Source organism: Acanthochromis polyacanthus, chromosome 15 (assembly GCF_021347895.1).
Source record: "Acanthochromis polyacanthus isolate Apoly-LR-REF ecotype Palm Island chromosome 15, KAUST_Apoly_ChrSc, whole genome shotgun sequence".
NCBI classification, from domain to species: Eukaryota; Metazoa; Chordata; class Actinopteri; family Pomacentridae; genus Acanthochromis; species Acanthochromis polyacanthus.
The window spans coordinates 22,576,656-22,824,308 of NC_067127.1; the positions used below are offsets into that span (position 1 = coordinate 22,576,656).

At 40.2% G+C, this 247,653-nt stretch overlaps 4 protein-coding genes across 6 annotated transcripts; 2 read left to right on the top strand and 2 right to left on the bottom strand.

Moving 5' to 3' along the window:
• Positions 1-11,850: 11,850 nt before the first annotated feature.
• On the bottom strand, positions 11,851-19,011 carry ccnj (cyclin J). The gene is made up of 6 exons (XM_022217224.2): positions 18,893-19,011; positions 18,575-18,666; positions 17,019-17,229; positions 16,376-16,675; positions 14,973-15,132; positions 11,851-14,685 (listed from the first exon to the last, which is right to left on the bottom strand). The coding sequence occupies exons 2-6, from the start codon at positions 18,641-18,643 to the stop codon at positions 14,316-14,318; spliced, it is 1,110 nt and encodes a 369-aa protein (XP_022072916.2). The 5' UTR covers positions 18,644-18,666; positions 18,893-19,011; the 3' UTR covers positions 11,851-14,315.
• A 5,390-nt stretch (positions 19,012-24,401) lies between these two features.
• Positions 24,402-29,728, top strand: LOC110967779 (uncharacterized). The gene is made up of 3 exons (XM_022217488.2): positions 24,402-24,537; positions 25,366-27,585; positions 27,723-29,728. The coding sequence occupies exons 2-3, from the start codon at positions 25,380-25,382 to the stop codon at positions 28,424-28,426; spliced, it is 2,910 nt and encodes a 969-aa protein (XP_022073180.2). The 5' UTR covers positions 24,402-24,537; positions 25,366-25,379; the 3' UTR covers positions 28,427-29,728.
• A 44-nt stretch (positions 29,729-29,772) lies between these two features.
• Positions 29,773-58,984, bottom strand: blnk (B cell linker). Of its 3 annotated transcripts, XM_022217500.2 has the most exons (24): positions 58,718-58,984; positions 58,362-58,424; positions 47,431-47,477; positions 40,138-40,203; positions 38,657-38,703; positions 37,175-37,218; positions 36,981-37,092; positions 36,274-36,377; positions 36,103-36,175; positions 35,935-35,997; positions 35,503-35,528; positions 35,385-35,413; positions 35,212-35,268; positions 35,065-35,092; positions 34,919-34,970; positions 33,217-33,277; positions 33,081-33,108; positions 32,872-32,902; positions 32,409-32,484; positions 32,229-32,257; positions 32,069-32,124; positions 31,894-31,977; positions 31,653-31,808; positions 29,773-30,584 (listed from the first exon to the last, which is right to left on the bottom strand). In XM_022217500.2, the coding sequence occupies exons 1-24, from the start codon at positions 58,784-58,786 to the stop codon at positions 30,468-30,470; spliced, it is 1,518 nt and encodes a 505-aa protein (XP_022073192.2). In that variant the 5' UTR covers positions 58,787-58,984; the 3' UTR covers positions 29,773-30,467. The 3 variants fall into 3 exon arrangements, with proteins under 3 accessions (XP_022073192.2, XP_051816136.1, XP_022073199.2); XM_051960176.1 differs by lacking the exons at positions 47,431-47,477; positions 58,362-58,424; positions 58,718-58,984 and adding exons at positions 40,351-40,412; positions 40,547-40,670; XM_022217507.2 differs by lacking the exons at positions 47,431-47,477; positions 58,362-58,424; positions 58,718-58,984 and adding an exon at positions 40,547-40,709.
• Positions 58,985-61,223: 2,239 nt separating this feature from the next.
• On the top strand, positions 61,224-185,002 carry dntt (deoxynucleotidyltransferase, terminal). The gene is made up of 11 exons (XM_022217234.2): positions 61,224-61,937; positions 69,576-69,750; positions 72,314-72,424; positions 100,313-100,483; positions 107,186-107,257; positions 107,460-107,583; positions 111,100-111,232; positions 122,708-122,810; positions 137,183-137,431; positions 137,851-137,934; positions 183,505-185,002. Exons 1-11 carry the CDS (start codon positions 61,744-61,746, stop codon positions 183,589-183,591), a joined length of 1,503 nt encoding a protein of 500 aa, XP_022072926.2. The 5' UTR covers positions 61,224-61,743; the 3' UTR covers positions 183,592-185,002.
• The last annotated feature ends 62,651 nt before the right edge of the window (positions 185,003-247,653 follow it).

Genomic DNA, 247,653 nt, shown 5'->3' on the forward strand with positions numbered 1-247,653 from the left:
CTGTTAGGCAGAGTGCTAACCACAAAGCCACTGTGCAGCCCCAAATATGCAAGCGATTTGGGGGTATTATTGGCTTTGAACAGTTTTAAGCATTCGCAGATTAGATATATATTTTATTGCACACACAATGGCAATAAAATGTACATCTCATTTGAAACATAAGTGGTGTTTGAAACTATTAAAAAAACAGAAGTAAACTTAAACACATCCAGAAAAACAACACTTGTGAGGCATATGAATATTCACGTTTTACTGATTACTGCCATGCTAGTTTTTATTGGACAGAATCTGGGCTAATGATTTCAGAACAGAATCCGCAGAATTGAGTAAACCCCAATATTATTGAATGATCACAGCAACACTGTTTTTCACACATTATAGAAGCAAAGACTTTGAAACCCATGAAAATGGAAACACCAAGGTGGTCTGGGTCACAAAAACTTTCTTTCCAGAGTAGCTGTGTATGCAAGTGATCTTTGTCATCATTGAAGACAGACGAGAAAAGCAAGGCGTGGCTTTATGGGTGACCTTTCTCAGGGTGTCCTCATAATATTTCACAGTCTTTTAAATTGGGTGACTTTCACATCATAGCCTTTATTTCTTTTTCAGAAGTTTAAGTATTGAAGGAGGAGTCCTATTATTGTGCCATAAATGTGATGATTGAATACCACAAGTATCGTGTGACCTCTATTATCTGAAGGTTTATTCTTTGTATTCCTGCAATGTGACAGAGAGAATGAATTTAAAACTGCAAGTGCCCTCCCATTTGCCAGTGTATTGTCGAAGCACTGTCATATAAACCAGGCTTTTGTTTTCGACATTTGAAATAAAGAATTTTCTTTATAGTGAGAAGAAACAGCTGCAGTTGGCATATGTAGCACTAAGTGGTGCATTCATGTACATTACATGGTTTTTTTAGAATGGTATAGATGAAGGCAGGTTTTGCCACGGCAGAGTTGCATGTAATCTAATACATAAAGGTATCATGGACAGTATCACTGCATAGAGGAATCTGAAATGATTTTATCACATAATGAACATCCTGCCTGTTTTCAGAATCTTTGGTTATGAAACATTGTTATGCAATGTCTAAAATAAGCTCAGGGCAGTGCAGTTTGGAGTACTATGTGAGCTCACATTTAGATTACTGTAAATCCTGTTTTAGCTCTTTAGATAAGACTTAATGAGCTACAACAAATTATGTGTCTTTACAGTAATATTAAGAAATGATCAATGTGCTTTTCTAAACATGAAAAGAATGCAATTCACTATTCACTTAGTTTTATATTTTTGGTTATATTTGAAAGCATTTAATGCACAACCTTAACTTGACTTTTGCAGAATGTACAATTTCCTGCATTGGCAGTAAAAACTAGAACTAATAAGGCTGCCACATTGAGATGCAGCATGGTCACACGTACATTCACTGTCACCCGTCGTCATCCTCTCAGCACCTTCCTTTGCTGAGATCTGGAAAAGGTGAGCAAAGCTGCCAGATATTATATGAAACTGACAGCCTGCAGAACAAGCAACAACACATTTTTGCTGAGCACAATTTATTTTGGAACTGGCAGTAAAACACATTGTGTTTAAAACATGAATCGTGCTTCACTTTCTAATCAGTAAATAAGGCCTTGGAATCCAGGAACTGCCACAATAAATAAATAAAAATGTTTCAAAAAAAGGTTTAAAAATAGACTTAAATAATGCTGCATGAGGGCTTCTTATGCCTTTGACAGATTTTCCACACGAATACCTGTCGTGATGTGTGAAAACAGACAGTCTTAAAACACACAGATGACACCTCTCAATTATTGCAGCAAAATATTCTAACACTGTAGTCACAAACAGCATGTTGCGTTGTGTTGTGTGACATACCAGGTGGCTACATCTCCTCTCAATAACCTGCTGAGATATCAGTGACGTGCGGTTTTCATACTGACTTACATTTGCTCCATCTGTCTACAGAACACAATGATAGCAAATCAATCATCTAAACTGAATAAAACACAGAGCGGTGCGTACCTAATGCAATGATAGGACATATATTTCCAGAATGTTTAATGCAATGTATCATGTGCATGTATGTAATGAGGTTATTCATCCTCCTTCCAAAGGTGGACAATGTGATTTTCATGAGGCCCTTTGTGTGTTATGAGCTCATGAATCTGGAGGAGGAGGATGCATCAGTCCCTGCGGAAAATAAAAGCGTGACTGACATTTCTTTCTTTCTTTTTTTCCCTCCTTGAGCAGTGTTCTGATGTGGTCCTTGTTTACTCTGTGAGTGGGGTTGCTGCTCCCAGACTAAACAATGCCATGTGACACAATACATCAAAATTACAAAGACAGTGACATAACTTACTTATCAAATTACTTAAAAAGAACAAGTGGGCCAGCATTGTGAAGTAAAGAAAAAAACAACCACAATGAAATCAATTAAACCAAGGCCTTATGAAAAATGAAAGTTCTCAGTACTGTTGTTAAGAAAACATCAACAGTCTGAGATCTTCTGGGAAGGAAATCTACAGTTCAGAGGCACAAACAGCAAAAGTCTGATCACTTCTGGAGACAATCCGAGAACCAGGAATAGTCAGAAGGTTCACTGCAAGAAGATCTCAAACAGTGATCAGGTTCATGAGGAGTTAAAGGTCATTTGGCAGTGTTAGGCTTCAAAAGACAAGTAATATTAAAAGTATTTAATATTTTAAGTAATTAAAAACTAGCTGCTGTCCAATGAAGGCCAGAAATAATTGGAGTAATGTGATGATTTCTACTGGAAAGAGTTAAAAGCTGAGCAGCAGCAGGAGCATGTTAGACTCATCAAAGCCCATGATGGTCCATTACAGTAATGGAGTGTGAAGGTGATGAATGACCTTTTCTTAGTCTGAAAAAGATAGAAAGGATGTGAGCTCATTTATCAGCCTAAGCTGAATGAAACAGAATGGAATGAACTTGTGTCACCTGAGCATTGCAAAGACATGAATCAATGACTATTGCAAGATTTTGAGCTTCTTTTTTTTAACAATATAAAATGATAAGAATTGTTTCTTGAACTAGAAGAACTAAATATGATTTCTGTTTCAGAATCACTGAGACTGAGGACATTTTTGGATACCCAGTAATGTCAGTCAAGCAAGGCAATAAGAAGGACAAATCATTGCAACTGGGCTCAAGTGGTACATATAGTTGTACTCCATCAGCGCAGCAGTGGTAATGGATGTTGCGTTCACTGACATTTTGTGCTAATATAAGCAAATAAATGGAGAACAATAAAGGACCCAGAATGGACCCCTGTGGAACTTCTCAGGTGAGTGGGACACTTAAGATTTCCCACCAATTTCTACGGTGGGATCCATTTCACAAGCAAGAAACAGACCAATACAGAACCACATCACTGACACTGATGCAGGATTTCAGAAGTCTGAGTGTTATGAAGAGTGCAAAAACCGAAATGGAAAGACCTGATTTTTATGCATTTTATATGTGATGATTTTACAAAGTAAAAATATATTCAACATCGTAATCAAAAAGTGTTATTCTTCAGTATTAATCTACAATGTAGAAAATAATGCCAATGGAAATAAAGCACTGAATAAGATGTGTCCAAACTTTTGACTGGTAGTGTACTTGCTGTATACAATATCAGTCATGGCTACTTTGTGGGATGAATTTTAAACTTCCAACCTTGATCTGCAGCTCATCTGCAAAGTATAATGCATTCACTACCACTGTCAACTTCATGGTTATGTATTAAACCACCTTATGTAAATAAATAGATCAAGTTTGTGTGTTTGAATTTGTCTGCAGAAACAAGTTCGGCCCTTTTGACTTTAGGATCATTCCTCTAAAATAGAGGATTTTTCATCTGAACCAGACTGGACATGTCTGGTTCAGTCAAATGTACTCTTTTCATAAGACATCTCAGCAGTTACCTGAGGTCACACAGCCTTTAGACTACGTATTTCACTAAAACATCTCTGTTGAACTAAAACTGCGACATATAAATCCAATCGAAGAATTAATCATTATGAAATTGGAAAATTCACCTTACCATAGCTCAGATATTCAGTTTACCAGACAGACAGAAATCCAGTCTTGTTTGATGGTCTAAAACATGACAAATCTTCAGTTTAGATGCTGAGGATAAATGCCTTGTTTCAGTTGCTAAAATTATTAATGCCTCCCACACACAGACTAGAATTAGCCGCCAGAAATATTCCATTGCGACACAAAATACCAAGACACAGCAAATCCTTTTCATTTGGAACATTCTGACTGTGGCAAGCGTGAGATTGCAGGAATCCAGAGGTGAGGTGGGTTAATAGATAGAGCTTGGTGAAGGACGGAGAAAAAAATTTCAGATAGAGAATTCATCTAATAAATATAAGGGAAAAAACGTAACAACAGCAGAAGGAGGAGAGAATAAAACTTGAAAACTTGAAGTGTGCTTAAAATGTGCTCAGTGCAGAGGGTGCTTAGATCATGAGCAGTGCAGGAATAGCCCCTGATGAAGAACAATGCTGCAGATCTGAATGTATGTGATGTTGAGGAGGAGCTCAGTGGAACGATCCCTTGACGGTGATTCAGGTGAGGAGCAGTGAGTTAGTTTCGCTCACAGGCAACCAAAGCCCTGCAGAATGTGGTTCCTTCTGGCCTTGTCTTTGATCTATGACATCATACATGTGTCTTCTGTAATGTTGTCTCACAGTTTAGGCTCCACCCACAGGGAGCCAAAGACTCCCCGGGGACCCAGAAAGATTCCAAAATGACCTCTGCTCCCTTCACACAATGCTAAACTCGACACTGCACTTCCCCGGGTCACCAGCAGTTCACATACCATCCATTGTCTATACACCTCTTTATCCTCACTAGGGTCGTGGGGGGTGCTGGAGCCTATCTCAGCTGACTCGGGCGAAGGCAGGGGACACCCTGGACAGGTCGCCAGTCTGTCGCAGGGCTACATATACAGACAAACAATCACTCTCACACTGACATCTACGGGCAATTTAGAGTAATCAATTAACCTCAGCATATTTTTGGACTATGGGAGGAAGCCGGCGTGCCCGGAGAAAACCCATGCATGCACAGGGAGAATGTGCAAACTTCATCCAGAAAGATCCTGGGCTCTGGCTGGGACTCGAACCAGGGATCTTCTTGCTGCAAGGCGAAAGTGCTCACCACTACTGATACAGATTCAGAGAATAGTGAGATACATTCTAATTGTATATAACCAGCATCAATATATGAAAATAAAACATAAGAACATATTTCCTTAGAACAACTGCACCAAAATAGACTTGGTCTGGGTTAGAGGGAGGAGGGAAGGAGTTCAGCGTGGAAGATGTTGGGGGTAGGGAGTTTGGTGAGACTGTTTTGTTTTTATACCTCCTTCATCTGTGGTTCTAAACCCACCAGTATGTCTATGTGTGTTTTTTCCCTCTCCACACCTTCACCTCGAGGGCCTCCCTCAGTGTGCTCATCGATTTTAGCCGGCAAGACTTTTCATGATGCCACTCGTATCTTTTATCTCCAGGTTCTCCTGCACCAGAATTACTGCTGTCTCCATGCAGGATTGGTTATTGTTTGTCCAGGAGACAGGACCTGCCCCTCTTGTAGCTGTTGTTACACTTGGGCCAGAGCAACCTTAACTTTGGAGGTTCTCTCCACCTTTTATGCTTAGCAGGACTTGGTCTCCTTCTTTGGGTCCTTTGTAATGCCTAAAGTTGTCTGATATTGTTTCATTTGAAAAAACATGTCTTTGCATCTCTGTGTAAAAGACAGCTATCCCTGGTTTTGTTTTAAGCTGTTTTTCAGCTGGCCTATCTCTATTAACAAGGCAGCTTTTCTTGCTTTCCTGCCTGATCATATAAAATATCATAAAAGTCTGCCGCTGAGATTGGAAGTATTATAGGCTCTACAGCGGCCTCCATTTTTTTGTCATCTGGCTCGGCAGTTTGACAAACGGATGTTCAGCTGCTGCAGGCTGCGATTTGGATGTTGTGGCAGGAAATTTAGGCGGTGTGGCAATCTGCACTTTAGATACCACTGTAGGCAGTTCGGGCATTACGGTCAGCTGCATTCTGGGCAGCAAAGCGTGGAGTTTGAGCGCTGCTGGAGGTTGCAGTTTGGACACCATAGCAGATAGTTTGGGCACCATGACAGGCAGTCTAGACACTGTGGCAGGCTGTGCAATTGCCGAAAATGTATGGTATGTGAAGAACACACACATACTATCATTCACATACTCCTTGGATAATAGTTATACACTGCCCGTCAAAAGTTTTGGAAAACCCCAGTTTTTAAATTTTTTTTAGGGGAAATTATGCATGTTAATGTCTCATTGTACTCTGAAATCAACTCAGAGAACAAATAAATAAATTCTACAAAAAAATTAAAAAGCAATTTAAAAACCAAAATGTATTCTAAACTTTTGACTCTGCCTTTTGATGGTGAAGAGAACTGTACTCACTGACACCTTGATTTTCATTGCAATTTCTCTGTAGGAAAGCCCTACATTTATAAGTATTATGATGGTCTGTCTTTCTTCTATTGTTAGTTGCCTTTTCCTTCACCATTTTTATAGCAACACATTACTTTCTGCAGTACAATACTGTTCAAATAATGCTCTGGAGGGTATGGTGCCACGGTGTGTTCCAACATTACTTTCATGCAGACTTAGCACCAACTTTCAAGGCTTGATCAACCTTAACTGCTGCAGAACAGCTTTAAGTTGTTAACCCATTTCTTGTTCCCTGAAAAAGGTCTGTTTGTATCATTCTGAAATGTACATTATCTTTCAGCTTTGGGCAACCTTATGTTGTTTTGTCTTGTTTTTTTTTACCTCTGGCAGTTTACCACTTACCTTTGTACCATTTCAAGCTATTCATTGGACTTGAGCCACTTGAATTTCAGTGAAAAAAAATGGAAAAATTTTGGGTGTTCTAAAACTTCTGACTTGTAGTGTATATCAAATAAAGCAATTATTAATCTTCTTAACCTAATTTTACGTCTTTTTTTTAACATTACCTATGATAAAAAAAACAATCAAACTATTGAGAAGTTTAATAGACAGATAAATAAATTTACATATTAAACACCCGACTAAAGTTAGACAAGACATACATTTCTGGTTGGAAAATTTTATATAATTTGTGTAATTTTAAATATATGTCATTTTCTGTAGCATGTTGTTTTGTGTGGTTAACAAAAGTAATTGTATTTAACATATTTATTGTAAAGTACAATACTTGTGTGCTTTTGCCATGCCAACATGAAACATATAATACAATACAATAATTTTTACTTATCTCTGAAGGGAAATTCAATATGGCAGTGCACAACATGTGCCAGGGAGTGAAAAGTCCTCTCAACAATCCACCCTTGCTGCTGTCTTCAGAACAGAGACACAGAAACACAAGCTTTCGTCCACGTGCCCTGAAGGATAACGTCTGGCATCACAGTTGAGGAACAGCTTGATAAGTCAGACTGCTTCCAGTGGTAGAAGTTCAGGAACGCACACTCTGTCAAAACAGCCTATTCCTGTCCGTAAGAAAGAAACAGAACTTCTGAACTGAACTTCTACATTTCTCTGACTTCATCTCCTTTGCTCACTAAATTTGAACTATTCACTAGATTAAGTCAAAACTAGTCAGATTTTTCTCACACCTGCCTCCTGAAAAAGTTATGTGTTGTGTTTTGTTATGTCTGAAATGATGGGGGAAAAAAAGGTTTCACACAAAATGAGCAACCACTTAACTCCACATCTGTGTAATTCAGGCCAGGATTTGTCTACTGACCTTGTATCTGATGCTACTCTGGTGAATTATCGTGTTCTAAAGAATAGGTTCTGATTTTTAACACGCTACTCAGTGCTAAAAGGCACATTGTAAGAAACATAAGGCATAATTATTGCTCCTTTAAATTTACCCCACCCTGGACATGGTTCAAGAACGGATAACTGACTTGTCCATCTCTTCAATTTGAGCTACACTCTTATTATTCCATCTGAACAGACGAAGGTAACATTTCTAGCTCAAGTTCAGGAGCAGGACCACACCTCAAACACTCCCGTTCCTGTTATATGTCCTTAAAAGCCAACCTGCCCTGCACACCTGTTGGTTGTTTTTTTGTTTTTTTTTGCTGTGTCCCACCCTCAAACACACCCTCCTGCTGGGGCTGCAGCTTATTCTCAACAAAGCCTTCAACACATCACAGACACTAACCTTACCCCTCATTCACATCACATTTATATACACTCAACTGTAAACAATTACGTACATTTAATTGATGGTGTGATCCATGCTTGTGCATTAAATTTAAAATATCCACTCCCCTTTTAACCCTCAGAGACCCACAGCTGCAAAATTGCAACATTTACACTCAACAAAAATATAAACGCAACACTTTTGTTTTTGCTTCCATTTTTTATGAGATAAACTCAAAGAGCTAAAACTTTTTCCACATACACAATATCACCATTTCTCTCAAGTATTGTTCACAAATCTGTCTAAATCTGTGATAGTGAGCACTTCTCCTTTGCTTTTTTTTAAAATTCACATTTAATAACATGTAAGCATACAAAACATTGTGCAATGAACAAACAAAAAAAAAACAGACAACAAGGGTACAAAATTGAAACATACAATAAGTTGTGAGTATTGTGTGTGTGCGGGAGTGTAGGGGTGAGCGTGTACATGTGCTAGTTTGTGGTACTTTCTTGGTGGTTGTTTAGCTGGTTATAACAATAAAAGTAACATCAGAGATAATGAGGAGGGCTTAAGCAGAGGCAGTGTTTTAAACAGTAATGTCATAATAATAAATCACTAAAAAAAAAAGTAGATAAAAGAATAGGAAAAAGATGACAAAAAGACAACAAAAGGAAGTAGACACACATTATAGTATGATAATGCTAAATTGAGGGGGAGATGAGGGAGCAAAAGAATGGAGAAGAAAAGAAAAAAAGAAGAAAAAAAAGGGATCAAGGAGATGTAACAAAATATATTTGAAGGGGAAATTAATGAAATTTAGTCGGAGTAGCAGTAATGGCAATAATAGTTGAAAAGAACAGTAGGAAGGAGCTGTCCAAAGAAAATTAAACTTCAAGCAACACATTGATTCCTCGTTAATGATTGTTTTGTATGTCTATTTAGGTGTGATGCATTAAAAAAAAGTGAAGCTTACTGCCAGCTCACTTGGTGGTAGTACGTATTTGTCGATTTTGTGATGCATTAAAAAAAAAACAACTGAGGGATAATGTGTCACAAGATTTCTCTCTTTTTTCCCCCTTTCCCTTCCCTCCCCTCTCCTTTTCTTCTTTCCTTTTTCTCTCCTTCCTTCATTCCCCTCTTTCTTTTTCTTCCCTTTTCACCTTCTTGTACTTTACTATCATTATTATAACCATTCATATTGCCATCACTGTATTTTATCATTTTTAATCTTCTTTTATATATACACACATACCTTTTTTCCCCCTTCTTTTCCTCTTCCCCTCTTCCTCCTCTCTCCTTCCTCTCCTTTGCTGAGATAATCCATCCCACCTCACAGGTGTGTCATATCAAGATGCTGATTAGACACCATGATTAGTGCACAGGTGTGCAATGTGCTTTGATTACTGCTTTACACACTCTTGGTATTCTCTCCATGAGCTTCATGGCTGATACTTGAAAATACACTGAGGCATAAAACTTCCCAGTTTGGACAAGCTACAAGCTCCTCTCAGTATGCCCAATTATATTATCAATGCTTAATTTTTTCTTTTCATCTCTGAGCGGATGGTCTATTAGTAATGGCACGCATACTGCTGTTTTTGCTTGAAAGTCCATGCTCAGTAAGCCTGCTGTGCTGTAGTCTGACAACCAGCACAGACACAAATCATACTAGTTTATCAAAGGATTTCATCGCACTTACAAAAATGCACGTTTTGAACATGGGAAATACAATTGCTAAACCTCCCTAGAGCTTAATTTAGTGTGCAACAGATGGATGAGTGGGCGTTTTTTTTTGTTTTTTTTTGACAGAAAACATTTCACCAACCCAAAAAAATAGTACCGGTACATGAAAGGGAGTTTGTTTCCTTCTTTTGCAGCCTTTCACTTGAAGCTGGCTTCAAAACATTAAAATGCTCATATGGTGATCACATTTTTGGTTTTCCGTCTCACTCAGAAAAGACTCAACTCATGCCGCCGTGGGCTGCCTCCCCCATCCTTGCTCATTGTGGTTTTCATTGTGCCTCCTTGATCATGAATGAAGTCCCTTTGTGATGTCAAAACACTGACGAAAGGTGCTTAAGTTAGTTGCGAGTCAATCTACTAACTGAACGCAGGAGGGAATATGCAAAAAACTAAAATAAAGCAGAGCAGGAAAACTTGCTGGATGGCATCTCAGTCCACCTACCACTTTGGCGAATGTATATACACAGACTGGGAGAGGAACAGCGAATCAGAAGCAGCCAGAAGACTCCTCATCACCAGGTTCACCGGTCGGCCTCCTCCTCCACAGGAAGGCCTCTGCAGCGTACTGCCTCATATCGGAAACGCTATTTTAGTAGTCCTGCCACATCAAGACTCAGCAGTGCATTAGAGGTTTACGTGGAAGTGTTGTTTCCTTCAGGCTGGACCACATTGTTTTATAACAGGAACTTACTATAATTTGGGCTTCTTTAGACCCCTAGAGGTTTACTTAAAGGAACTGCTGTGATTCCAGCCTCAAAGGTGAATAAAGACAATGATTTAGAGTTTACATCAAGGAGGAGGGAGTGGTTTTGTGTTCTCCGATCTAAAGATGTTGTATTCTTCTGATGCCAATAAGAAGGAAAGCATGTATACCACAGTTTCAACATACAAGAATAAATATTTTCCATCTCCCTCCCAAGTTTTATACACCAAATCTGTTTTATCTTGAAGAAAATGATTATTAAACCACAAAAAGACTCACAATAAATGCAAATGTTTTAAATCAGGGAGAAACATTAAAATACAAGAATGACTGCTATGTTTATGATATTACTTAATCCAGTGTCTGACATCGCAGGGATAATTTTACAGGACACATGCGGGAAAACGTAAGAGATGTGTAGCCAAGACGGTGAAAAGCCTGAACAGAAATGTGGCTCATACTGCCCTCTGCAGACTGTGGATTGTCTCATCACCTCCAACATGCTCTTGTGTACAGGACATGTATTGTAGAGTGTCAGTGAAAAACTGCTCACAGTTGTACTTCAGGATCCAATAACAGCTAACTGAGCTTGAGGATCATGAAGATGGAGTGTGACACATCTGAATTGGCAGCTCCTCATTCACTGCTAGACCCCACAAAACAGAGAGTGATCGCCAAATGTTGCTCACACTCAACAGAGAGTGAATGTTACTGTGACGAATTAAAAAAAAGGAATGGAACCGAGAAACAGAATGAATACAAATGCATTTTTTTATTGTACAGCTCCCTTTCAGCTGTCATCCAGGATGCACTGCCTTGACTGTTTTGGTGATTTTTATATCTTTGACAGCCAACAGTATAAAAATAGCAGGAGACTGCAGGAAGCAGACACGCACCATTTTCTACTTCACTGTTTTGATTTCTTCTGTTTTCTTCCACAATGCAGAAAATTGTTTTTTTTAAAAAAAACAAACAAACACCTTGAATGACAAGATGTGTAAGGTTTTGCCTACACAGTAGTTGGTTCCCCATCAACTACATCATGATGCTCTGATGACATACCCTAAATATGATGTAGTTCATTTTGCTATCAATACATAGGTATAGGTTTAGGGGGGAATGCAGGGGATGCATCGCAACAACACTTGGACCACATGTATTAGTCCCCCTCAATAAAAATCAGAAAAAAGCAATGGGTGTATATCTTTCTTTCAAGTTTATTTGAAAAAGGACAGCATGCAGTTACATTAAAAAGATGGCTGCACCAGATTTAGCATCATGCTAATTTCCATCTGTAGTCCTTTAAAACTCGAAAACACTCAGAGCACAGTAGTCCACTAAGGCTGTTCATTCCTCCATATAACATGTCACAAATGCAGCATTTTTTTGTAGAAATGCTGATTTATTTATTAGTTATTGATTATCAAAAATCACGGCAATCTAGAATGTGTCCATATAATATAGATGTACCCACAAACAAAATGATCTTGCCATGAGCACAGACGTGTGTTATGCACGTGTACGTTACGTACAGGTATTGAATCATGTGACCTAAATACGTAGTGCTTGATGGGACTTGATGGGACTTGGAAACACCCCCACAATTAAATCAGTTGTTCCCTGTATCATTTACGATGGATAAGTCCTGATAAGTCCACAGCAGTGGATTTGTAGTAGGATGGCAATCATATGAACATCAGCAGGCAGCTGATGTAGTGTTCACTTGTTGTCATAGTTACAGTGACGCCGTGCTGCTATCTTGCAAGGATGCAGAAATCTTTAACAAATCCATGGATCCAAACTATAATCCACATCGCTGCTAAAATCTAATCACTTGGTCCTTGTGTCATTTCTGACCTCTGAAATTTCATTTAAACAGCCAGACAAACCAATGCAGATCGTCACATAACTCCGCCGTGTTCCTTGGTGGAGTAATAATCAGTGTAACTTTACAGACACAATGCCTCACTTGTCATCACCGAGTCTTTAACTTCCAAAATATGAAGTATGAGCTCATAAAACCACTGACTCTCCTCCTGTGGCGCTGTGAGCCTGTACAGGCAGGGTGATAACGGAAGGTCAAAGCAGGTGGAGGTCTGGCATTGAGGATGTTTTTTCTCAAAAAGCCTCATAACTGGGTAAGCTGTGAGCCAACAGGTAAATGTTTTAAATATACTTTTAGAAGTTTTGTTTGTTTTCCAGTATTAAGGACAGGTTTAAGTGTCATTCTTTAAAAGATTTAATCAAAATTTGAATCAGTTAAAGCCAAAAATGTTGCATTCTGGTTTCAGCCACCTTCAGCTGAGATGTACAGGATTCATAAAAATCATCCCAATACATGTTTTATACATTTGAACATGAGCAGAAACGTTGCTGGAGGAGCTATTGTAGTCCAATAGTTTATAAATGTATTAAAAAGATATGAAAATGTGCTACATGCCCAAAAAAATTAAGACCCAAAAGAGGACAGAAGAGCCTGTCATCCTTGTATGTATGTTAACTCAGCAAGGAAAAATGACATAAAAAGGTCTACAGGAGAACAAAAAATACCTTAACTGCATTATATTCTATTTGAATTTTTTGATTACATTTTGAATTTGCACTGTTTTCCTTCCTCTTTGCAGTTCAAGCACAACAGCTCACATAGAAGACTATAAAAATACTGTCCACTACACAATGGCAAGTTGTAATATTTGAGTCACACATGTTTGAACTGAACAACAACTCTGAAGAGGAATAATGATGGAGAAAGCCCCACCCTGCAAACAAAGAGGATTGGTTATTCAGCTTTTGTTACCACTCTGAATGTCTGAATTTGTGCTTCTAGGTGGAAAAACTCAGCCATGTTGCCTGGAAATATTTAAAGGTAAAAAACAAAAAAAAACTTGATTTTCACCTGAAGGGGTCTTTAAAGGAGAACAAATTTTAAGATGATGTACTGCCTCAAACAAATGCACTGGACTAGAATGATAGTTTAACTAACACAGGTTTGAATTTTATTTAAAATGATCATCATAGAAGTGGACAGCACTGACTGAAATCCTGTGTACAGAACAGCAAAAGTTTTCTTGGGACATAGTGTCATCTACAGGAACAAATTCCTTCCCTTCTTTACAAATGACATTAGTTCAAAATTTAATAAAAGGAAAACAAAAATAGGAAAAAGAACATCTACACAAACTCTTGTTTCAATCACAAACTGACAAAATCCCTTCTTGTTACTGCCCTTTTAACTTAGCATACTAATAGTCACAATGGCTACAGGCACAAGGTATTTGTGCATTCGATACTTCTGATATACTTTGGCTTAAATAAATACAACAATTTTGGTCTGCAGCTAAATTACGCAGTAACATTAGTGGATACAGAGGTGCAAACTGTGCCTCAAGCACCTCACAACAACATTCATACCTGATATCTCAAACATCTTGGGGAAAAAAAAAATCCTCATGCAAGCTCTACACAGAAAACTACAGCAGAGTAGGCATATTGCACATTGCGTACACCTTATGGTTCAAAGTGCTCCACCAATCTCATCAAGACTCTTCAAATTAAAAACACGATTTTTTCCCTTCCTTCAGAGTATTCGCTTACATTCAGGAGAAACAGATCACCGTATCTTTTCTCATCCTGCCCAAAAATGACAAAATCTTGAAAAACCCTCATCTGTCAAAGCATGGAGCAGTGCAGGAGTAGTGCATGCTGACCTGGTAAGCCCTGTTGGGAATGTTAGACTTTGGATCCAGTGAGGCAGAGATGGTTTGGGTGCTGGCGAGCTGGGAGCCGTTGGGAGCTTGCAGGCTGGTGGTGGACTGGTTGAGGTAGGAGGCGGGCCTGTGGTTGGGTGCCAGAGCTGACTGTGGGGCTTGTTGGGGGTACTGCATGCTGGGCTGGTGCAGGTACTGAGCCACAGTGGCTGCCTGGCCTGAACTGTGGAACACTGTCTGGCCCTGCTGCTGCTGCTGCTGCTGCTGCTGGCTGGGCTGCTGGCACTTTTGCTTGTTGGCCTCTTTGACATCACTGTCATGTGCACTGAGGAATAAAATGAGACAAAGAGATGCACTGTTGATGAGTGAAAAGAGTCATTTCTGTAAGATGAGCACTGCATGTATAGTGTGAAATGTACAGGCTGCTGTCTGCCTGTATTGTCATTGTGGGCCTATTGTCCTTGTGTAGTGTGTCATTGTGAGCTGTCAGTATCTATCTTAATCACTGTCACCAAAATAAGCTCCTGTATTTCATTTTTTTCTCTTGTGACACAAGCCATTTTGATTAACTGTCATGTATGCAAGTCGGTGTCATCGGAGCTAGATACGCACACAAGTAGTTTTTCTGCACATGGGACTAGGTTCTCCCATGTGTAGCCGGTGAGGCACTGCAGTCGGGGTGGCCACGTAGGGGACAGGTGGAGGATGAGGCGTGAAGAAGCCACACATGCAGCTGCCACCAGTGATGGTGTGAAACACAAAAACACATGATCTGAGGGCAGAAGGAAAACAGTAGTTCCAGAAATTAACACAGCATATTGTAATAATTTCTTAAAAAGAAAACGGCATTTTTCAGTAACTATAAAGCAATGTAAGGTTCAGTTTCAACATTGCCAAATGTTAACCATCAAACCGCCAAGTGTCTGCCAGAATCCAGGCATGCTGCCAATTCTAACACTGAGATCAGGGTTGATCAATTTTTAACTGATTGGAATCTGCACAACCCTGATCCGTTGTTTACGTCTGCCATCACATAGGCGTCAGATTTGAAAATGATGAAATGATTCATTTACAACAACAACTTGGCAAACTGAGCATTATACCTGTGCAGACATTGCTAGTTTAAGCCACTGACAGATGTTAACAGCTGCACATAAGGTTTAATTCCACAGGTGTATAGGAGGCTATCTTCCTCAGTATAAGTGTGATTTAGTACTCCGCCAAGGAATGCGGTGGAGTTATGTGAAGATAAGCATTGAATTGCCTGTTTGTCTTTCTGTTCGCAACATTACTCAAAAATGGATTAAGGATAGATAGATTTTGGCAGTGATGTGGCTTATAATCTGGACTACTATTTTTTTTTTTCAAAATTTCTGTATCGTTCATAACAGCAAGGCGTCACTGTAACTATGACAACAAGTGAACACTGTGTCAGCTGCCTGCTGACGATCACATGATTGCGATCCTACTACAAATCAACCTCTGCGGACTACTCCGTCGGAAATGATACGAAGACTGAGCAGCTTTGGCGGAGTACTGCACTCTGAGTACTTTTCTCGTTACGTATGCACTGGCCGGATGTCATTAAGCCTTACAAAGACTTTGTCATTGTGTCAACTTCAACCTCTACAATGCTTTCTGCTTTCCATGGATGGAACTACCCATCTCTGGTCGCAGAGGCTTCATCTGGGGCCCAAGCAAGTACTACAGCTAATCTACAATTTGTATTATCTAGGAAAATGTTAACAGCAGATACTAAATAGGAAAAGACTCAGATCAGACTGGATAAGGGACAAATAAACCTTATTGGAATGTTGTTGCCAGAAACCTCCTTTTTTGTAATGGTGAACCATTATAAATTCTCAAATCAAGGACATTTCATCTAATTTCAACTTGGTGAAACTGAACTTTTCTCCCATTTTGGACTCTCAAGGTGAGAGTCTGAGTGACAGGTGTCACACTGAGTGACACCTGTCAGGGCAAGCAGTCCAGATACCTTATACAATGCAATGTACCTTGCAAGGAAACCTCCAGGAAGTAATCAGCATATTTGGCCATGTATAGTTTAGTCTTCTCTAGGCAGGTCATTGGCCAACCGTCATGCAGATCCCCCTCATGCACGGCAATAGACAGGTAGTATTCAATGAAATGAGCAGCTGTGGGGAGGTACAGGTTCCACTGGAAAGTCTCCAGCAGGAGCAGCTCCATGTGCAGCAAACCCTGCTTGGTCAGGACCAGGTTCATGGAGCTCATGCAGGCCAGGCTGTTCAAGGTTTCCAGCTTTGGCACCCGGTCTTCCCGTTCCTCAAATTTACCTATAGAGAAGAACATATAGGTAGAAGGATGCTGAGTTTCCCACTGCCAGGCAGGAGGCCTAGAGGAAGACCAAAGAGGAGCTTTATGGATGTGGTTAAAGAGGACATGAAGGTAGTTGGTGTGAGAGAAGAAGATGCAGAAGACAGGGTTAGATGGAGGAAATTGATTCGCTGTGGCGACCCCTGAAGGGAAAAGGGAAAGAAGAAGAAGAAGAAGAAGAAGAAGAAGAAGAAGAAGAAGAAGAAGAAGAAGAAGAAGAAGAAGAAGAAGAAGAACTGTGACAGTAGCATAGAGATGAAGCAGTCAGATGCTGGCATGCGAGTTCAGCTGCAGGACACTTACTGGCCAGAAGAAGACATGAGAGAGAAACCATGTGGAGCTGCTGCAGCGTGACGTCATAGCGGTCCATGAAGAGGTCCAGCAGGTAGACGGCCAGGTGTCTGGCTGCAGGACACAGTCTGAAGCGGTTGCTGATGATGGCTATGAGGTCTGCAAAATATCTTCTCAAGTTCAGCTGAGGGGACTGGCCTTTGTAGGACGGCAACGAGAGCTCCTGTTAAACAGCAGATTGTATTTGAGACATCAAGAACACATTGTTGATCATCATTACACGATTTCGTTTTAGCATTGACAAGATGATGTGTGCATGGACAATAGTTACTTTGCAGGAAATGCAATGTGAAGTAGGGCAAAATAACTCAAATATGACATGGAACAAGTTTTTTTCTGTTCAGTATATTAAAAAAAAGTCCTTGTGTCTATTTTCCGTGACTAAGTTTTAAGAAAAATTTGTCTTACAAAATAGCTAACTCTGATTTAAGGGTACTTCAGTACAATGGAATTTTTGAAAGGTAAAAATCCTTTTATTAGTTTTGTGTTTGTTATAAACTTGAAGGTATAAAATAACAGCTATTAATATATAAAGATATCTACTTCTGCTATTTGCCCAAGTACCCCCACAAGAAGTGAGCCTCCTAGCTTAAAAATAAGAATTTGAGAAGAAAGTTACACGTGAAAATGACATATTGGCATTTTCCCATGATTTGTGTGTACTTTTGAACTTGAAAACAATCAAATCAATGCTTTTTTAAAAAATCATTCTTTTGGGAAAACTGATGTTAATTCCAGTGCATCATGTGACTCAATGTTTTCTTCTTCTTCTGCCAGCAAAAAAGGTTATACTAACATTTTGTGGGACACACGCTAGATGCATAATAATTATTATTTAAAATATTATGTTCAATAAAAAAATCCCACAATTACAAGAGACATCACTGAAAAGTAATACCAAAAAAATTAGATTTAAATTTCATTTTAACTGTTTTATTTGAGATTCAATTTGATCATCAGAGGAGTGGGACAAGAGAAAAATGGCATTTTAGGAGGAACTCTAAACTTACTTGGTATTTTACAAAAATATTTTCAAACATTCTTTTCTCCTGTTTTTTTTTTTTTTTTTAAGATTTAGTCTCAAAACAAGTACATGTACACAAAAATGGCATGCTTTAGCATTTCGTACATGAATTATTTGAAATTTGAGGGGTGAGACGTAAAATGTCCTCCATTTCTGGAATGACCCTTACACACATTACCAAATCCTGGAAATAATTCAGAACCCAGTAAGAAAAGTCACAAGTTTGTTTTTTTTAACTGCAATTTTTTCCCCATTACATATTGTGAAAAGACAATAAAACTTTGATAATAATAACACATGGTTAAAGAAATTACGGATTGATGTAACATTTAACAGCGACTACTGACCTACATCAACATTTTTTGGTGTAATGTGTACGTGAAATAAGATGCTGAAACTTTATGACACTTCAAAGAAACTTTTTTCCCCCCATGGTTGCTCCTTCTGGTCTATTATAGCTCGGAATTTCTGGTGTCCCACTCACTTTGTATCGCAGCGCCTGGTATATATCTGCAGCAAGTTGTCCTTTCCACCATTGGTCCTCCAGCTCCATTTAACACAGTGCTTTGGAAACCTCTGAAAGGCAAAACACGGGAACACAATCAACCAGCTAATACTTGGTGCTGAAGATGCGCTGCACATGGGAGGGGGGGAGTTCATTCCTGACACACAATGACTCTCAGACTCGCAGCCATGGAGCTGGTCCCCGATCAGAAGTGGATACCGGGATGAACCCTGGTGGTTTTCTGAGGAGGGAACGTCAAATAAAGGTCGTGTCGGTGTGTTAAGAGAGGGCACTCACCCAATGAGCACATGCAGTGAATATTACGGGCAGCTTCACTGTAGTAAACTTCAACCCAAACTAGCCGGACACGCTTTGCTGCCACTCATTGTTGTAGTCAGTGAGGCTCCGCAGCACGAGCTCAGCAAACACTGCTGCTGCGTTCAAGGGCTGTCCGGAACTTCGACAGGATAACCAACTTAAATGAAGCTGAAAAACACGAAAAATGATGTTTAACGGCAGACAAGCACAAAAACTACACTAAACCAGATTTAATCGCCGCTTATTTAACACGTCTTGTCATTTAAAAAAACAACAACTTCATTTTACGTTCGGAAGTTATCAAACATGCCAAAGCGTATTTATTGAAAATGGACATGAATAATCAATCAATCAAACAAACAAACTTTATTTGTATCGCACTTGTGGCAAATTATGGGTGGAATATTGTAATATTATTTACACCCAGAAATTTTCACGTCAGGATATCATCTGTCTCCCAAAGGAAACTTTCAAAGTGAGCGAGAAGTTTTTGATCCACACTTGAAAGCATCACATTACGTCAACACGTCAGAACAGGTAGTGCGTAGACGCAGCCAATTACAAATAAGTATTACTGTCAACATCCAATCGTTGGATAGTCTACTACTTTCTTAATGAACCCATTCATGTCAAATATCTGTGCATAGACGTATTCCAAACACAGAGTTGCACATTTGCAGCTTACAAAAACAGAAAAGTTGTTATTTTTAGATTGCTAGGTAATCAATAAATGTTTCAAAAAATCGTATATACATTTGATTTGAAATAAGAACCTCTTTTACCACATCCATGGCACCACAAGAGAGAAATAAAAAACAAAAAACTAAGCACAGGCTTCACCACAATTGAGCAACAGAATAGAGCACAATAAAACGTAATTTGGCAGTAAATACCCATAAAAACCATTTTAAAAGAATGTTCTAAACAGTCTAATTATAATAAAACAAAGCAAAAATAAACCATTTTTTATTTGTTGGTAACTTTATTTGTATATAGTGTGTCATCAGGGTGCTGATTTATAGGCCACATGATGCTCATGGGAGTGTATCCATTTTGTTCCTCTCGCTCCTGAAAGTGAAAATTTTCAAGACAAAGTGACCACTGAAATGTACAGTTAGCCAATTTGTAAATGTTGCGCCCCAAATGAATGAAATATGATGCAAACTTGAGCAAATAAAATACATACTGACTAATCACATGCATACATACAGTCGTGCTCATAAATCTGCATACTCTGGCAAAATTTGTAAAATATTATCCTTTTTTGAAGATATGTTTGATTGTGGAAAAACCTTTCTTTCATTCAGGGCTGGTGGTCAGACAAAGTAATTTATCATCACACAATTGTATTTGCTCTGATCATTCATGTTTAATTAAAGAAAGGTGCATATTTCACAAATCCTGCCAGGGTGTGTAAACTTATGAGCACAACTGTATGTGTGTTGTACATAGCTGTGAGAACCACTCTGAGATGTCTTTTTTTTTTTTTTTTTTACACATTCAGTAAACTCACCTCTGCTGTCGTCCCAGGACAGTCTGAGTCCTCCACCTAAAAACTACATTCAATGAACAACATCAGTGCATTTTAGATTCGTTTTGGCACATGTATTTCTGTATGTGTTCTTGCCACAGAAGAAGCCATGCCTGTTTAATTTCAGGCTGACAAAATAATTCAATGAGTCACTTTTGTAAAGTAAATCCAAAATGGGTCAGCTTGCCCCAGCAGCGCAGCACCATTAAATGTGACCCAAATAGGTTAAAGCAACATCAGTGTTCCAGCGGTTTCCCTGTTTGTCAAGAGCTGGGGGACTTTCATGTAATGCAGTGTCCCAAGTTAACAGAAACAATCATTATAGTGACGATGCAGAAGATTTTCCCTGAAACATCATTTTCTATTTTGAGCAAAAAATGCCAAGAAAAAAAAATCAACTAAATCAGTGATTCTAAAATGTAAAACTAGAGTGAAAACTGACATAATAGCTTATTGAGCATGTAACTCAGAAACATCCATTTAAATGTAATTAACCTTGCATTGTTTTAATTCTCTTTACCGCCTTCAGTGCAAATTCAATATATGTGTGACTAAAAAGGCATCACAATGCTACCATGCTGTGCTTAAATAATAAAAAGAGCAGTGTGGAGAGTGTGGCTGCATGCAGGGGGTGAGTCTTAAGAGGATTGCTATTGCTTAGTGCTCAGTGGTAGTTGCTGTTGAGGTGGTGGGTAGTCTTCTTCTCAATGGACTGGAACTGTCTCCTAGAGGAAACAAATGATGCCCTGGGTGGAGGGAGCTGGTGGCCTTCCTTTCAGTGCTCCTCCTCCCCCTGGAGTCATGCAGTTCATGATTTTAGGGCAGTTGGCAGCCATTGACCTGCTAAGGAGTGTGTGCAACTCACTGCTGACTCTTTCTCAGAGGACATCGAGACACATACCGAAGTAGAGGCTGTAGATGATTTTAAGTTGAAGATGAAGATGATGGGTGCTACTGATACAAGACATCTACTAGTTTCTGAATCAGATTTCTTTGGTATACATGCGATGTTCCTTGGTAACAGAAAAGTTTAGATTTTTTTTTTTTTTTAGAATCTTATGTTAGTTTTGTTGGCAGCACAAAGGTCATTTTCCTCATCCCTATAATATTTAATGACAAACCAACTACTCGTACAGGAATGATTGTATATATAAATTGCGTATTTATGGCTATTTCTCACACAGTTCACAAATGAAAGAATGTTTTTTATTATTTGCAAATACAAGTCGAGAGTCTTATTAACAATCACTGAAAGGTCACCGGTGTGCAGGCTGTCGTCTAAACGCAATAAAGTGTGTTACATTTACCGAACTCAGACCCAGTGGGCTATTTTTATAGCTGTTATTGAACTATGAGGAGTAGCCCTTCACTCTGAGTTAGTATAATTTGTGAAGTGCCGGAACAACCCAGAGGTCGTCCAGCTTCGCTTTGGCACAGCAGAAGCAATCTAACATTTCACTTCTCCACTGTTTTGCAAGCTAATGGATCAGCCACAAGACACACCTGCTCACTCTTTTACATATGTTATATGCAGACAGGACCAACGGTGCAGGCTGTGTAAAGATGCTTCTGAGACCCTCCAAATGTGGGGAGAATGACAGAGCTGAGATCCTGCAGGACTTCAGGTTTCAGATGGACAAGCAGCTGCTGGCTAACAAACCCTGATACAGTGGTGGAGCAGAGGAGGGCAGTTGTGATACACGTGCCATCAGCTGACACAACATCAGGAAGAAGGATCATGAGAGGATTGAGAAGGTGCTGAAGGAACAACTGGAACAGATGTGGAAGTCCACAGCAGTCACAGTGACTGCTGGGAGGGTAGCTGTAGGAGACTCCAGGTGTGATGTCTAAGGCCTCTTTTCAGAAGCAAATTTGCTGCTTTTAGACACCGAGTTGACCATGTAGACCACCCAGTCTGCTGTGGTTCGGTCAGGCAGTTATGTAGTCTAAGCTAAAAGTTGATGTTGCACTATTTTTATCTGTGGATATGTATGTGCAGTTTGCTATGGTGTCAGGCACTGGCTACTCCACACAGCAATGAACAGCTAAAGCAGGTCAGTAGCGTGTGGTCGTCTGTCCGGTAGCTGGGAAATCTGTCTGGTGTTCGCATGCTGGGGCCCCATCTTTTGGTATGTTAAACCAACACACACACCCACACACACAAATATATATACACACGACTGTTCAAAGGTTTGGGGTCACCCAGACCATTTCATGTTTTCCATGAAAACTCATGTGCTAATATAATTGTACAAGGGTTTTCTAATCATCAATTAGCCTTTCAACACCATTAAATGGTAAATGGTTGTATTTATATAGCGCTTTACATGATGATATGTCACATTTACCCATTCACACACTGATGGTGGGAGCTGCCATGCTAACCACAACAACCCATCAGGAGCAATTAGGGGTTAGGTGTCTTGCTCAGGGACAACTCGACATGAGCTTGATGGGCCGAGGATCAAACCGGCAACCTTCCAGTTACAAGACGGCCACTCTACCCACTGAGCCATGCCACCCCCCATTAGCTAACACAATGTAGCATTAGAACACAGGCATGATGGTTGCTGGAAATGGGCCTCTTTACCCCTCCATGAAAAATCTGCCGTTTCCAGTGTATATATATATGAGTCATTCCAGAATTGGAGAACATTTGAGCTTCAAAAGTTTTGAAGAATAGACCTTCTCTTTTACAGTTTTCTGCTACATATCCGTCAATAGGTAATAAACTGTCAAAGGGTTGATTGGCTCAGCTTACACATCAATGGTGACATTTTTATTCCATGTTTTATTTGTCGTTTGCTAACCCTACTCTAATCATAGTACCAGGGTTGCTAATCCAAGCTAATGTTAACGTTTTCTCAGGAGAAGAAGCTAGATATTTATCTAGTTGTTACTGCTGACCAAGAGGAAAAACTTACTGATGAAAAATAGCAAAAAATAAAAAATAAAAAGAATTTGCCTTTTTCTGATAATACACATCATAGTGTGTGTGAGGTAGAGTGAGACATTCAATTAAGGCTGATATTGTTATGAAAATATGAAAAATAGAAAAGAGGAAGCTTTGCTCTACCCATTCTTTTGGAAAACTGTTTGATGATGTTAATTTCAGTGTATCATGTGATTCACTGTTTTCTTCTTCATCAACCAGCTAAAAAGGTTATGCTAACAGGGTTGTTGTGAGACACGTTCCATGCATAATAGTTGTTATTTAAAATATTATGTTGATTAACCCCCCCCCCCCCACCCACACACACACACACACACACACACACACACACACAATTACAATAGATATCCATGAAAAAAATGATACCAAAAAATCAGATTTAAATTTAATTTTAACAGTTTAATTTAAGATTCAATTTGGTCATGGGGGGTGTGATTTTTAGGGTGAACTCTAGACTTATTTGGTATTTTTAAAAATAGTTTCAAACATTCTTTTCTCCTGGTTTATTCAATTTGGTTTCAGGACAAGAAAATTTGCTCAACAACTGCATGTTTTAGTATGTTGTACATGGATTATTTGAAATGGGATGAGTGGGATGTAAAATGTCCTCCAGTTCTGAAATGACCCTTATACTGCCAAGGTTTACAGCATATTTTAAAAACCAAGTATCATCATCCAGACACTCCTCATTCCTGTTGGAAGTAAAATGCAGGAGAAGCTGCTTGTGTGTAAGCTTCTATTTACATGGACACATGCTGTGTAAGTCTGACAGCTGACATCAATATTTGGTAATATCAGTGCAGGTGTTTACTCTCCATAAGCGGGATTGAAGGTGCAGTTCTGGCATGAAGTCTATTCATGCTACTTTAGTGCAGACAGACTTAGTTTTGGAAGTCGTGTTTGCCTACAGTTTTATTTTACACTATGTTCAGGTTGTTCTTGTGTGTCCTGCCGTGTCTGAGGAGTCAACCTAACCGCTACATCACCGCTGTGAGCTCGGCGTGTGCAGAGCAGCAGGCCGGCAGGACAGAGCACCAGGCTAAAGGCTAAAGGCTAAAGCAGCTCACAGGCTGCAGTCCCCGGATGAAACCATCATGGCTGCCACTCGCTGAGCTGTCAAGCGCTCCACAAAAGAAAAAGGTAAAAACCGACACAACTACACCCACAACTCCAGCTTTATTTCTAATTTCCACCCCGTACGGGTGTATCTGCAGTATCAACTCGGTTCGGGGTTTAAAAGCGGTTTTGGTGTAACTTTGCAGCCACGCTTCGTATTCCTCAAGTTATTTCGTCTTTGTAAGCTCTTGTGCGTCACATTAATTCAAAACTCAGTTTGAACGGTTAGCTCCGGTGTTAAATTACTACGTGCGTTTTCAGGAGAAAGCTAAGGGGCTCTAAAGCTCCGTGGCTCGACTAGTTTCATCGTAACTTTATTCCCGAGGCGTCCGTCGCTCGTTACAAAGGCTGTCTTCTCACTTTGTTGTGGTCCAGTCAAACTGCACAATGGCCGCACGCTGCCCGATTAATCTGCTGCTCCAAAGTGCTAGCTTACTTTGAGTTTTCGTGCATTCGTTATTGTTTTTTGTTTAAAGTTTTTACATTCACCGACCACCGAGGGGCTTTTGTGTGTTTTATGAATGGTATGAAGTTGATGGATCTAGCAGGTGAGATTAAGTGCAGTTTTTTTTTTTTGCTCCTGGGAGATAAGAATTCGAAGACTCCTTAGTTTGTGCATGATCTGAGTGAGATGAATTCACATCCACGTTGAGACTTTTGAACCATGGCCAGCAACAGGTGGACCTGCAGTAATGGCATGCAGAGCAGGACACTGAATGCAGCTTCTTTACATGGACTCGCTGTTAAACACATGCAGAATTCTATGAAAACACAACCGATATCAATGTATTTGGAAGAAGCACTTTAGATTTGAGGCTGAATGTTTTATTTGTTTATGCCTTGTGTTTTCAGAAATCTGTAAAACCATGGATTCGGTGGATATTTGCGCAGCTACCTCCACAGGAGATAATAAACGACGCCCCAAAAAGAACAGATATTGGCGCAAACGGCTGCACCTCAGGAAGGCTGCCGCTCAGCCCCCAGCTATGCAACGCGCAGATAAGCGTGGACCAAAGAAGACACCAGCGGCGTGGAAGCAGAGCACAGCGTGGCCTTCATCACAGAAGCCCCCGCAGGAAGCACAGCAAAGTCACCGTAGGACAAATGACAGCAGAAATACACTCAGGTTCACATGCTCTCAATGCAAGGACAACTTGGAATATGTTCCCAAAGACTTAGTGAGACATTTTGAGGAAAAACACAGAGGGAACCCACCAGTGTTTTCCTGTCATATGTGTACTTTTAGTACACATGAGTTCTCCTACCTTCAGGTTCATCTGTTAAGCCACAAAGACACTTTTTCTAGTTGCTGCATTTGTAATGACAATGTTCAACGCACATGGGCAGAATTCAGTGCACACCTGACTCTGTGCCACTGTCCCAACGGCAAATATTCATGTGAAGTGTGCCAGAAATTCTCCACAGGTGACGCTACAGTATTTTTAGAACACGTGTATGCACATAATTTGGACCTGGAAGGAGCTGAGGATGTTGATCTATCGCTGCACACAAAGGACAAGAATCAGCTGTCGACCACTCAGATTTTTCGTTGTCAACACTGTAGCTATGAGGCATCTCATGAGTGGTTGATCACGAAGCACATTAAAGCTGTCCATACTTGCCAGAATAGTAACCTGAGACGGAAGAAGAAGGAGGTTCATTCCGTAGAAATGAAACCAAGTGATACTATCCCCAAAATGAAGCCCCGATTAACAAGAAGTGCAGTTAGGGAAATGTGCTGGCTGACACAGGACTGCCTTTCTCTGCCAGGGAGAGAATTCTTAGATAAATACTGCCATCTGTCAGATCCACAAACAACACTTGAGGAGACGCAGCAGTTTTTGATGAAATCTGTCACGGGGGAAACCGGTGACCAGAAATGGACCAAGGCTCTTAAAACTGTTTTGTCAAATGTCCCTCAAGACATGAATCTTCACCCAAAGGTGGAGAATGGCATTGTGTCAAACTCGTCAGATCTCACTGTCCTTACAGTAAAGAACAAGATAACCGTCGCTCAGAACGGTGCTGCTTATGCTAAAAGGTTGAAAATGATGTCGGATAAGGACGCCGTTTCTCCTGATAGTGCTGCTGATGATGCTCAGTGTGCAGTCGACCAAAATGGATGTCAGTCAAATTTGAACGATCATGCATCCTGTCCACAGGCTGAAAACAAACTACATAATGATGTTTCACTGTCGGTCCATAGTGAGCCGTGCACTCAAATGCAGGAAAACAGGGAGAATCAGGAACTGAAGACTCATCTGGAAATAGTGGAAAATGGTAAAAAACTGGAGGGGCCAATGCAGGGTGATGGGATTCTTACATCCAGTGATCTGAAGTTGACAAATGAAAGTGCAGAGCAGACATCCGTTCATAAAGCCCTACCAAAAGTCAAGAGACGAAAACGACGACGGAAAAGAAGGACAAGATTTAAAAAAGGGGATAAAAAATCTCCTGCCCTGCCCTTAAAGATTGTTTTGAAGAAGAACCCTGTGAAGGAGAAGCAGTGGGTGTCTCAAAGCTCTTTGTCTCCATCAGAAGGTGGTTCAGTGGATGGCCACTGTGGACTGTCAAATCCTCATACAGCAACGGAGGGTTTGGTACAGATTCTTCCAAACGAGCAGCCACCAGAAGTACATCAGAAAAAATGGACTAAAGGTTCCAAGTCTGATCTTCTTGACTCATCTGAAGCCGTTAATTCAATCCTCCAATTAAAGCCAGGAGAAGAACTCACCCCGAGTTGCGCTGCAGACCTTACAGGGTCTGAAAATATGACCACAAACAGGCCTGCAGTGCTTGAAGGCTTGCTGTCAACGTGTCAAACGCAAGAGGACAAAGAGAAATTACTGCAGCTGTTGCAGTCTGAAGTTGACAAGAGCACAAGCCAGGCAAATCTGAGGGCTGCATCAGTGACTGAAGAGGTGTACCCCAAGAAAGTGCAGCTCCAAACGTCACACAGTGGCACCGACTGCCATGTGTCAGACAAAAAGAATAGTTCACCTGCTCATGAAGTGACACCTCACAGCAGCAGCATGTCTTCCCCCTTTTCCCAACGTGTTATTGCACCACAGGGTAAGATGGCAAATTATAGTTCCTACATAGACACGCTGATTAAAGATTTAACAAGCATCCTGCCATATTTGAACTTTCAGTTTAAATGTTGAATTCAAAGCAAAGCATTTTGAAATTTGACTCCTTTTATCTTGCAGGTGAGGTAAACATGGAAGACTCCTGCCTTGCTCTCTCTGCAGAGCAGAGTAACCAGAGTGTTGAAGGGATGCCGGACAGAGAAGTGCCCCCGGACTCCTGCCCAGATCTCCTCAGCAGCATCAGTTTGCCCCCAGGTAAAGCCATCCAACAGGAGCCCTCGCCAGCCTCTGGGCTTCGGTGGCAGCCGGTCCCAAAAGACCTGGAGAGGACCCTGAAGTTAGTAGCCATAAATCCCTCTCAGCTGGTAAAACGTCCAGCGGGAGACCAGCCTGTTGTGGTGCTAAATCATCCAGATGCTGACATCCCCGAGGTGGCCAAGATCATGGAGGTCGTCAACAGGTACCGAGGAGAGGTGAGGAAAGTCGTACTGTCACGCAGAACTCTGAACGCTCTCTCAGCTTTGAACAGAGAGGCCTCTCGGACAAACGATCCCGAGGATGCCCAAGCTGAAATTTCGTGGCAGAGTAAAAGCTCTGTACAGGAGAGGTTCGCTTTAAAGTTCAAATTTCGTAGGCTGACGAGGAAAAAGTACGAAGTGGTTGGTGCTGTTTCTCCCAGCAGGGATGTCGAGTTGAAGTTGCGCTGCTGGTTTTGCGGCAGGGCCTTTACAAGCCAGCAAATGTGGATGGCCCATCGGCAGCGGCATCTGATGGAGTGGAAAAGGCCAAACTGTGAAAACTTAAATGTCGCACACACTGGATGAAAAATAGCCTGGAAAAAGGTGACTTTGCAATATAACAAAACAATAATGGAACCTTTTTTTTTTTTTTTGTTTAAAGTCTTAATTATGATTGGTTGTTTGTTTTGAGGAGAATCAAATCACGCTTCCTGGAGGGTTCACATTCTCAGGGTAATTTTCATTTTACCTATTGTCCTCCTCCCTGTCCGAGTAGCTTGACACAGACTCCTTGTAGATGAGTCATTATTTGTAAAGCCACACGGATGTGGTGCTGATAATTTAGTTCTTTGAATTGCTTGTATTTGTCTACGCAATAGCTTTATTTAAGGTGATTTAAGTACACTGTCATATGGATTTTTTTAAATAGAACACTGTAATATGTATATTTGCCATACCATCTGTTTTATGGATCAGTTTATGTACGGGTAGGCTATACAGTGTGGTAGCTGTCATATTTATGTTTTTGGAATGGGACACAGAGGCCCACAAGTTACTCAGATATACCAAAACTGTGTGTAAAGAAGGCAATAAGCTGTTTTATTCAACATTTATTTATGACTCTTATGTTTAGTCTTTATATGCTTTCTTTCTGCTATGCTATGTTTCTTTGGGCCATTAGAAGAATTAGTATATTTGTGAATTTTTTTTGTTTGTATAAACTCCAAATTATGTTGAAATGTAGTGAAGAAGTCTATTGTCATGCATGTATCCAGTGGATGCTGTTATCCCCGAAGACCCAACAAATTTAAAAAAGTAATCTTGCGTTTTGTGACGTCAATGACACGCCGACTAAATCATTTCGTACAAAATCTGGATTTTGAGAGATCAAGAGGCCTCGATGATTTGATCATGTTTTCTTTTCCTTTGGTGGGTTTCCTCTTTTGACTTGAAATGATGATAATCTTATCTTTTAATTGCACTATGAAAGGAGGATTTCTATGTCCTGTTACCTCACCTTATCAGGCCTAAGCCTACGACAATCTCAATCAGTGTCCTACTGTGGCTCAACATTTCCTTATGCAGCCGTGATCCCTCAGTATCCACACCATGGGAACTGTGGCTCCTGTGTGTATGCGTGTTTGTCAGTCAAGGACCATTGGACAGATGTACCTAAATTGTGCATGAATCCCTGTTTCTGGAGTGTCTGTAATACATTTTTTTCTGTTTAGCTAAAAGATTTATAATTGTACATACTCCCGCTAGAGGTACTGTAAAATATTACCTGAGAATTTTCACCAAGTGCCTAGAATTTATTGTTATGCAACAAATGTGCATGAGTATGAAAGCATTACTTGTTGAACAGAGAATAAATGAATCCGTTTGTCAGTTCCTGGTGGCATTTGTTGTGACTGAAGATGTGAGCTGAGCTGTACAAAACAGGAAAACAGTTTTATTAAAACAAAATATACAACCTTTTAGCTTTCACGCTCCAAAGTTACGCCGTCATAAACAACTTATTTGTCTACGTGCTTCCTTCTCTCATTCCTCACATATATTTTATTACACTGTTTACTGACTGAGCATTAAAAAAACATCTTAATAAAACAAGTTGAAAAGTCTTCTGCGTCGGTGCTATTTTAGCTCTGCATGGCCAGCAGGGCAGGAAAAGTCCAGCATGAAGGAGGCGAACAGCCTCAGACAGTGGGGCTGCTGCTGTCAGACTAACTGCAGTTTAAGGTTTAAAAGGGGTTTGGACCTGTGCTGTTTGGGTCACTGAAATGCCTTTGTCTTCTCTGTGATCTGATGATGACTATGCTAATTTCTCTGCCCCAGTGCATGCTGAGAAGACTTGACCTTCTCCACACTAATATTCTCTTACACACCTGAATGGGCAACTCCTAAAGTTGTTCTGACACAGCTATCAGTCTTAAATTACCATACAGTGTGTGTTTTAAACCTCTGCAACTTCACTCTTAATGTAACTCATTCGAAGCTGAGCCAGGGAGTTGGTACGTGACAGAGCAACAGCCCCAGTGACTTTTGTAAGAAGCAATCTGACAGTAAACCCAGCAGATTGGGATGTACAGCTCCAATCACTGGACTGTCTGCAATCAGTGAAGGTCATCTAGGGCTTGACGGGGAAGCACAGCTTGGTGGTGTCCTTGGAGTTGCTGTGACTGTCGATCAGCACCAGAGGAGTCCTCTGGTGGTTCTCAACGATGTGGGAGATGCTGCTGAAATACTGAAAAAAGGATGTGGATAAATTAAACGGATAAAGTCGACAGAATTACAAAAACAGGCTAACTTTTTACATAAATTTAACATACGCTACTTGAAATACATTTAAATGATCTTTGACATGAATTCCGGAAATGGTTAAGAGGTCACACTTGTAATTTAAAGTCATCCCTTTTTCTCATTCAGCTAAACCTGACTGACAAAACATTAACACTTTTTTGTATATTTAGTTCTGATTGACACTGAATTATTTTTCTTTTACCCCAAGTCCTGCAGTTTCACATGGAATGTCTCTATCTGAGGCTCCGTGCCAATGAGCAGGAATTAACTTGTCCTGATGGAGCTGTTCAAAACACCCTGACATCCATAATTTGATATCTAAATTACAATTAGAAAAAGTATTGGCTGTAGTATAGCACAGTACTCTAGTATAAGTAATGTAGGCAGTAGAGTGTTTTACACTGTATTTTCTGTACTCCAGTACATATCTAAGTGCCTTCAGAAACACCAAGTATTAGAAGTTTACAAACTTCTACTAATCCAGCAATGTTGTGCATCAGATCTTACAGGCATACAGCTGCCAGGGAAGATGCAAAGTGACTCATTTCCTTAGTGTCCAGCTGCAGCCATGCTGCCATGTCCTACTGGGACGCTGGAATCAAATGGAGTCACACTTAATGCTATTAATCCAACCTGTGCTTCGCTGATTGTAACGAGGTGGAAATATTTGGCCGGTGGCCGGAAGAAAAGGATTATATGTGATCACATTTGCAGTAAAAAAAACCCTCCCTCACACCACCTGAAGGAGTTGATAACATTCTACACTGTCCATGTACGGTATTACTTTAGGCGTCCTGTGGTCTTTCTGTTATTTCGCTGTGCAAATAATGAAATGTAAAATTAAGTCCTGTCTGCTGTTCAGGATTACCACACTCGTAATAAACAGATTCCTGGACAGACAAACATGACTTTTTCTGTGACTCATGCACTTTTGGCATATTGGACAAAATCTACAGAGCTCTATATGAGAAAATATATTCAATGAGGAATAAAAAGAAGTGTTTTGCTGCACCTCCTCTCCTTTCTTCTCGCTTCCCAGAGCGTACTGCTGAGTGCTGGGTATAAAGCGGATTGGGATGTTGTACACTCTGCCCTTATAAAACACCACTAATGTATAGGGCTGCTGGGCGTCCTGACCGGAGCTCTTCCTCACCATAAACGCTCCATCCTGAAACAGAAAACAGGCTGTAATCAGTCTACTGCTCAGCTTAAAAAGCAACAGTGCTCTCACTGCTCAATAATAAGATTCTCACTTTATTTGCGCAGAACAAGACGTCGTATGCAGTCTTTCGGTCACATGCAGCAGCATACCAGGGCTTCATATACACATCTGCATCCTAAACAAAACAATGGAAATATGTTTTAAACAATCACTCTTGATATAAAAGCATTTACTCATCTTTATGCTATGTTGCCATAGGAGCGCACCTTGGGCTGGTCTATTGACTCATTTTCAGCTGAAACACTTCCTCTCTCTCCTGGTTCTGAGACAACAAACAACAATTCATGTCACTTCATATTAGAATACCAAACTCCTGTGCAACTGGCTGTTAACCTGCTGTGAATCACGTGGAGGAGATATACTTACTTGGTAAGGTAAACTGTGGGAGAGGAATTCTACAAGAGAGCCACAAACAGAGCAGACACAGTAAATATACAGCACAAAGCTGTGATTAAAGGCAATTTTCCTCATTTGAGCAGCGCTAGACATACACATCTACAGTGTAAATATAATGTAGAGTTTTAGACTGTATGCTACATTTCTTACTGTGGTCGTTTCAAGTCCAGCGAAAAAGCCTTCAGAGGAGGTTTCTGCTCAGTACGCACCACTGGGAGAGATCTGCCTTTGAAAATACAGACATACTAAAATTACCTTGTTCAGTGTTTACCAAGAAGTAGAAAATTGAAGACAAATTCCACAAATTAAAACTCATCACTACTACTTCCTCTACTTCCTCTTTTCGATTGAATAAGTGTGGAAAAACCTGCATATCGTAATGACTTTGAAGTAAATGTAACTGATGTCTTCTATATATGCAGCATATGCATGAATGTATACAATTAAATCTTCCTGGGGCAGGAGAGGAATCCACAGAGTAAATGTAATGTGGGCTTTAATCAGGTTTCAGGAGAAAACTTCAGTGAAAGCAGCAGTGGCAGGTTTTCTAGTGTTTATTAGATGCTCACTCTGCATGGTGTAGCCAATAATGGGAGGTAATTGAAACACTTACTTTCAAATTCCCTTGGTTTTAAATCTGGCTTCTGTAACAAAAATATTCAGTTTTAATCATGTCAATTGATACAAAATCTGCGTAATATAGGAAGAAAGCACTTTATCATGGACCATACCACTACCATACAGTAAAGCAAAGATTATATCAAATATTGTTTGTATATTTCTTTTTTTATAAATATTTTATTTATTAAAAGAAATTCTTACTGGTCCTGGAGTTGGTTTCGGTGACCTCCTGAGATTAAAAAAAATGAAATAAACAGAAGCTCTGTTAATACTTTGATAAAGATTAAAGCTTTATCATGTGTAACTGGATGGTTCATTGTCAGGTGAAGGTGCTTACTCTCTGGGTAAAGGTTTGGGGAGACGTGGAGGAAGACCCCGTGCAAGGCTGTTACTGGAACCTAGAGGAGCAGCACAGTTCAGTTATACACACGACCAGTCAAAAGTTTGACTGGTCTCATTCGGTTGTTTTTCTATATTTTCATGACTATCTACCTTGTAGATTCTCAATGAAGGCATCGAAACTATGAATGAACACATATGGAATTATGTAGTGAACAAAAAAAAGTGTGAAATATGTCAAAACATGTTTAGTATTTTAGATTCTTCAAAATAGTCACTCTTTGCTTTGATTACTGCTTTACACACTCTTGGCATTCTCTCCATCAGCTCCATGAGGTAGTCACCTGAAATGGTTTCCAACAGTCTTGAAGGAGTTCCCAGAGATGCTGAGCACTTGTTGGCCATTTTGCCTTCACTCTGCAGTTTCATCTCATCCCAAACCATCTGGATTGGGTTTAGGTCAGGTGACTGTAGAGGTCAGGTCATCTGACGCAGCACTCCATCACTCTCCTTCTTGGTCAAACAGCCCTTACACAGCCTGCAGGTGTGTTTGGAGTCATTGTCCTGAAGAAGAGACCATCCATTCACTTTTTTCTGTTTCGCGCAAGTATAAACAAAGATCTCAGAGGTGACTCTTGGTCTTCCTTTCCTGGGGCGGTCCTCATGTGAGCTGGTTTCGTCATAGTGCTTGATGGTTTTTAACCACGCCCGACGGGTACGTCGGCGGGGTTATTGCATTCGGTGCGGTATCTGGCTGGGTAAGTATGTATGTATGTATGTATGTATGTATGTATGTATGTGGCTATGTCCGTTCCGATATCTCTGTAACCGCTGAAGTCATGATAATCAAACTTGGCACTGAAGATCAGTCTAAGGTCCCCTGCTCAGTTGTGGAGTTACAGGTCAGCAGATCAAGTAGGGAGGGAGATACGTACGATGATCAAAATTGATACATATTGCATCAGTTGTATAGGGAGGACAGGGTTTTCGCCAGCAGAGGGCGTGGTTCTGCCCTCTACTGAGCGCTCATCTAGTTACCGCTGCACTTGGGGATGCATTCAAAGTTTTTGCAATTTTCTGGACTGACTGACCTTCAGTTCTTAAATTAATGATGGACTGTCGTTTCTCTTTACTTAGGTGACTGGCTATTGGCATGATATGGATTCTAACAGTTGTCAAATAGGGCTGTCAGCTGTGAACCAACCTGACTTCTGCACAACACAACTGATGCTCCCAACCATCAGATGGACCCATTAAGAAGGCAAGAAATTCCACAAATTAACCTTGACAAGTCACACCTGTGAAGTGAAAACCATTTCAGGAGACTACCTCACGAAGCTCATTGAGAGAAGGCCGAAGGTTTGCAAAACAGTGATCAAAGCAAAGAGTGGCTATTTTGAGGAATCTAAAATATAAAACATATTTACTTCACAGTTGTTTGTTATATAATTCCATTTATCTTGCTTCATAGTTTTGATGTCTTCACTATATATCTACAACGGAGAAAGTAGTAAAAATAAAGAAAAGAACATTAAATGAGAAGGCGTGTCCAAACTTTTGACTGTAACTGTATATGTGTGTTAACTATGGCACTTTATACAGCAACGTGTTTCCTAAATTGCCTCTAGATGGTGCACTTTGTCTGAATGATTCATGCTAAAGGTCTGTTCCAGTCAGTTGCTCCATGGTTTAATACTCACTCTCCTCTGGATCGATAACTTCATATTCATCGGCATCTGTTGGCTCCTGAACCTGTGAGGTCACAAAATCAGTAAGTCGGTGTCTTAATGTGCACCGTATCAAATCTCTGCAAAGCATCCATTTTTGCAAATTAGTCGTCACTTACAGGTGGGGGAGATCTCCTCATGTTCCCCCTACAAAACCAACAAGTCATTATTGGTGTAGTAATAGCAAAGCAATACAATAACTATGAAAATAGTCGTACTGGGACTTTAATTCTGAGACCTTCTAAATTGAATGCTGTTAGTCCTACCTGGGGCTTGGTTTTGGTGGTAAAGAATGTGACTGTGGTCTTGGGATTGGACACAATCTGTAAAACAGACAGAAGGAAATGAAGGAGTAGTCTACAGTCTACATTTCACAGGTGATACAGTATCTCTTTCCAATTTCATAAATAAACCCGAGTCAAGAAAGTCTCAAACTCACCCTCTTGTTGAAGGAGTTGAAGAATTCTCCTGTAAAGATGCCATAAAATAAACCAATATTCATTTCCACAAGTAAATAATCCCGATGAAATACTTGTAACTGCCAATAAACAGCCTACCTCTTTGTCCGGGACTTCATAAAAATCTGAAAAAAAGCAAACACAATGATGAAATTACGCTTTAAGCAGATCCACACTTGTGACTGACAGGTTCTGACAAGGCCTCATGTTTTCCCAGTACATGTTTTCCCAGCGTGGCTCTAAGGATGGCAACGCTGGTCAGTCCTTCATTTTATTCCAGACTGAAAGATTGATTGTCAGTAAATTATGTACAGACATTAATGATCTTTTGAGGATAAACTCTTTTCTCCAGCACCACCTCAAGGTTGACATTTTTGCTTTTCAGTGCAATATTCAACACAAATATAAAAGGAGTGGGACCACCGCCACCTTTTTCTCTTGTGTTAAATTTCCAGATTATGCATTCAACGTGTGGTTAGATTGCATGATAGTAGCAGTGAGTAAGTACTTGTGAAGTTGTGCTGTACCTACCAGGACTGGGAGGACGCTCTAGATGGTCCCTTCCAGCTCTGTTGCCACCGTGCAACATTTTATCTGAGGAGAGGCATGGGCAGCATTTTTGATATTTTTTCATTATTTTATGCGTTTTCTCTACATAGTATTAAGTCTTCTTGCTCTATGTTCTGATGTGTATCTTACTGGCAGGCAGATTCTCTGCAGGTTCTACATAGTTGTCATCATCATTACTTGCATCTGGATTTATGTAGTCTTCCTACAAAACAACAGCATCCCCACAGTCATTGGAAAGTATTTACCAATACACAGTGTACAGAGAAATCTAACTAGGGTAAGGAGTCAAAGTTTCTTTACTTCATCACTCCCCTGCTGGGTGGGTTCAGGTGGCAGTTGTTTGGAGGCTTTGCCCGGGCGGAGGGGCTTCCTGGGGGACCTGCTGGGCTGGTTACGGCAGCTGTCTGGAAAAGGAGAAGCAGAAGCAGAAACAGGACATCAGAATTTGCATGACACAGTTATGAAGCCTTTGGCTCAACAGCCTGCACATGTTGGTTAATCTAAATGAACTTCTTACACTTTGGCAGGAAGCTAGTGATGGATGTGAAGAGGACTCCACATGTGTGAATTTTGAAAAGCATCATTAGATGGACAAAAAAAGATTAGACATGTGCTTTTAGGGGGCTGCACAGTGCCTCATTGGTTAGCACTGTCGCCTTGCAGCTAGCAGATCCCCAGTTCACGTCCCGGCCTGGACCTGGATCTTTCTTTGTGGAGTGTGCATGTTCTCCCTGTGTATTTGTAGGTTTTTTTTCCCCCCCAGATTTTCTGGCTTCCTCACAGAGTCCAAAAACATGCTGAGGTTAATTGATAATTCTAAACTGTCCGTAGGTGTGAATGTGAGAGTGATTGCGACCTGTCCAGGGTGCCTTCACCCAAAGTCATCTGGGAAAGACTCCAGTGACCCTAATGAGGATTAAGCAGTGTATAGATAAATGGATGGATGTACTTGAAGGGACAAAATGGCAAATGTCAGCAAAGCTAAAATGTCAAATGAGTGATCTGACCGAGATACTCCCCCCGTGGGAAGGAAGCAGAGGAAGCTGTGGCGAAGGCTCTGTGGCTGGGCGGGGGCTCGTAGCTGTCATCCTCACGTGGATCCTCGTACATGTCGTTATCCTGAGAACAACATGTTTCTAATGTTTCATTGCCACAAACCAAAGCATTTGTTTAATTACAAGTTACATTTAGTCCAACTTACATAGTCAGGGTCAGACAGTTCGTCATCATCTTCCCTGTTGTGATCTGTGAACACAGAGATTTCAAAACAAAAACTGAATAGTGAGCCTGGAATTGATTTCCGGTATGTAAAGGAAAATGCTTGAGTTGTATGTTTCATTAAAAACTGCTTCCTTAAAACAGTTTACAACAGAAATAAATTAGACTGAGCAGGTGTCAGAGCACATTTTCTGGTTTCAAAAGAAAGCTTCAACTTTAAGTGGGCTGCTCTGTTGTGGAACCACTAGAGCATGTTTCCTCACCTCTTGAACTATTGAGTAATCTCTCACCAAACCACTTTATCACTGTTTTCATGAGTAGTTTGTAGTTTAAGCAGAAGCTTCACATAATTAAGCACTCAAAACAACATCTGGGCATGGATGAAATGCTACTTGGAATGTTTTTATATTGCATATTTGTACAGCAACAGGCATGGCAGCTTTGATCATGGCCAAATGAAGCTGTATTGAAATAAAAGTCATTATATGTGCTATTTGTTTGTTAAAACTGTTTTAAACCTAAGCGACTGATGTGAGCCTTGCAAAACATTTCCTTTCCTGATGTGATTATCTTGAGTTTAATGGTCTATATAAGCATCATTATCATTATAATTAGTCAAATAAGCTTAAATTAAAGCAGTTTTTATACCAAAAAACATTAAAACATTGATGCTGAAGTTCATTTAATGTAGACACATATCCACAAACAAAATGACCTTGCACCGAGCACAGGCACATGCTTTGTATGTGTACGTTATGTATGGATGCCGAATCGCATGACCTAAATATGTAGCAGACAACTGGAATTGATAGGACTCGAAAACACCTCCACAATCTGATCAATTGTTCCTTGTGTCATTTCCGACATATAAATCCCAATATGTCTGCAACAGTCGATTTGTAATAGGATCATGTGATCATCAGCAGGCAGCTGATGTAGTGTTCACTTGTCATAGTTACAGTGATGCCGTGACGCTATCTCACAATGATACAGAAATCTTTAACAAGTGCATGGATCCAGACTATCACTGCCAAAATCTAATCACTTGGTCATTGTGTTATTTCTGACCTTCGCTGAAAATTTCATCCAAATTTGTTTTGGAGTAATGGTGCGAACAAACAAACAGACAGACAGACAGACAGACAGACAGACAGACAGACAGACAGACAAACAAACACCGATCGTCACATAACTCCGCCGAGGCTCTGCTTCTTTAGTGAAGTAATCATTTTTCATCAGTCTTAGCTAGACAAATAAGATGGACATCTTTAAAATGTTTGGCTTTGAACGATGTAAACTCAGACCCAGAAGACAGTCTTTCGCGATGCTTCAGGGGATGTCCTCACATCCAGTGTCTGTCAGAGATGGACATTTGAGCAAGACTTCTAGAGAAAGGCTCAAACTTTCCAGCTTCATTCAAACTGTTTTACTGTGAAAACACTGCTAATGATGATTCAGTTCTTACCTCTGTAGTCTCTCGCAGGCACATTTGGAACTGGTTTGCTTTTCAGTCTGTTGTACACAGAGAGACAGTGAGATCAGCACCAGATAATAAACTACCTGACAGTGACTATGAAGACATGAGCTGAGTTTTTAAGGTGACACACTACAGGTGAATCGGGGAAAAACTTGAACAAATAGCTATTACCATGATAACAAAAGGTTTTCGGAATTTTTATGCTTTATTATGCAAATAAGCTATTATTAGCCTAAAAGTGACCTAATTTACACTACTGTTCAAACATTTGGAGTCACGAAGGCAATTTAATGTTTTCCATGAAAACTCACACTTTTATTCATGTGCTAACATAATTGCACAAGGGTTTTCTAATCATCAGTTAGCCTTTCAACACCAAATGCAAATCATTAGCTAACACAATGTAGCATTAGAACACAGGAGTGATGGCTGCTGGAAATGTTCCTCTGTACCCCTATGGAGATATTCCATTAAAAATCAGCTGTTCCCAGCTAGAATAGTCATTTACCACATTAACAATGTCTAGATTGTATTTCCGATTCAATTAATGTTACCTTCAATGAAAAAAAAGTCTTTTCTTTCAAAAACAAGAACGTTTCCAAGTGACCCCAAACTTTTGAACGGCAGCGTATATTAATTTCCTGAACCTTAATAAGGTGAAGTTCAACATTCTTGTTTCTTTTTGTTGATACATTACAGTCAAAGGTCCTTAAGGAGGGGATTTTGGAGATCTCTTTGTATTACTTCATAAATCAAAAAAATTTTTGTGTTGTTTTTAGGAATACATGTTCTACAAATCAGGCTCTGCTGGGCTATTGTATACGAACAAGCTTTCGATGCATAGACAGAAATAAAATTGCATAGTTTGGTGTGTATAAGTACTACTGAAGAGGTGATTACTGTCTCACAGTCTGTGATGACGTGTAATTTAGAACTACAATGTGAGTGGAAACCACTATTTATAGGTTAAAAAAGAAAAAGAATTGAAAGATATCATCTGGCACCTTTTCAGAAATGTTATTTTTAAATATGCAAATGAAATATTAGCTCTTTAAATACAAATTAATTAGCATATACATGTATTACTACACCAAAAAGTGTAGGAGGATTACTTTCCTAAAGGCGTAGTGGAAAATAAATGGCTTCTGTAACACATTTGTCAGTATCTATCTTTATGTGTCTTAAGGGGACTCATTTCAGGAAAGGAAAGTGAGAGAAAAGCCATCTGTTTCGCTATTTTTACTTCGTTTCTTTCTCTCTTATTCCAACGGCTGTGAAAGAGGAATCGGCATTCTCTACTGATGCATGTATATATACCACATGGAGAATTTTTAGATCACCAGACTCTCAGGTTGCACGACTGCTACATTTCACATTGATATATTTCCGTTGTGTGTTTTTTTATCCATAATATTAGCATAATAAGAATACAAAAATGGGCAATAAAAAGCAGCATCTCAGAGACTGACCTTCTTAGTTTATTGAGGAAGCTGCCATCATTTTTCTTGATGTCTTGGACAATTTTCTGAAGCTGCCTGGATAACACAAAAAGACAAAAAAAAAGACAAATGTTGAGGAAGTAAGTTTTGCAAAATGACAAGCTAAGCAGAAGTCTTACACATGAACTTTACGCTAGTTTTCGGCTTTGAAAAGTGCTTTGAAAAGAAAACTGAAGTATTCACATCTGATGCTCCTCGTTTTCTCCTCAGTTTTGTGAAATATCACTTCACTACATTTTCTTTTGCTGTCAAAAATGAAAGAAACTGTGATTTAGTCTTTGGACCAAATATTCACTGTTTAATAGTTAAACCTAATGAGCTAAAAGTGACAATGCGTCAACATCTGCTTAGGTTCAAACGGTGAAATAAAACTTCTTACCGGATCTTTGCTGAGGCAGGAGATGCAAGTTTACCCAACGCATCCCCCAACGTATCCAAATTCATGTTAGCTTTTTAGACCTCGTTCGCCTCATGCATTACACCTGTGCTGCCACATTGTTCACAGAATTGTAAATGAACGCTGCGTTTAGAAAGCCACGTCTTTGTCATAGAGGGGAGGGAGTTTGTTGTAGATGCTTCTGTCAGAAAAAATCACTTCTCTTTTCCAGTCCCCTGGCACTCGCACAAAAACAGATTTCAGTGACCGCACTTTTAGCAAAGTTCTTGCATCACATCTCTCTTCAGCTTCAGTTCCACCCCTTCAGACACAGACCTGCAAACAGCTGCAGATAACTCTATAGAGGAGGCCTTCAAGTTAGTGTGGGCTGGTTTTCTAACTGTTTTCACTCATTTAACACACAAATGTCTCTTTAGTTTCTTAACTTTTCATTATCTTCAAAAGAAAATTGCATAGTCTACCTTATGAGGGATATTATTTTCATTGATTTTGTTGTTGCACATCTCTTCCATACACTACTAAGTTAAACTAAAGCATCTTTGTCTTTTCTTTTTTCATTCATTGACAAAAAAGCATAAACCCCCACTTCAATACAATACAAAAGCAAAAGCGTCCAAACTTCTGAATGAAAGGGGGCAGAAAGAAGAATAAACTTGAAATCTACCCCTTTGTATCAAACAATCAGTTTATAATGTGCATTAAAACCAAACAACAAACAACAAACGATATAATCTGACTGGCCTTCACAGCCACTCTCACTCATATCAGAGTTTTCTCTCATAACAAACATCATAAAACTCTTAATTCATTTCATTGTATTTTAATAACGTGAGTTTTAATCACATTTGTCTATCTTGCGTGTGATTTAAAGTCTTTAGATTGGTCCATAAATTAACTCCTTTTATGGAAATGCAACGTTCCATTAATTTGGTCCTAAATCTTGGTTTTATGAAGATTTCTGTTTACTTTAGATTCATTCTTACTTTGTCTTTTTTGCAAATCAGTTCTGGACATTAACTGGTAAAGTTCCTTTATGACTCTTTAAAATGGGTTGAAAAGTACAGTCCTGTCCGTTGTGTCACGGAAAGTACGGTGTCATAAGTGTTTTCTATATATAGGAAGATGAAAAAAAGAGTACAGTTTTCCCTGTTAGGAAGATGACTACACTACATTTTTCGAGTTTGTGTGGTCACCAGGGGGATTTTTTTTGTCTAATAAATGCCTCAGAACACAGTCAGCAGAAGAGGAGAAACCAGGAAGCTGTCTGTGGTGAGAAACATTGCTATTGTTCAAGAAGCAAAGAGACACAGCTGTGGATTTTTAAGGAAGCAGCTGCATGTGACACAATGAGAGAAGAAGCTTTATTCAGTCTGAAGCTGCTTCTTGTAAATGAATGTGAAACTGGGGGCACATGTATGTTCGCACAGTATGGAAAATCACACCACAGTGTTTTCAGTTCATTCTCTATATGGAAAGTCATGTCAGGGCACAGACTGGGTGAATGAGTTGCAAAGTTTCTTTTATTGCGGGCCATGTGAAACTGAAAAAAAAATGTGTTTTATCTGCTCTACTGTATATGATCTGTATCCTTGATATGTGAGGAGGTGACTGTTTGAAATTGAAAAGCTGATCACATCACTGTGCACAGGAGGATCTAATCATACATAATTTCCTGGTTCAACAATTGTATGAATAATCACATGAGAACAGGAAGTAAAAGAAGAATATATGGAAGTTCAGGACTGTCAATTTTAAATTTCATGTTTACACTGAAACAAAAACGCAATATGTGTCTTTTCTGCATTAGGAAAAAAAGTTAATCTATTGTTGGTTAGAAAACGGTTCAGGTCAGTCAGTTCACAAAATGTTTTTTGGTGACTAATTCTGTATCAGTGAGTTAATCTGCATCTTTTAAGGTGCAGCTATGATCAGATAGTGACCAGTATACTGATCAGTGACTATAAAAGGCCATTATAAAATGCAGCATTGTAGAAATGACGTAACGCCATGACAGGAGAAAGATGAAAACAAGCTGCTGGATGTTCGCTTGGACTGCAGTCACTCATTTGAATGTCACCATTTGATCTCTCCGAAATGGATTCAGACAGCTTTCGATGGACGTGTCCACTAGCATGATTCAGTTCCCCAAAATGTATGGACACTTTACTGAGTCCTTCAGGAAGAGCGAGACCACACCCCACAGGCAGTACCGACAACCTTATTAACTGTACGTCGATGTGTGGAACTACATAACGCAAATAGTGGACAAAAACACTTGTGCTTTCTGGTCTGTGACTCTACTCTCAATCTGCCTGTTATCATTTACTCTATATTGTGTAGCCGGTTGTTTCATGGTGTCCATTCTGTTGTTGACATGTCACGTGTTGGAACATAAATACTCATACATACACTACTGTTCAAAAGTTTGGGGTCACTTAGAAATGCCCTTATTTTTGAAAGAAAAGCAGTTTTCTTTCAATGAAGATAACATTAAATTAATCAGAAGTACAGTCTAGACCAGGGGTCTCAAACTACCGTAGTTTGAGACCCCCGTCTTAATATGAAAGATTGATGTTAGTGCGGCCTGCAAGTTTGATATGAATGACACTTTACACTGTTTATGTGACAAATTACTATTCTAGCTGGAAACAGCTGATTCTTAATGGAATATCTACATAGGGGTACAGAAGTCCATTTCCATCAACCATCACTTGTGAGGATCCTGCTCTAGCTCCTGCCCTTCTTCCCCCTTTTGTGTCTTCCTTTCTCCCTTGGTTCCTGATCTGTTTCTATTTTGATATCTTTTTGGCTTCCTCAGTCTGTCTTCTCCCCCTCATGTCTCTCTCTCTCCATGTCACTCGCCCTCCTGCTCTCCCTGCTTCACCTGCCTGCACTCTACCTGCTGATTACTGCAGGGAGTGTCATCTCCCGTAATCAGCTGAACTCAACTCACCTGCTCCCCACCTCACCTCCAGCTATTCAAGCTCTATGCATTTCATCAATTCACATCCCTTCAGTGACTGCTCACTTTTGGACTTTGTTTCCCCTGCCTTCTGGATTTCCCCTATTTGGACTCTGCTCCTCTCCACCTGGATTCCCTGAGTTTGCTTCCCTGTCTCTTCTGTCCAGTTTTCCCCTGGTTTGTGAGTACCTGTCCTTAGCTTAGTTCTGTTAATTCAGTTTAGTTTTGTGATCTTCCATTTTGAGTTCATAGTGTTTGTTAGTAGTTGCCTGGTTAAGTTTGATTTTCCCCCAGTTCAGTTCTCCCTTTATGTATTGTTTTAGTTTTCTGGTTAAATAGAATCCTTTCCTGATTTCACCAGTTTGCCAGTCTCTCTGTGCGCCTGGGTTCTCCAGCTCCCCATGTAACATCACTCCTGTGTTCTAATGGTATATTGTGCTAGCTAACCGTGTTGAAAGGCTAATTGGGTATTAGAAAGTCCTTGTACAATTATGTTATCACACGAATAAAAGTGTGAAATTTCATTGAAAATATGAAATGGCCTGGGTGACCTGAAGCTTTTGAATGGTAATTGAATTTTAAAAGAATGTATAGAATTCATTAAATGCTGCATTCACTGGCAATAGACTGGTGACTTGTCCAGGGTGTCCCCTGCCTTCACCTTAAGTCAGTTGTTATAGACTCCAGCCCCCCTGTGACCCTAATGAGGACTATACAGATAATGGATGGATGGATAGGAATCGTAGAAGTATGCAAAGCCGTGTACTCCCGAGCATCATCCTGTTATAACTATATCATGACACTGAATGTGAATTGAGCTTGAAACTGATTGTACATGGGCAGAAACTAGGCCACATAAACAGTAAAAAAAATGAATATGAAAATTGCTTTTCAAATAAAGTGTTTATTTTCTTTCAGATTTTAGCAATAATGCCTCACCTTCAGCAAGATATCTTTTATTTCACCAATCATTTATTTAATTTGTCATATATAACATTAAAAATGACACCAATGTGACAAAATGTCCCATATTTTGTGGCAATTTTCCAGACTAAATTTAATTTAACCCTGTAAAGCCGTTTGTATCATATAATGCATGAGTTTCTGAGGCCTCTATCTCATCAACAGGATAAGTAGTTCCCTACCTTTTGTATGTAACCTCATACATGTTTTCTGCCTACTTGTGAATTATCATTCTATTACTGACAGCTGAAGTCATTTTGTTTATGTGACGCATTCATGCATACTCAGGGGAGACATGGACAGAGACTACCTCACACAAACAAGAACAAACAGATGCAGACCAATGTGCAGCTGCAGTCAGGCAACCAGACAAACTTCTGCACACAAAAAGGACAAACCAGCTGTATGCACGCACACTGCAGCTGCATTTCTGCACCTTATTTTAATGTAAATATACAGATTTTGTTGTACAAAGTAGATTTGTAGAGCCACATGCATTGCAAGTTAATCCACATGCTTTAAACAGTGCAGGCTCAGAACAAAGGTTAGGTGCTGTATACGATCCAGATCTGGAGTGAAGTTGGGATTGCAAATGCTCACAGATTCTAAGAATCAGAACAGCTCCTTGGTAGGTTTTCTGTGATGCGGACGAGGAAGAATCTGGGTTGCTGATGAAATCGCAAAGTGAGGGATCTGTATCTGTGCAATACTTCTGTCACTGAAATAGGAAATGCTCTTTTAAGATGCATTTTTACATTGATTTTTTTTTTGCACAGAATTACTTTTGTAATGTTCAATACAATCTTTTATATATACACACGTGGACAAAATTGTTGGTACCCCTCAGTTAAAGAAGGAAAAACCCACAATTCTCACTGAAATCACTTGAAACTCACAAAAGTAACAATAAATAAAAATTTATTGAAAATTAAATAATCAAAAACAGCCATTACTTTTGAATTGTTGATTAACATAATTATTAAAAAAAAAAATAACTAATGAAACAGGCCTGGACAAAAATGATGGTACCTCTATAAAAGATTGAAAACTATTTGACCAGAGTGACATGATTAACTCAGGTGTGTCATTTAATTGACATCACAGGTGTTTCCAAACTCATAATCAGTCAGTCTGCCTATTTAAAGGGAGACAAGTAGTCACCCTGCTGTTTGGTGAAAAGGTGTGTACCACACTGAACATGGACAACAGAAAGCGAAGGAGAGAATTGTCCCAGGACATCCGAAAAAAAATTATAGACAAACATCTTAAAGGTAAAGGCTATAAGACCATCTCTAAACAGCTTGAAGTTCCTGTGACAACAGTGGCTCATATTATTCAGAAGTTCAAGACCCACGGGACAGTAGCCAACCTCCCTGGACGTGGCCGCAAGAGGAAAATTAATGACAAATTGAAGAGACGGATCGTTCGAATTGTAGCCAAAGAGCCCAGAGCAACCTCCAAAGAAATTAAAGGTGAACTCCAAGGCCAAGGTACATCAGTGTCAGATCGCACCATTCGTCGTTGTTTGAGCCAAAGTGGACTTCATGGGAGACGACCAAGGAGGACACCACTGCTGAAAAAAACTCATAAAAAAGCCAGACTGGAATTTGCAAAAATGCATGTTGACAAGCCACAAAGCTTCTGGGAGAATGTCCTTTGGACAGATGAGACCAAACTGGAGCTTTTTGGTAAGGCACATCAACTCTATGTTCATAGACTCAAAAACCAAGCGTACGAAGAAAAGAACACTGTCCCTACGGTGAAACATGGAGGAGGCTCAGTAATGTTTTGGGGCTGCTTTGCTGCATCTGGCACAGGGTGTCTTGAAAGTGTGCAAGGTACGATGAAATCTGAAGACTATCAAGGCATTCTGGAGAGAAATGTGCTGCCTAGTGTCAGAAAGCTTGGTCTCAGTCGCAGGTCATGGGTCTTCCAACAGGACAACGATCCAAAACACACAGCCAAAAACACCCAAGAATGGCTGAGAGAAAAGCGTTGGACTATTCTAAAGTGGCCTTCTATGAGCTGAAACATGCCATTTGGAGAAGACACCCATCAAACCTGAGACAACTGGAGCTGTTTGCTCATGAGGAGTGGGCCAAAATACCTGTTGACAGCTGCAGAACGCTCATTGACAAATACAGAAATCGTTTAATTGCAGTGATTGCCTCAAAAGGTTGTGCAACAAAATATTAAGTTATGGGTACCATCATTTTTGTCCAGCCCTATTTCATTAGTTTGTTTTTTTTAAATAATGTTAATCAACAATTCAAAAGTGATGGCTGATTTTGATTATTTAATTTTCAATAAATTTTTATTTATTGTTACTTTTGTGAGTTTCAAGTGATTTCAGTGAGAATTGTGGGTTTTTCCTTCTTTAACTGAGGGGTACCAACAATTTTGTCCACGTGTGTGTGTGTGTGTGTGTGTGTATATATATATATATATATATATATATATATATACATACAGTCATGGAACATTTTTTTTTAGGCCACCCTTGTTTTCTTCAATTGTTCATTTTCATGTTTGGTACCACTAAATGTATATTTTTTTGGACAAATGTAATAACAAAATAGCTCAAGAGTTTAAGAGCTGACATCTAGCCATATTTCCATGGTTGTTTTTTTTTTTTTAAAATAACATAATCACAAGTTCTTGCATCAAGAGCCTGCACTGCCAAAAACGGTGCTTTTAGGCATTCTGTTTTCTTTCCTGTTTAATACTTGATAGTATATTCTTCAGGGACCGTGCGATTGACATAGAAAGCATCTGATATATATAGAGTGTATAGCATTAAGCTAATTTTGAACTCCCGTTCCTGGTTGAGCTTTTTAATATGATGATAAAAAAATAATGGAAAGATGCATTTTGTCAATAATTGCCTGAAAGATTTACCTCAAAAGACAAGAAACACAAGAAGTAAGAAAGTGTTACTTACGGCCGGTGGATGAGGCTAAACTTGCTCATGTCACTGTGGGACAGGCTCTGCAAAAGCATCAGAAAAATGAATTGTTAAAAAAAAAAAAAGACAAGATGGTGTGAAAATGAGACGACAGAGTTCACAGGTATGATTCACGACATCTGATGTGATATTGAAATTAATTCCCCTTCAACAAACACGCTTTTGAGCAGAAGGGATAGAAATGCACTTCGCCTTAGCTACCAGAAGATGGCAGTGTCTCACTAAAGGCCATTTCGGAAGCAGTTTATTTTTTAATGTCACCCTCATTGTATTTCTAAACTGAGTCAAAGGACACTGTGGGTGCTGCAGTAACAGAGATTATTACAAACATTACATTCAGACCAATGAAAATAAATACTTGAGAATAGGAGCTTCAAATCATCTTTTTATTTATGGACGATTTAAGTCTGAAACCAATATCGCATATGACACAAAATGAAATTAAATAAAAGCAAGGTTGTCCTTCTTCTGAGTAAAAACTGCTGACCTTCCATCTATCCAAAAACACAACACCTTCATCATTATCTAATTTATCAAACCTTTCAAAAAAAAAGCTTATACGACTGCCGTGTAATTTTTTTTGTTGCATTTTAATGTCTGTGTTGCAGTAAGGCAATTGTGATTCGTAAATGAAAGGAAAATGATTACCATAAAATATGCAACAATTCTTGCTAAATTATGTATTCCCCTCTTCATTCATAATTCATTGCTCCAGGTCGTTACTTGCTCTGTCTCTCGTCTGTTTTAAATTTGCTGTAATGTGATGATGATCCATGACAACAAATGTTTGGGAAAGTTGGAAATTGTGTGTTTAAGTTTGTTAGATGTCAAATGAAGAAACAGAGAGGAGCTTGTCATAAGAGTGTGAGGCTTGCGTCTTACATAATTTAGACATGAATAATGTATGGATGGCTCTTTTTGTGCAGTCTCTTGTGAAACAGGTGTAATGATGTACTGTTAAGATGCTCCGAGTTGATTAAACGGTACTTTTTCAAGCTGTGTATGATTTATAAGAGAAATTCCACAGGGAAGGGGGGGTGTTAGCAAGGCAGCTTAGTGAGTGGATATGGGGACCTTGGTGCAAGAAAAGGATGCATTATCTCTAAGAATAAACTCATAGCATCGCATAACCCTCCAGGCAGAGCTTGTGATTTGTAAATCAGACTGAGATCACTTAATATGAAAGGCATTGCCTCCTTCAAAGAACTGAACCTTGCCCTCCCTGATACATGCTTGATCATCACACCAGCTTACAGGAGGGGGGAAAAAAAGCATCAGTATAAAATCAGACTTGGCCTTTTGACACCGAATAAAATATCAAATAGTCAGCCCCAGTGGATACTCAGGTACTGCTCCCACATTGAATTATTTATAGGGGTGTCTGTGCTTGTTCAAATGAGACACAACAGCTCTACAAGCTGCAGCCTCTCCTTTCTACTACAGACCCGGAGCCCTTACTTAGTGTAGAACCACACTCAGTGACATCTAAAAGCTTCACATGTTTTTCCAATCTACGTACAAGCCAGTTTGCATCTGTGAACAGGAAATATTGTCTCTTTGGTTCAGTCTTTTTGAGCTTCAATTCGTGCTGGAATTGATGTAATTTGCATCAAACGCATTACAACGACGTGAGTCAAATGCAGAAATATTTTATTGTTCCTAGATAGACTAGAAGTCATCCTGTGCGTGATTTTCACATTTGTATTTTAGAAGTTATTAAGTAGCATTAGCAAAAACAAAAGTACTCAGCCAAGGCTGGTCAGTTGTATCATTTCCGACAGATGAAATCTAATAAAAAATTACCTTGCACTGAGCACAGGTGTATGTTACGCATGTGTACGTTTTGTATGGATACCGAATCACGCCACCTAAATATGTAGCAGGCGGCAGGAATTGATGGGACTCAGAAACACCCCCACAATTTAATCAGTTGTTCCTTGTCTGATTTCCAAGGATAAGGCCCAGTTAGTCCACAGCAGTGGACTTATATTTAAGTGCAGTGCCACAATCTCGCAATGACATGGAAATCTTTACCAAATCTGTTGATCCAGACTATAAGTCGCATCACTGCCAAAATCGAATCACTTGGTCCTTGTGCCATTTCTGACCTTCTCTGAAAATATCGTCCATATCCGTTAGTCAATTTTTGATTAATGTTGCAAACAGACGGACAAAGGTACACCGATCGTCACAGAACTGTCGCGTTCCTTGGCAGAGTAATAAAGCTGTGTCCCAGATCACACACCTGTTCAGTCACTTCCGATTTTATAACCTATTCTTTTTTTTTTTTTTTTTTTTTTATTGCCTTGAGTCTATATCACAAGACTTGTGGGTTTCTTTTGTATTGCACATTAGTAGACTGTAGAGGGGACATCAAGGAAACATGAAACTTTTGCTCGGGAAACTCAAGTTTGACTCCCATGTGGCGTCATTCTTTTTTAGTTTCAGCAGGGACTTACTTTCCTTATCAGCTGCCGTGTTCAGTCGTTTTCAGACAGCCTTGCCTTTGATCTACGCTGTAAAACTGCTTGGTTAAGTTTAGATATCAGAATTACTAAGTTCTAGCTGCCTCCAAACCATCAGCGTCTCGCAATTTTATCACTTTTGTTTGTGAAAATTGCACTACGAACCAACATAGCTGTTGCATATTTAGATTCACATTTCACTAAAAACCAGAAATGTCAACCTCATACTGAAGCAACAGTAAAACTAAAGGGATCATGAAAATCAGTGAGATGAATCCTCTGGGAAATGCAAAAATGTATAAAAATTCAACCAGTAGCTTCTGAACTATTTCAGTCTGGACTAAAGTGGTGCTGTTAGAGAGACACTGGCATCATGAGAGCTCTGCTGGAGCCATATCTCCAAAAAATTCTGCTCCTCTACAACTTAACTGTGATCTCAGTTCTGTTTTGAAAGTCAAAAATGCACTCAACTATTCTAGCCCTAACCTTGCCATTTGCTCATTGCTTTCCAGTTGTTGCTCCTTTTCACTTCACCAATTGTATGTGGGTGTAAGTCTGTCTGAACATTGGGGGTCCTTTCGAATGTCAAACACTTGCCTGTGTTTTGGGGATTTTTAAAAAAAAAAAAATGCATCATAGAGTAGGCAAGATTTACTCTTCTGTCCTCTTTTGTGTCTTTTTTTTTTTTGAAGAGGTCACTGCCAACCTTTAGATGTTCATGCTTCACTTTCTCTAAAAAGTGAAAAATAAAATTTAGATTTAAATTCTGGGCTGCACAGTGGCTTGGTGGTTAGCACTTTTGGCTTGCAGCTAGAAGATCCCCGGTACGCGTCCCAGCCTTCCCAGGATCTTTCTGCATGGAGTTTGCATGTTTTCCCTGTGGATGCGTGGGTTTTCTCATGTACTCCAGCTTCCACCCACAGTCCAAAAACATGCTGAGGTTAACTGGTTGCTCTAAATTGCCCGTAGGTGTGAATGTGATTGTCTGTATATGTAGCCCTGCGACAGACTGGCGACCTGTCCAGGGTGTCCTCTGTCTTCACCCTAAGTCAGCTGGGATAGACTCCAGCCCCCTGCAATCCTAAAGAGAACTAGAAAAGCACTCAGAGTGCAGACCTCCACCAAGGATAGAGAGGAAAACAGAAAACCCATGCAGTAAAGGAGCATGAACTGGAATCAAACCTGTGTCTCTGACACAATTCTATTTACAAATCACCTTCTTAACCAGTTGAGCTATCTGGACCACCTTGCTCCAATTTGTTGGAAGACATACTAACCTATGATGTTTTTGTCCTATTTCGGACCACATTCTAAAACGTACTAAAAAATTCAGTGATCCAGGGTCCTTTCCGGGTTGCCACCAAAATTAAATCAGCTCTTCCTCTTACCATAGTCTACATCCCCTCAAAATTTCATCTGAATCTGCCTAGGCGTTTTTGAGTTATCTTGCTAACAGACAGACACACAAACACCAGGTGTCACATAACCTCCTTGGTGGAGGTAATTAAGCAGTGTATAGATAATGAATGGATGGATTTTAGTAGCTCCTAAGTGTTGCAGACAGATTTATATCTGTGTTTAAAGCTTTGTACACATTCAGGACATATCACACATATGTGTTTGGCATGCTGAAGAAAAATATCAATAAGTAAACTTCCTGCAATCCCCCTGAAAATCTAGGTCTTTGCGATCACATATGAAATGAGACTGGACTTGTCACCATGGTAACCGGGAAAATGGAGGGAAAGCTTTTAACATGGTGAAACGATTTATCTGAACCCAGACTTTGATATCTTCCTGAGCATTTTCTTTCATCTTAACCAAACAACTAGTGGAAATGAATGAAAACGGTGAGTGAAAACAAAACTTGTCTAAGAATAATGTTTCAAGCACGGTACACGAATGCTGGTATCTCGAACGACCTGACCTCCTAAAACAGATTTTTGAAAAGAGAACTACTTCCCAAATGCCGTTTCCTTCCTAAAAGAGAGAAAGAAAACATGTCTTTTAAAGCAGAACTGACAATGCAGTTTAGCTGTGTCAAAATGTGGATTTTTGGGGGACATGGGGATAAGGGACAACAATGATGATCCCATCTGAACAATTTAAAAGATGATCTGACCATGTGAAAATCTAAAAAGCTGCTTTGAATCACAGCATCTAAACATGTGCAGATTTTGGATAAGTTAACTTCAAACCCAAACACTCAAGAACTCTGTGTACAGCTGCCAAAGTTCAAAGCACAACACCGCCAGTGAGAAGTATGTGTTGCTTCAGTGTGAAATCTCACTTTCCCCCAGAAACAGGCACGTAGCCGACCTTCACTTTTGTTTCTGCTCATGTGTGGTTTGCTTCTGTAATGACCAACAACAAGCGGAGGCCTCGACACATATGCTGTTTTAGCAGTTGGATGGCTCAGAGATTAGCACCCCTGACTTTGGCACACTAGATTGGTGGTTCAAGTCACAGTTGTCCAGTAAGGACGCTTGGGCAAGTTCCTTAGTGCTGCCCTGCCTACCTATCTCGTGTTGTATATACGCGACTTTGGATAAAAACGTCTGCTAAATGACATTGTAAATTGTATAATGTGTCTTGCTGGAATGAGGACATGTTCCCAAATGTGCACTAAACGCTCAAATTACAGGCATGACAAGCTAATTCTGGTGTAAAGTGTTTTTTGCCTTTATGGCTGTTATACTTTGGCCTGTTTCCTCTTTTATCCTTTACAAGGCAACCGTGTCAGAATTCAAATTAGATTTAGCGAGGCTAAAGTTGGACTGTATTAACATTAATCTCTGTAGAGAAAATGAGCTTTTTTTTTTTTTGTTAAAATGTAGCCTATATATCATTTCTAAAACCTTCCTTGGAAATCCCACACTATTTGTAATTCAGCTGGTTGCTGTAATGTTTGATACCAACAATGGAGTCATGATATAATAAATATATTACCACAGATGTGTGCACAGGCTATGCTTTTTGACTGGCCTTTGTTTGTAATACTGATACGATAGAAGCTGAAAGTGACTTCTACACACAGCCGCCACACACAGGCAGCTTCACAGAGATGGAGGCCGACAGTTCTTTTGATCTGCTACATATCTCTTTTAACCTGTCTACCTGTGTGAGTGAACATGGCATCAGAAAGACAGAGATTACCTTTATCTGAGCCGTGCTGACTGTCATTGCTGTACCTACTGTAATTTACAGCCATGCACCGCTCACTCGGAATTAGATGGCCCTTTTTTCATGTCTCATTCTAGACCTTGTAGGTGCGGTGCGAAGGCGATGCATTAGAGGCAGAGCTTGATATTGTCTTATGAGCGGTGCAGATCTCTGCTGCTTCCTCACTTGCGTCTTTTGACTTGAAGATTTTATGACCTTTGCTCCATCTACTGTATGAACATCACATGAATATGCAAAGTCAGCCAAAGGCAACGCTCAGCAGCGGCACACTGGCTGGATGACATTAGATGAGTCCACAGTGCAGACCCTCGCTGCCCTTAGACACATGCTAAGCTGCTGATGAGTCAAACACAACTCATTATAAATGTCTCTTCTCTCTTTTCTGCTGCATTCTCAGCGCAGTGAGCATCAGCCAGGGCACACTGTTACATGGCTTTAAGAAAAACAAGACATCTGTGATAATGCATGGATAATAAATTCTCAAAAATGCATCCTAATGGTAGAGTCAGTGTAATTACATGTGCCAGATTTACTGTCTCTGTCACTCCCTTTGCCCTTTTTCCCTCAATCTTCCCTCATCCTTCTTCTCCCCTTGTGTCTATAAGCAAATGTGCACAGGACACATTAGAATGGCGCTGGGTGAGTCCGACTGAGGCGGACTTCGACACATATACAGGCAGGGACAGCTTGCAAATTGAGAGTATGGCAGGCATTTGTAATTTATGCATTGCAAATACCCCTAATTTAGTTTTTCCTGCTTCAAAAAGGAACTTTTCCCATATCCACAATGTCATTCTTTCTATCCACAATTGTCATTTCAGATATCCACATTGTCATTCTTCCTAGGGCAAATCATGTCACGCCTACCCTTCATGTGTATGGGATTTCTCATTACAGATATCTACAATTCAGCGGAAAATATCCACAGTGCGAATTGTGGACAGTTTATTCTGACAAGTCATAATTCTAGCTCAAGATATCTTTAATTCCCCTGAATTTACGACATCTACATTGCCCTTTCTAGATAATCTTAAATTGGGTTTGAGCTAGTCGAAATGATGCAGATATCTTCAGCTGGAATCCCACCAAGTCAAAATGTAATTAAAGATATTTTGAATTACAGTTTTGACTTGGTGAATTGGCATTGCAGATATCTGTATTATGTCAGAAGCTATTGCGAGTGGAAGGTAGATGTGGCTTACATTTCAAACATTCTATGACACTGCATATGACATGCTGTTTTGACAGAGCAACTCTATGCTAAATTTCAACCACAAGTCCAGTGGAAAAAAAAAGAAAGATAGTAGATGAAAATCACATTCTTCACATTTAATGATTTTAGTGCAGATACATATTGCAAATGTAAAGATTGTTTCCAGACGTGTTAAGATGCATAGAAATATTCTGCTTTGAAAAATCATTAATAAGTTCATTGAAAAGGCCAGTTTACGTGCAGTGAAGGTTTCTGTCTAAGTTGCACTCCGGACCACGATTAGCTTCCAAACTCACTGTGATACCATAAAATCCAGCTTTTGTCTTAAAATGTTAGACAGTAGAACAAAACAACCCCATGCAGATTGTTGGTGAATAAAGACACGCTTTGTCTCATTTTACTGTGTAAGACGGTGGTGATTCAACCGACACTCAGTCATCAAAGCAGTTGCCGTTATAAAATGAAGGAAGTGACTTTTCACTGCCAGAGGCAATTTCAGGTCGTTTGTCAAACACAGAAGAGGAACTGGATTGTGACAATGAGCAGCAACGCTCATGATAGAGGAAGCAAAGAGCACCACCTACTGAAACTCACTTCATCAGTAGATAAAGCCTTTCTCAGACTGACAAATGTCTTTACAGTGATTACTTTTTAGAGCTAAAGATGTCAAGACGTGAATCGATGAGGAAGTAGATTAAATATTAACAGCGTTCCGTCAAACACCCACGGTTAGAACAAGGTTACACACAAGGACAAAGGGATAAATCACTCTTTCTATACAGCATGCTCATCTTGTGTTTTGAGACATAGAATATGCTAAAATTAGCTTGCTAACATGCTCACAAAGACGGTACTAAGGTGCTGGTAATTAGCAGTAGCATCTTTTTTTTTGACCTTCTGTTAATTGGCTGTATGAGACGGGTTAGTAGGGAGGCAGACAGGAAAGTTGGGAGAAGAATGGGGGGGGAGACCTGCAGCAAAGGGCCGTGAGCTGGAATCAAACCCAGGCAGCTGCATCTGGGACTATAGCCTGTTTATGGGTCGCCTCAAGCAGTAGTATTTTTAACTATGTTCGCTATCTCGGTTTAGGTTCATTTGATTTTTTTTTTTTTAATTTTTTTATTTTTGGTAATTGGCACTCAATCAAAAATAGAAAGTACAGCTGAGGCTAATGGAACTGTAATTAGTTTTGTAGGCCTTTGGGTTATAGACCAAAGTATTGAGCAATCTGAAAATGAATTAGAATTTTGTGTTAAAGGAAACATAGTCATTAGCATGTATCATCTGTAAATCATAAATGCCTGCTCAAAATTTTGTTACCAATTTATTCTGCAATATTGAGACATGCCACTTAATAAAAAAGTGACACAAGGAAGTTAGATCACCAAAGTCCTCTGAGGACCTTAAAAATCAGAGGCGAAATGATGGTAATGTATCAATAGTTTTTGAGATTTTTCAGTTTGAAATACAAATTCGGGGTTTCATGTGGACCTTTGGCTTTGCTCAAACTACAGACAAGTCTGTTTGTGAAATCAGATCTTTAGGAAAGACTGTATGTTCGCACTGGTAGGGCCAATCCATGGTTTCCGCAACTGATTTTAAAAGTTGACAGCAAATATACACACAGGTTTATTCACACTACAGTGGAAATCCCTGAGTTATGCTGAGTACAGGGAGCCAAAATGACACAGGATTTCAGCAGAATTTAGTACTTCTTAGCGTGTTTGGGCACCATCAAATCATGTACAAATAAAAGCATCAATCAAAAAATGGAGAATCTACTTGTACAATCTTCTATTATAAAACGCATTTGTTTAAAGCACCAATAATTTTAGACTGTACAAGGACGTCGATGGATTGGTGATGCAAAACGTACTCTAAAAAAGTCAGTATCAAACCACATTCACATTTGGTTTAAATGCCTAAAATTTAACATGCCAAAAATGATTTGGGCTGTGTAGTGTGAACAAGACCTTGACAAATAGTGGATCACAAAAGTCAGAGTAATGTATCCTCTGAGGATACTGACACTTCTGCTGCCACCTTTCTCCCATCTCCCCTCACTTTCGTGTTCTACATGGCGTTCTATAGGTTGGTCCGAAACAGATTTTTTTTTTCACTGCACACACACACACACAGCAGATGGACTGTGAAGAGGAAACACTATATTTGTTCAATTTGACAACAATCTTTTGCTTCACAGTTGCATACTTGCAGATATTTTACCAGCCTTGTTTCCATCCACAGCAGAATTATGCAATAAATAAACTGGTAAATAGTGTGTGAAACATTCACAGCAACAAACTTAGACTTTTTTTTCAGGGGTTTCTGGACAGCAAAACAGAGCTAGAAGAAGACTACATTAAGTTGCATTGATGAATGACTGAGTGTCTTCTGGATGTTGCTTGTGTCTGATCCAGCTTGTTCAACTGTCAAGGGACACATCGTTTTAGTTATTTACCCATTCAGCTACCATGCCTATTTGGTGTTTTTTAATATGCTGGAAGAGTCACCAAATGCAAAATAAACTGTCCGCATTATGGTAAAACATTTAAACCCTGAAACTGCAGTGCACCAAAGAGCCTCAAAAACATATTTCCGTGGTTTCAAACGCTTCTTTAACAAATTTCATCCACAAGTTGTTCATAGGTTTTAGCCTGGGTCAAAATGCTTTGGCTTCCCGTGAGCCACATTGTTAGCATGGTTTGAAGTTTAATAGAGCAAACAAAAGCTTACACAGCTCAAAAATTTAAATGATAGCAGAAAACTGGGAATATTCGTCAGACTTTGCAGCTTTGAAGCTAGTTAAATTGAACGGCTGCGCAGCCACTCAATACAAGCGTGGATTTACTTGAGCTTAATAGAGCTTTGGTGTACTGTCTGGATCTGTAGCTGTAGGATCTATTAGTCAATACACATACTGAGTGTATATGTATTTTTCAGATAACTTGCACATCAAAGCCCCAGAAACATTAATCATTTTGACTGACAAAAATCCATGCTGAGCATCTTCTGTGGGAGATGAGCTGATGAGATATAAGGGAAGTATGAAGTAGTTAAATGACGCAATATACCACATAAAGTGGAATCAGCTTTGGGTCAGTGAGTAATGAATAGGAGAGCAGGCTGTTGCTCTCATTTATAGAATGACAAGAAGCACTTCTAAGTTGTCACTAGACTGATGCATAATGAATGGATGCTTCTACAGGCCTGCAAGTACAAAGGAGGTTTGACTAAAGTATTATTAGGATCCTCAAAACACTAAATAATAGGAAGCACACTTCAGTTATTCGCTGCATAAAATCCTCTTTAAACCACATTTCCCCTCATGACTGAAGCAGACTGAAAGATGCTTCCTGAAATAAGAGTGGATCACAGCTTTATTAGCCGTAAGACTCATTTCACAGATCTTACTCCCTCTCAAACAGACACACAGTTTTCAGCTTCTCAGAAACACCGGGAAGGCCCTGAGAGGCTGTGCACACAATGTGGATGATCTAGACAAAGCAGTGAACGTGATGTCAAAGCAGAAGTAGTGACAAATTTACCAACTCTCATATTTGGAGTTCCGCTGTTACACACTGAGCAAGTGTGGGAAGTTTGCAGCTGATGCAGTTTACGCTTCACATGTTTCATATCCTGTAAACTCTCCTGTTTTTTGACATAGGAAAAATGCATTCAGATTTATAGTAATGTATACTCCACAGTTTAGTTAAGAAATATCATTTGAAAGACTTGGGATTCAGATTTTTAAAAAAAACAGTAGCAAACATCTTATTTGTTACAAATGTTACAACGGTTTATTTCATTTTTTTCAAAACTGGCACAAACAGCTCCAGGGAATGTACTTATTCTGCTGTTTTCAGTACCATAATCACAATAATAATTGCTCAGAAGGATGTAATTACAACAACAAACTGAAAAAAGGCACAGCCATGATATGATCCTGAACAGATTAATGTATTCTGTGACTGCGAGAGGGGGAGAAAGACGAGTTTCTGGACAATTCAGGTACAAATGAGAAAGAAATTTGCAAAGAAACTCACCAAAAGTCTCTGTCCATTTATCTTCTGTTTGATAACAGTGGCAGCACATCCTTGCAAGTTGTTCTGAGGGCAGTAAACATATTGATTTAGCAGTCTATTTACATTTAAACACGGTGATTAAGTGAATTTAATTCCACATTATTTAATCTTCCAGTTATACAATGCCCTGATGTGATGTGAACACTTGCTCGAGCTGTAAATCTAGCATGTATATGAGAGAAATGAAAACGTAAGCTTACACATGACCCATGGAATGAACTACTGAACTTTTAAATGACACAGATCAGCGTGCCTCCTTACCATCCACTGGCTTTCTAATGGTACCTTATTTTATATGCCATTTTTCTTGAACTCACCTTGGACATAAAGAAGGCTACTTGAGCGTGGTCCCACCCCTCACACTCCTCTCTGGACGGCAGGTTCATTTTTGCCTCGACGGGGAACCTCTGAGCAGGAGTGTGCTTCTGGAAGTACAGTAATAGACTGACCTGTCACGCACCGCGGCTCCAGCACTGCTTCAGCAGGGAGAAGTACACACAGGGAGGCCACCTCATTAAAACCGACACACACTCGCCATCTCCCCAATCCATAAGTAAAGCAGCAATTCTTGGTATTTTTGAAAAAATCTAAAGTTGTATTGGACTATCCACAAAAGGGAAGCGGGGACTTCCTCAAAGTCATCTCTATAAAAGCCTTGAGAAACAAGTGTCATAATAGCGGGACTTGGTTTTCCCTTTTTAGCTCAGGCATGCCTCATTGACCGTCAGATGAAGTGTGTCATTTACTGCACATTTATTTTAGTATCCATCCTATTTCTGTTGACTGGATTCCAGTTTAAAGTTTTCAAAGATTACTCTAGCTGCACTCTTAAGTGAAAGGTCTTCATAGAGTATGCGTTCAGTCAACTTCTGGAAAGTTTCTGTTAGGAAATGGGGTGTTACGACTGCGATCAGTCATACAGAGAGCCAGTACAATAGTGAGATTTAAAAATGCAATGAAAGATTTAAAGACTGAACTGTCTAAGAAATATATACTAATCGTCTACAAAATTAAAACCACATGCCTTATATTGTGCAGGTCCAGCAAGTGAAACAATTCTGTGCCATTAGGGGGGGACTGTGGTGTCTGGCATTGAGCTGCAGATGCTTTGGCTTTTTCATGGACCGGGCAGCCTCCATGGATGCTTGACCAGACTGGGTTTAGGGAATTTGAGGCCAGATCAATGCCTCAGGCCTTTATTATGTCCTTTAAGCTGCTGTTCAAATCGGTCTGCCTGGTTGGGAACAATGCTTATTAGTTATTAAGAGTTTCCAGTACTTGCCAAGCTCCATTATAAAGTACATCCCGTTCTTAAAACCAGGACCATAATATATACAGACACACATAATGTGTCCTTTTTCAACTGTACAATGTTGTAGCAGAGTCGCAGGTGAGCTGATGTGCTGGAGTTGCACCAAGTGTGGAGGGATGGATAAAGAGAGAGGGGCTGGGACCTCATAGATATGTGCATTCTAGAAGAAGCTTGGCTTAGAGGTCTATCTATATAATTTCAGGGCAGAAAGGGATTATTTTCACTGAAGTACCAAATGACTCCTTTACACGTCCAACATTCAAAATACATAAGTGTTGTCGGCACAATGGACTTAAAGTATGAAGCAGAAATCTCCCTCTCATGCAGACTGACAGCTCTATTATAATGTTGAGTCTTGACAGCTGTTTTCTAGCATACTTTTCTTATGAGTATATTTCACCTGACCTAGACTATTGTAATATTTGTCCTGCTGCTATGACCCTTGACACTATAATGAGTTATAAAAAGAATGCTGAAACATTTTTATTCATTTTCAACACTAAAATTCAATGTGGGTGTGTTTGGATTCCCCATGTTTGCAGCCCAGGAGCCCAGGGAACAAAACGCCAACTAGATTTGGCCGTCACTCTGTCCTCTCCAAAATGAACTGAATATGTATGATAATTACAATTATCGGATAATTTTACCATGCACCCACGGAGCTACTGCAGAAACTTAGAAGAGAAATTGGATTCATTGCTCTTGCAGAGGTTGCTGCTGGCACTGTAAGAGCCATTTGTCTGAGAGGTGTTAGAATTTCATTGGGCTCAGCTTGGATGAGGGCCAGCACCCTCATATTACAGCTGAGTGATTGGAGGGGTAAACAGTCAAACAATTAGTCTGCTTTGCCCTGTGACACCTGTTAACCCTCAGAACTCTATGCTAATGAGAGCCGTGTAATAATTTCTGTCTTGCAGACAGAAGCAAGGTGTGCTTATTAAAGCGATGAAGTGAACAGAGGCTACGGTAATTAGAGGTAGAATCTAGGCCTGTAATGATTTTATCCCCTTTGCCTAAATCAACAAATCATTCCTGTTTGGTCTGCTGAAGCAGATGCACTATTGTAGATAGCGACGACAAAGACACTTAAACCTTTTCTTTTCACGTTGTTGACCGCTGTGAGACAGGAATCCAGACAACAGGAGGCAGTGGTTTATGTTGTAATTACCTCTTTGGGTATTAAAGGAAGAGATGAGCTCAGCAGATTGAATCTATTTTCAATTTGCGTACCTGACCGCTGCATATGCAATTATATTCCCCAGATAAACGCTCCTAATCACAAACGGCTTGCATATACAGTACCTGTACGTGTGCAAAGGCCGTGTATGAGCTTTTGGGCTCTCGGGGGAAATGCCCACAAAGGCTCTCATTTTAGGGAGTAAGCTAATTAAAGCGGTGGAGCAGATGGTGCAGACTTGGTCCGGACATAATGAGACGGTGAGTGGCGAGACGAACTGGACATGGCAGGACAGCTGTGTGGGGTTTGTGAGGTGACCAGAAATCAGGCCTCTCCCAGGAGTGAAAGAGTGAGGCTTTGCTCAAGAGAGTGGAACTACAACTCCATGAAAACTTTTAGGCAGGTTTTTAAGAAGCCGTTGGATCAGGCAGTGTTTACTTCACCCACTCACGTGTTTGCAGAACAATTTTTACTGGAACTGAACAATAGCATGCCAACAGGGTGTTTTTATCTTTTCCTTTTTTCTTGCATCCTCGATCACTCGATCTTGGCAGGTGGTTTTTGGTAAACACCAAATCCCCAGCACCTGTTGCCAGTCTTTTTTTTTTTCTTTTTTTTTCTGCCAATTATTACCAACTCTGCTCCAACCGACGCACAGACCCACCGTTGAGAAAACAGCAAAATATGACAGCCTCAAGTGTAAAATAAACAACTGCGGCATTACCAAAGTGGGTGTTCTTCCTGGATGGAAGTTAAGTTCCACATGACGACAACAACAACAACAACCAAAAAGCTCACAAAGACAGGAATTCCTAGAGGTGCAGAATTACTTCGGACAGCTCGTCTCAGGAGAGATGTTCCGCTCTCCTATTGCACCTCGTCTGAGGAAGAGGTCCAGGTCACCAGAAGCCAGTATTAGCAGGCATGAAGAGGTGAAGTTTGAGGATGTCAGACTGCACCTGTTGGAGAGGAAAATGGGCAGCAGCAGGAGACGCTTTCTGACCCAGCTGGCCAGGTCAAAGGGTTTTATCGTAGAAGACACTCTCAGGTTAGAAAAAAGCTTGCCATTTTGCTGTACACTGACTGAGTGGGGCTCTGTGCCTAAAAGCTTTTCTGAATGCAAGACTAAAAAAAAAAACCACGCTCACGTAGAACACCGAGGCATGCTGAGGTATTTTTGGGGGGGATTTGGAGTTGATGGTGCCAGGCAGGATTGTTGACTTTAAAGGCCTTTATTGTAATCCTGCTGGAGTGGAAGGTCATAATAGTAACTGAATGCCTGTTTCAGCGTGGTTCCACTGTCAAAAAGTCACGCTTATGAATGGTAAATGAAGACTCATTTTCATGCATAAATAAACGGTCATTTATAGTTGGCAGAAGCAGTTAAAATGTTATAAATTTTGAATTTAAATTGAACCTGCTCCCCGGATGTGCACAGAAAAGACTGATCAGGCTCGACAAAACTCACACCAAGACACTATTGAGACGACCAGTTCTCCAATTTTACTTTGTGGCATTTTCTCACAAAGTTCTAGGTTGTTTTTTTTTTTTTTTTTTAAGTTAGATTAAGGTCCAATTAGCTAATTAGAGAGCCAGTTTTGTCTCATGAATAGTTAATTAAGAAGGATTAGGGCATCCATCCTGCCTCTGCCTCACCTTAGTGAATTTTCCCCCTGAGCCATAACTCACAGCTCCTACACGAATACGTTTAAAGAAGGGGAAGAAATTGGCTCAACCAGCTACAGTGGGGAAAAGTGGCAGTGAGAAAACATTAGAAGAAAGGTAACAGAGCACACACCAACTTTTTTAATGAGTTTGGTGAAAGTTTTTCATTCACTTAATAGGAGATGTTTTGTGAGCTTGTGCCTCACAATGATGAATCCTCTATTGTGTGGTAATTATGGAGCAGTGTGTCTTTTTTCATTTTTTTTCTATCCCTAATTGAAAGTATCTGTTAAATCCCAAACTGTGAGCACAGCAGAAGCCCACTGCTTGACACCGGTGAGGGTTCAGAGTCGGCTTCCTTTGAGGCTACTGATACTGTGGGTGCAACCTTCTTTTTTGGAGAGCGTAGCTTTGTTTTAAAGCCTGGGCAGCCTCAGCTCAGAGTGTTTGGGTATTCTATTGTTTTACTTTCTTTCTTGATTTAATGAGGGTAGTTTTTACTTATTTTTTAAAATAACATTACTTTAAGGTTAAAAAATAGTTGAAGTTAAAGCATATGATTTAGGTGCTTTGTGTGGTGTGGAGTCCAAAAGCCCCCGCAAGTATAGTGCAACCAGTGTGTGTATGTGTTTAAATGTGTGTCTAAGTGTGCCTGCCAGCCGTGCGCCAGCTTGGCCATGGCAGCATTCCCAGAAACACAGCTTGAGCGCTCCTACGGTTACACTTGGCTTGATACAATTGTTTGAAACCAACGGCAGGAAGTAGAGCGTGCCTGCCTCAAACTGACATTAATTCTGCAAGCCGACAAAACTGATATCAGCTGCAGTTTGATAGCAACACCTCCTGTATCTGTCTAACGCAAGTTATAGGCAGGCTGCCTTGAGCATATGGTCAGACACGCTGTGTGCTTTCCTCTGCACATAAAGAAATGTGCTCTCTCTCTCTCTCTCTCTCACTCACTCACTCACTCACTCACTCACTCACTCTCTCACACACACACACACATGTCTCCCTTTGCCCGTGTTTCAAGCCTGGTGCACATGAACATGGATCCAAATATCGACGTGTATGTCCTAGTTGACTGATGAGCCGCTTTCAGTGCTGTTTCACAAATGGCAGACACACAAACGCTGACACACACTAAGGTTATGGGCCCATAAGTTTATGTTTTGACCACTAATCTTTCAATAATTTCAGCGTTGTTATGAAGAAACATTGTTTTGCCCATCAACTTGGCATGCCGAAGAAGTTTAAATACAACAATATGCGAGACTTGGGTGCCACTGCTGTGGAGAAGTCAGCCAGAGGCATGAATGGGAGTGGTAGGAAATTCAGAAGGCTTTATTGTTGCAACCAGTTATCAACAAGGCTGTTGAATTTTATCAAACCGAACTGAAATCAGCTGTTTGCAGCTCAAAAGTGAAAAGCACTCAGAGCTCAGTACTCCACCAAGGTTGTTTATTCTCCCATTTGGCATTTTTTGTGGGAATCCAGGATTTGTTCATTAGTTGTTGATGATCATAAATCACTGCAACATAGAATGTGGCTATTTATTATAGATGTACCTACAAACAAAATTACCTTGAGCACAGGCGTGTGTTATGAATGTGTATGTTATGTACGGATACTGAATCGTTCACCTAAATATGCAGCAGGTGGTGGGAGTTGATGGGACTCGGAAAGATCCTCACAATTTAATCAATTATTCCTTGTATGATTATGGATGACTAAGTCCTGATAAGTCCGCAGGGGTTGATTTGCAGTAGGATTGTAATTGTCAGCAGGCAGCTGATGTGGTGTTCACTTGTTGCCATAGTTACAGTGATGCTGTGCCGCTATCTCGCAATACAGAAGTCTTTAACAAATCTGTGGATCCAGACTATAAGCTGCATCACTGTCAAAATCTAATCACCTGGTCACTGTGTCATTACTGCCCTCCCCTGAAAATATCAACCAACTTCTTTTCTGTTTTTGAGTAATGTTGCAAACAGATGGACAGACAAGCCAAAGTCGATCGTTACTTACTCCTCTGTGTTCCTTGGTCGAGTAATTATTTGGTGTGACAACTGAAAATTTCATGACAAGTATTTCATGCAAATTCAATGGAATTTGAAATTCTATGGGGAAAAATGGACCAGGACTTACTTCCAGAAGAATTGGCACCTAGAATAAGTAACTTTATTTGGTTTGCATTATGAACTGTATAGAAAGAATAGCAAACCCTCGGTGACGTTACCCATTGGTTTTCTGATCTATCCACCTGTGAATCAAAGTGACCGTGGTCGTAATCGTGCATAACTTCAAGCCTTGATGCAAGTTAAACAGGTGAGTTATATACAAACTCAACCAATGTGCATGAACAAGAAAATTAGCTATAGATACCAAACGTTTTTTTTGTATCAGTTTGTAAGCACACTTATGTCTGCTGTTGGACATTTTAAGATTGGGCTCTGAGGGGATTGATTACCTTTTGGAGCAGCCTCACATGGCCTTTTGCGGAACTGAAGTTTTTGGCACTGGTACTGACTTTATCTTTTAGCCCTGGAGGTTTAGTAGTAGAGAAGAATAAAGCATGCAGATGTACTCTAAATTGTAAGTCATTTATAAAACAATGGGTTTTACATTTCAGAACAAAAGTATTCAAACTGTCACCAGCATGTCGTATCGTTAGCAGTTAGCGTGCTGATCATCCTTACATTGGTCTCACTAGTGGGTTGAAAACACAATAAAGCTGTCCCCTATTTACAAGCTTGTTAAAAAAGAATTCTTTTACAGGCATTTTAAACACATTCAATGTCCACATGCATATTGGAGTAAAAGCTAACTGGTTTGACCATGTCAGCATCCTATGAGTTCATGATCCTTGAAGAAAATCTAAAAATAAATCTGAATGTTGTACATATGATAAAGGAAGATTAGCATTAGATTAACTTGTTTACCTTTCAAAAATAACAAACTGCACACAGTCAATGTGGAGTTAAATTCTTAGATTTTTTTTGGTTGTTGTCAGGTTAAAAGCAAAAATAACATCCAAATTACTGCCATGCTCTGAGACAATTGCTGTTTGGAGGAGCAGTTAAACTAATCTCTGTGGATCAAAATGAGATATTTGTAAGATTTTTCCATGAAAATAATCCCTGACTGCCTTGAAATAGCTTTGATCCACACCATTGCTTCCTTTAGAATGTGCAAAGCTATCAAGTCCTTCCTTCTCTCTCACCAAACGTGGCAACTCGGGCACACCAGCTCACAAATGAATACACTGTCAGACTCTGCAAAGCCATTCTACACTGCACAAATTCAGCCATACATGTTTAAACTGGTGGGCTCCACAGTGGGGTAGTGGTTAGCACTTTCGCCTTGCAGCAAGAACATCCCCAGTTCAAATCCCGGGGTGGGCCTGGGATCTTTCTGCATGGAGTTTGCATGTTCTCCCTGAGCATGCGTGGGTTTTCTCCGGGCACTCCGGCTTCCTCCCACAGTCCAAAAACATGCTGAGGTTAACTGATTATTCTAAATTGCCCATAGGTGTGAAAGTGAGTGTGATTGTTTGTCTGTATATGTAGCCCTGCGACAGACTGGCAACCTGTTCAGAGTGTCCCCTGCCTTCGCCCGACGGGATAGGCTTCAGCACCCCCCGCGACCCTAATGAGGATAAAGCGGTGTATAGAGAATGGATGGATGTTTGAACTGGAATCTGAAGAGAAATAATGATCTTGAAAGTGCCAGCCGACAAGATTGGTTCTTTAGGTTTGTTACATACGGAACCCTAAAAGTTTGAAGCTCTGTTTTTGGAAACTACAGTTTCCAGGTGGAAATGCTCAGTCACAGCTTCTCACTTATGATACGTCTTCCAGCATATCGGAGACACTATGTGGACATCTATATTTACACTGGAAATAGTCCATTGGGCACTTCCTCTTATTGTTTACCTCTGATTGGACATCTTCGGCAGCAAAGCAACTCTTCCTGAATGAATAAAATAACCATTTCAGTCAGTAATTTCACATATGTATGTATTTATTATGCTGTCTTGAGAATTTAACTGCTTACAGCAATCACACCAATCTCTTTGCAGATGGAGCAGGTGTAGAAAGTAAATAGATGAAACCAAGCCGCAGTGAGAATATTTGTTCTGGACATACGAGACTGTTGGTTTTCACATTTGGAAGGAAGAGGAAGATAGCTGTTGACAGGAACAGGCCAGAGAGATGACGTCAGTGACTTCTCCATATTATAACCCATTGACTTTAGCCTGTCCTTGTGTCTGGTCTCAGAGTCCCACTTATTCTGGGAAGTGCAATCTGGTGCTGGACTTGTTTTGTTGCTCATTTACATGTCAATCTTTCACTTTATTTTCCGTATAGCCACACGTTAAGATGAGGATCCAAATTTTAGGAATACCATTTATCTAGGGAAACATGGCTTGAGGAGAGAGTGGTTTTTCATGATCTTCAATCTTGTTGCAACACGGCCATTCAGCCCCTTGTGATTTTAGAGGCAAGTCTCTATTACTGAGGTCAGACAGCTGTCCATGCCAAGTGAATTTAAGCTTTTGGAGATAATAGTTGTGTCCCTTCGGTACTTCAGATGTGTGTTTGAGAAGCTCTTTATCCACATCTTTGTGTTGAGGAGGATTTTTTTTAGTTCAACATGCAACATCGGTGGCCACACTGGTGTGTCGAACAGATAGAGGATTAGTTTCACCAGTGATTTGGCCAATTAGACCTCCGCCTGAGCTCTGCTGAGACCTCCCTACAGGGGTCTTTCCACCGATTTCCCCATACCAAGAGATGGAGAAGAGGAGCATGCTGAGGGTAATTATGCATGGCTGGATGCGCTGATTGGGTATGGTAGTAAGACGCCGCGGCTGGAAGCAGAGAGAAGGACGCCGTGATAAAAAGTCTGTGAAGAGCATCTCAGAGGAGATGAAGGAGGCACCGATTGAATGAGTTCAAATATCAAGCTGTGGAGGAAGGCACTGAAGGTCTGCAGTGATTGTTTACCCAGTGTTGATCCCCAAACACCCCAAGCAAGACTGTGATGCTGAGATCTGAGCTGCATTTCAAAAGCTTCACTTGCACCCGTGCACTTGCTGAAGGCTGCTGAGACTAAGCCAGCAAAGTTCTTTATTGTTAAATCGAGCAGTGAAGAAAAATCTTTCAATCATACTGGAGTGTGTCTGGTGAAGGGATCAAACTAGTCGTGATGCCCATTCACATGTTGATGATCTGACCCACGAGTACCGAGTGCGTACTTTGAATCAATACTTATAGACAGAGCAGAGGCACACTCTCAGGGGAGGCAAACCAGGGAAATGCTTGGGTTCCTCCCAAGAAAAGGGACTTGTGACGGCTGCTCATATTGGCACATTTTGTAATGATAACTCCTCACACCTCCCGTAAAGACACAGTACAAATAACTGCACTTCAGTAGCTAGAAGAAAACCCTTTCTATCTACTGAAGGCAACTGCAGCTTCAACCACAACATGCAACATAACTACATTCTGCCATTTCAATTCTTTGAGCATATAGGAAACAGAAAAATGCAAGTTTGCTATCGTAATCTGTGTGGCTAATTTTTAATTGAAGATAGTGACAGTAGGGAGGAGAGGACTGCTACTCAAAGAGAACTAATGGGCAGAAGAAGTGGTGCTTGCTCTCATCTTTCAGCTCAACCAATCAGTGTTTGTCTTCCCAGAATGCAACCGATTAGCGTTGAGACTCGCATAGCAGTGTTACAGAGCCAGTCACAAGTAGATACTTCTTACTCATCTGAAAACAACTCTGACAAAGGTTCTACAGGAGGGGATCTTGCGACAAAGATTTGGGGCACCTTGAAAAAGCCTGCAGGTTTCTACTGTGGAAAACCTATCAACCTATTGAAAGTCAGCTGAAACTTGGGAAGTGCTCAGAATGATGTAAAACACCTAAAAAGCACAAAACATATCTGTCAACATGCTTGGCTGGACACTCGTCTTCAAACGCTTAAACCCTAAAAGTGTTTTGGCTGCATCTTGTGTCCTTGTGAAGCTGTTGTGTGGACAGAATATGTTCATGGGCATATGAACACATGCCAAAGTAGTTGAAATATAATTTGTAGGGGTTCCTGCTAAAGTAGGTGTCTCCAGGAACGCACAATAACACACATATACACCCTTCAAAGTCAGATGGACAGACTCGCAAAGTTAAAACAGCCACATTGTTGTAGCTGGTAATTACTTGTAGAGCCCCCAAAAATATATATTTTCTAAATCAGGCTGATAGATTTGGTTGTTTCATGTGGGAGATTTCAGAATCAGTGGTCCTGTCTGTTTTGTCTCACTATTTTTCAAAAAGGTGATGTCATGCTTCAGATGTCGGCAAGGTTTAGCTCAGAATCAGTTGGCATGATTAGCTCAGGGGCTGTGTTGTCAAATATGAGGATGCCACACCCACACTGTCCTGATGGAGCAGATTAGTCGAGCTAATCGATGATACATTCAGTCATTTGGATCAAAATCTTTAAACTGATGCTTACTTGTGATGAATATTTGACATTAAAGAGGAGTAATTGAAGTTGGAAGTTATCAGGGGCTTTTAAGCTGCTGTAATCAATAATTTTGTATTTATTTTTAAATAGAATTGAATACCTGTGAAAGGGCTTGCTCATACTCTGCAATTATCCTCAACTCTATGGAGCTTTTGAATGTGTTTTAGTTCTCATTTTTGGTTTTATGGTGGTTTAATCTCACTGCTGCAGACAGCTGCTCTCAGACAAAGCTAGTGACTAGCTTTTGAACATTTAGTTGCATGTTTTATAATTTCAGTCCAAACCTTTGAACTCTTTAGGTTTTTGCTTTTTCATACAGAGTGACTTGATGCGCGAATTTCAATGTATAGACATCTGTGTTTACTCTACAGATAGTGATACCCTTGTACTTGAAAAATGGTGCACCAATATCTGTGGGTGTTGACCAAACGGAATAAAACCATGAACTGATCTCTGCTTTTCTCACAGCTCTCCTTCTCTCCCCCACAGTGATGCTGTCACTCATGTGGTGTCTGAGGAAAGCCAGGCTTCATTTCTTTGGACGTGGCTAAAGGGATGCGGCCTGAAAAATCTACCTGTGATGCACATATTGAACATCAACTGGTTCACTGACAGCATGAGAGAGGGAAGACCTGTTGCTGTGGAGACCAGACACCGCATCCAGGTTTGTGTGTTTCACAGAAATATCTTGACAGATAGAGGTAGGCACTAGATGGCACTAGGAACCAAACGGGAAATGATGACTCGAGGAAACACCATCATGTAATACTTTTTGAAAATTCAAAATATATGCAACGTGAAGGTGTGCCTTGTATATTTTGCATTTTGGTACACGTATGCCTCTTCCTTCCCCTTGTAAACGTATGTCAACCATTTGACCAGGCGCTCTTAACAAGAGAATACTTCTAGCGCTCTGTCTCTGCTCATATTTCCACACTTCACCTCGCTTATAGCAAGAGAAACATCATCCAGATTGTGTGGGAGTGTCAAATGAACCCATCAGCTGGATGTCAGGGCTCAGAGCAGCCCACTAACAGAGACACATACACATGCTCACAGATGCACACATATTTTCCCATGTGAATGGCACTATGAAGGCTTGGCAGCATATGGGTCCAAAATAAAGAAATATGCTTTCTCCTTTTTCTTCCACAGCGGAGAGGGGGAAAAAAACACTCAAGTTTTGCCAGCTTTCCAGGCTGCATCTACGTTTCCTCCAAATGGATTGTGACTGTTAACGGTCACAATAAGATTGCTTGTGCTTCCATGTGAAACACCCCCCAGAAATCCTTTTGTCCTGCTCTAGCATTGTCTTTGTGGGGCGACGTATGCGTAGCACATCAGTGGCGCACTTTTAGTTGGCTGCATCATTAAGAGACAAGGCTAATGATGCCGTGCTGACATTTATTGACCCATCTCCCCAGGTAACAACAAGCCCACTTCTCTGCTTGTTTTGTGATGCAGCTCCTCTCTGAAGCAAATGAGGTAACGCGCAGTGGCATTTATGTGCGCGCAGCTTCCAGTAGATTGTTTTTTATGAGTGATAAATCCATTTAAGGAGCTATCATGTAAAGATAAAATATTCCCCAAACAAGCCACTTCTTGGGCACATTTGCCTGCGGCTCTTCATGATAGTCTGGAGATGCAATGTGTTTTACTATCATAAATATTCTACAGCAAGTCAGGGAGGAATTTTAAGTATTAAACCCACTGAAATGTAATATTTTCCATTCCTTCCAAGTGTGTGGAGAGGCTGTTTAGCCTGTTTAAGTGGAGATGTGGTAGGATGTGAGAATACTTTGCTTGAGAGGACTGAAAATGGAAGCGAACCCCAAGGATTCAGAGTTTGCATCTGGTTGGTGAACATGTGTTTGCCCTCAGTCTTAGGAGACAGGTGGCCTCTGTGTGTTTGTGGGTTAGTGAGTAGGTGCAGGGGCAAGTAGTTTCCCTGAAGAGGTGGAACCTGGGTAACCTTGGTCCTGTTCTGTGGTTTGAGAGGATTTCATTAACCCATCCGAGTAGGCTCCTCCGCCCATGTGACCGGCATTAACGTGGGGGGAAGAACAGGCCTGGAGTGTCTCTGTGGTTTCGAGCACACAAGTGGGCGAGGTCCTGAAACACGTACTCCTACCTCTTCATCTCTGCAGATGGTATGTGGAGAAATGAAGCAGTGTGTAGACTGCGCACATTAGTTTAGTTACATCGAAGCCATACAGCAAAGGTGGAGAGGACACTGGAGAGAAGGCCAGGAGGGGATATGCTGCCTCTGAGATCTGAGAACTTCCACACAGTGATAGGCCTGTATATTAACCCAGCCCAGATGGGGAAAACCAGCCTCTGCATGCTGATGCACAGACATTTGTCTCCATGGACCCACAATCCCATACTGGATTAAACAAACTGCAGCTGAGGTGGAAAAGTGATGGAGAACCCCCTGTTGTATTTAGAGGGAACGCAGTTAGGGAGTTTTCTGAGGCAGTTTTACTTTTGATTGGCAGAAAAATTGTGCCGTGAAATATATTCAAAGTTATTCATTTTTTTTTTGAGAACAGCTAAGGCTACTGGCAGAGAATAAATGATGAACATTTTTTGAATCCCTTACTGATTGATTCAGCCCAGCAGTGTGAGAGGTAGTAGCTCTTTTCATTATCTTTCTCAGACACCCCTGTTCCTCCTGCAGCATCAGTCCCCGTCAACACTGTGTGGTGACAATCTCTAAATCTTCCTCTTCCTCCTCTTCCTCCCCTCCCTCTATTACTCCCCCCAATACATGCATAATTTTATGGACACAATGTTCCCTTTTGTAATGTCTAATTGTCTGCAAGAATATTAATATTACATTAGTAATCCTTTTGACACATATATTACAAATGGAGAACCATTTCTTCATAGAATGAAAGGCAATTTACAGGAGGCAAATTGGATGATGGCAAGCAGATTTGTAATGCCACGGGTTAGGTAGCATAATGGATTTGGATGCCACCAGACTGTGAGATGAGTGTCATTAGCCTGTTGCCCTGGAGACACACAGTCATAAAAATAACTTCTCCAAGGCAAATGGCTACATTTTTATGTAATTCAATTTGAACTCTTGGCTCTGTGCTCATCAGGAATAGCCCTACACACATTTACACATTTAGCCTGTCGACCGTTTGAGCTCAGAAATGAAGACGATAAATGAATGTGTATGCGTGTGTTCCTGAGTCTCTGGATATTTTTGTACACAGGATACCTTGCCCACAATGCCAGAGGCTGCTACACCTACCCCAGTGGCCACAGTTTCTCAATACGCCTGCCAGAGACAGACCACCACAAAGAACAACAACAAGGTTTTCACAGTAAGAAACTGCCTCTCTAACCTCACTTTGGGCACAAGTGCACTTTCACATGCTCAGACATGTGTTTGTCACGTTTACTTTGCAATGTAAAAAGCTCCCTAATCTGTTCTGCTCTAATTGGATGGCTGGCTCGCCTCACTCACCAGCTCTCTGACACAACTCTCCTCAAAATACATTAACCTGCAAATGAGTAGCATCTGCAGCTGTTGAAGACGCAACAGCTGACATGTCCACGATCCCTGGCACGGGGGCTGGCACAGACACGCCCCGAGGCGCCGCACGCTACGCCAGGATGGGCAATGGACGTGACATTATTCTGAAGCAATGATGGATCTGTCCCTCTGCCATCTGGTGGGCAGAGTGGGAGGGAGGGCTGGGTAAAGTGGGTGACTGAGGATTTGACGCTCAGGATCCTCCACAGAATGGCAAAGTGGTTAATTGGCTTAGGTGTTGATGAGCGTGAAAGAAAGGGGAAATGATGCTGCACCGATAGTGGCAATTTAGCTGCAGGTGCAGAGAGAAACCAGCCAGAGAGCAGGAACAAGCCGGCATCGACGTGCGAACAAATCGCAGTGCCTTCTGTTAAAAACAAGCATTTTAAAAGCCTTACCTCTGGGCTCTGGACATTTTTCAATATTTTCTGACATTTCATAGGCCGAAATTAATAATCCTAAAAATAATTCATAATGAAATAATTGGCAGGTTAATCTATGATGAAAACAGTAATTACACTAAGTTTAATAGCACTGCTGTGACCTAAAGGAAATTGAGACTATATGCAAATACACACCATCGTTCATTTCCATGTGGTGATATGTCAACACTATCTGGATGCTATATTTGGCCCTGAATATGAATTTGGAAGTCTGAGATGTGCAATACGACTGTGAAGTAACTGGCAAACCTGTGTGTGTGTTTGTGTGGGAGTGTGGAGACCCACTGATGAGCTTCAGTAAGACCTATTAAGCACAGCTTACTGAGGGCCTGTGAGGCATCTGCTGCATAATGACTCTTTACTTTCTGGTGACGTTAAATGTACATAATGGATGCACACATATGTACAGATATCCACCTATGGGTGCTTGCGTACACATCTTGAGACTCTCACAAGCAGACACGCGTGTTCGTCTCCATGGATGGGCAGGTACAGATGTGCACACCCACACATGTCTCACCTGGGGAGGGCTGCTGTTCAATTTCTTATCCCCCGTTTCTTTCCAGGGCATTAACTCCATAATTAGCAATCCCACTCAATTTCCCTATCCCCATGATTAACTCATTATCTCTGCATAAAGCCACATCAAAGGAGCTTTTCTGATTAGAGTGAAAGGTTGTTCTAGCTGTGGACCTGAGAGAGACTCAGATAAAACACTTCACTGAGCCACACAAAACGCAGTTACTTTAACTATCCGAGATAGTCAGAAATAAATAAGTGTCGCCTTGCCCTTTGACTGTAAACCAAGTCCCTGTTGAGAAATAAGAGCCAGCCAGCCAACGGACGTAGGATATGATACTATAGTGTGGCAGTACTAATGAGGGGCAAACTATTGATTAACAATGATAAAGCTGTCCTTGATCTGTCCTGCTGCATTCCTAGTGGAAAAGGACAGTAATGATGTAATCCCTGTGAATGCATATGTCTAAAGAAAAAGCTTTTGTGGGTATGAGAGACTCGAAACTGTGTATGCTCGTGAGTGCATATGTCTGTCTATATAATTCCTGTTCAGAAAAGGGTATGTGCACTTCATACATCTTTGTATTTATGTGCAGTATGTGCTTGTATTTTTTGTGATGCAGTGGCACATTCAAGAGGTTGTTTTCTCCTCAATTACGATGATTTTTGCAAGTCAAATCCTAACTGATGTGGCGAAAAGAAGTTCTTCTTTGCTCTTCAAATAAAAACTCCTTCATTGGCGTACATCTTCTGCTACTGAGAATGGAATGAATGACATTTAAAGATGTGAAGTGAATAACTCGGAAAATCTTGTTTCAGTGCCATGTTCTGCTGGGAAACCTTGTGTCCTGGCATTCATGTGGATGATACTTTGACACATACCACCTACCTAAATGTTGTTGCAAACCAAGCACAGCCTTCCGTGGAAATGACACTCCCTGAAGGCAGCAACCTCCCCCAGCAGTGTAATGTGGCATACAACACTGCAGAAACTCAAGAACAGGTCCAAGAATACAGCAGAGAACCCAAACGTCCAAACTCCCTGTATCCCAAAGCATTGGTGGGATGTGAAGTTTGATCTATAGACCCCACCCTGCAACCCACAGAATCCAAATTCCCAGTGCTAGGCTCTACAGAACATCCCCAGAAGTGCCGTGGTAATGTCCTGACAAGTCAGAGCTGTTTTGACTGCACAAGGTGGATCTACACGAGGTGGCTTTAATGCTGATCAATATACAGTGCATTTCCGACAGATAATTCTCGATAAGTCCGTAAGGATTTGTAGCATGATCGCAATCATGTAATCATCAGCAGACGACTAATGTAGTGTTCACTTGTAGTCATAGTTACAGTGACTCTGTGCTGCTATCTCCCAATGATACAGAAATCTTTAACAAATCCGTGAATCCAGAGAGTAAGCCAGATTACTGCCAAATTTTATCACGTGGTCCTTGTCATTTCTGACCTTCCCTGAAAATTTCATCCAAATCCTTTATTCTATTTTGAGTAATGTCGCGCTCAGAAAGACAGACGGACAAACGTATGCCGATCATCACAATAACTCCACCCTGTTCCTTGGCGGAGTAATAAAAAAGAGATACAATTACATGCATTGATCAAACATATCAACCCCCCCACCCGCCAAATTATTCCAATTGTTGGTTGGGATCAAGTTAGTGAGTTATAGTCTGTTTCAGTTCACTGTATCTGGAAAAAAAGGGGGGAACATTTCTACCCTATTGGATGCTGCAGAGGACCACTGTTTACATGTCCGTGGGTTCTTCCACCACACATGACAAATCCTTTCTTGTAACATAGTAAATGAACGGCTCCCATATCTGATGAAAACGTTGTTGTTGGTGTCTTATTGTATAATTTTCTTTAAGGGGAGGGTTGAAGAGAGCTGCTTACTCTTGGTTTCTGATGTTTTCCATGAGAGGGCTACTACTCTCTTTGCCATTAATATGCTTAAATCTACACATACCCTCCTTTCAATAACAAAAATCATATACAGCTGACTGTTAAACTGATATGTTGCGACATTATTCTCTGAGTCCCTACAGGCAGTCCATGCGGCTGCAACATGGAGTAGAAGTCCAGTATGTTTTTGGTACATGCACTGCTGTGTGTCATGGCTGGCCAGTACCACTGTCACCTAGCAACCACAACCACACAAGCTCCAAAAAAAGAAAAGAAAGAAAAAAGGCCTTCTCGTCCAATACTCGCACATGGCTCACAAATCTGTACTCCACTATTGCAGCTTGAATAAAAATAATCGTTAGCCATAAATAACCGGATTTAGTTCAAGGACCTTGTAGCTTTAAAGTGTCTGTAGCCATGATTTCTTGGTCTGTATCTTTTCCAGACTCTCTGGGTTGTGGATGACAAACAATGTATATGTTTAAATAATCTTCTTTAATCACCATCACAGCTGGGCAGTATACACTTTACCTTATTCTCTACAGCACAGGGGGGGTTGTAATAAGCTTGGTACATATGTTACATACATAAAATTTCATATGAATTTGTAAAGTGCTGGAATAAAGTATTAAATAAGAATGAAGGTAATAAATGTAACTGTGCAAACTCCTGCAATAATAATGCACTTTGTAAACAACATAGATTAATGTGGTGAAACTGCAAAAATTTCATCAACTCCAAAAATGTAGTGTGTGCAATAACCAGGATTGCACGTCTACCAGCAGAACTGGAAGCTGGAGGATCTTGATGACCCCCGAGCTCTCTAGAGGTAGCGTTTTATGTTTCTAACTGCACAGTGAATACAAATGAGGGAGCCTTAAACTTCGTATAAAAGTGGTGATCATTTTTCCCTTTCAGAGATGTATTCAGCAGGAGCACCAGCAGGTCAGTCAGTCAAACTGGAATCTCTCAGCTCAGTTAAATGAAGCTCTCTTGACTTGGGTATTACGAAAATTGCTAGAAAACATGGACCGAGGTCTCTTTAAAAACCATGAAAACTTTCTAAAAATCCAACGTAACATTTGACACAATGCAGCATAGACTTTCTCTGCTTTAGGTGTTTATTCACTCTGTCCACACAAGACGATTCACTTGTTAAAAACTGCAAAACTGCGCCATGTCCTTTAACTAATCATTCTACTTTCACATGCCTCTTTGGAAGCACCGTCTCTCATGAGGCGTGGGTGACTATAGGTTAAATCTTGCCGGCTTCACAAAAGGAAGTGAGACAGCCGGTGAATTGACTGCATGGATTTTGAGATATTGCGCCTCCTCTTGGCTCTGTTGCCAATTTGTCCCAGTGGTCACTCACAGTGTTACAATGGCAACATCTCCTGCAGCCAACACAGGAATCAGCAATGAGGGTGGCCACACAAAATCCCTCTTTTTGTTACTAAAGACCCATGCTCTGTGGGACCAGAAAAACTAGCAAAACTGAACAACAACTGGTGCAAAGTGCCTTTTCCCAATAGAGCACCATTACAAGCTGTTAATTAAGGCTTGAGATGTGCCACGTGCATATACATGAATATACACTACACACCTTCTCATTTAAAAGGATTTTCTTTATTTTATGACGATTTCCATTGTAGATTCTCACTGAAGGCCTCGATACCATGAATGAACACATATGGAATTATGTTGTGAACAATAAAGTGTGAAATAGGTCAAAACATGTTCTATATTTAAGATTCTTCAAAATAGCCACCCTTTGCTTTGATTACTGCTTTGCACACTCTTGGCATTCTCTCCATGAGCTCCATGAGGTAGAACCTGAAATGGTTTTCACTTCACACGTGTGCCTTGTCAAGGTTAATTTGTGGAATTTCTTGCCTTCTTCAGGGGGTTGGGACCATCATTTGTGTTGTGCAGAAGTCAGGTTGGTACACAGCTGACAGTCCTATTCGACAACTGAACCATGAATCAACCAGCTAAGTAAAGAAAAATGACAGTCCATCATTACTGTAAAAACTGAAGGTCAGTTAGTCCGGAAAATTGCAAAAACTTTACATCTATCCACAAGTGCTGTCGCAAAAACCATCAAGCTCTACGATGAAACTGGCTCACGAGGACCGCCCCAGGAAAGGAAACTAAGAGTTACCTCTACTGCTGAGGATAAATTTATCCAAGTCACCCGCTTCAGAAATGACAAGTTAACAGCACTTCAGATTAGAACCCAGATAAATACCGCACAGAGTTCTAGTAGCAGAGTCATCTCTTCATCTACTGTTGAGAGGAGACTGCATCAGTCAGGCCTTTATGGTCAAATAGCTGCTAAGAAACCACTACTAAGGAAAAGCAACAAGCAGAAGAGATTTATTTGGGCCAAGAAACACAAGGAATGGACATGAGACCAGTGGAAATCTGGGCTCTGGTCTGATGAGTCCAAATCTGAGATCTTTGGTTCCACCTGCCGTGTCTTTGTGCGACACAAAAAAGGTGAATGGATGGTCTCTACATTCATGATTCCCACCGTGAAACACGGAGAAGGAGGTGTAATGTGGTGGGGGTGCATTGCTGGTGACACTGTTGGGGATTTATTCAAAATTAAAGGCACACTGAACCAGCATGGCTAGCATCCTGCAGCAACATGCCATCTCATTTGGTCTGCGTTTAGTTGGACCATCATTTATTTTTCAACAGGACAATGACCCCAAACACACCTCCAGGCTGTGGAAAGGCTGTTTGACCAAGAAGGAGAGTGATGGAGTGCTGCATCAGATGACCTCACCTCCACAGTCACCTGACCTAAACCTAGTCATAAATGGTTTGGGATGAGTTGAACTGCACAGTGAAGGTAAAAGGGTCAACAAGTGTTTAGCATCTCTGGGAATTCTTTCAAGACTGTTGGAAAACCATTTCAGGTGACGACCTCATGGAGCTGATGTAGAGAATGCCAAGAGTGTGCAAAGCAGTAATCAAAGCAAAGGGTGTTTTTTTTTGTTTTTTTTTGTTTTTTTTTTGCAGAATCCAAAATATAAAACCTGTTTTGACTTATTTCACACTTTTTTGCTTACTCCATGATTCCATGTGTGTTCATTCATCATTTGATGCCTTCAGTGAGAATCTACAATGTAAATAGTCATGAAAATAAAGAAAAAACATTAAATGAGAAGGAGTGTCCAAATTTTGGGCTGTACTGTATATGTGCAGTGAGCTGCACAGTGCAGAAGCAAACCTAAAAGCTGCAAAACCTTTTGGCTTATGTGCTTGGTGAGCAAATGATGTTCAATAACCAATGTTACAATACAACTACTAACAGATCTGAGTGTCGCAAAAGCTTTCAGAAGTCACCGCACTATCAGAAATTTAACTAAGAATGAGAGATTTGAGAAAGTGCTTTTCATTTTTGCAGCTAGAGCCCTATTGGTATGGGACTAGTGTTACCTGAGGACCTCATGTGATTTACAAATTAATCTCTATATCGGTGTTTCAGGCAGCGCATTAACGTAGGATAAACAAAGTTTGTGTTGTACTTGAATTTACTGAAATTATCATTGGATATCATAATAACAGACTGCCACTTAATACCTGTTATGTCTGTTGGACCAAGTGTTCCTTATGTCATGCTGCCATGCATATCATCCATCTAAACATCCTTCAAGGTTTTGCTGTTCTGATAGATTTGAGCGGGATCTTTCTATGAATGGATCTCAATGCTGTGTGTTGACATGAGTCTCCTGAATTTGCTGTCTAAGGTTTCATTTGTAATTTCTATGACTGCCTCCATAATTCTTCAGGGGCAAAGAGGCAGAGGAAAGGTGCAATGAAAACAAAAAAGCTTGAAAAAATTATCCCAAATCACAGAGATGTTGATTCACAGAGGACTAATATTTTTAAGGGACCTCTATGTTAGGGGGAATATGGTAGGTTATGTTGTGGTGGAATTTTAACTTTACAAATTACAGACATGACAGATTTACACGTTATTAAAACACAGGTGATTCTTACAGTTGCCATGAATAACTAAAGGTTCATGGTTAATACTAGTCTTGTGTGAATAGAGCTTAATTTCTGCAAGAAAGCAAATATTTCCCAAACTCCCAGACTATTCCTTTAACTGCTGCTACAGAGGATGAGGCACACTGTGGACTCAGTGGAAGAGAATAGAACACTATTGATTGTATATAAAGGCAAATTAACCTTCTGTGACACCACCCATTGGTTTTCTGAACAGCACTGTTGACGACCAGCGCAGCGACTCACCAATCACAATCACCAAACATGAGAAAAGAGAGTGTACCTGTATGTCACCAAGCAGCCACGCTTTAACTTTAAGCCTTAACAAAATTTACATGAGTGACTTCTATCAAACGTCTGCTCCTGTACAGTTGCCATGAACGTAGAAATAAATCATAAAGATCAAAGCAGTTTTTTTTGTACCAGGCTGTAAACAGGTTTAGTTACACTGTAAAGTTGGATCTTTTAGCATGGGGTTCCATAGGGATTGACTCACTTTTTGAATCAGCCTCAGGTGGGCATTTGAGGAACTGCAGTTTTTGGCACTTCTGCTTTGACCTTATTTTTCAGCCTTGAGAATCAACGTTTGCATAATGCAATAATAAAATGAGGGCTGCATAGTAGTTAGCACTTTCGCAATGCAGCAAGAAGATCCCTGGTTCAAATCCCGGCCTGAGCCTGGGATGTTTCTGCATGGAGTTTGCATGTTCTCCCTGTGCATGCGTGGGTTTTCTCCGGGTACTCCGGTTTCCTCCCACAGTCCAAAAATATGCTGAGGTTAATTGGTTACTCTAAATTACCTGTAGGTGTGAATGTGTGTGTGATTGTTTGTCTGTATATGTAGCCCTGCAACAGACTGGCGATCTGTCCAGGGTGTCCCCTGCCTTCGCCCGAGTCAGCTGGGATAGGCTCCAGCACCCCCTGCGTCCCTAGTGAGGATAAAGCGGTGTATAGAGAATGAATGGATAGAATAATAAAATGAGAAAAGCACTCAGAGAGTGCAGTACTTCACCAAGGCTGTTCATTTCCCCATATAACATTGTCAGAAATGCAGCATTTTCTTTGATAAATTTAGCATTTGTTTATTAGTTATTGATGATCAGAAATCATGGCGACATAGCAACCCAGTCTCACATCAAATTGTGACATAGTCACGTTTGTCCACAATGCAAAACGTTACAATCTCACAATTTTGGCCTGAAAATTGTGAGATGCTCACGTTTTTTCCCGCAATTCTTTTCTATGGGTCTGACGAAGGGTCATGTGACTGCTTGCTGCAGGCTTCTCAAAATGAAAACATGGCGGCTATTCCTTTTATTTTCCGTGGAAAATGCATTATTTTAAGATAGTTCGGACAGAAAAACATTTTGATGACATTTTTAGCGAGAAATATATATAACACTTTCACATTATCCATTCAGTTATTGGAAATGATCTTTGGTTTGGTTTGTTTTTACGCTGAATTTCACTTCACGGCATTAAATTGTGACAGTGTCACATTTTGTGCGTTATGTTGGTTGATTAGGACGCTGCCAAAAATGAAAACAAGCGGTGTGTTTATTTTTGTATTGTTGCATTGTGTAATTTTTTGAGTTGTTAAATCATTTATGTAACGCTTGGTGATTACTGCTAGTTACTGAGATGTCTTCCCCGGCCTTTCATTAGTTGACGCGCTTCGCTCCCTTGTTAACAAGTTGCATTTCGATGATCCACAAGTCGCTCGTTGTCAATGCAAACAACCGTATTTATTTCCATGAACGTGCTTTTGTTCATTTGTTGAGCTCATCCATACACCAGTCAGCGCACAGCGATCTAAAAACTTTATTCCTGCCCACAACAAGATCCCCCTCTCTTTCTTTAGCCCGTGGAAGCGTCCATAGCAACCACCATAGCAACGGTGGGAAAGGTAACAATTCCACTCCGAGACGTGAAAGATTCATCGTAATAACAAACCAGAGATCATACACAAGAACTGAACGAATATTGTGAAATTAAAATGTATATTTTTTGTGTCGCTGTAATGCCTGAGGCTTTGCTGCTGTCCGCTTTCTGACCGTGGTCGGCAAAATACAGGGGAGAACGACGTGCAGAACCTGCTGCACCTTTCTTCTTCGGTGGTGTCTGTGTAAAACAATGTCCAACATGCAAACAGCACACCTAGCGCCATGAAGCACAAAATGCAGGTGTAAATCAATGACATCTTACAATTACAATGTCCTGTCTTTTAACTAATAAAGACACATATATAAAGAACTTTACATAAGTTTGTTTGTTTGTTTTATTAAGATCCCCTATCAGCTTTTGCAAAGCAGCAGCTATTCTTCCTGGGGTCTTCATAATTTCATTTGTGGCAACACCAAAAAGCAACATGTACACAAAATACATACAAATCAAATTACAAAATACATAAACAATACATACAAAAATGCACGTATACAATACAAATAACATACATATACAAAACCTGTACTAACCAAAAGCATACAACACATAATACTCCCACCTTGAATTATAAAAATAAACTTTTCTTCTTCAAAGATATCATGACCTAACAGTAATAATTAAAGAATAATCTACCTCAGAAACCAACCATAACATAAATCACATAAACAGTGACATTACAGTCACTACATTTAAGTTTAAGATTTAATTTAATGAATGATTGTATTTTACAAATTTCTATTCCCAAGCAACCCACTAAACTAATAACTAAAATTTTGTGCTACATAATGCTCTTTTAGTTTAATTTTAAAGTTTTCAATATTCCCCATTTTTGAGACAATCCGGATGTTATCACTCGCTCCCGAAAAAAGCATCATTTTTTAAAAAATATTTTGGATTTCGATTAATTAGACAATGAACAAATTGACGTAATTTCCTGGTGGGTGTGTTTATGCAGCCTATTAAACACTTTTTTCCCTTTGAAATAAAGTACAATCCATACATCATGGTCCGGTGTTCATTGTTTGTTTTGTTCACTGACATAGTGCAATAAAGTTTTGTTTTTTAAACCATCCAGTACCGTAATGAATATTGAATGAATATGGCATCTTGCTTACATCTCTAATTAAGGAGCAAGAAATTTACTGACGTTGATTTATGATTCAAGACAAGCAGAGGACACACTGTGTGCACCTTTAATGTCCAAAAGACCAATTAAGGTCAAAATCTCACAGATTCTTTGACCGATTTGGACCAACCTGCACATGTTTGATATTGGGTCCTAAAGCAATATGGTGTACGTTTTCAGACCACCAGGACCTACAACGGCAAAATAGGAGCAAAGAAGACACTGGAACAGGTGCCTTTGTTAAAATGAATGAGAAACAGTGTGAGAACATCAATCAAAGTGCACCAAAGTGCATAAAGTCATAGAACAGGGTGTGCTGAATGCTCTGGGAGCAAGTCTGCAGTGAAAACACCTTTGAAGGGGTCAAGGGTCACTAAATCTGAAGACTTCAAATGAAGGAGACATTTTGTGCAACATATCAAGTATCATAAAAGTCATTCCCAGTGGAATTCAAGTCTGATATTGTGTGGGACTATTCAGAGCAGTCACATGAAGCACCGTACCTGTTTTCAAGGGTCGAGCTCCATGGGAACCTGCTTTTTTCAGCAGTGAGGCCTGCTAGTAGTGATGAAGCCTGAGGCCTTCAAACATGTAAAAATCATTCCTGCTCGGTCATTTTTGGGTCTAGTGACACCAAATCGGACACGCTCCTACTAAACCACCTCCTGACCTTGCATATTTTTTTTCAGAGAGTTAGCTCAAAAGGGGCCCGACCACGGTCCTGTTTCTGACTCTACGGTTAACCCTTTCATGTCCAAATGCTTCAAAACGGGCTAAAAAGGTCAAAATCTCACACATTCCTTAACCAATTTGGACCAAACTGCACAGGTTCTAGATATAGAGGCTAATGTGAATGCTCATGCACGTTTCAGACCTCCAGGGGCCCTGAAGAAGGAAAGAGGGCCAAAAAAACACGTTTTTCAATAGTTGTCCCTCTTTTGCTCTCATTTCTCTTCTGTTACACTCAGAGAGCTGAAACCTGGGATCTGGTACCTCTGAAACATCTAAAATCTAAATCCACTGGAACTGTTTTGCTAGCCCCTCCCAAACCGGAAGTAGCTCCAGGAATGACCTAGAGATTTGTGCTTCAAATCAATTGTTCACCAAGGTCACCTGAATCACCCCTAAAAGTTTCAGCTCATTTGATGCAAAAATTACTAATTTATGGTGCTTCAATGTCCAAAAATGTGACATTTTGACCCTGCGCCAGGGGTCACAGGAAGGTCATAGAGACTTCAAACCACCACAGTTCAGCTCCAAATATAGCCTAGTATAACATAGTAAAAGATCAGCCCCAGGGTCCCACTAGAAAAATCTGACCAAGTGTTCATGTTGGAAAATCAGGTCTTGTTAGACTTATTGACCCTGAGAGCCTTCTGCCAGTGGAATTTGACCCTCACCCTCATTTTTTACCCGAACGGGACAAAATTTTAACCACAAGTACTAGGGCCCCCTGTGAGTCGGTATACACAATATCAGCCTCCTAGATCAACAGGGGGCCAGATGGTACCATGTTGAAGTTTGGAAGTGTGCCCCTTTAAAGTCCAAAAGGCCAATTAAGGTCAAAATCTCACAGATTCTTTTACCGATTTGGACCAGCCTGCACATGCTTGATATTGGGTCCTAAAGAAATACTGGTGTACGGTTTCAGACCATCAGGACCTACAACGGCAAAACAGGAGCAAAAAAGACTGCTGTAAACTTGGACATTTTAACGCAGGGATCCATAGAGATTAACTCGTTTTTGAAGCAGCTTCAAGCAGACGTTTGACAAACTGTAATTTTCTGCATTTCCATGTTGCCTTTATTGTTCATTCAAAGAGTTTGCTGTTTGGTTGCAGCACAATTTCCTTGCAGTCATTGTACAAGTGGAAAAGAATATTCCATCACTGAAAAATCTTTGTTTTATTCATCATAACATCTCAGCATTCAGTCATCATTTTATCATTAATTTTCTTTGGTGCACCTCACTGTGCTGCGCTGACTGACTCTGAAAAGAACACTTTGCCCACACACACAAAACTTATGTCTGTTTGTGTGAAACTTTATTCATTACCTTTTTTTGGCTACTTTATTGTGTCTTTAGCGTGTTTATGGTTCCTTATATATAAAGAGTCTGTATATTTCGTAATAATGAGGAGAGTAATAATTATATTTTTCTCTGTAGATGTTGTGTTATTTGTTGTTGCTGTAGTTGTGTTGCTATGCTGGTGTGTCATTAACTCCCTGAAGTAGTTTCTAGTTGCTCCAGTCGTATTTTAAATCCCCCTGGGCTCATTGTTTTTACTGCAATATAAAGTTGTGTGCCTCTATGAAAACAGCACAACCATGGATAGAAGTACAGAGAACTGAAAAAATGCACTTTGGTTTTTTTTGGCCCTCATTCCTTCTTCAGGGCCCCTGGAGGTCTGAAACGTGCATGAGCATTCACATTAGCCTCTATATCTAGAACCTGTGCAGTTTGGTCCAAATTGGTTAAGGATGTGCGAGATTTTGACCTTTTTAGCCCGTTTTGAAGCATTTGGACATGAAAGGGTTAACCGTAGAGTCAGAAACAGGACCGTGGTCGGGCCCCTTTTGAGCTAACTCTCTGAAAAAACATATGCAAGGTCAGGAGGTGGTTTAGTAGGAGCGTGTCCGATTTGGTGTCACTAGACCCAAAAATGACCGAGCAGGAATGATTTTTACATGTTTGAAGGCCTCAGGCTTCATCACTACTAGCAGGCCTCACTGCTGAAAAAAGCAGGTTCCCATGGAGCTCGACCCTTGAAAACAGGTACGGTGCTTCATGTGACTGCTCTGAATAGTCCCACACAATATCAGACTTGAATTCCACTGGGAATGACTTTTATGATACTTGATATGTTGCACAAAATGTCTCCTTCATTTGAAGTCTTCAGATTTAGTGACCCTTGACCCCTTCAAAGGTGTTTTCACTGCAGACTTGCTCCCAGAGCATTCAGCACACCCTGTTCTATGACTTTATGCACTTTGGTGCACTTTGATTGATGTTCTCACACTGTTTCTCATTCATTTTAACAAAGGCACCTGTTCCAGTGTCTTCTTTGCTCCTATTTTGCCGTTGTAGGTCCTAGTGGTCTGAAAACGTACACCATATTGCTTTAGGACCCAATATCAAACATGTGCAGGTTGGTCCAAATCGGTCAAAGAATCTGTGAGATTTTGACCTTAATTGGCCTTTTGGACATTAAAGGGGCACACAGTGTGTCCTCTGCTTGTCTTGAATCATAAATCAACGTCAGTAAATTTCTTGCTCCTTAATTAGAGATGTAAGCAAGATGCCATATTCATTCAATATTCATTACGGTACTGGATGGTTTAAAAAACAAAACTTTATTGCACTATGTCAGTGAACAAAACAAACAATGAACACTGGACCATGATGTATGGATTGTACTTTATTTCAAAGGGAAAAAAGTGTTTAATAGGCTGCATAAACACACCCACCAGGAAATTACGTCAATTTGTTCATTGTCTAATTAATCGAAATCCAAAATATTTTTTAAAAAATGATGCTTTTTTCGGGAGCGAGTGATAACATCTGGATTTTCTCAAAAATGGGGAATATTGAAAACTTTAAAATTAAACTAAAAGAGCATTGTGTAGCACAAAATTTTAGTTATTAGTTTAGTGGGTTGCTTGGGAATAGAAATTTGTAAAATACAATCATTCATTAAATTAAATCTTAAACTTAAATGTAGTGACTGTAATGTCACTGTTTATGTGATTTATGTTATGGTTGGTTTCTGAGGTAGATTATTCTTTAATTATTACTGTTAGGTCATGATATCTTTGAAGAAGAAAAGTTTATTTTTATAATTCAAGGTGGGAGTATTATGTGTTGTATGCTTTTGGTTAGTACAGGTTTTGTATATGTATGTTATTTGTATTGTATACGTGCATTTTTGTATGTATTGTTTATGTATTTTGTAATTTGATTTGTATGTATTTTGTGTACATGTTGCTTTTTGGTGTTGTCACAAATGAAATTATGAAGACCCCAGGAAGAATAGCTGCTTTGCAAAAGCTGATAGGGGATCTTAATAAAACAAACAAACAAACTTATGTAAAGTTCTTTATATATGTGTCTTTATTAGTTAAAAGACAGGACATTGTAATTGTAAGATGTCATTGATTTACACCTGCATTTTGTGCTTCATGGCGCTAGGTGTGCTGTTTGCATGTTGGACATTGTTTTACACAGACACCACCGAAGAAGAAAGGTGCAGCAGGTTCTGCACGTCGTTCTCCCCTGTATTTTGCCGACCACGGTCAGAAAGCGGACAGCAGCAAAGCCTCAGGCATTACAGCGACACAAAAAAATATACATTTTAATTTCACAATATTCGTTCAGTTCTTGTGTGTGCTCTTTGGTTTGTTATTACGATGAATCTTTCACGTCTCGGAGTGGAATTGTTACCTTTCCCACCGTTGCTATGGTGGTTGCTATGGACGCTTCCACGGGCTAAAGAAAGAGAGGGGGATCTTGTTGTGGGCAGGAATAAAGTTTTTAGATCGCTGTGCGCTGACTGGTGTATGGATGAGCTCAACAAATGATTGCGGTAAAAGCACATTCATGGAAATAAATACGGTTGTTTGCATTGACAACGAGCGACTTGTGGATCATTGAAATGCAACTTGTTAACAAGGGAGCGAAGCGCGTCAACTAATGAAAGGCCGGGGAAGACATCTCAGTAACTAGCAGTAATCACCAAGCGTTACATAAATGATTTAACAACTCAAAAAATTACACAATGCAACAATACAAAAATAAACACACCGCTTGTTTTCGTTTTTGGCAGCGTCCTAATCAACCAGCATAACGTACAAAATGTGACACTGTCACAATTTAATGCCGTGAAGTGAAATTCAGCGTAAAAACAAACCAAACCAAAGATCATTTCCAATAACTGAATGGATAATGTGAAAGTGTTATATATATTTCTCGCTAAAAATGTCATCAAAATGTTTTTTTCTGTCCAAACTATCTTAAAATAATGCATTTTCCACGGAAAATAAAAGGAATAGCCGCCATGTTTTCATTTTGAGAAGCCTGCAGCAAGCAGTCACATGACCCTTCGTCAGACCCATAGAAAAGAATTGCGGGAAAAAACGTGAGCATCTCACAATTTTCAGGCCAAAATTGTGAGATTGTAACGTTTTGCATTGTGGACAAACGTGACTATGTCACAATTTGATGTGAGACTGGGTTGGACATAGATGCATCCAAAAACAAAATACCTTTGTGCTGACCATAAGTGTGTCTTATGACTGAGTACATTATGTACAGATACTGAATTGCATCACCTAAATATGTAGCGGGCAGCAGGAATTGATGGGAGTCGCAAACACCCCCACAATTTAATCAACTATTCCTTGTATCATTTCTGACAGATAAGTCCTCATCAGCAGACGTAGTGTTCACAGTTACAGTGAGGCCATGCCGCTAACTCACAATGATACAGAAATCTTTAACAAATCAGTGGATCTAGACCATAAGCCTCATCACTGGCAAAATCTAAGCACTTGGTCTTTGTGTCTTTTCTGACTTTTCCTGAAAATTTCATCCAAATCCATTTGTGTATTTTTGAATAATGTAGCAGACAGACAAACAGACCGACAAATGTACACTGGTCATCGCATGACTCTGCTGTGCTCCTTGGCAGAATAAAGGCAAAATAGACAAATGCATAATATATATAAAATGTCACCAAAAGGCTTTTGCTTACATTTAATCTACCAAACCGAAGAAGATACAATGTAATTTAAAACAATTTTTCAACACAGAGGGCCTTAAACTAAGATGTGTGCTTACAACTGTTTATGTAGAGGGATCCATTAGACACACAAAGGAAGTGTAAGAGAAAACCTGCAGCGATTTCAAAAAGGAGAGGTGAGGAAGTAGGTGGTGCTGAGCAGTGTCAGGATCGGGAAGAGAGGATGAGCATCATCTCAGCAACAGCACCCCAGTGAGGTGTCAATCACACACTGGCAGCAAGCGGTCCTTCATTCCACAGCTATTGATTTATTCCTCCCTGCTCCCTCTTTATCCCTCACCATCTCTGCCTCGCACTCTTTCGCTCCCATATCGCTTCTACCCGCCCTTTTGTTAAGTCTAAAACTGCCTCAACCCCCCTCTATCCACTCCGACTGTGCTCTCACTCACTCTTGTTGTCTCTTGGTGAACCTGGGAAATCCACACCATATTACACCATGTCTCTGCTTAGCCTCAAGTCTTCTGCTGTCATAACTTCACCATACGGTTGACAAACGGCAAGAATCTACAGTCTGTGTCTCGGCTGACTGACGTGACACACCTTTCCTGCACATGCACACGCATATACAACAAATGTACAAACAGATACGCACAAGCAAACACACTGACAAGACTAATGACTGGAGGGGAAGAAAGAGTAAGTAGGAAAAAGTGATGCAGAGAGGAAGAGCTAAACATCCTGGATTTTGTTTCCTGCAGCCCCAAGACCTTCATTGATGACAGAAATGTCACGGATGAGGAGATGGGTGTATGGGATATGGAAGCACTGAACCTTAAATGCATCAAATTGATTCCCTCCATCACCAGTTTTAGCTCAGAATTTAAAGAGGCAACAAACAAAAGCTATAAGGATTAGAGAAGGATTGGTTTTTATTGGTTTGTTTGTTTGTTTGGTTCAGGTGTTTTGGTGAGATGTACAAAGGTATTAATATTTCATTTGAAAATGCCTTCAAGATCCCTTTGATGGTGTTCAGGAAAAACAACTTTTCTTCAATGCGAATAAAGCTCAAAGTTACACAAAGAGAAAAAGAGGCAGAATATTTCCACCACTTATTCATTAGGTATGAGACGGATAAAATCCATCTCCTCGATGTTAATCGTGTTAAAACTCTTCTCAGTGGGTTCTCTGACCTCCTTTCATGGTTTCTTTTTGTGCATGCAGTGAGGCGGGCTGCTGTGCGAACATGACTCGCAGGCATGTCCGTGATATTCGGTGGCGGGGGGTAAATCGGAGCGTTATATCAACGTCCCTGCACACCAAGTCCCCCTACCAGCCTTAACTCCTCATTAATTAGATGATCGCATATGCAGGGTGGATTTTCAGGCCCGCAGCGCTGACTCTACACAGCTGCTGCAACAACATGACAGTTGACAGACTCCCTTCCAGGTTGTGTGTGTGTGTGTGTCTGTGATGGCTTAAAGTCACGCTTTTTCATAGGTGAGATAATTAAATGTGATTATCAGATATGCCACTTGTATTCCTTCCTTCACTTATTACAAAAACTTTCTGGAGACACCAAAACTCAGTTAATATGCTGAAAAGTGTGAAGCTTCTTCAAATTTAAAGACAAGCACTACCACTTTGGTCTTTCTTTTGTTTGTTGCCAGGAGTTAAACCAGCAATAATTAATGTTTTATGGCCACCTAGAGGCAATGCAACAAGCTGCCTGTTTACATATGCAGACATAGAACAATAGCATCATTTCTGTTGGAGTTGTGCTGCTGGCCAGCTGACAAAGGTAAGCCCAATGTTCTCTCTCCTTTGCTCTGTTCTGGTCTGCACCAACTCCTTCAGGACATACACCGCCCATCCAAAAAAAATTGCACCGTCTAATATTTGGACCGCCTTTAGCTCTGAGAACGACACACATTTGCTGTGGCATCATTTCGATAAGCTTCTGCAAAGTCACAGCATTTATTTCTCACAGAGTTGCATTAATTTTCTATCAAAATCTTATATCGATGATGGGAGAGTCGGACCACTGCGCAAAGTCTTCTCCAGAACATCCCAAAGATTCTCAGTATTACTGAGGTCTGGACTCTGTGGAGGACAATCCATGTGTGAAAATGACATCCCATGCTCCCTGATCCACTCAATCACGATGTGAGCCCCATGAATCCTGCCATTGTCACCTTGGAACATGCCCATGCCATGAGGGAAGAAAAACTCCATTGATGGAAAGACCTGGTCATTCAGTATATTCAGGTAGTCAGCTGACCTCATTCTTTGGGAACATAATGTTGCTGAACTTGACCAACCCCAGATCATAACCCTCACCCCCACAGGCTGGTAGGTACTAGCCATGAGGAGTGCATTCGCCTCTCCTCTTACCCTGGTGCAACTTTTACTTTAGAACAGGGTAAATCTGGACTCATCAGACCTCATGACCTTCTTTCAGTGCTCCAGAGTCCAATCTTTATGCTACAAAGCGAACTGAAGCCATTTTTCTGATTAGCCTAGTTAATCAGTGGTTTTCTTAGAGCTACACAGCTGTTTAGTCCCAATCCTTTGACTCCCCTTTGCATTGTGCGAATGGAATTACTCTTACTTTCACAATTAAACATAGCCGTGAGTTCTACTGTTGATTTCCTACGATCATCTAAGAGTTTGTTCTGACCACATCTGTTCCTCAACCATGATGGTTCACCACTATCCTTAAGGTTTTAATAATGCATTGGATGGTTCTTAACCCGATTTTAGTAGTTTCAGCAATCTCCTTAGTTGTTTCTGGTGCTTGATGCAGACCAATAATTTGACCCTTCTGAAACAGATTAGCATCTTTTCCACAACCACAGGATATGTCTTCCAATGCGGTTGTTTAAGAAATGAGAAGCTCCTCACTGCATCAGCTAGGGTTAAATAAGTTGTTGCAGCTGAAACATGTTAATCACTGCAGTAATTATTCAATGGAAGGCTCTTATCTACTTGCTTAGTTAAATCCAAGTGGCATTTTTTTTTGGACAGGCAGTGTATAGGGCTAGGTGGTTGTGGAGTACAGCAGGTCTAATGGAGCTTTTTTTTGTTTTTCCCAAAACAATTGCCTGCTGTATGGCTGAAAGTAAATGGTTGATGAGAGCAGTGAGACAGAGCTTACACTAAGCAGCAAATATGTGAGCCATAAACCAAAGCAATCAGCAAAAACACTCTCGGAGTCAAGGGATAAACAGTCATGTGAAAAATTAAGCTCATACAGTGAAAACTGTTGGCTTTTTTTGACATGCTGCATTTGAACAAGCAAACATTTGATCCTCTTTGATTCAGTGCCTACAGATAAAAGTGGTACGCTTAAACAACACTACAAGGAAAATGATTTTTTGGATTATTTATTTAACCAAAACCAACAGATGTTATACTATTCAGTGGACAAATTAAGTACACCCCTGTCTTCAGAGGCGAACACAGCTCCCTTTAGTAGAAATAACTTTATTGACATGTTTTGTGTAATTGCCCACTAGACATTGTTGGTGGTAATTAAAGTGTAATTTCTGATCACTCTCACATTAAAAATTCCTTCAGTTGCAAGATGTTTAGAGTGAAATCCACCCCACAACATTTCAATTACAACTCAATCTTTGATTCATCTGTCCAAAGCACAATATTCCACAATATTTTCTTTGCCCGTATGTTCACTGGCAGACTATGCTGTTGCTTAAATGTTCTTTGTGGACTGCAAAGGCTTTTTCCTGACACCCTCCCATACAAGTCAATTTAGTGAAATCTGATTGTGGATGCACTATTTTGGCACCTACAATTACAAGAGTGATGTGATGATCCTGTGATGTAATTCTGAGTTTATTTTTGCATCAGACAGTCTGCTCTTGGCCTCAGTTAGACATGGTAGACTGTCCTGGACAAATTGGCAGTCTTTTGGAATCGACGCCAATTGTAGATGGCTTTTGTTGCAGTAAAATGTTTTATTTCAGACCATTTGGAGACTCATAGGCATACTTTTTTTTTTCTGAGGGTCTGAGATAGGTTTGTAGATCTTGGCCTGGTGACGGCACACATTTCGAGAGCAAAGAGAACAGCAGACCCTATATGTGAGAGGTTTAAGACGAATTCCACTGGTCACTGAAGAGCTAAAATCACTGACACCTGATCTGGAAGCCCTGATTCTAATTTGATCGATTTCTAAGTAACCCCAAACTTTTGAACGGTAGTGTAAATTGTCACATGATTGTACCTCAGTAGGTTTGTTACTCAAAGGCTGGTTTCTCTGTGAGTCCAAAAGAACTCCACCTCACACGTCTGGGTGTCGCCCGAGCTTTCTTTCTGTGTGTGACTGCAGTGCAAGAGCAATAGTGTGCATGTACAGAACATATATACCTGATCTACCGTGCATGTATGGGACATGTATGGACTGCTCTGAAAACATGAATGTTAGCTAGCTCCAAATGTAGGGCACAAGTAGTAAAAGTTTTTTGTTTTTTTAAGTCTGCTTTCTAGTCTCTTCACTTGATATAGTACATTGCCCCCAAGAATCTTGTACCAGGCTCACAGTACAGATATTCTTATGCTGTTTTATGTTAGTATCTTTTTACATTTTGGATAATCGAAAGTTTACCCTGTAGACATTCAAAAAGCCCTGAATCACTGGTCCAAACAGAAACTGCTTGAAACACATCGTGCTCACTAAACACTTGCACAACACAAGTGTGCCCTATCGGCGATCCGGTAACAAGCTGGCTTTTCCTATTTGTCACATGCTGAGAGGAGAGCCCAGCTGCGTGTGTGCAGTGTGTGTTAGTGCGATGTAAAGAGCCGTTTCCCTTACATGTGCTGCAGTAATCAGGTCATTGCATCTCCTGGGTGAGCTGGACTAAAGTCTGCAGCTCACTGACCTGAGGCTGCATGTCTGCACAGGGCTGCGGGGGGTGCAGTGACCTCAGATCGTGGCTTGGCTGGGAGAGAGGAAATGAAGGCATACATGTGGTGAAATCTATCCTGAGCTCTGGTAGCAGCTTTAAGTTCAGCTGCTGGGTTTAGCATTCTGCAGCTTTCCTTCATGCACTTTGCACTGGTCCATCAGCTGATATCAGTTTTTATCACTGTATTTCTGTTAGACAATACTAATTTGTGTACAAAGCAACACGCTAGAGTTGGAAAGACCGCTGACCCATATGCTAATGATTACAAACCGATGCTACACACTCAGTAGCTGGTTTTCTTATGGCTTAAAGCTTGTTGTTAATGCTCAAATTACTGAATTCGAGGTGAAAGGGTCGCTTGTAGCGGTGTATAACAACAACCGGACATCCGCAGCATCTGTGGTCTTTCATCAGCGTCTACACTACACAGTTCTTCAGAAGCCCTTCTGACAGTGCTTGAAGCCTGAAGCACCGGGAGATATTTACGACTGTGGATATGCCTAACAACTGAAAATAAAGTACAAACTGTTTTGTAGCCAGTGTAGGCAGCTGCATTGGTCTGTATTTGTTTCCTATGTAGCACATCATGAGGATGACTGAGAAATGTAGTAAACGGTAGAAAAAGCACAGGCGAACCAAATATATATTGACCCAATTGACCCCATGCAATATTTCTTGCATAACGCTTTTGAAAAGTTAAAAAAAAAGTAAAAGCAAAAAAAGCTAACGTTATGTTCACTATGATCATGCCTTTACAACATCCACAATTATTTATTATGGAAATAATCACTTATTAATAAAAAAAATGACTGGATATCACTAAAATGTCAACTAAACAGCTGTCTGAATTTAATAACAACCACCTTCTAATTAGCTAAACAATGACAAAATGAGTTAATGAAAGAAATGTTTTGATTGTGTTCTTTTTATTAAACTGAGACAATCATGACAGATATTTCTTTTTTGGCAATATATCAAATTTTATATGGAAAATAACAAATTGTATCTGTGTCCAAAAAAATCACTTTCAACTAAGTTACCCATTACAAAAGCACCTCTCAAGGAAGTGTGTTAATTCCAGATCACATGACCTGCTCCACATGATGTCATTTCCTCCTGAAGAAAAGACTGATAAGACTCCAGGGCTTTCTTAGTTTTTTTTAATATAAAGTAGTGTGTGAGTCAAGTGTGGATATATTGGATGTCAACGGGTTTTCTATTTTTATGAATTACTTTTAATTTCAATTTTAGCTAATTCTATAAAGTTTTAGAAGAATCTTTCTCTAAAAATGCAATGTGGTGTTTGGTTATAGGCCTGAAAAGAGCAAAAATGTCAACTATGTTACACACAGTTCCACAATTATATATTGACCCACTGTGCTGCTTCAGTTTCAGAATCCTGCTGTTGTTCAGGCCATCATACTTTCCTGAGACATTTGCGTCAAACAAAACAGCAATAGAGTAGAACAGAAATGTTTATATTATTAGCAACAGTTGTGCTTTTTCTAAATTGTCTACTGTGAGAAAAAGTGGTCATATTGCTAAAAATATCTACAAGCTGAGATGTTAGTAGGTTTGGTTTAGTCTCTTGTAGATTAGTAGCTCCTAGAACCTTGATTTACTGTTCAACTGTGACTAAATGACAAGGTATCACACATGCACCCTGGTTCTCTGTGTCACTATTGTGGGTGTGTCTGAATGAAACAAAGAGGAACACTGGCATAAAATACCCTCCAGTATGTCTGAATAACAGAATGCCATCATATCAACAGATTTTTGAAGAAGCGATGTTACCTACCTGTAGACAGCATGTTAAAGATGGACTGTAGTTACTGTGACATCACCGACTGGTTTGTTGACAAAAGTTTCGTTGTCTCCAATTTGAAATTTGGCAGGGGCCATCTTACTCCTCTGAAACCTGATCTGATGTTAATGTAATGACCAGTCAATCGCATGGGAACCCCAACCTAAAGAATACCCTGCTTTATTGTCTATTATACTCTAAATGGGACTGTACTTTACTAAATCAATAGCATGCTGTATTGAAAGTGGCTTACAACTAGCAATCAACACCACAGAATCAATTTAAAAAAGTACACTCAGGTAAAAAAAAAAACATCAAGTCATTTTCTTGTGGTCTTCTATCAGATTTCTTTTTGCAAACAGAGAAATCGCCCCCTGCTGGGCCCTGCTATGTCCCTTTTTTATACACAGTGTGTGCTTGTACAATACCCCACATCTGAAAAAGGCAAAAGTTTGCAGGATTACTCTTTATACAATTGTTTCTGCTACATTTTTGATAAAATAGTGCAACACTTTGGATGCCTGTCTGTTTAAAAGTGTACAGCATTATCCACATATAACTAGCCTTTTCAGGCACAACCCTAGCCTAGCCGCGCTAGACCCAGGTCTGAAGACACAAGGGTCTAGGAACTCTCGACAGGGAGGGAGGCGGGCTTAAAGGTTGTCTTTCAAATCACTCTGCAGCAATTGGGTAGGTATACAACCAATCAGTGCAACGGATAGGCTGACGTAGTTCCCAGAGCGCCGGAAATCACAGGTTCGGTGAAGCCTTATTTATACAGTCAATGGGTGAAGCTCAAGTATATTACAGACATGTTAACAGAAAGATTATTCAGAGTCGGTGCTAATGGAGCTCAACGACTGTTGTCGTTTTTGTTGTCGACCCTGGCAGAGAATTAAATTCGTTGTCTAGCGTGGCTAGGCTAGTTGTTTCCGGTTGTTTCTGTCAGAATCGTCGCGCCTCTGTCGTCACTTAGTTACGCCCGCCTTCTGACTCTACACTTCATGGTGATTTGTCGGCCAGTTTTAGGAGCATCCAGCCTCGAGGCTTACCGAGGGTAACTAGACCCACCCTGGCAGAGAATTAAATTCGTTGCCATGGGTTGTCTAGCGCGGCTAGGCTAGCACAACCCAGCCCTCAGGTTGAAGTAGAACCTAAATCATAAATCATGGGCCAGAGTCTAAGACTTGACGGTTTTCAAATGTTTAAAGATCTTCAGAAAATCACCAAGAGAAGTCAGCATTTGGAGGCAACAGGATTTATTGGCGACAAAAATCCAGGATTGGTTGTTAGCAGTGATTAACACCCCAAGAAAAACTAAAAATATTGAGCTGTGCATCGCCTTTCATGTTGTGACAGTTGGTCGTCTTTCCATGTTTACAGAGCGTATGACTGGAGTGACAATTTTAAACCACATACTTTTCTAAATCCACTGGTCAGATCTTGACATCAGGTGATCATATTTCACCATTAGGACATATTTTACAGCGAACATACCCAGACATGTTCAGGCTTATTATTTTAAGACCAATTTTATGCATATCATACCTTTATGTATTGCCATGTTTCTGATACACCTCTTTTAAAAGTTCTATTGCTTTATGTTTAGATTTTATATTTTGAGTACTCCACATATAATTTTCTACAAAGCATGTATCTTCTCACCAAAGTTACTGTTAGGATCTTGCCCTGGTCCCTGCCCTTCTCCCCCCTTTCTTCCTCTTTTTCCTCCTTTCTTGTTGCCTGATCTGTTTCGGTTTTGTCCTACCTTATTGGTTCCCTGTCTGTCACCTCTCCCTCATGTCTCTCTCTCTCTCCCTGCCACTCGCCCTCCTGCTCTACCTGCACTCTGCCTGCTGATTACCTCAATGACTGTCAGCTGCAGCAATCAGTAAACTCAGCTCACCTGTCCACAAGCTCTCCTCTCTATTTAAACCCGGCCCAGTCACTCAGTCTCTGTTGGATCATAGATGCTGTTTCCCAGCAAATCTGCGACCTCTGGACTTTTTTCCAGCTCATAGACTCTTGCTCTCCTCCCTCCTGGATTTGCCCCTTTTGGACTCTGTTGTGCTTCTGTCTACTCTTGGATTTTGCATGTTTTTCCCCCTTGGTTGTCAGTTTCCCGATAGTGTGAGTACCTCTCCTTAGCTCTGTTGTGTAAAAGCTGTTCTTGCGTTCCTAGCGTTAGCTCGTAGAGTTTAGTATAGTTTGGTTTTTTGTTCCCTCTCTCCAGTTCAGCTCTCCGTTTATGTATTAGGTTGGACTTTTGTTTAATAAAACCCTTTAAAATATTCACCAATCTGCCAGTCTCTCTCTGTCTGCGCCTGGGTTCTCAAGAGCCCCGTGTAACAGTTACAGGCTGTATTTTGTGGTCTTCCAGCTTTATGTATGTGTGTGTGTCCACCACAGACACACACCATGCCATCAAAACATCAGTCATTACTAGAATATTCATGTATTTTATACATTTGTTTTAACTCTGGCCTTCAGTCTAATAGCCTTTGCTAATTGTATCTTTCATTTTAGCACATTTTACAGAAAAAAAATTACACTACAAGGTCTAGATCCAGAGTGGAAACAGGGCATCAGAGGATGGATTAAAATAACTATTTCAATCTAACTTATTAGAATTGTCAATTTATTGAACTTAATTCTTTAAACCCCTTTCAGTGACAGCAGGTAGTTTGCTAGAGTTAGGGTAGTTGACACTCTGTGTCATATGCGTGTTGTTGCAGTTGAATCGTTATCGTTGATCCAAACAAATGGACTTACCAGACAGACCGTATGCCAATAAGCAGCAGTTTAACTGATTTTGCTGTACTGTAACAAGTTTTCCTGAAATGTTGCAAATAATAAGGGGACAAGTCCTCATTTGAAGCATAATAAAACTTAGAAATGCATTGTTGTTGGAGGCATACAGAGTAAAACTACACCAAATTAAAACGGCTTGGTCAGATAACGCATGCAATTATCACATCTCCATCATTTAGAAGCACGCAACAGAAAATGCTGTGAGGTTTTGGCAAGAATACTCTGGAGGCTCTGGGTTTTTTTTTTTTTTTTTTTTTTTTTTTTTTTGGTCCAGCAACACATTAGTATTATGTGCTTTTATAAATGAGTGAAATGTGATAATTGTCTCAAATTACTTTTCTGTGACATTTTTAATGTGCTTTGCTTTCTTTTTCAGTAGCTGCAGTTGATATTCTGCTCCTGTACTGTAGTTTTTCAAATAATTTATTGGTGATGTCTTTGATTGTTTTTAAGCTGATGGCTAAATAGAAAGAACTACTTGATGCCTTATTTCAGAATTCTACCCTCCTGTTTCAATGAGAGGGAACTTTTTTTTTTTTTTTTTCTTTTTTCAGAAGTCTGCTCCTTTTACAAATAGTACCTGCTGCTCTTTGAGTCTGTACCAACTGGCTCCATCTGAGACATTTAAAATGTTTGTCATAACCCACTTTAAAGTATTACTTTTCAAGCTATTGAATGATTATAGTGATGATGATCCAGTTCTACTAGTGTAACATTTTTTCCACCACTTAGTTCTGCAACAGTAGCTCAAACTGGATAACTGTGAAGCTTAGCAGGGTGCTAAATGTTTGATGTGCTGATGCATTCTGCTTACAGAAAGTGTGACTCTGAAGTTGTTCAATGATATTTTTTTCTCACTTAATCTTCTGTAAGTCCAAAAACAAACGGCTTGAATTTTGAATGCAGATAAAGTGGAATAATCAACAGTTAAAGAATTGCTTCGTGCATTTGTCCATTCTTTGCTGGGTTATACTTGAACAAAATCACAAATAGACAAATAACTATTTCTGAAATGGGAAGGGTCGTGTCGCCATGTCACCGCCTGTTAAGCACTATTAAGCAATGCTTGTTCGTTGTGGAATGTGCAGTCACAACGCGGCACCAATTAATGTAATCTACACACTAGTTTGAAATTTGTGTACAAATTTCAACATTAATAGAAATATTTAAAGCTGCAGTATGCAGATTTTTTGGAAAGATGTAAGAAGTCAGAATTTGTAGTCACTCTCCCTTCTCTAGTCTAAACCAACAACAGGCAAAGTAGTCAATCCAAAAGTCACAATGTTGCTTGACTTCTCATGGGATTCAAACCACATTCCTATGAGCAAAGTCCTTCTGCCACCACATCCTACTGTCTTAACTGATTTTGTTGCTCTTTACACTCTCTCACCTGATCTGGGTAGAAGTGACCAGCTTCATATCTTCATAGTTTTTATTTTACACTATAGTGTTCATAAAAGATGTATGCAAAAAAAAAAACAGTCTGCACAGTGGTTTGCACTGGCACCTTGGAGCTAGAAGATCCCTGCTTCACATCCTAGCCTTCCCAGGATTTTTCTGCATGGAGTTTGCATGTTCTCCCTGTACATGTGTGGTTTTTCTCCGGGTACTGTCTTCCTCCCACAGTCCAAAAACATGCTGAGGTTGATTGGTAATTCTAAATTGTCCATGAGTATGATTGTTTGTCTCTATATGTAGCGCTGTGATAGACTGGTGACCTGTCCAGAGTGTCCCCTGTCTTCACCTTAAGTCCGCTGGGATAGTCTCCAGACCCCCGCGTCCCTAATGAGGATTGAGTGGTGTATAAATAATGGACAGATCTATGACAAGGATTTTTATGCTATGGGATTCCTAAAATTTAAGAATCATGTGGATATCTCATCCTTACCTGCTCTAAATGTCGTAGAAAGTCTGTGCTTTCTTAGATTGTTTTACTCCTGACAGGTTCCTGGCTGTGTCTTGTTTGAGGAAATATGTTGTTTATAAAGGGGAAATCCATGACTGTCCCCTGAGGAACCTGTTGTGAACAAGTGGAAAATGACAGGTTCCTGTCTGGTTTTCACCAGCATCTAATGTCTGTCCGGTCACCCAGAAGAATGCAACATGCAGCAGCTCTCACTGCACAGGGACAGGAAAAGAGACAGGGAGAATGGGGGAAGGAAATGGAGGGAGCTCCTACTTCTGTCTGGTTTCCTTTATGGGTCAATGCTTCTCACATGTGAATGCACATCTGACACATTTTTACTTGGTCTTTTTTTCTCTTCATGGTTTTCTCTTACTTTCCATTGCTTAATACAGATTCCTGCAAAAAAAAAAAAAAAAAAAAACACATTTGAATGCTTATTTTACAACATGTATGTAGAAATGTGTTTTTCCATCACCCACACTATTCTTCTCCTGTCCTTGCCTACCTCCCTCTGCAGGATGCATTCGAAGTACTGGCAGAGAGCTGTGAATTCAACGAGATGGAGGGTCCATGCCTGGCCTTCAGGAGAGCTGCATCTGTCCTGAAGAGTCTGCCCTGGGCGGTGCAGTGTCTGAGGGCCACAGAGGACCTGCCCTGCCTGGGGGAACACTCCAAGGCTGTCATGGAGGTAAGGCCCAGATTCAGCATGCAGAGGGAGTTCACACAATCCAGAGTCCAGCTGTCAGCCAATCCATCTTTGTCATATGTGGAGTAGTGTTGTCAGGAAACGGCAGCATTTAATTTGGGCTGCTGTAATAAATGGAAAGAATGGAAAACGCTTTTAAGCAACAAAGGCCTAAATTACTTGTCATAATTTTCTGCCTATGATTGCTCATCTTTTGTCCTCCAGGTTTGATTTTCTGACAACTTGGCTTGTAAAATAAAATTAAAAATGAGCATTTTTAGAAGCTGACTCTCAAGCTTTCAAACTAGGAAAGCTTTCCAATTAATGATGCAATGTTTACTGTGATTAATTACCTCTCTCACCTTGCAACTATCAGGTTCCTCAGACTTCCTTTTTATACTGTTATGAAATAATTAGCAGCTACTTTGAAGGCAAGAAATGAATTTTAAGACTAGAAAGTACACACGTGGACAAAATTGTTGGTACCCCTCAGTTAAAGAAGGAAAAACCCACAATTCTCACTGAAATCACTTGAAACTCACAAAAGTAACAATAAATAAAAATTTATTGAAAATTAAATAATCAAAAACAGCCATTACTTTTGAATTGTTGATTAACATAATTATTTAAAAAAACAAACTAATGAAACAGGCCTGGACAAAAATGATAGTACCTCTATAAAAGATTGAAAACTATTTGACCAGAGTGACATGATTAACTCAGGTGTGTCATTTAATTGACATCACAGGTGTTTCCAAACTCATAATCAGTCAGTCTGCCTATTTAAAGGGAGACAAGTAGTCACCCTGCTGTTTGGTGAAAAGGTGTGTACCACACTGAACATGGACAACAGAAAGCGAAGGAGAGAATTGTCCCAGGACATCCGAAAAAAAAATTATAGACAAACATCTTAAAGGTAAAGGCTATAAGACCATCTCTAAACAGCTTGAAGTTCCTGTGACAACAGTGGCTCATATTATTCAGAAGTTCAAGACCCACGGGACAGTAGCCAACCTCCCTGGACGTGGCCGCAAGAGGAAAATTGATGACAAATTGAAGAGACGGATCGTTGGAATTGTATCCAAAGAGCCCAGAGCAACCTCCAAAGAAATTAAAGGTGAACTCCAAGGCCAAGGTACATCAGTGTCAGATCGCACCATTCGTCGTTGTTTGAGCCAAAGTGGACTTCATGGGAGACGACCAAGGAGGACACCACTGCTGAAAAAAACTCATAAAAAGCGAGAGTGGAATTTGCAAAAATGCATGTTGACAAGCCACAAAGCTTCTGGGAGAATGTCCTTTGGACAGATGAGACCAAACTGGAGCTTTTTGGTAAGGCACATCAACTCTATGTTCATAGACTCAAAAACCAAGCATACGAAGAAAAGAACACTGTCCCTACGGTGAAACATGGAGGAGGCTCAGTAATGTTTTGGGGCTGCTTTGCTGCATCTGGCACAGGGTGTCTTGAAAGTGTGCAAGGTACGATGAAATCTGAAGACTATCAAGGCATTCTGGAGAGAAATGTGCTGCCTCGTGTCAGAAAGCTTGGTCTCAGTCGCAGGTCATGGGTCTTCCAACAGGACAACGATCCAAAACACACAGCCAAAAACACCCAAGAATGGCTGAGAGAAAAGCGTTGGACTATTCTAAAGTGGCCTTCTATGAGCCCAGATCTGAATCCCATTGAACATATGTGGAAGGAGCTGAAACATGCCATTTGGAGAAGACACCCATCAAACCTGAGACAACTGGAGCTGTTTGCTCATGAGGAGTGAGCCAAAATACCTGTTGATAGCTGCAGAACGCTCATTGACAAATACAGAAATCGTTTAATTGCAGTGATTGCCTCAAAAGGTTGTGCAACAAAATATTAAGTTATGGGTACCATCATTTTTGTCCAGCCCTATTTCATTAGTTTGTTTTTTTAAATAATTATGTTAATCAACAATTCAAAAGTGATGGCTGATTTTGATTATTTAATTTTCAATAAATTTTTATTGTTACTTTTGTGAGTTTCAAGTGATTTCAGTGAGAATTGTGGGTTTTTCCTTCTTTAACTGAGGGGTACCAACAATTTTGTCCACGTGTGTAGCTTGTCGTATTGCTAAATATAGGTGATGGGATTATTAAGCTAAAATAGTCCAAATCAATGGGATGATTGTCTTATTATTGTACATCCTGATCTTTATTGACTTGTACTTAGTGATATGAAGTGAATGAAAGAATTCACTCACCCTTGACAGTAATCCTGTAGGCCCGGTGGTGGGTGTTGATGGTGGTTCGGTTTTAAATATTTAAATGGTATAACACATGCATGATTGCTAAGAAGTCATTGCTTGGTAAATTCTTTCAATAAAAATCAGGTGAATCAGGAGTTTTGAGGACAGAATTCTGTCAGAGGAAACATAGCAAAAAAGCAATTTATTAATGCCAGAGGGCTGACATTATGTCAGAAATAAAAACTCTTTAAAAGTTACACAGATTAAGGTACAAAAGTATAAGTCCTTGATAGGCACATGCAAGACAGACAACACAGCACATGAAGAATGTAAGGAAGGGAGACTTACTGAGATCAGGGCTTCTTAAATTCCAACTTTGGTCTAAATTTTGAGGCAAACAATAATTAAGTTTGTATCCAGCATATACCTTGTGTTATAAACGCAATGTGTTTCTTTGTTGAAATATATTTCCTATTGATCAAGAAATTGTTAGCAAAGCTACAGTGTAGCCACAGCAGTCCTGTCCCCAGATGAATGTGGTATACCAACCCGGTCTCACGAGGATTCGTGAAACTGTCACGTAAATTTTTGTTTTGGTTTCGTGCGCACCAACACGATTTCGTCATGTTTTTCGTGCCGCTCACAACGAAATGTTTTTCGTGTTGCTCACAACGAAACCCGCTGTGGTAATCACATCTGAAAGTGGTTTATACCGGCGGATTCATGACAATCTAAGCTGTCCATCGGCGTATACTGTTTGTGTAATCACGTTTGCAGCCGTCGGACATTCTTACAATCGCGTTTGCACCCTTTGGACATTCTTTAAATTCCTATACAAATTGGTAAGTGTACCACCGGGTTATGGTTAGGGATGATGTAATGCAAAATATAGCGTTGGATTCGCAACGGTTTCACATTAAAAATATAATATACCCATTCGTTTGAAATACGTTCTGAGTGGCACGAATAGTCCGCCGTTTAAAATACATTGGTGTGCATTTCGTTGAGAGCGGCACGAAAAACATGACGAAATCGTGTTGGTGCGCACGAAACCGAAACAAAAATTTACGTGACAGTTTCACGAATCCTCGTGAGATCGGGCTGGGTATACATGTGCCTTATGTCACTTGTATGTCCCCTGAGTATACCCTGGAATAGAACTACTGATCCAGCTTTCTGTTTCTAGGGTTAGGCTCTACCTGCCTAAGGAGTTTGACCCTATCAATGACATTGTTGTCATGGCAGTGCTAACAGTAGGAGAGTGTTGTTCTTGTTGTTTAGGATTGTACATTAAAGTAGCACCAGAGAATCAGCTCCTTGTTCACACAGAGAAACTTGCTCATTTTCTCCAGTAGACAGAATCTACAACTAGTGCAACTGAGAAAATATATCTGAAGTAGACTTAAATATGGACTAACCATCTGAACCATGTCTGATCTTATCATAAGAGATGTGATGTTTGTGGAGTAATCACCCATGAGAGTTCATGGGTCACACTGACTACAAGCAGACCATCTCCCATTAAGCTCCAATGTATTCTGACTATCTTTTGTCTATAACTAGAATGTCTGTTGGTTAAAAGTTCTAAGTGAGTTGATTAAATGTTATTTTGTCATCACCAGTCATGTTACCTTTGAGTCATATGTGTGGACCATGTACCAATAAAACTAATATACCTAATGACATTCAGCAATACATTAAGGTATACTTTAGTCCTGCATTATTTAAATAACTTATATTTAACGAAAATGTGTGCTGGTAAATTCAAGGTTATGACGTGTCCAAAAAAAAGCAAGCAATGTGTGTTATATTGTAAGCTTACAAAAAAGATGGAATCAACTGTTGTACTCAAATCGCATCAACGATGTCAAGAGAAAAGTCGAAAGGACAGAATCCTCATTTTTGAGAAGCGCATCACAACAGGAGGAATCTTTTTAGGGCCAATTTATGTTGGTCCAAATGTTTGTTAATCTGCTGCTGAAAACATTTCTGAACTGTATTCTATAACAACTAGAATGGTACCCAATTTCCTCTTGCTAAAACTATAGTTCACAGCAGGTTTAGGAAATCACTCAGCTTTTTATTTTTGAGGGCCATCTCTGGTCATTGATTAACTCTGACAGCTCATCTCACTGTATCTAAGTTAGATATTTAGAAGTTTTATGTGTGAAAATAATCCGTCCCTGCCTTAAAATGGCTCAGATGTGACTATGTATATGCATCTGTTTCCTCTAGTATGCGCAATGTCTCAATTGCGGACAGCTCCAGCACACCAGCTTACCTACATCTCTGCTCCAGCACTGTAAAACTACTCTACACCTCACAGTGACAAGTTGTAATAATGGAGCGATTCAGCCATTCGTGTTCCACCCCAAAACTAATCCTGAAAAAGAACAATGATACAGAAAGCCCCACCCTGCAAGCTGATGGGATTGCTAGATATGAATCCTTGGAAGTCAGAATCCATGGTTTTAAAACCATCTCAGCCACTGACTGGTCATCTTCAGAATGTGCCTTCCAGTATATAACCCCCCCCCCAACCATGTAGACACATTAGCAAGGTCAAAAATGTGTTTTTTACTGGAAGGGGACTTTAAATGATTTGAATATAAAGAATAGACAAACACATTGTTGGTGCTCTTCTGATACTTTTTACAAGAAAAGCACAGAATAGCACAAATAGTCTTGTAAATAAGGAATGTCTAGTAGAACCACAGGGATATAATGAGTCATCAATGTGATGAAGAAGCCGTCTGTTGCAAGAAACGGTCTTTATATGCTTGGAGCATGATAAACTCAAGTTGGATTTTCATTAAGATATAAAGACTAGTTGAAGTGTACAAAAGAGAGAGAAAAAAAATTATTTTTGCTGGAGTTTTCTTTTTTTCATATTGTTTTATTGTGCCATCAAGAAGACTGCAGCTGAATCTGTAGCCCAGCCACCTGCACAAATATGCTTTCTGGAGGAGATGCCAAAGTGGAATTTCATCTTGCAGAACACATTTGCTGTCAGGTACTGAAGGTTAAAAAAAAATTCGATGTTGACTCCAATCTTTCAAAAATATATAAAAAATTGTTTTCGAGTAGACAGACACGCTAACAGAACTTGCTAGGCTGCACACCTGCAGCACACACTGACAGACATCAGACACATTTATTTCATCTTTGAGTAAAAAAAAGTCTTATTGGGTCACTTCATCCTCTCACCTATAGTCGATCTCAGGGCAGAAATCATGGCAGGCTGTCAGGGAAAGTGTTGAGAAATGATGCTGAGAGAGAGTGCCGGGTCCCTGTAGGATAACAAGGTGAGCTCTGCAATCCAACTTTCTGACGTGTTAAACCCAACAAACACAGAGCAAGACTCCAAATCTGTCAAATCTGTCAGCGCCGAGGCCGATTCATTAAACAAAATAACATAAATGTCTCAAAGAAACCAAATTAGACCGCCTGCCAGTGACCTCTCCTTCTTGTTTCTACACGATTCAGACGTATGTTTTCCTCTCGCTAGGTTGTCTCTTTGAACAGATCGCCACTCAAACAAGAAAATAATGTGACATGAAAAACAAAGTGAAACCAAACAGAGGAAAAACAAAACGCTTGATGTGCCGGTGAACATCGGAGTGACACTCTGTCAGCAGCGACTGAACAGCTCACTGCTGACTGAACATCCAAAGTGGTGAAAAGATATAAACCAACTGACATGAAAGTCCGGGAGCACCGAGGCAGAGTTGGGGATGAATAGTCAGTGTGTTTTCTGTGTGCGTGTGTGTGAAAGAGAGGGAGGTGCTGTGCATGTGAGGGAGTGTGTCTTTCCCAGAGCAGCGAGTGTGTTGAAGCATTATCCTAGAGTTTGAGGTTGGCCTTAGCTGGAGGGCTGAAAAGCAGAGGTGGACGGGTGGATGCATCGTTGAGCAGTGAAGGCTGCTTCAAACTGCACTGTACTCACAGTCTGGATCTCAGGTTCACTGCTTCATTGATACTAGCTGTCATCCTTTATGCACAGGCTTAAAATGCACACGGGCACCTATTGTAAAGCAAAAATATACAGGCTCATTCCTTCCACAATTCCCCACGGAAACTGGCTGATATTAACTAGATGGCTGCTACCTGGTTTTTACGCCTTCTCGTAATGAAAACGGTTAAACTGTGACCAGCAAATTAGTAGTGCTCTGCTGAGAGCGCCACACAATTAAATGCAGGAGGAAGTTGTTCCAGAGCGAACAATAGAAGCTGGGAAAACATCATGGGCTTTTTATGAACGCCATAAAACCGGCATTAATTCCAGATTTCACAACAACAAAGTTGTTTTGTGAAAAGAAAAGGGAAATGAGGACACCTGATTTCCGTGGATGTGGCCTTCAAATGAGCAGCAAATTGGAGCCCCTCGTTAATGCCTGATGGAACAGAAACCAGTGGAAAACGTGTTGATATTGACACAGACAGCACTCTCCTTAATAATACCATCTACTTTTATGTTTTGCAGGAGATCCTTCAATATGGCCGCTCGTTTGAAGTCGAGAAAATACTCTCAGATGAAAGGTATCAAACACTGAAGGTCAGTGGGGGGGAAAAACAACCTGCTTGTTCTTCTGCTTTATCCACTGTGGAGTTGTGAAACCACTGTGAAAATGATTTGCATTTGCCATCTCTTGAAGACACACAGCTCTTCTCCACGTTGAATGCTAAGCCCTTCTGAGAAGAGCCTGTCATTTCAGAGCATGTCTTCTTGATTACGTCCTTGCCTCTTTTCCTGCCAGCTGTTCACAAGTGTGTTTGGGGTTGGACCCAAGACAGGAGAGAAGTGGTACCGCAGAGGGCTACGCTCATTCAGCGACATTCTGGCAGAACCCAGCATTCATCTCAACCGGATGCAACAAAGTGGTACATCAACATCTTACCATCTTCACTCTGCCACTTCACAAATTACAGAGTGAAAATTTCAACTCGAGTTTGTTTCCAAGAAAGGCTCAAAGACCTAATCGTTAAATTTCTCTAGCAGAGGCCCACATGCCATTCGGGACTTTTTTATACTTTCTGGTCTCAGAGGAGCCTCCTAATGTGAGGCTCGATGTTTAATGTGTTTTCTCTAAAGTGAGCAGAGAAGTGACCAGCAGGGATTTTACTGTTGAAAATCACAATGGAAAAGGCAGCAGGGGTATTTTTTTTTTATTCTTCTTTTTTAAAATTAGTGAATAAAGGCAGTGGAGGAGAGTCTCTGCTTCTGAATGCATACAAGCCCCATCAATCATCAGTGCAGAGCTGGGCATCAAAGCAAAGGCCACGAGAGGTTGCTAACTCACAGTGGGAGAGTTATAATTTGTTTGATACGTTAGATTTTGGTTCATATTTGTGTTGGGATTCATTCTTCATTGCTTTTGTAGTTCTGTTGTTTACTCTATTTGCAGAGTTTGGATAAAGATTTTGAGATTGTTGACAGAACAAGAGGGAAGCAATTTGGTGCTAAAAATCATTGAAGAACTAGGAGTCCTCAGCAGCTCTGTGAGGCTGTAATGCTCACTGTGAAGAAATAGTTAAACAGATAAAAGCAGAGCTTCTACATTCATTTTCTGCAGCAGTTTTCGATCTTTGCATTCATGTTAAAATAGCACAGCCTAAATTTTTAGCCATGCCAGAGACATACTTTTACTACTGTCAGTGTCTCTCGGACAGTCTACAAAATATCTCAACAACTACTGGATGGATTATCATGTTTCTTACTAACATTCATGGCCTCCAGAGGATTAATCTAGCTTTTTGCTCCTGCAATATTTGCTATCCAAATTCTTCACTTATCCTGTGAACTGTCGCAGTAAGTAGCTGCTAGTGAGGTACTAGATGGATTGATACCACCACAATGTTGACATTTGTTGGTAAGATGTCTCTACAATTACTTTATGGATTGCCATGAAATTTGATACATGCATACATTCTTTGTAGCAAGTACAGAGTTGGGCTTATAGCTGGGTCGCTCAGTAACTAGCACCCCTTAATTTGGTATGGGAGATTGATGGTTAAAATCATGGGCTGGTCAGGGCACAGTTGTTCAGTGAGGACGGTTGGGCAAGGTCCCTAGTGCTACCCCGCTTACCTACGCTACCCAAATACTTGCTAAATTATGGTGACCTTGGAAGCATACAGTGGACACACATGTTTCTATTCACACTATAGTAACATGAGTGCTATGCAGACAGTTGCATTGGGCTCCTGAGGATGTCTCTGAATAACCCACACACAGAGTTTCTAAAGAATCTAGAACTTGCGACTGTATTTCGGCACCCTCGATGGGAAGCATGTACAAATCTAAATCCCTCTAAAGTCCAACAGCGATTACTGTAATTAGAACTCTTTTAATCATGAATTATAAAGGTGTGGATGACAGAGAATACACTCGTACAAGCTCTCCTCAATACATGCATTTGTTTAAAGAACCATTTGTTTTCCTAGCACATACATTGTTGGCACACTTCCAATGTGGACACTCTGCAGCCACAAATTATGAGCCGCATACGGCCAAAATATTTAACTTACGTTGTGTACCTTTGTGGACATGCAAAAAGAAAAGGCATCAGTTGAGGTTAGAAGCAGAGTGGTCTAACCCACCAAAAATCCAAACTGAGTTCCATGGAATTTCTGTAACATTTTATGGTCTATATATTGGTGGCAAATTGGTCGAACCCACAACCCAAATATAGCATTACAGTGGCACTTCAAATGTTAGCTCATTCTTTGAACCCATTTTTCTCAGAAACTACAGAAAGTGAGTTTGACTACTCTGCTTCCAAACCCCTTCATATTGGCCTTGAGTTGTAAAAGCATCCAGCCCATAGCAGAGACTCCTGTAGACATTACCTCATAATGGTATTGCTTGTCATTTTTGCAGTTTAACCTTTAGTTTAAACTGAAAACAGTCTTTACCACTGTTAACACTTCAGTTTAGCATGCCATTATGCAGGCATTTGCTAATAAGCATGTACTTATTTCAGGATGTATTTCAGTCGGTCCAGAGTTTAAACTTTTGTGGTGTGCAGAGATCCAAATTTCCTATGATATGTGTTCATGTTCTGCCATAACTCACCTTCATAGCCTCTCTGTGATCACTTTAGATTTATTGTTTATTTAGTCTGAGGAGTTTATAAAATACAGATGTGATGGATGTCTCTGTCAGCAGACTGGGAGTTTAGGTCAGCCGAGGCTCATACGGGTATCATTCATTTTAAAGACATTTGTCCATAAACCAAAGTCCTGAGTGTAAAATCATGACCCGATGAAAAGTGAAGGCATCACCAGAGTTCATTGAACTATAAATAATACGCATTGAATTGCAGACACAAACTCAAACCACATATGTTAACCTGTTGGTGATGCTGAAAGAAAATCAGCAGGCTTTGAGAAGCCATGAGTGCACAAAGCAATAGGTGATGAGATGTTTCATTCTGGACCAACGTGGTGGACCTGCTATTACTCTGGCATCACCTTCCTATCCTTAACAACATAGAATTGTTATAGTTAAAAAAAATAAACTGGTTGAAAACAGAGGGACGAGCATTAGAAAAAGTTGTAGTTTAGAGTAAACGTTTGCAGTGATTATTGTTTAAGATGAGGCAAGATGATGATGTTTTAAATCTAAAACATTTGCCTGAGAGAACAGAAGTACAGCAAAACCGGCTTCTAGAGATTCCATGGAGTACGTGGAAGTTAAAAGAATCTTGATTTGTAACTTTTCATTTATGCGCATCATTTCTCTGTCTCATGATTGCTCAGGATATTTCTGGATGCACATACTGTAGCACTCCATGTCTCCACTCAAAACATTATATTCCACTGCTCACAATTTCCCATTCAGTGTGAGGCTCCATCCGATAATGTATTATGCTGACAGACATCTTCATCAAACTGGTCATAACCCACCATCCGGAACACTGCAGTCTCCACTCTGTGCGGAGAAATAATGCAAAGTTTTGACATGGAAAATGTGTTTGACCCCTGATCTCTCCACTTTATTCTGTAAATCTTAAAAGTGCAGCAGCATGAACTATCCCATTAATTTTACCACAGCCCAGACAAAATTATCATTAAGGGCTATGCAATTAATTGGTGCTATCACTCTGAATTTATGCTTTCTCTGTAGCACAAAGAGAGGAGGAAATTCAAAGTGAGTGTCAAGAAATCAAAAGATACACATCAATACATCAGTTATAATTTATCACTTTCTGCAGCGACTGTGATCCTCTGGTGTTTGCAGCAGACGTACACCATCAGTCGCCTTCTATCAGCCTGTAGAACATATCACATTTTTACCTTGCTTTTAATTCACCCTGACTCTCCACTTCCCCAGAGCAAATGCCTGTGATTGATGGCTGGTTCGAAGACTAATAACATGTGGTCTTTTCCCTGCAGGTTTCCTGCATTATGGAGACATCTCGAGGGCTGTCAGTAAGGCGGAGGCCCGAGCCCTGGGGAACATTATTGACGAAGCTGTCCATGTGATCACACCGGACGCCATACTAGCACTGACAGGTGGCTTTCGCAGGTACAAGGCTTGTCTCCTGAAATTGGTTATGCACAGGGAGATACAAAGACATTAGGAAAGTCTCAGGAGGTCTGCTTGTTTCCCATGTGGCTAATTCTTTTTAACTACTGTCAGACCACAGAGGTCACAGACTGAGCGTGTGGTGGAGGCATCAGAGCTGCTCTCGTGTGGTTTTTAAGAATTATTGGACAAAATGGATTAATTTGACATTTATCGCAGCAGATTACCGCTCACTCACTCCTTTGTTCTGCATTGTAAAAGGAAAAAAAACTTGATAGTCAATCATGTTTTGCACTTACATTAAGATGCTCAAATGCATTACGTTGTCGGTCTCAGACTGCATGGTGAGTGTTCTTGCAAAGCTACCTGCTGAGTGCAACTATTTGCTCACAGCCGGTGCCTCCCTTCGTTGCCACCTCTTTGTGCTGCTCTTTTTTATGTGCAGTGCTTTGTGCCTGAGTAAGCGTGGAGCACTCCGCTTGGTCGTGTTGTAAAAATCCAGCCATAACCAGTGGCATGTGAGGTAAATAATTCAAAAGCAGTCTAGCAGTAAGGACCGGCGCTTGCCTCTCAACAGGGGTGACAGAACTGCCACAGCTTAGCTGATGGTCTTTAGTAGTGTCTAGGCAGCAAACATTAAATGCTACCAGAGTTCTCCCTTTTCTTTAAAAACCCTCTGGAAGTTTTCTGTATATTTTAACATATTTGTGCTTGTGAAAGTTTAGTAGAAAATTACCATAGACTGACTTTAAAATGAGATCAAGTAACTTTTGCAAAACAACAACCACTGTGGCTACAAGAGACAATTATGAGATAAAACTAAACAACAATTTAGCAATTAAAGTACTCAAAAAAAATAGCACAAACAAAGAAGTTCACGAGCAACAATTCCACAGACTACAAACATTTTAATAGGAAAAGTACTGGTATAATTTATATACTGATATACACAGATTTTTTTACTTATTGTGTTGTTTTTGCTGCTAGTACATAAGAAATCAAGAGACTTGACTGTACTAAAAGCAAATATTTGCTGCACCAAATGCCAACTGCAAGTTTGGAATGACACCAATATCAAAACTTAACAGAGGCAGCTGTGTTTTTACAAAATCGTCCTTTCATTTGGATTTGTCCAGCAGTGTGCGTGTCCTTTAGATAGCTAAATTTTCTGTCCCAAACGGTGACAGAAATTCTCATTTGACAATACTCCGGCAATAAAAATACAACACATAAAAACACACTTAAAACACAAGCTCATAAAGTACAGACGTCTAAAAGTAATGTTGAAAAGAAATAGCAGCCGATAAAAAAAAAAAATATATATATATATATATATATATATATATATAGTGTTCAGTGTTGTATTTCATTTTGTTCAGGGTGGTTATTGCAGTGGGGAAAAAAGGATTTTTTTTTTTAATAGATATTGTTGCAGGCCAGTAGGACTTTGTAACGTCTGCCTGATGGGAGGAACTGGAAGGAGTGAAGTAGGGGGTGGAGAGGGGTCCTCTGTGATCAGGATGACTTTCTTGATCACCAGCGGTTATACAGTTCAGAGACACAAGTTTGTGGTGAACCAGTGATTCTGAGAATTATAATGGGGAACAATAGTGTCTATTAAAAGCACACAGAAAAATTTGTTTTAGTATCCACATTGACTAATATTAACCATGTGTAAATTTATGTGTATAGACTTTAGAGCAAGTTAGTATGAAAGAAGTCCAATCCTGGGTGTAATGGGTGTAGTTTCTAGGTCTGAATAGGGAAGTGACTTAAATCTGCATTATTTTTAACAGCCAGCAGGGGGCGATTCCTCTGGCTGCAAAAATAAGTCTGATTGGAAAGAGGTCTATAAGTCGGCGAGGCAAAAGACACCTACAAGAGGAAGGTAGAGGAGAGCTTGGCAAAAAACAATGTGCGGGAGGTATGCAGAGGTATTAACATCATGTCCGGTCACAAGCAGTCCACCAGCCGGGTGGTTGAGGGAAACCAGGACAGAGCCAATTAGTTCAAAATGTTTTTTAACATGTTCGACACCAATGTCTCCCAGGCTGACCCTCCCCATAGCCCTCCAGCTTATACCCCAGCACATCCTATACCGCCCCCCTGCCCCTCTGCCCAAGCAGCGTCCACCCCTTCTCCTCCTCCATCATCATCACCCCACAGTGAGGGGCTGATTGTGACCTCCAACCAGGTGAAGATGGAATTACGGAGGCTGAACCAGGGCAAGTCTGCTGGGCCGGATGGCATCAGCCCTAGGTTGCTGAAGATGTGTGCGGAACAGCTGGCAGATGTGCTCAAACATCTTTTCAATGCCTCACTGAGACTAAAGAGGGTGCCAGAGCGGTGGAAAACATCGTGTATCGTTCCGGTGCCCAAAGGAGCGCACCCCGCCTCGCTGAATGACTACAGACCAGTGGCATTAACCTCCCATGTCATGAAGACCCTAGAGAGGCTGATCCTTCAGCACCTGTGGCCCCTGGTGAGTGATTCCCTGGATCCCCTGCAGTTTGTGTACCGACCCAAAATTGGCGTGGAGGATGCCATCATCTACATGTTGGAGAGGGCCTACTCACACCTGGAGAAGAAGGGGAGTACGGTGAGAATCATGTTCTTTGACTTCTCCAGTGCGTTTAATACCATCCGCCCCTCCCGGCTTGCTGAGAAGCTCTCAGCAATGCATGTGGATCACAACACAGTTGACTGGATCACCAACTACCTCACCCTGAGGCCTCAGTACGTGCGGCTGCAGGGCTGTAAGTCTGATGTACTGTTGGGAAGTACTGGAGTACCCCAGGGAACCGTGCTGTCTCTGTTCCTATTCACTATCTACACCTCTGACTTTAGCCTCAGATCCGGATCTTGTCATCTCCAGAAGTTCTCGGATGACCCCTCCATTGTGGGGTGCATCACCGGGGACAGGGATGAGGAATACAGGGGTGCAGTGGAGAGATTCGTCGCCTGGGCTGAGCAGAACTATCTGCTCCTGAACCCAAAAAAGTCCAAAGAACTTGTGATTGATCCCAGGCGGGGCAGAAAGAGGACCCCAGTACCCATCGCCATCCGTGGGGAAGCAGTGGAGATAGTGGACAGCTACAAATTTCTAGGTGTCCACTTAAACAAGGACTTGGACTGGAGAGACAACACGGCGGCAGTCCATAAGCGGGCTCAAAGTAGACTGTACCTTCTGCGGAGACTCAGGTCATTTAATGTCTGCACTAGGCTGTTACAGATGTTTTATCAGTCTGTGGTAGCCAGCATCTTGTTTTATGCGGTGGTATGCTGGGGTGGAGGTATTAAAGCCAGGGAGCGCAGCAGGCTCAATAAGACCATCGATAAGGCCAGCTCGGTGGTGGGTTTAGAAATGGAAGACCTACAGTCGGTCATGAATAGGAGGATGAGGGTCAAGACTGACTCTATTTTGGCCAACCCCTCTCATCCACTCTATGATGACCTGCAGGATAGAGTGAGCATCTTTAGCCAGAGGCTCACTTCCGATCATTAAAACGGAGCGCTACAGACTTTCCTTTTTACCCACCGCCATAAAACTGTACAACTCGTAAGAACTGTCTCCCGGAATGCAATGTTGTCCTTGCTTTTTGGCCCTGGTCTTCTGTGTGATGCCCGCTGTGTTTCTTGTCTCCTTGCTGGTTTTAGCTCAGTTTCTATGTTTTTATTGCTGTTTATACTATTGCATTGTGCTGCTGGAACGTCTTAATTTCCCCTCCGGGATAATAAAGTTAATCTCATCTCATCTCCTCTCATCTCAAGTAAATTGCACTACTTCTCATTTGCTATCTCAGTAAACATTTTCTGAAGGAGTTTATAGTCTCAAGTTCTTGTTTCGCATCTCCTTCAGCACATCATAGTTTTCATTTAGTAAATTATGGTCCCATTCAGAAAAAAATAGATGATAAAATGGGATAAGTTCTAGACTGGGGTCGTCAAATAGGTCACTACTTTATCACAGTGTATAGCTCCTTTGAATGCTCAGTAAAATCTACCTGTCTTGTTCCAAAAGACAAAGTTGAGGATGACCAAATGCCAGATTCAGGTCTATGAAATGCTTGTCCACAAACCAACAGGTGATGTCATGGTTGCTACATCTACCTTTTATATACAGTACATGGCCTTACGGATAAAGCAGTAAAATCCCTGAGTTTATTGAATAGTCAGTTTTACTGCCTGAACTTCATCTGAGGGAAATTGTGTTATTTCTCCCCTCAGAAACTACACAGCCTCACTTTAAAGCCTGGACCATGGTGTAAATTTAATTTGTCTCCATGTTTATAGGTGTACAATGTTCCTACGTAAAGATGGTATCAAAGAAGAAAAAAAAAATCCAATATCTCTAATCTTCAAAAGGATAAATGGCAGCTGGAATGATATCTGATTATGTAAATAACTGCTCCTCAAGGGGAAAATGTGGTAAGAGAGATGAGGAAAGTGATTAGAGCATCATGGATAGTTAACATCAAGAATGAAGGGGAGGAACAGCTCCAGATTTATGGGCCAGGAGTCTGCTGCAAAGTGTAAAGGGGCCTGTGAGAGAGCTTTTATGGCTTCAAACTCTGGGAGATGAAGCACACATTTACTTCATCTCTTATTTGGTGCAGACTTGGGGAGTATTTTGTGAGTCCTAATTGGAATCACGCCGAGCTGTAATTGAAGAACGATGGCTTGTACATTATGAGTTAGTAAGTAATTTACCTTTATCTTGTTGAAAAACAGATTCTCCAGATATGATTTAAACATAGCAGGAGGCGATATAAGGCCTGATGCACCAAAATAGTTCAAATGCTTTTTAAGATGCTGGAAGCAGCACTAATAATCCACTCATTTTATTCAGTGTGACATATTTGAAAATGTTCCCTCCTAAAGTCCTGTCAAGGCTCGATTTACTTACCTATAATTTCCAGCATGATGTTGAGTCTCTCATTAGCTTTATCTTTCCAGCCGATAGCCGCTTGTCAAAAATGGAAATGCACATATACGATATCACTCCTTAAATAGATATACTCGACTGTGGCAAAGCTTTCATCTCAGGATAAGATACACAAAGCGATAACTCCCAAAAGTTTCAAAAAATAAGCAGCATGCTCCAGTAAACTCAAGCTGTCAACCACTTCAGAGTGAAACCGCGTGGTGAGGATATGTTGATCCCACTGACATTAGCCTTATTGAAAGGACAGCTGTGGGGGGCGGGTGACAAGTCTTAAAGCGGTTTTGTTGTGGGGAGGATTAAAAATAGATTAACTTGAAAATATTACTTCTACCACCATCGTGTGTGGCAGAGAACTGTATGTATTTTGGTGTGAAGCCGGCAAGTCCCTGCTGTAGATCTTATTTAACATCAGACTGACTGGAAAGTGACTCAAAGTGACACTGATGAGGAGGAGGCCGGTGGAGTCTGCCTGAACCGCAGCTGAGCTCCCCTGTATGGTTTGCCTTGAACAACAGCTGAGATAAGTATTCCTTATCAGCTTGGTTCAGGGTGTCATGATTCTTAAAACCAACTCTATTATCAGCTCACAGATGGAAACAGCAAAACAAACCGTCTGATCATGACGCATAGTCTGCGCACACATACTGCTTTTTCTTCTTTTCATGTAATATCTTCCTGATCATCGCCTTGCTTTTCTGTGGTTGGCATGAAAATTCAGATAGGAAGGATGATACAAGGTGGAATGATACATTGCTACAAATGAAGCTGTTTCATTTCCAAGACCAGGTACTTTAAAGTGCAGCTGAACTACCTCCTCCTTGCAGATGACCGCATTCTGCAACATTTTCAGCAGCAGCAGCAACACTTCCCACATTTTTATTATTCATATATGTCGCCTTGTCCTCCCCACAAATTTGTAAATAACCATGTATATTTTAAAGGCTTTGTGCGGTAACACTTAATAATTTAATATTTTCCCTCACGCAATAAAAGAGTAGACTGGCTAAATTTACACAACGTGTTTATAGATCGACAGCTCGGCTCTTTGTCGCACTTAATTTAAAGAAACATGGGGCTTGTGGTGTTGCACAGCATGTTAACGACCCATCAGAGCTCATATTTGCAGCCAAATCTTCGCAGCCCTGTCCCCCCCTGCTGAGTAGGAGTCGATGGCTAATGCTGAATAAAAACAGTGTTCTGAAGGGGCACTGTCAGAGGCAGAGGAGAGGAAGAAGAAAAACACCCTCTTTGATGGAGAGAATGTGCCTCACTTGCTGTCATCTGCTTTTCCGCTGACGGAGGTTGAATTAGAGGAGGTATCCGCTCTGACCTGACACATACTAATGCCTCAGTGCAAATGGGAAGGAACTGAAAAGTGGAGTACCACGCTGTCTTCTCCACAGATAACCACCAATTCCCATGTTAGCCCTTTACTCACACACTCAACCAGGCTGTGATAAGAGCAGGTTGTCTTCAGCGCTGATTGGACGTAAACTCAATTTATGCTGATGATCTGTCTCTCTCCTGCTTTGGTTTTTTGCTATTCATGGCACACATTTATGCATTGCACTCGAGTGAGTTTTTGCCAGCACAGCAAAGGCTAGCACTGAGACTCGCTAAACAACTTAGGCGTACTGTAAAAGCTGGAAGTGTTGTGAAATCTCAGCTATGCCAATTAGGAATGTTGGGAGGTTCAGTGAAAAGTTGCTCGTTCAGCAGATGAACTCTGCGATGCATTCTCAAATAGCTGTCTCCTTCCAGTCAACCTAATGTAGAAATGTTCACTTTACAAATAAAGAACCATATAAATACCACAGAGTATAAACTCAACTGTAAAAAAAAAAGAGTTCTCTCACTTCTGTGATTTCAGAGGGTGGATAAAACAATTCTATCTAACTAAAATTACATTCCTCTGCAAAGAAGCTGCATTTTAATTCATGTTCTAGACGAAAAACATTTTGTTCTTGATAGTTAAACCTGTAGTCTAGTAAGAAATGTTTCTTAAATGTTTCTTATTAAAGAGCCACAAGGTCTGTGTCAGGAAGTGAAGCCATAAGGTGCAAAGATTTTCACCCAGGAGACTGGGCTAAAATCCTGCTTGCTCTGACTTAAATTTCATTTTACCCACTATTGTCTCACCTTATTTTTCACTCACTGTTTAGATTTGGGGCTGCACAGTGCCTTGGTGGTTAGCACTTTCGCCTTACAGCTAGAAGATCCCCAGTTTGCATCCCAGGCCCTCCTGGGGTTTTTCTGTATGGAGTTTGCATGTTCTCCCTGCTCATGCGTGGGTTTTCTCCAGGTTCTTAGTCTTCTTCCCACAGTCCAAAAACATGCTGAGGTTAACTGGTGATTCTAAATTGCCCATAGGTGTGTGTGCGCTTGTTTGTTTCTATATGTAGCCCTATGACAGACTGGTTACCTGTCCAGGGTGTCCCTTGCCATGTATCTGTCAAGCATGGTGGAGGCAGTATCATGGTTTGGGGATGCATGAGTGCTGCTGGTGTTGGTTATCTCACTGTCTGTGATGAGACACTGAACTCTTCCAAGTATTGTGGCATTCTCCAAACCCACATGCTCCCTTCTGCATGTGCACTGTTCTGTCGAGGTCAAAACTGGATGTTTCAACAAGAAAATGCCCCTTGAACACATCCAGTGCCAGTAGAACTTGGTTGCAGGAGCACAGTATCCAGGTCTTAGAGAGGCCAGCTCAATTCCCAAACATGAGCACCATTGAAAATCTGTGGCAGATAATCAGAAAGTCTGTTTGAAAGCATAAACCAAAGAATTTAGAAGAATTAAAAGCAGTAATTCATTAAGAATGGGACACGATTACCCCTCAAAAGTGTGAAAGGCTCATGGGGAACATGACCGCCAGGATTAGAGCTCTACTGCGTGCTAATGGCAGGACTGCTAAATGATGATGTGATGGTTCATATATCTTTTGCTCAGTTTTGAGCACATTTTCTGTTATTTGTTGACTTTGATACCGACAATATTGAGAACTGACATACTGAGTTTAGTTTTGTTAGTTTTTGTTGTGAACGATGAAGAAAAAAAATCTATTTTGTCTATCTGATGCAGCCACACCTTTTGAAACGCACACAAAAAAATTCTACAAATATTTCATGATAATATTTGAGATTGTGTAAAATTTTTAGTGTCTGAAAACTTTTTTCCACCACTGTATTTGATTATTCACAAACCTGCATATTCCAGGAGAAAATATGACTCCCTTTAAAATGAAATTGAGAATACAGTTTAGCTGCGGAAGAATGCAATTTTCTGGAGACTGGGCTGGATAAATAATATAAGGTCACAATGCAAATTAGATGTCTGTGACTAAGAGGCATCTGGCTAGTGAACCTGTATGCCGGGCACTCATTCCGTTAATGCCATGGGGTACATGCTCTTTGTCACAAAAGCTAACCATTAACATTATCATGCCTTGTGGAGCTCTAATGGCTGCTTTCCAATACATCCTTGCTCCCTGAATTAGCCACAGTGGCCTTTGAAGCTTTTCACACAAGACATTCACAGCCTCTCTCCATCTCTTTCATATTGCTCACTCATTGCTGCCGTCACCCCATTTGTTAGTGGCAGCAAGGAAAGATCAAACCTGGAGACTCACGGCTGTAGATTCTTCTTTGGAGCCATGTCGCCCCCGACATTCATTGTCGTTTTGCTTTGTTGTTAGCTATGACACTGGCAAATACGTCTGTAGGATTTTTGCCCATTGTTTCTCAAAGGGTTTGTGCGTACATGTGTGTGTGTGAGTGAGTGGGTGCTGGCTAATGATCAGTTTGAAATGATGCCTGGCCTTTTGGTATGTAGCGCCAAAACAGGCCCGAGCTGAGACGCCAGCCAGCTTCAGCATGGCAGGGGGAAGCTTCTGTCATCTGAGGGACAACTTCAGCACTGGCTGTTTGCTGTGTGTTTGTGTCAGCACTGCTTTCATAACTGATGAATACTCGCTATATGAGGCTGTTTTAACAGGTTACTATAATCAGAGGGACCCTGTTTCTTTTCATCATACCATCTGACTGCTGTTTTGAGTCAGCCTGAGGCCCGTCGGCATGCAATGAGTGAAAAGAAAGACTACACCTTGGACAGGTGGTCGTTCCATCACAGGGCTCACACACGCACATATGTCAATCATATTCACACTTTGGAACAGTTTCCAATTCATCCGAGTTACGTATGTTTGCCTTGTTTTCTAAAGCCACAGTTTTCTTGCCATCTTGCTAGAATGCCAATCAGCACATCCAACGACAGACAGAGCCAGTGAGTCCTCATTAACTGGTAGATGCATATGTTTTTAGAGTTACTGAGACTTTTATTGGAAACTTCAAATTGTGAATAAGTCAAGTTTAACTCATTTTACTCTGTGAATTTAGGTGTGGGCAAAAATGCCCCTCGTGGGTGTGTTTAACTGTGGTTCATGTGCACATCAGATACAACATGGACCAATCTGAAGTGGTTGGAACATTACGATATGTGGCTAGTAAACAGAATACGTTATCAGCAGGTGGCGGTGGAGTGAACTTTAGTAACAGCCTTTCAAATCAATTCTTCTGATCACCTTCAAAATATGAATATACACTACCGTTCAAAAGTTTGAGGTCACTGAGAAATGTCCTTATTTTTTGAAAGAAAGCAGTTTTTTTTCAGTAAAGATAAAATTACAGGAATCACAAATGCAGTCTAGACATTGTTAATGTGGTAAATGACTATTCTAGCTGGAAACACCTGATTTTTAATGGAATATCTACATAGGAGTGAAGAGGAACATTTCCAGCAACCATCACTCCTGTGTTCTAATGCTACATTGTGTTAGCTAATCATGTTGAAAGGCTCATTGATGATTAGAAAACCCTTGTGCAGTTATATTAGGACGTGAATAAAAATGAGAGTTTTCATGGAAAACGTGGGTGACTCCAAACTTTTGAACAGTAGTGTACAAATTTAAAAATGTTTTCAAGGAAAATTGAACACTATGTACTCTCAGTGTTGATTGATTAATTGCAGGAAACGGTGTAATTACCATCACTGAAATGTACCGTTCATTAGCTTACTTTTTACTCCGCCAAGGAATGCTGCAGAGTTATGTGACAATTGCCATTTGTTTGTCTGTCTGTCTGTCTGCTCGCAATATTACTCAAACACGCACTAACGGAGTTGTATGAAATTTTCAGGGAAGGTCAGAAATGACACAGGCGCCAAGTGATTAGATTTTGCAGTGATGCAGCTCATAGTCTGAAACTATGAAGTTCTTAAAAATTTCTGTGTCACTGTGAGATAGCAGCACAGCGTCACTGTAACTTTGACAACAAAAAACACTACGTCAGCTGCCTGCTAACAATCACATGATTGCGATCCTACTACAAATCGACCGCTGCGGACTCATCGGGACTTATTCATTTGAAATGATAGAAGGAACAACTGATTAAACTGTGAAGGTGTTTCCGAGTCTATAAATTCCTGCCACTGATTGCTGTTTTGCTCCTATTACCTGCTTGCTTGCGAATCTGCAAATCAGCCTTGAAGACTGTTATTACATTTTAAAATAAGACAGAGAAACTGCTTTAGCTCGCTGGGTTCTATTTGTATTTGTGCCCTTCTCTCCTTGGCACAGTGCACATACTATATATGCACAGTGTTGTGGTAATACTGCTTGGAACTACTGTAGGCAAACTAGACATGAGTCAGCATGTTAACTTGTAGCTACAGGTTAAATTTATGCACAGTATGACAGTTTAGTCAGGTAGCCAGGTGGTTGGGTGTGGCAGATTCACACAAACTGAAACATACTTGACAGTCAAAATATGATTTTGATTAACAAATGACATACATTTACATTTTTCTCTGCTTCATGATACAAGCCAACACAACACGAGGTTACTGATTGTAAAACATATCTTGAATCTGAAATCATGAACTAAGTGACACTAATTTGCTGTATATGAAAAAGATAAATAAATAGAAGTTACTTAATTGTACTTAGCATCACAGTGGTGATTTAAAACTGTTTTAAATGATTCAGCATGCTGATGCCAGACAGAAGCTTGGATGTGCCGTTTGGGCGTACACCTTCTGCCCATGCAGTGGTTATCTGCTGAGCTTTTCCCTGTATCTGTTCCTGCCAGATAATCACTTGATAATCACTTACAGCAGTGAAACACCCCTTACCTGCACTTGTGCTGACAGAGGAAATGCATTGTGTAAGCCCAGTCAGACTCCCTATGGATCTGCTTTATGACACCGATCCAAGTAGAAAATGATGATTCTCATAAAAGTTACAGCTCTGACAGCTGAGGCAACAAAAAGGGAGCTTTTACACTTAACAGCTTAGGACAAATGACTTGTTTGAATAATGAAAAAAGTCAATGCCATTAGCTTGGCCTGTGCTTTTAATAGCTCCGTCTGCCACCTTCCCTCTTCATCAGTTAAAGACTGTGACTAAAAGATGGTTCATTTCATTATTCCCAGGACTCGGTGAGCCAGTAACCGTGCTATGTCTTTATCTACAGGGGGAAAGAGTTTGGTCATGATGTTGACTTTATCGTGACCACGCCAGAGCTGGGGAAGGAGGGGCATCTACTCACCAGCCTTATTGATCAACTGGAACAACAAGTGAGTGCATTCTTTTTGTAGTAGCTGGCAGCAGTAATTTAAATCTGTTTTTTTTTTTTTTTTTACTGAATTCACTTAATATTTGACCTCAGCAAAAACAAATTAACACTGCAATTTGCATCATTCTTTTTGAGCTATGACAATTTGCAATTAAATTATGTTCAACTAACAAACTACATTAAGTTAGGAGAATTACCACTTGTTTTTAATTACAGTTTCAAATTGTCCAGGCATGTTAGGATAGTGGGGAGGACTTGAAATCTTGAACTCAAGGTTAAGAAAAATATTATCATCAAGCCAATTTCATTACGTTACTTTAACTTGAATTCAGTAACAGACATTTGAGCTGTTTTTGATGCAATTACCAGCATTGTTATATTAACCCAATGCATCAAATAATGTTTTCACATTAGATTTATTTTGTATTTTTCATCATGTAACCAGGGCTACACAGTGGGTTGGTGGTTAGCACTTACACCTTGTAGCTAAAAGAGCCCCGGTTCACGTCCCGCCATCCTGGGATCTTTCTGCATGGAGTTTGCATGTTCTCCCGGTGCATGCGTGAGCAACCATTCATCCATTTTGTACACTAAAAACACATCAGTGTTATCTTCCGCCTTGTCCGTCTTTTACAGTTGGGTGATGTGTCACACCTACAAATAAAAGCTACTTAGTGAGTTTTATGAGTATGAATATTCCCTTAACTCGCTTCTGTAAGCTGTGACTGCTCTGTGTATATTTTTTGGAGGAAAAAAAATCAGTTGAATGCAAAAAATATGTATTCATAATTATTCAGTGCCTGTGTCCTTGTTTCGAACTGATTTTTTAACATGTCATGGAAATGTTTTATTCAACAACGGGAGAGAGAGAGAGAGAAAGAGAAGCTGAGCAAGGAGGGAGGGAGAAGGAGAAAGAAGAAGTCAGGCAAGGGCTAAAGCGGTTAGGTTCTTTCATTCCAGGTCAACAAGGTCAAGTATGTATTTAAATTCATACTTAACAGAACAAGCAACTAAGTAATGAAAACATTTAAATAATTTAATTATTGTAGATGAAGAGGAAAAGTAACTCCAAACCACTTGTAACATGTTTTAGTTATGCTGTGGGCAATAATGAGGCAAAGAACTCATTGTGTATTAATTTTAAAGTTGCTACATTTTTATGCGGAAGGTCAGGAAGGTCAAACAGCCTGGATTCTAAAATTGATCAATAAACTGTAGGCTACAACTAACTAACAACGAAATGATTAACATTAAAATTATTTAATTACCTTCGAAGAAGAACAGTAAAAGTATTTTTTCTGTTATCACACACATTCGAATGACTGGATTATACTGCAGATACTGATTTTGACTGAGTTTGGAAATGCCAGTTTTACTCACTGTGGTATTTAATTATATCATACCTCCAGCTGTTCTTGTTTTAGTTGACTAATTAGTTTTTACAATTCCTAGGCTATAATCATTCTTATTATATTTATGATTTTTTTTTTTTTTTACTAATTTTGCCTTTGAATAAGACAAGGTAAGGTTGTGCAAAAGCACATGAAATATCAATGAAAACCTAAAAATAAATGAGGAATATACATAGTAGTGTTGACATTGTACAGATGATTCTCTATGTAGAAATCTAGATGTTCTACCGATTGTTCTGGATTTGGAAAGAAAAACAATATTAGACAGTGTTATTCTATAAGATGGATATTACACGGATTCTTCCATGGATGCAACAATACTCATAGTGCACTTATACACTGATTTTAGTTTCATTCTTATCCAAATTTCATATTTGAATTGGGACTTATCTATTGAAAATGATACAAGGAACAACTGATTAAATAGTGGGAATGTTTCTGAGTCCCATCAATTCTTGCCACCCGCTGCGTATTTAGGTCACATGATTCGATATCCGTACATAACATACAAATGCATAACAGACACCTGTGCTCAGCGCAAGGTCATTTTGTTTGTGGGTACATCTATATTAAATGGCCATATTCTATCCTGTTGTGATTTCTGATCATCAATAACTAAAAAAATGAATGCTGCATTTCTTTAAAAAAAAAAGCTGCATTTTTGACAATGCCATATGGAGGGAATGAACAGCCTTGGAGGAGTACTGTTGTCTCTGTGTGCTTTTCTACTTTTCTTAATTTACTTGTGTTTCAGTTAGTGCACATGTTTTCTGAAGCTGTAGTGCATTAAGCTTTAGAGCCATAGTACTAGCTTTTCTCTTTTACCTTAGTTAGGAAATTACTGAGAACGGACACCATAACATAAACATCAGTAGTGTGCAACATTACCACAGACTAGCGCCCAGGAAAATAAAGATAGAATTGCACAGAATTTGATTGTTCCAGCTCTACATAGTGTTAAACTAGTTAAAATCTAAATGATTAACACATCAGTGGGTTGTACCACAAAACCGATATTTTATGCAGAGAATATGTTTCCAAGCAACAAGTTTCTTCTTTGCTAAGGTCTTTGCTATCTGGGAAACTTCTGAAATTTTAGTTTAAACATTTAAAACATAACCACAGGTGGAAGAGGTATTCAGATTTGCTTATTTAATTTGTTTTTATTCAAAAAAACCTTGAACACATTAAGAAACGACCCTGGTTTCCAGTGGTGCCAGAGCACATATGCAGACACACTTTCAATTTAATACTCGGTGCCTATGTAAAGAAACCAAAACAACAGTCTAAGCACACCTCATTACAATTGGTCCTGCATGAAAATCCTGATTAAGGAAAAGTACAAAAATATTTACAACATATTATAGTTGAAGTATTACAGTTAAAGTATAGTTTTGGTCTTTTTAATCTATTATTTTTGGAGCTACTAGATCATTTGAACACATATTATGACAAAAGCACCGAGAGAGCGCAGTACTCTGCCAAGGCTGCTTAGTCGTATGATTTCCAGTGGCTGAAATCTTGAAAAAAAATGTGGCAGAAATCACAGCACTATAGAATGTGGCCATTTAATATAGGAGTACCCAGAAACACAATGACCATATCACCAATCACTATTTCCATTTACATCCACCTGACACGTGACAACTCCTAACACACACAGAAACAAACCAAAAGCAGACATAGAAATCTGATCTGAACCAAAAACCTGCTATTGATGATGATGTAAATGACCACGAGTGAAACATTTATATTTCCTGGTGTGTTATTGTGTTTTTTGGTGTCGTGAATTACATTACAATGATAGGAAAAAAAAAAGACTGTGAATGATCTGTCCTGATAATAATGTCCTGGTAATCATGATGCACTCGCTAATTTAGTATTGACTTTTCAGATGTACATAAAACCCCAATCTTTCTTTCATTGTCATTGTTAGATGCTGTAAGATTTGCAGTATTTTTTAATAATAAGGCATTTATTAGACATCATTCAGACCCATTACCTTGGAAACCTTTTGTGCCAAACTCAGAGAGAAAGGTGGTCCAAGTTCTGGCACGTTAGCTGCTTGCAATAGCAACACATTGGATAAGGTTAAGTAGATCCGGTAGAAATAGGTTACATTAGGAACTTTTAGGAGGGACCATGGCCAGCACTGGAAATACCCCTAATGCAAAATGGGAAAAAATGAGAAGTGGATGAGGGGAAAGAGGAAGGAGAGGATGGAGATTGAAAAGAGACACAGACAGAGGCTGATTAAACCAGTGGGAGAATGAAGACAAAGTGAGAAAATGTGTGTGAAAGAGATAAAACATTGAGGCAATAAATGTTAATAACAGTCTGTTTACGTACACATGATGGTTTAATTAGTGACTCTCCTTCAATAATGACAATCACTTCCTGCTAATATCACAGTAAAATGAACACTACTGGCACTAACATGACATTAGATTGTATAAAGAATTTAAATAAGCACATTTTACATTTGTATTTACATATGCTCCCTGAGAGGAGACAGATGCCGAAGCTGGTCGAGTCAGTTCAGCATCTGCAAGTTCCGTTATGCAAACGTTTGGACGAACTGAATGCAAAACTAGAAAACTGACAAACATGCATCAACATGAATGTGTTTTTTTTTTTATCCGTGAAAAGTGCCCTTGTGATTTGGAATTCTGGAAGAACAGCAGGCTTTAGATCTCTAAACCTTCCCCTGTGGCCTCCTTTGAAGCTGAAAACGATTCACGAACCAAATGACATGTATTATTTTTGCTAAAAATACCGCATTTAAAACAACAGACATTGAGCCAAACTGCTTTCAACACAGAAATAATATTAATGTTACAAGTACGCCCAACACTACAGTGACCTGGTGGTTAGCACTTTCGTCTTGCAGCTGGAAGATCCCCAGCTTGTGTCCCCACCTTCCTGGGATCTTTCTGCATGGAGTTTCCATGTTCTGCACTGTCCTGTTCTTCCTTCCTGCTTTCTTCAGATACTCCGGCTTCCTCCTACAATCAAAAAATATGCTGAGGTTAACCGATAATCCTAAATTTTCCTTCGACGTGAATGCGAGTGTGATTGTTTGTCTCTATATGTGGTCCTGTGATAGACTGGTGACCTGTCCAGGGCGTCCCTTGCCTTCACCCTAAATCAGCTGGGATAGACTACAGTCCCCCACAACTCTGACGATTAAGTGGTGCATGGATAATGGATGGATGGAAGGAAGTACGCCCAACAAGTTTAAATATTGAGGCTTAAACCCTATAAAATGAAATATAATAAAACCTCACCTAACTAGCCTAAATATTTAGGTTTAGAATCCATGAATAAGAGCATGCTTAACATTATATTTATTTTTATTTTTCTTTCACTTGGAAATGGCTGATTTTTCATGGAATATGTACATAAAGGTACAGAGGCCCATTTCCAGCAACCATCACTGCTGTTCTAATGCTGCATCATTAATTGTGTTGAAAGGCTAATTGATGATTAGAAAACCCTTGTTCAATCTGTTAGCACATGAATGAAAGTGAGTTATCATGGAAAGCATGAAATTGTCTGGGCCACCCCAAACGTTTGAACAGTAGAACGGTAGCGTATGATGTCTGCTTTCAGAGGATCTTTACTTCCGAGTCCATGTTTAGGTTATGCTGGAGCTTTTAACACAGCATGATGATACATTGTACAGAAAAACATGATATCCAATAATGAAAACCTAGTATGTTTGGATGGTATCACTCAAATGTACAGTAGATGACTTTCTGTTAACGACCAAATGAGAGGACATGGAAGGAGTGCTTTTTGAGAACCATGGCTCCCTCCTGAGATAAATATATAGTTTGAGAGGGTCCTGAGAGGACAGAAGTGCTTGATGAGAAGCAGGATCATGCCGTCTCATAGAAGTACTGGCTTCTTTTTGACATCACAGGGTTTAAAAATAAATCCCTCCCTCCTCTGTCCCTTTTCCATCCACACCTCCACATGACTGCACTCCTTCAGAGGTCCATACTGACGATAATTACCTCCTACTTACTGTATGTTATTGTGGGGAGCTCTCACCGCTTGCAGTCACTTACACTCACTATAGGTAGAGGGAGAAAGGTTAAGGTGCTAAAGTACGTGCGAATGTGCGGGGACAGAGCGGCAGGACAGATGTGAGACAGTGAATTAGGCAGCAAGGCAGGTGATAAAAAGGCTTTAGGAGACCAAGAAGGGGTTACCGTGATCCGACCGGAAGCTTTCTTCTCAGCAGGGCAGGTGGAACAGGGATGGAGAGGGGGGGGGACCGGTCTGCAGGGACGAGGACACAAGAGACAGTGATTAAGTGGAGGTAGCAGAGGTTGACTCTAAGTCGTGTAACCTTGTCATCTGCAATCGAGCCCCCGGGGACCAACGTGTCTTCAGTCAGGCCTAATATCATAGCCAGCCTCAACACCCCCCCCCCCAAAACCCACCCCCATCCATCCAACACCCCTCTCCAGCCTGCAGGGAGTTAAAAATACATCTATCTAGAAATGTCCTTGTAAAAAGGGGTTCATCATTTTTTTCCCTCCCCTACTGCTGATATTCTGAAAGCATAACTTGGGGGCAGAGGCAAGGTCAGCCACCAGCTTCTGTGGCAGACAGATGAGTTTCAGCTTGGCCCTGGTAATAGCAACGAAGAGACACAGAGAGCCATGTTTCATCCTCCATCCATCTATCATCTCTGTCTCTAAATACCATAAGCGCGGCTTTCTGAAGGCTGAGCTCTCTATGCATTGCTATCATTACAATGCCATTCAGCTCAGGCTTTATTGCTCCACAATAGGTCTGAGTCAATGTGGTTAGGGATTGCAGAGTTTTCCCTTTGGTTGAATAAGTGATTCAGACAGAGCTGCCCATACAGCTGAGGTTATTTGGCAGTCACATAGAGTTAGTCGCTTGAGATCTAAATAAACCCTGAGCAGCAGTGGCTACTTTGACTGACACTGAGAGGACGCACATACAGAACGAAATGCTGCACTTTCATTTCAGCTGTCGGTCTCTTTCATTCTTGCGCATCACGGTCAAAGCGCAATTCAAACTGTCCTGGCTAACATACGCTAATCTGCAACTTGAAGGCAGGTTTTGATATCCCGCCAGTCCCCTGGACTGCTGCGACCACTCGTCACACGCTCTCCAGAAAGACCCTGAGTAAATAATAAATAGAATTAAAAAAAAAATCATCAGCCGTTAGATGACATTTTTGACAGCCATGTTCACTTGGCTCCTTTTTTTTTGTGTCAGTGCTCAGAGGCGAAGCTTTGGGGGTAAGATTATCTTCCCGCTGTCCTCCTCTGTAATTCCCTCAGTAAACAGTTCTGTTGGAATAAGCTTACTCTCAGATGCTTGCTGACATTACCTGCTGCGTAGGAGATGATTAGAGCGCTATTGGGCTAAACAGCCCCCGGCGATGCTGAGACAGGGGGCTTCATGACATCCTGTTTTTATGGTGGATTTGTGAGTGTATGTGTGTCACGTTGAAAGAGAGAGACTGAGTGAAAGCAGCGCTGCCATACTGTACTGAATGTGTGTAGGCAGCAGAGCCACAAACCTGATTCAATGAGGGCGTCTGCATGCAGCAACCTAATGGTCTGTGCAACTGTCACCATAACTCATTAATACTCTTCTCTGAAGGCATCACTGTGATTCAAGGCTGAAGGAAATCCACTTTCCAGGAGGGGCTGAAATATTCGCTACATTTAAGGCCCTGTGTATCAGCTGGCTAAAGACCTTCTCCCACAACTTGTCTCGAGTGTGGCTGAGGGGGATTTTAATTTCAGATTAGTCAGTATTTAAGTGCTTTTATGCTGTCATTCTGGCCTCATTATCTAAGTGGGAACTGTCACTGCCTTTAGCTAAGCTATTACCAAATGTAAAGGAAACTAAGAATCCATATCCCTGCCTGTTATTGGAAGGTGAATGGTTATCTGTAATTGCAGAGGGAGAGCGGTCCAGAGGTGTAGCAGAGGGTGACATCAAGAGTTTTTGCCTCCAGCTGCACAACAAACGAGTTCACTCCTGAAGATAATTAGAGGTTTCTATATTTTTTACTACTTTCTACACTGTAGATTCTCACTGAAGACATCAAAACTATGAAGCAAGCTATATGGAGCTATGTAGCAAATGATCAATTGTAAAATAACTAAACATGTTTTATATTTTAGATTCCTCAAAATAGCCACCGTTTGCTTTGATGACAGCTTTGCAAACGCTTGGCATTCTCTCGATGATCTTCATGAGGTAGTCTCCTGAGATGGTTTTCACTTCTAGGAGCACTTTGTCAAGGTTAATTTGAGGAATTTCTTGCCTTCTTAATGGGTCCATCTGATGGTTGCGACCATCAGTTGTGTTGTGCAGAAGTCAGGTCTGTACACAGTTGACAGTCCTATTGGACAACTGTTAGAATCCATATTATGGCAAGAATCAATCAGCTAAGTAAAGAGAAATGACAGTCCATCATTACTTTAAGAACTGAAGGTCAGTCAGTCCAGAAAATTGCAAAATTTTTGAATGTATCCTCAAGTGCATCTGCAAAACCATCAAGCGCTACGACGAAACTAGCTCACATGAGGATCACCCCAGGAAAGGAAGACCAAGAGTCACCTCTGCTGCTGAGGATAACGCCTAGATAAATGATACAAACGCCACACAGAGTTCTAGTAGCGGACACATCTCTACATCAACTGTTCAGAGGAGATTGCACCAACCCTTTATGGTCAAATAGCTGTTAAGAAACCACTACTAAGGAAAAGCAACAAGCAGATGAGACTTGTCTTCCTAAGAAACACAAGGAATGGACGTGAGACCAGTGGAAATCTGTGATTTCATCTGTTGAGTCCAAATCTGAGATCTTTGGTTCTACCTGCCTTGTCTTTGTGCGGCACAGAAAAGGTGAGTGGATGGTCTCTACACGCATGGTTCCCGCCATGAAGCATGGAGGAGGAGGTGTGATGGTGTGGGGGTGCTTTGCTGGTGACACTGTTTGGGATTTATTCAAAATTAAAGGCACACTGAACCAGCATGGTTACCACAGCTTCCTGCAGTGACATGCCATCCCATCCGGTTTGAGTTTAGTTGGACCATCATTTATTTTTCAACAGGACAATGACCCCAAACACACCTCCAGTCTGTTTAAGGCTTTTGGACCAAGAAGGAGAATGATCGAGTGCTGCGTCACATGACCTGGACTGGAAGAATAATCATTAAATGGGAAGGTGTGTCCAAACTTTTTACTAGTAGTGTACTAAACTATGACGTTTTGGTGATATTTTGAATGACGTACTAAAATGACATTTTTGCGACATTTTGGACAACATACTGAACTACGACATTCTTTTCATTTTTTTTTCTTTTTGACTGGTAGTGTATCCAGGCAATGCTGACAAGATGTTTAATGTTTTGTGATTAACCTCAGTCATCAGCTGGACAGGCAGTGTGGCCGCTCGGTGCACTCGCTTTCCCAATTACTGCTCTTTAAGGAGAGTGAAGCAGATTTATGGCCACTGAGAGGAGAGTAGTATCCCAACAATTACGCCGTGTGCTGGAATTAAACTGACAATTTGTAATCTTAATCGCCTTAACACTGCCGCATCCAGAGAGGAGCGTAATCAGCAAGGGCAAGGCCCCGAGGAAATCAATTCATGGACTATCTGTCTTTTTCCACCTTGTCTCTTTTTCCTGCTATCTACTCGTCCACATATTTCTCACTTTCTCTTACAGGTTGAACGCTTTATTCTCTAGCTCTCTTGCACTCGCACTCCATTTCACTCTTCTCTACTCTTATGGCCCTGTTTCTCATCACTGACCCTCTCTCCTTCTCTCTCTTCAACACATTGACATCTCACCTGGCAGAGATTTCCATTATCTAAGGAGTAGAACCATTTACCAGGGAATGGGCTTCAGCCATCTACTATGGCTGACTGAAGCCTCGTTTCTCTGTTGAATCTTATATTCAACCGTCCCATTTTTTTTTAACCACTCCAGGCTCAAATCAGACTGATAACAAGTGTGGGTGCATGTTCACACAGTGACACACGTCCTTTTAAAGCCCTTCTTTGTTCAACATCATGACAACAGCTGCAATTTTTTTAAAAGCTTTATTCAACCAATAAAGACTTTGCTCTCGATTAAATCACTGAACTGATTTCATTCATGTATTCATTTTACAAGTATCAACATGATTTGCTGCAACTTCTAAAAGCCAGCTCATCTTCATTTCAACATCAATTTGCTCTACTTAGTGAGCACACAGTAAGATTTTCTGAAAATGAAATGAAAATTTGCCTAAAGCCTGCTAAGCCCGCTGTGAGGAGAATTTTCCCCAAAGCAGTGACATCGCTGACGAAGTGCAAACAAGACAAAAAGTAATTTAACATGCTTGATGGAGATGAAGCTCTATAATGTTAGTGTTTTGATTTTCTCAAGAGTAGTTTTATTTCTGTTAACAATGACACACGGTTATAAATCTGGATGTGTCAGGATTTGTCTGAAGGCAAGATTAAAGGATGTAAAACAACAAATTTCCATTCGCTTGCCCAAAATTTCTCAAAATTTACAATTTAAGAGGATAGTTTGGTTTCTTTGAAGTGGGACTTCATGAATCACACGACCGTCCAAAAGTTTGGGGTCACCCAGACAATTTTATGTTTTCCATGAAAATTCACACTTTTATTCATGTGCTAACATAATTGCACAAGGGTTTTCTAATCATCAGTTAGCCTTTCAGCACCATCATCTAACACAATGTAGCATTAGAACACAGGAGTGATGGTTGCTGGAAATGTTCCTCTGTACCCCTATGTAGACATTCCATTAAAATCAGCCATTTCCAGCTAGAACAATCATTTACCACATTAAGAAAGTCTAGACTATATTTCCAGTTAATTTAATGTTCTCTTAATTGCAAAAAATTTGCTTTCCTTTCAAAAATGTGGACATTTTTCAGTGACCCCAAACTTTTGAACTGACTTGTCCATAGTCAGTGAATCCCCTACAGTGGATTGAAGTCAGCAATAAATAATAATAAATAAAATTTGGCTGCCTAAAAAAAGGTTTTCCAAAGAAAACCACAATAAGTTTCAGTTAGTGTACACTCTATTTGTGTGACTATTAGTGAGCTTAATGTGTAGTCTAGCCTTCAGCAGATAAAACATTGACTATGGATAAACACATCATACTTGAGCCCTATGCAGGACTGTGTTCTTAATCCTGCTCAGACCTACTCCAGATCACCAATACTGCTTCCAACACATCTGTGTTCCCTCCCATTCACAACTGCACACATCCTGACCATTTACACCTGGACAATATGGGGTTCTGTTGATTTGATGTTTTCTCCTCCTTCAAAGGGGAGACATTATTTTTCTGTGTTTTGTTGCTAAAGTGTTGCATACTTGTCTGTGATAATCATGATGCAAAATTACGACCTGCATAAGAAGTCATTATTCTAGGGCTTGTAGCACACACATTTCATACCCTGGCTGAACAAATATTGTTTAATTTTGTGTGGAAACCGAGCCTGTTGTATATCAACACTTGCACATTTGTCACCACAAAGTCCACTTCTTTTCCATCTTTGTCAGTATCAACTGGGAAAACATGTCAGACTTTCCTTGCTTTGCTGTTGTTGACTTCATCCTTCTGGTTGCAGTAAATCCTAAGACCTGTAGATTATTTCTAACTGCCCACTCAGGCTTGCAGCAAAATTGTCATTTCCCCTTAATACAAGATTTGCATTGGGTCCCATGTGACCTCAGGGATCCCAACCCTAATGTCCTCTGCTTTATATAGCTCCATTTCAAAGACACCAAACTATTCCTTCAATCTTTGAGCTACACAGGACATGGAGTTTAATTTAAAGGTTGATGACTGGCTGAATGAATTTTATTTTATTTTTTTACATTTTTTATTAGTAGCATGCCATTTTTGTTTGATGGCACCCACTAAATGTTTGAAATTGATGCTGTTTATTGATTATCATGATGCTATAATCTTATATTTATTAAGATATTCAATCAGGTCCATACATATTTTGACATCGACACAATTTTCAGTATATACACCACTACAATGGATTTGAAATGAAACAATCAATATGTGCTTTAAGTGAAGACTTTCAACTGTAATTTGAGGTTTTTTACATCCAAATCAGGTGAATGGAGTAGGAATATGTGCCCTCCACCTTTTTAAGGGATCAACAGTAATTGGACAACTGGATTATTATCTGTTCCTTGGTCAGGTGTGTGTTATTCCCTCATTATTCCATTTACAAGGAGCAGACAAAAGGCCATTTTAAGTGTGGTATTTATGTTTTAAATCTGGTGAGGTCAACTCTCAATATGCAGTCCAAAGAGTTGTCACTATCAGTGAAACAAGCCATCATTAGGCTGAGAAATCAAAACAAATCCTTCAGAGAGACTGGAAAACATTAGCTGTGGTTAAATCAACTGTTTGGTGAATCCTGAAAAAGAAAAAACACACTAGTGAGCTCAGCAACACCAAAAGACCTGGAGGTCCACGTAAAAAACGTGTGGTTGATGACAGAAGAATCCTTTCCCTGGTCGAGAAAAACCCCGAGAAGAGCAGCCTTACTACACAGTCCATGCATCCATCCATCCATTATTTATACACCACTTAATCCTCATTACAGTAGGGTCATGGGAGGTTGGAGTCTATCCCAGCTAACTTAAGGTGAAGGCAAGGGACATCCTGGACAGGTCACCAGTCTGTTACAGGGCTACACAGAGAGACAAACAATCACATTCATATTCACACTTATGGACAATTTAGAATCACCAATTAACCTTAGCTTGTTTTTGGACTGTGGGAGGAAGCCAGAGTACCCAGAAAAAACCCACACATGCACAGGGAGGACATGGAAACTCCATACAGGGATACTAGGAAGGCTGGGATGCAAACCTGGATCTTCTAGCTGCAAGGCAAAAGTGCTAACCACCACACCACTGCTGTGTAATCCAAATTTTCTGCAAAATCTTTCTTTTTGGCAGATTTCTGTTGAGAGTTATTGTTGTTTCCAGAGTAAAGGGATTATGCATATAGTGGAAGGGGAGGACAAAGTCACCTAAAATAAGCAACCACTGGCAGACTTATAGCTGCAGCCTATATCTGATGATACGAAAGTAAATCACTGAAGTTGATATAATTAATTATGTTACAGTTTCCATGGCAGTCCATCGAGTCAGTTTCAAAATATTTACCTTAAACCGTATGGAAAAGTAAAAAAGGAAATTATTTCCCTGGGAACCACATTTATGCACTAGATAAGTCAAAAATTAACCTGCCGGTGGGGTATAGGAAAAATCAGATCACCAAAGCCATTAGGATTCATCTTCTTGGGACTCTGAATTTTTGTAACAAGTTGATGATATTGACAGACAACCTTTAAAAAAAAGTGAAAATCAGTCTAGATATGAATCCTCATTTACTGACTAGCAGTATATCACAGAAACGACGGGAGGGTACAGAGTCTCATCACAGATCAGAACATCCATCGCTAAACAACATACCCAGAAAATTCCACTCATTCCTCCACCCACTATTTCAAGATGGCAAAAATCCAGCCTCTTTGAAAGAAACATAACCTTGACTCTACCACTTTCAGTGCCTCCAGGCTTGTATCTGTGCTGCCTTTTATCTCCAACATTATGGAGAATCTAGTTCTGAAGCAAGTTGCAGTGCTCATGGAAACCAATAACAGTTTGTGAGAACTGCAGTCAGGTTTCTGACAGAACCACTTCACTGAAACTACCTGTGTAGAGACTTTGAATGGATTTATGACGATGGTGCTCTGTGATGGGGCTGTTGCATTAAAGTCCAGCATTTGGTCACAAATATTCCCGAAGATTTACTAGTTTTCAAATAGAGGGCTGGTTTCTAATCATAGCTTCAGTGTACCTAAAGGTTTGATTCTTTTCAAGTTTGTCACTCTCCTTCTCTGCCTGACTGACAGCCATTGCTACTTCAATGTTCCAGTAAAACCTTTTACTCAAACATATTGACAAGAATAAAATCATTTTGCGACACACGCATGCAAGACTGAATGTCATCTAACTTCCTGCAGCTTATCTGTATTACCACAGAAGTTTGGATTGCCTGGAAAAAAGGTGAATCTGTTCGTCTATTAACAAATATCACGGCATGAATTGAAGCATTTTACAGTGATTGTGCTTTTTTAATCTGAATTTAAACCTTGAGCCGTATTCCAGTAATTGAGTCTTTTTAAAATACAAATTAAAAAATTAAACAGTTCCTGCCAGTCAGTGGCAGAGACATTATAATGAAGGCTCTTATATCGGATTGTCTTAATTATGCTAAAAAGACATGACTCTGGTTTGGAGGAATAACTGCTTGTGATTAGGACAACCACATTACTCCACACGTAGAATCCTTCATTTGCGTCACTTACAGAACTGATCAAATCAGTTAATTGGTCTGATTTAAATAAAAACTCCAGTTTATTTCAACCTATTTCTCAAAAATGTGTCCATTGTAGCTCTAAGGGTCATGCTAACTTTTCAGGCTCCAATTCCTCTGTACAATTCTGAGATGAAAGTGTGATCAACAGCTTACTTACGGATTATACTTTAATATTTCTGATGCGCGATGAGGCAGTGTGCAGGCTTTGCTCCTCAGATAAGACCTTTTTTTGGATGCTCTGAAGTTTGGGCCAGAGATGAAAGGTGACCGGATTTTCACTGTCAGGGCCCTTGGGTGCTCACTTGAGAAAGATAGACTGGCTGTCCTCCTTCAAGTCCCTTCCAAGACCCATGCAAGAACTGCTGTCACGTTTCAAGTGTATTTCCTTTACTAAATGGTTATATTTAAAGATCTAAGCTAACATTAATGGTATTTTATATAAAGCCTCTAAAGACTATAAACTTGTACATTTCTATCTCTGCTAAAATACTGTTTTTCTCTTCATCAGGGCATTCTTCTCTTCTGTGAACACCAGGCCTCCACCTTTGATATGTCAAAGCTTCCCAGCCACAGGTTTGAGGCCATGGATCACTTTGCAAAGTGCTTCCTAATCCTGCGGCTGGAGGGCAGCCAAGTGGTGGGAGGTCTGCACAATGCTGAGGAGGGCGGCCGGAGCTGGAGGGCTGTACGAGTGGACATAGTGTCGCCACCTATAGACCGTTACGCCTTTACTCTCCTTGGCTGGACTGGCTCCAGGGTATGAATAATTCTGCAGACTGAATGTCAGTGAGGTAGAACATGTGGGAGGATAATGAAAATTGCAGTAGTTACAGTGTTTTGTAATCATTTCTTGTTTGTGTCAACAGCATATCATAAAAGGTCACCTGGACAAGGTCAGGGTAGATTTTACTTTGCTGAACATAAACTTTAAACCAGGTTCTAGAGACACATGCTGCATTATAAATGACTAAAGCATGATAAAGTGCATACGATGAAAAAAGATATCAGTAAAGCCTGACATCCCAAAACCATCTCGCTAATGACATAAAAAGGGCTACCTTAGGCGTCCTCCAGGAAAACTAAGTGCATTCAGACCTCACTATTTCCTTTCAATGCTATAAAACAGACAAATAAAACAGATATTTTATTTCAGACTATTGATCCTTTCTTCCACAGCAGTTTGAGAGAGACCTAAGGAGGTTCGCTCGGACGGAGCGGCGAATGCTTCTGGACAACCACGCCTTGTTTGACAAGACCAAGGTACTGTGCTACGTTACACACAACGGCATTTCATTATTATTTTTCTCAGGCAGCTAATAATTAGCAAAACACATTATATTGGAGTACTGCGCAGCTACATTAGTTCAACTCTCAGCAGAACACAAGAAGTGTAGTGACATTTATATAACAGAGAATAATCACTGTGTACAGGATGGTATCAGAATCGGCATCAGTCGATAAATTCTGTAAAATGAATATCCCAGAATAAACACTGACAGGGTGATAAGTACTAAGTTTAAAGTGTTGCATAAAATAAATAAGGCATGTTTTAAATGTTAGTAAATCTTATGTTTCACAATAAATATATAGATGGTGTATTTCATATCTGGATCTGGATCTGAAAGGAGTAGACGTAACAAGAAAAGCATTCAGAGAGTACAGTACTCTGACAAGGCTGTTCATAGCCCCATATGGCATTGTCAGAAATGAAGCTTTATTTTTTTTAAATGCAGTATTTGTTTATTAGTTATTGATCATCAGAAATCACGGCAACATAGAATGTGGCCTTTTAATATAAATGTACCTACAAACAAAATGACTTTGTGTTGAGTACAGGCATGTTTTATGCATGTGCATGTTTTGTATGGATACCGAATCACGTGACCTAAATATATGTAGCTGGGGGAAGGAACTGAAGGGACTCGGAAACACCCCCACAGTTTAATCAATTGTTCCTCACATGGGGCTGCACAGTGGCGTAGTGATTAGCACATTCACCTTGCAGCTAGAAGATCCAACGTGGTAATGGATGGATGTTGCTCATATCATTTCTGACTAATAAGTCTCGCTAAGCCCGCAGTGGTAGGATCGCAATCATGCAATCATCACCAGGCAATCACTTGTTGTCATAGTTACAGTGACGCTGTACCGCTATCTCGCAATGATACAGAAATTTTTAACAAATCTGTGGATCCAGACTATAAGCTGCACCACTGCCAAAATCTGATCATTTGGTCCTTGAGTGCTTTCTGACCTTCCCTGAAAGTGTCACCCAAATCCATTTGTCTGTTTTTGAATAATCTTCCTAACAGACAGACAAAGTCCAGTTGTCACTTAACTTGGCGGAGTAATAATCTTTACCGATCTGAACCACACAGATGCAGCATTGGGACAAAAATCATTGCAAATATAGAAAACATAACCAAGTATAAACTTTATAGAATGATACTGTCTAATAGTGTTTTTCCAAATCCAGAGCAATCTGTAGAACATAGAGCAACTTAATGTTCTCCCAGATGGAAAGAAATGTGTGCATTCTGCCATCGGCTAAAATAAATTGGAAAACATCAGCATATTAGACATTGGGAAAAGCCAATATTTTGAATCTCTAGTATTTTGTAGACATTCTTGAAGTGATTTGTTATTCTGACTGGGTAAATCAAGTGTATATTTTAGTGCCAAAATTATATCAACCGGAGGTCTTAAACTAAAAATTTGCCTGTGCAACAATCAATGATTGTGGTCAAGTTGAATTCGTGTTTTACTTTTCACAGATGTTTATTGAAATGAGAGAAGAAAGGCACTGATTCATGTGGTAACTGCTGCAGATTTAACTTGACAACTTCTTTATGATGTGAGAACTTCTCCTGTCACAGTGAATTTACAACAGTTGTGTCAAACCAGTGACCTTTCAGTTTGAGGAGATTGGAACTGCTTTTGTTTGCAACATTACTGTGGGATTTCAGCAGCTGAGGCAAGTGGACTGTTACACAGAACTTCTGCCTGGAACAGTTTGAAGTGCTGTGCTGGATTCTCCAGAATATATGGTGTTATGCTATCATGGTCACACTGTGCTGGTGAGTGGCCTGTGACCACAAGCCGGTGTCTGTAAATGCATGTATAAAGTAAAATTTAAACAATGAGAAGTCCTTTTATGCTCTGAGAGTACATTCTGAAAACATGACTGAATGTTTTCCTTGTAGACAAGTTGTAAGTCAGCATATAACTACTCATACAGCAGCTTTTATCTTGCCCATGATTCTCACCATTGTTCTGCTGTAGCTCAAACTAATGTGGCTTTGTAGGAGCCCGTGAATAGACTATTATTACATGTAAGGGAGTGAAAATGTCAGTGGATCAATTTTTTTGGTTGTAGCACAACCCATTAGCATTTTATTTTATTAAATTTTTTTAGTATATTTGTAGAGTTGTACTAGGAAAAGTTCATGAAAACAGCAATATCTGAAAAACAAAATTAACTTATGTTCGCTTGAGATGACTTTTTACCCTTTCACGCAAGAGTTGCTGCACATAATGGCAGAAGGAAACACCTTCTTTGGATAAATTCTGATGCAGTGAACATTTAGCTACATCCAGACTCTAAAATGTACCCTAAAATATACTACTATCTGTATATTTGAACATATATAGACGTTAAAATAGAGTGTGAAAAGAGCGGGGGAAAAAGGAGCACAGACCACCATGATCAGCGGTTTCCACAGAATTTATACCGTCACCTGGGATTCAGCACAGCATCTCTGGGTGTGTGTGTTTAAGAATCTGGATAGTGAATTACTGCTAAACCTCTGCTCCTCAGAGGTTATTGGAAGGATGAGGGCCGGCGCTCTAGGATGCCACAGTGAAGAAAAGCTATCTCAAATTATTCGGTGCAATATGCGTTTGCTCTCTGAGCGAGCAGAAAGTTGATACTGGAGCGAGAACAACATTTTTAATTATAGCACAGTGCTTGGTGGGAGATGGGCAGGGTTTGGTAGGACTGTGCTCCATCTCTCTCACAGGTACAGAAATAAATGCACTGTGTGTATGAGCTCATCAGCAAGTTCAGTGAGCAAAGTACAGCTTAATGTTTCAGTATATGAAAGCCCAAGCTTGTTAATGTAAAGGTAATTGCACTGGGGAGTGCAGGGTTCATTTACACATTTTCAAATTAAATAAACCACAGCTTACCTTACACAGTGATGCAAAATCGCACTGTGAAGGAGAAGAAACCTATTTACAGGACAACTCATGTAATTTAATTATCAATTAACTCTTTATTTGCCCACTATGCCAGAGCTAATTAGGTTCCCTTTAGGAATGCCTTTCCCTTTGTTGGAATTGTGTACATAATTGGCTCGAGGAAGGATAAAACAGTGGATTGGAGTGTTTTCGTGGAGTGGCTGTAAGCCTCATGCAATGGTGGGAATGGTGTGATGTTGAGGTGTGCTGTCATAATTAGTAGCCGGTGACAAAGAGCTTCTGACTTTGCACATGAGACATTTTTAACCAAGCAGAAGAATCATTTTTCACATGTGAAAATCAGCTTTGACAGCTGGTGTGATGAGCTGGGAGATAAGATCCAGACAACACAGTCATATTTACATTTTTAATGCAGACAGCATTATAGGAATTTGAATAATGTTCAGAATAATTAGGAGATACACGACCAGTCAAACGTTTGGACACACCTTCTCATTCAATGCTTTTCATTTATTTGTATTATTTTGTACATGGCAGATTAATACTGAAAATGAACACTTTTTTTTACAACATAATTCCATATCTTTTCTTTCATAGTTGTGATATCTTCAGTATCAATCTACAATGTGTAAAACAAAAAAGAGCCATTGAATGAGAAGGTGTGTCCAAACTTTTGGGTGGTAGTGTAAGTGTAGGTAAGCAATGATCAACCAACAGCAGGTTTGTTGGTCAACCCAACGCTCATTTGTATGTTGTGCATCAGCTTCAAGCCTTTGCTTTCTTTTGTCTGTGATTTACAGCTATCACATGTTAAGATGCAGTGTTCAAACTACAACAGCCTCAGTGTAAACTTAAAAAAGATTGACATGACTCTTCAGTCACAGGACTCCATTATTCACCAGGGGAAAGTTTATAGTACTGACAAGACGACAACAAAAAATCCAGGGAACCATCAATCTTTGTGACAGCCATCTTCGAAGCTCGTGTTTATCCTATCCTCGCAACTATTCATTGCATCCTGTAAGGCAGCCCAGGCTCATTACCGATGCATAGGGCAGACAGGCAAGCCGCTTGAGTTGCGAGCCGAGTGGGACAAGGGTGTAAGACGTATCAGTGAGTGGATCGACAGGGAAGACACCCTGTCACCGCAATGTCCCATCAGCTGCTCCCTGGGGACAGAGGTCAGAGTCCCCAAGATCACTTGGTCACAGCTTCTTGACAGATATTATACACAACCGGCCAACTCAGATGGTGTTTATTCAAATGCAAGGGCAGAGCCAGGCTTGCTGACAGTGCAGCCATCCGTGCACTGGAGTGGACCGAGGAAATCACGCGCAAACACACGTTCTTCAGAAACCTTGCATGCATTTTCTGGCGTTTGATCAGGGAAGAAGTTAAGTTAATGCACAATGAAGAAAAGTAGTTTTGAAGAACTTAGAGGGGCGAAGAAATGCACCAACATGTGGAGATTTATAGCAGAAAAGCATCAGCCTGTTGAGGATTTAAAAGTGCAGTGAAACGAGCCAAACTATTGATGCACAGTCCTTCGCTAAAGCAGCACCATCGCTTCCCAGGGTCGCTTCAAGGTCAGCAGAAAACTTAACAGGGTACATTCAGACAGAACCGTGTAACTGTATGACCCATTTTTCATTCTGCGCTCCACATCACAGCCATAATTAACGTAATGAAGATCAATTAACCGTCCCGGTGCCTGTCCTGTCAACACTGATGCTCTCTTAGGGCAGGAGAGGAAGAGCGTCTCCCTTTTCCTGTCCGCGCTTACTATCGTTAATTGGTTGGACGTATGGCTGAAGACAACGCGATAATGGCACTTTCATCTTTTCCGTGTCCTTTCTAATTGGCCAGCAGTTTTGGAGAGATGCTGTGCGGCTCATGTGACTGGTGACAGAGAAACAGGAGAGCGGTGAGGACTGATGTCTGATTAAAGGGGAGACATCTCAGCTAAGGACCAAAGGCGGTCATTTAGAGGACTTTAATCTTGTGGGCTTCAGAGAGGCTCTCAACGGACACAAGCCCCGACACAAGTCTCCGTCTTATTATAAAATGCTTAAAAAAAGATTAGAGGGCTATACTCAAGCTAATGATCTCCTCCCAATTAAGAACAGGCTCAGGGGGGATCTTCAAATCGCACTGGGAGTGGGCTTCACAACTGTCATGTAGAAACAGTGACTTAGAGTTCATATACTCCAAACATGTTCCCAGTTTCAAGCATTTACTGTGCTGAAAATGCTGCCATTTGAACACAGGTGACAGCCAAGGAACAGCAGCGAAATGGCTGAAGGTGCAGGTTCTGGTCCATAGTGGGAACATAATCAAAGCAATTACAGGAAACAACCCCACAACACAAGATTTTATGGGTGTAAGGAGATGGGTGTTGACAGCTGGAGCTGCTCATGCTCGTAAAGTGTCACATAACACAACACACCGAGCTATGGCCTGTGTGAGAATATGGGCTGAGGAGCACCATTCCCTGCTTCTTGAAAGGAAACGCAGCTATATTGAGATGTTAAGTTCTGTTTATTTCAGCTCCACAATTTTCCCCTCCATTTTCCCTCCTGTTGTCAAATCCTCTGAACTGCAGGATGACAGGTTTCCAAACATTTTTCTCCATCTTTACCAGATGGTACAAGGAAATGAAGCGCCCCAAGACAGAACTAAATCAGTGTTTCTGTTGTATAGTAGCTGTAGAGCTGTTAAGTGTAAACTCGATGATTGTAATCTAATACAGTTCTTGTCAAATTCAGTGAATATCTCCTCATGGTCCACTAGCTGTCCCTTATCTGTATGTGATGAATAAAAATCTGGTGTTTTCTGCTCAGCCCTGGCTTTGTAAATGGGAAGCAAAGAGACATGAACCAATCCACAAGACACTATTCCAGCATGTTCAACACACATTTGCGCTCATGCACAGGAAACACAACATTTAAACAAGCTGGGTGCCCCTTAGCATTATTTTTCAACTCACAGCATAGATTGAAAGGCTCATAAAAATCAGTGAATTTCAGAATTAGATGCCATAATGCCGAATGTTCTCTGCTGGTGTCATCGCTAACAAGAAGTTTGCCCATGTGCATAATGTTGTGGAACGATGCATCTTAGCTGAAGCCATAATCTTTTTGTAAACTTTTGGTGCCTAAACTTAACCAAACAGCAAGCAACCTTAAATTAAACACAACATTCTGAAATGGGGCATGAATGCCAGCTTCCTGCAGCTCCTCCAACCTCCTTATGAATGTCTTTTAACCCTCCTGTCATCCTGCGGGTCAAATTGAAACGTTTTAAAGTTTTAAAAATGTGGAATATATATATATATATATATATATATATATATATATATATTCTCAGTGAAAACTTCCACATTTTCAAAATTGTTTTAGGAAATGTTTAACATTTTTTGGTGGAAAAAAAAAACAAATAAAAAAAAAATCAACTAAAATCCAGTGAATTTCGCTGTCAAATTTGGGGATTTTTTATTTAAAAAAATAAAACTTTGAGGAAAATTTTTCAGGAATATTCTTCCTGAAGATTTTGCAAATTTTTATAAATTTGGGGAATTTGTTTCTGAATTTTTGGACTTTTTTCAGACAGGGCAACAACATTTTTTGGTAAGCACAGCACGAGGGTTAAGCCGTTGAGTATTGACGTGGGTGGCGCCGATACCGGGCTGCACAGTGGCTTGGTGGTTATCACTAGCCTTGCAGCTACAAGAGCTACTGTTCATGTTCTGGCATTCCCGGTGCTTTCCGCATGGAGTTTGCATGTTCTCCCTGTACATGCATGGGTTTTCTCCGGGTACTCTGGCTTCCTCTTATAGTCCAAAAACAACCTCCCACAAAACATGCTGAGGTTAACTGTGACTCTAAATTGTCTGGTGTAGGTGTGAATGCGTATGTGATAGTTTGTTTCTATATGTAACACTGTGATAAACTGACCTGTCCAGGGTGTCCCCTGCTTTCACCCTAAGTTAGCTGGGATATAGTCCAGCTCCCTCACGACCCTATCCAGGATTAAGCAGTGTATAGATAATGGATGGATAGATATCACCGATACCAAGGGACACTGTGTGTATCACTGTGAAGCAAGCAGCTTTGACAAAACGGCAGATTTTGACGCTCTGGGAATGAAATTAGGTTGGCACAGGACAAGGAGAGAGGGAGGGGAAGGAGGCAGTGGGAGCGAGAAGGACAGTAAATCTGGCACATGCTCACTATCGAAATGTGCTAATTAGTTAGATATCAACAGTCTTTCACCATAATGTCAGACTCCACCTCTAATTTGTCTAAAAGACAGTGTTGTTGTTCTGTGTTGTTCACTGTGATTCATCGTGACATACATGGGACAAAAAAATCAGCATGCTGATGATTATAAAACAGCAAGAAACATTAATTATTTCAGCTTGACCCTACAAGGAATTTCCATCTTGTTCTGAATTTTTTTTAGTGAATTGACAAAGCATCTTCTACAATTTAATTAATTGTTTGAACCATCTGTCAAGCAACAATCTGTTAATTTGGTGTCCTAAGCTTTTGAACTGTTGCACAGTTTGAGCAAGAAATTTAAAGGGGAACTTCATTTTTTTTCAACCTGGGGTCTGTTTCCATATGCAATTTCATACATGTGAGTGATGGAGAAATGAATTTTCGACATAGCTCCAGTATTTAGCCAGGCAGGCAGCTTAGCAGCTCAGCTAGCAGCTCGGCCAGCAAAAAGTATGGGGCAGCTGGCCAAACCGGTGTTTTGGCGCGAGATTTGTGTTCTAGCGTCCTGAGATTTGGATACAGACCACAACAAAGAGCGATCGCCAGGTAATGTGGAGGTTTTCGTTCACTTCTCATCTCTAGTATGTTGTGGGACACTCATTGAGACTATCTGAGCCGGTCAGTGTGGGGCAAAAGCATGTTAGGGCGGACTTTGACGCGGGGGGGCCAGCTGCCCCATACTTTTCGCTAGCCGAGCTGCTAGCTGAGCTGCTAGCTGAGCTGCTAAGCTGCCTGCCTGGCTAAATACTAGAGCTATGTCGAAAATTCATTTCTCCATCACTCACATGTATGAAATGACATATGAAAACAGACCCCAGGTTGAAAAAAAACGAAGTTCCCCTTTAAAGACGTCTTCTTCAAAAACAAGTTCTAAAAAATGGACATAAAACCTTATAAGCTGATATGTAAAAAATATTCACAAGGATTTGCTGCTGTGTACATCAGGAACTAGTGTTTGTATCCAGGTGGCAAATGTAAGTCCAGTATTCACTCTGTCAGCTATGATTTTGTCCTCCTGAAGGAAATATCCAGCTCTTACCACTGAGCTGCATTTACCAGATCCTCACTACCTTTTATCTGTTGCCTGTTTGCCTCTGAGCAGACAGTCTTCAGTGAGCTTGTGGAGCTTTTTTGCTGAAAACAGCTGTGTGCTGTGACTGAAAACATTACGATAGCAGTAAAAGTAAACTGAAATACAGTACAGTAAAATTGTGTGTCAGACAGCTAAAAAATGAGTTGAAACTGACTCTAAAGCTCTGCAGGGGTTAGTGGAAGCTGCAGACAAGCAGTGCAGCCATGTGCCCCCCCGTCAGTCACACTGACAACTAGCACCTGCTTACAATATAAATGAACGCTGTATGAAAATTGACCAATAGGTCTTTTACTCCAAAGACAATTTGACTTATAATAAAAGAGCAGGTGTTACCACTAACATTAATAATGTCTGTAGTGTTCAAGTGTCTGTAAACTGAAAATGTGACTGTGAACCAGCACAAACAACACTAAAACCAACACGTAAATGGAATTCAGCCATCATTAATGTCACTAATCATGTCATTAATCACATCCATGCTTTTCCTACTGTCCAGTGTTTTCAAATCCTCCATCCTCTGTGTCATCCACTGTGTAAAAGGTCTATTTTTCCAATAAGGAAGCTACTGAGTCAGTAAAGTTTTCTCCTGATTTGTCACCATGAACCGACATGGACAGAACACAAAAACGCAGCCCAGGAAATCTTGTGCACCCTGGTGTGATCGATATGACTGCACCACCGCTGTCAGGTTTGGGTTGGGACACCTGCTAGCAATAACTGACATCTAGTCGTCCTCTGAAAATACTCTGCTGACTTGTAGTGCCACGGGCACTTACAACCAGCATCAGTACTCAGCCAGCACAGTTAAATTTCAACTGAAGTCTAACTCAGTCGGCTGGGGGAGTGGGCCGTTGGAGGGGGTGGGTCTGTGTGTGTCCTCTGCTGTAAGTCTGAAGGTTTGTGATAATTAATACGTGTAGTTGGCTTGATGAATGAGGACAGGTGGAGGATTTCATCATGCCTAGACAGACTGACTCCCTCCCTGGGCAGGAGGGATCCATGACCCTGCCCAACACCTCGAAAAAACACACCCCTATAAGTGTGGCAGGATCTACCCTTGAAAATCTGTGTGTGTGTGTGTGTGTGGGCGGTGAGTGTGTGAACGCTCAGCGGTGCGGCTCAGGTGTTCCCAGCCATCAAACCAATGTACACCTGTTAAAAATATGTTCATGTAAATCTAATTCATTGTCGTTTGTTCTGCCTATTTATGCACTTTCCCTCGCTGGATGCACAAAGTGTGTTACAAGCCGTGTGTGTGAGTGTGTGTGTGTAACTGCATGTGTCTTTCTCACAGGGTAATTACTCTATGTCATGTGTAGGAGTGTGATTAATGAGGTTCTGGTCAAAAGGCTGTGAGCATAGATGTCCTGGCTTTGGTCCCGAAGCACAGATACTGATATGAGAGGACCATTCATATTCTCTTTCTACCTGGCACCCACTGGCTCTACAGCACACTCCGGTGAAGGTCTCAACTTATTCCATGTTAACCAAAAAGAAAACTACTATACTTCAGCTGTGGGACATTATTTTAGCGATATACACACAGATATACCACAGAAATCTGGGCCTGGTTTCATCAAACATCTAATATATACACAAAAAGTGTGACTACTGCTTACAGTGAAGTGAAACAGTAACCGTTATCAAAAAAGGGAGCAGACAGAGCTAATCAGAGATGACATTTTCCTTACCTTTTCACTTGTAGGTTTATTGTAACCAACAAAGCGAGTACAACAAACCCAGCTGATCTGGGCAGCTGTCAAAGAAAAGTCATGCTTTTTTTTATAAATACTGTCCTTGTACCCTGCATGCACCACAAAGCCCACTATGAGTCAGATTCTGTTTTCATATCAGCTTTTTGCATGTGATGTTTACATGAAGACGCCCATCTGTCCTGTCTTGTAAACTAGTGCAGTTACATTCAAGCAGGGTGTGTGACGGACGTAGAGCTTACAAAAAACAGTTTGATCAACCTTTCATTTACAATTCACTTGTTAAGCTACAAGGCTTTGTCCTTTGTAGCTTTTCAAATGAACATGATATGATCTAAACATGTTATTTTTAGACGAAATCATGTGGGATTTTATATTCCTATATTCATATTAGACATATGTGGACATATGGTTTAAATGGTGATATACTTCATTACATACTCCTGATGAGGTACATCAGTGAAGACACATAGGAGAACTTAACAGCTGTTTGATAGCTGAATGCAAATAATGAAGCTGCATGGAAAAAGATTTGTAAACAGGAGAAGAAAAAAACATTATCTAATTAAAAAAAAAAAAAAATATATATATATATATATATATATATATATTTATATATATATATATATATAGAGAGAGAGAGATTTTATCACCCATCAACTTTAAATAAATAATCTGACTAATAAATGAAGAAATACTTGTCTGTTCTTTGCTTTTCTCGACAACTGTTCATCCGTTCACGCTCAGTGGGTGTCCCCGGGATGTGCAATGTCCAGTTTAGAGTCGCCCGGATGCCTCATATTGGCAAAAAGTTGTTTTCTGTCACTCGTTCATCACACCGTTTTCAGCAGGCCTTTTGGTGCTTGTGGGTGGAGCCTAAGTCACCCTTGTTGCTTGGCAACATCATCAAAAGCAAGTGAATGACTGCAAGCACAGCAGTGGTAAATACAAAAATGAAAATGAAGCTTCAAACCTAAAATGCTGGTGTTGAAATTCTTGTTTTTTCTATCTTAAGTTTAAATCTGAAACTTGGTTTTCTGGCCTTCAGTGGCATTATCTTAGTTACAACAAAATAAAATTTATTATTATTATTATTTAATAATACATTTGATTAGAGCTATTATGTGTTAGAATAAGCAAAAAACAATCCTCAAACAATGTCCACAAAGCACCTATTTGCAGCACTGACGCAACTGTAGGATCATCTAACCATATTCAGCTTTAAAACAGAGAAATGCCAAGCTTTCATCCATCCAGAGTCACGTTCCAGACACCGAGGCACCACACCAGATACCGTAAAGGAAGACACCTTTCAGATCTGGCAGGATGATGTCAAGATTATGCTATCAGGAAGAGGCTACGAGAAAGCAGACGTTCAGCAGATTCCACAACACATAAACTACCAGTCAAAACATTGGACACACCTTTTCATTCAGTTCTTTTTATGTATTTGTTTTCTTTTCTACATTGTAGATTAATACTGAAGATGGACATTTTTTGTTTACAACATAATTCCATATGTATTCTTTCATTGTTTTGAAGTTATCAGTATTAACAATGTACAGAATAATTAAATAAAAGCCATTGAATGAGAAGGTGTGTCCAAACTTTTGACTGGTAGTGTAGCTCTAGACATCCAGGATGTTTATTGGGTCTAGTTTAACCAGAGGACTGGCTTAAATCCACAATGACTATCAGACCTACAAGGGAAAAAATGGCTGCCGGAACCACTCTGACTGTTGACCCTACAGGAAGCAGGGATCAGAATCTGATAACATCAAAAGATTTTACCCCTACTGACAATACTGCAAGGAACACTAATCACATTAGGACAAAGGAAGACGATTACTCCACGATCCTGGATTTAATTTTTTTTTTTTTTTTTATGAACGCTCATTTAAAGGAACCTTCGAACTGGCTTCAGTAATCTCATCATGACCGACACTACACCATTCACTTTCCTTTCTTCCTTAATCTTTCTTTTACCAACGTACCTTATTTTTTAAATAGTCTTCAGTTTAAGTAATTTTTGCTGCATTATTGCATTAATTTGATGTAATATTTGGCTGCTTGAATGTCATTTGGAGTATTTAATAGTTCATAAGTATCCGAATCCGATTTCACAGAAATATTTACAATACATTTTATATATTGGTGGAGAAACATCTACCCTACATAACTGCAAATACAGCATTGACTGTGACCATCAGGGAAGCCTTCATACTTAAAAACAACCCCTGAAGGAAGCATAAAAATAAATAGGATTTCTTTGCATCAATATTGAATGCAGGACAATTTTTGCACGAGTTTGAACACAAACAACAATATGCAATTCCTCAGGAGATTGCTTTTAAAATGTTTTAAATACATAACTAAGTGAAATACATTCTGCAGAGTTTTCTGTCAATTATCCTTGAAAGACATAAAATGTTAATTTAAAAGTGATGATAAATTAAAGCTAGTTTTCTGTTCGGCACAGTGTGGTCCACCACTGCTTCCTTTCTCAACCTGTCTACCTGTAAGAGCAGAATTTAATACGAAGCTCACTGTCAAATTACAATATCTTGGACGTAGAAGGCTCACAGCTCTTTCCGCTCTCCTCCTCCCTCCTCCACCCTCCTCCACCCTCTGAGCAGTGCGTGAGTGGACAATAACAGGGCAATTGCATTGGGCTTTGGGGAGCGGTGGTTGTGGACGCTCCCGTGGCCGGCTGGCTGGCTGGTTGGCGCTCACAGTTTGCAGTGAGGCCAGGGAGCCACCTGGAAGGAGGCCCCTCTTCTGAGCAGAAAAAAAGAGGGAGGAGAGGTTTAATTTAGCGGATGGTGGCACGGGACCCTCAGGGTGTCAAACAGTCTAATACACACATACCTGAGCGTACGTTGTGACAGACAAGTGAGCCGAGGGGGCGTCTCTGTCCTCTAAACATCCTGCTGGCAGGCGACAAGAGCTGGAAATTCACCATTTATAAGGAGGGCCATGTGTGAAGTATGTGGGGGGTGGGTTTTTTTTTCCCCTTACCGTTCACATTCGCAAATGTTTCTTCTCGACCTTGGTGGCACGTCTGTTCTTATGAATTTTAATTAACACAGGTAGATGAAAAGACCTGGTTTAGTTGCTTTTGAAAAGAGGAATGCATTGTGGTGTTTTTTTTTTCCAAGGTCAGAAGTCGATCCAGTTCATTCAGTACTCAATGTGTCGCAATTAGCTTTTAGCCTCAGTTTATGGATTTGTATTTAGTGCAATGGAGAAAGCACCTTTTAACTGGCGAATGAGTATTTCATATTACCCTTAAAAAAGAAATTGGAGGCGAATTTACTTGTAAACCACGCATTTATGCACTAATTTGTACACCTGCAGTTGTCGGTCTGAGGCAATAAGAGGACATGCTGTAGAGGCCTCATTACAGATTCACACTGACCTAACCCCCAACCTTTCTGCTTGTGACTAAAAGAGAACAAATTCAACTCTCTAGGAAATGAAAAAACATGCAGCAGTTTCATGCTACTTTATTATTGTTTCTGTTTCCATCATAAACTAAAGCTAACAATGTAATCCAATGCAGATCATAATAACCAATAAAAACCTAAATTGTCCCCGTTAATTGCCACATTTTAAGCAGCCAATAGCAATTACTGTAGAGTCAGATTGCTAAAATAAGCTTTGCACCCAGTTGTACTGTGCGGTATTCATTTATAATAAAGCTGAGGAGGACTGGGTGTAGGTAAGAGCCAGGAGGAGTTTATTTTTGTCTTTTGTCTTACATGTGCACAAACAATATGTAGCATTTCATTAAGCACACTAAGTGGATTACAGGTTGAATTATTGCCACTGTTTATTATTGCTGCGGAAGTAGAGTATTCCAGGAACCTTATTCTGGTAATTGCTGCACTTGGTGTTCTATTTTCAGGAGCTGAAATTGATTTAACTTTTTTCTTTCTTTCCCTTATTTCCCCAGTTTGTGAATCATCTGTTTTATTATAGGCCGTGTGCAGTTTGTTAGTGGTTATTTTACACTCAGTATTGAACTCTCTTTTGCTTTTAGCACCTATTTTGTCACACAGATTGGTCAAGCACAGTATAAAGAGGAATGTAAAGGTCAGGTATAAATAGCAAATGCATATGTGAGTTGCAGCTTTAGTCTCAACAGCATTTATACCCTGTAATAAAATCTGTACTGGGAAAAGAAAAAAAAAGTATGACTGACTGCAAACTTTGGGATGGGAATGTGTTGAGGCATGTAGGTTACCTTTAGTGCTAATTGTAAAGCCACTTAGCCCCCATAACATTCATAAGCTGGATGTAAAGCTGTAATAAATGAATTATAAGCATATATCTGCATATATTTAAAAGAATTTGCTTGTTTGAAAGCCAAAAAATAACAAGACAGAGAAATGACAAATTCAAATCATTCTGAAACTATGAACTTGCAGATGAATGTTAAAAAATATGGTGGTCATCTGCATTAACCCTTGATGTGTGCTTAGAACTCAGCTGCAGTCCACCTGTGGCTATTGGAGTTTTGAATTTAGACATCCACACACCTGTGTATCATTGCACTATTCACACCTGACAATCAGCTCAGCAGGACTTCATCAGTCAGGCCTTCATGATAGAGTAGCTAGACAGAAGGCACTCTGAGTAAAAGGCAAGGCAACCTGCTTAGGGTTTGCCAAACAGCATTTAAAGTACTCTAACAGGATGGAGTGAAAGAGTCTCTGTTTTGGTGAGATAAACACCGAACTGAACTCATTAGACAGAACTCTAAGCACTGTGTCTGTTAAACATTAGGCACTGGTGGCAGCATTGGTTCTCATGGGCAGTAATAGGTCGGAGTTAAACGAAGGATGAATGCAGCTAAATACACAAAAGTTGTTGAAGAAAAGTGTTTCATGGTGCAGCAACCAAGGACAAGGGTGAAATTTCACCTTTTAGTATGACAGTGATGCAAACTATACAGTCAGGACAACACAGGAGTGACTTCATAACATGTTTCAAGTCACAGAAATCTGTGGACAAACCTGATGGTGGCATTTCAGAGGCGCTTCCGTCCAATATGATGGAGCTTGAGAGGATCTGCCATGTGTGTAGGTGTGCAAAGTTTGTAGAGACACAAGAATCATACTCCTTTGTGGACATGCATACAAACAGCGGGATATACCACTAACATGTGTTTGTTGTCAAACTACTACTTACTTGTCCCCTTTGAATCCACATCTGCATAGTTGGCATTATGTTTTCTCTGCATCACAATGCTGGAGTTGTAGTGTAGTAACCTAGCATATGTGGAAGTGGTCTGGAGCTTTTTATTGAGAGGTTTTGAAATACCTTTTAATAAATACATTTTTTCTTTTACTTTTCAAAAACTGTCACATCAAGAAACAAGAAAAGCACTCAGAGAGCGTAGCACTCCGCCAAGGCTGCTCAGTCATTGCATGATTTTCGGATAAGTCCTGATAAGTCTGCAATGGTGAATTTGTAGTAGGATCACAATCATGTGATTGTCGGCAGGCAGCTTGTTGTCATAGTTACACTGACGCCATGCCGCTATCTCACAATCATGCAGAAATCTTTAACAAATGGATCCAGACTATAAGCCACATCACAGCCAAAATGAACAGAACTCCGCTGCATTCCTTGGCGGAATAACAATTCCTTGTGTTTTAGGAAACGTGTATCCATCACTGTGCAAAAAAACCCCAAAACAAAAACATCACAGCTCTAACATAAACTGCCGAAATATGAGAAAAAAAATCTTTATTGTCATGAAATATATTGTAGAAATGTCATCATCGTGACTGGAAACATCCTCACAGTGAGTACAGTACTTAACTCTGTTGGCGCAAACATTATCACCACAGACAGAAATGTCATCACCATGGGTACCAATGTCATCACGGCAGGCAGAAGTGTCAGCTCGTCATTTCGGGTAATACCATACCCACAACTCCTGGTCACATATAAAATGGCCCATTATCATCCCTGGAGCCGACAAGAAACTTACAAAAACATCGCTGTGTGATGTGACAGCACTGTCCAGGAAAAATTGGGCAATTATTAAAATAGACCAACATCCTGCATGAAGACGTCTTGGAGCAGAGCAGAGCTTTTTAAGCTGGGATCAGTCTAGAGGATTTGAAGAATCTCAACATATCTCATATTTACAGGCGGCCTACTCCTGATTTCTCTCATAAAACCTTGTCTAACATTTCACGAGAAACTCCCACCTACCGGCGAGATAAGGATGGGGGATGACAGATTACAAGAGTCATTTGGATTTGGAAAATTGGACCATCTTGAATATTGCCAACATGCACATTCTTGCAATGTGTGATGACAAACTCCAAACAAGCAAGGCGCAGGAGGATTTCTTTAGTCCTGTTTTTTTTTTCATAAGGAAAGTGAGAGAAGAAACTCAAGCATTTGACAGAAGGTCAGTGCAAGTGTGAAGAGCTGAAGCTTTCAGTGTTGCAACAAAAGCTTGAAGTATGACCATTTAGCTCTAACTGTTTCGATGTTTAGTGTTTCTTTGCCTTTTTGGAGACATTTCCTTTCAACTGCTTCACTACTTCATGATGAATTTGCTGTTCTTGATAGGAAGGTACAATATTTGACCATGTCTGAAGGTAAAAATAAAAAAAAAGAAGCATAAATCCACTCTAAATGGCCACAAAAAGCCTGCAGTCATGGCCATGATGTTATGAAATGTAAAAATGGGTATAACTGTATCAGTTCTGGGGCATAAGCCATTTATGGTGCTGCAGAACAAATGCTATACTAGCGTCCCATGCATGACTCATCAATTTACCTGCAGTTTGGGAACACATGTAAGAAATTATGGTGCCATTTTTTTACGATGTGCATGAAAGGAGTGCTTGTGTATTGCTGTGGACCACAAGTCAACTGCTGCATGGACAACCCATCCATCCATTACACTACTGTTCAAAAGTTTGGGGTCACCCAGACAATTTCATGTTTTCCATGAAAACTCACACCTTTATTCATGTGCTAACATAATTGCACAAGGGTTTTCTAATCATCAATTAACCTTTCAACACCATTAGCTAACACAATGTAGCATTAGCACAGAGGAGTGATGGTTGCTGGAAATGGACCTTTAAAATATTCCATTAAAAATCAACATTTTCTAGCTAGAATAGTCATTTACCACATTAACAATGTGTAGACTCTATTTCTGATTCATTTAGTGTTGTCTTCATTGAAACAAACTGCTTTTCTTCCAAAAAAAGGACATTTCTAAATGACCCCAAGCTTTTGAACCGTAGTGTATCTACACCCCTTTATCATCATTAGGGTCCCAGGGAGTTTCACAACAAATACTTGAGAGCATTTCAAGGTTTCTTTTATCAGCTTAAAAGTATCACAAACTAAAATGTGCCCTAAAGTATCCATCTACCCATCCATCCGTCCATTATCTATACACCACTTAATCCTCATTAGGGTCATGGTGGGCTGAAGTCTATCCCAGCTGACTTAGAGTGAAGACAGGGGACACTTGGACAGGTCACCAGTATTATCACAGGACAAAACCTATAAATACATACAATAGAGATAAACAAGCACATTCACATTCACACCTACGGACAATTTTGAATCACCAAATAATCTCAGCATGTGAAGTTCATATACAACTTAACTATTCTCTAATTTTTCCATTTTGAAAGAAAAATCATTAAGTTTTCGAACAAATTCAGTTTCTTGCCTGTGATGCAGTGGGAAAGACTTCCAGCTTGAAAGCGCCACAGCATCTACAGAAGGCAGTAGAAGAGAATGGAGGATGATCTAAATGCAACCCTTTCATGCCATGGTTGAAGCATTTGGTCCGTTTTCTTGGTTGCCAAGGTGATAATTCCTGCCATCTAATCTATGATTAGTTGTCCAAAAAGGAGCAACAGTACAGCGATAAAAGAAATGGCAAAGACAGGCTGAGTCGAAGCATCTCAAAATGTACTTTAAGATGCAGTTTGTTTGTATAGGAGCATAGTATTTGGGAGACAATCGGGGATGGCAGTGCAAATGACAATCTTTTGGAAAATGACACCCGTTCTATTCCTATTAATCAAGAACCTATCAAAGGTGCAGGAAGTGAGTTTTACTGGATGCGTTATCATGTTTTCATGGTTTGATTTTTTTCTCTAGTGCAACCTTGAGGCTTGTGGTTCAGTCTCTTGTGATTCATTTCTTTTATTCTAACCCTTCTTTTATGCTCCAGTTTCTCATCAGATCCATAATAGGTCAAAAAAGTTATTTATCCTGTGGTTAAACACCAAATATCTACAATACCTATCTACATTCCCATCAGCCTCTGGTGCAAAATAGTTTTGTGCTCGTAAGCAAATGTTGACATCCTAAGCTGAGAAGGTAAGAAGTATTTGCTGTGTTTACGTAGAGCCTCATACAGACGGTATCGTTGTGGACTGAGAAAATGCAAATCAGACTTGTTTTGTGTGAAGTATGTGAAGTCATCTGTTTATGTGTTCTCAGCAGGTCAAGCTTGTTACGTGAGCAAGACACTGTTGTGTGTGATGTATCTTCCATTCTGCAAAGGATTGCAGGTCATGCTGCAAGACAACTGGATGAAATGGGGTGTCTTTGTATTTTCACTTACTCAATTTGACGTTCTCTGTATTTGGTCATAGCAATTATTTTTCTATTATACTATTCAGTATGGTAGTATTGGAACACACCCCTGTAGTTTGCCAGCTGCTGGGGCCTCTTGCTAGTTCATTATTGTAAATGAGAAACTGTTCTCAACTGATCTTACCTGGTAAAATAAATAATTTAAAACAAACAAACAGAAAACACGGCCAAAAAAATTAAAGAAAGTAGAAACAAACACAACTTTATGGGGAAAAAGAAGAGAAATCATCAAAAATAGTCTTAAACCGAAGAAGCTTTACTTATTCTTTTATGTTAGCTGGTATTGGCCATTTTCATACTGTCCATATCGTCCTGTTAAGTGTGTGCGCTCTTATTGATGTGGTCAACTAGAAGCTGCTGAGTGCGTTAGAATCCTCCAAGACAAATGTTACAAAGTGGTTGCTGGAGTTATTTCAATTATGCAGATATTTATGGAAAATACTGAAATGTCTTGTGCACATCCAGCCACAGAACTTTCATCCATATTTTACACGAAGAACCATTTTCAATACTGCCTGCCATTGCTCTGTTTTTTTTTCTGCTTTTTTGAAGCTCAGTGTATTTTTTATCAATTAATGTTATCTCTATAATAACATTTTAACAAAATGCTCTTAAAATACACCAGGATGCAGGAAATAGGATCAATAATTTTCAAAATTTTCTGGGGGAGGGCCCCCAAACCCCCCACCAGCATCACACATAAACCAAATCTCACTCTAAGGTCTGTTTACAAGTTGGCAGCCCTGAATTATTGTGTTGTGAGCAAAAGTCATGGCCACCGTGGCCTAAAACATTTACACAGTAAAGTATCTCGGAATAAATCTAAATCTGTCCAAAAAGTGGAAAAGCAATTCCTCAGTTTTTGTTAGCTGTTTGTGAAATTAAACATTCCCTCACACCTTGTGCATCTCCTGGGGGCTAAGCCCCCCTGTCCTAAAAACCTAGTGACGCCCCTGAACGTATGTAAAAAACAAAAAGACTTTATTCTACCACGAAGTACACTAACTCTTTCAAAAACTGAAAAGGCACCTCAAGCGAGTAACAACGTTTTTGCAAAGTGGAAGTTTAATTTTGCTGTTTCCATTATGTTTTTCTAATATGACACTTCAAAAGCATTATAAAAACCCATTCTGAAAGCAGGCACCCAGGTGCTTGCAACAAAATGCATAATTTCCACGTACTCCTAAAGAAAGGATTATTGTGAAAGGGTCGAGCTAACAGAAAAACACTGGATTGTTTGTACCAGAAAGGTGAGTCTGACTATAACAGCCGCTTGCGTTTTTCAAGGTTACAATCTCAAAATGCTGCTTTTGTGAGTGGTTGCCCTTGGAAGATGGAAGAAGGATCTGCAGGCTCAGGTCATAATTAATAAGATAAGATCACAATACACATGTGGAAAACAACAACCGGTTTGACCCAACACATCATCACAGTCACCAGTGCACAACTGTGGATGAATTATGTAGGAAGTAACATCCAGTCATCCACTCTGATGTTTGGATTATTGGTTTAAACATTGGGGCACTTATAGGTCTTTTTTGAGCTGAGACGTGTTTGATCCAGTACATGTCTAAATGTATTACTGAACAGTATTACTGTTTTGTTTTTCTAGTCAATGAAAGCTAATAGTACATCCTTATGTGGACATTCCACATACAGTACTGTTCAAAAGTTTAGGGTCACTTAGAAATGTCCCTGTTTTTGAAAGAAAATGAAGGTAACATAAATGAATCAGACATACAGTCTAGACATTGTTAATGTGGTGAATGACTATTCTTACTGGAAATGTCTGTTTTTTTAATGGAATATCTACATATGAGTACAGAGGAACATTTCCAGCAACCATCACTTCTGTGTTCTAATGCTACATTGTGTTGGCGAATCATGTTGAAAGGCTAACTGATGACTAGAAAACCATTGAGCAATTATGTTAGCACATGAATTAAAGTGTGGGTTTTCATGGAAAACATGAAATTGTCTGGGTGACCCCAAACTTTTGAACCGTAATGTCACATTTAGAATCATTTAACAATGTAGACACACATCCTAAATAAGGCTTTCAACTAATATGGCTATGTTAATACAGCTAGGGTATTTAAACACTGACAGCTGAATTGAATGCCTGAAAAAGAAGCTACATTCATTATATTGACATGGATTGGAGAATGCTCTGGCTTCCTTATTTGTTCCCTGTGGTTTTACAATCAAAAGTCAAAGCTACATCAGCTACAAAGCTGTGCATCGCTTATATAAAAGCATCTGCTAAAATAAATTGTAGAACTGTAAATCTATGAAAACATTTTTCTATGCTTAAAAATAAAGATAAGAACTGACATTAGCTGTCTAAACTGCCACACCTTTCCACATGTTTTAAAATTATGTTTATGGCGCAACTTCTATCTTAAATGTCCCTTGTTTGGAATTGTTGTCAGCAACTTCTCTTTTCGCCTGCCTTCTGACCTGAATCTGATCAACTCAGACAGAATACAGATAGCACAATATACCATCAGATTGTTCATTATCTGTATATTATATCCAGATCCACACTGCACTGCCAGGTGTAAATGGGGTATTTGTGTAATTGCTTCATAAGTGTTTTGTTCAAAGACACTTTAGCAGTAGTTGGTAAAAGAGAGAGGAATCAACTGTTGGTACTTTTGCTTTTTTTTAAAATCCCCATACAAACTACTAAACGCACCAGAATCTGTTTATTGCAGTACTTGGCCTGCTCCTTATCTCTGATTGATACTCGTTTTTCTCGTCGGTTTCCATGTGCTGTAATTACAATTTGTTCTGAAACACCGGAATGTCTTTGTTGATCCTCTGTCCGAGTTAATGCCAGAACCACACAGCAGGTCTGCATGTCTTTTTGCATTTATTCTGATTAGAAACCCTGCTCTCCTCTAAGGGAACTGCCACTCAGCATTACAAAGACTTGCTGGTTTGCTGTAAAAGCCCATCACATTTCAGGTTTTTTTCTCTTCCTGTCAAAAAACGGTTCAAGGAATTTTTCATTTCAGGGATTTGCTTTGATCAAGTCAGTTTGGACGTTTTCTCTGGTATGTCCCTGAGTTGGTCATGAAAGGCGCTGACTGTAAGACGGAAGACGTGTGGAATGACTGCAGACAGCGTGGATGCAGGATGGATTATACAGTGGCAGCAGTCACTTAGCGTAATGTGAAGGTGTTTTGTGCAGGAACGTATTTCAGTATTTTCTGACCAGTCCTTAGTTATATTTTTTGCTGTCGGGTTTTCTTTAAAATGATGTGATACAAAACTCAGTACTGACAATTTATTCTACTTTTTCTTATTTATTTGGAAGCACCTAAAATACAACTTTTGCTATTCTAGAATCCTTTGGATTTCTTTGCAAATTCTCAGTCCTATTTCTGCCTGCCCACCAGAACTAGGACACGTTGTCCACTTCTTTCACTGTGGTGTCATAAAAATTATGGGAGACCTTCTTTTGTCCTCCTTCCCCTTGAACAAGACGTCTGTTCGCTCCAGCCACCCAAGTAATGACGCCCCCCTGACAGGTGAACAATGCAAATATGGACATTCATTTCAGCATACAGTTGCCATGTGATTGGGTCGTTCCACATAGAGGTCAGAGAAACAATTAAGGGACTTTAATGGAAATGATTGGGGAGTGTGAAGTGGGAGGGCTGCTGTAATGATACACAGTGATGGAGTGAGCCTGGTGATGCAGAGCCAGTTAAAAATGAGTCCACCAGTCTTTGGTTTCATTCTTTTATGGTTTCATGCTGATTTGTTGCTCGCGATAGTCTTTGATATTTTTTACACACTGAGTTTTATATGCATTTTGCTACAGTTTTAGATGTGATGTTTGGCATTTACTGGAGTGATTAAAAAGGTTACAGTGATTTAATACAGAAGACATTACTGACAAGCTTGTAACCCTCATGGTTTAGAGTGCTAATATGGGCTAATTAGTACTAGATACTAATTAGATATGATACTAGATAAAAACCTGCAGCTGATGGGAATGCCATTATTTTTTTTGTCATAAATCAAAGTATGGGTAAATATTTGGATGAAATGCTGGTGCTAGATATTCAAGGATCCCCATGACAAATGCCAATCCCAAGGTGGTAGTCAGTGGTTACTCACTTGAGGACACATCTGTGCAATTTGTTTTAAAAACAGATGTATAATATTTCACCAAATATGTGAAAAATGCGAGGGCTGCTCAGTGGCGTAGTGGTTAGCACTTTCGCCTTGCAGCAAGAAGATCCCTGGTTCGAATCCTGGGGTGGGCCTGGGATCTTTCTGCATGGAGTTTGCATGTTCTCCCTGAGCATGCGTGGGTTTTCTCCGGGTACTCCGGCTTCCTCCCACAGTCCAAAAACATGCTGAGGTTGATTGAGTACTCTAAATTGTCCGTAGGTGTGAATGTGAGTGTGATTGTTCGTCTGTGTATGTAGCCCTGTGACAGACTGGCGACCTGTCCTGGGTGTCCCCTGCCTTCGCCCGAGTCAGCTGGGATAGGCTCCAGCACCCCCCGCGACCCTAATGAGGATAAAGCGGTGTATAGAGGATGGATGGATGTGAAAAATGCAACCAGTTGCTGGCATTAATTGAAAAGGTGGCCACTAGACTTGCACTACTGTTCAACAGTTTTGGGTCACTTATAAATGTCCACAATTTTGAAAGAAAAGCTTTTTTTTTTTTCATTGAGCATATCAATAAATGAATCAGAAATACAGTCTAGACATTGTTAATGTGGTAAATGACTATTCTAATGGAATATCTACATAGGAGTACAGAGGAACATTTCCAGCAACCATCACTTCTGTGTTCCAATGGTGTGTTAGCTAATGGTGTTGAAAGACTAATTGATGATTGGAAAACCCTTGTGCAAATATGTTAGCACAAGAATAAAAGTGTAAGTTTTCTAGGAAACATGTAGTTGTCTGGGTGACACCAAACTTTTGAACAGTAGTGTATTTAGCTGCTGTGACCTGTCTGCTGGGCCACAGCATCAAGTGAAGATCACCAAAACACTAAGAAAAGCAGTTTGTTTCAATGACGATAACATTACAATGAAAAAATCCAATAGGAAAGGCTATATTTCAATGAATAAATATCCTAACTTTGTGTTAAAGGAAAATACAGCACATTACCAAAGTCCTTAGATGTTTAGGATCCATCACTTAAGGAACAGTGAATGTCTGTTCGCAGTTTTATGTCGATACATGAAATACGAGATTGCCATTCAATTGCAATGCAGTGGAGTGATAATGCTGAGCATTCTGGAAAAAAAGCAAACATATTCTCTTACTTATTGGGTCAAGAGATGTTGGATAAATGTTCCTAGAAAAAGCCTGTTTAATTACAGAATAAATGCTGAATTATTGATTATAAAGCTGCCATACATGCCAGCTTTTCATGTAAAGAAGCCATTAGTGAACTGACACCATTTGAAGCTTCATACCAAAGGATGAAACAGGCAGAAAGCAGTGCTTACAGTGCTTTCCTCCCTCTGCATACAGTGCTTCTCTTTGCTATTTTACAGTTTATTCTTTTTCTTTGGTCTTGTGTTTCCATTCATCACATTCTGTTCGCAGTGAAGATTTTGTTTATATCTAACACTGCAGTTTTTCTGGGCCAGATAGGGTAAATAAAGGGAAGGGGGACACATTAAAAAAAATCTGCTCCACTGTTGGATTCGCGTTGACAAGACAAGTCGACTGCCAAATTGCTGCCTCGTGTAGCCTTAGAAGAATGGCATTTGATACTGCTAGATTTAACTTGGGGATATGCTAAAGAGACGGCAATGACAATAAAACGGAAAGGAGAAAGACAGAGTGACACATGAGGAGAAGGAAAGAGACATGGTGGTGTTGTTGCCAATCTTACAGACTGTAGTCCCTGACAGGGTTGTATCAGCAGGGTGGTCATCTAATCAGCCTTCACAGTGGGACAACGACATCAGTTAGCATCAATGATAAATCATATTGACAGCTATTGCCTGACAGAAGGGGGTAATGATAGAGGAGGGAATGTGGAACTGTTGAAAAATAGACTGAAATTAGGGGAAATTATGGAGGGAATTAGAGCGATGGACACATTTAGAGGAAGGAACATTTCTGAAAGAAGAGAGGCACATTCAGGATAATTGCATGACTATTATCTGTTCACTTACTGTACTTGAAATCTACCGTCTCTTTCCCCTTCTCACCACAGCCACCTCACCACTACCTCTGCCTCCACTTTTCCAGCCTCCCGTCCACCCACACTGTGCCTGCTACCAGCTCTTAATGGGTGAAAAAAGGACGGGGAGTATTTATAGATTCTATTGAGCCTGTGTTTTGCATCACTAAAATAAAGCAGGGATTCAATAGCAGGCTATTATCACTCAAATCCAGCAACCTGCATTCTGTTTTTCTGAAATTAGTGTAAAGAGAAGAAATGAGTTGACTCTGTGAACTTGGGAGATGGAAGGAGAGGACAAACATGGGAAAATAATGAGAGAGGGGGGTTGTGGTGGAGGCTGGGGATCGGGCTGAACTGGGGTGTGTCAGGAGACAGATCCTCCTTCATAATTGATGAAAGTGAATGGCTGAAGGTTTCAGGAAGGCCCAGTGTTGAGCCGTGTCTGCTTGTCATGTAACATTAATGGACACATCCCTCGCAGCGGTACAGACGCTCGTCTGTTCAGGACTCCAGTTTCGGTTTACCCCAAGCTTTATTTACAGGGACACTCGACTGAACAATCATCGGCGTGTTTCAGCCGTATCTTGTGGTCTTTGTGCTGCCATGCCCTCTGAAATGCATTCACTGTAGACGGACTCACTGGAAAGTGAGGAGATAAGTCATTTTGTCTATAGCCTTAAATTGTCTAAACTGTATCAGCATTGTCAGTGAGTGAACCAGTTGTGGAGCTACTCATTAGTTTCTAAACACTGTTGTCAGCTTCAATGGCCATCACAGAAGCAATAGTATGAGATGGCTGTTGAGCAGTTAACGACATAAACAGTGCTTCTAGGCCTATAGTGACTGAACTTGTTCTCATGCCTCCTCATTAAATCTTTCCAAAAGTAATTTTGCAAGGCGATCAGAAAAGATAGAGAGATTACAGTCTTGGTAAATGATTAGAAACTGGGAATTGATTAAAGCCCAATAAAGCTGATGTCTGTGAGTGTGACATAAATTTGGCCATCTTTCCACATTCAGAAGTTTCCATGCGGACTGTCCTCAATGCCATTGTGGCAACTATCCCAAGAAAACAAATGGTGGTCAAAAAATGCTTGCTTTGAGGAGACCTTTATGAATATTGTTAGAAAGAGGTGAATTGAAGGAGCACTAGAAGGACTTTAGAGCTGGTTTGATTCGTACATGCTTTCTGTTGACGGTGCGCAAACACAGTGGGGAGGTTCTAACTTCTTCAGAAATCCTATGCTGAGTTCACCCACGGTGCTTGCCACAACTCAGGAATGATCACACTGACACAATGTTGCAGTCAAATCTGACATCCTGGGGAGAGTGTGAAGCCACAGTCAGATTTCAGAAACATCCACAAGAGCATAGTGTGTTTTTGTGTTGATATACAGGGAAGTGCGACCATCTGATATGTACTAATTGTGCAATATGAACAGAGGTACATGCACATCTGTAATGGTAAATGGTCATGATGTAGAAACCATGAGCTCACCTTTAGATGTAACTCCGCACAGTTGCCTCCTTTTGTTCCAGCTCGAGCACACCAGCTCAGTCATGGCCCAAATACTGTCTCTGCACAACACAATAGCAAGCTGTAATGTTGGATTAATTCAGCCAAACATTTGCAACCCAGAAAATTATTCTGAAAAATAATGATACCCAAGGCCTTGCCCTCCAAGTTTAAAGGATTAGTTCCTTATGTATATTACATATGAAGCCCAGGAAGGCTGACTGTTGTTGCACTGCAGTTTAAAGGTGGAAATGCCCAGCCATGGCCCTGACTGCTCATGCACTCATGATATACCTGCTGTCATATAAAAACACTATACGGATATGTTAACAAGGTCAAAATAACTTTATTTTTCTTGGATTTCTCTTGGAGAGTGTCGAAGTTTTTCAAAATGTCTATTTGTCAATGAGCTCGCTCTGACAGTCTCCAACTCCTACACTAGTATGATGCCCTCCTTGCCTTATTCTAAAGCAACGAGCCAAGCCTATTGAGAGCAGGAAACACCTGTTGCGGTTTGTTTGGTGAGAACTGCTGTTGTAGTGGGCCATCAACCAAGAGAAGCCGCAAGTGTGCCATTCCACACTTAGACACAAACTAAGACAAGCCATTAAACAATAAGATTTATGCCTTTAACAGTGTTTTCAAACAGTACGCGTGCTTGTTTTAGAAAATGCACATCTGGTTAACCTTTCACATCTGATGAGGTAGCGCAGAGCCACCTTCTTAAGCTCTCCTTTAGGAGGCATCTGGACAGATCTCCCAGTGACAGTCAGAACACTATGCAACGAATTAAAGAAAGCAACTAACTGAACTACTGAAATGCAGGATCAGCACACCTTTCATGGCATTACAGGTGGTGATGCATTCAGGTACTGAAAGAAGTAGGAAAGTGGTTTCAAATCTTTGTGCTTGACTTGATAAAAAGGGAGAAAAGTGAGTTGGAATGCTCTCCATTAGTATGTTCTACATATTTGTGGCGATATTATCCATAGTGCCTGTGCTCAAATTAATTTTGATTCATTTTGTTGCAACTGATGGCAAAGAGTACATGAACGATTGGACAATAACAGGATTTTTTTTGTGTAAAAAAAATGTCTGTCTGTCATCAGTTGATATCATAAAGGGATGATCTATACCCAGTTCATAAAGGTTGCACAGGAGCTATTCTGAGCATGGTTTGTTGACCAGTGCCCTGCTGCACAGAAGTGATGCATTTTCTGCTTGCACAACCAATAGCTGTGGTGTGTTTGGATGAAGTATGGGAGGGCAAAGCAAAGATATGGTGCTGCAGTTCATCCAGCTCTCTATTTTTGTAAAGATGCGTGGCAAGTGTTTGTTTTTTTTGTCAGCTTGTGGGCACAATGACACCGTATCACAACCTAAGTGTGATTAGGAGGAATTAATCAGGCTGTATAGGCTTTGACATGAGTCATGACAAATACGATGACTTCTTTTCATTCCTTTTAAAAGCAGTCTGCTTTCAGCAATCACATTCTGTGTCAGTTTTGTGAAGGAGGGAACAGTTCAATACATAATGCTTCGAAAAAAACTGCCATAAAAGCTTCTCCCAATGGGACTCCTAAGAACACACACTCACCGACCACTTTATTAGGTACTCCTGCTCAATTCATTGTATGTATGCATGTAGACATGGTCATGACAACTTGCTGAAATTCAAACCGAGCATCAGAATGGGGAAGAACGGGGATTTAAGTGACTTGAAACATGCATGGTTGTTGGTGCCAGATGGACTGGTCTGAGTATTTCAGAAACTGCTGATCTACTGGGATTTTCACTCACAACCATCTCTAAGGTTTACAGAGAGTGGTGCGAAAAAGAGAAAATATCCAGAGAGTGACAATTGTGTGGATGAAAATGCCTTGTTCCTGTGAGGGTGTCATGGGAGAATGGACAGACTGGTTGAAGATGATAGAAAGGCAACACTAAGTCAAATAACCACTCGTTACAACCAAGGAATGCAGAATGCCATCACTGAACACACAACACGTCCAACCTTCGAGAAGATGGGCTACAGCAGCAGAAGACCAGACCTAGTGCCACTTCTGTCAGCTAAGAACAGGAAACTGAGGCTGCAGTTCTAACAGGATCAACAAAATTGGACAATAGAAGATTAAAAAAACACTGCCTGGCTTGATGAGTCTTGATTTCAGCTGCGACATTCAGATGTAGGGTCAGAATTTGGTATACACAACATGAAACCATGGATCCATCCTGCCTTGTATCAATGGTGCAGGCTGCTGCTGGTAGTGTAATGGTGTGGGAGATATTTTTTGGCACACTTTTGGCCCCTTAGTATGAATTGAGGATTGTTTAAACACCACAGTCTACCTGAGTATTGTTGCTAACCATGTCTATCCCTTTATGACCACAGTGTACCATCTTCTGATGGTTACTTCCAGCAGGATAACACGCAATGTCACAAAGCTCAAATCATCTCAAACTGGTTTCTTGAACGTGAGCGTGAGTTCCCTGAACTCCAATGGCTTCCACAGTCACCAGATCTCAATCCAGTAGAGCAATTTTGGGATGTGGTGGAATGGGAGATTCACATCATGGATGTGCAGCCGACAAATCTGCAGCAACTATGTGATGCTCTCATGTCAATATGTACCAAAATCTCTGAGGAATGTTTCCAACACCTTGTTGAAAGCAAATCATGAAGAATTAAGGCAGTTCTGAAGACAAAAAGGGGTCCACCTTTAACTAGCAAGGTGTACCTAATAAAGAGGACAGTGAGTTCACAAGGTGTCCCTGGAATCTGGACACATAGGAAATCTCATAAACTATGTATATTTTTCCCTCCACAGATTAAATATGGCTTTGTCAAAAGATTGAATTCATCCGCGATGTTCCGATATGTCCACCCTTCATGATCACGGAGAAGTACCAATTTAGCTATTTCTTCTTTCAACAAAGCCATATTTAATCTGCGGTTTCCTGTGTGTCCAGACTTTAGGGACACCCTGTATATGGTACTTTAAATTAAGCCAGTGTCACAGGAGAAAGCAGACTTGACTACATGTTCCTGGCTCCCCAGAGAACCATTTTCCAATGTGGGAAACTGTTTAATGATACAGAAGAAGGAGGATGGCATTTGTCAGTCTATTAACTCTGTGCATCATGACGCATTGTGGCAGTTCTGTGCTGGATGACAGCCATTAGAAACTCAGCCAGCAATGGCAGAGCACTGCAGGATGGGAAGCATTGTTTAGTTTCAAGTCTTGAGATCTCTTTATATGCACACTGCATGGTAAGGCCTCAGAAATAACAGAAAATGACTGCTTCCTCTTTTATGAAACTCTGAGTCTCTGGCCCTGCTACCAAAATTACTCCGTGCAGTTTGATTATTAATGGCACACAATATAACTCACCCCTGACTTCACAGTGGCATATTCACTATCACAGTGCGTTACCAAAATACAAAATGAGGTTATCAAGAAAATACAGCTATGAACATCTGGTAAAAATGCCTCCACAAAGCCCAGCAGTGTACTGTCACCAAATAGAACCGTGAGTGGCTGATTCATACGCTGTGCTGTCACCACATTCAATACTGTAGTTGCAGAATCAAACCTGCACATGTTTGGGTTGATCACAGTCAGCAGTCACTGCATATGAATAATGAAATTCTGTTTTATTAGGTCCAAAATTTCAAGCTCTTAATTAGGAAACATCAGCGTGTCTGTCCAAATTTCACAGGCTGGATGTAAAAGTTCCCTGTAGTAATTAAACCCTGCTGACATTACTTGCTAGCTTATCATTATAAATGAACAGACTTATAGTGCTTGATTTCTGAAAACGTAACCAGAAAGAAAACAATACTGAAGGGTGCTAATGGTGGTATATTATTTGTTGTAGAACAATACAAACTTTAAAAATAGAAATACCTTGCTAACTTCTTCAATGTGCTAGTTTGACTCACCGGATGTAGGTTCTTTGTTGTAAGTCCGCCATTTCTGCAGTTTGTTTCATGCGTCTTTATACTCACAATCTGCAGGGTATCATTTCGTCACCCTCTTAAAATAATGGTCCAATTAATTTTTTAAGATTTTTCAGAAAATACAATAAACTGAATCACAACTTTCTGAACCTTGACTTAGGCCATTACAACACAGGGATACAATTGCACGATCTGTTCATCTGAGCATGTAGGTGATTTTACCAGAGGTGGGAAGCATCATGAGGAGATGATTTAGGCAAAAAAAAAAATAAAAATTGTCAGAAAATGACTCAGGCCATTTTTTTAGGAAGGTAATAATTTTCAAAATCAACAGCTTCTAAGCAGCTACCTACGTGCTCTAAATAAAAGGTTTTGCTAAAGATTTAGACCATTCAACAAGGGAGGCCTCCTTGGTTCTTGTGGTAGTTTAACGACATCGCTCACTTTCCTGCATGCAAATGTTCCACAAAACAATTCCCTCATATCATTAGGAACATCCACTGTATGCTGCGTAAGAGTACAGGGGGCTGGAGCCTATTCTAGCTGACAGTGGGTGAAAGACAGGGTGCCCAGTCCACACAAAAAGACAACTATTCATGCTCATGCTCACACCTACAGCTAATTTAGAACCAATTAACCTCCATCCATCCCTTATCTATACACCGCTTAATCCTCATTAGGGTCATAGGGTCCTGGAGTCTATCCCAGCTGACTTAGGGTGAAGGCAGGTGACACTCTGGACAGGCCACCAGTTAAGGCAAGGCTACACAGAGAGACAAACAACCAAGCGCTCTCACATTTACACCAATGGACAATTCAGAATTAGAATCACCAATTAATCTGAGCATGTTATTGGACTGTGGGAGGAAGCTGAAGTACCCAGAGAAAATCCACTTATGCACAGGGAGAACATGCAAACTCCATGCAGAGAGCTCCCAGGCCCAGACCAGGTTTTATCCAGGTGCTAAAGCACTTGGATAAAACCCATGCAGGCACAAAGAAAGCACACAAACTCCACACAGAAAGACTCCAGCTAACCGTAACGTTTAAACCCAGAACTTTCTTAAGGCAAGCCAGTGGTGCTCACCACTGCAAACCATGCTGCTCACATTGATTCCCCTATCATAATTTTGCAGATGTACCTTTGTTACATCCTGAGCTTTGCACCACGCAAGATGATTGTGACTGGTTCAAAGAAATGCAAACAAACCAGAGCATTTCCCCCCTGTACCAGAATGATTATGAGGTGCAGGTAACCCTTCTCCAACACTGATACAGTGTAGAGATCAGACTGGCTGTGCAAAATATTAATGTGGTAATCAATCTTTAAATCATGTTTAGTTCCACAGAGATAGAAATGTTGTGCCTTTCTTACAGAGCTCCATACAGCTCTGTCTTTGCTGGCATTGCTAACACATCTTTAAAACTGGGACAAACAGCTTAGTCTGCATTTCTAACCTTCAATATTCCATTCACCATAGGATGAATGGCTTCTTCTCCGATGGCATGAAATGTCTAACAAAGATCCTCGTTCATATAAATGCAAAATTGTGTCATGAAAAGTGACACACAAAGCTCATATTTTGCAAATGTGCTGTTTTAATTGAACAGAATGAGAGGAGTGCTGATGCAGAAGCATCCGATCACACTGTCTGGAGCAGGAAGCATATTGGTCATGCAAAACTAGCCCCTCTTCAACAAACCAATTAATTATTTATGGGCTTCAGTGGAGCAGAGAAAATACATTTATTGTTATCATTAGAAGAGTGTTGTGTCTGGGTCCATATGAGGAACAGTCAAGCTGAAGTTAAAGGATTAGTGAGAACTTCTAGCATAGCTGTGGGCAACAGCAGTTCCAACAGTTCAAATGGTGCCTGCATACTTCAGTCTTAAACGTCAGGTAGATGATGGACATGTAAATTATACTTGAACTGAATAGGAGAGCAATGCCTTTAATTGAAAATATTATTACATCTCTGTGTGCATTGCAAATAAAAATAAATAACTGTGGATTTGACATGCTCTTTACACACTATTGAGAAATGAGGATTGGGTTTGTTGTTTTAGCTGCCCTTGATTAAATGTCATCTAAATTTATTATGTTATTAAAGTTCATTTGTGGCCACATTACAGTTAGCTTATGATGTTTTCATTGCTTACCATCAGGAGCCAAACAATTGTAGAAACCTGAAACTGAGTCAAGAAAGAACAAGATATTCGCAAAGATTACTAGGATGTTGTGTTTATATAGAACATAAGAGTGCAACATCAGCTGCACAGTCAAATCATCAGGCTGGAAAGGAGTATTTCAATACTTTCTTTGATTGAAAGAAAGACCTAACTGCTGGATATGGTAAGAACACTTGTACTCCGCCAAGGAATGTAGCAGTTATGTGACAATCTGCTTTGGTTTGTCTGTCTGTCTGTCTGTTTCCCTGTCTGTGTGCAACATTACTTAAAACGGACTAACGGATTTGGATGACATTTTCAGGGAAGGTCAGAAATGACACAAGGACCAAGTGATTAGATTCAGGCAGTGATGCAGCTTGTAGTCTGGATCCACGGATTTGTTAAAGATTTCTGTGTCATTGCGAGATAGCGGTGTGACGTCACTGTAACTATGACAACCGTAGAACACTACATCAGCTGCCTGTTACATGATTGCGATCCTACTACAAATCCACCATTGTGGACTTACTGGGACTTATCCGTTTGAAATTATACAAGAACGATTCCTGATGTTAAGGCCATTTAATACAGATGTAACCACAAACATTCGTTATGTACAGATACCGGATTGCATGACCTAAATATGTAGCGGACGACGGAAATTGATGGGACTCGGAAACACCCTTACACTGTAATCAACTGCAGTCGATTTATAACAACAATGCAATCATGTGATCATCAGCAGGCAGCTGATGTAGTGTTCACCAGTAGCCATAGTTACAGTGATGCTGTGACGCTATCTTGCAATGATACAGATATCTTTCACAAATCCATGGATCTAGACAATAAGCCACACCACTGCCAAAATCTAATCACTTGGTCCTCGTGTTATTTGACCTTCCCTGAAAATTTCGTCCAAATCCATTAGTCCATTTTTGAGTAGTATTGCAGACAGACAGACAGACAGACAAACAGATGGACAACCATATGCCGATGTCCCATTCCCCACGTTCCTTGGTGGAGTAATGAACAGACCTGTGTACTTTTTATAACAAAATCAAGCATGTTAGATTTGAAATCACAAATACACACTGTACAAATGAAATATCTTTGTACATCGTAGCTGTCCACTGAGTAACCTACTTTGATAAATTAAACACACAATGCAACTTGCACTCATTGGTGGACATGTACTGCGGATGACAGCACCAGATGTTATGTGGGCAGGAGGAAGAGAGAGATAGTTGGTTTAGCCCGTTTTACCAGGAACAGCAGATTATCTGTGAATTTGAGTAGTTTCCGAATAAAGTTTCAAAAACTGCTCAGTATCAAATGGTCTTTGCAGAGAAGTGATCCTCAGCTCTCCATTGATGAGGCTCTTCACAAAATCAACCCACATCTCCTTCAACATCTCAACGTTCATAGAAAAATGGTATAAGGAGACCCAGCTGTCCTGCAAATTCTGGCATCAAGGGAAGATGCATTTGTGGGATGAAGATATAGCTGGCAAGCATTTGTAGGCTGTAGTAAGTGTTGTGCTGGAGAAGGAGAACAACTGGTGCTAAAGCTTTTAAAATTTTATAATGTTTCATATTATTAGATGAATGGGAATGCAAAGTAGGGCTCCATTGAGTCATGATAAAAAAAAATCCTGAGCATGAAATTGATCAATAAAAACATAACTGTTATTTAAAGTGACAGATTTTTTTTCTGTGAGCTTTGAAACAAGTCTATTCATCATCCAGTTGCAAAGATCCACCCATTAGTCCCACCATTAAGACCACATGCTTGATATTGTGTAGGTCCCTCCTTGTCCCATCAAAACAGCTCTGACATGGGACCTCCAGAAGTCTTGTGTCCATGGGCCGACACGTCAGAGCAAATGCATTTTAATAAATAAAAACAAAAATGAGGATAAGAGAATGTTCTCACCTTGGCACACGCTAAATAAATAAAGAAAGCCAACCCTGGAGGCACAAGGACAATGCTGCTGCACCACACTGATATTAAGAGCTTCTGAGTGCCTGGCCAGGACTAGGTGTCACCTGATGAGAACACCAAATCAGCTAATGCGATGTCAGGTTGGTTAGCCATCAGAGCACGCTGCCAGGACAGCGCCACTTTGGTGGAGGTGGTGGAGGACACAGGGCCCTCACTGGCCACGGCCTCCACCAGGGGAGGTAGATGGAGGGCGAAGAGTATGGAGCTCAAACCGAGACAGAATAGGTTGCCATTGAAAAAAATATGTTTGTCAACGAAAAAAATATATTTGTCATTGAAAAAAAAAAGAATTTGTCATTGGAAAAAAAATTGTCTTTGAGAATGAAATTACAATTTTCAAAGTTTTCTTCATGTCTGCACTTTCAGAGTCAAATTCTTTTTTTTTTTTTTTTTACACAACGATTTTTTAAATGATGCTTCAAAGTTTTGTTTTCAATGACACCTTTCTGTCCCTCTTGTGGCATGAAGGGGAGAAGTCTGAGGGGAGGGGCAAGGAACACCTCATTTTCATATCATTTGCATATCAATGACGGTCGTCCGCTGGTTGATTGACATGATGGCAAGTTCAGAAAACACAGTCCTGTCTCTTTACATTTTAATATGAAAAGAATTAATTTGTATATATTTTGAGGCTTCTAAGATTGTTATACATTCTTTATTTAATGTTTCAGAAACATCGATTTATTCACAGCTTTAGTGTGTGATGCAGTTGAACAGAGCCATCATATTCTCAGTTATATCAGTGGATCCACAAAAACTTAACTTTTCAGAGGCTGTTTTATAGGACTATATGTTTTTTAGGAATTTTATCTGAATATACTTAATAAAAAGGGATGGATGGGTTTACAATTTAATTATTAACATTGCTAAAATAGACTAGCCTATATTCTACATACATAGCTGCTGTTCTGTCCTCAAACATCCAGAGGTGTATAGTCTGATGGTGCACAAAAATCACTATAATGTAATTACCTGGACCTCACCTGTGCCACGCTGTGTACATCATCACTAATTAATGATGTAAATAGAAAATTTCATGTCAACTGCTTTACTCAGAACCTGATCACAGGTGAGCTCTTACTCTGCCTGTCAAGAAAAAAAAAAAAAGAAACCTTTTCAAACATAAGCAGTCTCTGATCAGGTTAAATGTTAGAGGAAAATTTAATCCTGGCTTCAACAATTGAGGGCTTATCATCTGGATCCATGGATTTGTTAAAGATTTCTGTATCATTGCGCGATAGTGGCATGACGTCACTGTAACTATGACTACAAGTGAACCCCGTGTCAGCTACCTGCTGATGATCACATGATTGCGATCCTATTAGACCGCTGCAGACCTAACATGACTTATCCGTTGTCAATGACAACGACTGAGCAGCCTTGGTAGAGAACTGTGCTCTCTGAGTGCTTTTATTACCGCCCGGCAAAACTGCGTTTTCCGGAAGGTATTGTTTTCAGCTGCATGGTCTTGCTTGCTTGCTTGCTTGTCTGTAACAATTTGGTTTCTGCACGATAACTCGATAAAATATTGATGTAGCCTCACCATATTTGGTACACAGGTGTACCATAATAAGACACAGGTCAAGTTCGCATTTGGTAACCGTGACCTCATGTTCAAGGTCACAGGGGTCATCTTTGTCGCCGGGCGGTCCAAGTTTGGTAAAACTTCTTGTTGTTATTATTATGTATTATGTATTGCATAAAATGGATATTCTCACAGATAGTTTTAGTGTAATATATCAGTTTATTGCATCGAAATTTGAAGCTATGTGTGAATGTCAACATCTCAGGACCTATTAGAGATAAAAGCCCGCAAATTTCAATTTTATTTATTTATTTATTTCTCATCATGCCATTGATTCAGAGTCTGCAGTATTGAATATCATAATATTATTGGAATCTTTAATATTTCAGCTCACCAACATTTAGATTTTGAATCAGTGACGTGATGGCAAATACTCTTACCTTTAATAGATCCGAAGATACTGTCTTCCAAACATAGCCTGAAAATTCAATGTGATTTAGATGAAGTAACTCCATATATTAAGTGAGACCATGTACGATTGGAGCAGTAAATAGAGCAGTGTGTGACAATAAGGAACTAACATTTTATATATTCATATTTCTTTTTTCAAAAGGTATATAGTCCTTATTTAATTGGTATCAGTAAGGATTTAAAATCAACCAAATTATTATTGCTATCTCCAGTATGCAAAAACTAATTGCCTTCTTTTTCTATACAAGTGAAAAATGTTAATTGTGCTTTGTTGGGTTAAACTGGCCTAGGAAAAAAATATACCATGTTGTAATCATTTCAGTATATAGTACAAATACATCACATTAAGGTCTGCATGGTGTCTTGGTGGTTAGCACTATCACCTTTGCACCTAGAAGATCCCTGGTTTGTGTCCCCGCCTCCCCGGGATCTTTTTGCATGGAGTTTGCATGTTCTCCCTGTGCATGTGTTTTCTCCGGGTTCTCCGGCTTCCTCCCACAGTCCAATAACAAGCTGAGGTTAATTGGTAACTCTAAATTGTCCATAGGTGTGAATGTGATGTGATTGTTTGTATATGTAACCCTGTGATAGATTGATGACCTGTCCAGGATGTACCCTGCCTTCACTCTAAGTCAGCTGAGATAGACTCCAGCCCCCGCGACCCTAATGAGGATTAAGCGGTGTATAGACAATAGGTGAATGGACATCACATTAAACATTTTCCCTGTATGCCAAAAGCAAATAGCTGCAAAAGTATAAAATATGTCAGCAAAAGTAATGCAGACTTCAGAGGAAAACACATTCTAAAAAATAATAAAACTGTTAGGAACCTCTTAGCCAAACATTTCAGAGTGAAAGGACTCTCAATAATCTCAAAATGACTTTATAATACATTCATATACCCAAACTGGTTCATGTGGAGTTTAACCACAAATACTTTAGAACATTTCAAGGTTCCTTTGACCAGCTGAAGTTATATGATTATAAAGCATCACAAACCAAAATGTGCACCCAAAGTATTTCCTTACATATTTTCTTTGCTTTCATGGTGAGAAAGAAACAACTGTGCCACAACATAAGATGAGGGGAAGTTCCATAAATCGTCATTGTTACATACCAGCTGCTTCAATCAGTGACAATATATGTGAATGTAAAACATGAGGAGTCAGACTGCTGCTCTGGAAACATCAGGACACAGAGCTTTTATTACACTTGCCTAAGACTCTCGGATGCGTGTGTTCATTACCTTTGGGCAGCCTAATCAACTAAATAACTTTGATTTGCAAATGTTTACTCCTCCACAGGAGCAAAGAGCTATAACACCAGCGATGTCAAGAGAGGATCCCATTGTTTCTGATTAGGAATTCATTATTTTCTGCCCGCCTGCCTCTGCCCAGTGCATGGGCTGATTAGCAAGCCGGAGAAGGATAGGTAATGACGATAACACTAAACTCAATAGCTGTTTTATAGGCAGCGGTGCTTTATGATGCTGGCTCTAATTGCTGGTGTGATTAGTGAGGTGTCTGTGCCCTCTTTGGTTGCTCAGGCCGTCCTGTGAACCGAGCTCTTGCAGACCGGAGCACAGGGGAAGCGTGGGTGTGCGGCAGATCGTTGCAGGAGGAAGACACGGGGGCATAATCGACTTCTTATTTTTTCTGCTCCTGTCAGCCCTTTCCTGTGTGCTGCAATAAAGACAAATTAACTTAGAGGCAATCAAAGGATTTTTTTTCCTGATCTCTTGGTAATAAAGCAATCTATTTCTAACTGTCAGTGAAAAGAAGCGAGCCCACATAAAAGAAGTAGATTGAAAGTGGATTTGAAAACTTTAAATTTAAAGGAACAAAATAACCATCACATTGCTTTTTCCCTGTAAGTGTGCCTTCTGTGACAGAAGTGTTCCTCATGCTCTATTCTAGAAAGGTGCATCTCCTCAAACTGAAAATACTTTACCCTGAATACAGTCCTTTCACCATAAGATCCACGAAAATACAACACAGTGAAACTGAGGCTTTTCAGAGCTTTATGTGCGTCTGCTATTCAGCCTGACCTCAAGCTCTTGATACATGGTCATCACTTCTGTGGCCGAGCAGACAGCCAGCACTGAAAGTGAGACGACAGCACTCTAAGTGAAGTTTTTGTTCTGATACATTTTCTCCACTGGAGAGCTTGTGCAAGTGAATTTGCATGGATTTCAGGTTGTGTTTGCATACTTATCCGTGTGACCTTTATCTCGGTTCTTTTTGCAGACTTCTATTTTCTTTGTCTTGTTGAGCTTCTAAACATATCTCTCTGTCGAAGACATTACACTGTTATATACCATCATTTCTCACATCTTTACCTGTGGCTTAAGCTCTTAATTGTATGTGCCTAACAGTTAACCCTGTCAAGCCAAAATTCTCCATTGAAATCTGTAGATGTGTGGTATAACAACCTGCCACAAGATCCATGTAAAGATAAAAATCAAAGTTGAACAGCAAACTGTGGCTGGTATTTTCCCCTGGGTTTAACAACGAAACCTGCATTAACAGATTTTGGTTAGCTTCAGCCAAGCTTTGAAAAACTTGTTGAAAAGCTGTTATAGTTTGAAAGACTTATTTACACATTGGGTGAACATAAAGCAATTCAAGTCTTCATTTGTCAAACATCAATTCTCTACCAACTTTGGTGCATGTAGTGGCAGAAATATAATAATGACCTGTGCTGTGTACACTTACTTTTTCAGAAGCTGTTGCTTAAAGTGGGTTTTAACAGGAAGCCAGAAGACAAAATCACAGCAGTGAATGTGCAGGCAGTTAAACTGAATACTGCAGTTTAACTATATACTGCTAAAATACTGTATAGAACAGAGTGGAATTACACACTTCAGTAATAATCCTTTAGCCTAGTTCAACATAAAAGGTTCTTTCCAACTAGTTCTAGTGACTAAAAGGCATAAGAGTGAGTAACAGCACTTGAGCTTGCCAGTCGAGAAATCCATGTCACGGTTAAATTTTTAAAAAATGTGTTCAAATTTATTCTCATCAGCATTGCTAACTACTAACAGTTGAAACGCTTTGGCAAAACTCTGCTTGAGACAAAACTCTCTCTGTCGGCGTTGACTGTATATGAAGATAGACAAACCCTTTTTGATGTCACCCATAGGTATCCTAAAGCCCACTGTGGTAAATGGAGGAGTTGTATAAGTATTCATCCAGCCTATGGTTGTAATGAACAAAAAAAAAATTAGGTATAGAAACAGGAACAACTTTTTGTACCAGGCTTTAAACATGTTAATTTCTGCTATAAAGTTGGACATTTAAACATGGGGGTCTGTGGGAATTGACTTGCTTTTGAAGCCAGCCTCAAGTGGTCATTTGAGGAACTGCAGTTTCTGGTACTTGTACTTCATTTTTTTATCCCTGCAGGTTGTCACCTTGTTGCAACCAACAAGAATAGAGAACTATCTCAGGTAACACAAGCAGTTTATTGGTCAAAGGCCAAACCTACAATGTCTGTTCATCAAAATGAGAATTCAATTACAACTTCCAAAGTGCACTGCAGTAAAGAACATCCAATCATCAACATTTAACATTTTAAAACAGTTGGCATTGCCACAGCACATTGTGTCTGAATAGCAAAAAGTGATACAATTCCTACAGCCTTTTTTGCATAGCAGCCTTGCTGAGGCTCTTGGTCTTTTTTATTATAGAACTTTTGTTAAAATTAATGAGGAGAAAGAACAATTTAGTGAGAATTTTAAGCCCATGTGCAGGTTACAGTGGCTGGGTGGTTAGCACTTTCGCCTTGCACCTGGAATACCCCCGGTTCACATACCTGCCTTTTTGGGATCTTTGTGACCCTAATTTTTGCCCAATGTTGCCCAGAAATGCTGCCTACTTCAGCTTTAATCTGATGCGCTTTGCTCAACAGGAACTGCAGTCATGATTACATCTTCTTAATTGGGAATGCAAAAGCTCTCAAGCTTACAACTTGCAATAGTGATTATGTAGTTTATGCACTTGCATTGAAATAACACCATAAAATAAATGAATGTTGCAATATTGTAGTATTGTGTTTCATTTACAGCTTTGTTCCTCATCCCAACGTGTTTTGGTTATTTTTCAGTGGTGAAACTGTTCATTTGGGCTGATATTGAGCTTCCTCCATGTTTCTGTCCTTCAAATACTTGTTGGCAAGACAGATTTGAACAGCTATCCAGGTTCGCCGTCTGTCTCTTTGTCACTCGGCCTGCCTCTCTCTCTTTGATGTGTCAGTTGAGTCGGGCAGGCAGCCATGTCTATCAGCTCCATCCACCAAACAGGGCGGCAGAGGGAGGATGACGGGCAGCAGAGAAGGGGCAGATGTTTTGCAGGAACTGATATGTGTTCGCATCCACGAGGGATGTCATTACGTGGCGGACAGAGAAACATGTAGCTGATTAGCGCCTTATTAAGTCAAGGACACTGGCTCACAGTAACACACACCGCTGCCATTCTGGCTTGTGGTGCTGATGACTTGCCAGTCATTGACAACATGAGTGTCTCGGACAGATAACCTCTCTTTCTAATTAACTGCCCCTCTGCTCTCCGACTAAGCTCCTTTTGATACACCAAAAAGCTTTAGAATAAAAGCTGCTTTTGCCTTTTTAAGCACAGTTTTCCTGCAAATGCCTAAAGGGAAGAAGTCAGAGGTACATAAGGTTTGTGGATTTATATCTCACAGAGCCCACACTGGGTTGTGGTAAGTAAATAAAGCAGCTTCTCCCTGAGGGCATGTGAGGATTGCAGGAATTGAGGAAAGTGAACAGTGCAGCGGACAGAGGGCTTTAGCCTGATCCAAGACAATGGCTAAATTGGTAATGTTGACAATCTCATCTGCACCCTGTGTTTTCTCCCTCAGTTGGATCTCTTGAATTGTCCTCTGTTTCCTCTGAGGGATAAGCCATGTGTTGGTCGAAATATGGATTTACTCCAAATCACATCGACCTTGTCCAGCACTTTCCTTTCCTCCCTGTGTTCTTTCATTCCTCCTCCACTGCTTCCTCCACCTTTTTCGATCACTTTTTATGTTTGATACAGTACAACTGGCGACATGCACGTCTGCATTTCGTGTTTTTTGAGTGGTCAGAGCAATAAATGGACTCAGGGTTATGAGAGCAGTGAAAAATACAGGCAGTGGTGGACCACTTAATGGGCGTCAGGACGATTTCACTCAACTGCTGTTTCACCAACAATGCACTGTTCTTTGTGAAAGAGACATGATGATTTCTGGACGGTGCTGATTAAATGTTTTTGTGTGCAAGCGAAAACGAAAGCCAGAACAAGAACAATCATCTCATTTCAGGAAGCATGGGAAAAAGAAGAGTTTGGTCTTATTATTGCATCAAGGAGGTGGTGGCTTGGCGGACGTTCGCTCGCTGTCTGTCTGTCTGTCTGTCTGTCTGTCTGTCTGTCTGTCTGTCAGCAATATTACTCAAAAACCGACTAAGAGATTGGGATGAAATTTTCAGGGAAGGCCAGAAATAACACAAGGACCAAGTGATTACATTCTGGCAGTGATGCGGCTTATAGTCTGGATCCAGTGATTTGTTAAAGATGTCTGTATCACTGCAGGATAGCAGCACAGCGTCACTGTAACTATGACAACAAGTGAACACTATGTCTGCTGCCTGCTGACGATCACAATTGCGATCGTACTACAAATCACAGACTTATCGGGACTTATCTGTCGGAAATGATACAAAGAACAACTGATTAAATTGTGTTTCCGAGTCCCATCGATTCCCACCACCACTACATATGTAGGTAATGCGATTCAGTATCCGTATAAAACATACACATCCATAACACATGGCTGTGCTCAGCACAAGTATCATTTTGTTTGTGGGTGCATCTACATTAAACCACCACATTCTATTTTGCAGTGATTTCTGATCGTCAATAACTAATAAACAAAAACTGCATTTCTAGAAAAAAACTGCTGCATTTCTGACAATGCCATGTTGGGGAATGAACAGTCATGGTGGACTACTGTACTCTCTGAGTGCTTCTCTTGTTTTTTGTTGTTGTTTTGGACAGTAATCCTAGAAGTTATTGCAACATCAAATCTGTCAGTGAGAGGAACATAAGCAGTCAGACGATAATGCAGACTTTACCCCTTGAATCTGACTGATGCACGCAATTTACATCAAAGCCGGTATTCTTTGTATTCAGAGTCACCTCGAGCATCATTCACAAACACAAAGAATGTATGATTTTGGCTTTTTGCCGATGCCTGTCTCAATAAACATCATTTAAAAAAACAAGCAAAACAACAACACTTGGACCTCACCCGGTAACGTTTTCTTTAGAACTGAAAGTAATGTCGTGCTGATAATATTCAGCAGTGGAAAGCAGCCTATTTACACTTCAAGAGGCTAGTTTGTCTAAGTTTCCTTTGGAAGGTAGTAGATGAAGTTGATATGAAATAAAAGCTTTAGCATGTGATTGGATGCAGAAAATACTTGCATAACGATACCGCCTATAAGCCACAGGACAAAAGTATGGACCCCAGGCACTTTTCAGTTTCAGTTTTCTTTTTTTATCTGAAGGACTTAAAATTAATTTTCAAACTAATTGTTATTCCACTTTAATTTTTGTTTTTATTTTATAAATGAAACTGTAAAATTAAAGTTTCATATTGGAAAATACACTTCTAAAATCTGTCAAAATTGGAAACAATTAACAGAAAATTAAATTCTTCTATGATTTTTTTTTCATCAGTTTATTTGTTTACTTTTACATGTTTTTCTTAACATGCTTTTATTTTAGTTCTTTAAGTTTTACAGTATGGATTGTTTCATAAATAGTTGACCAACAGTGATAGAAATACATATTATGTCAGTCTACCTAGATTTACTGCTATTTGTCTGGTATTCACTGGTTGAAAAAGACGTCTGAAATGCTTGTAAAGTGTATTCCTGTTATTTCAGAGATGCCTTTTAATAAAGGTTTGTTGCACTTGAATTACACATTACTAGTGAACATAATTGCATAAAAGTTGTAAAATGAGATCCAAATAATGACAGTAAAGTATGCCTCTTATGCTTTTTATGGATGTTTACTGTTTTTTGAGGGATAATGCAAGAAAAAATGAGCAAAACGTAGTAGCAGTGAAAACCTAAATATAATATATTTTGTTTGTTGTGTTATTACACAAAGTGGTGTAAAGATATACCATCCCTCTGTAGTAAACACGTAGCCTAGCCAACCCACGGCAACGAATTTAATTCTCTGCCAGGGTGGGTCTAGTTACCCTCCATAAGGCTCGAGGCTGGATTCTCCTAAAACTGGCCGGACCAATCACCATGAAGTGTAGAGTCAGAAGGCGGGCGTAACTAAGTGACGACAGAGGCGCGACGATTCTGACAGAAACAACCGGCGCACAATAAACAGTTATCTTTCGACTTGGCTTTGGCCACAGCCCTTAAAGATTTGAAGCTAAAATTCAACTTGAAAGATAAACAAAGGACGGCACTGAAGTGTTTCATTGAGAAGAAAGACATATTTGGACTTATGCCGACGGGATATGGCAAATCCTTAATATAAATGGTAATGGTTAATGGACTTGCTCTTATATAGCGCTTTTCTACTCATCAGAGTACTCAAAGCGCTTTTACAACAATTGCTCCCATTCACCCAGACACACACACATTCACACACTAATGTGCAGGTTGCTAATCAACCTGCAACATCAGTCAGTATACATTCACACACCAGTGGAACAGTCACTGGTAGGCAATTCGGGGTTCAGAATCTTGCCCAAGGAAACTTCGGCATGCAGCACATGACTAGGCGAGAGCGGGAATCGAACCACCAACCATTTGATCATTGGACGACCCGCTCTACCACCTGAGCCACAGCCGCCCCGATATAATATACCAGTTGGCTCCGCTGGTTGGGAAGCTAATGGGACTTAGCCACAATCCGCTGGCGCTCTAGGAACTTCGTCAGCCTATTCGTTGCGCTGATTGGTTGTATACTTACTCAACTGCTGCAGAGTGATTTGAAAGACAACCTTTTAGCCCGCCTCCCTCCCTGTCGAGCAGCCCTAGACCCTTGTGCCTTCAGAACATGGGTCTAGCGCAGCTAGGCTAGTTAACACATGCAATTTTCTGGAACTTTTCCAATGTGCTCTTGCTCACTTTTACTTCCAAATGAAGTGGTTTCCATGATCTAGAAAAACTGTTGGCCTGTTTCTTTCCTGACTGTGCTCAGCAGTGTCGCTGTATTCCCAGACCTCAGCTACTTTGCACAATGTTAGCATATCTGATGGAAAAGTATATGTTGCACAAACTGAAATCATGCTTCAAGTTGAATCCAAATTTGTCTCGAAAGGGAAAGGTGTGACATGAACAGAGCCTCACGCTTTGTGCACTCAAACCTCCCTGCCGCGTGGCTAACCTGTCATTTGCATTCTAAATAACAAGCCGGTATAAATGGAGACGGGCCTTGTAGTGTTTGCCTCCTGGCTGCATACTGGTTTCCCTCAGTTATCTGTGAGGTCGGCTGGCAGTGGGAGCTGACATGCTCTTGTGTCAGGTCCAGCTTAGCACTTGAGGGCAGGATGTGTCAGAATCACAGCTCTCTCTCTCTCCAGGCTGTCTCGCTCCCAAGGTGAGTCAGGCCTCGTCACCACTCCTATAGAGACATAACCCATCACATGGCGCTGGTAGACGGCCAGCAGTTAATAGCCCTGTCGTGATTTGTCAGGGAAAATACTCATCTGCTGAAGAGAGCGATCACTTAGAGCAAGGTTAGAGTGTTTATGGGTTGGAAGGGCGGTAGATGCTCAAATGTAAATCTGCGCAGACATGGCATGTCTGAGCCTTGGCAAAAACCGGGTGAACAAAATCTTCGAATGATATTGACAGCTTGCAGTGCAGATAGGAGTCCAAATAAGCACAGTTAAGGCTGCAAGTGCTAGACGTGAACATCCTCCAGAATAACGACGCTTAAAGTTGGGAATCTGTGAATCTGTGTCACAGGGACAAATTCCTGCACATTTCTGCTCAAGTCAGTGACTTTCTGTTTGCTTGTCCTCTCTCTAGAAAGAGTTCCTGGCAGCTACAACTGAAAAGGACATCTTTGCCCATCTGGGTCTCGAGTACATCGAGCCTTGGCAGAGAAATGCGTAGGCCTCCTCCCTGACTGGATGATACCCTGTGCGTACATCAGTGTTTATCCCATCTGCTTGTCGATCTGTGGCTCTTCTGTGATTCACTTTCAAGCAGCTTTTGATTTCCATCGACTTTTGTGTTGTTGTTGTTGCCAATATTGTTGTTGTTGTTGTCTGGATTACATGCTGATGTATGATTCATAATTCTGCTTATTCACTATTGCCTGCTCGCGAAAAAAAAAATTTCTCTTTTGCCATTCACGGCTTGCCTATCTCTAAGTGGTGTAATCACAGGCAGGACAAAAAGACAAATCAGTCAGAGTATGAATCACCAAGGTGCCTGTGAGGTGTGGCTGACAGGGAGTCTCAAAGAAGCACAGCGGTAAGGGGGTGACCACTGAGAGAGAGGCAGAAGACAGGAAGCGATGAGAAAAGTGAGGGGGAAGGGGGGCTTTTTTGTTGAGCAAAATGTTGTAATCACCCTCCTCCTGGCAGGAAAGTGCTCAGCGTGAAGCTGAGCCAGGTCTCTGGGGAATTGGGAGGCGGGTAATGAGCTTCAGATAGAGGAGCGTTCCGTGTCGCCATTTAGCCTCCATTTAAGTCCGTGTCCACTGGAGATCATTTAGCTGGCATTCCTCAATCCAGAGACCCATAGTCTCCGCTCTTTGTTCCACAATCAATCCCCTTTCCCAGATGCTCAGCTCAAATTAGAGGCAATCAGCTGCGCCGGGAATCACAAAGAATTCAGAATGGAAGGTAAATGAGTCCACAAACCACACGGATGGATCTTGGCATTCAAAGCAGCTCCGGCTCCGGTGCATTCACTACCTTATCGCTTTGCCTTTGCTTATGTTTTATGTATGACAGTGGTTTATCAAAATCTGTGTCCTTATTTTTCAGGACAATCATCCACTAATGAAGGCGCTTTATTGATCCCTGTGGACAATTTGTGTGAGCCTGATTTGCTCCTCTAGTGATGACACAGCCTGGCCTGCTGTCCACAACACAGCCCACTTCCCATGACACTCGGCCCCCCGCTTTATCCCATGTTGCCTCAATGAGAGCAGAGACAGATGAGGGCACCGCATTCTAGTGAATCACCCTATTTAAAGATCTTTAAGTAGAACAGTCCAGCACTTTGAGGACTCGACCTGGGCCTCCTTCTCTCCCACCTCCTTCTTCGCTCTCTCTCTTGCTCTCTGTATTTTTTTCCTGTCCTGCTGTGCTGCTCTTTCAACCTCACTGACATAAAACAAACTTTAAAGCTTGTGGTGAGCAATAACCAAACGGAGCAAACTCCAGCACCCTGCTTTCCTGGGCTCTCTAACGTTTTCACTTTAAAACGGGAGGGTTTTTTTTCCATCTTCATTTCATTCCACCAAATCTAAGAGATTTCTCCAGAATAAAATAAAATCTTTCTGACGTCGATACATTTACATTTGTCCTGCTCTGTTTTTGCTAATTGTTTTTCAAGTGCAAATGGGATCTCTTTCTACTTTCACATTAAATATTCACAAGTGTACAGGGATTAAAGGGCTGGAGCAGTCAATTTAAAAATTCACACATTGCTGTTTTGGTCTTAGAGAGCCTTAAACTGTTTGCAAAGCTGAAAAGTGAAGATTTAAGTACAGCACAGTAGTCCTATCTGCTCCAGAGGCCTCCAGTTCATTCCCTATGGAGCGATGGATTTGCCTGGTATCACGAATTACTGAGTGGAAGCATTTTTGTCTCAGTTGTTTTAGGTGGCTAAACTGCAGGGGATAGCTGTGAGTGTCCAACAGTACTGGTGATTATGCTGAAGCATTTCGACACTTAACCTCAGTGAACTCAGGTCATTTGAGACACACACACTAGCGCTGAAAAGTTTGGTGTCACTTAGAAAGGAAAGCAGTTTTTTTCAATGAAGACATGACATTAAATGAATCAGAAATACAGTCTAGACATTGTTCATGTGTTAAATAAATGTGGAATATATGTGTGTGTGTGTGTGTGTGTGTGTGTGTGTGTGTGTGTGTGTGTGTGTGTGTGTGTGTGTGTGTGTGTGTGTGTGTGTGTGTGTGTGTGTGTGTGTATAAAACCCATATGTATCAGTTGTCTGTGCTTTGAATGGTAAAAATCAACTTTTTCTTTAAGATTTTTGGATAAATCCACAAACCATAGAAGTAGATGCAGATTTGGGTATGGATGACATGGCTGCTGAATTGTCCCCAACAATACCAAAGCAATATCATCAGTCCATTCATATTAACTCATCTTAGTGTTGCTATCACGGCCTGGGCAACATTGCAAGATTTGTGTGATTTCTGCAGCATGCAGTATGCTGATGCAAAGTGAATGACAGCGATATGCAGTAGGAGGAGGACAGGATGATGATAATCAAACTGCATTACCTTTGTGGGATAGCTGCACTATTGCTAGATTTGCCCGTAAAATGAATTCAAAGAGAATCTGGGGTTCTTTCCACCTAATGTGTGTTCCATAGATGTGGCTATTTTGGCTTTATGCCTCACATGGCCTCTGTTGTGGAGATTCAGGAACATGAGGAGTTGCACAACACAAAGCAGCTTGTGAACACCGAAAAAAAGGAACAGACTTTTACATGAATCATTTGCTTTCGAAAACAAATGTTTAAAATGGTTCATAAAAACTTCATAAATTATTTTAACTTCATGGAGCCCATGCTAAATGTACTTTAGTAGATATAATCACAATTTTATAATGATAATATATTAAATGGCAATATGAAAACAATGTAAAAATGTTATTCTACGTGATAATCCCACAAAGTTATATAACCTGAATCTGTATCTCCCCCCTGCTTCATGGAGCTTAGCCACTCTTTTTTTTTTGGCTGTCTGGACCCTAACTTTACTGTTTTGGTTCACTCTCGGTGTGGATTTCAGATGCAGGAGGCAGCATTTTTCTGTGAAAAACCCCTTGCACACTACTTGCACAGCACCAAATGGCAGACAGACACAGTTAGACACTGTGGGATATTGAGGAGCTTACAACAGATATTTCTGTTTGAGGAAAAACAGGTGGGAAGTAAAGATTGTTAACTACTTTACATTACTGTTGAGTTATTCAGTGCAAGACAATACATAATATTTTGCAAATATATGATTTGTGTGTAAAACCATAATGTATTAACTACTAAGTAGCTTGGTGCTATTGCTGTACATTCACATTTGAAATGTATATGTACTTAGTTACTAAAAAACATTACAAACATTACACAGTAGAAGTTATTTCAGCACTGGATATTACTATACATCAGCTAATACTGATGTGCATTTAAATGTGAGGCATAAAGTGTTAAGATAATTTATTGAATTCCCACCAAAAATGAAAAGAAAGAAGACATCATGCATGCATATTGCTGTATCATCTATGCCTCATCAGCCACAACATTAAAACCACTGACAGTTAAGGTGAATAACAGTGATCATCCTAATGCAATCCTATTGGACAGTCTTGGGTCTTGGCATTAAAGGGGAACTTCGGTTTTTTTCAACCTGGGGTCTGTTTCCATATGTCATTTCATACATGTGAGTGATGGAGAAATGAATTTTCGACATAGCTCCAGTATTTAGCCAGGCAGGCAGCTTAGCAGCTCAGCTAGCAGCTCGGCTAGTGAAAAGTATGGGGCAACTGGCCCCCCCGCGTCAAAGTCCGCCCTAACGTGCTTTTTTTTCCCCACACTGACCGGCTCGGATAGTCTCAATGAGTGTCCCACAACATACTAGAGATGAGAAGTGAACGAAAACCTCCACATTACTTGGTGATCGCTCTTTGTTGTGATCTGTATCCAAATCTCAGGACGCTAGAAAGCAAATCTCGTTCCGAAATCACGTGATAGCTTGGTTTTGGTGCGAGCTCTCGCACGATTTCGCAAGCTCTTGCGCGATTTCGGAACGAGATTTGCTTTCTAGCGTCCTGAGATTTGGATACAGACCACAACAAAGAGCGATCGCCAGATAATGTGGAGGTTTTCGTTCACTTCTCATCTCTAGTATGTTGTGGGACACTCATTGAGACTATCTGAGCCGGTCAGTGTGGGGCAAAAGCACGTTAGGGTGGACTTTGATGCGGGGGAGCCAGCTGCCCCATACTTTTCGCTAGCCGAGCTGCTAGCTGAGCTGCTAAGCTGCCTGCCTGGCTAAATACTGGAGCTATGTCGAAAATTAATTTCTCCATCACTCACATGTATGAAATGACATATGGAAACAGACCCCAGATTGAAAAAAACCGAAGTTCCCCTTTAACATGCATTGTTCCAAACCAAGGGCATCCCTTGAAAAGTAGCATCACTCCCCTAGCAGAACAGTGTGTTCTGTCACACAGTAAAACCTGCTCAAGAATGCAGCAAAGGGTCGAAGGAGTTGATTCTTTGGAGCAGTCTCAGATCCACAAAGCCTCCACCATGCAATCCACACTACCCAAAGAGTCTCTGGCCCAAATTCTGGTGCCAGGCAACACAGGACACCCCTGTTGGTCCAGTGTCCATGTCCTCATGGTTCAGAGCTGTGTACTGGCACAAGGGGACACAATATTAGGCAGGTGGTTTTTAAGCTATCACTGATCGAAGTACACTGAAGCTTGTAGCATGAGTGATTTACATATCCATATTACATATCCATATTTACATATCCATATCCCCACCTCCCTGAGCAGATCATAAATTCAGCAGTTATTATTTGGATTATAAATAATATGGGCATTATTTACATTGTAAATCAGCTTCAGCTTGTCCACCTTGTTTGTGAATGTCATGCATCATTTTATCAGGAAAATCAGCTGCCGCTGCACAACCACACGATGCACCGGCAGGTGAGCTGCAGGTTCTGATGTCTGTGGAAGTTCTCATGTCACAGTGGAATCTCTAGCCATCAGTTCATGTAATTAAGTACATACAAGTGCACTACCTCATTATTGTGTACATTTCAGTTTCTCCTTTGCTGTTGCAGAGGTCTAACGCTAAAACCTCAGCCCTAACTAATTTGTTTAATCATTACTTCCAGCCAATCACATGTGGCCATTTTCTATGCAAATCATCGCCTTTGGCTCCTCGCTGTCTGGCAAGCTCTGCCTTTTTTTGCATGCTTGATGTCTGAGGTCTGACTGAGATGACAGATGTGTGAATAAATGAAAAATTGCTTGCAGGAATTTGCATAAAAGTGCTTGATTTGCTGACAAAAATGTATTTTGCCATCCAATCAGTTTTCATTTCTACCTATGCAATCATTTCCAATCCCCAGTTTTCTCTTGGTGACATTCTGGCGCCAAAAGCCTTCAATCATCTCCATCTGATGCCCATTCTTTTAACTCAGGCAGATCCGTCATGGCACTGGAGTTTTATATTGACAACTTGATGGTATACGCCAGCCAGGTTTCAGTCATTTACAGCATTACAGCCTCACTCCTGACCTTTTATACAGTAATAGATTGATTACTGAATGTGACTACTGTACACACACTGGAGCCTAAAGGACAAAGATGAGGGGTTTGAGAAACAACACAAAGACAGCCATAGAAACCATCCACAAAGACACACAAAACCAACACAAGAAACTTCCAAGAAGACAGGAAATCACTGCATCAACACTCAATAGCAGACATTGTAATAGCACTTTCAACAAGACCTGCAGTCAGTCTCATTAACAGACATACACAAGCGATGCGTGTTGTTTTGTGTTGCTGTTTTGTTTTTTGTTTTTTTAACATTTCACCACCGATGTTTTTGCATAAAGCACAGATTTCTTCCACATTCACAATACACCTTTCTGTTAACTTTGCTGTACAATTTTACATCAATTACAAACAGGAATGTCCATAGAAATAAACAATGACTGCGATGATAAAGTTTGTAACAGGTCAGATTAATGAGACTCACTAATAAATGATAAAATAAGCTGTTTGTAGAAATCTTGTGTCTGGGTTTATTAAATACTTGGAGCATCAAAGAGCAGCAGGATCCATATGAGCGTCTCAAAAGAAAGAGAGCTGCATTTATTTATGTGCAGCGGAACAGCAGTAACTTCTTTACTTAGAATGATAAATTACCCCAAACAAGGAGATACGATGGATCAGGATCTAACAGCAAGTCAAACTGTGAACTTTCCCTCAAATCAGACAGGTGAGCTGTCACACACAGTCATAGTATATCAGCTGCAGTTAAATGTTATTTATCATTTGCTGCACAGCAGTCATCTTCAGTTTAAATCCTGAGCTCCATCACAGCTGTCAGGATATTTTTACTTTAACTCCTGGTAAAGTAGTAGCTGCATTATCATCACACATTGATAGAATTTTCATGTTTAGTTATTTGGCAAGTGTGATAAGGTTGCTAAGAGCATAGATTTAGTCTTTTGTTTGCTAGTTCAACACAACATATTATGCAGAACTTGACAAACTGTCAGATCTTGTGTGGATGGCACATATCACATCACATCCCTTGGTGGAAATGTGTGAACTAAGCAGAGAAAATTGTAAACCTACAAACTGATGAAGCAGCATTGTTACGTATCACGTCTAAAAACAGCTACAAATGCAAAGCTACCCTAAAGACCAGAGATGACTGCAAAGTAGGGCTGCAGCTATCGATTATTTTATTAATCAAGTATTGTATCGATTATTCTGGTGATTAATTGATTTATCGAATACCACGCTTGGCATGTGTGTTACAGCATCAAAAGAGAAAGAGAGCGTGCTGTGCAATGGAAATAACTGTCCTGGTGCAACACGGGTGGACATCTATATTCTACATATATAGTATAGTACAAGTATGTTGAAGATGCAGAAATTGCATTTATATGTTTTTATGTTTGGTCTGTTTACTCTTCTGGTATTGCAGCTGATAGAACACAAATAAATTTGGAGTTCAGCCTCTGATCTGCTAAACCAACACCAGAAAGACTGGAAAAAATGTGCTGGTTAAAATAGAAGCATTCTATCAAATTGAACTTAGGTCCAGGTAGGTACAGGATGAAGTCTGGGTCCAGACTTGGACCATGGTTCACCAGTTAGTGACTCGGGCTCTAGTATGTAATGGATTAAATGAAGCTTCAGTTCAGAGAATTTTGTCTCGAGGAATTTTCATAATCGAATTACTCGAATAACTCGAGGAATTTTTTCAGCCCTCCTACAAAAACATTCAACATGTCCACAAAGAGACATAAACCTTTGCTGAAAAGTGCAACAACACCTACCATTAAAAAAAATGCACAGGAGACGATGTAATCCTTGCCGATTGATTTTTATACATACTGTTTTAAGATATAAAATGGACATATTGAAAAACATGTGAAACATATGAAATATAAATCATCATTAATCAAACTCTGCTGTAGCTTCCTGTCTCTGAACAGCATCAAAACATCAGCCAGTTGGTGCAGAGGTGTAGCCAGTTGTTAAAATATGATGTGAAATCTTTAATTTTTTTACTGTTCCGAATAGAAGTAATCAGCAGTGGTGCAGTGACAAAAGACAAAGGCAAAAGCAGATAGCCAATATGCACAAAAAAACATAGAAAAAACAGAGAAAAAAGTAAAGAAACTAATAAAAATACCAACAACTACATGCAATTTTGCATTTCATTCAGCCTGAGCATTTTGCTTTTATGTCTCATGATTTGTCCATCTATCCACTGGAATGTAAACTTCACATAAGGTCACTGCAAAGCTCTGTCGATTTGTCACTGCATACATTATTAAACTGAATGAGGGAGTTGATGATATGGAGACGGGCTACGTTGATAGGGGGAGCTCAAAGATTAATGGGTGCCTCTTTGAGGAGGACACACGTACCTGAGGGAACATGCATCAGCCATAAAGTTTCCCTAGAGATAGCCTGAGGAGAGAATATGAAGTGCCACTTTCCTCTCAAAGTTATGCGACAAAAGGTTGTGATGAACAATGAGTGAGTGTGTGTGTCATGTGAATAATGGTGTGGACACGTTCCTCAGAGGTAAGAGCACACGTGTGAAGGAAACGCCTCAAAAGAAGTGCAAGCTCAGTTTGATTATCAGCCAGATCATTAATGAAATGAAGAACATCAGTTTTCATCATAGTTGGAGTCAGTGGCATATCTATCCTTTTATGTCAGACATCAAGCAACCGAAAAGGAGAGGACCAAAATAGATCAGGACCAAACACTGATACTGTCTGAGCAGAGCTCCTTGAGCAAACTTTCCCTTGTATTGTATCGGAAGACAGTGATTTATTGGCTGTGCTGTAGGGGCTTGAATGCAAGTGTTGGGGCCAGTCAAAGCCAATGGGGGAAGGTGACAGAATAAGGACACTGTGTATCCTTGCCTCTCAAGGCCTGTCACAACGTCAACTCAGCTGGAGAGAAGTGAAGCCGATACATAGTTGTGGTTCTGAAACAAAAGAACAGACGGTGAAGAGAAAAGCACTGACACGTCTGCATTAAATAGACATTAAAAAGATGTCATCGTGATAAAAATGTGAAAGTGTACACTACCAGCCAAAAGTCTGGGGTCCCCCAGACAATTTCATGTTTTTCATGAAAAGTCACACATGCTAACATAACTGCACAAGGGTTTCTAATCATCAAGTAGCCCTTCAACACCATTAGCTAACACAATGTAGCATTAGAACACAGGAGTGATGGTTGCTGGAAATGTTCCTCTGTACCCCAATGGAGATATTCCATTAAAAATCAGCTATTTTCAGGTGGAATAGTCATTTACCACATTAGTAATGTATAGACTGGATTTCTGATTAATGCAATTTTATCTTCATAGAAAAAAACACTTTTCTTTCAAAAATAAGGACATTTCTAAGTGACCCCAAACTTTTGAACAGTAGTGTAAACACTAAATAAATTCCTGGGCAAAGTATATGAAGAAAGGCTTAAGCTGCAGTTTCATTTCTAGTGAGTTTCAATAAAGGATGAAAAATTTAATTTACCTTCATGAAAAGAAATCAAATTAAAGGCTTGGATGATGAGCAGAGATGTTTAAAATGGATCTTTGATCTCAAAGGTAAACTTTCGTCAGTGTCACCGTGACTTTCAGACTCATCCTGTTTGCCACACAAGGAATGATGCACAGAGAGCGTGAGAAAAATCCTGCACTCTTGCAACAAACTTTAATTTGAGGTGACCTGTACCTTTCATGATAAATGACCTATCCTTGATTTCAGGGAGGGCGGACAGTTTCGGAGAGTGTGCGTCCTCCACAGGTGGCAGAGGAACGGGAGGAAGGGACGAGGAGGATGAGGAGGAGGAGATGAGCCATCTGCTGCAGCATGTCACTACACTCCATTCCTTCTCATCTTTCCACTTTGTTGCAAACAGGCAGGGTGAGAGAATCAGACCTGTTTGTCTTGGTATGGTGGTGTGTGTGCACAGATTTATTCACATTGACTGAAAGTCTGTCTTAATGTTTGGATATGGTGGCATGTGTTTGTGCATGCATATATAACTCTGTCCATGTGTCAGTCTCGTCATATATTGTATATACCCTTTACTTTGTCTGAGGAGCTGCGAGTCACTGACCGTGACTACAGTGGGCAACAACTTTCTGATCAAATTAGTCAGTGCCTCACCTTATATTTCACACACACCGAAGTTGTGCAAGTATTCCAATGTCAGCTGCATCATTTTATGACTATGTTCATGCAGGTAGGGTGGCTGAAAAACATAAGTGTACTCAGCTTTGCTTTAGTGATCATAGGTTTTAGAACTTGTGTGTTAGTGAGGGTAGACATATTCAGTTGATTGCAGATAGACTTTGGGGCCTGTATTTTCAATATAATCTTATTTTTTAATTAGTGTTTTTCATTATTCAGGAAATACTCTGCTTGTCAACTTCACTGTCATCGACCAGGGGTGTACTCACTTCTGCTGTATATTGTATTTCATAGATTCAGTTCTGAAAATGTCTGAAAATGGGGATTTTGGTGCTGTGCCTGGAGATAATAACTGTACTTCAGAGAGCCCGTCTAACTATCTGCAGTTTGAAAGATATGGATATAATGAGGGCCTTACTAAAAGATGCTAATGCATTTTATATACATTAAAAGAGAATTTTTGGAGCTTGACCCAGACAGCAAAGTAAGAGATTTCCTCCTCTGCTTCATCAGTTTTATCCAGTCCTTTCATAAAATCTGCCTCTTATGGCTCACCCAACTTAGTAAAGTGCAATAATTAATTGCTGGAGCAACCCAATGCAAACATAACCACTCAGAGAGAAATACATGTTTTAAGGCTTTATGAATACTTACTGCATCGTGCAGCGGGTGGATTTAAAATACCCATGCTTCCAGACAAGTTGAACTTGACTGTGTCCGGGTAAGTGATCAGCCAGAGTACAGCACAAATACCACTGTCCGTTTCCATGAGAAGACCAGAGTGCATTTTTTTTTACAGCACATTATGCATAAGCTTTGGACAAATGGGAAGCTACTCAGCCTCTTGACCTACAAAACACGCCTGCATGAACCCAAAGACCACATCACCTTAACGGCTCATTTTGAAATGTCACATAATGGTATTATTACTATTCATTGAACATCTCACAGAATCTCACAAATTGCATTTTAAATTTTCAGGATTAAATGTGGAAATAAACTTAAAATGTAATATATCTGACGCTGTCAACTGTAAGTGACCGGGTATGTGTGTCTGTGCTGAATGTATTTAGGTGTGTGGTTTGTCTGAATTTGACACTCTGTGTGTGTGTGTGTGTGTGTGTGTGTGTGTGTGTGTGTGTGTGTGTGTGTGTGTGTGTGTGTGTGTGTGTGTGTGTGTGTGTGTGTGTGTGTCTGTGCTGAATGTATTTAGGCGTGTGGTTTGTCTGAATTTGACACTCTGTGTGTGTGTGTGTGTGTGTGTGTGTGTGTGTGTGTGTGTGTGTGTGTGTGTGTGTGTGTGTGTGTGTGTTTGTGTGTGTGTGTTCTGCGGTCAGTCTGCTCATCTGTAGGCTATTTCTGACCCTTCTCTCTCTGAGCTGAGTCCCAGTCTCTCCAGTTGCTCTCCCTGCTATTCCAGAAGGACCAGCTTCCATATCAGGCTGCTAATGAGGCAGCACTGTTCATTCTGCAGCTCTCTGAATGGAGGTCTAACCATTTAACCTCGCCCAGTATCCCCTGACCCTCATGTATTTTTAGGCTTCACCTCATTTTATACCAAATAACCACACACGTCTGGCCACCCTCGAGGGCCAAGACACATGCCGTCCTGCTGGATGGGGCAAAAAATGAAAACAGAAAGCGTTGCAGAACAGCCAGACTTAGATGTAGGTTGACAAAACGCTGGTAGAGTATTACCTTTGCCCTGTTTTGATAAGTTCACACTTCTCACTAAGAAAGAAGATATGCCACAGCTGGAGCGTTTTTTTGACACTTTTCTTGGTTTGAATTGCATCTTGCATTTCTTAGCTGGTAAATGTGTCAGTGTATATTTTTAACAGCATCAGCGAACTATAATTGTTAGAATTATTATTATTATAAACTGAGATCAGTAATTAATTTTACATTTTCTCCATGTTGGTAGAGTAGGTGTGAAATGTGCTGCGTTGCAAAGACGCTAACACTTTGTTTTTTCAATTAATGTAAACTCAGCTTCGTTTCCACTGTTATAATTGTATCATTTTGACTTTGTATGAGCTTAAATGGCATATTGATTATTGTGAAGAGCTCCCATGTTTTCGCCACAGAGTGAATAAGAGCCTGACATCTGTCTCATATGCTTGAAAAGAACAATAATGATAATTTAGCATTGCTAAAACACTGTCAGGTTCACCACCAACGCTACAACAAAATATCAAAATTGATGCAGAACCTGAGAAAATCTATTCTTTTATTCCATACAGCCTTCCTCTGATTCAAAACCCGCAGCCTCTGTTACCGACATCCCCGCAGACAGTTTGGTTAAAGATTTGAGTGTGTTATGCTAGTAGCGACTAATGTAGCCTCAGGCCTCTCGCCTCGAGCTGAGATGAATAATAGGCTACAGAGGTCTGGTATAAGCTCCCTTCTTTCTAACTCCACACCCCCAGATCTTTTTTATTTTACAACTCAGCTTCAGACCCAACCAACTCCGAGTAAAGTGACATTGCTTGAGGATATTTATCAGATTTCATGAAGCTCCCTTTGGAACCCCCCAAAAAAAAGAGTTTATACAAGTTTTTCCCCATAAGAGAAAGTTCGCTCTGACACTGGGAAACCTATTTTGATGGGTGAAACTGGCAGCAATTTCTTTTAAAACAGCTTCTATTTATATTTAAGGTTAATTCATGTCCTTAAAAATAATTAGAAGAACTGAGAATTCTCACCTTAAAGTCTGCACACTAGATTTCTCCCTGAGCTTTGACCGGTGTTAATGAGACAGTGGTGAAAGTAACGTCGTGTTGTTGAAAAAAAAACAGTGCAAAACCTCAGCTTAAAGTGGGTGTTTTGATGTCCAAGGTGGTCAAGCCTACTATTTCCATCCCTTAAACCAGTCAATATTGATTTATATTAACCATATTAATCTTTTGGTCACTTCCCAGAGCTCATGACAACAAATAAGGACTATAAAGTAGATGAGCTGCTGAGTTTAGAGTGTTGCCTCCAGATTTCTTCACTGCAATGGTCCAGGACAAGGCCTGAATTACTGCTTTGCTTCATCAAACTATCTGTTCATCTTGAGCTCCATTTTCAATGGTGAGCAAGATACCAAAATACTCCTTGACCTTGGGCAGCTACTCACCATCAATCCAAAGGAACTAATCTGTTTCCAAAAGAGACTCATGGTCCCTTGGAGGTGCCCACTTTAGTTTTATATTGACCAAATAAAAATACATTCTGTGTAAATATGTGATTTTGAAAACGATGCAAGTAGGCAAAGCCTGGTTAAATGAGGTGTTTCTCTTCTGTTTGGTATTTAGGCTTATAGTTTCACATTGAACAGACAGAATTAAGAGTGCCATCAAACTTTTCTTGCAACTGTGGGCATGAACGCAAGTAAGCCTATTTCCCAGACTGTCAAACTGTTCCAGTATAGGAGGGGGAGAAAACTCGATTATTAAACATTAGTTCAAGTAGACATGTCATGTGAGCTTCTTTTTTCATAAGCACTCATTGTGTCAGTCTCGTTGATTGCTGCCTATTTAATGGATGTAAAAGAGGAGATGGATGTTATCCCTTGGTGAATCCCAAGGCATCTTTAATTGTCAGTCTGGCACAAAATGAGTCCCTGTCCTAATTTATTTGACTTAATTTATCAACACGCTGTTTTCCATTCACATGGGAGCTTTCAGCTGTTGCATTAGCTCCTGCCTACACACTGTTACACACTACTTGCTAATGTTTCCTAATGTTCAACAGGATTTGTATACCTGCATCATATACTACATTCACTGCTGATCACCGAGTAAACCATTATATTGTCCACAGACTTCAAAAAGTAGATCTAAGCACACAGACAAGAGTACAATCAAACAGGGAGAACGACGTGGACACGGCAGCTGCCTCCAAACAGTCCCACTCTCATCTTATTGTTCTTCTTCCTTCTGTCTCATTTTCTTTTTTCTTGCTAGTCTCTTCTAATCTTATTGCTGCTACCGATTAGCGCAGGAGCCAGGGCAGATGATATCGTGCTTGATGGTTGAACCATAATGGTATCTCTGAAGGATTAAAAAACAGTTGGCTTTTCAAGAGGACAGGGGAAGATTTTCTAATGACAGCTTGTCTCCCTGTGCAATGTTCCCAACCTCGCACATAAAGTGTGCTCTGCTTGGGATTAACCAAGAAAATGGTATGTTGCGAATGACTGAATGTTTTTCCCGATGCTGCAGCCTTCTTTCAGATTTCCAACACACCATGGGACACATGACACAGGAATAACAATGTACACTTTCCTTCAAAGCCAGGTGCTACAGTCTGATCCAGGATGATCAAAGAAAGATGGTAAAAATCTGTGTGTTGTATAGGGTACATGTGTCGGTTTGTCCGCCAACATATCAGTGAGGGTTTGCTCAAATGAGGCCAAGATGCAATATTGGGATAAATATAATGTTGTAATATAGTGCTCAAGGAGAAAGGAATTAAGGGACACACCTGAAAGCAGCTGTCATTTTTGGTGAAATGCTAATTTGAACACTTGGTAAGATGGACTTCTGGGAATTAGAGAAACTTGAGAAAGTTGCAACAAGTCTTCAGTAATTAAAGGTACTTATGTGCCCGTGATGGTGCTTCAATGGTGGATGGTCTGGTAGGACTGTGGATGCAGGTCGGAACAGCAGTGGACAGCCTCCAAGTCGGTCTCAGTGAACTTATGGGAATTGAAAGAAAGCTGACAGTACTCAAAGGTAACTTACGATGGATGGGAAGTAGAACTCAAAATGGAGTTTTCAGGTGTGATCTTTTTACAGGATTCTTTTGCATCTCATTAAGAAAAGGGAAGTTCCAGACCAACCTCTATTAGGGAGGGCTAATGTTCAGAGGTTGCTTGCAGGGCTACAATTTTAGATAATTTTGTGGTATATGTAATTCCAAAGTACTTTAATATAGTGACACGTTGTTTACCTGTGCGCACTCCTGACAGACAGCTGATGAGAACAACACTAAATATGAACATCAGGTATGTTAAACTTCAAATGTTGATCCATTAACAAATAAAAAAAAAAATTAAAGATCAAAAGAAAAGGCAAGATATATATTGATCAAGAGGTCATTGAAAGGTTCAGCTGTTCTGTAAAATGAATGTACATCAAGAAAGGGTCCAGAATGGTGGAATGATTGTCTTTCTTTGTTCTAATGTGAGTTCGGAGTCCCTTGTAGCATCCATAGTGAGGTGGAATCCTTTTGAAGCTGTTATAATAACATTCATAGTAATAATATTAATAATACATTTTACTTGCATAGTGCTATTCAGAATACTCCAAGACATTTTACATAGTTACATTATAAATCAGCAAACTTTAAAACAGAGGAACATCATGAAACAAGTCATAAAACACATAAAATAAATTAGTATTATGTATTAATAGCAGTTCTGAACAGCTGGGTCTTAATAGTGGAGCAGATAACTAAAAAAATCCTTCAAATGGTGACACAAGCATGAAATTTTGCACAGATACCGTCCTGGATATACTCTTTCAGATTAGGGTCCTGGCCACGTGAAAATTCAAGATGGCAACTTTTTTTCAAGATGGCCGCCATCAGTATCTGGCAATATCACACCGAGACCATAAATCTGTTAAAATAAACATGCTTTTTCCATTTAAATGAACTTTAAATCATGGGATTGTGATCATGAACTGTTTCCCACAATCTACCATGTCATTCAAGACTTAAACAAAGAAGACCTCCAAGTCCAACCTAAACTATCGGAGCTAGGAGAGCCCAGCTCTGCCTGCTCCGTATCCAGCCACAGACCAGCAGTGGCACTGGGCACAGCCCAGTTATCATGGGGCCACCAAACCAGGCGAACCTGGCTCCAGCCCCAGAGAAAATAAAGAAGAGGAGAAAATGTTGTTCTATTATGCGCAATCAGCGAAGAAATCCAACAACAACAAAAAAATGAATTGCATTGAAAAAAAAGCAACAGGATTTGACTGTGATGCTTTTGCTCCCATGTGCTGAGGCATAACTTGCATGCACAAAGATGCGACTGTCAGCCTCCTCATGAGTGCACTTGTCCAGTCCTTCCAAATCAGCTTCATGAGTGCTGAGGGCAGCAGACCCCTTGGTAACAATGGGCCTCATTCATGAAGCGTTCTTAAGAACAAATCTGTTCTTAGAGCCTTTTTAAGAAGATTTTTGGCATTCACGAACGTGTTCTTAACTGACCTGTTCTTAAAAGTAAGAACAAATTCTAAGAACACTCAGGAGGACTCTTACGCACAAAAAATCTGCTCTTTTAGAATTTTGTTACAGTCAAAACTGATCCAAAAATTTGAATTTCTTTCTTAAAATGATTCAAATATTACCACAAATTATTTAATTTAAAACTAGATTTATTCAAGTGAATTTTAGTGATCAATGGTTTTATAGTTCAGTGCCAGTTAAACTCAAAATCAGATTTTAGATCTGAAGCTGCACTTGGTCACATTAACATGTTTGGAGGTCTGTGGGAGGTACAAGCGCAATGACTACTACGACGTGCACACGCGATGACCGCCGCCACGTGCACGCGCCCCGGTGTGCACGTGTGTGCTGACCGGGGAGACAAGGCGGACATGGCCTGGGCAGTTTTACCTGTCACTGCAGCAGAGGCAGAGGGTGTTTTATTACGACACACACCCTTTCTGAGTATAAAAGTTTAGCTGTCTCAGGTCAGACTTTATTGGCTGTTTGAAGCTCTGTCATCTGCAGAAATGACCATCACTCTGGTGGGCGGAATTTCACCTGCACTCCAGTGCTCACGTGTCTCAAACACGCTCTTGCTGCTGCCTTATAAGGAAGTTTAGAGGGTGTACCTTTTACATTTACAAGTTAATACAATGTAAATGTCATGTTAATGAGAGGGGAGGGTGTTCGTAGAGACTGTTCTTGAATCCGGCGCATCTCCCTCCTAAGAACAGATTTGGCTTGTCAAGAACGCTTCGTGAATCCGACGTACTTTTCTCTTGGGAGTTCTTAAAGCCGTTCATGAATGAGGCCCAATGACCATGTTTTCTGCAGACATTTGGGCAACCCTGTCTGCCAAGAACTCGAACAACTCAGTCTTGTTGTCCTCGTGTCTGAGGAAGTTGCGCCAGTTGGATGGGATAATGTTCTTGTCTGTCACCTTGCGTCTGCCTCCCTGACCACGCTGTGCTCTGGTCTCAGCTTTGAGACTTGATTTGTTGTACACATCAAACACTAGATGCGTAGACGTATGTCTGCTACTACACGAATGAATCACTGGCAGGAAATCCAGGAGTGCATAGCCATCAAAGGCATGGACCAAAGCAGACCCATCCACCATCAGCACATCTGTCTCTGGTGCATTATGACTCTCTAGGATGGAGGCCAGCTGAGACTTCTGACATGCATACAGCCTTCCACCATCACAATCACTCAGTGCTGCTGGGAACTCTATATCTCCCCACTGAGCTATGCCGCCCTATGCATACATCACTCACTCACTCACTCACTCACTCACTCACTCACTCACTCACTCACTCACTCACTCACTCACTCACTCACGCCTAGACTCAAACCCCAACCTTCTGGTTGTGAGACAGCCACTCTACCCACTGAGCTATGCCACCCTATGCATATATCTATCACTCATTCAGTTGTGTTCAACAACTGAAAAAGTCTAAATAGAGATTCATTATGAAAGAAATTACATGCACTGACGTGGTTTTTATTTGGACATGATTGCCCAAGTCCGGAATTGTACTTGTTTTGAGTGAGGTTGCCCATTTGCACTAGCATGTTAAAGAATCGTTTTCACCAATGTTGTAATTCCAGTAGACATAGCCCAAATCTCCCAATTTTTACTAGTGAAATAAAGAACAATGATATAACTAGGTACCACTAGATGGAAAGGAAATTGACAGTCTTGTGAAAAGTTAAAAAGGTGTTTCTCTTTGAAACAGTGCCAAAAGATATAAGCGATGTACTTCAACAAACATATTCTTCTGTGTAAAAAATAAGCACAGATAGCTCAGCTGGCTGAACGGTCAACCCTTAAACTGGTCCTATAGTCCACAACGCAGTGGTCATGGGTTTGAATCCAGCCCATAGCCATTTACTACATGTCATACTACCACTCTACCCATATTTCCCGTCTCTCGCTCCACTGTGATATATAATAAAGACCAAGAAATAACTTTTAAAAAAGTAAGTACACCCTTGACAACAGAGACTAGTATTGTGCTGTTTAGCAGAAATAACAATTTGTAGTTTTCCACTAGTCGCTGACATTGGCTTACTTCAAATTTCGCCATCTCCTTCTTCATCTGCTAGATATTTGAGGACTTCCTTGCATGTGCTCTCCCTTTCAAATCCCAGAGCAACATTTCAGTAGGATTTAAATCTGGGTTTTTTCCTTCCCCATTTCTTCTTTTTGGGGCATTCCTTGGTGGATTTGTGGATCCATGTGTTCATGATCATTACCCAGTTGAAAGGTCCACTCCTTCTTCAACGTCAACTTTTGAGCAGATGGCCTCACATTATCTTCAAGCGCTCTTTGATACGGTGCAGAATTCATAGTCGATTCAGTGACTGCAAGCTGCCCAGTCCCCGAGGCAGTGACGCAATCTCAAACATTTCCACCATGCTTCACAGCTGGTTTGAGGTTCTTCTCCTGAAAAGCTGCCTCTGGTATAAACATGTCTCCTCTCATTGCAGCCAACAACTCTTTGATTCATCTGTTCAGAGCACATCATCCTGGAGGCCCTGCTACTGTCGCTACTTTGGCAAACTTTCCTTTAATTTTTTTTTGGACAGTCAAACTTGTTCCTTGCATGCCTCCCATTTAAGTAAAAATGTGTTATTTGTTTCTGATTGTAGGCACAGCACTTTGACGCTAACAGCTGCCTGCACTGCATTGCCTGTAATGAATTTTAGGGTTCTTTGGAGACTTCTTTTTACATCAAATAGTTTTCTCTTGGGCTGAATTTTTAACTGTATGTTGACCCTTTATCCTCATCAGGCAGTGGAACAGCACGTACGCTTATTTTTCTACCCAAAATGTTTTATTACTCATAAACTCAGTGTGTTTTAGATGAACAGTCATAGAAATATGAAAAAAATGTAAGAAGAACACAAGTAAAGAGATAAGAAAAAATGCAAGAAAAAAACTACAACAAAAATGAAAAAGAACAATGCAGCGCTCAAAGATATCACAAACAGCCACAGAGAGAAGCTAATCGTAGGCATGAGAAAACAGAAAAGTTTTCAGTTAAATGTAAAATGGGCATGCATTTTTATCTAGGGAGAAAACTCCTGACTTATGATCTGCCTAAAAGCACCCACACCAGATATGAAATCTTTATCCAGGTACAGTCAGAAAATCACCACCTTAACTTGACATGAAAGCTCTGACTGGATTTTTAGTGAACCAGTCAGAAATATAAAGATGTTTCAGTGTGATTTTGCAAAGCACTGGAAGTCTATGTAAGAACTCGCATCCACTCACAGCAGGTCAGAACTCATCACGATTGGACTGAGATGAAAGTATGAAGCACTTTTCAGACTCAGGTTGAGATGTACTCTAAATCCTCTCACCTCTAAAATAGATTTAAGTGATAACATGCTGTCCAAAGTTAAGAGTCAAAAAAATAAACCCTCCAGGACAATCACCAGACTTGATAAAAGCAAAGAGGTTCTGTTACTGTAGTCTCCATACAATGACCTGCAAGAGCATTTAAACCACCTGCTTTATATAGTGTCAATCCACTTCAAAACATCTGTGGGTGTCCTGTGGGGTCTGGCACCGGGACGTTGGCAACGGATCGTTTGGATCATTTGGGTTTTGGAGTGGGGCCTCCGTGGATCAGGATAGTTCTGGCGCATCTCATAGATGCTCCATCATATTGGGATCTCAGGAATTTGGAGTCTGGGTTAATGCTTTTGGCCTTTTGTTGCGTACATGGAGCTACACACGTGGACAAAATTGTTGGTACCCCTCAGTTAAAGAAGGAAAAACCCACAATTCTCACTGAAATCACTTGAAACTCACAAAAGTAACAATAAATAAAAATTTATTGAAAATTACATAATCAAAAACAGCCATTACTTTTGAATTGTTGATTAACATAATTATTTAAAAAAACAAACTAATGAAACAGGCCTGGACAAAAATGATGGTACCTCTATAAAAGATTGAAAACTATTTGACCAGAGTGACATGATTAACTCAGGTGTGTCATTTAATTGACATCACAGGTGTTTCCAAACTCATAATCAGTCAGTCTGCCTATTTAAAGGGAGACAAGTAGTCACCCTGCTGTTTGGTGAAAAGGTGTGTACCACACTGAACATGGACAACAGAAAGCGAAGGAGAGAATTGTCCCAGGACATCCGAAAAAAAATTATAGACAAACATCTTAAAGGTAAAGGCTATAAGACCATCTCTAAACAGCTTGAAGTTCCTGTGACAACAGTGGCTCATATTATTCAGAAGTTCAAGACCCACGGGACAGTAGCCAACCTCCCTGGACGTGGCCGCAAGAGGAAAATTGATGACAAATTGAAGAGACGGATCGTTGGAATTGTATCCAAAGAGCCCAGAGCAACCTCCAAAGAAATTAAAGGTGAACTCCAAGGCCAAGGTACATCAGTGTCAGATCGCACCATTCGTCGTCGTTTGAGCCAAAGTGGACTTCATGGGAGACGACCAAGGAGGACACCACTGCTGAAAAAAACTCATAAAAAAGCCAGACTGGAATTTGCAAAAATGCATGTTGACAAGTCACAAAGCTTCTGGGAGAATGTCCTTTGGACAGATGAGACCAAACTGGAGCTTTTTGGTAAGGCACATCAACTCTATGTTCATAGACTCAAAAACCAAGCATACGAAGAAAAGAACACTGTCCCTACGGTGAAACATGGAGGAGGCTCAGTAATGTTTTGGGGCTGCTTTGCTGCATCTGGCACAGGGTGTCTTGAAAGTGTGCAAGGTACGATGAAATCTGAAGACTATCAAGGCATTCTGGAGAGAAATGTGCTGCCTAGTGTCAGAAAGCTTGGTCTCAGTCGCAGGTCATGGGTCTTCCAACAGGACAACGATCCAAAACACACAGCCAAAAACACCCAAGAATGGCTGAGAGAAAAGCGTTGGACTATTCTAAAGTGGCCTTCTATGAGCCCAGATCTGAATCCCATTGAACATATGTGGAAGGAGCTGAAACATGCCATTTGGAGAAGACACCCATCAAACCTGAGACAACTGGAGCTGTTTGCTCATGAGGAGTGGGCCAAAATACCTGTTGACAGCTGCAGAACGCTCATTGACAAATACAGAAATCGTTTAATTGCAGTGATTGCCTCAAAAGGTTGTGCAACAAAATATTAAGTTATGGGTACCATCATTTTTGTCCAGCCCTATTTCATTAGTTTGTTTTTTTAAATAATTATGTTAATCAACAATTCAAAACTAATGGCTGATTTTGATTATTTAATTTTCAATAAATTTTTATTTATTGTTACTTTTGTGAGTTTCAAGTGATTTCAGTGAGAATTGTGGGTTTTTCCTTCTTTAACTGAGGGGTACCAACAATTTTGTCCACGTGTGTATCCCAGAGCAGTTTCTGTGGCTACTGTCCTTCTGGGGGAGATGAGTGGGACAAGGTTTCAGTGGGTTGTACATGTCTAAGTATTACCAGGGCCCAAGGTTTCTTAGCAGAGCATTGCATTGTAATAAGATGTTTAATGTTATTCACTTCACCTGTCAGTGATGTAGACAGTAGACAGAAATTATTTCATCATGGGTCATCTGATGTTGTGGCCAATACCAAAAGTGACAATCAAATTTCTAGACAAGTACAGATTTTTACATAATTTTATTTCATGGAACATAGAGCGAGATCAGTACACTATAATTCCCTTTAGTTCTCTTGCTGATATTTCAATGTTTATTTCCAATTTAGGTTTGCCTTGCTGTCTATGCTAGATTCTCCATCACTAATCGGCGCTGTATTGTGTTGAAACACATTGTTAAAAAATAGGAGATTTGCAGGACCCAAATGCAGGATGCAGAACACAGAGGGCAACATTTAAAAGTTTAGTTTATTATAACAGTCCATGAAGAGATTGAGGGAGGCTTGGGGAACCTCTTCTAGGAAGAAAAAGGGGCAAAGCCAATGTGTGGAACACAATTCAGGTGAACTTTCAGGTAGGTTGGACAGTTGATTGATTGGGATTGGCTGATAAAATTGGGCAGGCGCATCAAGGAACATGGATTGACTGACTGAATATGACTGAGGAAACTGAGCTAGAAACTAGCTATAGGTGGGGTCTCTGGATTGCAGTGGTACTGACTGCTGAATCGTGGTTAGAAGCTGACTAATTTGCCAAATGGTGAAGCACTCTCACAAGCCCAGATCAGACAGTTTCTACTTTGTGGACAACAAACTCATCGTGCACAACAAGGCAGACTCTGCCTACAATGGTGGTCTGCAGTAAACGAAGGGAATAGTAATGTGCAATACCTTCCAGAGGATATATTTCCTGGAATACACTAATACAAAAGTATATTTTGGGTTGGACAGAAGTACTCTTTCCTTTTTTGGACATTGCTATGAAAGTCTCACTGTACTAAAAAATAGAACAATGGACCACATTTGTCTTTATATAAAATCATGGATCCATTCATTAGTACCTCGAAATCTCAGTTTCTGGGACTCAGGGGGTATTTTTGTTTGATATTTCTGTTTATATCTGACGGAAATCTCTTTGTTCTGTATTATGGTTTGTCTTACAAGTGCCATGTTTCTGCTTGAACACTTTCGCCTTAAGTTTCTTGCTGTCTCTGCTGGAGAGGGACACTTTGAGTCACAGACCTCTCGTGGCAAAGCCTACGGACTGTGTCAGTTATGATTTCATTTACCTTAGAAGTAGAAGTCCTTACAATAAAACAAGCAGACAAAAAAGCAAAACTTGCCACAGAGCCGACTGAGGCGATACTACCGCATTCTGTCAGAATGAAAAGTTGAACCAGGGTTCATATTGCACCACTGCAGGTGGTGGGTTGGAATCTCAGGTGTGCTAAATAAACCGTGGCAACAGGAAAGCAGATTCACCACACCCAGTTCTACAAACACACATAGACACACCTAAATAAACATGGGGAGAGGACAGAGAAGAAACAGCAGTAAGAGGACAGCATGGCAAACAAAACGACAAAAGGGCAAGAACAAACATATCCTGTTTGGTGGCCTTTTGGCTTTTGAAATCTTTCATTCTCATCAGGTTCTCTTCACATACTCCTTTTGTACACCTCCATCTGTAATAGATGAACAGCCAAAACCTGACACCTGGACTCTGCAGCTCCTCTTTCCTGAAAACCAAAAACAGCATCCTGACCCAACAAATTGCTGCCACGCCTAAAAATCCATACACAGTCTACTAAAGATGCTGAGCTCTGTGTATATAGCAACACAATGCAGCTAATGCCTATTTTCCATATTCTCAAAAGCTGAATTAAAGCCACCCACCATAAACATAAAAGCTGGCTGCCATTAAAAACATAGCATGAAAAAAAACGCAGAAGGAGGATAAGATATAATATGCATATCCACAGCTACTAATTACATCAGCATAAGCTTTAATTTAAACAGAAACACATTTTTTGTAGTTTTTTTAATCAATTTAATTCAATTGCTTATATTCAGTTGTTCCTGCACACGGCTCACATTAGAAGCTTACCAGGAACGGAAAAAAATTTTTTCAGCGACTGACAAAAAGGCAAATTTTAAGTGACTGGAAATAATTATTGAATAAAACATAGGCTATTATTTGAGAAACTGTGGTGTGTCAAGTACAACTTTTCAGCACTCAATGCCAAGATGCTTGCAGCAGCTGTAAAGTAACAATGAAAGCTTCAAGTGTTTCCCCTGTCAAACAATGGAAGCACCACAATAGCACAGTTTCTTTACCACAGGGTTCAATATGCTTTTTTATTCTTGACTTCTATCCGTCATATAAGCGTCAACAATGCTCTGAGCATTACTGGCCCTTGACTGTGGGTCTGCAGGCAACACGGTGACAGCTGGAGGTAATTCACTTTGCTTCGTTCTGCTTGCTGTTAATGGCTCATGGGATGATAACGGCAGCGCAAAAGCTTTAATCATATTCCTCTGCCTTCAAGAGAGATATTGCTTTTTCTCACAGTTTATTGAGTGGGTATGGGAGGGGTGTGTGTGTGTGTGTGTGTGTGTGTGTGTGTGTGTGTAGGTGTGTGTTGTAGGTGTCATGGGTGGCCGGGGGACACGTATCATCGATCTGCTACTCGGGGCTTCCTGTACAAGAGGTGGCATTAAAATGATCCATGGCCTCTTTCCAGGGCTAATACCAGTGATATTGAGATATCAGACCGCTGTTTTCTGTTCCTGACAACGGGGGGCACATGCCCACGCCGGCACGGCTCGCACACACAAGACGGGAGGAGAGAGTTCTTCCACAGGGGCTGAGGTGATAATCTAATAGGGACATTTGTTTTTGTCTCCCGCTCTCTCCTCGCCTCCTCTCCTCCTCGAGCTCCGAAAACAAAAGCTTTTCGTCGAGGGGGCCCGCTGCTGCAGCCTCTGTGGCGTATAAATAACAGCCGCATGACAGCAAAACAAGTGTAACACACACCATCTGGCCCTCCGCTGGTGTCTGCCTCGGCGACAGAGATAGGCAGCGGCGGCGAATGGAAGGGGAGGAGGTGGGGATTAGATGATCAGAACGGCATCTCCTCCCCACCTCAACAGGGCTCCACCACGGGCCAAGGAAGAGTCTTTATTTTTGCCTGCTTAAAAATAAAAGCACAATTTCTGCTTCGAATGCAGCAGAATGCGCCTCACTTAGCTGAATTTAATGTGCAGTGGAGGTTTTATCTGAAGGTGCAGCGTGCGTTATCTGCCATATGTATAATCACGTCTGGATACAAATCAAAATGACTCATTATAAATCTGTCCACAAGCAGGATGTTGGCTGGAAACAAGCTGCCAACATACAGTAGATTTTTGCACATCCAGCTCTACGGGAGGATTAGCTGCGTAGATGTTTCTGCAGTTTTGGCAGAAAGCAGCAATGTGCTTATGTGAAATTTTTGGTTCTTTTTGTGTTTCTTTCCACTGTCCTGTTATCTCTGCTGCTGCTGCATCAGGTTAAGACTCCAGATAAGATGCGAGCTCATTGCCTCTCCTGTGATTGTCCTCTAATTCATTTCTCTGATATGAGCCAGATAGTTTTTCATCGCTTCCATGAACCCCCAATCGATTCTTTGAGCAAAGCATGTTCCATTACCCAGAATTACTCATCCATCGATGGGCGAGGGGGGATATTAATCAATGTAACCTTTGTAACTAACAACCTTGTTATTCTTTCAAAGCCAAACAAAATGAGAATTTGGCTGTGTTCGAGGCTCATTATTAGGAGCGGTGGAGAGCAGACATTATACGTTGCTATTGATCATGTGTGAGGACAGGCCTACACAGTCAATACCCAAAGCTAATGAAACATGGTCTTTTTATGACTGCTTCCTATGGAGGAAAACAGCCTTTCTTTGTAGAGCTGCAGCTTCAGTTTGCTCCTTTATCAGATGCACACAGCGGAAACATTTGATCAGAGGTTGAGAGGAACAAGCTACTTTTACTCAAGTTTGACATGCTGTAGCGTTTAAATGCAGTTCCTGGCAACTACGCTTTTTTATTCCCATCTTAAAACTGAATCTGAAGTTTCTAAATGAACTGCACTTACTTTATACACTGCTTTTATCCAAAGCAAACACTCTCTTTCGCCCGTTCACTCACCAGTGGCAGTGACCGGGTGCTGACCTCACCATCAGGAACAAGTAAGGGTTCAATGTCCTGCCCGAAGACACTTTGACATGTGGACAGGAGGAGCCGGGATCAAACCACCAGCTCTGCGATCAGTGTGCAATCTGCTTTACCACCTGATCCACAGCCGGCCCGCTTCTACCCTATAACATAATGTGTGGCTGCTTCTGTTTTCCCTGTCTAACATTTGGTAGAAAATATGTCTCATGAAAAATTGTAGAAGACAAAAGGTGCGCTGAATGCTGAAATATTGTGAATACAAACAGAATATGTGGACTTATTTTGTAGTTTGATTATCAGGTACTTCATGTGATATTAAATAGTAGATACCTGTCACTGCATGAGTCATACCTAGTATTCATCATAATCAGACTAAAAAACAGATTCTGTCCACCGGCCATCAGGCTACTAAATCACTGACTCAACTGCAAGATCTATAAATAGCAATGTTTTGCACGTATCTCCTCTCTTTGCACATATCAGCATTTGCAGAGATCAACGTCTGTTTAAGTATTGTATGAACAGATGACAGTATTGCACTAGATGCTAGAAATTGCACAAAGAATTTTTTCTTAAACTATTTTTATTTCTTTTTATCTTATTTTTATTATATTCTGTTTTATTCCATTTTATTTTATTTGTCATTTCAGGTGTGGAAGGCAAAATAATAATTTCATTACTCAGGGTAACCGCTGTGTTTCTGCTGTGTGTATGACAATAAAGTTCTTGAATCTAGTTAATGCTGAACTATATTTCCCACAACCTATGCATATTATAAATTAAAATTTAGATTCTTAATCTATATCTGACATCTTTCTTTTGTTTTTTTTTTTACAGTTTACTCTCTAATACCACAGAATCCCACATAAGCTCCTATTTTCAAACTGAAACTGAAACTGCACAATTTTCATCAACCTTTCATGTTTACTGAAAGGTGTGATTCCAGGTTGGTGTCATCTTTGAAATAAATCTCAAATCAAAGCAAAACACAAACACAGGGGGCCACATTTGTGAAATGAGTGGTCTGGTCTGATGACATTCTAACAATGTTTGTCACTGTAATCATTAGCAGAGCTGTCCTTGGTCTCCTGTGTTTCTCAACCGACAGTATCTGCTTATCTTCTCGACACACTCGGGGCAAAAAAAAATAAAAATTGCTCGGTAGTAGACATGCTATATTTGAAGGAGTACGATTGATGGATTACACTGGCTTGTAGAAGTGAGAGCAGTTCACACTCCAGTAGGCCGGCCCTCAACCCTGTCTCGTAGAAATTACATTTATATCCAACAGATTTCCATCAGCAAAATCAGTTTTGAAGGAAATGTAATGCACATTTAACCAAAATGTGAATTTTGCCTAAATCAGACCTCCCATGCTTCAGTCACATAAATTTTGCCCCACCACTTTCTGACATGTCTTTCATCATCCCTTTCCTTCACACATTTTTGCATTCTTATAGCATCAACACTAAAGTATTGTAATGTTTTTGAACACTAAATGATTGATAATTTCAGTCAAGGAAGAGAGGCAGTAACTGATACTTGAAGACAGGTCTTCAAACCCACCTGTATCCAACAGGGATGATGAAGGAGCTGCACTTGACTTCAGCAGCTGGGATGGCGAAGAAGAAGCCTCTTGGATGAGAGGTAAAATGTCTTCAAAAATCTAAAAGGCAAGCCCATTGCTTTGTACTGAAGCTCTGTGTCATGCTTAGCTGGCAGCTGTCCATCTTTTTCTCTTTCCTTGGTGGAAAGTCCTCGCCTAGCCGCGCTAGACAACCCACGGCAACGAATTTAATTCTCTGCCAGGGAGGGTCTAGTTACCCTCCATAAGGCTCGAGGCTGGATTCTCCTAAAACTGGCCGGACCAATCACCATGAAGTGTAGAGTCAGAAGGCAGGCGTAACGAAGTGACGACAGAGGCGTGACGATTCTGACAGAAACAACCGGCGCACAATAAACAGTTATCTTTCGACTCGGCTTTGGCCACAGCCCTTAAAGATTTGAAGCTAAAATTCAACTTGAAAGATAAACAAAGGACGGCACTTAAGTGTTTCATTGAGAAGAAAGACGTATTTGGACTTATGCCGACGGGATATGGCAAATCCTTAATATACCAGTTGGCTCCGCGGCTCCGCTGGTTGGGAAGCTAATAGACTTAGCCACAATCCGCCGGTGCTCTCAGAACTACATCAGCCTATTCGTTGCGTTGATTGGTTGTATACCTACCCAATTGCTGCAGAGGGATTTGATAGACAACCTTTTAGCCCGCCTCCCTCCCTGTCGAGCTTCCCTAGACCCTTGTGCCGTCAGAAACATGGGTGTAGCATGGCTAGGCTAGGAAAGTCCACTTAGAACTGGAGAATCAGGTGACTGGGTAGTCACAGTTCTGTTCATTGCTACTGTTTTAATAGATTCTTTGACAGTTTAAGCTGAAGTTGTTATATTGACAGTCTCTTTGTATGACTCTCTCTGTGTCGTGTTTGTGCTTTTGTTAAGGAAGTTATAGTTTAGCATCAGTCTTTTGACCATTTAGTCAATGTAATCTGGTGAATTTGTTTCTACATGCCTTTCTGGCCAATAGTTAGGCTCAAGAAACCTGACTTTGTTGATCACCTGCAACTATATTTTCCCTCTCCCCCTACCTAGTATTACTTGGTTTGCTCTCTGTCTATGATTATTGGTATTTTAAATTCAGCCTGCTCTTATTTAGTGTTTTGCATTCTAACTTTGTGTTCCACTTGGGCTTCCATAATTTAGTAGGTTCTTCATTGTGGTCCTACTTTGTGCATTCTGTGAACTGTTAATTTTCATTCTGTCGTCGAGTCTCTCTGTCTGCACTTACACAAGCCGTGACACTGATATTTACTGAAGAGTAAAAACTACAATGGACTAGCTCAGAGTATATCACTAATACTGTAACACATTGTACTATATAATGTTCCATTTTTAATATACAAAACTATCACGTTTGCCACTTTCACAGATCAAATTCTCTTATTAATTCTTCATGCAAAAACTGATGTAGTCTAATAGACAGCTGAGGATAGTTTAGAGGTTTACCCTTTCATGTGTAAGTGCTCAGTAAAAGAATTGCAAATAATGGAGGTGCAACACAGACTGCTCCTTTTTTGTCTTTTACTTTTCTGTGTAAATTCCAGAATCGACTTATTTTAAGTTTTCATTTTGTCAAAGTGTTTTGTTTGTATTTTGATAACACTTCATTAACCTTTTGTCAAGCATTTGCCACCCATCACAGTTTTCTGCAAATGCATTATTCATAATAGTGCCAGTTTAGAAAAATTAACAGGAAATTGGATTGGAGTCATCTTACAATGCTATAAAACCCGATCATGGGTTCAGTCACAAGTGTTTTCAGACTATTAAGAAGTAGCATCAAGGTCATCGAATCAAGCCTTTAGACAATGGATGACAAGACTTTTATTTCAGTTTTTATGCAGTATAAAACAAAACAGCTTGATTTTGGAGCTTCCATTCGGATCCTTTGTTGGGAGAGACATTCACTATTGTTCAACATTTTAAAATATAGCCATAGAAACATTAACCACGAAGCTCTGACTGTTTTCACGGTCTGGTCACAAGAGAAGCCCTGAAAAACATAAACATCTCACAATTTATTAGCAGCTTTTGTGAAAATAAAACCAACACAGCTTTACACTGCTGAAGTGAAACTGACCTGTCTGATCATTATTAGCATATTTTTCTGAGTAGACTAATATGCCAGTAGGTTGAAAATCAATAAAGATGGATTGATGTTTCACCTCTCAAGCCCCAGGCTATTATTTTAAATTTCTTAAAATCGGCTGAAAAAAAAACATTTTCAAAATTCAGGTAGTAAAAGCTGTAAAACAGAAGCCAGAATAAACAACTTTGGATAAGAGACACTTGGGAGAATTAAATAAATAAAAATAGTCTCTTTATCCTGAACACCGGGCCAGAATGCAAAATGAAAACAAGTTTATAACACTGAATCAGCAACACTGGTGTTGTTGAACCTGTTCTAAAAACTCCATCTGTACCAAAATAGGTGCAACAGAAATGAAGGACTACAAATGTTACATATATTTTTAGCCATTTTAGATGATCTCTTTGGCTTCTAAAATGAAGCCGTCTCCCTTTTTAAAGCAGACAACTGGTACTGGTGTACTATACTGACCTTCAGTGTGGATGAAAGACTTAAAGTCAGGAGGATAGGTCTTGTTTTACAGGTTGGTTTGGTTCTATTTTAGAGGATCATGACCTAAGTATAACTGATTTGAAGTAGCAAATTGCCAAAGAACATGTGCTAAGACTGTGCTCACAAACAAAATGACCCTGCGTTGAGCACACGCGTGGGTTATGCATGTGCATGCTACGTTTGGATACCGAATCACGTGACCTAAATATGTAGTGGGCAGTGGGAATTGATGGGACTCGGAAACACCCCCACAATTTAATCAATTGTTCCTTGGATCATTTCCGACGGATAAGTCCTGATAAGTCTGCAACGGTCGATTTGTAGTTGGATCATGTGATTGTCAGCACGCAGCTGATGTAGCATTCACTAGTCATAGTTACAGTGACGCCGTGACGCTATCTCACAATGATAGGGATATCTTTAACAAATCTCCGGATCCAGACTATAAGCCGCATCACTGCCAAAATCTAATCACTTGGTCCTTGTGTCATTTCTGATCTTCCCTGAAAATTTCATCCAAATCCATTAGTCTGTTTTTGAGCAATGTTGCTAACAGACAGACAGACAGACAAACCAGCGCAGAGCGTCACATAACTCTGCCGCATTCCTTAGTGGATCAACTACTGTGTAACTGAGAGGAACTGCAAAGTTGGTAATTCTCTGCAAGTTTGTAACTATATGAAAATATCTATTAGTGCTGCTTTAATTTGCCGTAGATTCTTTAAGTTTCGAATGCCATTCTTTATTGACTTTATCTTATTGTTTTATTTATTTATTTTTACTAAAGATAAGTTTTTTAAATACGATCGTCTGAAACTTTTAAAAGGTTACCCTGCTGCCTGGTTGATGATTGTTTTTGAAATCTCAGGAAAATAAATGATATTTCACAGCTGATGACCAAGGTCAGAAGTTAATGGGCAGCGAGGGCAGATTCACAAAATGCCCATAAAATTAAAATGAGGCAAGAAAAGCCTCAGTAATTAGGACTAACTATTCCTTCATGACATCCCAGTTGAGTTTTTTTTTTTGAAGTGAGTCGTTAAATATTCACAAATGAATGAGACCTCTGACCTCTTTGGACCACTTCGGTGAACTGTGGCAGTTTATGACTGATAGCGTTTTTATTCTGCTAATGTAGATGGAACAGGAGCAGCTGCTTGAAAGTAAAGATGGTTTATTAGTGTCACTTTTTTAGGACTCCTAGAAGTGAAAAAAGAGACTGAACATGTTGGAACACCAGTAATCAGAACAAAGACACAAAAGATTTAAAGATTGTAGATGTTTCATCACATTGCTAATTGTGCCTAACTCGATGACTTTGACTGGAGAAATTTTTCAACAGATACAATCCAGGCAGCAGAGAGCACTATGCAAACCTTTACTTTAAACAGTGTGAAAATCAGTTTACATCATTTGAGCTGCTGCAGTCTGATTCCTCTGGGGATGTATATATATCCAGTTAATGCTGCTATAGCTAATGATTGACATATTTTTACTCCCCGTGTATTAATCAAACCTTCACCACCATCACTGGGTCTTCGGCGCATAATGTACACACCTCTGCAGTAACACATTTTGAAAATAAACGCAGTCCTTTGGAGTGAATATGACATCTCAGGTTTTCACAGGCATGTTTACCAGGTTGTATTTATAGAGACGTTTGAGGCCACTGAGAGGTAGAGTGATGGATAGGCAGGGGAAATGATGGATGGGTGCATCGGGGGGTGGAGGGAGACAAGACCTTGCACATGGAGTGTTTGGTCTTTCAAACTCATAATCCTCGATAAACAGTGTAAACTACGAAAGACAAATATTTATCCATATTACCCCATTGCCTCTGGTCCTCCAGGAAAGCACGCTGCTGTGGATAAACAAGCTCTTATATTAACAGGGAGAACTGTCGATAAGGTTTACTAATATCAGCGTTACTTCATAACTGGGTCTAATAATCATCAATCCTAAAACACAAGAAGGGATAACAGTATGGAATGGGCTGTTATTCATCTCAGTATCTTGGGATTACTAATATATTCCTGCAGTTTAGAGTAATAAGTCAGTGCAGACCTGATTTAGTTCATCTGCTGACCTGATCTTGTTTTGTTTTGTCCTGTGTGATAGACAGCAAGGTGTCCTGTCCTCTGTAATGTATCCCTTTCCATTAGCTGCCTAGACATTTACACCAAGTGTTTTACACCTTTAAAGGAGCTATGCAGCTTGCTCTGTTGCCTGTCTTGCTAGTATGGAGCCCGACACTAGTAAATATACAAGAAATGACACAAAATTATTTTCTTTTGAAAGCCACTTGTCTGCTGATAAGAACACAAGATCCCCAGCTCAGAGTGAATGAACTCAAACTACCACACGCAGAGTGTTCGAACACAGAGATGATCCAGAGCTGTCTCACTGCATTGACTTTGCAACATTATTTAGAGGTGAAAATACATTTAGCCAGGTCTGCTGTTGCACGGCAGAACCGTAAAGATTTAATATGTGGAGAATGTCTCATACCAAACATTAAAATCTGGATGTCAGGTCATGCAATTTTCAGTCACCTCTCAAGCTAACAAAAAATACTAAAGATAAAGAGCTTTCTGGAGAGTACTTGCACACAAACAGCATATCTTCACACGTGAATAGCAACAGGAAAGAATAGCATGTAATAGGTTCACAGTGCAAGAGTCAACACTGTCTTAGATTTTAACAACACTTTTTTGCCTGTATGTTGTAAGGGGAGTGTAATTGCTACCGGGATGGAGACTGTCGTCATTTAACAGCACACAGTTGCATCTCGCTGCACAGTACTCAAAGCTATAATCAGATCAAATTACTGGGAATTAAGCTAGTCCAACATCTGTCATGGTTTCAGTTTATGAACAACATCATTAAAGCTGGTGTAGGCAGTATTTTGTTGGCATCACTGGGCAAAAAAATCCACACCATCCTTTCAGCATCCAAGCGTAATTCAATTACTGTATTTTCTGCACCATAAGACACATTGGATTGTAAGGCGCGGTCTTGATTACGGGTTTTTTTTCTGTACTTCAGCCAAATATAAGGCCCACCGTATTATTGGGTGCATGCTAAAACAAGGAAACAGAAGCAAAACAGTGAGTTTGGTTGAACTTTATTTTACTACGTATTTAAAAATACACTCACATTATTTTTTGTCCAATCTTTTGTCACAAATCCATCGAAGCCCGCATCTTCTGTATCTGAATTGAACAGCTGGGCAATTTCGACGTCAGACATGCCGGGTTCCCTCTCGTCATTGTCAGAGTCAGTCTCGTTGCCAGGTGGCTGTTCAGCCATGATGCCGGCTTTTGTGTAAGCTCGGACAATAGTCAGTACTGTACGTAGCTTTATGTAGTGTTCTCTAATAGGTTTATCGCTGCCAGAATGTGTAGTGTACGTATTACGTCCCTATGTCAGCGGGAAATGGTCCGACAGTCAGATTTTAGAACTCAGTGCACACATAAGATGCACCAGGTTAAAAGGTGCACCATCGATTTTTGAGAAAATTAAAGGCTTTTAAGTCTGCCTTATAGTGCGGAAAATACAGTAGTCTGAAAGGAAACCTGACTTCTGTACCTCCACATGCATCCATTTTTAGGATTCAGAAATCCAGCCCCTGAACAGATGAGACAGTATAAATAGCAACACAGTCTGCAGTGGAAACAGAACTTGGACTTTCATTGGGTAGAAAATGGGATGGTTGGGGTGTGGACCCTGAGAGACGTTGCAAATAAATGTTGATTTTCAGATTAAAGCATATGTCGTGTTGTGGGACGAGCTTCGAACAGAGAGCAAGGAGCTGATTTCTACCTACTGTAGCTTTAAGAAATAAAAAAAGCATTGTTGTTGTGGGAAAAGGTTTTGTTTTCTTCCACTATTAGTCCTAAAAACCTGTGTCAGTAATTCAGTAGTGTTACCTCATTTCCAGAGCATAGGTTATTTTTAAGATGTCCATACCACACCAGGATTACTAAAATGCATAGTCAACCATTTTAGCTCCCTGCAGCAGAATAATGTTCCCAAATGTGACATGGGCCTCAGTCTCCTGAGCAAAAGTCCTGTTGACTCTGCCTCATAATTTGGATTTTGTGACATTTTCAAACAAGAAACATTTCTTACAACCTCTTTTTCTTACATTTTTGGGAGAAAATAGATGACTTTCAAAGCATAAATGTGTATTAGTTGTGTAGTTTTGTTTAGTTTTGTGTAGTTGTACAGGGATGTAATTTTTGATACAAATGTTGTGCAGACGCATGGCCTACAAGACGAGATCCTTCTAACCAACACCAGCCTCTTCAGAACTGTCTCATACTGTACTTATCTGATATTAATATGTCCTCTTCACCAGTCATTGTCTATTATGACTTTAATTCAACTGCAGTATGCTATGTAAGTGCAATAATTACATCTTTGGCTCTCCTGCTGGCAGGCATTAAGCTGTCCACAGTCATTTATTATGCCTCTTCTAGGCTTCTTGATGACACTTCAAATTAAGGGGAGGAGATGGGAGGTAATGTTATTTTCAGTAGGAAGTATATGTGTTTACTGAACACTCAGTACATTGTGCAGCAAGCATTGTGAGATTAAATAGCTTCAAACCTCTTATAAATCCCCTGCTTACTTTGACTTTATCTTGATCAAATTGCTGTCTTGAGTCATTAAAATCCTGCAAGTAATTCTATTTCTTCTGAGAGTCTAGTTCTGAGTGAAATTTGGTACATGAAAAGCAGAAATCGAAAAAAAAAAATAGGACTCAGGAATATTAAATTCCACTTTTATGTGCTTTATCAGACAGACTCAAACAGTGCTGTGCACATACGGCTTCAGATATGCAATTTTGTCAACTGTTTGAAGATATTACAGGCTCCAAAGCCGTCCCCAGTTTGTGGGACAATAGCTGCTAAGCCAGGACATCAAATGTCCAACTGATGATGACAAGCCGAGAGAAGTCACAGCCAGACCAGAGTTGAGACTTTGGATCAGCTCGCTCTTTTGGCTGTAACCTGCTGCCAATTGCAATTTGAGCAGATGGTCTACTAGTATACAGAAGGAGTGCTTTCCCAAAGGAAATGACCCAATATTTGGCAACAAACGCAGAAATGTCACTTTGAACTGGACTCATATTTCCTCAGGTTATTTTCACTGGATATCATAAAGCAGGTTTAAATGGATAGAAATTTTACTGGTGTGGGCATGAGCAGTTCATAAAAATTACTGCCATGGCAGATTCAGACGGGAATGAAATTGCAGACATGCTCTGGTAATGATTACATCACCCCACCTCTACTCGCTGAACTAATCCTGTCCGAATAGAGCTGTATCAAGTGAAGGCTTTTGGAGAATTACAAGGTAGTTCGCTATAGTGGGAGCGATTTCAGCTAAGACTTTAAAAACCCACTTGATTTCCATTAGCAGTAACAGATGGTATGTAATGATGCAATTATTAAACATTTGCTTAACGTTGCACACAGTGAATGAAAATAAGAGCATCTCGAGATCTCATTACTTTCCATTAATTCAATCAGTGGTTAAGATTAGTCTAATCTGTCAATTTCATGATGAGAGCAGTCTGTTAAAAGAACTGATTCCATTAATCAGGCGGCAATTTTGGTGCTATTCCCTTCAGCTTCACTTCCATGTTCGCTGTCCTTCTGATGAAGACAGAACAGCTGAGACCCATAAGAACATAAATCATATCTGCATAAAAAATTGTGTGTACAAACATGACAGTGAACTGTGAATAATGCTGTCATTCCAGTGTTGTGCTGCTGTCTCCTAATCACTCAATGAGCTTCTGAAGTGAACTGCATAATACTAATAAGGTTCATCTAAACGCTGCTTTTACTCACTAATTTGTCCTGCGGCATGTGTATACAGCAGCCAATCATCTGGTCAGGGTTTTTTGGAGCTAATTAGGCTTATTAAGTTTATGACTCATAAGGATCCATCTACTTATCCGCCCTCACATGTGTTAGCAGCCTCTGTAACAAAGTTTTACTCCAAGGGTCACGTTCTTGATATTTATTTTAAATCCATCTCCCATTTCCCAATGAAAGATCCCAGCAGGAATCCAGGAAAATGTTGTTCCGCACATGTTTGTTTGCTATGGACTGCAGCGTTTTCCTTGCGAAAACAGTAATTGAAAAGAGACATTTTATCCTTGCAGTGTTGAACTTTCATCTCCCCTTTCTGTCAGTGAAAGTATTTTCACAACCAATGTTGACACGTGTATGAAGAAAATCTTTACGCCACCAAGAAACAGTGGAGTTATGTGAGGATCGGTGTTGGTTTGTTTGTCTGTTTGTCTGTCTGTTAGCAACATTACTCAAAAACGGATGGATGAAATTTTCAGGGAAGGTCAGAAATGACACAAGGACCATCTGATTTATTGTAACTATGACTACAAGTGAACACTACGTCAGCTGCCTGCTGACGATCACGTGATTGCAATCCTACTACAAATCGACCGCTGCAGACTTATTGGGACTTATCTGTCGGAGATGATACAAGGAACAATTGAATAAATTGCTGGGGTGTTTCCGAGTCCCATCAATTTCCACTGCCCACTGCATATTTAGGTCACGCGATTCTGTGTCCGTCCATAACCTGTACATGCATAACACATGCCTGTGTTCAGCTCAAGGTCATTTTGTTTTGGGTACATCTATATTAAATGGCCACATTCTAAGGTGTTGTGATTTCTGTCACAAATTTTATCAAGATTGCAGCCTCTGGAAATTATACAACGACTGAGCAGTCTTGGCGGAGTACTATGCTCTCTGAGTGCTTTTCTTATTTTAGACTGTACTCTTTCCTTTGATTTTATTTTTTAAATCTGGTGCATCAGGAATATTTGCTTTTCTGCCATATGCTCTATATTGCTACAGCTCTGTCTCTGTTGCTATGGTTCCTCAACTCATCCTTGTTGTTTGATATAAACCACATCATCACTGTTGCACCAGCATAAGACCGTTGCCACAGACACCGAATTTAACCCTTAGAGCCTTGCAATGTATTTGGGTCCAAATTCCTTCTCCTTGGTTAAATTACGGTAACCCTCCATAGCGGTTCTCAGATTACCAGATTCTAGTCAATCTACACAATCATTTACAGATACCTGTCCTACCATTTTATGATGAGATAGATTGAAAAACACAACATAAGCTGAAATATGTTTGTATGCAGATTACAATAAAACACGTGCATGTTTGATCATATGACATGATAAAATATTTAAAGCTCTGGACAGCATAGACTGTTCTGGTAAAAAAAAAAAAAAAATCCAACAAGATATCACATGTCATGTACATCACTAGACCTTATATTGACCAAGATAAGCACTTTAAAGTGAAGGAGGTGAAATTGCCCTGATAATAGCCTGGGACTGTGAACTACAGAGAGATTTGACTGGAGCTGAAACTGATGCTGTTGAAAAGCTGAGGCTAAATCAGTATTGTGCGAACTCATTTGGTAAGGACTCGAATGTAACAGATGTTCATTTATATGTAAAAGTCCTGCACTCCAGCTTTAAGAATTTCTTTAAAGCTGTTCTTGATTTTTTTCAGTCAGCAGTTCATTGTAATTTGCCATTAAACTTGCAGTTTCATTTCAAGGTTCCTTTTCCAAATCTAGATTTTAAAAAAAGACAATCAACAGGTGGCACATCAAGAGTAGAAGATGTCCAGGCACCGCAATGACACTTCAAATGACAGAATATTAGCACAATGGATATGGTCACGAAATTCAAATCTTTTAAAACTAGTAAAATGATATTCTTCAAAATGTACACTACCACTCAAAAGTTTGGACACACCTTCACATTCAGTGGTTTTTATTTAATTATTTCCTACAGTGTAGATTAACACTGAAGACTTCAAAACTATAAAAGAATACATATGGAATTATGTTGCAAACAAAAGAATGTTAATCTTCAATATTATTCTTCAATGTAGAAGATAACACAAATAAATAAATACCATTGAAGTGTATACTACTGTTCAAAAGTTTGGGGACACCCAGACAATTTAATGTTTTCCATGAAAATTCACACTTTATTCACGTGCCAACATAAGTGCACAAGGGTTTTCCAATCATCAATCAGCCTTTCAACACCATTAGCTAACACAATGTAGCATTAGAACACAGGAGTGATGGTTGCTGGAAATGTTCCTCTGTACCCCTATGGAGATATTCCATTAAGAATCAGCCGTTTCCACTTAGAATAGTCATTTACTACACTAACAATGTCTAAACTGTATTTCTGATTCATTTAATGTTATCTTCATTGAAAAAAAACAACTTTTCTTTCAAACATAAGGACCCCATAAGTGACCCCAAACTTTTGAACGCTAGTACACCTTTAACTGAAAGTATGGTTAAAACGGATTATTCTGAACACAATTGTACAGTGTATCGCAACATTTTTAGCCCTGTGTTTAATGTCAAATGTCTGTGATGGAGAGAAATCACAGAGCATCCATCCATCCATCCATCCATCCATCGCTTTACCCTCACTAGGGTCGCGGGGGGTGCCGGAGCCTATCGAAATCACAGAGCAAGATCTTAAAATCACTGAAAACTTTGCTCATTCCCCTCTGTTAGTCGGTGCCATTGTGCTGTCATCGGTATAGTTGCCAAGAATCCTGTGGCAGAACGTTTAAATGAGAAAAAGAGCATGCCTGCTCAGCAAACTCTCCCTAAAGGTAATAAAAAAGATTTCTCAAGGGTAATGGCTGAAATTACCTCATCACTGTAGTAAAAGAAGGGGCTCACATTATCAGACCTATCTCCACTTTCTGCCTAATGTAGTGTGGAAAAGGCTCATGCAAATGCAGTGTAAATCCAGTTAGAGGCACAGCGGCTTCATCCTCTGCCTTCCCTACTTACTGCTGCCTGTATAGACAGAGAACACGCATTTATTGTGTGTTCTTGTGCTGCATATGTGTTTCCCTGCATGAGAGCATGAAATAAATAGATTAGAAAAACAGGCTAATTTAAACGCATGTCTGTGGTTCATTTCTTGTGTGACTAACCCTTGCGCCATCTTCTCTAAGCTTGTCAGGGACAAACTCGAGTTCAACCTGTGGGAAATTGGGCTCAGCAAGGACTTATTGATGCCACTTTGATGTAAACACTCTTCTCTGAGGGTGTTAAAGATTGTTTTCAGGATTCACTCAGAGCTGTTTCCTCTGTGCATCAACCAAAATGGAGTGTAATTGTCACTGAGGCGTTCCGCATCTTGCAGATTTTTGAAGGGGGAAACAATAAACAATGTTGGAATTACAGACACATTCTGCTTGCATCCTTTGGCCTGTGATCTTAGGGCCACTCCCTCGTGTCACACATGCAGACGCACACACACGCACACATCAAAACACTCGTATCCTCAGTCTGCCAGTTCTTGTTTGGCATTCTGCAGCAGTCCTGATGCAGGCAGGGGCTCAGGACCTTGACTGACCAGGAATGCTGGGCCCACCGTGATGCACACATCATTAAATCTTCAAAATACATGAATTATTCACCACGACAAAAATGCTTAACTCCATGTCATTATCATTATATGTGTATCTATATGTTGTGTGTCTGCTTTTGTGAGCACACATGGACCTTGTACAAGGAACACTTTATGCATTTGTAATAATGCTGGAGAGCTGTATAGACTGTATGGTATTTTCTTTATTTACTCTGCAGAGAAAGGCATAGATTTGAATGCTTGCGATGAAAAGCCTCCCATGCCGAAACTGTATGCAGCAGAAAGGCACTATTCATCACCAAATAATCAGCAAAGATATTGTTTTGAAATGAAAAAAAAAAGCAATAATATTTATTAGAGCGTGCAAAATCTCTGATAATCTGTTATGTTAGCGTGGATGTGGTTTAATTTAATTCGACTGACAATAGCCTGGTGGCAAATGTAATATCTTATTTAGATTTAGATGGAGCTAAATCTTGATTAGTGCAAATCACTGAGAGGAGTGCAAAAACTCTCTCTTGATATAACTGTGACTGCTTTCATTTAGACAGATTAGTTTGTGTCTGACCTTGTTGCTGATAGAGAGAACAGGGCTGTAAGCTCAGTAAGTCTCTCTCTGGTCCCTGATTAATCCCATAAAAACTCATCTCAGTGCATCAGAGTTACATATGTTGTCATTTTTTCCCTTGAAAATAATCCCTTCATGCCTTAAAATGGCTTAGACATAACTCTGCCCTGTTGCTTCCTTTTACAATGTGTGAATCTTTCTCCTTGTAGTCCTTCACTACTCGCCCTCAGCTCAGCAATGATTCTCCTCAAACACTGTAAAACTAGTCTGAGCAATGCAATGACAAGTTGTAGTATTGGAATAGGTCAGTCATACATGTTAGGAGCTGACTTTGGAGAATAATAATAATACTACAGAGAGCCCCACCCTGCAAATTGACAGGATTATCCATCCATTATCTATACACCACTTAATCCTCATTAGAATTGTGGGGGACTGGAGCCTATCCCAGCTGACTTAGGGTGAAGGCAGGGGACACCTTGGACAGGTCACCAGTCTATCACAGGGCTACATATAGAGACAAACAATCACACTCATTCACACCTACAGACAATTTAGAGTTACCAATTAACCTGAGCATGTTTTTGGACTGTGGGAGGAAGCTGGAGAACCCGGAAAAACCCACGCATGCACTGGGAGAACATTCAAACTCCATGCAGAAAGATCCCGGGAAGGCGAGGATTCTAACCAGGGATCTTCTAGCTGCAAGGCAAAAGTGTGAACCACCAAGCCGCTGTGCTCCTTCAACCCAGAAATCTATGTTTTTGATCATGGCACTGCAGAAATGCACAGCTGGGATGCTGAATGCTTATTCACCATGATGTGTCTTCTAGCATATAAAAACACAATTGGAACATGTTCACAAGGTAAAAAAAAAAAAAAAAACCTTTTCACCAGAGAAGGGTGTTTAAATGAGACCCATCTACATTTTTCTTGCAAGTGACTTCTTGTGGTGATGTATAAAATGTTTGTTCTCTTTTAGAATCAGTGGCTGAATAAGCCTGATGTCTGATGATGATAACTAAGCTGCTTTAATAAAGGCAGATTAGTCGGTGTTGGACCTTATTGCTCATAGCTGTCATGATCCGAGCTCCAACCCTTGCCTTGCTCCCTGTTTTTCCCTCTTTCTCCTTTTTTCTCCCTCTGTCTCAGTCTGTCCCTCACTCATCCGGTCTCCCCTGCTCTCTCTATCTTCCTCTAGCTCTGCTTTTTTCTCTCTCCTGTCAGCTCTGTGTGCAGCCGGTTGATTGCAGGGATTGCAGCGAGCTGCGGGTATCGGCATTGATGGGACCTCCATCAATAAAAGCCAAGTTTAGTTGTCCACTGGCCGCCAGACCATAGTTTCACATCTCCGTAATCCTGCTGGTCTCCAGCCCGCTTTTCCTGAGCTGCTGCCTCCTGCCTGGCCGATTTTGGCGACTCACTCCCCAGCCTGCCTTCCTTATGCTCTGGCTTATCACCAGCCATGTATCGGTGATACCCTCGCCGGACCCCAGATTCCCCGAGCCTGCTGCCCCTCCTCCGGATTGGTTTTGTTAGCACTGTTTAGTGACTCCGCCAAGGAATGCAGCAGTGCTATGTGATGATTGGTGGTGGTTTGTCTGTCTGACCGTCCATCTGTTTGTTCACAACATCACTCAAAAATGGACTAATGAATTTTGATGACATTTTCAGGGAAGGCCAGAAAAGACACAAGGACCAACTGATTAGATTTTGTCAGTGATGCAGCTTATAATCTGTATTCATGGATTTGTATAAGATTTCTGTATCGTTGTGAGATAGCGGCACAGCGGCACTGTAACTATGACTACAAGTGAGCACTACATCAGCTGTATGCTGACGATCACAGGATTGCGATTCTACTGCAAATCTACTGCTGTGCTCTACAATCAGGACTTATCCGTTGGAAATGATACAAGGAACAATTAATTAAATTGTGGGGGTGTTTACACATGTATAATACGCATCTGTGCTCAGTGTAAGGTAATTTTGTCTGTGGGTACATCTATATTAAATTGCCACTTTCTATGTTGCTGTGATTTCTGATCATTAATAACTAATAAACAAATGCTGCATTTCTACAAAAAATGCTGCATTTCTTACAATGCCATATGAGTTTATGAACGGCCTTGGTGGAGTAATGTGCTCTCTGAGTGCTTTTCTAGTTGGTTTTAGTAGATTTTGCCCGCTTTTGTATGGACTTTGGTTTTTGGAAAAAAAAATCTTTTGCACCTGTCTCACTTTGATCTCTGTGTCTGAAGTTGGGGCCTCAAGCCTTCCCTGTGACAATAGTAAGACCACTATTTTCAAGCTCTCGGTCACATGACAAGTCTATGGTTAGAAAACAATGTCTGGAAAACATCCCTTCCTGATGTCCAAGAGCCTGAACTGGAGTGTGCCAGGGAACACATAAAACTGGATCATCTGCATTGAAATGAACGAAGTACCGATTAAGGAAATCGTAACGGACCAAGAATAGATCCATGTGACTCAGCACCATCTGCCACAATGCTGAATTCTCGCAATAAGGAAGACGTGGAACAGATTAAGTGCAACATCATCTAGGCCTAGATGGCAGTTTTTTTTTAAGTAGGCTTAATGATATCAAATGTGTTTGAGGGATCAGTGAAGAGGTTGCTACGTTTTTTTTATTTACCCAGAATGTCATCAGCTGTGAAAGTGCAGCTGTTACTCGGCGGCTACCACGACAACAATTAGCCTGCTGTGATTGTAGTAAATTCAGTGAATTGATTGAAGTGTGTAATTACTAATTTACAAAGACTTTCAGGAGTTTTGCCAAAAAAAACAAAACAAGGCATTGATATCCAACAGTCTGCTGATATCACCATCTTTATGTTTATTCTGAGCAGCTTTAATTGCAAATAATTTACCAAAACAAAACCACAGAGGTGACAGGCTGTTGTGTAATACTCATATGAGTCATTTTGGAGGGCACTTTGGAAACCGCTCTTGACCACATCATCCAACCCAGATTTGAGTCATTTTTACAGAGGGAAAGACACCCAATATTCCTTGTTTGTGTTGTCTTTCAATATACTATAAGCCTTTGGCCAACCAGAACAGAGGGAAAGAAACCTGCTGATGGAAAATCCGCTTGGAGCAAGTTACCTTCAACCCCTTCTGCTCTGAGAAAACTTTGATATTGCACTACTTCAGCCCAGTGTTGATCTTCTCCAGGTGACACATCATCAAAGTTCCACAGCCAAGTTGAAACATTGCACAGATAAAATTTACGAGGTGGTAATTCTTTTGACTGTATTCAGCATTTTCCCCCCTGCACCGGAGATAAAACTCTGTTTGAGATGAGTGTAAACTGTTTTGTGCGACTCTTAGAACAAAGCAGAATTAATCAAAGCACAATGTTGTGACAATTCTGCCTCTCTGATCTATTGGCTTGTCACTGACAGAGCAGAAATGAAGAATTGTTAAAGATTTTAATCTGACTGACGTTAACTTGGCAGTAGGACACTTTTACCAAAAAAAATCACGCTGCTGTAGTTTTCCCTGTTACATCTCTGCCACGGTCGTCTCCAAGCAACAACATTTTTAAACTTTTAAATAGCAGAGCGCATATGCTCTTTCCCAGAAAAGCCTGAAAGAGAAAGAAATGAAGAGGGGCTGATATTTAGCTTGGACCCATTCCAGCTTATTCTACTCATCTGCATCTGGGAGACTATTTCAAGCCCAGCCTTCTTGTCACCAAATCAGAAGACCATTCATTTTTAAAGAAAGACCTTGAAAAGGAAAAAAAAAACTTCTCTGTCTTCCCTCCTCTCTGTTTTCAAAGCCGAGCCTGGGAGAAATGGAGAATATGAACAAATTAGCTGCATGATTACATTTTGGGAGGGTTGAACAATAAGAAAAGTGTTTATGTGGAGCTGAATGCATTAAACTCTTTAGTATTTTAGACTGAAACAAAGCTATGGAGGGCCTGCTGTTGGGTGCAGAGGAAGATGTAAGGAAATATGGCCGTGAATCAGCAGAATAAACAGTACTATGTTGTAAAATAATCCAGTTTGACTAAGAAGATTGACGAGTTCAGAGACATTAAAGAGCCCATATTATGTTTTTTTTTTTTTTTGATCTGTTCCTTTCTTTTAGTGTGTGGTATAGCTGCTTTTTGTGCATGTAAAAGGTCGGCAAAGTCACAAACCCTGAGATCCACACCAAAGGAAGTTATTCTGTCCCATTGGAAACACTTCTCCTTACCTGTCTGAAACACCTTTAATGTCCAGACTTCTTCCATTTCTTCCATTACTTGTTTACATCACCATGTAACACATTTGCGTGATGCCTGCCCAGCACCCTCAGACAAAGAACGAGCAACTGTAGTGTGTATTTTGTGGGTATAATACACTAAAAGTAAAAGATGATATATTTATGACAAATGCTATTGAACTGAAGAATAGAGTTAAGACACAATGAAGGCTCTAGTAATCACTGATGTTTTGATGATATTGTGTTTGTGTGTCTGTGGAGGACACACACACACACACACACACACACACACACACACACACACACACACACACACACACACACACACACACACACACACACACACACACACACACACACACACACACACACAGCTGGAAGATCATAAAGTAAAACGTGCATTTTTGGTGTAAAGACAAATCATATACTTTTCAAAAAATGAAATGTGGAGTGCTCAGAACAACAGTGTGTATTTAAGGCAATATAACTTAAAAATGTATAAGAAACTTGATGAAATATGCATGAAATCTGTCACAAAATAATAGGAGAAAGTCTGTTTGACCATGTTCTCTATAAAACATGACTTAATGATAATCTAATGCACATGTCGTCTGTAAAGTGTGACCTAATGGTGAAATATGATCACCTGATGTCAAGATCTGACCAATAGATTTAGAAAGTTATAATGGTGTCAAAATTGTCACTCCAATCATGCGCCCTATAGGTGTGGAAAAATGACCAGCTCTCACAGCATAAAAGATGATATCAGTATCTCTGTATTTTCTTGTGGGTGCAATCCTTCTAAAAACTGCTCCTGGATTTTCTGTCAACAGTAAATCCTGCTGCCCTCGAATGCTGACTTCTCCTGGTGTCTTTTGAAGATCTTTAAAGAAGATTTTCAGACATTTGAACATCGTCAAGTCTCAGACTCTGGCCCATGATTTGGGACTTAGTTTCCACTTCACAACCCACCATTATTTCCTCACTAAAGTCACTTCTGTTTAGGGGACATTTCTGGGCTTATTCTCCAAGATCTGGACTTAGAGTGCATAATCAACATTGACTAATCAGTAGATTGAGCTTTAAAAAGGAAGCCCTCAAAGAGACAGGGGGTGAGAAGGAGTGATGCAGCTATGTACAATACGAGGAAAAGGTGATTCTTGAAAGTTAAAGTCTGTAAAGATATTCTGATAGACCCCCACAGTGATGTTACAAAACTGTAAATGTGCATAATATGGGCTGTTTAACCCTCCGAACCCAAAGCAGCTTCTTGACATCTTTCACTCCTGTCCCATTTTTATTCACTGTTGGTTAATTTTGGTGAATTTTTTTATTCTGTGAAAAGTGGGGGGAAGAAGAGATGCAGTTTCCCAAATATTCACACAATAATTGGTTTCTACATGCTATAGATATTTAACTATTTGAATTTCTACAACCTCTACAAACTTGGTGTTTTCACAATACTCTGCACACCAACTCTATAAAGATATTTCACCATGTATCTTCCAACAACCTGCTGACAACTTAATACACTATATCCCGCTCTTGAGTCACGCTGCATTTATTTCATTGATCAAGAATGATTTATTTTTCTCTCACTCTCTCTTGTCATCTCCACTCTGTTCTGTGTAAACACAGCCTGCAGTTCAGCTGAATAATCAGTCATGGATTTTCAAGTGCCCCCAGGGATGCAGATTGTTTTTGCTGTGCATAGGATCTGGTGCAAATGGTTTATTCGTTAGCAAATTTTTTGAATAAGACACTAGAATAAAGCGATTTTGATGAAATATCACAATTTTCAAAGACACAGGCAGGTTTGAGGACTCTAAGAGTTAACAGTATGAGTATTAAAGACTATAATTCTGACTGCAGACTTCCTATCTGTATTGCTGATTAAACTAAATCCCACTAAAGAAGTCCCACAAACGTGTCCTCTAGAAATGTGTTGTTTCACAGATGGACCATTGCAAACATTCTAAATTTATAGCAATAAACCCATTTCATTTGGGTTCAAGACGGTACAAAAAAAAATAACTATTTCCAATTCATAATAAAAATCATGAGACCACCCTTGTTTTCTTCAATTTCTTGTTCATTTTAATGCCTGGTGCAACTAAAAGTATATTTGTTTGGACACATATAATGACAACAATAAAAATAGCTCACAAGAGTTCAATTTAGGAGCTTTCCATGGTTTTTGTGATAATAACCAAAATCACAAGTTCCTACATCAATAGCTATTGCACTGCCAAAAACAGTGCTTTTAGGCATTCCATGTCTTCATTTCTGTCCGTTTTAGTCAAATGATACACACAGGAGTTTGGACTTGATTGTACAACCATTGTTTTTGATGACTGCACCCATGCGTCTTGGCTGCTCTCCACCAGCTTCTGACAGTGTTCTGCTGTCACAGCAGCTCATACCTGTTGCACAAATTCAAACAAATTTGCTTTATTTTTGGGGTTGTGGTTCTCCATTTTGCTTTTGATGATTTCCTACAGGTTTTCAATAGGACTTAGATCTGGTGATTGATCCAGGCTTTAACTGATCGGGCCATGTGCCAAGGAGCATTGTTTTGTTGGAGTATGCGGTCATTCAAGGCAGGAAAGCTTTTTCCAGCTCATGGAAGAAGATTGTTTTCAAGAGTAGCCCTGAACACAATGTGGTTCATTTGCAGATTTGTTGTATTTGTTGTATTTGCCCTGTTCACAGCGGAGAGGAGAGAGAGGGAAAAGCAGAGAGAGGGAGAGAGAGGGAAAGGCGGAGAGAGGGGGAGAAATAGGAAAAAGGGATTTGGGAGTCAGGTAGGACAGGAGGAGGAGGAGGCCCTGACACAATAAGCTTACACATGTAAAATAAGACATAAAGTATTATATAATCAGCTGCATTTTTTTTTGTCATTTTCATTATATTTTTCAGGTAATATACATTTAGTGGTACCAGGCATTAAAATTAAAGAGAAATTGAAGAAAAAAGGGTGTTGTAATCCTTTTTTCCGACTGTATATTGGTAATGGTAGCTTTGGTATAGTGACTAAAAAAAGTATATCATCAAGAATGACCCATACTGGCAGTGTATCACTATCAACTAACATCTGCTATTTATATGCTTTTTCTTTCTCTGTGTAATCCTTTTTTTTTTTCAAGATTGAAGGTCACTGGTGCATTTTTACAGCATTTAGTCTGAACTCAGGGAAATAACCCATACAAGTTTCTCTCACCAGCTAACACAAATACAGTAAATAATCACTTGAGCCACTTTCAGACAGGCACCTTGCCAGTTCAAGTGATTTAACATGTTGGTTTCATATCTGAATAAGCCCACGAGTCACTTTTATATAGAAGGCACAGACGTGATGTTACTGGGTCAGACTTTGCATTATATCTGTAACACTCTAAACACTGCATAACTCTGCTTAAATGCATCTTCTTTGACCTTCCATTCATCCTGATTCCATCCATAAATCTGTTATATGGGGTGGTGATTGTTGACTGGAGCCAATCCCAGCTGACAGGCAGTGATAGTGGTGTACGCATTTTTAATTACGGGTTTGTTTCAGTGATGTGGCCTGAGAAAGGACTAAAATAGTTCTTTCTGGGTGCCAAATGTTGCACTGGCATTGCATTCCTTCTATGTCCTCTAAAGTCAAAATTAAAATACATTAATGTAACTCACCATATACCAGAATGATAGCAGGAGTCAGCAGTGTCATGTTTACAAAAGTACATCAGATTAATTTTTATATGAAGTCGGACAAATCTGAAGAAATTAGATGAGGGAGAAACACCTGGGAAAAACTCCCATGCATAAATAACATAAACACCTCTTTAGGATTAGATTTTGTGACACCACCAATGTGCTGTGGTGTTTCCCTAAAATGTAAACAACATACATGAGACGCCATTTTGATTCAAATGACATGCAAACTGATTTTTTTCTGTGGCATGCTCTACAACAGTCACACTCACACCTTAGAACACAAAGTGCCAAATGGCTGCAAATACATTGTTTGGCAATTCTTGCTGCCTGTGGAAAGACAATAGATGCATACATACTTTTAGAGAGTATGTTGCCATTTTGAATTCCCTATAGACCCTTTATTTGTTTACAAACATTGTGACGTTTTTTGTGGGCGGGGCTTATGCTGGAGGCAAAAGCGGAGCGAGAAGTCAAGCGGGACTGGGAGTATATAGTTTGCGCTGCGAACTCGAGCATTTTTAACCCGTTAAACTTCAGTGTACCGCCGGCGGTACACTTACTAATTTGCATAGGAATTTAAAGAATGTCCGAAGGCTGCAAACGCGATTATATAAACACTATACGCCGATGGAAAGCTTAGATTCTCATGAATCCGCCGGTATAAACCACTTTCAGATGTGATAACCACAGCGGGTGAGAAAAACACATTTGTCCGACAAACAACGAATATCCATCCATCCTTTCTCTGTACACGGCTTCAACGTACACAGCGCGACTCACATTTCCGGGTTTATTATTACACACAGATGAAAATATTCCACAAAGATGGCCATAATCCTACCTTGGACATCCAGGCGACACAAGCCAGTAAAATATTTTGTCCAAAACATGTCTAAGTCGGTATATAATCCACGAATCGGTCGTTTTCAAGGAAATGCACCTCGCGATGCACGTCCAATATTCCCTGTATTTCTCGTCATATTTTTTATTTACAAATAGAATATTAGCGATTTTTTTGTACTGAAAATGGCTGGAATTGACTGCAGCTGATCGTCTCTGTCCAGTATTTTCGCCTCAGTGCATTTAACCACAACTGTCTTCTATCCCTCTGAGCACGAGTACGGTGGAATCCTATAAAACTTTAATTTGCGTTCGCCCATGTCATTCCTCCTATTCTGGCATCCAAAAACACAGCAGGACGACATTTTAGAAAAGTTAATAGAGCCTAGTCCCTCAGTCTTTCGCCTTTCGGTCACGGCCACGGGTTTCTCTTTTGCCTCCAGCTAAAGCTGTGACGTCATTTGTGACGTGGGTCATTAAAGGGTCTATACGTAAATTATTAAGTACTTTACTCAGAAAACTTGAAAAACATTTTTCTGACCAGGGAATTGGAAAGTAAACACATACGAGCATAAAATGTTTACACTTTAAAATATAATAATGGTATTACAAGACTGCACTGGACAGTGGTGGTAATTTTCAGACACCCATGCATTTGAGAAAAATTGCATTAAGAATCACTCTTAGGTCTTCAAGTACAATTGATTTTAGTACAATCACAGCCAAAATACTTAACAAATCCTTAAAAAAATCTTTAAATTGATTGGTTCCATAAAAATACAAGACATTTTGAGTATTGCGTCATTTTGGTACCAGTGATTCACTAATGAAGGTTGCGCTTTTTTATTAAAAAACACGTCTATATAAAGCCAGCACATCTGAAAGTTCTTCAGATACAACAATGGCTAAAACAAGGAACCTAATGCACGAAACACGCCTAAAGATACAGATTTTCAGCCAGAAAGTGTACAGCTGCTGCCAGATTGCTAGGAAGTGCAGATGCAGTCCTTCAGCAGTTGAATACAGTCTGCAGAAAGGTAGTTGCTAGAGGTACGGACCCATACTTTCCATTTGCCAATCAGATACGCGAGATCTGGTCACGTGACTCCCGGTAGACGCTGGAGGTACGGACCCGTAGCATCGGTACTACAGGTACGGACTCTAAACCTGACCCTAACACTAACCCTAACCTTAACCTTTGCTTACCTTTCAACAGTTTGCAGTGGTTAGCTGCTTCTTGACTCGCGAGACTCGCGCAGGTCCGTATCTGTCTGGCAAATGGAAAGTGCCGTATCCGTAGCCCACAGGCTACGGGTACGGGTCCGTATCTGTAGACACTACCCTGCAGAAATACAGACAGACCAACAGTTTGGAAAACAAACCAAGATCTGGGCGTCCAAGGGTTTCTTCAGCAAGAAATGACCGCATCCTGATCTGTATATGCAGGGAAAACCCCCAAATGAAATCACGGGAGCTTCAGCAGCAGTGGTCAAATTAAACTTGTGTCCAGTGTTCCATCCGCACTTTACATGGCCGACTTTTAGATCATAGCTTAAGGTCCTACAAGGCTGTCATGAAGCCCCTGATCAATGAGAGACAGAGGTTAGCCGAGCATCGTTAGGCCCAAGCACACAAGAACTGGACAGACAGGAATTTGAAGAAGAATCTGTGGTCAGATGAGTTCAGTTTCCAGCTTTATCTTCCTCCTGCTAATGTGAGGGTACGCAGAAGGCCAGGAGAAGCATTATCTCCAGCATGTACAGTATCTACTGTCAAGCATGGTGGAGGCAGTGTCATAGTTTGGGAATGCATGAGCGCTGCTGGTGTTGGTTATCTCACTGTCTGTAATGACACATTGAACTCTGCCAAGTATTGTGCTATTCTCCAAACCTGCATATTCCCTTCCGCACTGTTCCGTCGAGGTCAAAACTGGATGGTTTCAACAAGATAATGCCCCTTCCACACATCCGGGGCCAGTAGAACTTGGCCGCAGAAGCACAGTATCCAGGTCTTAGAGTGGACAGTTCAGTTCCCGGACATGGGCCCCACTGAAAATCTGTGATGGATTATCAGAAGGTCTGTTTCCAAGCATAAACCAAAGAATTTAGTATAATTAAAAGCAATAATTCAAGAGGAATGGGACAAGATGATCCCTCAACAGTGTGAAAGACTCGTGGGGAACATGGTAGCCAGGATTAGAGCTCTAATGCGTGCTAATGGCAGGACTACTAAATATTAATTTGATGATGAGATGGTTTATTCATTTTTGTTCAGTTTTGAACATATTCTCTGTTATTTGTTGACTTTGATATCGACAATGTTGAGAACTGACATCTTGAAACTGTCAAGAATTTAGCTTTGTTAGTTTTTCTTGGAAACAATAAACAAAAAATATATAATTTGTATTTGTTTGTGTCTGTCTAATGCAGCCACACCTTTTGAAACACAAAAGGAGTTTTCCATAAATATTTCATGATAATATTTGAGTGTCTGAATTTTTTTTTTCCACCACTGTATATTTCAGGCAAAGTAAGAGACTTGGTAGGCAGAATTTGTTCTCATGAGAGAGATGCATAGTATGAACATACATCTCACAAGCAGGTGAAAAATAAATGTTAAATCCAAGACCTCGAAGAAGCTAAATATAGCAAGCATAGCATTAATAATACAGTAGAGTCTGCAGAGCATGTTGGACATGTGGCTACTGCATGTAACATTACACTGTAGGAAGTCAGTGCATAGGTTTGGCTGTATGTCTAGAACATGGCTGGAGATCATGCACGCTATTAGATATGGTAAATTGGGCCCTCTGGTATAGCATACTGTGTGTTGTCAGCATGAGATGCCTATGTCCCTCAATAAAAGATGAGCAAGGTCTCTTTTCACTTTTGCCAGACACGCTCACAGTGAACGCTGATTGCAGTGTTCAGGGCAATTAAACTGGTGTTTGAGCTTCAGTCACAAGTGTGTGTATGAGCCAAAGAAGGAAGAGCTGGCATATTCGGTGCTACCCTAAATCACTTGAGATTGTGGAGGGAATAAATTCATTGTATGATCTCACATGGGTGACTTGGATTGCAGCCAGGGAACACACGATAAAGACATGAAAAGTGCAAAAGCAAACAAAAACGAATATTGTTTCCTGCACATATGATGTACAGAACACAATAGTGCCTCCAAACAATCTCCAAAAAGTAGTGATATAAGCTTATAAAGTAGAAGATCCTCAAAGTTGAAAAACAGATTGTGCTGCATAATACATTCTACATAAAGCTTGTGGGAAAACTTTAGCTTTGGGATCCCTTGCTGCTCATGAAATAAAAAAATAAGCTAATCACTAAAAGCTTAATTAATAAAGAAAACCTGAGGTAGTAAAGTCATAAAACATAAACTAGTGGAAAGCAGAGGCATCCCAAAAATGATTTATGGTAATATTAGGTTTAACTGGCTGTAAATCCAACATTTTCCCTTAAGCTTTGGCTCATTGCAAATGAATATTTGAGAGACTGCTTAAACCTGCAGATGGTTCAGGCTGATCAGGCAGCCAGACAGGTTACTGACATTCCCATTGTTCTTGGTTAAACATGGATCACTAATCATGGTATAGAAAACCTTCATAATCAGTGTGCTAGGCATCAGCATTTTATAAGTTTATGATGTATATTCAGGGGTGAATATACCTCCACACCATCACAGGTGCTTTGCTGGTGACACAGCATGGGATTTATTCAAAACTGAAGGCACGCTGAACAAGCATGGCTGTCACAGAATCCTGCAGCGACATGTCAGCAACAAGTGCTCAGCATCTCTGGGAACTTCTTCAAGATTTCAGGTGACTATTTCATGAAGCTCATCAAGAGAATTCCAAGAGTGTGCAAAGCAGTAATCAAAGCAAAGGGTGGCTATTTTGAAGGATCTAGAATAGAAAACACGTTTTGACTTATTTCACACTTTCTTTGTTTACTACATAATTCCATGTGTGCATTGATAATTTTCATGCCTTCAGTGAGAATCTACAATTTAAACAGTTATGAAAATCAAGAAAAAGCATTAAATGAGAAGGTGTGTCCAAATTTTTGACTAGAAATGTATGTGCTTGGTCTGCAACATTTTTGGTTGGTGTTGGTATGTCCCGTCCACATGAAAACCAGGACTAAAAGTTTCCCAGTAGACCACTGCATTGTAACAAAACAATTTAGGCTTCTGAGCTGCTGCACTGTAAATAAAACTTTGTGAGAACACTTTAACTTAAATTTTGCATGTCATTCACAGCTAATTTGTGTGTGGCATGGAAAATCTTGCTTGTAGGTCCAAACTCTTTAGAGATGATCACCCACCTCTGCAGCTCCTGTGTTTCTTTTAAGCTTTTTAACACCTCTCAGTGTACAACTTTGCAACCAGTTACAAGCTGTTTCCAGCAACAATTCCATTGTACACTACCTGCCCAGCGTGATAAGACAGACAGACCAAGTTAGTGAGGGTTTATGAGCAAAAGAAGCTGATATTTCCCCCTAAGAATGCTAACAGTGCTCCTAATTAATGCTGCTTTAAGTTCTGGCAATTAAACAACCGTGGATAAGATCTGGACATAGGTTAAAGAAAACCAGACTGGATCAAATAAGGGAGAAGTAATTAAATAGCAAGTGAATGGACTTAAAATTCAGATTTTGCTTACATTGAAGGTAGTTTAGCTTTGAACTAGGAATGCAGGTTCAAGAAAAATATACCCACTGACCATCCTGACTTCGTCTAACTCGCCTTCTGACACTTTTCTTTGATTCGTGTGTCTAACAGCTGCCTGTTTCTGATCATGTTCCTAATGAATTTTTCTCACTTTTCTGGTACTGTGCATTAATGGATAGGCCAAGCTATGGGACGCATGTGACAAAATAGGGTATCTGAAGATTAGACTTTACAAAGGCATACATTAACTTTTATTAATATCATTCCTGTAGCTGGCAGGAGGGAGAAAAGCATATTGCAAGGCACCAAGCACAGAGCAGTCTTCCTAACAGTGACAGCATGAGAAAATGATTTTCCTCTTGATGGATGATACCTGCAATATTGACAAGCCGGTATTTAAATCTGCATACGTATATGTCAGTCAACCTGAGTGGTTCGGAAAATGCCTATGGAGTGGCACATGATTTATTAAACACATACGTATTTGAGAAATCTGGTGAGCACCCCTCACTTTATGACCTTGTTTTTCTTTCATCACAGCAGCCCCAGATGCATGAAATGCGGACCAGTCGAGATTGCAGAGCAGAGTGCATCTCTGAAGGGCTGGGAGACCATTTAGCCTGGTTGAACTGGCAGCCCACAAATTATTCAGGGATGGATGCCGAGGCCCATTCACACGTCGGTGTCACGTAGAGTTCACAACCTAGCTACTCTGCACAGGTGGACGCTCAAACCCCTGCCGATAGCCTTAGGGGCTATTGGAAGCTGTTCATTTGAATTTGCTTGTTTGCATGAGTAGCATCAAATAGTTTGTGGTTAGTGTGCACAGTGGGCTTTTGAAATTAGATAGTCTGGAGTTAAAATATGCAGTGTTCAGCAGTACTGGCTTTAATTTCTTTCGCACATACACCGGATATGTATAATACAGCAGCATTTTTCAACCCTGCCTCCCACTAATAATATTCCTATACAAGTAAACTGTAGACATAATGAGTTATAGGAGGGGAGGATGGAAGCAGAAGTGTGCAACAGGACTTTGACCCTGTGTGGGACCATTATTCTTTATCTCAAGTTTAACTTTTTAATTAGTGTTAACTTTCGTTTTCCCTCCCCATGTCATTAGATTTAAGCACCAAAACCTCATGGAAAATATCGCACTTTGGTTGACAATTTCATGATAATAATTACACATTAGAAGCCTGGTTAAATTAAGGCAATAAAATCATTTGGTTACGTTCAGAAAAATATCATGATTTGGGGTAGAATATCACCCTTTAACAAAATATTTGAAGCTTCTCATTGATTCTCTGCTTTTCCAGGGTAATTATTCCCATTCTGTCAATGTATGATTACTGGGGTGAAAAGGAGTCACAGTGGAGCAATAAACTCAAAGATATGCTGATCTTTAAGCAAATCTGTTTCACACCATAGGTTTCTTAAAGGGACACAGACTGATACACTGTCAAAAAAATGTAAAAGTTCTTGTATTCCTCAAGATTTTACTTCAATAAAATTCCAAGTTTAACACTTTTCATGCAATTTAACAATAGTAATTTAAAGAATTTATATTCCGCTTTCACTACATGGATCATTCCAGAATTGGAGGACATTTGGGCTTCAAAATTGTACAATTTCCTCTCCATATTCATCAATAATAGGTAATAAATTATCAAAGGCTTCATTGGCTAAGCTCACACATCAACAATACCATTTTATTCCATGTTTTATTTGTTGTTTGCTACCCCTACTCTAATCACAGTAACAGGTTTGCTAATCCATGCTAATGTTAGCTTTTTCTTCAGAGTAGAAGCTAGATATTTAGCTAGCTGTTACTGCTGTCCAAAAAGACAAACTTACTGATGGAAAAAAGTGAAGAAAAAAGTGAAAAATTTGTCTTTTGGAAAATTGTTTGATGATTAATTCAAGTGTATTGTGTGATTCACTGTTTTCTTCTTCTACCAGCTAAAAAGGTTATGCTAACAGTGTTAGGTGTATGTTGTGGGGCACATGTTCCATGCATGATAATTATTTAAAATATTATCTTGATTTAAAAAAATGTTCCCACAATTACAAGAGGCATTATTGTAAAAAAAAAAAAAAAAAAAGAGAGATTTCAATTTCATTTTAACTGTTTTATTTGAGATTTAATTTGGTCATCAAGAGGGTGGGACAAGAAAAAATTGTGTTTTATAGGGGGAACTCCAGACTTATTTGGCATTTTAAGAAAATATTTACAAACATTCTTTTCTCCTAATTTATTTTTTTTGATTTCTTCTCACAACAAGTGAATTTATACAACAACTGCACGTTTTAGTATTTTGTACATGGATTATTTGAAATTTGATGGATGGGATGTAAAATGTCTTCCAATTCTGGAATGACCCATACACTATCCCTGTTAGTGGTCCAGCATTCCCTCACAAGCTTCAAATGGTGTATGCACAAGGGATTCACTGATGCATATATCTGTAATCTGTGTTACTGTTTTTGCTAATGCAGACAGAGCATTTCCTGCTGCTGCTTATTCACAGTAAACACATTCAACTTATGAAACACTGAGTGACTTTTGCAGCAAAACAGCCATCAGTACAGACGATGGCTGTGATCGTCACCAGCTGAAATCAGAAGAATTAAAAGAACTTTAACCAATGTACATGTGATTTGTGCAGTATTAACTGCATCAGATTCAGGTGTGTCTTTTTATGACAGCCCGTGAGGGGAAGAAGACTGCTTTCATATATTACGGTGTCCTAATCTTCAAATGGTAATGTAGGTAAAATTTAATGTACCCTGAAAATTTGCACTGTTGAGCATTAAAGCAACGTTAATACAGACTCTTCTTCCCCCTCATGAACCATTTCCTAAAACACAAACCTGTGGCTCCAGGATTAAAATTCTGCTCTAGAACTGAACCCCCCACCAGGAGTGGAGGCCACAGCTAGAATCTGCTCCAGTCAGAAGCTGCATGGATTTGAGATGATGGACACCACAGTAGCAGACAGACCAAACTCGGAACCTGATCTGCTTTATTTGTCTTTTGTTTTTGCATCTTTTCTTTTCCTGTTCTTCCTATTTTTCCGTTGTCAGCCAGTTTTCCCTCCTCCTATGGTTGATTCTCATTAGCATGATTTTAAATAATACAATTAATATGAGTGTATTGCAGTTTGTTATATGATTCTACATAAGCAGTATTTTCATGTGACCTGTTCCTGGGCAGCTTATGTCACATTCCCTCTTTTTCTTCTTCTTTTCATCTTCGTTGGGCCCCTTTTCATCGCCGCTGGTGACTGAGGAAGCTCACTGAGCTCGAAACATGTTTCCATCCTATGTGCATGTGTTGCTACATCCTCTTTGATGTCCTGCCTTATGCATAAGGAGGCTGTATTAGAAGATTTTTTTTATTTTTGAAAAAGAAGCAACAACAATTATAGCAATGTTTTTCACTGTATTTAGCACATCCACCATAATGTCTGCGTTTACATCCTCCTTTGTGCAGAGAATCACAACCCACACTGTTTTCAGTCAAAGAATCCTAATAGCTATATGAATGAAGACTTAAGCAGGCACTAATTATTTTTTCTATAACTTTACAGCGGTTCCTTGGTAAGTTCTCCATTAATTAATTCGTTGATAAGCTCAGAGAAATTAAATTGAACAGCATTTTTTTTTTCTCCAGTTAAGTTCCTTCTCAATGATCTTTGTGGAACTCAGCGACTATTCAAAGCCTGTATGATGGATTTTTTAAAACACGAATTGGAGTGTATGTTATGTTTAAATGTAACAAACTGCACAGATCTTCAGAAGCAGGAAAGCAGTTGACTGATGAAGCTTTTTGGATCTAATTTTAGCGATAAACACACGGATGATTTAGTTGAGTCAACAGCACTTGCAGTCATAAAACAGAGCGGCACTTCAGGTTGTTTTGATTTGCTTTGTAGTTGAGGGAACAATCACTCTCTAATCAAGTGGATTATAATCTGTGGGAGTCGCTTTCACGGGAAATGAGATCTACATGACAATCAGTTTCTCAGCAGGCACAAACCAGCTGCTCAAATCTAATCGGCCCTCCAGTCTGAATTTCCACAGCTCATGTATGCATTCCCAAATGCTGTAAGTAGAGAAAGCAGTGAGTGTAATACACTGTCTGTCCAAAAAATAACATCGCCACCTGGGTTTAACTAAGCAAATAGGTAAGAGCCTTCCATTGGATAATTACTGCAGTAGTGAATATGTTTCAGCTGGCAACAGCATATTTAACCTTAGCTGATGCAGTGAGCTAGCCTAGCCGTGCTAGACCCATGTTCTGAAAGCACAAGGGTCTAGGGCCGCTCGACGGGGAGGGAGGCGGGCTAAAAGGTTGTCTTTCAAATCACTCTGCAGCAATTGGGTAGGTATACAACCAATCAGCGCAACGAATAGGCTGACGGAGTTCCTAGAGCGCCGGCGGATTGTGGCTAAATCCCATTAGCTTCCCAACCAGCGGAGCCAACTGGTGTATTAAGGATTTGCCATATCCCGTCAGCATAAGTCCAAATACGTCTTTCTTCTCAATGAAACACTTCAGTGCCGTCCTTTGTTTATCTTTCAAGTTGAATTTTAGCTCAAATCTTTAAGGGCTGTGGCCAAAGCCAAGTCGAAAGATAACTGTTTATTGTGCGCCGGTTGTTTCTGTCAGAATCGTGGCGCCTCTGTCGTCACTTCGTTACGCCCGCCTTCTGACTCTACACTTCATGGTGATTGGTCCGGCCAGTTTTAGGAGAATCCAGCCTCGAGCCTTATGGAGGGTAACTAGACCCACCCTGGCAGAGAATTAAATTTGTTGCCGTGGGTTGTCTAGCGTGGCTAGGCTAGCAGTGAGGAGCTTCCTGTTGCAGCTGTTGTGCCTCACTTTGTATGAATTCTCCGCCAAGGAACGCGACGGAGGTACGTGACAATTAGCAATGGTTTGTCTGTCCGTGCGCAACATTACTCAAATACGGATTTGAATGAAATTTTCAGGCAAGGTCAGAAATGACACAAGGACCAAGTGATTAGGTTTTGGCAGTGGTGCGGCTTTTAGTCTGGAACCACAAATTTGTTAAAGATTTCTGTATCATTGCATGGCGTCACTGTAACTGTGACTACAAGTGAATGCTAAGTCAGCTGCTTGCTGACGATCATGTGATTGCAATCCTACAAAAAATTGACCACTGTGGACCACGAATTGTTTAAATATTTCATCCGTCGGAAATCATACAATGACTGTGCAGGCTTGGTAGAGTGCTGCGCTCTCTGAGTGCTTCTCTTGTTTTGTATGTTGTAGTTTTTTGAGGATTTTTTGCTTCTTCTTCAGTGAAAGAAACCCATATTTTCAAAACTGCTCAGAAAGTTTAGTTTTTTGATCCCGGTTGAATGAAGAGAGACTGTTTCATATCACTATATACAGCATTTAAAGTGTGTTACCTCAGCATGTTGTACAGCTTTCATATGAAGGAAACAAGCAGGCAGATTTTCAATAATACTGACAAAGATCAGAAGTTAACACAATCAGAACATCTCAACTTCTAATTGAGTTCTTTGAATTTCTGGCTGCTAAGAGTCATTTCAAACAGAGGATCTGCTCCCTGTAGGCCTGTTCACTAATCCATGCTTGGTAGTTATAAGAATCTGAGGGACTGTGTATATCACAAGCATATTTGACACTCCAGTAAATTACATGGCACCTCTAGAATTCATTCAAGAAAGATCCCCTTTTATACACATTTTCAAGGCTGATCAAGCCTACACTCACCCTTGACAAACAGAACATTTATGCTCAGCATTTTCAGAAAATGCAGTTGAACTCGTGCCAAACAACCCACTGAGCCACATAAAAACCTAAAGTCCCAGTGGGTTTTTTTAAGAAAGACTGTGGGGTGACATTTCTTTGTGCAGGAAAACAGCTGATCATATTACTGTAAGAACCTAGATTGCTAGAATGCTTGTAGCGGATGAAGGCGTCTCTGAAGTTGTTAACACAGGATGGGATCAATTATGCTACAGAGTGCAGGTCATACACTTCGCTTCACTTAAACTGACTCAAACTGGATTTGTTATAAATCACCCTGCTGAGATGACAAATAACCAAAAATCGGTCTACAAGCTAATTATGCAACCTTTCATTTAAAATTGCTGCTGTTTTAACCAGTTGAACCTATGCAGTTTTTGTGTTATTTCTGCTGCTTTTTGCTATTTTTACTCACTGTAAGATCCCTTTTTTTTTTTTACTGCAATACAGAATCCTTCCTCTCTATGAAAACAACACAAACATGGTTAGAGTCCAGAAATATCATCTGCATGGTATGACACAGTTTCAGTGCTATGAATCATAAAAAGTTGAACTTCTTTTATTATTTATTTTGCAAAAAATGACAACAACTTGAATCAACATGTACAATATTTTTCCAAATACCCCCAGGTACAATTCATACTGGAGAGAAATGGAGGCTCCATGTGCGGTGGATATTATGATATTATTATGATAGCTATTTAGATTGTTATAACTATTTAGATTTTTAAATCACAATGGTATATATACCAATTCAATTCAATTCAATTCAATTCAGTTTTATTTATATAGCGTCAATTACAGTCAAATCGTCTCAAGACGCTTTACAGAGCCCAGATGCCTGACCCCCAGAGCAAGCCCAAAGGTGACAGTGGCAAGGAAAAATACCCTTTTAACAGGGGAAAAAATCTCGAACAGAACCCAGCTCTATATAGGGGGGACCCATCTGCCTGCTGGCCGGGCGGGTTCAAATGTTTGGAGTCACTTAGAAATGTCCTTATTTTTGAAAGAAAAGCACTTTTTAAAATTAAAAAAATACATCAAATGAATCAGGAATATAGTCTAGAAATTGTTAATGTGGTAAATGAGTATTCTAGCTGGAAACAGCTGATTTTTAATGGAATATCTACATAGGGGTACAGAGGAACATTTCCAGCAACCATCACTCCTGTGTTCTAATGCTACATTGTGTTAGCTAATTGTATTAAAATCGTATTAATTGATGATTAGAAAACCATTTTGCAATTATATTAGCACATGAATAAAAGTATGGAAAACATGAAATTGCTTGGGTGACCCCAAACCTTTGAATGGTAATGTATATTTTTAACCAAGCTGCATGTTTTTTAATGATCAGACATATTTTATCTTCCTCTCAGTCCCTGTTGCCTACCCTATCGGCTCCGTCTAACCTGCAGTTTAGCCAAAATGTCTTTGCCATATGGTTGTTCCTGAATCAGTCAAGGCTTCTCAGCTGCACCAAAGAGTGGAGAATTCTTTGTTTTAAGGTAGGAGACACTCATATTCACACTTGCACAGAATTTAGACTTACCAATTAACCTCAGCATGTTTATGGATTGTGGGCGGAAGCCGGACTGGAGCCTATCCTCTCAGCTGACTTAGAGTGAAGGCAGGAGACACCCTGGACAGATCACCAGTCCATCACAGGGCTACACAAGCAGACAAAGTCACACTCACATTCACAAGTACCGACAATTTAGAGCTATCAGTTAACCTGAGTATGTTTTCGGACTGTGGGAGGAAGTCGGAGTACCTAGAGAAAACCCATGCATGGACAGGGAGAACAGCACCCAGACCAGGGATCTTGTTGCTGCAAAGCGAAAGTGCTAACCACTAAGTCACTGTGCAGCCCTCCATCTGAACAGTAGACCTGTTTTATTGACTTTCCCTGCTGGACAAAAATGACTCACTCAACAGTTAACAGCTGACACATTGAGGAGAAGTTTGTTGAAAATTACCTCTGATGTTTACCCAACCTAAATGCAAAATACTGCAAGTTATTGGACATGGATCAGAGGAACCGCTTAACAATATACAATACATCACAAAACTCTGTTGTCATGCAATATCATGTAGATAATGTTAATAGGCAGATGATGCTTTCAAAACAAGCCCATATTCTCAGCTATGTCAGCAGCATGGCTCATGGAATGGCAAAATGCCTGTCTCTCTGGTTGCTCTGTCCTCAAATCACCACTTTGCTCTACATTATGCTACATTAACGCCTAGCTGATGGATTTCCAGGAAATCTTGGACAAACATTCGTATCCTCCATGAATTCTGCTAATCCTAAAACACTCTGACAGCCGTTGGATCAAATTTAGACATCCACCCTGTCCAGAGGATGAATGCCAATGAATCCTCTGAATGTTTGCCTCCAGCAGGTTAAAGTTATAACTCATACAGTGAAAGAGCCATACATATTAAGAAAATTAAGGAACTGCACAAGGTGCGAATAAATGTGTAATTTTTTTGATGCATTATTTTTTTCTGTTACTAATTAATCGTAATTAATGCATTATAGTCCTAGCCCTAGTAATATCATTTACATAATTTTGAATAATCCTGAGTTTGTAATGTTAAGCAACAATGGAAATATTACTGGAAAAAATGTGAATGAATAAAAGAGGAAAAACACTTTCAGAAAACATCAACTTCTTTCACTTCACACTTCTATTGTACTCGTCAAATCTAACACCCTCACACAAGAGCTTCTTTTTTGTATACTATGGACGTTCTGTACTACAGCTGGTATGGCTCCATTGTCGATCAAACAAAAGTCAAAAGTCGACAGCATTGGACTTTAGAGGACAGGAGAATCCTTCAGAAAATACATGACCCCTTGAATTTGTCAGCAGGACAGTCGTGACGCTTTGCCACGCTCCTACAATAGTTCAGTCTTTCTGCTCACACAGTCTTATTTTGATCTTCTCCACTATAACCCAGAGACCCTAACGAGTGCACTCCTCACACAGACAAGCTGTAACTCCCTTAGGCTCAGCCGCCATCACTGTGTCTAAAATATGCTGCGCTGCTTAAAAAGAAAAAAAGTCGAGAAAAGAAACAAAAGCCAAATCTTACAGCGCATAAAAGCTATCGCACTCAGTACTTTTGCTTTGCCTGAGGATACAAATAACTTCAAAGATCTGTCAGAGAAAGAGCGAAGATGTGGAAAAAAAAAATCCCCTTAAAGTACCACCTCCTTTTCCGTTTCTTTTACTTCCAGGGATAAGGGCAGAGCTGAATGCGGGACGAAGCTGTAATGTTTGGTGTTTCCTCCACAGCCATGATTATAGGAATGATCAAAGTTGGTGTGGAGAGCTTCCAGCTTTGTCACAAGAACAATTTGACTGCAACGAGACGAGAAAAAAAAAAGTCTACCTGGGGCACTAAGCAGCTGCACTATCAGCAAGACTTGGCATTGCATTTCCCTGGAAATCCTGGCCTTCCAGTTTCCAGAATAATTAGGATGTTGCATGCACATTACGACACAATACAAATCCATCAAAGACCTCCGCTCTGTATGTGTGCATTTGCATTATGTGCTGTGTATTGTGTTTTTAAATTACAGGCCAGAGAGTGAATTATAGGCAAGGTGAAATGAGTGATAAATATACAAGTAGTCCATTTGCAAACGCCAATACTTTCCCATAATCACAACTTTATTGAATCCACTGTGAGCCATCAACATAGTTATTTGCTGAACCTTAAAAGCAAATAAATAGGCAAACACAGCATATCCAGAATAAAGCCTTTACATGCCATTAAATATTTAGACGCCCTGCATAAAGTAGTTGTAGACGGTGCAGCATGTAAACAATGGGCAGTAATACACGCATGCTCATGTACACCCCCCTTCCTCACATTAAATGAATCCACCAGCTCCTTTATACATGTATCAGGGCCTTTCATCCACTTAACTGCCTTGTTTCTCTTAGTATGTGCCATTTCTCATCTGTAGGAGCTGACATCATCATCATCATTATTAATGCCGCAAGGTTTCATGTACTTCAAACCGGCTTCAAATCAAACGAAAACCGCACCACTGTCATCATGATCAAAATGTCACAGTTTACAGTATTAGCTCTCTTTACTGATGATCTTCACTTTAAAATAAATCATACCTGATTCCTTGTGCTGTTCATCCACTCTAAACATATCCCTTATTTCACAACTGACTCATTTATTATTAATTTGCAATTCCGAATGTTGGAATTTCTCTGTAAATTGACAATGTCATATGCATAGGGCTCTTTTGCTTTTCTTTTTTGCTTTCTTGATTGCGGTATTAGCTGTTTAAATGTCATCATGTAATGAAATAGATGTGAGGAAAAAAAAAGGCCTGCTTGACTTTCAGATGGATGCAACCTGGCCTACTGAGTGCCTGGCAACAACAGCGGAAAACTGGAAAAAGAAGCGTAGCCCCTGTAGGCAGTGAATCTTCTGGAAGGCTTTTACATGAATTAATTGGCAATTAGCTTGTAAGAAACCATAGTGAGGTGGAGCAAAAAAAAAAAAAAAAAAAAAAAAAAAAGATTTAGTGTTAATGAGAAAAGATTAGCTCAGATCTGAAATACCCCAAACTTGTTTTTGTATCAAAATTGCTAGGCAAACACTACAAAACATTTCAAATCTGTTTCATTATGAGCTGCTAATACACAAACATATGTATTATTTTTGTTGTAATTTCACTGTTACTTTGGCAGCAGTATTCCCAACACTAAAGTGTATTTTTTCAACGCGCCTCTCTCTTCCTCGTTTGATTGACCTACTTTTCAGGATGCTAATAAGTCAGGAAGGAGACGTTTGGTGTAGCCCTGTCGGATTTGCTCGCAGTGGGTCTGCATCACACTCCTGTCAGTCTCTTTATTGTTGACGAAGCCTCTTCTTTCTTTCTTTTTTTTTTTCCAGAGTGGTGCGAAGCAGAAATATGCTGAAAGATGTATGTTTTTAAGCAGAGAAACAAAATGCTTTTTGGCAACACTGCTTTTGTCAAGTTGCTACACGGGTGATAAGTTCAGGAAAGCGCGGCAGTGCTTCATTCACGCACAAGGCCTCATCAGTTTCAATCAAGGGACGCATTTGGAGGTTAAAAAAAAGCTTGATTGACGGGGAGG

What these genes read in the sequence shown, in the direction of transcription:
- ccnj (XM_022217224.2), bottom strand. Translation starts at nt 18,643, where the DNA reads ATGGAGCTGGAGGACCAATGGTGGAAAGGACAACTTGCTGCAGATATA. An exon ending in CTCATGTCTTCTTCTGGCCA is followed by an intron (nt 16,676 to 17,018) that starts GTAAGTGTCCTG and finishes TCTTCTCTATAG; the next exon opens with GTAAATTTGAGGAACGGGAA. An exon ending in TGTGCAGAAAAACTACTTGT is followed by an intron (nt 14,686 to 14,972) that starts GTGCGTATCTAG and finishes TTTATTCCTCAG; the next exon opens with TGCACATGACAGTGATGTCA.
- LOC110967779 (XM_022217488.2), top strand. Translation starts at nt 25,380, where the DNA reads ATGGATTCGGTGGATATTTGCGCAGCTACCTCCACAGGAGATAATAAA. An exon ending in ACGTGTTATTGCACCACAGG is followed by an intron (nt 27,586 to 27,722) that starts GTAAGATGGCAA and finishes TTTATCTTGCAG; the next exon opens with GTGAGGTAAACATGGAAGAC.
- blnk (XM_022217500.2), bottom strand. Translation starts at nt 58,786, where the DNA reads ATGAACCTGCCGTCCAGAGAGGAGTGTGAGGGGTGGGACCACGCTCAA. An exon ending in TAAATGGACAGAGACTTTTG is followed by an intron (nt 47,478 to 58,361) that starts GTGAGTTTCTTT and finishes ATGCTTTTGCAG; the next exon opens with AGCCTGTCCCACAGTGACAT. An exon ending in AACTGTCTGACCCTGACTAT is followed by an intron (nt 37,093 to 37,174) that starts GTAAGTTGGACT and finishes TGTTGTTCTCAG; the next exon opens with GATAACGACATGTACGAGGA.
- dntt (XM_022217234.2), top strand. Translation starts at nt 61,744, where the DNA reads ATGTTCCGCTCTCCTATTGCACCTCGTCTGAGGAAGAGGTCCAGGTCA. An exon ending in AAAGGTATCAAACACTGAAG is followed by an intron (nt 107,258 to 107,459) that starts GTCAGTGGGGGG and finishes TTTTCCTGCCAG; the next exon opens with CTGTTCACAAGTGTGTTTGG. An exon ending in TTGATCAACTGGAACAACAA is followed by an intron (nt 122,811 to 137,182) that starts GTGAGTGCATTC and finishes TCTCTTCATCAG; the next exon opens with GGCATTCTTCTCTTCTGTGA.